The sequence below is a fragment of the Stegostoma tigrinum genome, chromosome 13, assembly GCF_030684315.1.
Source record: "Stegostoma tigrinum isolate sSteTig4 chromosome 13, sSteTig4.hap1, whole genome shotgun sequence".
Lineage (NCBI taxonomy): Eukaryota > Metazoa > Chordata > Chondrichthyes > Orectolobiformes > Stegostomatidae > Stegostoma > Stegostoma tigrinum.
In genome coordinates, this window is record NC_081366.1 from 15,352,178 (window position 1) to 15,640,535 (window position 288,358).

The 288,358-nt window shown below is 40.8% G+C and overlaps 2 protein-coding genes and 1 pseudogene across 9 annotated transcripts; 2 read left to right on the forward strand and 1 right to left on the reverse strand.

The window, feature by feature from the left end:
- Positions 1-2,699: 2,699 nt before the first annotated feature.
- On the reverse strand, positions 2,700-144,777 carry rbm27 (RNA binding motif protein 27). 7 transcript variants are annotated; one of them, XR_009446605.1, is made up of 25 exons: positions 144,196-144,772; positions 125,136-125,254; positions 120,189-120,325; positions 118,041-118,135; positions 116,685-116,887; positions 107,458-107,724; positions 106,183-106,437; positions 99,599-99,730; positions 92,111-92,260; positions 89,558-89,702; positions 88,599-88,758; positions 85,468-85,680; positions 81,864-82,007; positions 80,377-80,502; positions 76,965-77,039; positions 75,791-75,961; positions 73,250-73,354; positions 64,398-64,583; positions 54,823-54,906; positions 44,672-44,782; positions 16,853-20,239; positions 16,302-16,332; positions 14,915-14,976; positions 7,561-14,508; positions 2,700-4,337 (listed from the first exon to the last, which is right to left on the reverse strand). XR_009446605.1 is itself a non-coding variant. In XM_048543019.2 (21 exons), exons 1-21 carry the CDS (start codon positions 144,252-144,254, stop codon positions 20,156-20,158), a joined length of 3,021 nt encoding a protein of 1,006 aa, XP_048398976.1. In that variant the 5' UTR covers positions 144,255-144,772; the 3' UTR covers positions 16,361-20,155. The 7 variants fall into 7 exon arrangements, 2 of the variants coding, with proteins under 2 accessions (XP_048398976.1, XP_048398978.1); XR_007248757.2 differs by having other exon boundaries at positions 7,561-8,434; positions 14,396-14,976; XR_007248758.2 differs by having other exon boundaries at positions 7,561-7,642; positions 10,073-14,976.
- On the forward strand, positions 102,394-102,478 carry LOC125458578 (U6 spliceosomal RNA; annotated as a pseudogene).
- A 41,368-nt stretch (positions 144,778-186,145) lies between the features above and the next one.
- On the forward strand, positions 186,146-231,538 carry LOC125458274 (NEDD4 family-interacting protein 1). Of its 2 annotated transcripts, none has more exons than XM_048543420.2 (8): positions 186,146-186,342; positions 192,519-192,609; positions 216,411-216,541; positions 220,773-220,860; positions 222,440-222,507; positions 224,105-224,171; positions 229,898-230,009; positions 230,865-231,538. In XM_048543420.2, exons 1-7 carry the CDS (start codon positions 186,313-186,315, stop codon positions 229,999-230,001), a joined length of 579 nt encoding a protein of 192 aa, XP_048399377.1. In that variant the 5' UTR covers positions 186,146-186,312; the 3' UTR covers positions 230,002-230,009; positions 230,865-231,538. The 2 variants fall into 2 exon arrangements, with proteins under 2 accessions (XP_048399377.1, XP_048399376.1); XM_048543419.2 differs by having other exon boundaries at positions 186,147-186,342; positions 222,383-222,507.
- Positions 231,539-288,358: the final 56,820 nt, after the last annotated feature.

The window sequence follows — 288,358 nt, forward strand, 5'->3', positions numbered from 1 at the left end:
TCTTGAACTGCTACAGTCCATGTCCTGGAGGGAAGGAATTCCAGGTTTTTGACCCAGCAACAGTGAAGGAACAATATTTCCAAGGCAGGATGGTAAGTGACTTGGAGTGGAACTTGCAGGTGGTGGTGTTCCCACGTATCTGCTGCCCTTCTCCTTCTGGATTGAACATGGTCAGAGCTTTGGATGGTGCTGTCTAAGGATAGTTGGCAAACTTCTGCAGTGCATCTTGAGGATGGTAGACATTGCTGCTACTGAGTGTCGCTGGTGGAAGGAGTGAATGTGATGTTAATCAAACAGGTTATTTTGTTCTGATGATGTCAAGCTTCTTTAATGTTGTTGGAGACAAGTGGGGAGTATTCCATCACACTCCTGATTTGTGCCCAGATGGTATTTGGTGGACAGGTTTTGGGGTATTAGAAGGTGAGTTGCTTGACGCAGTATTCCTAACCTGCTGTTGTAGCCATTGTATTTATGTGGCAAATCCAGTTCAGTATCTGGTCAATGATAACTCCCAGCATGTCGATAGTGGGAGATTCAGTGGTGATAATGCCATTGAATGTCAATGGATGGTCATTAGATTGTCTCTTGTTGGAGACGGTGATTGCCTGGCATTTGGGTAGCACAAATGTTATTTGACGCTTGTCAGTCCAAGCCTGGGTAGTATCTAGATCTTGCTGCAATTGGATGCGGGCTGCCTCAGTATCTGAGAAGTATTGAGGCATTTGAGAGGTCTTTATTTCAATTCAAATAATCATCGTGTAAGAACATGGGCAAAAAACTAGGTCAATAATGCAGGAACAATGGACTGAATTGCTTCCTTTTTTTGTTGTAAAACTCTGATAAGTTAAAGGATTACTCTGAATCCATGTGACTGTTTGATTGAGCTGGATATATGAAAGATCACCAGGCTACAGAATTTGGTTATCAAACAGTATTCCTTTTCCATATAAAAACAGAACACCACGGATGCTGGAAATCACATAAAAGAACGGAAGCCACTGAAGAAACTCAACAGGTCTGGCAGTGCACGTGAGGAGAGAAAGAGAGTTAACATTTCAAATCTGATAGGATTCTGTGCTGTGTTCGTTTATGAAGTGAGTACAAATTCACTGCAATCAGAGGGAGTTGGATTCTCATAGCACAGAATCATGCCATTTAGCTCAACTTGCCTATGCTGACCAGGTTTTCTAAATTGAACTAGCCCCACTTGCCTGTGTTTGGCTCGTATCCCTCTTAAACCTTTCCTATCCATGTACCTATCCAGATATCCTTTAAATGTTGTAATTGTACCAACCTTTATGTAACATTAATGTGATTCCATTACAAATCAGTCACTGTAGTTTCTAGACATTGTTTACTGGAATGGAAACTTCTAACCCAAAGTATTTTGCAATTGGTTAACGGCTGAGGAAAGAGGGTGAATGGGGATTATTTTGTGGGCTGGTCAATTTCATTACTCTTCAGACTTGTGGGCATCACTGGCAAGGTCAGCATTTATGGTCCATCTGTAAATGCCCTTTTATAAAGTGACTTTCTAAACCACTGCAGAGGACAGGTGACAGTCAATCACATTGGTCTGTAGTTTGGAGCTAGACCAGGAAAGGATGACAGACTTTTTTCAGCCTCTCTTGATTGGGATCCTTCCTTCCCAATTACCTATATAATTGTCATTGACAGTTCTCTTAAAATTGTGTTTCTATATTTAACAATTAACTTTCAGTCTTTAAAATCTAGTCACATTCAAGGCATTTCCCTACACTTCTACTCATGTTCATGTTTAGATGACAGGTTCCATAGCTGAACAGATTTTGGTGGTTCGAAATCATCATTTATTCATTGGTACTAATGGGATAACATTGCCCAAGTTTAACAATTAACTACAAACATCACTTCCTAGAGAATACATGGGTTCCTAGATGTTGCTGGAAAAGCAGCACAGGGAGTCTTCTCCAGTGACTTACTTTTCACTTCTGTTAAAAAAACAACTGATACACCTATGTCCCATATCCACCATTGGTTAAGGCCTAAAACATAGTCAAAGTCACACCCAATGTGAGCAGATAGAGTGTGAAGGATCAACCCTAACTGATCACCATCTTGTATGTTTGCTTCAACTGTTCCCATGCTTTTGGATGCTTCTTCCTGTTGTCTAATGTTAACACCTGAATCAAGAATTTAACCATCTTATTTTCTTTTAAACATGGGTCATTACAGTAAGTCTTCCCACCTCAGGTGCCAACATGTTCCACTGCCCTTTTGCTCTGCTTTGATATAAACAGTGCATTTTCCTCAGTTTTGATGGAAGGATACACACAAAGCTGTTCTTACACCAGGTGCTGAATGCTTTGCAGTATTTTGCGCTTTTAGCTTCAGGTTTGCGTTTTTGAAAGTATGCCAACTTTTCGCCACCTATGGAGTGGGTAATCTCCCTAGAAGTGTTAATCCAGTTTTAAAGTAAAACTGCCACTTCTCTGAAAATGAGAAGAAGCTACAAACCTGCTTCAATAATATATATTGAAATGTATCAGCTTCAATTCCTCTAGAATTTTACAATTCTTTGAAATTAATTCTACATTAAACACCTATTTTAAATTGAAAAGAGAATATTAGGCATCTAAATTAAATACATATATTGGTGTAACAGAAAAGATATATTGACACAGGGAATATATATCAAAATTTATTGAAATGTTGTTTAAATATATGGAAAATAGTTCAGAGCATAGGAACACAGATTAAAAATAAATCAAACATCAGTTCTTCTGCTTCCATTGTGATTTAAAATGCATTAACTCTGTCAAAATGTATATTACAATTTTTTCACGTAGTTCAAGAGGATATTGTTTCGTTACATGTAATCTGTCAATTAACATAAAGAAAGAACTGTTCGGTGCCAACAATAATATGCAGGTTTAAAACAGATATTGGTTTTAGTCCTTAGGGAATCAGGTTCAAAGGCAGCCAACAGATAAGGAGCGCAGTTGATGCATTACTCATGATTTTTGATGGACATAAATAAAATGAGCCACTGACAGCTTTATGCTATTCCCAAAGGAAAGATGTCCAATCAAAAAATATTCCTAAGCGCTGCCAAAAGATTGCCGAAAAATACAACATCAATTAATTCACAAAAGGTTGGTGAAAACACATTATCAGCAATTCAACTACTCTGCAAACATATTTCAACGCCGCAGAATATAACATTTATATTTGTTATCTTATGATGTTTCAGATCTACAATGCATTCTTCAATTTTATTTTAAATGCACATAACCTCACATGTAAGTCATATTTTAAAGCACATGATACACAATAGGTAGAAGTAAAACAAAACTTAAAACAAATTAATGTGTTAAACAGCCATTTACATTTTTCCCATTAGTTTTGATTTAGCATCCAGATCTTATGTTCTTTGGAATTCGTGATGTGAGGCATACGTGAGAATTAAGTAACCAAATGCTGATTCTCTCCTACCCAAATTTAACTTGACTCTGAATTAGTATCAGATACCTGGGACAGATACACAACTCACCCTGGTAGCTACCGTGGAAATGTTAGATTATTTAAAATCTGGTCCAACAAGCTGTGAGTCCAAAATTGATCTCATATTCAACTCCCCAAGTACATGTGCACATATGCACAAAAGGTGAAAATTAGTTAACACAAGGTCGGAGTATGAAAAATAAATATTTACCCTCTCAGTAATACCAAACACACACACAAACGTAGAACCATTTGCACTAGGAAAAGAGGGAAAAACAAAGATTTCTCTCAACAAAGATTTATTTTGAGAAAAAAAACATTTTTAGTCAATCAGTTTCAGTTCATGAAGGCAAAAAGAATAGGGGTATGAAATTCTTAGACGGCAAAAGCCTGGCATTATGGTAGACAGGTATCACCAACATAAGTAAATATCTCTGCTGTCTTGGTAGACACAGCCTGGTCAGGAAATACTGAAAGCAGATGTTGTCAGGTGTTTTCTCTGAAGTGAGACCAAGAAATCAAGCCCAACGTGTACTTGGAACCATGTGCTTGTCAAGTTAGAAACCTCATTAAAAAGATGTTCCACAGTCCTTTATTAATCCCTTTAAAAATCCAGGATCCATAATCTTTCAAACACAAGTCCACATAAAATATTTAATGTGTTTCCATCATACTGTCCTCAGCGTGTGGACTGGACAGCATCCATGATCAACATCAATTGCACTCATTATGAGCTTGACGGCTTAAATGTCAAATCCTGCCGTTTTCGGTCTGATGTACTTAATACAAAAGCAGCTTCTCCAATGGAAATGGTAAGATAAAATCCAGGAAATACACATCAGGTCAGGCAGCAACTGTGGAGAGACAGAAACAAGAGTTACCACTTCAGGTGCCTTTCAACAGAACCCAGCTGACTTAGTTGTGCAGGACTCTGCATGCTAACGATTTGGAACATATTTGGTTGTTATTAAGGCAAGCCAGAAAATGCATTTAAGAGGAAATTTGTTCCTTTATTTGTTGCAAATCTGTCAACACATTTACAGAGAAATCTGTCTTGGACAACAAACTGTGGAAAACATCTTACTAGGTGTTTCATCAGATCACCATCAGAAATTCTTCAGCACCTAATTTTATACTGCTATCAATTTCTAGAGTTCAGAGGCATTTTCTTCCTGTTAGAGTGAAGGATAAGGCTGGTATGATTAAAGAACAATGGGTGAATAAAGATATTGATGTTCTACTCAAGAATAAAAGAGAATATTTTTGTAGATACAGACAACTTGGTTCAATTGAATCTCTTAATCAATATAAAGGGTGTGGGGCAATTATTGAGAGAGAAATCAGGAAGGCAAAGAGGGGATATGAGATAGCATTGGCAGATAAGGTGAAGGATAATCCAAAGAGATTCTACAAATAGATTAAGAGGAAGAGGTCAAATGGAGAGACGGCTTCTTAAAGATCAAGGAGGTCATCTTTGTGTTGAACCCCAGGAGATAGGAGATACCAAACGAATATTTCGTGCCAGTTTTTACTGGGGTGAAAGAAACTGAGTCTAGAGAAGGCAAAGAAGTAAACTTTGATGTTTTAAAAAGAGTTCACATTGCAGAAGAGGAAATTCGGAAGGTCTTAGAGAATATAAAGGTGGATAAATCTCCATGAACTGATCTAATGTATTCCAGAATGTTGTGGGAAGTAAGGAAGGAAATTACAAGACCCCTTGCAGAAATATTTGCATCATCTATAACTATGGGTGAGGTGCCTGATGACTGGAGGGTGGCTAATGCTGTACTTTTGTTTAAGAAAGGTTGTAAGGAGAAACCGGAGAGTCTGACTTCGGTTGTGGGTAAATTATTGCAGGTGATTACAAATATAGGATTTATGGACATTTAGAGAGGCAAAAATTGATTAGGGATCATCAGCATAGTTTTGTGCGTGGAAAGTCGTGTCTCTCAAACCTAATTGAATTTTCTGAGGAAGTTACCAAAAAGGTTAATGATGGCAGAGCAGTAGACGTTGTTTATTTGGATTTTAATAGAGCCCTTGACAAGGCATGGTAGACTAATTAGTAAAGTTAGGTCACATGGGATTCAGGGCGCAGTTACCAATTGGATACATAATTGGCCTAATGGCAGGAGACAGAGAGTAATTGTGGAGGGTTGCTTTTTTGACAAGAGTCCTGTGACCAATGGTGTTCCACAGGGTTTGGTTTTGGGTCCTCTTTTGTCTGTCATTTATATTAATTATTTAAATGAGAATATAAAAGGTATGGTTAGTAAGTTTGTGGATAACACCAAAATTGGTGGCATTGTGGGCAGTGAAGAAGGTTTTCGAAGATTACAAAGGGATCTTGATCAAGTGGGTCAATGAGCTGAAAAATAGCAGATGGAGCTCAATACAGATAAATGCAAAGTCAGGTAGGGCTGATACAATTAATGGTAGGGCTTGTGTAGTGCTGTAGAACAGAGGGACCTGGGGGTGCAAGTAAATAATACTTTACTGTTTGCATCACATATAGACAGGATGTTTAAAAGGTATTTTGGCACGCTTGCCTTCATTGCTCAGTCCTTTGAGTTCACAAGTTGGGCCATTATGTTGAGGTTGTACAGGACATTGGTGAGACCTCGGCTGGAATACTGTGTCCAGTTCTAGTTACCCAGTTATAGGAAAGATATTATCAAGCTGGGGAAGGTTCAGAACAGATTTACCAGGATGTTGCTGAGTATGGAAGGTTAGAGTTATACGAAAGGCTGGATAGGCTGGGACATTTTTCACTGAAACGTAGAAGGTTGAGAGGTGACCTGATAGAAGTTGATAAAATAATGAGAGGTACAGACAGCGTTGATGGAGTTGACTTTTCCCCCCAAGATGGGGAGTTTCAAGGCTAGGGGACACATTAAGGAGAGTGGAGAGGGTTTTAAAAAAGACATGAGGCATTTATTTTTAAACACAGAGAGTGGTTTGAATATGAAACAAGTGTTCTGAAGAAGCACTGGATGTGGGCACAATTACAATGTTTAAAAGACATTTGGATTGATATATGAATAGGAAAGGTTTGAAGGCATATGGGCCAGGACCAGACAGGTGGGACTAGTTTAATTTGGGATTATGTTCGGCATGGACTGGTTGGATCAAAGAGTCTATTTCCATACTGTATGACTCTAATTACTGAGCACCATTTCAATGACCGAAAGACTCCTATCATTTTGTCCTCTGTGACTGATGCATAGCAAATAGTATGAAATAGAGAAGGGCAGGGAGAGTAGTGCAAGGGAACAACTGAAAGTGACAGAGCTAAGAACCTAAAGCAAGCAAAAGGGCTGTCCTCTGATGAGTACAAACCCTTTGAAGGATCAATATTGGAAACAAAGTTATATCTCACAGCTACAGTCACACTCAGAATATCACCACTAACTATAATCAAGTACAACAGTCTGAACACAAGTAATAATATATGCCTTCAGCACTTTACTGTTTAAAGCTGTGTTATCTGTAGTTCAGTGGCAGCACTTGGAACTGATTCAGAAAATCATGATTTAAAATTCAATTCTACCCACTTGAGCACAGAATCTGTGCTAATCATGTAGCGCAGCACTGACTGTGTTACATTGCTGGAGGTACATCTTTTAGGTGAAGGGTTAAACTGTGTCCCATTTTGCTTCTTCGTTGAGTGTAAAATATGTCATCCTATTTTGAAGAGGGGGCGTTTTCTCCAACACCGTAACTAGTACAATGAACAAAAACCTTATAGCATTACTGTTAGTGGGACCTTGCTATTAATGATGTAAGACTCATAGAAGCCAATTTTACCAGCTAATAATCCATTTTCCAAGGTGACTCATAAGTAAGTCTGCAGTCATTCATATTTTTCTTCAATAGTAAAATAGTCTATTCCCAACTCCAAACATAGTGGAGACACGCTTCAGTGTCCACTGCATGTAATTCTGGAATGTTCCACATGGAGGTGCCGAATGACAAGAGTAAATAGTGGAAGTATAAAAGGCCAAGTCTCTTCATGTACACAAAATGCACAAAGTGCCACAAACCAATAATCTTAATTTGACTTAAATATTTTGTTACCTCCTGCTGTCTAAGCTCCTACAAGTAGGTGAGATCCAAGCTGCTTTCTGTCACATCCTGGTCTGTAAGTACAAGTTGATGCCTTCAGGAAAAGAAAGGAAAAAGGAGAATCAATATTACTCAATATATCAACGTTAGCAACTTCCACTTAATGCATAAAATGCAAAGACAGAATTTGGATTTAATCAATCTGATTATAAATAATTATTTATTGTTTGCAGAAATATTCTTCAAATACAAGAAACACCAACTTGTGGGGTAATAAAACAGAACTGTGGATTCTGAAAATCTGAAGTAAAACTATAAATCATTGGAGCAACCCAGCAAGAACTTGTTCAGAACTGCAGAAACTGGAGTCAGAGGTAACACAGTGTGGAGCTGGAGGAACACAGCAGACAGGCAGCATCAGAGAAGTAGGAATGTTGACGTTTCGGGTCAGGACCCTTCTTCAGATATCTGAAGAAGGCTCCCAACCTGAAACATCAGCATTCCTGCTGTGTTCCTCCAGCTCCACAGTGTTAGCTCAGCAAGAACTCATAATTGGTTTAATCAGTTCCAGGAAGCTGTGCATTTCACTTTACAACACATACAAGTGGTAGAGTGGTCTTTTGGTTTGGAAGACACTTTTTAAAACAAATTGCATTATCTTGGCTTTTAAAGCTGATTCTTTGTCAATGTTCATCACCCAAAGCATTCCATTATACACCTAAAAGGTGACAACAATGTTTAAACAAATTGAAACAAAAATTGAATCTCTGTATGATTTGAAGTTTTCAAATTTCATTTCTTTTCCTTCAATTTCCAAAACTTAATTTTTTTAGGAGCAGGAAGTACCTTCTTTAATATCACTGTTTCAATGTTCTTTTGTAGTGTACTTCAGGATGGCATTTGATAAGTGAATGCAAACACAAAAACAAGAGATCTCATTTTCACGAAAATTATCAACTAAAGAAACTTAATCCAATAAATGGTCAACTGCATAGAACTGTGGTGCCCTCCAATGGTCACTAGAACAACGACAACATGATACTGATTTTTGAATGACAAGGAGGGCAGACAGCAAAGTAAGGTCGAGACTGCAAAGATTGACCATGACATTGATGAATAGCAAGTTCAAAAGACTGAATGACTTAATTGTGTTTCCAGTTGTGATGCATGTGATACTATTGCAAATATGATGAAAAAGTTACCGCTTTACATATAATGATTACAATTAAACAAAGAACTGTAAGTACTGGAGATCTGAAAGAAAGAAGAAATGGAAAGTGCTAGAGAAAAAAAAAACACAAGTCTGGCAACCTGTGGAGAGAAAGGAGAGTTAATGTTTCGAATCCACTGACTCCTCAGATTGACTTGAAATGTTAATTTTGTTTTTTCTCCACAGATGCTGTTAGACATGTTGAATTACTCCAGCAGTTTCTGCTTTTGTTAGTTGTATATGGAGACTGTCTGATATTGCTTACTTTTGCAGCAAGTTTACATGAATTTTGAAAGGCAAATTCAAAATATACAGACAAACGCTGAGACCAACACAGGTACTACCTCAAGTGGTAGACCAGTGGTACTGCAAGAAAAGCAATGCTATGCAGTTTCAGGGTACAGGAATCAGAAAATAAAATGGAGTAAGGAAGTTAACCTAGAATATTTAGATTTACACTCTCCAGCTGAGACCATTGATAAATATCAAACAGTTAATATCCTGCGATTTTACCTTGCTCACTTTAGGAGCCCTAGTGTAATCTATTGTCAACCAAAATCAGCTGGATCAGCAGTAATTCAAAATCATATCTAGGACTTTCTGGCCATGGCTGCTCAGTCGCATGCTGTCTATTTTATCAAGTTAGTTATTGAGCGTACTCCCACATTACATTTTTAGTGAAAAATATTGCTGTCATCCCAAAAGTGGCAGCACAATTTTATCAACCTGGTACTCTTAGGGAATTAGTATTGTATAGACCCTTCTGACCTGAGGTTACATTGGGATTATTGTGGTCACTATTGTCTGTCTGAAAGTTATACTCATCCACTGTTGAGCCAACGCTTCTCAGAGTTTTGTTATGACAAATTCTAGATCTCATCTCCTGCAGAAGATGCACTATCCTTGCACTAAACACCAGCCTTGAATGTGTTGAAAATTCACCTGATTAAAATATATTTGTAACGTACATGATTCTCTTAAGGTAATCTAAGAAGGAAAAGCCTGTCTCTATATAGAGTTTTCACAATGTCAATATGTTTTAAAACATTTGACAAATCAAGCAGAGATAGCAAGAACTGCCAATGCTGGAGTCAGAAATAACACAGTGTGGAGCTGGAGGAACACAGCAGGCCAGGCAGCATCAGAGGAGCAGGAAAGTTGGCGTTTCGGGTCAAGAGCCTTCTTTAGATTTCTGATACTGCCTGACCTGCTGCGTTCCTCCAGTTCCACATGATGCTATCTCTGACAAATCAAGCACTTCTGAAATGTGGTCACTGCTGCAATGTAGGAAATGCGGAAACATAGCAAACTCACATAAACAAACGCTGAGACCAACACAGGTACTATTTCAAGTGGTAGGCCATTGGTACTGCAAGAAAAGCAATATTATGGTTTGGACACTGGGGGAAACTTTTGTTCAAAATACTGTCTTGGGATTAGTACTTACAACTGAGTTGAGATTTTACATGTTTATTACAGATCCTACGTATGGAGTTAAAATAGAAGTGTAGTAATGTTGCTGGCTGTTGTATTAAGGCTTGATCATGGCTGTCTCAGTGGAGCAGTGCTTGTCTTACGCCTCTATCTACTTTGCAACCTGCTGCTTTGGTCTGGCAGTCAGTTTCTATTGGTTTATCTTTGTCTATCCATTCACTCAGGACTTCCTTACAAAAGTCAATAATAAACTTCACATTATACCGAGACACCCCAGCAACATTGCATTCACTCAAAGTTTCATGGCATTATAAACAGTCACAGAATTAGCTTAATCAATGATTGCTTGCTATAGCTGTACAGGGTAGTTGTGAGGCCATACCTTGGCTACTGTGTACTGTTTGATTTCTTTACTTAAAAATCAGATAATTACATTAGATGCAGCTGAAAGAAGGTTCACTTGATTGCCTTGTGGAATGAGGGGTCTTATCACATGAGGAAAGGGTGGACCTGTACTATTGGAGCTTAGAAGAATGAGGTGATCTTATTGAAACATAGATTGTTCATAGGGGATTTAATGGGAGTGGATGCTGAAATGATGTTTCCCGATGTAGGGCCGACTAGAAATAGGGGACACTTAAAAATAAGTGGTCTCCCATTTAAGTGGAATGGATGATGCTTGTATCTTCCAAAGGGTAGTGAGTCTATGGAATTCTGTCCTCACAGAGCAGAAGGTTGGATTATGAACATAGATTCTTGTACACATGTACATAGATTCTTGACCAACAGGGGAGTCAAAGGATTTAGGGGTAGGCAGGAAGTGGGCTGAAGCCACAATCAGACCACCATGATCCAATCAAATGGCAGAACAGGTTCAAGAGGCCAAACAGCCTACTCCTGCAAACACAGTGTTCCAGGATTTTTACCCAGTGACACTGAAGTACTAACAATAGATTTCCAAGTCAGGAGTCGCAGATGGAAACTTGCTGGTAGTGATATTCCCAGGTTTGGAAGGTGCTGTTTAATCAGCCTTGGTAAATTTCTGCAGCTAATGTTGGTGGACGTGGTGCCAAATCAAGTGGGCTGCATTGTTGTGTTCGGTGACAAACTGTTTGAGTGTTATTGGAGATGCATTCATTCAGACAAAATAGGGAACATTCCTTCACAGTCCTGAATTCTACCTTGTGGATGGGTGGACGGGCTCCAGGATCCTGAAGACTGCAGGATTCCTAGCCTCTGTCTTGCTGTTGTAGCCACAGCATTTATATGGCTTATCCAGTTCAGTGTCTGGTCACTGGTAATCCCCCAGCTTGTTGATAAGGGATTTATCCATGGTTTTTATGTTAAGGGGTGATGGTTAGATTCTCTTTTGTTGCACATTGTTTTTCCCTGGCACTTGTAAGGTAGGAAGGTTAAATACTGCTTGTCAACACAAGCATGGATGCTGTCCATGACTTGCTGTATTTGGACAAGAACTACTTCAAATCAGATGACTTATGAATGGTACTGACCGTTGTGCAGTCATCAATGAACATCGCCTCTTCGGGCAGGGGGAGGAGGAGGAGGAGTTGGTCGTGGAGTGGAGGCAGATAAAGATAGTCGGGCTTAGGACACTCCTTTGAGGAAATCCTGTACATCTTGGAGTCGAGAAGCCTATAAGTATTACTCCAACCAGCAGAGTTCTCCCCGATTCCCAATGACTCCAGCTTTGTTGGGGCTCTTTGATGCTACAGTCCAACAAATGCATTCTTGATGTCAAGGGCAGTCACTATAACCTCATCTCTGGAATTCAGCTCCTTTGTCCATGTTTGAACCAATGCTGTAACAAAGTCGGGAATTAACCCATCCTGGCAGAAACCAAACCAGATGACACTGAGGAGGTAATTGTCAGGCAGGTGCTTCTTGACAGCACTGTCGATGACACCTACTGTCACTTTACTGATGATTGACAGTAGACTGATAAGGCAGTAACTGCTGGGTTGGATTTATCCTGCCTTTTTTTTATTATTATGAACAGATGTCAATGTTCTCCTTAATTTTTATTTTATTTTGAAGACCTCCAAGGACCATGTACGGTAGTGATGGAAGCCAATGCATCAGTTAACAAACCTGCCAAAGACTGCACAGCAACACAGCTTGAAAGGAATGTTGTAAGACATAACTGGCCAATTTTCCACACTATCAGCAGATGTCAATTTTTTAGGTGTACTGGAAGAAATTAGCTAAGGATGTGGCAAGTTTGGGAGAAGTCGTCTTCAATACTACTGCTGGAATATTTTTGGGCCCATACACTTTAAAATATTGCTTGTTTCTTGATATGACATTGAGTGAATAAAATTAGTTGAAGACTGGCATCTGAGATATTGGAGATCTCAGAAAGCAGAGACTAATCATCTATTCAGCACATCAGCTGAAGTATATATCAAATGTTTCAATCTTCTCTTTTGCATTGTGGCCCCTCCATCATTGAAGTTGGGGATATTTGTGGAGCTTCCTCGATCAGGTGTTGTTTAATTGTCTACCACTATTCAAAATTGGACTTAGCAGTACGGCAGAGATGAGATCTGATCCATTGATTATGAAGTCACTTAGCTCCATCTGTTACTTGTTGCTTGCCTATTTCGCACACAAATGGTCTTCCGTTATAGCTTCGCAACGCTGATACTTCAATTTTAGTTATGCAGGTACTGTTCCAACATGGCCTCCTGCACTCTTGAACTAGGACTAGACCCTTGGCTTAATGATCATGGTGGCACGGAGGACATAGTAGGTCACAAGGTTGCATACTGTGTCTGAATACAATTCTGCAGATGGCCCATGCATCTCAAGACTGGGCAGTCATGAAGTTGTTCAATTTGTATGAAACCTATCCAATTTATCTTAATGTTAATGCCACGATGGAGGGTATTCTCTCAGAAAGACTAAGAAGTAGTCAAACTTATGATAGCATTACGAACAAATGCATCAGCACCAGGTGAATTGGAGAGGATGAGGTCAAGTTTGTTTCCCATTGTTAACATACTCACCGTCTAAGAGAGATGTAATGTAGCAATTACGTCCTTTAGGACTCCATCAGCTTGGTCAGAAGTGGTGCTCCTGAGCCGCTTGCGGTGATGGATATTGAAATCATGATACAGAGTACTTTCTGTGTCCACAGCAGTCTGAGTGAGTTTTCCAAAAGGTGTTCAAACGAGAGGAGAACCGAATCATCAACTCCGGCTGTGATACTTCACAAGGTCAATGTTGAGGGCACCCAAAGCAATACCCTAGAAACTGTATAGCTACCTCCGCTGGGTCTGTTCCACCAGGGATGTTGACGGTGGTACCCGGATGTTGTAAAGTAGGAATCTGAGAGTTAAACTGCATCAGGCTACAGCTTGAAACTGTTCTTCAATTTTGTGCAGGAAGACCTCTGGAGGATCATTTCTACTTCTAGGCTGATGTCAGATGGTCCATCTGGTTACATTCTTTGAAACTTTTTAAGCAGTTTGATACAATTGACTAACTTGCGACAGCTTAGGAGCCTAAGCGACATCCACATTGCTGTGTATCTGGAGTGCAGGTAAGGATAGCTGATTTTCTTCCCTAATGGACATTAGTGAACTCGACTGATTGCAATAAAAACCAAATGTTCCTGATCATTTGATTTTTAATTCCAGATGTTTTAAGACTCAAATTCTACCGGATGCTGTGGAGCCAGAACTATGAAACATTAATCAATCTCTGGATTACTAGTGCAGCAACAAGACCACCACATCACCACCTCCCACCTCCAATTATTTTCTGAAAGAATGGAGCCACAAGATTCCGCTCCAGGGTTTAAAATAAAATTATTTTAACCATGTAAGAATCAAACACTAGATACTATCTTAAGTGACAATCTTAGCTCAAACATCCAGAAAGACTGAGGTTATCACATGAAGAATACAGGAGTAATTTTGGAGTTTTATATTTTTCCCCCATTAGGAATATTTTAAATGTGGGACATTTTACCAGAAAAAGGCTATGAAGGTCATGTCCAAGATATATTTTGAAGGAAAATGAAATATTGAAAGGGAAATAACATCTGGAACAAGGCAGGGAAATAAAATTAAAATAAATCACCGGTGCAGTTAAAAGAGGCATAATGCCCTCTTTCTTCCTGTAAATTTGATGTTTGTGTAGTACACTCAACTTTTTGAATTGAAAAAATTAAGTACTTACATATTCGATGATTCTGAACTTTGTTACATCTCTTGATGATTTAACAAACAGTGAAAAATATAAACAAACATTCAGTTACAAAAACAGAAAATACTCATCAGATCTGGCAGCTTCTGTGAAAAGAGAGAGGGAAAATAAATTAATACTTCAGTTTGATAACCTTCTGTAAGAACTCAGTTAACTGTTGTATGAACTACAGACTCAGGACAATCAAGAGCTCAAGAAACAATCAATTATCAGAGTTAGGTACTTATCATTCTGCCTAATCCTATAAAAGCAGAAACAGAACCATCATCACTTCGCTACAAAATAAATCTGCACAGGGACAAGATCTTTTCCTCTTGAACCTGAACAGCACAACAGATCCCTAGTTAATAAGCACATCAAAAGATAACGACAGGTCAGAAAAATTATTAAAAATAGCAAGTCTGCTAACTGGCGGGATGGTTTTATGAGTATGGACATGGTAAACTGAAAGACGACCACAAACTGCTGGAAATGCACGGCAGGTATATCTACCTTTTGACAGAGAGAAAAGCAGTTAACCAGTTGACCTCCAGAAGACTCCTTGTTACACGACTCTGATGAAAGGTTAATTTGGAAAAAAAAATTCTATTATTTTTCTTCATAGATGCTAAGAAACTTGCCATGTATTTTTTTGGCCTCAGAATTTCAACTGTTAGTTTTCATAGACTGTTCTTTTGGAGTTAGTTAGAAACGCATAACCAAGGACTTTAACTACAATTTCTTCATGTTAGGTCACTCTGAATATATACAATAGCATTTCTAAATTTAGTACCTCAACATACAGTCATCGAGTTATGCTGCACAGAAAAAGACCCTTCAGTCCACGTGGACTAGATATCCTAAACTGATCTATTCCCATTTGCCAGCATGGGCTCATATATCTCCAGACCTTCCTGTTCACGTACCTGTCCAAAAGCCTTTTAAATGTTGTAATTGTACCCACCTCCATTATCTCCTCTGGCAATTCATTCAATACATGCATGACACGCTGCGTGAAAATGTTGCCCTTTAGGTCCCTTTTAAATCATTCCCCCCTCACCTGAAACCGGTGGTCTTTAGCTTTGGACTCCTCCACCCTGGGAAAAAGGACCTTGGCCATTCACCCTATCCATGCCCCTCAATTTCATCAACCTCTATAAGATCAGCTTCCAATGTTCGAGGGAAGAAAGCCACAGTCGATTAAGCCTCTCCCTACAGCTCAAACCCTCCAACCCTGGCAACATCCCTGTGAATCTTTTCTGAATCCTTTCAAGTTTCACAACTATTCCTACAGCAGGGAGACCAGAACTGAATGTAGTTTTCTAAAAGTAGCCTCACCAATGTCCTGTACAGCCGCAACATGATGGCCCAACTCCCATACCCAACACATTGGCCAATGAAGGCAAGCATGCCAAATGTCTTCTTCGCCACTCTGCTACCTGCAGTCCACTTTCAAGGAACCCACCCACACCCGCAGGTCTCTCTGTGCGGGAACACTTCTCAGGGTCGTACAATTAAATGGATAAATCCTGCCCTGGTCTGCCTTACCAAAATGCAACACCTCACACTTATCTAACTAAACGCCGTCTGACACTCCTCGGTCTGTTGACCCATCTGATCAAGGTCCTGTCGTATTCTGAGATCATCTTCGTCACTGTCACCAAAGCACCAATTTTGGTGTCATCTGTAAACTTACTATGCTTCTGAGATTCACATCCACAGAATATATATAAATGATAAAAAGCAGTGGACATAGCACCGATCCTTGTTGCACAGTACTGGTCACTAGCTTTCAGTCCAAAAACAACCCCCTACCCACCACCCTCTCTCTCGTACAATCAAGCCAATTTTGTATCCAATTGGCTACGGGATATATGAATATGGTGAATTTTATACTTACAGTTTCTGGCAAAGAACCAGCTACTCTCCAGCTGAAACAAAACATAATTAGCAAAGATACAGAATGGTGAAAATGGTTGTAGCTCTTTTATGAAATTTGTTACTTTTTTTTGGAATGGTTATTTTTAAGATGACTAGTTTTTTTTAAAATCTTTTTTGAAAAGTTTTTTTTCCATTTTTAACTCATTCTTTTAAACTTCTTTCATTTTAATTACTCTTTTGAATATTTTCCCCCTCTATGTCCATGTATGTATAATTTGCATCTTTTAATGTCATATTTCAAACCATTCCACTGCGAGACTTTATTTCAAATGTGAACATGCCTCTATTAGAAATTCAGATACAATCAGTAAAACAGAAATAAAGACATAAATTTGAACGTATAAACTGTTACAAATTCAGCAACAATATCACCCAAAGAAGTAACATTTTACTGAAGAGTGCAAGAAACTTGCACTAAATTCACATTTTAGCATAAACAACCTAAAAATACATTGATGTTCTACATGTCCACAATTCTGAACAAATTCTATTATACAAGTATTTACTTACAAAAGAAAAAAGATCATATGATATCTGACTGTTCTTCCCCACAAAAAAGATCTACAATAGCCATTTTAACAGCTTCAAAAAACTGTAATGAGTTTCCTTTCACACTACGCAATTTTTTTGTTGAATCCAGATAGATATTTCCCTTGAAGATCAGATGGCAATGACGTCAGACTACAGCTTCACTCTATCCCTCCTCCCTCCACGCTGGCAAATGCTGTACATAAAATCTGAAGAGACACAATTGCAGCCTTCTATTCACGGGCTCTCCAACTGCAAACTAAATGAATGATGCAGGACTTTAAAGCAAATAAACAATACCTTCTTAATATCAAAGGAGCAAACAGCCCAAAATAAAATATAAACAAAAATAATATGAAAAATGGTTATAGAAATCCTTCAGAATAGTTGACAAAAAATTTAAATAACAAACTCAACTGGGTGCATTACCAGTTAACATGTCAAAGGGTTACAGCCAAAATTGATCCCAGCTGGATTAAGGTGGTTAAACTTGAACTCTCATATTCCAGATTATGTGTCGTATACAAGTTATTAGGAAGGGATTGACGGTTGCTTGAATTATCTAACTTACGATAAAATAAACAGTGTATAAGCAATTATATCTAGTAAGGTAGGTACAGCAATTTATAAAGCACTGTCCCAATGGGCTCAGATGATACTGTACAACATAAAAACATGCATTTACTCCCATCATTTATTTAAACCATTTTCCAATACCAAAAATAAATTCCTGTCTGAAAATACTCTCTGGTACTATTCACTGATGAAAAAAGGAAAAAATGTTCATCAATATCTGGTTACTTTTTTTATGTCAGCTATGCCATATGATTTACAGTATACCAATTACATTTTCAAACTTACAGGAGCAACTACATGTATCCCAAGGACAGTTTTCAAGGTGCTGCAATGTTTTTAAATGAATGTTACTGAGGATTCTCCTATCAGCCCATTACTGTCATTAACTAATATCTACATAAAGTGGTTGCTTTCTTCAGGGATTTATAAAGTTACTTAATATATATCTGATGTGGATTGTGGTAGAACAGCAATGGTAAGTAGGTTATTTTTTTTTCAATCACAAGATGGCACTGTTTCAAGTTCTTCACAACTAAATGCATTCTTATGAAATAGCGATCAAAGCGTTTAAAATATTCCAGTCTTCAGTAGCTCTCTCTTTTATGAAAGAAACTGTATTGATATTAAAAATTCAGGGTTTGCGAGATGCCAAAAAATATTAACCCCGTACACTGGAATCTCCCACAATCCAGAAACATTATGACATTCAGCTGAGTTAAGGTACAAATGGTATAATTAAGATTTTCTTTTGGTAACTGCAAATAGTCCACATTTAATACAGCTATATGTATTCAATATCTGTATTTCACCAGTTTCTTTGTCTTTTACGCTTGCAGTAAGCTCTGTTGGTATTTTGTTTAAAGCTGCATTTCCCTGCAAATTGAAAATGAGGATTTGTATGTAGTTAAATGTGTACCCAATAAATGTATATTTCAGGATAGTAAAATCCTGTTTTACATTGATATTTTGTATTCCTGTTTATTAGTTTATTTGTAATCTCCAGTTTGTTGCCTTCAACAGGCATATTAACAGGGCCCGAGATACTCCGTATAAACTTAGTGACTTGTTTCTAAGCCTATCAAATTCAGTAAAATTAGAAACAGACAACATTTTACAAGGTACTCTACTAGAAGTAAAAATACATGAAAGCATACCTCCATGACGATCTATGAGAATTTAATATTTTACTCTGGATGCAGATATTTGCAGGTCCAATTTTGCAACTAACAGGTTATGGAAGCAAGAAAACAAAGGAATGTATTATGGTACATGTTGACTGGGAGTTAATAGGTGCATCTGCATCGGGATTATTATTGTGGATGAAGTACTCCACATGATAGGTAATGACTTACAAGAGCATACTGAGCTATTTTACTTGTAAAACTCATCATAGCAATTCAACTTTATTGCTTACCCATATACGATAAGGAAGTAACTGTACTTTCTTACTCGTCATAGAACTTGATCTGTGAAGACTGTTCAACCTGTCCTTAGCTGATGTCTAAATATCTACACTTTCTAGACTGAATCACAGGATAGCAATTAGGGATTGGTCATTAAGAGATTCTTTGATAATGAAAATTGCTTCTGTATACGAAACATTTCCATTCGCTGCATCTATATTGTCTGATATAAGCAATATTTATATTCTTTGATCTATTAATTAAATGACGGAAATATAAAGAGCAATCTTGCTCTTTACCAAAATTAACATTTTGCATTGAGGGAAGAGATGAGGTTGAATATATGAATCCACAGAAGTGGGATATCAAACGTGATGTATTCATTAGCATTTTAATACTTTAACTGTCACAGGATGACAGCAGAGTGTACCAAATGTAAAAATAAATCAGTAACAGAGTCAACAGAAATCACAGAAAACTTAAGCAATGAGCATGCATAGAAATCTCAATTTGTAAACAAAAAATGGTTTCAATAAATAGTAAATTAATAAATTTAGTCTAGTACCAAAATTTTGATTAGTTGGGCACTGCAGCTTTAAATGCATTTCACTTTTGTGAACATTTACCATTTATATACCTCATCACCGATTACCATATTCAATCTAATTAGATTTCATATTGGTTAACAGTGGTCTCTTGGTTCTACAGCATTTTCTTTTCATATGCTTACCAAAAAAAAATCACCAAAACTACTGAGGAGAAACATGGAAGTTCCATATAATTTGCATTACTTTGAATCCCCCAAATAATATAGCAACCACTCTATTGCCTTTCCAATCAGATCTTCTTTTAAAATGTAGAACTCAATACTTGCTATAAGCTCACTTTCCTTGCAAGATGCATCCTGGTGACTTAATCTTTTTTTGAAAGGAGGGAAAAAAGACTATCAAAAATTTACTTACAAGCTTAAATGGTCTTACTTTTCATCAAAAAAAGGCAAAGTATTTACACAATTTTAATATACATTCATACAAGAACCTCTGCTACAAGCAGAATGGACATCTGGTTATTCCCTATCTCCCATTTTATTTCCTGAAACATTCTGTGATTTTCCTCCTTTGGGGCATATTTCCTAAAAGCATTGAAAGCAAAATACTAAGCTTTTTGTCATTTTCACAAAAATGTTGCAAACCCATTTTTTTTTCTTTAAATACAATAAAAATGTTTCTGTAAAATTAGTAAATATATTTAAACACAAAAAAATGCACAAAAGTTCATGACGATAGAGTGAATGTTCTAAATCCCATCATCGTCTCCAGGAGCGAGATTCATCATCATCTTCTTCATCATCGTCATCTTCACGAAAGAAAGGATCCACAGGTTCTGATGCCTTGGGAAGGCAAGAAAAAAAATGTTTACTGGCTGAACTTTAAAACTTTGGAACAATGAACCCATATCTGAAGTAAACCGTAGGCGTGATAATAGAAAGTTTTAAAGTCCATTATCTGCCCTTTTTTTCAGATACAAACCAAGAAAACAAAAGCAACTTGGTACAAACATGTATCAGTGATAACGGGAACTGCAGATGCTGGAGAATCCAAGATAATAAAATGTGAGGCTAGATGAACACAGCAGGCCCAACAGCATCTCAGGAGCACAAAAGCTGACGTTTCGGGCCGAGACCCTTCATCAAATGAAGGGTCTCGGCCCAAAACGTCAGCTTTTGTGCTCCTGAGATGCTGCTGGGCCTGCTGTGTTCATCCAGCCTCACATTTTATTATCTTGGTACAAACATGTTCAAGTTTTTTTTTGCATGTACTAGATATTTGACATTATGATGGTCGTGGTGTTGGGTGGTGGTGGTTGGGGGGGGGGGGGGGGGGGGAGGGGGCTCCAGTGGCAGTGCCGAGTAGATATTAGAATTTCTGTGATTTTTAGAACAGAAAGCACAAACAACAATTAGAATCAAATCAGATGGTTACTAAAGAGATATGACAACATGGGAGGAATGAAAGACCAATTTGGAAGAAAAATATCAGCTTAGCTAGGTCACGACAGATGGTTGCTTCCATTCTTTGACTTCAACCTATCTTATAAATGAAATAATTAGAGTCTGAAGAGAACAGATTGATCAGATCTGTTGGAAAGGCAAAGTTTTGCTGGTGCAGAATAATACCAAGGTTCAGAAATTTAGTTGGAAATGCTCAGTATTCCCATAAATCAAAAAATATAACTAGAGTAACATGGAAGCCGTTTCATTCTGTGTGTCTGAGTACTCAACAAGGTTAAGTCAACTAGTCTCATTCTCTCTCCCATTTGCCCACTGCTCTATAAATATTTTCTCAAATGATTATCCAATTCATTGCTGGAGGTCCTGATTTAAATCTACCTCAACCACATCCCAAGACAGTGCATTCCAGATCAAAACCACTAGAAATTTAAGAGATAATGGGAACTGCAGATGCTGGAGATTCCAAGATAATAAAATGTGAGGCTGGATGAACACAGCAGGCCAAGCAGCATCTCAGGAGCACAAAAGCTGACGTTTCGGGCCTAGACCCTTCATCAGATGAAGGGTCTAGGCCCGAAACGTCAGCTTTTGTGCTCCTGAGATGCTGCTTGGCCTGCTGTGTTCATCCAGCCTCACATTTTATTACACTAGAAATTTAACGAAGCTTTTGTCATATTATGTTGCTTCATTTGCCAATCACCTTAAATCAAGAATTGGTGCACTGATTTTTAATCCTTCCAGCAATGGGAACCATTCCTTTTGGTCTAAATTGGCCTTGAAACCTGGCAATTGAGAGCTTATTTACCAAATTTTGTCTGAATTTGCTCTTTATTGCCAGCAAGATGTTTCTCATCATTGGAAACATTCATGTGATTTTTTTTCTGCAACCTCTCCAACACATTTATGTCGTTCCTAAAGCACCCAAAATCAGACATTACTCCATTTAAATTTATACAGTCACTAAAAACTTCCTTGTTCTTGTACTCTAGGTTCCTAAGTCCAAGATCCCACAAGCTTCAGTAATTTCTCCCTTAACCTCTCCTTCAATAATTTATGGACACTGACCCTCAAAATGCTTCTGCTCTTGCAGAACTGTACATGCATGCAATACTCCTTTGAGAATGCATCCTTTATTTTAGTATTGCTCCTCCATTTCATCCTTTTAAAATGCACTACATCACAATTCTCCACATAGATATATCTGTCACTTGTCCTCACATGCCACCAACATGCTTCGTGCTCTTGAAGGTTAATATTACCTTCCCCATTGCTCACAATACTTTCAAGATTTGTTTTATTTGCACATTGAGACTGCCACCTCTCCACGTTCAATTAATAAATATATCAAGGAAAGGAATGGTCCTAACACCAACCTTTTGGTAACCCTATATGGGGTTTTTTTTTTATTTATTTCTCCTGTCAAGAAAACAGCCATTTATCACTGTTGTGTTTTGTTGCTCAATTAACATAGCATCCATACTGCCCATTTATTTCACGAGCTTTAGCTTTGCTGACAAATCTGGTACGTCAGACTTTATCATAAGCCTTTCAGCACCTATGTATTAAATAGCTTAGTCTCTCACCAACAATAAGATACCTTAGCTGAAAACTCAAACATTACTAATATTCCATACAAGATTCCACTACTTATCCACTGTAGGTTTTGAATCCAGAACATCAGTCTGGGTCTCTGGATTGCTAGTCCATTACTAATGTACCATGCTCCCCCATGCCAGGAAGCAAATTATCAGATGTTGTAGTGGCAAATAAATCAAAATAAAAATGAAGAATTTAGCCCTATTAGCAATAAGTAAAAAGTTGAATTAATCCATACTTTTAAAAATATTTACATAGTCATACCTGTTTAATAAAATATATCTAGGTGTTTACCCCAAAGGGGAAAAGCAGGAACAACCAAACATTTGATAGATTTAAACTGCAAATATATCTTGGAATCTTGGAGGTTACTTGCAAATTTAAATAACAACGTAAACCTCAAATTGTCGCTGCTACAAGACCCATGTCATTCTGGTTTAAAGATTTGACTTCTATAAGCCCTTCCTAAAACAGTCTCTCAAAATGCCAATTGAACAAATTAGCAAAATGTTAAGTACAAAAAACCTAGATTGGCTTCAGCTTTGACAGCTGATGGGAACTGTGTGGTGAAGAATTGATAGGAAAGAGTGTTCCCCAAGATACTACTAATCTTTTTGTATCATAAGCTCTCAGATTCCTGACCTTTGGTGAGAAAACCCATCTCAGCAGGGGCAGCAGATTCAGGCATTACGATTGCATAAATACAATTGGTTAGATCAAGGTGATGGTGGAATCAGCCAGAGTTTCTTCTGCCTATTGTGTATACCAATGTGTATGCACAGCTGTTAGGCTGTTATATTTTCTGAATAACCTGCTGTCATTTTGCTAAGTTCTGATTAAAAAGGTTAGGATCTTAAGCATTAACCTTTTTTTCTCCCTCCACTGATACTGCCCGACATGCTGAGTAGTTTCAGTATTTTGTTCTGCTTCTGACATTCATCACTCAAGGTCACATTTTAACAATCAATACTTGGGACAATATAAGAACTGATCCTACTCATACGACAGACCCAGGGAAAACAGAAGAGGGGAAATGATTTGCAAAACAAAACACTCATAAGAAAATTACTATTTTGTAACTGAAAAGGAAATAAATGAAGAAAATATTTGGGGTCTAAGGGTAGTCATGGGTTCAGAGATTGTCAAAAAATTGTTAGAAGAGTAAAGTTGCATTGTATGCATGTTGTATTAATACAATTATGCCATATCAATTCAGACATTATTGCCAAGTGCCAAGGTTTATTAAGAAATTGAGAATTCACATCAGTGCATGCTTCACAGTTAGAATTTGAAAAAGTAATTTTGATAAAGAATCAAATAATTTTATTTATATCCCTTTAAAGCTATGTGTATTTGGGAAAGAACACAGAATTCTTCACGAACAAAACAGCTTCGATATTTCTCCTGTGTCATCATGTGCAAATTTTTGAAGTCAGCATTTTGGATTCAACGTACAAACTCTGGCAGAAGATCCAAACATCACCACACAAGATGGAGATTTGCTGAAAAGGCATTTTCTTCTGTCAGCTTAGCAACTCACACTTACTATTTTTGCATCCTCTGCTCAGCTTCCATTTGTTGCTTTATTTCTCAGGGTATATAATATAAAAAGAAATTAAGAAAATTATGTCTAATCTTTCACAGACTTCAATGGAATGAGAAAAGTACAATGGAAGCATTCAGGCACGAACAATCAGCTGTTTCAGGTCTAAAGTTGTCTTGCCTTAAAAAAGCCACTCTAAATAAAAAGTGTGTACAATCGTGAATAGAAGATGTCTGGTGTTAATTTTTAAATAGAGGGCACTTGCTTCGTTTACATGGATTTTGTGTTGTAAATAGCATTTTCTTAAATTGTTAGTCATATTGCTCAAAGTGATGCAAGCAGCATCATAGATTTTTTAAAAAACCATATCCTCAAGGCAAACAAACGCTATACTGCAGTCTCTCACATTAAAATACACATTATATATGTATTTAACAATACTAGTTACAGTTAAGGACAGTAAAGCGTTTTGAATTTTAAAAAAAATTGGAATTGAAATGTTACAGCAAAACTAAATGCATTAATCTGGATGATAATTATAATATATATATATATATATATATATATATATATATATATAATTAAGTTAATTCCTGATTTAAATCGCAATGCACATGGAAAAAGGGCAGCACTGCATTCTTGCAAGTTCCACTGCTTAATTTATCAAGTCACTAAAGTACCAAATAACTAGCTGGACTAGGATAAACATTTTGAAAGGAGATCCTTTAGTAAAGAGCAAGAGTTTTGGGTTGACTTATTAATCAAAAAGACCAGGGTTATTGTAATTTTTCAGTCCCATTTCTGTAGTATATTTTCTTAAACTGTAAGAAATAGGAGTGCTTGGAAAATCCCAGTACAATGAAGTTCTACTGAAGTGGCCAGATGAGGATTCCAGTCTAAGATTGCAACTTAACTATCCTCAACACTCATGCAAGATTTTGCTGGTCTCCCATTAATTAACATCTGAAACGCAAGCCTTTCACATCCTGGTCTAAACGTTGACCACTAAAAACGCAAGTTCCTTGGGGATTAAAATCATGCTAACTATCCAAAAGTTTAGACTACTAAACTATTAAGAACTATTATGGTGATAACAGGAATACAATACAAGTAATAGCAAATGCTTTGGGCTGGCATCATAATTTGGAACATGGTGTATAAAATGCTTCGTAAACCATGAAGAGATTACTTGGTCATTATCAAATTACTATCTGTTGAAGGAGGTTTGCTGTGTGCAAATTTGCCGCTGCATTTCCTATATTATGACAGTTGCTACGCTTAGAAGCGCCAAATTGGCTACACATCATGTTGGGATATCCTGAGATGGTTAACGACAATAAAATGTAGGACTGTAACCATTATGTGATTGGCAAATCTGTGCAGAGCCAATCTTCAAAAGCACTGATCCAGAACAATATTATCAAAGGCAATGTGTGTTCAAAACTTCCAACTGCAGCGGAACTGCCATAATTTGTCCAGTCATCTGTAAAGTTGCATGACATTTGGCTGATTGGTAGCAGTTCTGTCCACAACCAATGGGCTTAAACCTCTCTGTCCAAATAACACTTAAAAGTAAGTCAGATGGAGAAGACAATAAAGGAGTACTCCTTCAAACAATTAAGTCACCTGGATACCAAAAGCAATAGTTACATGAAGTGTGCCATTTAGCAGGAATTAATATTGGAAAAATCACTGTTGTGGCTATCTCTTCAGATTTAAATTGAAGTCACTACATTTATTCTTTTTCCAAAAATTGCTTTTGCTGCAAGAGTTCACAGGAAAATTCTTCTGTTGAATTTTAATAGGTGACGAAAGCAATGAGAGACCCACTGAATAGTGAACAATGCGTTCTTGTGAAGTGGCAAAGTTAAAGAGTACTACTACTCATTCTTCATAAGTATTCAGTTCCTTCAAAAGGGCCCACTGACACTTCGGTACATTTTTACATGTTAATATGTTCTTAAGAAAAGGTTTTATAACTCCGGTGTTAAATTCTACTATGACAGTTGCTATTGCTATCCATTCAGATCACTTAAATCAAAATTTCATGGATGTATGCATTTGCGAGCATCAGACCCATGTGATTCTGAAATGAAATACAAGTACTCAAAAAAAAATCTATGGACTATGCTATAATCCCCACAGAAACGAATAACTTTTTAAAATAAACTATTCCGCATAAAGTCAATGGACAGGGCTTCACCTACAACTGTTATTGTAACAAAATAAAATCAACTACTAAAACATGAAAAAAAAGCAAGGTCATTTCAATAAAGCTAAGTTCCACTTTAAATAGTCTGGAAAACAAGGCAGGTAGTTATGAACATCCCCATAGCTTCCTTCACAAATTATTAATCTCAGAATCTTTTCACTCAGCTTCCATTTTGTAGGATATCTCACTTCTCATGCAATTATATTGGTTGTTAGTTGCCAAAGTGGCTAAGTTCCCAAGCACTGTTACCAAAAACAAGGCACCTTCGACAAACTCATGTCAGTCACTGCCTGATGGCACAGAAGCTCACTTCCACCACCTCCTTTAAATGGTTTGGTGATTCTGGTGTTACTTCAACAGTAGCAACGGGCACAATGCTTCACTTTTCTATCTTTTCCAACTGTCTAACACATACAATTGACAATGTGCATTATTTTTAGAGACTTATCTTAACACCAGAAATCAAACCGCCAATCAGAAAATTGTTCCATTTCACAGACAGCCTATTTTGCTTTCTCTTTGCACGAATTGCAGGCTTTCTGAACTGACAGCTTAAAAAAAAGGGTAGACCTCGCCGACTACAAACAGCTTCTCAGTTGTTCATTCCCCATGGCAACCCAACTCACATACGGATTTGTTGAACCCAATTATGCCTTATCAAGAAACCAATTCACACGGTTTCAAAATAGCCCCCAGCCTATTTTGTTCTTAAAGGGGCATGAAAAAAATTTGCAGACTTCTCTCAACAAATGGCTCATCACTAGGTTTTATCAAGCAAACCTCAAGGCAATAATAGTTAGAAATACCAAGTTAAACAAAGCAATGAGCTATATTACTTATATTGAGTGGCAGATGTTATGTTTCTACAGATAACTTCCAAGAAGACAAAAATAAAACATGAAAATGAATAACTGATGAAACAGATCATTATTGCAGTCAAAGGGTATTTGAAAGTTACCAAAATTGACATGCATCTTTTTCTCCACTGTCAAATACACAGAAACAATTTGTTCAGTATGAGAAGTTTGATTGTCGAAATGCAACACAATTTCTGCTGGATATGCCTTTTTATTCATAGAGACTGAAATTCTCTTTCCTGAAGAGTGGCGAAAGCAGGGACCTTGAATAGCTTTGAAACAGATTTAGTTGTATCCTCGATGAAAGAGACAGGGAATATAGGGGAAATGCAGGAAAATTGAGCTGAGGTCACAAATCAGTGATGGTATTCTCAAATGGCACAATTTGCTGAAGGGGCTGACTGTCTCACTCTTGCTCCTAATTTGTATGTGCTAATCAAAAACAGAAATTGCTGGGAAGAGCTTGGCAAGTCTGGCAGCGTCTATGGACAAAAATCAGTGTTAACATTTTGGGTCCAGTGACTCTTTCTCAGAACGGAACGAATAGTCACTGAGACAGAAACATTAATTTTGATTTCTCTCCACGGATGCTACCAGACCTACTGAGCTTTTCCAGCAATTCCTGTTTTTGTATATGATTTACAGCATCTGTTGTTCTTTCAGTTTTTATTTTGTATGTTCATATGTAGGTTCAAATTTCTGTTTGATCCCAGAAGAGCCAGGCTATCCAAAAAGGACCTCTATTGCAAAATGAGAATTAACGATCTCACAATTTTGGGGCAAACGATGGTTTCATTAAGGGATAGGCTGAAATAAGGAGGAGTTGTGTGGAAGTATTCTGGCAGATGACCAAAAGTTTGTCAACATCTTTAACTCTGTCAAAGGTTTAAGGAACCTCTTACAGGATGAGCTGAGAAGGCAATGGCCTTGTGGGTATTAACTAGATTATTAATCCAGAGACACAGATAATGTTCTGTAAATCCAGATTCAAATTTCACCATGGTAAACAGTAGAATTGCATTCAATAAAAATCTTTGTTTAAGAGTCCAATGAAATCAACGTTGATTGTCAAGAAAAACCCATCTGGCTCACCAATGTCCTTGAGGGAAGGAAACTGCCATGCTTATCTGACTGACATGTGGCTCCAGAGCCACAGCAATGTGACTGACTCTTAATTAGCCTCTGGGCAATTAGAGATGGGCAAAAAAAATGCTGGCCAAGCTAGCAATGTCCACATCTCATGAATAAATAATTTTTAAAAAATTATGACCAGGTTTCTGGAGGGAGTTCCAGAGCTTAGGGATTTGGAAACTGACTAGGGGCTAACTTTGATTAGAACTAGATTACACAAATACAGAAGAGATATTGAGTTGAAAGAATGTTGATGGGACCCAGAGTGCAATCTAAAAACAAGGGTGAGCATTTAAATTCATGGACTTGCTTAAAAGAGAGCCAATGACAGTGAATGAGCACACCAGATAAAAAATGAACAGGAGCTGGTGAAAGTTAGGATAGGTAGTAGAGCTTTGGGTGACTTCAGGTTTATGAATGAATACACATGGGAGGTTAATCAGGAATGCATTGGCAAAGTCAAGTTTCAAGGTGCTGATGGCAGGAAGTTCATCAAGGTGGAACAGAACATGAAGCTGGAAATGGTCTTATTCAACCATGCGCAGTTGCCATGGAGAGGGATGAAGTTAATAGCTAGAGAATGGAATTTGTGGCACAGAAACAGTTTGGAGAGAGGGGGACACAACAGATCAAGGAGCAGGAAGTGAACCAACTGCAGGTGATAATCACAATCACATCAACAGACAAAGAACGGAACCAGGCAATGTAGTTTCATGCATCTCGGTAATGGTGGAGAACAGCTGGAAGAGGATGACATGATCAATGGCATCAAAGGCTGCAGACTGGTCAAGAAGAACAAGGAAGGACAGCTTACATTCGTTCATCACATGTGATGTAACTTATAATGTTGACAGGGGTCATTTTGGTAATGAAATCCAATTCTAGTCTTGAGAAGAAATCTAATTCGGAGGGATTCAAACATGGTGCTTTGTGAAAAATAGATTTGTGTTTGGAAGGCAACTGCACATTCAATGGCTTAAGATGAAAGGACAATTGGAGGTGGTAAGGTGATTTACCAAAACAGTTGGTTCAAATGTGTATTTTCTAAGCAGAAGAGTGAAAGCAGCAGATCTGAAGGAGACAGGACTGTATTTCAGGAATAAGAACAGTTAACAATATCAACTAGCATAGAAGCCAGGAGGTTGGGTAGCCATCCAATGATTCGCTCAATTGCTCAATTAACCACCAAAGTTGAGTAGCACCATCAAATGTAATTTTAAATCTGTTTAACTATAAAAAGATACAAACAAAATTTCTCTAGTAATTGAACGAGGACAACTGAGGAATAAAGGATTTCCTGCAATCCAAAACTGGATTACTGCCTTCCATATTTCCATGAGGTTGACCCTGGAAAATGGATTCCATCTCTAACAAAGTATACGTGTCCGAGTACTGTCAGCAAAGTCCTACAGTTGATATTGTTAACTGTTCTTGTTCCTGAAATACAGTCCTGTCTCCTTCAGATCTGCTGCTTTCATTCTTTCGCTTAGAAAATAGACATTTGAACCAACTGTTTTGGTAAATCACTTTACCACCTCCAATTGTCCTTTCATCTTAAGCGTAGTCTTCTCCAGCAGCAATTAATTCCACCAGAATTGTAAAAACTAAAAGAAAAGGGATAAATCAATAATACTGCAAGTGAAATTAACATCAAGACAAGGATGGATATGCAGGCCTTGCTCTAAAAAAAATGCACTACTGATTTAATCATGTTACGCTCTTGCTGAGTCAGTTCTCACTATTCGCAGCAACATACTGTTCCAAATAGAAATTCAAACATGAAATTACTGCTCAAACTACAACTTGAGTGACTTGTTCATTAATTTATTTTGCCTGATTCTATGGAAATATGTTCATAACTATTTTATTGATTTTCTTCATTCATAAAAAAATTGCATCACAGCATTTTTTTCTCATTTTATTTTCACACAGAAAATACATGAGTTTTCTTACCTACTTTTTATAGCTTAAGGATGTCCAGATTCTCTTAGTTGTCCAACATTTGCAAATGCAATTTAAAAAACACCTAATACAACACATGGTCTTCCAGTGCATTAAAGGGTATCAGAGGTACTTAACTTATTTTAAGATTTACCATGTCTCTATAATAGCTTTAATATTTTAATTCATTCCAATGGTATGACAAAATGCTCAATGGGTGGTTGAAATAAAGCTAAAATCTTGCACAGTATTTAACTTTCTTCTTCACGTCATTGTAGTCATATTTGGTCTTTTTAAGTTCAAAGCCTTACTTTTAGTAAATGTCATCAGCCATTTACTTGTCAAGCCACTAAACGTCAACATGAATTTTACCCTTCACAGCGAAACATTTTAGTTTTCCTCAAAACTGAAAATTATTCTGAGACAAAGTAGGTGTGTCACAGCCAAGCTTAAAAAATAATCTTCCTCATCTCGGTCCTAAAGAGCAGATCTTTTATTGTGACCGCTTGTTCTCAACTCAGCAACAAATGGAAACACCTTCCTAAACATTCACTCTGTCAAGTCATGCAAGCATTTTATAGGTTTCATTGAAATGCCCTTGCATCTTTCTGAATTCTAAGGATCTTTGTGGACAAGGCTGTAATCATGAATACTAACAAATGGCATAACAGGTTCAAAGGACTAATTGGCTCACCCCTTCTGCATTTTGTAGGTCTGATGGCAATCTTCTCACCTTACAAATCAATCTAGTGAGTATTCACTGTAGTCCCTAATCAGAATATGTTTATTAATAAAGGAACCAAAACCGTATGTAACACTTTAGGTATGGTCTGACAAAGCCTTGTGCGAACGTAGTAAAACTTTACTGTTGGACTCCAATTTCTTTGTCATAACAGCCAGCATATCATTTGCTTTCCTATTTGCTTGCTACACCTTCTTGTTAACTTTCTGTGATTCATATGCAAAGACACCTAAATTCCTTTGAACATCAACAATTCCCAGTCACTCTGTAAAATGTGTTTTTGTAGCTTTTCTTCCACTACCTGACATGCTCCTGCCCATTCACCTGACCAAAAACTATCACCTTCCATCTTGGAATAATCAAACAGGTCACTTAGCTCAAGGGTAATTAGAGGTGAGCAATTAATGCTAGCCTAGACAGTGATTTCCACAACCCAGGAGAAAATTTAAAAAAAAACTTGGTCCCCATAGCTGACAACAGAATGCAAACAACCAGGATTCAAGCACTGATTCATGGGGGTACCCTATTACTTATAATCTGTCATGTCAGAAAGCATCCATTCATTTTAACACTATTTCCTGTTCATTATCAAATTCTCTCTATATATCTAATAAATCACATTTAATTCTGGGTCATTGGTTTTGTGTAATAAGTTTTTGTGTGGCACCTTATCAATTTGTTTTTTTGGAAAATCTAACCACATTACACCCACTCCTTGTGCTCCATATGAGACATAACCTCAGGAGGTCTGGTGATTTGTTTTACGCACTTTCCCTTTCAAAAATCTGTACTGATTCTGTCCTGTCACATCATAATTTTAAAAGTGACATGTTACCACATTACGAATAACATATTCTAGCAATTTTCCTTACTACTTTAAAGTGCAAGGCATTGCAATCCAGATGCAATTTAATTGGTCAAACTATTCACCTTTAAGCAAAACATTTTATTTTTGCACTGTAGTTTAAATTCAGAAAATTAAAGAAAAATATTGGCTGTTACTCTATTGACATGCTTAACAAAATAATGTCTATATGAACTACTAATTAACTGTTCCAAAACAGTAACATGCCATAAACACACCCTTGGGAAAGGCATATTCAGTAAAATAGATTAATTTCACATGTAATTCTAGCAGCAGGAACAGAACTCCAAATTTTAGTTGTAACAGAGAGCAGAATAAGAGCTTCTGCAACCAGCTTCAAGATCCCAGCAACTGCAGAGAGCTAAAAGTAAAAAATCCTGGTTCTGCGGGAGCTTGTGCCCACCCAATCAGACTGCTTTTATTGTTTGAGCTTTCTTATAAAAAACCTTAAGACATCACGAGCTGTTTACTTTATTGGCTACAAGCAAATCACTCAGCCCTGTCTCAACCTTTTCTCACAAATAAAAAGACAAAATACACCTCAGAAAGCCATACTACGTATGTTCTGAATTTTTTCACTGTCCTTCCTTATCTTAAGCTAATGGTGTTATGTTTGTTTCCCCCCTCCCCCCCCAAAAAAAAAGATCCTGGTAAAGGTGCAGGGAAGTTTATTGGCTTTTTGTACCATTAACTTCTCCATTACTACAACTTTACTGATAAAATAGTTTCACATTCTCAGTAGGCCCTGGGCTCCCTATTGTTCCCACACAATTTATGTCTTTTACTGTGAAGACAAATACAATGTATTCAATTATTGCCTCTGCCATTTTCACTGTTCTCCACTATAACTTCTAACGTCCAGGCCTCAAACAGTCTCATGTTTATTTTTGCAAGTTCAACACATCACCACCACGACTACCACCTTTGAATTTTTACAACCTGCCTTAGCTCATTTTCCCTTCAGTTTATTCTCAGATTCAATTTACTCTCAGTATCATTTTTGGTCACAATTTGCTGAATTCTGAAGTCTAGAAAATCCTCAGGTTAGCTACTGTTTTTATAAGACTCTTCCCTCTAACACTATCTTCAAATTCACCATTAGTGACAGTTAGACCATATTATGATATTTTAAATTTCTTAATGTATTTATTTTGATTGAGAATTAATAATTATTTCTTGAAATGTTTACCACTGTGATCTACTGTCTTAGCCTTTAATCTAGTTTGCTAATCTACCTGAGCTAAGTCATCCCTCATTCCCATGTTGCTTGTTTTGTTAAGATTTACGGCCCTGGCTTTGAACCTAAACCAATCACTCTTAAAATTCTGGTTAAAAAAGGTTCTAACCAGTCTATGCTTTTTCTCATAGAAGAAAAAGATGGGCAATTCTCACTATTAGAAGTAGAATGTTGTGCTTGATTTAGGAGTGTTGCTCTTGGAGCATTTTGTGAAAGGTTCATGGTTAATAGAACTATATAATTAAAGAAACAAAACCACTCTCTTGCAGGCATTAAACTAGAAATTCAAGTTTTTTGATTTGTTACTATTTACCACTATTCTAAAGGTCAAGAATAATTTTTTGTCTCAAATTATCTTTGAACACAGGAGCAGACACAAAAGGATGCTCATTATATCCAGCTGAAGAGAGTAAACATGTCTCCAATTGGAAAATGGAGACATCATTTAAACCTTTGCAGGCTCAGTGCAAGAAATGGTGTTTGCTTCTGTAGGTTTCCACTTGTGTCCCTTGGAGGTTAATGCTCACTAACACACAAAATTCCAATTGCTGCGATCTAGACTAATCATTTTCAGCTTCTGAAACCCAGAATGAAGGTAAATTGATATTCTAAGAATTCCACCAATGCTAAAAAAAAAGTTCTGTTGCATAATACATTCACTCTCATGGAGAATACATAGTTGAAAATTCATCAATACAACACAAAACCATGCTTTCAATGTTTGCCTTAAGCCATAACAAAAGACCAACTTCTAACCGGCTAATTAGCTCCCTATCAATCTTCTTTCTGGCCAATAGGAAAGTGATGGTAGGGGTAATCAAAAGTACTAACAAGCACCACTTTCTCCACAATAAACTGCTCACAGACACTCAGTTTGGGTTCTGTCAGGGTCATTTGGCTCTTATACCCATACAGCCTCGAGTTCAAAACTGGGTAGAAGAACTGAACTACAAAGGCAAGGCAAGATAGTAAAGTTGAAGTCAATGGAAATCTGGGAAAATTCACCATAGTTGGAAACATAGCAAGCACAAAGCAAGATAGCTGTGGATGTTGCACATCAGTAATCTCAGTCTTAGGATATCATCAGGGGAGTTCCAAGGGGTAGCATCCAAAGTCCAACCATCTCCAGCGAAAACTTTCTCCCAGTGTAAGGTCAGAAATGAGGGCGAAGGCTAATGACTGCACAACTTTGGGCATTATTCACAACTTCTCAGATACTGAAGCGGCCAGTATTCACAGGCAGCAAGAACTGGACAACATCCAGGCTTGTAACGTTAAACGGCAAAAATTTCACACGACACAAGTGCCAGGCAATGACCATCTCCACATGGCATTTAATGGCATTACATGTGCTGAATCCTCCATTCTCAAGTCATTAGTTGTTACCATTAACGAGAAACTGAAATGGACCAGTCAAATAAATACTGTGGCTACAAATGATAGGTCAGAGGTTAGAAATTCTAGGGGAGTAATGCACTTCCTAATTCCCAGTGTCTGGCAACCAACTACAAGATACAAATCAATACCCCCTCGTGGCTGAATGCTGTTCCAACACTTGTTCAAACAAATACACTGCAGCAATCCACAAAGGTTCCTTTGACAGTACCTTTCAAACTTACGACATCTACCACCTTAAGAAGGACAAGCAGATGCATGGGAAAAGCAACGGCCCAATGGTATTATCACTGGGCTATTAATCCAAAGACCCAATTAATGTTCTGGGGATTGTATCAGTGATAATGGGAACTGCAGATGCTGGAGAATCCAAGCTAACAAAGTGTGAAGCTGGATGAACACAGCAGGCCAAGCAGCATCTCAGGAGCACAAATGCTGACGTTTCGGGAGTAGACCCTTCATCTGATGAAGGGTCTAGGCCCGAAACGTCAGCTTTTGTGCTCCTGAGATGCTGCTTGGCCTGCTGTGTTCATCCAACTTCACACTTTGTTATCTCTAATATTCTGGGGACCTGGGTTCGAATCCTGCCACGGCAGATGGTAGAATTTGAATTCAAGTTCAATAAAAATCTGCAAGTTCGAATCTAACGATGACCATGAATTCATTGCTGATGGTCAGGGAAAATTCCATCTGGGAAGGAAACTGCCATCCTTACCTGGTCTGGCCTAGAAGTGACTCCAGACCCACAGCAATGTGGCTGACTCATTACTGCACTCTGAGCAATTCAGGATAGGCAATAAATGCTGGCCTAGTCCTCATCCCGTGAATGAACGTTAAAAAAAAGGACGAGCTCCAAGTCCCCTTAAAGCCACACATCATCCTGACTGTGAATTATATTGCCATGCCTTCACTGTCACTGGGTCAAAATCCTGAAACTCCATTCCTAATAGTCCTGTGGGTATACCTGTACAGCAAGGACTGCAGTGCTTTACAAAGACAGCTCATTACCACCTTCTCAAGGACAATTAGGGATGGGCAATAATCAATGGTTCAGCCTGCAATACACATCACAAATTTTAAAAAAAGCATCTTAACCTATGTATTTTAATATTTGTACAAATTACCCCGCATTTCTATATTCATTTGGCCTCCCGAAACATGAGTTAGTAGAGCTCACTTTCCACATTCAATTCATTCATATATGTTGTTAAATAAATGTGCATCTCCAATGCATCTCTTTGTGAGGTATATTATTGATAGTTCCAAATGTTAAGATCAGATGCAAAACTATCTCTTGAATCATGTTCCTTGGACTCCTGTCATATGCAGACAATTAGGTTGTTAACAAAAACAGATGTTCTTTGTTGGTTGGTACATAAAAACACGAAAGACTTGCATTTATACCACTGTTTTTTGCAATCAGACTGCTTATCTCCTTTTATAGTTACAAAACACAGGATTTTAGAAGAGTATTTCATGTTGTCACACCAAGTTCCCATAAACAATGTGATAGCAACTCCACATTCTGTTTTCAATGATTTTTGAGGAATAAGCATTGGACAGGATATTGAGGATAACTACTTTCCTTCTTTAAATTAGCGCCACAAGATTAGTTGTCTATATGAAAGAGCACATGGAGCTTTTATTTAATCTCTCATCCAAAATCCATCATCTTCAACATCACAACAATACCAAAAGCCTGCAACAGCAATCTGAACAAGGTTAAAATAACAGCATTTTTGGATTATCTGATTTGAGAGGGGAAAATACTAATCTCCATGGAACTAGATACCTTACTTTAAATTATCGTAACAGACAAAACATTTCAGCATGAACAGAATGGTGACCAGTATTAATAAAAACACAAGTATCATGCTGAAGAAGAGAATTGTAACTAGTGAAACATTACTTACCAGAAATCCAACCACAACATACAGGCACCTCAAAAATGGACAACTAATGCGTCCAGAAAAATATTGCAGTGACTTTCAAGTTCGTAAATGAAAGCTGAAAACAGACAATAGAATGCCAGATTTGCTACCTGCAACGGTATACATTCATTTCTTTAACGTCTGAAAGTAATCGCCATCACCCAAGACAATGCTCAGGTGTGCTGTGCAAGTTATATTTGAATATATTGAAGTGGAAAGCATAATGTTATTCAAATAATTTGGTTACACTGAATTCAAGGTTCCACATTGAAGCACAGACATCTTTCAAAGGATGGCAATCAAATTAACCATCTCAGGAGCATTTAATAAATTCAACATTCTTTCCGTAAAGATGCCTAAAATGATTTGCTTGTCACTGTGGCCATTTGTGTATCTCATGCATTTCCCCAGATTCCTCTACCCAATTACATCTGAGGGTGTTTCGTCCCACCCCCGCGTAATCATCATTCACATGCAGGCTAATACAAGTATGATATTTGGCCTAAATGCTCAATAAATGTTTACATCATAAGTGCTGTGTTTCACTGGTCTCATCACTTGTTCTCATTAATGTTCCAAAATATTATTTTTACATCCCTTTCTACTAATTATGATGATCTAGGCTCACTACAGAATTGTGAGCCCAAATTAAAAAAGTTACCTTCCTAAAGGAAATGTCTTGGCCACTAAGAGTCCAATATGCCAATTTCTGCATGAAGTAATCAGGGCAGCAGATCCTAGCAAACAACAAACCCTCTTACTGTACGTCACTTTATTGGAAGTTTAGAAAATAGCAGGAATTACAGGCAATTCAACTGAGCATGTTCTGCTATTGAATAAGATCATAACTGTTGTGATCTTTTTGCAGTTTCAACTCCATTTCCCTTTCTACCCCTCCAATAACCCTAGTCTCCTTTCAGACTCTCTGCAGAAGAGAGGGTACTTCAAATACGTCGTTACAGCACACTATCATTAAACTGATTTGTTATAAGTTATCCATTGAACCTTTAGGATTTTGAGTGCATTTTAATTTTGAAGACAATTCACAGCAAGTATCAAATTAAGCAAGATCATTTAAAATATTCATTGCAGAACTGGGCAAAAATAATTGCCCTTCCCCACCACTTCATACAGTATAAGACCCATGACATTTCTACTTCATTCTTTAGCTCTGAAGTAGTCATATTGGTCTTGAAATGTTAACTTTATTTTTCTATCTCAACATATACTACTAGACCTACTGAAGTTCTCCACTGCTTTCGGTGTTAAAATCAGATTTCCAGCATCCATGGTATTTTTCTCTTTTTAGTGCTTAATTCACTGCTAGTTCTCTTCCAAAAATACCAAACTTGAAGTTCTGCTTTTCTTTCCAATAAGATTTCCATTGGTTTTTTTCATCTTGTTAACCTTGATTTGCCTTCCATTTTCCTTCTGGTATTTGGTAAGGTGTTTATCAAAAATCACTGTCACAGCCACATATTTTCTTTAGTGACTTCCCCATAGGTTTTCCAAATAAAGCAAAATTCACCTAGGATTAGATATCCCCAAGAAATACAACACTCCTTGGACTGGTGTTCACACTGCACCCAAAGTTCCACATTCAGCACCAGGCAACATCACAGACACACACACAAATTATCTATCAGCATTGACTTGCTCCATCTCAAAGTCATCCCATTTCCAGTTTTATTTTACTCTTCGTCTCATCTGACATTTTAATAAGAAACATTTTCTCTTCCTTCCAGGTGTTAAGGAACACAAACTCCAACAACTTACCTGTATCAAAATGGTTCCTTCACGCTGCTCGCTCTGACCCCATCCCCTCTTCTAATCCCACGTCAAAATGTATTAATGACAGGCTGAGATCACTGTTAAAGAGTGAAAGATCAACATTCATTGAATGACTCAGTCATAGCCCTTTAAGCTCTCACTTCGATGAACTTCAGGCATGACATGATGTTGAACTCTTGTCGCTTTTACCTCCATGCCTACTTCTTTTGATAGTAGTGTTCTCGACATTACACAAACCCTTCCACCTGTCTCCAACACTCTCCTTCCACCTGGACTCCTCCCTCTCATTTGCATACAATCTTTTCGTCAAGAACTGTTGACATGACAGTGGTGACCTCAATATTTTTCTACCCCCCACCCCCCAACCATTAGCTGCTCCATTCACTCAGGTCTAACCAACTTTATTATCAAACCAGCTAATAACGGTACTGCTGTGTCATCTGGTGTACTGGTTTTTAAACATGAACAGCCCGAGTGTCCACTCAGACATTTTGCCCCACCTTACTAGGACATGACCACAGCGCACCACACCCCAGCCCACCAGTGAGTATCCAAAAACCACTTGGTTCATCAACTTTGAACAGTCCACTTCTACTATCTTCCCAAAATCCACAAACCTGATTGCCTTGGCAGCCCAAACATTTCATCCTAGAAAATTAATTAATATTTCATCCAACTTCTGCACAGCTCTCGCCTTCATCTGGTCCATTCATTTTCACTTCCCTTAACTTCTCTGCCCCCATAGGATAGGCTGTCTATTGACATTCATTACAAACTGACCTACTCACGCAGCCACCTCCATCACCGTTCCTCAGACCCTGCTTCCTGTAAGGACTCCCTTCCATTGTTCCAGCTTCTCAGTCTCCGTCAAGTCTGTTCAAACAATGCTCCCTTCCACAATGGTCGTTCTGACATATCTTCCTTTATCCTTGATAAAGGAATCACCATACTGTGGCAGGCTGGGCCATCATTACTTTAGCCCCTCCACTCCGCTGCTCCTCCTAGAGGCATGGTAGGGTTCCTCACTTTTCATTCTACACCTAACACATCTGCTCCCAATTCGTATTCTGAAGGCATCATTCCCTCCATTATACCCTCAACCACTCCTTTATCCCCCTTGCACGGGCTTTTTCCAAACTGCAGTTACTGTAACACTTTCCTTTTTAACCTTCTCCTTCTTTCCTTTCCTTTCCTTCCAAGATCCCAAACACTTCTACCAATGAAACACCAATCTGATTCATCATACTTGCTGTGCACAACACAGTCTCCTTTAAAATGGGTGATGAAACGTAGATCGACTGACTGCTTTGTGGACACCTCCTCTCAATCCCCAGACAGGACCATAACCTTCCAGTGATCTCAGATTTTAAAGGCATCTTGCCTTCACGGTAATATTTATGTCCTGGGTAAAGTGAAACCCAATGCAAACTAAAGGAACAGACTTCATTTTCTATCTTGGCACTTAGTTTTCTGGACTCAACATTGAATTCAATAACTTCATGCCATGGACTGTTTGTTTTTCTGAGTCCACACCTCTTCCACCAGTGCCTGGTTTTCTTGGGACAAATTTCAACTCAGTTTGCTCTTGTTTTGCCAATAACACCTACTATTAACACATCCTCAAGAACTCCCTCCTCAATAATAATGAGAAGGCACGAGAATGGAAATGAAGAACGTATCAGTCATGATGGAGCGGTACAGCAGATTTGATAGGCTCTTACTTCTTATGATCTACAACCATTCCCTTTAGTCTTTGGTTCTGCAACACCGATGATTTCTAAATTACCCTTTAGCCTTCCCTAAGCTCCGTTCTAGTGCATCTGTTCATCCCCATCTTTTCCGACAGCATAAAATCTATCCCTTTTCCACTTCTCTTCAGCTTTGAAGACGACTCCAATGGGCTCAAAATGTTAATCATTTTCCTCTTCATGGATGCTGCCAGACTTGCTGAGTTTCTTCAGCACTTCCTTTTTAATTAATTGTGTAAATTAAGTGCAAAAACCAATGCTATAACAAATGAACAATTTGCAGTATTTGAGATTTCAAATGATATGCAATCTCTCTCTGCTTCTGACAGACTAAAATAGAAATACTGAATGTTTGGGAAGTTTTACTTCCAAAGCACTTTGAAGGTCATGCTGAGAGATGATCATTATTGCAGTGAATGATAATCCCTACCATCTGAAAATGCAAAGACTGTGACTGCTAATCTACTGAACTGCTTCACAAGTTTCATTTGATGTTTAAGACACCATCAATTGAACAGAACGATGTGAGTTAAGTCAAAAGCAGTCTCAAGGAATGAATTCTTGTTCTGTTGATATATTCACCCTTGATAGGTTTTGCCAACAAAATATTTACATGTTCAGGACAGTGCTTCAAAGGGTAATGAAAGATCTTCCAACACTCTATCTAATCTAAGGCTATTAAATGAAAACAAAATTTATACTCTGCACATGTTATGAAAATAAACTTCAGAACAAAAAATTTAATATTTTTTGGAAAGAAAGCGAGCAGTCAAAAGTGCACAAGGTATATCCACTGTTTAACTAGAAAAAAAACATTTTGGCCCTTAGTAGCACCAGCAATCAGATTAGATCATTTACTGCTATTTTCAATAGCTAAAACTGACAAATGAGATGAAATGTCATCAGTGGCTTGATACTACTAAGCTGTCTGCACAACTAAAAACGTAGTGAAGATGGCACTTTTACAGGTAGTTAATTATTCATCTTTAAATTGAAGCATTAACCCTAAAATGAATTTTCTCATTTGTGCACTTATCAAACATCTCCTATCAGAAAAAAATTAGCACCTAATCATTAACATTTTGGCATATCAGTGCCACTAGAAAAGTTTTTTGTTCATCTTTTTATTAAACAGTGTTAGCTTTAACACAGATGACATCATACTAATACTTCCAAACCAGTGTCACAATATGTTTTATTTCAAGATTGTTTAATACATAATGTTCATCTGCTACATACATACATGCATGCATCACAGTATTATCTTTGTCTTGTTTTCTGAAGGGAAGTGTTTTAGGTTGGGAGGGATGGGAAATATACGTTGTTTGGATTTACTGCATTCACATTTTCCCTATTTCACTTTCTTTCTGTAGTTATTGTATATAATGCATTTGGGTATGTGCCATAACACAATTGTGCAAGAAGTGTTGGGCCTTTCAATTGCTTTGTTCATCAAATGCCTGATGTATTACAGCTATAGATTCCTCATCATTGATCTCCTTCCTGTTGGTGTCCCTGGAGCTGGAATTACACATAATATTTGTTTAAACAAACCTAGATCAGATCGGAAATATCCATATCTATAGTCTTGTAATAAACCAATCTGAATGTTGCATTTAATTATCCATTTCTGATATACCACAGCTTCTCAGTTAGAATTAAGTTTTCGTATATTTACTAGGTAATTAAGGAGAAGCTCAATCCTTTAAGCATGAAGATTTATTTCTATGAGAATGTAAAGAACTTAGTTTGTTTATAAACAAAGATACCTATTTAAAGGCCCAGCTCCAGTTTCAAACAAGTGAATTACTAAAATTAATGTTAACAAGCAGGAAAAGGAAGATGATATTTTTAAGAAGTGTATCCTGCTAATGTGCTCCATCTAAATTCCTGAACTCTGATGTCCCCATATGATTCAAATGTAAGAATGGTTACAGAGCTGACCTGGCTTTCTCCCTGAACTACGCTAGCACAGCAGTTTCAGAGTGTAACATTGACTAAACTAAGAGAAACACATATTTCCACATGAACATATTAAGCCTCTGCACACTAACTCTGTCACCTGATTTCAGGGCTGCAGAATTTACCACTTTGTAAGTTGATAGCAACACACACAAAGAATTTTCTAATTCAAGTTTTTTTTCTCTTAAATTAGTTTTTTTAAAATAGTGATACTTGATCCTGATCCCCTGGAAACAAAGTTTAAACGAAAATGAGTAACATCTGTAGCCGTATGCGGTTTTGTGCAAGTATAACAATGTCATTCTACATAAATTTTAATGTATTAGTAAGTTGTCTAAGAAAAATTACATTTAATGTAATAGAAGGCTTAATTTTCATTTTAAAACGAGCATCAAACGGTATTCCAATTCAACTAAGCTTTAAAGTCAAAACGATTGCCATTCAGACAAGTGACAGCTCCAAATCAATGCCTGAAATCAACTGTTATAGCCTACGTAAAGATTAATCAACAGAAATTTCAAACTGGTTTAAAACTTGTTCCCGTCTCCAATGTACTAGTTTCCCTCTAGTCTGATAAAAGGACATTTTCTCAAAACTTGTTTTGAATTGTATCAAATCAGAATCCCCAAAACATCTCCGAAAAATATGGATTCAAACTTGACCGAAAGTCATCACTGTGATAATGGCTCAATTCAGATTTAAATTCTTCCTTGAAGCATACGCAGTGATCTGTTACGAAGTGAAATCAAGTTTAAGCTTCACCAATAGCTACTTATTTATGAACCATGCACTGTGTTAATAATTAGGAGACAAACATGATACTTCATTACAAAAAAATTCCAACAACTGGTATTAAAAAATTAGTATTCAATTACAGATGGGCAGCAGTGACATGAACACTACAAAAATATAACTTGAAGAATTTTTGGTGAAAATGTAAAACCCTCCCTACAGATCTGAATTAATCAAACAAACAAAAAGGAAATGCTGTTCATTTCCATTAGATTTTCTGGTGCAGGGGTTTCTGGGAAAAACTCCATATCTATTGGATGACACCATGTTGACCTTTCAGGAGGTACTAACATGAGAATTTGAGACACGCACAAGACAGAATACTAAAGTGAAAGAGTCAAACAGAATTTGTGATATCATAAATATAGCTGACATTATATTAGAGCTTTCACTCCCGGCTCTAATGACACAGTAGGCTGAATGAGCTCAATGTTGTAAATTTTCAATGGTTCTAGAGGTGAAATGTTTTGGTCAGAGACCTGCTGAATACCCTACACATGCTCTTGATTCATGTTTGCATATTTCGTACATTGTACATTTTGAATTGCCACTGCATCCTACCAGCATTGCACCTTTGTTTCAGATTCAGTTTTTCGTTTTCAGTTGCACTATATAAATGCCATTGTTGGGAATTTGACCAATTTATTATCTTCAATTCTACTAAATATACAATGAGTACCAATATTGCAGATTGATAATGTATGGATAACTACACTTGATCACTAGTGTGCAAGTTATGAGAAAGCTTTGAGTTAGTTAAATAATGTATATTTAGTTCATGTTATAAGGAATACACTAGAGTTCTCCAAAAAAATGACATTCACATTCTTGAAATCAAAGCCATTTCTCAACACACTGAATGTGAAATCCTCTCTGATCATGAATTAAAACCGTGGAAATCAGGTTAATGAAAAGTATGAACATGTACACTGAAGTACCTTACTAGCATTGTAGGCAATAAATTTACTTGTTCTACTGATTGCTGAAGAGTTTCATTCTTGCATACTGTGCTGAGGCATGGCGTCACGAAACAAGATATTACTCGTAAACCTGTAATAATTGATTTAATGTAGGAAAAAAACAAGCTAATAATGGAATGCATTTGAAACACAACTTGCCTTTTTGAGAGAGAATCTGACCTTAGAGTTTCCCAAGAACAATATGAAATAGCCTTACTATTTTATAATTGATAATTTAGCATTTATAGACATTTTAAAAGAAAAACTAGAAATAAGTGCACTGATTTAACACTCTGTTACAGTTGAAGCCTCACAAGTAATAACAGATACTTATTATTAGCTGGTTTGAGAGATTTTAAACAGGAGAGTAAAAGAATTACTTCAATTAGGTGTAATGCCTGAAGGTAAAGGTAGGGTGCTGTAAATCAAGGCAGGTTCAGGCATCCAAACATTATTAAAATGGCTACTATTGAAAACTACAGAGTTGTTGGCTTAGTCACGGCTCAGGTAGGCAGAAGGCCCCTCGTGGTCAATGACCTATTGATGCTCATACAAGGAATGGCCACTTAGGCTACATGAGAAATGCTCTGGTACCCACAGATCAATGATCCAAGCACAAATTTGTACCTTCAAAAAGAGACGGAGCAAAACATATTCAAATTGTTTATTTGCTTGCCTAGAGTTTACCAAAGTGATGACAGCCCCATCAATCTGATTTATGGGCACGCAGCAGTTTTCTGTAGTGTACATGCAACGACAACAAGCATGGTCTTAAAGCTTGTGTCGGTAATCAGTACACACTACTGCTCAGTCAAGTAACAAAGGAATTTGCATCAACAAACAAAATGCACAAATTACAGTTATTTTTCTCTCCTACCTAAAGCCAAATAACCTGGTAATTTTTTTCACATATCAAAAAACATATATTTACATTATACTACTTCAACTACTAGCAATATTGCCTTAAGAAGCAAACACTTCTGATAAGTTTCCTATAGTTAAGTGTGGTTCTGATTTCAGTACGAATTATTTTCCTGACAACAACTTCAGGAGCACTAGCACTACTGCAATATTCCAAGCAGTGGGAAATTCTATGGTCAGTGCAGTACCTCTTCCTTTGTATCCTCCTCCTCCGGTTCTGTTGATACTGAAGGTGCTTTTGGCTTGTACCAGGAGATCTGAAGGTTTCTGCCTTTGAACTTTGCACCCTGGTTGGCAGCCTGTGCACAATTCAGAAACAGGAATCAAAAAGTTAGATAGCTCAACCACACAGTCAATTGATGAAATAATTGCTAAAAAAATCATTTGAAGCAATCTTTACAACTCTTTCTTCTGAACCATTTTAACATACAACAAAATAAAACATGTCACAGCAAAAAACTTTATCAGTAGCAACGACAGAGGCAATTCAACTTGTGCTGTAGTATAAAAATGCTTTCTAGTAGAAAATGTTGTGGCCAAGCGTATGAATCTCAAACAAATATTTACCAAGATATACGTTCAAATTACGCCTTTCTCATGAAGCTGTGAACTGCGTAATGGCAAAAAGATTTGGAAAGCCCAAGTACAAAAATCACAAAACGTTTGAACAGACATGAACTTTGGCTTGAGTTAAAAATACTGAGTTTTCTCTGAATGGGGATGGAATACAATGGAGTAAAAGTTATGTTACAGCATGTAAAGCTCTGCTCAGATCCACTTATTGAGTACAATTCTACATTTAGTTGTAGAGCCCTAGAGGAAGGAACCAGACTCTTCAGTCCAACCCACACATGCCAACCATAATTAGTTCCACCTGCTTGCACTTGACCCATATCCCTGCAAATATTTCTTATTCATGTACTTATCTAAATGTATTTTAGATGTTGTTATCGTACCTGCATTCACCAGTTGCTCTGGGAAATACATCTCACAAGAATATCTTTGCCGCAAGTGGAAAGCAGATGCACCAGAATGACAGCTAGGCTAATAACATTAAATTATGCAAAAAAAAAACTAATAAGTTATGCAACTAAATTGTGCTAACTAATACAAGACACCTTCAATGCAATGAAGCACTCCACGGCATTTCACAGGGACATTATAAAAACAGCATCAAGTCACACCAGTGGATCAGGTCACCAAAAATTTGGTTAAAGGCAGAGATTTTAGGGGCCACCTTAAAAAGAGGACAGCAAGGTAAGGAAGCAGAGAGGTGTAAGGAGTGTAGTCCAGAGCAGGAAATCAAATAAACCAAAGGGATAGCCAATGATGGAGTAAATATTTTCGGAAATGCACAAGCAGCCAGAGTTACAAACATCTAAGAGTTACATGGTTAATTGTCATTATGGAGGCAGGAAAGGGTAATGCCATTGAGAGGTTTGAAAGCCTGAGAAATTTAATCACAATGCATTGCACAAATTATTGTGCATATGGTGATAGGGAAATGTGGCTTACTGTAACTTTTTGATGAACTTAAGCTTATAGATAATAGAATGTAGAAGGCAAGCCAGAAGTGTAACGGTTTAGTCTTGGCTTAACCAAGTGTTTAAAAAAAATGCAAGTAGTATTTAGGGCAGATAGAGAGAAACCATTCTCCTGAAAGGAAAATCCAGAACAGGGTATAGCATTACAGTTAGTCCCAGGTCACTGGGCAGCATTATCAGGCAACTGCTCCTCAAACAGAGTAGTGGAAATCTAAACTGAAACTAGATCAGCTGAAAATTCAAAACCAAGATTTCATCAGACAAGAATATCATGCGATACAGAATGAAGTGGCTAGATCAGGTTTGCCCAACTGTCAGAATGTTGGTCAAAGTTCATATTAAGGGGTTCCAATCAGCCCACTCTCATATTCTAAATACAGGAAGAACATTTGGGAGATTCTGCAAGGACATACTCCCCCAACCAGGGGTAAATTCTCTTCCAAGCCTATCAGTGAGGGCAGGTGCCAGAACAAAGGGTGGACACAAATGAGCAGAAACAGGCAAAAGCAAGCCAAACGAAAAGGCACCCACTTCTGTACAAATTCTGCTGAGGCCAGCTTGGAATGCACACATTAAAAATGAACCAAGGTCAGGACCTGGGTTTTGTCTCTCTGTCTCGCTCTGCTCCTTAACAGGAATGGTAAAGGTTTTATTTGTTAGCTCTGCAACTTGGCAAATTCTAAAATTGCCATTTTTATTCGTTACCCATCAATATTATCAATTTGCTTTGGACTTTTACTTTATTAAAAGTCATCTACTATGCCAAACTATGGCTTTCTGAAAATTGCGCTGCACTCAAACCTAAGATTAGTTGGAAAGCAGTAAATATTTAATGAAGAAATGAGAGAAACATGAGATCTTTGGAGGCACATCACAGAACCAAAGATGTTTAAAAAGACAATGCATGAATAGCTCAAACAATGGGTAGGTAAAAAAGAATCATGAATGGCTAACCTTCAGAGCAGGCTACAAAGTCTGGGAGGCTCAGTGAAATGAGAACAAAGCAAAGCAATCACTTGCTAATTGTTTCAGAGATAGTAGGATAAGCAGATGTTGGAGAATCTGAGATAACAAGGTGTAGAGCTGGATGAACACAGCAGGCCAAGCAGCATGAGAGGAGCAGGAAAGCTGATGTTTCGGGCATAGGCCCTTCCCAGGATTATCTCACCTGCTAATTGTGGTTGGTTGACTCGCCGAGCTGGTTCATTGTTCCAAAGACATTTCATCACCCAGCTGGGTAACATCATCAGTGCAGCCCCCAATGAAGTGCTGTTTTGTTTTCCTGCCTGTCACTTAAACTGTGGTGTCCATTGAGCTGGATTACCTCACTACTGATTTTCCTTCGCAGTGGAGTGTATACAGGGTGTGTTTACTGATAGCTTTCTTAGTGGAGTACCAGGCTTCTAGGAATTCCTGTGTTTGTCTCTGCTTTGCCTGTCACAGGATCCTGGTGCTGTCCCAATTGAATTGGTGGTTTGCCGTATCCAATTGGATGGAGATGAGTGAGTATCGGTCGTGTCTTTTCGTTGCAAGTTGATGTTCATGCACCCTTGTGCTTAATTTCCTTCTTTTTGTCCGATGTAGTGTTTGTCGCAGTCTTTGCGGGGAATCTTGTATATGACATGGGTCTTGACCACAGCGGGTAGTGGGTCTTCAGTCTGGATGAGCAGTTGGCATAGTGTTGATGTAGGTTTGAGTGCTACTCTGATGCCTAGCAGTCATAGGAGCCTTGTGGTCAGTTCAGATATGTTCCTGACGTAAGGTAGGGTGATGAGTGTCGGGGCATGTATCATCTTCCTGGTGTCGTTCGTGTAATAGGCATCTTCTGACCCAGTTTTTAACATGACAGCGCTTCATCGGAGACTGCACTGACGATGTTACCCAGCAGGTAATGAAATGCCTGAGGAACAATGAACCAGCTCGGTGAGCCAACCAACCAGAACATCGACAACCAGAGCTACAAATCTACTCTAAAATCTTACTAGCTAATTTGTTTCATCTGCAGTCCTGGCTTTGCACCCTTATGGAGGCTCAGTACAAAGATCATTCCTCCATTCAGTTTCACAGGATCACAAGTGTTTCAGCACAGAAAGCATCCATTCAGCCCACTGTGTTTGTACCAGATCTCCAAATGAGCATCATGACTTAATGCTATTTTCCTGTCTTCTTCCCCCACACACTTCCGCATTTCAATTGAAACAATCACTGGCTGCCCTCTTAAATGCCACCACACTTCCAGGCACTGCACCTCAGGCCTGAATCACACCTGTGGAAAAAAAAGTAAGTTCTCTCACACATTTTCTTTTGCAAACCACTTTGAAAAAGAGACCTCTGGAATGGAATCCATTTTTTTCCAAAATAAAAGAGAAGAAATTGTTCCCAATCTGCTCTATTCAACTCATGGTTTTGAAAACTTCCACCACAACTCCGAAAGCCATTTTCACTACAAGAGCAGTCCCAATCTTTCCAATCTATCCTCATTACTGAAGGTTTTAATCTCTAGAATCATATTTTTGTAAATCGCTTCTGCACTTTTTAATGCACTCACATCCTCCCAGAACTTCGCACAAAACTTCAGCCGAGGTCCAGGAAGTGACTTTTTCAGAGCAAGGTGAATGAATGAAAGTCTAAACGAGTCTACCTGAATCTCAAAAAGTCGATTCCAAATCTTAATCATTTGTTGCATTAATACGCATTCCCTCATTTTGTCTTTGGTTGCTTTGCCATTTACTTTAAATCAGTAGCCTCAATGAACTTCAGCTCATCTAAAACTCAGCCATCCCAATTCAGAAAGTCCTTTTCTTCCACCACTCCTGTCCTTATTGATCTATATGGTGCAGTAATGTATAGATTTTAAAATTCCCACTGTAATATCTCCACCTGTAGCATTTTCACAGTGATCACTGCTGGCACCTCTGTTATTCTCTACAAAACACTGGTAGGAGAAGGGCTTTCTGAGGCACCTCACAGCCATACAACCTTTTCTGACTGCTTTGTCTTAGACCACCTAGCAATTATGGTGTTGCATTCTCTACTATTAGAGTTCTGACAGAAGAGGTACTATTCTGAGATAACAAGGAAGTTTACTACATGACAGTAATATGTCCAACATATTTGGTCAGCATAATTACAATGTCCTGAGAGAGCTGCTTCCTCAAAGCTCGAGTAGAACCTTTGTCTCCAATCACAGACTGTGTGGGACATTAGCAGAACAGGTGGAGCCAACATAACATGCAAATGAACCATTCAAGAATCATTACATGATACAAACATTCCATCCAATACGGCTCTTTAAAAAGACCAATCAGAAATTGCTGCAATTCTGGCATCTACCTGACAACGTGGAAAATTGGCCAGGCCTGTCCCATACACAAAATCGGAGATAGCTAATCTGATCCCATCACTCTACTCTCGATAATGAGGTAATTGATGGAAGGTATCATCAATAGCATAATCAAGCAACGGCTTGCTCAGTGATGTTCAGTTTGGGTCCTACCAGGGCAGCTCAGCTCCTGACTCACACATGGATGAAGAGGGGAATTACAGAGAGTGACAGCCCTTGACATCAAGGCCACTTTCAACAGAGTGTGACATCAAGAAGCCCTAGCAGAACTGGAACAACTGGAAACAGTATAAACGGGAACAAAAACAAAGCTGTGGGAAAAGCTCAGCAGGTCTGGCAGCATCTGTGAAGGAGAAAACAGAGTTAATGTTTCGAGTCCGGTGACCCTTCCTCAGAACTGGAAACAGTAAACATTCTTCGCTATAGAGATGCTGGGGAATCTCAGATAACAAGGTGTAGAGCTGGATGAACACAACAGGCCAAGCAGCATCAGAAGAGCAGGAAAGCTGACGTTTTGGAAGGGTCTAGGCCCGAAACGTCAGCTTTCCTGCTCCTGTGATGCTGCTTGGCGTGTTGTGTTCATCCAGCTCTACACCTTGTTATCCAACATTCTCCACTAGTTAAGTCAAACCTATCAAACAGTAAAGTCATTATAGTTGCTGGAGGTCAGTCATCTCAGCTCCAGGACATCTCTGTTGAAGTTCCTCAGGATAGTGTTCGAGGCCCAACCACCATGACCTCCATTTCAGCATAAGGTCAGAAGTGGGAATGCTCGCTAATGATTTAACAATGCTCAGAACTATTTCCGAGTCCTCAGATACTGAAGCAGTCGATCTTCAAATGCAGCAGGACCTCGAATGTATCCAGACTAGGGCTGACAAATGACAATTAACACTTGAGCTACACAAATACCAGGCAATGACCATCTCACCACTGTCCCTGACATTCAATAGTGTTACCAATACGGTTTTCCCCACAATGAACAAGCTGGGGATTACCATTGACCAGAAATTAGACTGGGCTCAACCTGTAGGTACAATGACTCCTACAGCAGGTCAAAGGCTCGGGATATTGCAGCAAGTAACTCACCAATTGGCTCTTCTGTCACCCATCAACAAACGCACAGGTCAGATGTCTGATGGAATACTCTGCACCTCCATGGATGGAAGTTATTTCACCAACACTATCGAAGCTTGGCATCATCCAGGATAAAGCAGCCACCTGATTGGCACCATATCCACTCGCATCCACTACTTCCATCACCAACGTTCAGTAGCAGCGGTGTACTTTTTACAAGATACACTGCAGGAATTCACCAATGATCTTTAGACCTTTCAAACCCACCATTTCCATCTAGAAGAACAAGGGCAGCAGATACATGGGAACTCCATTACCTGCAAGTTTCCCTCCACTATCCTGACTTGAAAATAAACTGCAGCTCCTTCACAGTCACTGGGCCAAAATCCTAGAACTGTCCTGCTAAATGTATTGTGGGTCTACCTACTGCACGTGGACTGCAGCAGTTCAACAAGGCAGTTCATCACCACCTTCTCAATGGCAACTAGGGATGGGCAAGAAATGCTGGGCATTTCACGACAGAATAAAAATGTGGTCCAACTTATTTAATTTGCAACAGTAAGTCAACACATAGGTGTGAGGGGGTTGGGGTAGAAGTAAAATTTTTAAATTTAACTTCCTCGCAGTCCACTCCCTAATCCACACATCTCAAGTAAAAATCCATTCCTTCTCCCAAATACTGGCAATACTGGCACACCACTGTGCGAGACTACTGTAGAGGAAAAAAAATTAATCAACTTTTAAATAGCGAAGCATGTTAAAAGTTGAGATGCCAATGGGCTGTCAAGTGCTTAGCAGAAAGCGAACTAACGGGCTCTTGAGCTTGTGCTGAGCTTCAGTGAAACTGTGGAAATTGCCAAAAGACAGATGTAACAGGAAACCAAAGTAGCAAACAACCAAAAGCTCAGTAGGACTTGTCATTCAATCTGAATGTGTCAGTTTTGACTCAAAAAATTCATCCATGGGGTACGGGTGTCACTGGCCTGTATTTATCACCCACTCCTTGATATCTCTGAGAACCCTGTGGTGATGTGTGTTCTTGAAACATTGCTGTCCATGTGATATAAGCAGGCCTACACTATCCATTTGGGAAGGACTTTCATGATTTTGACCCAGTGACACCGAAGGATATAATTTTTAATTCAGGATGTTAAGCAGCTTCAAGGGGAACTTGCAGTACAACAGAGGTGGTACAACCTGCTGAGCATCACTGGTGGAGCAAGTGAATGTTTCTGGATGTGGTATTCTCGTCAGAAGGTCAAAAGTGAATACACTTGTTGACAACTGCACACATTTCAGCATCATTTGCAACTCCTAACACACAGCAGGAGATTCTGTTTGGATGTAGAAAGACTCAAACAACATTCCATTTGACCTGATGAAGGGCAAGTATAATACCTGCATCACTCAAGTACCATACATTAGATTCTCTCTTGTTGGGGATGATCAATCATATTCCCTTAAATTTGAGGCATTATCATCATCATCTCTAGAGTTACTGAATGACCCAAAGGTTGATAGGACCATCTACATAAAAACTGCAGTTAAGACAGCGCATCAAAGGCAGTGAATTTTGTAGCAAATAACTCAAGGCTCCAAATGTCTGTCTACAATCTGTACAGCATAAGTCAGGATTGAATGGAACACTCTCCACTTGCCTAAATGTTTTGTTTAAACAAAGTTCAACACTACCTGGGACAAAGCAGTCCCCTTGATCATCAATCCATCATGTGCCTGAAACATTCAATACTACTTCACAGTTATAGTAGCATGTACCATCTAGAAAGTGCGCTGCAGCAAATCACCTCTCTGAGAGCATCTCCAAAACATGACTTCCACTTCTGGAAGAAAATGACAGTAAACGCATAGGAATATTATGACTTGAAAGTCTCCTCCAAATCACTTACCACGCTGAAATGGACTTTGTTGACCATTGATGGTTCAATGTCCCGCAACTAATGAAAAATGAATTAGGAGCAAGAGTAGGCCATTTAGTCCCTTGAGCCTGCTCTGCCATTCAATAAGATGATGACTGATTTGAACATCAAATCCACATTTTCACCCACACCTGAGAACTTTGCACCTTTTGGCTTAAGAATCAGTTTACCTTTGTCTAAAAAAAATAATGAAGCACTATTTCAAACATGTACAGGGAAAGTCTGAAGACACTCAACCTTCAGTGGAAAAAAATTCAGCTCATCTCTCTTTTAAAGGAGGACCTCTGAGTCTTTAAACAGTAACTCCTAATTCTTCCATAAGAGGAAACATCATCTCCACATCTATCCTATCACAACATCTCAGAATGCTAGACATTTAAATCAAGTCACCTCTTACTCAAAGTTCAACAGATACAAGCTCATGGAAGGAGGAGTTGCTCCAGCTCATCCTTCCTGTTCTCACTTTTCAGCCTGCCTACCTCTCCTCGTAACAGAGGTTAATTCCAACAATTAGTGCAGTAAACCTTCTCTGAATGGCCCCTAATATATCCTTCCTTAAATAAGATGACCAAAACTATACATGATACTCAAGATGCAGTCCCTTCTTCTCTGGTCGTTCCTCGGTGTCAAGGATGACTTGCATCCACCCTGGGGGCAGGGGTTAACAGGTGTTGATGGGTTCTGCAGTGACTATATAATACATTCCTGCAGGTGCAAACTCCACTACAGGTGGGGAGGTGCTGTTCAATGAGATAGTTGGATGGGACCACTCTGGATTCTGTGTACTTTTTCGACTCTTGCCCTTGGCCTCCACATGCTCTGCTCAGATGCTTTCTCCCCATCCGCTTGAATTGGTGAGGATGTTGAATTTGATTTGGGATGCTTTCAGGGTGTCCTCGCTGTGTTTCCTCTGTCATCCCAGTGATTCCTTACCATGTGGAGCTGAGATGAACGCTTGTTTACAGTCTTTGGGTATATAGAACATAGACCAGTACAGCACAGTACAGGCCGTTCAGCCCACAATGTTGTGCCAAATTTTTACACTAATCCTAAAGGTCACTCTAAGCTCTACCCCTACCTTATTACTATTATCCATATGCCTATCTAATAGCTGCTTCAATGCCCCTAATGAGGCTGACTCCACTACCCTCTCCAGCAATACATTCCACGCCCCTACCACTCTGAGTAAAGAGCCTATCTCTGACGTCTCCCCTGTATCTACCTCCACTCACTGAAACTATGCCCCCTCGTAATAGCTACCTCCACCCTAGGAAAAGGTCACTAGCTGTCCACTCTATCTGTACTTCTGATCATTTTGGACACCTCAATCAAGTCACCTCTCATCCTTCGTCATTCTAATGAAAAAACCCTAGCTCTCTCAACTTTTCCTTGGAAGGCATTCCCTTCGTTCTAGGCAACATCCTGGCACATCTCCTCTGCACCTCTTCCAACGCTTCCACATCTTTCCTGTAATGAGGTGACTAGAACTAGGAACAATGCTCCAGATGTGGCCAAACCAAGGTAATGTCACTGCAACTGTTCATGCATGATCAATGCCTTGATACTAGGCTGGGGCAGGATGCGCAAATTGATAAAGCATATTTTTTACATTCATTTCTCACTATAAATGATAACAATTTATAGGCATTTGTAATTACTTGCTATACCTGCGTACTGACATTTTGTAATTCATGCACAAGGATGTCCAGATCCGTCCATATCAAGAGCTCTGAAATCTCTCGCCATTTAGGTAATGTGCTTTTTTTTCCAAATTCTTCTTGCCAGAATGGACAATTTCCCAATAATAGTCCATCTGTCTGATTATTGCCTACTCACTTCATGTATCTATAGCATTCTTGTATCCTCATGTCTTCTTCACAGCTAACTTTCGTACCTATCTTTATGGCATCTCCTCTCCAAGTCATTTCTATAAACTGTCAACAGCTAAGGTACAAGTGCCAACACTTGCGGCATATGACTCATTACAACTTGTCAACCTGAAAAAGATCCACTTCTGACTCCTCCCTGCTCCCTCTCAGTCAGACCAGTTTAGTCAGACCATGCCAATATGCTCCCATCTATACCATAAGCTTTTATGTTCCACAGTAACCTTTGATACAGCATCTTATCCAATCTCTTTTGGAAATCTAAGTACAGTATATCAACCAATTTCTTCTTTATGAGCAGTACGTTGTCAAAGAACGCCAATTGATTATCAAATAAGATTTTCTTTTCACAAAACCATGCTAGCTTTGCCCGATTAACAACTGCAACAGCGACTCAATCCATAATAGCACTGCAGGTGATCCCACACCTCATAGGCCTCAGTGCCTCAAGATGAGTCATCAGCTCTCAAAAACAATTAGTGATAGAAAATTCTAGCTGGCCTTGCAGCATCACACTCAGCTCAAGAATAGATAAACAAAAAAAAAACTTACATTTTCTGCTTCAATTCTTGATTTGAATGCAACTCTAACATTTAAAGGAGTATCCTCTTGAAAATCTTCCACTTCTCCAAACTTCTAGAAAAAGCAAATAAAAGATAATTTAAAAAGTCAGATAGGATACAGATCTTTTCTCCCCCCCTCACCGAATTTAACAGTCTCTGAATACCAGTTTGTTGTCTCCAAATAAGTAACAGGTAACAGGATAGTTTTGGAAATATTAATCTCAAATCCAATGAAACCTTTCTGAGATGCTAAGGAGAGGCATCTTCACTGATCCTAATTCTTTTAATGCTTCCATCTACCTGTTCAGGGCAATATATACTGTGTCAGTATTGCAGGATTACTGATCATCTCTTTGGAGCTAATGTTGGGGAAAAATTGAACAGAGTGTAACCTATGAGGCTGATTTTTTTTAAAAAATACACTTGAAGAATGTCAAAGTTCAATGGTGTTTAGTTCAGCAGAACAAAAATAAATTCAAATGATCATTTTCACAGATAAGTGAAACAAGGGAAAAATAGTGAACGATGAAGTAGTTTCCCTGAGTTTAAACATCTGTGTGTAAATGTTTTTAACTCATTAGACTGGGCAAATAGGACTCCGCATAATCAAAAGGACAAATAGGAACACAAAACTATGTACCTCTGTTGGACATGTCTTGATTTCAGGGAGCTCAATCTAAATTGTAATTAGAGAGATACACAGTAGATTTCAGCCAAGGCTTTTTTTTTTAAATGTAACCTTCCAAAAGATATCATTTGATACATCAGTTTAAAATGATCTCACATTTTTGCTCAGCCTACTTATATTGCACATTAATTATTTTCCTATATCTTTTTTAAAATATTTAGCACCTGATGATAGTAATCCCGTAAGGAGATACTGATTGGAGGAGCAACTCAGCCCGACTTAATAGAATGGAATTAAACACAGCTGAAACTGAACGACAGTTGGGTTAATGACTATTCCCATTTGCATTAATCAGATCACTTACAGTGTTTAACTTATTAATTCCTTCATGACAACTTCTCTAAATGGACTTGAGCATTTACCAACTTAGCAAAATGACGAAACAGGGCCATACGAAAGAGTTCACAAGGAATGAGAGGTCATAAATTTAATTCTAAAACAAGATTTCAGCGGCAAAACCTCCTTTTAAAAACTGTTCAGAGAAACAAATGGATCTCTCTGGCATCCTATCCCTTGTGGGTGGCAAACAAGCCATGCAGTCATGAATGCAGTGAACAATGCAAAGACTACGGGCCTTGCAATATCCCAGCTGTTGTGCTGAAAAAAAAGTAAGACATATCTATACAATGTCAGTACTGTAGGAACATCTATCCAGCATGTAAGGAATGATAGAGGTACAAATGCAAAATGTAGAACAAAATCAGTGCTATTTAGTGATATTTATTCACCAATGACCTGATTATCAATGCTTTTCAAAAGGAACATGGTAACAAAAATCCAATCACTCAACCCTGTTCCACAATTGTAAAATATAGCTCATCATCTAGCTCAAAAATTTATTTTTCCTTGCTACTTCCATATCCCTTCACATCATTAATATCTAGAAATCCAATGAATTCAGTTTTAAAAATACTTAAATGACTGAGCTCTATAGGATGGGGAATTCCAAAGATTTAATACCCTCAAATGAAAAAATTCCTCATCTCAGTCCATTCTGGGGCTTTATCCTCTTAATCAGGGCCACCTACCCAGGGGAACAACCTTCCTGCATCTACTTTCTTTAGCCCTTTAAAGAAGTTTAATTTTTAATGAGTGATCTCTCGCCGTTCTAACCTCCGAAGAAACTCGCCCAGACTCCTAAATATCTCCTCACAGGACAGTCCTGCCATCTCATTAATTAATACGGTGAACCTCTGGGTGCCACCCTTCAAGAAGGGAACCAAACTGTGGACAATATTTCAGAAGCAGTCCCCCCCAAAGTTCTGTACAAATGAAGCAAGGTGCTTTTATCGCTGTCTCAGATCCTCTTACAAAGAAGGCAAACATGCCAGTTGCCTTCCTACATCTGCATGTTAGCCTTCTTAAGAAGAACAACCAGTTCCTTTTGGAAATCAAACAGCTAAACTTTCATAGTTTAAGGAGTATTCTGCATTTCATTATCCCTGTAGATAACATTTTAAAATTATATTTCATCTCAAGCCCACATACTAAACCCAACCAAATCACTTAGATACCTATTATCATCATCAACCTCACTGCACACATTCCCAGACTGCATTGTGGTACTTGCAAACATGGATGATCCGATATTCTTCACATCCACTTTCCTGTCTTTTCCCCATAACCTTTGATTTCCCCTACTGATCAAGAATCTATCTAACTCGGCCTTGAACATATACAGAGACCCTGACCCCACAGCTGTTTGGAGCTTTGAGTTCCAAAGAAATTCAATACTTTGAGAGGAGAAATCCCTCCTCATTTTAGTTTTATATCAGTGCCCTTTTATTCTGAGGCTATGCCCTCTAGTCCAAGACTTTCCTACGACAGGAAGTAGTCCCTAAGCATTTGAAAATCCTTCATGTTTAAATACGATCACCTCTGATCCTTCTAAATTTCAATGAGCCCCTAACTACTTAATCTTTGCTCATAAAACAGTCCCTATTTCAGGTAGCCTTCTGGTCTTACTGGAGGAATGGATTTGAGACAAACATGACACCTTGATCTGTCACATCTAATTCCTAAAATCATCTGCTGAATTCCTCTGCTAACTTCCTCATGCGGCATAAGAGTCTTCCGAGTGGAACAAAAACAAAAGTTGCTGGAAGCTCAGTAGGTCTGCCACCAAGTGTGAAGAAAAAGTCAGCATTAACGTTTCTGGTCCGGTGACCCTTCCTCAGAACTGTTCTCAAACTCATCTAAACTCACCACTTAAACACAGTGGCTACAAGAGCAGGTCAAAGGCTAGGAGCACTGTGGCGAGTAACTTACCTCCTGACTCCCCAAAGCCTGTCCCCCATCTACAAGGCACAAGCCAGGAGTGTGATAGAAAACTCCCCACTTGCCTGGATAAGTGAAGGTCCAAAAACACTCGAGAAGTTTGACACCATCCAGGACAAAGCAGCTCGCTTGCATGGCACTACTCCACTTATACATCTACTCCCTCCACCACCGATGCTCAGTAGCAGCAGTGTGTACGATCTACAAGATGCACTGCAGAAATTTACCAAAGATCCTCAGACAGCATATTCTATACTCACGACCACATCCATCTAGGTGGACAAGTGCAGCAGATATAAGGGAATACCACCACCTTCACATTCCCCTCAACGCCACCCACCATCTTGACTTGGAAACATAATTGCTGTTCCTTCACTATCTCTAGGTCAAAATTCTGGAATTGTATCCCCAATGGCATTGAGGGTCAACCTACACCAGGTGGACTGCAGCAGTTTATGAAAGCAACTACAACTACTTTCTCAAGTGCAACTGGGGAGGGGCAATAAATGCTGACCAGCCAGGGATGACCACATCCCACAAATGAATTTTTAAAAAAATCCAAATCTTTGCGGGGCCGTCACTCAACTTAACTTAAATCAGCTTGTAAGATTAGTTCACTGTCAGCACCAGAGTTCACTCAGTCAGGATTTAAAGAAAAACAGTAAGGCTTTTCCTCAAATAAAGTTTACAATTTTAACAACAACTGTTATTACATGAACAAACTTCATAATTTTACCTGCTAATGCTTGCTGATGCATTATACATCAGTAGTTGACAAGAGAGGGGCAATTTTGCAAAATGCAACAAAGCCTGCATTTGCACCAAGCATGGCTGGGTGGTAAAAAAAAATCTTGACTTGAATTTCTTTCTCAAAAACATCCCATTTGAACTTATTGTAGATATTCTCACCCCATAATCCCTCAGTCAGGGGCAAAAGGATAGAAGATTTTCAGTTGTTATGTCCTCAAAACCCATTTGCACAAAAAGAAATCAGTTTGGAGGAAGACTCACTCAACCCAAAATGTTATCTTTGACTTCTCTTCACAGATGCTGCCAAACCTGCTGAGTTTATCCAGCAATTTCTGTTTTTGTCTGTGAAAAAAAGTCAGCTGGGTTGTGTCGATAACATTAATGGATTCTTCAAACTGCAACTACTGCAGCACTGACTTTCCATCCAGTTCTACAGTAGTTGCTGAAAGTCATCACCGGACAAAAGTTCCAGTCATCTTGCTAGTGTGAAAGCACCAAGTGATGTGTTCAGGGTTGTCACTTATTTCTTTTTTGTTCTCAAAGTTTATGAATAAAGAATCATTGACCACAAATCATTGGTCCTTTCATTACTTCATCTGCAAATGATTTCTTTTGTGGATGTGAAATGATGCTCAGTGCAGGCCTTACTTTTTCTGCTGGTTGGGAAGAACAAAATCATGACTGGACTTGCAAAACAACCTTCAATTTATCATTTTTCTTTATCCAAAGCACATTGTTCAAAGGAAAGCCATCCATCAATTTCAAATTCCCCTTTTTACATATTTGGTATCACGTAGGTAAATACTTGTCTTTTACAGTTGTGCACAGAAAATTCATTTTCCCGTTCTGTGTGGAAGTTGCACATATTAGTTTCTTTTCAGATGGCTCAGGTTAACCTATCATTATTGCTTTACCTTGGAGTTCATGATGTCATTGTGATGCTGGATATACTGCAGGTAGACCTCTGGATCTGTGCTTCTGGAACACGAAGTTGCTTGCTGCTTTCAAACTGAAGGCACCAGTGTTCATTTTTGTGACTGATTTATTTGTGTGGCCCCTCATCAGCTTGCGTTGCACAAATATTAGATACAGGCCGTTGTAGTGTTCCCTATAATTTTTATTCATCCTGTACTTACATATTAGCTAAGTAGCTGAAGAAATAAAGCTCAGGCCTGCAAAGGATTGGCAGAGTGCCATAAGCTGAGATGCTTTTGCAGGCTCTGCATGGACATGATGGGTTGAATGGCTTCCTATGTTTATCTGTTAAAACACTTGCGAATTTTCAAATTATTTTCTTAATTTTGACTTGGAGCTGTGAACTGAGAGCTGAAAATCATCTTTACTCTGTGGGCTAACAAAGTGCGGAGCTGGATGAACATAGCAGGCCGAGCAGCATCTCAGGAGCACAAAAGCTGATGTTTCGGGCCTAGACCCTTCATCAGAAAAGGGGGATGAGGAGAGGATTCTGAAATAAATAGGGAGAGAGGGGCAGGTGGACTGAAGATAGATAGAGGAGAAGATAGGTGGAGAGGAGATTATGGGTGGGGAGGTAGGGAAGGGATACGTCAGTCCGGGGAGGACGGGCAGGTCAAGGGGCCAGGATAAGGTTAGTAGGTAGGAAATGGAGGTGCAGCTTGAGGTGGGAGGAGGGGACAGGTGAGAGGAAGGACAGATTAGGGAGGCAGGGACGAGTGGGCTGGTTGTGTGATGCAGTGGGTGGGGGGGGGGGGGGGATTTTGAAGCTGGTGAAATCCACATGGGAACCATGCAGCCCCATGATATCAAAGCAGAATATGAGTTGCTGTTCCTGCAATTTACGGGTGGCATCATAATGGCACTGCAGGAGGCAGTGGCTTGCATTTAAAAAAAGAGAGCAGACAAGCTGTGGTTTGTTTGAGGCCAAGTCTGAAGTTAATTGGTTGAGACTTGGTGCCAGCAAGTCTAAGAAAGACATTATGTTCTAGCAGATGGCAGATACTGAATAGAAAATGGAAACTCATGGGGAAATGCTCAGTCTGACAGGAAGAGGTCAGAGTTTGGACCTAGGTTTTGTATTGTGTTTCCTGTGAAGAGTTCTTGCTGCTGATGTTACAGCATGAAGATTTGAAAGCTTCCTGCCTAACCTCCCATTGATAGCTACTGCAATTTCAGAGAAGAGAAACCAAGTCTCGCTGAGTTCCTCTGCGTGAATGAACATAAGTGCCCCTGATCAAAATCTTCAGAAAATCAACAGAAAACAATCAACTCCCCTTGTAAAACAATGCCTCATGATAACCATTGAAGTACTCTACCCAGTTTTGTTATTTTCTTTGCTAGAATGTTTCAGGTCACCGGACCAGAAACATTAACTCTGGTTTTTTTTTCACAGATGCTGCCAGACCTGCTGAGCTTTTCCAGCAACTTCTGTTCTGTTCCTCATTTACAGCATCCACAGTTCTTGTGGTTTATTTTATTTCTCCCTTAACTGTGTTTATTTGTCTTTTCTGCGAATGGCTGAAAATAAAGGTTACCTGTTGCAGAGATATTAATTATTTTGTGTACTTTTGCTCTCTAAGGTTACTGCATTATTAATAAAGTTGGTAAATCTTTTCTTTTGCCTAAAAACTGATGTTGAGAATTAATCATTCAGAGAGTCTAGGATTGGTTATTCAAAAAAAGACCCGTTAAGACACATAGGGGTCAACTGAGGGTCTTTGACGTTTTTAATTTTACAGTGTTGGTAATATAGAGGTAGAAAGAATTGGTTCGGCTCTCTGTTTTTGTCTTTTAACATTTGCGTTGGCTTCACACTGTCACTTTTAAAGACGTATGCACCTATACGCTCAGGCCCCTCTGCAACTGCAACCCCTTTAGAATTTTACCCTATGTGCTATATTATCTACCCATGTTCTTCCTATCTAAATACATCATCTCACGCTTCTCTGCATTGAATTACAACTGCCATCTAACTGCCCATTTCACTCGCCTGTCAGTCTTTTTGAAGTTCGACACGGTCTTCCTCAGTTTGCTTTGTTTACAAGTTTTGTATCATCCACAAACTTTAATATTGTCCCCTCTAATATAGATCACATATACAAATCAGAAAAAGCAAGGGTATCAATACCAATGCCTGGAAAATTCCACTACAAACCTTCTTGCATGAAAACTATCCGTTTTTAATTTATTTCCATCATGTAGCCAATTTTGTATCTGCATTGCTGTTGACCCTTTTATTTCATGAGCTACAACTGTACGCATAAAGGTCTACTAAGCATGTACACCTTTTGGAAGTACATGGACACCACATCAACAGTATTGCCCTCAACAACTCTTACTTCTTCAAATCACACCAGTAAATCAGTCCAACATGATTTTCCCTTTAGAAAACAATTCTGGCTCTCCCTAATAAACCCACATTTGACCATGTGACTATTAATTCTATCCAGGATTCTAGTTTCCAGAAGTTTGCCCACAAAAAAAAAGATTAACCCTGAATGGTCTGCAGTTGCTGGGATTTCTTCTAACTTTTATTTAAATAAGGGCACAATTATGGCAATTTTCCAATTCTTTGGCTCCACCACCAAAACCATGCTACCACCCCACTGCCTAAGAAATTACCACACTCACTTCCTTCAATATCCTTGGGTTCATCTCATACGGTCCAGGTATTTTTGCATCATTAAATACCAACAGCTAATCCAAAACCTTCTCCTGATTCATTCTGAACCTCTGCCACCACGGATTTGGTAACACGTGCTTCCTTGGTAAAGGCAAATACAAAATATTCATTCACCACATAAACCATGCTCCTGCCTCCAAGTGTAAATCTCCTTTACGGTTCCAAATCTGCCTAACTCCTCCTTTTTCTATTTATAAAGACTTTGCGAGTCCCTCCTATGTTAGCTACCAGACATTTTGTCTCCACAATCTCTCTTGGCTTCTTTCACTTGCTTTTCCACCTCCCTCAAACATTTTACAGTTAGCTTGGTTCACAATTTTATTTTCTACTTGACACCTAGGCATTTTTTCCATTCTTTATCTTAAAACTGTACCTCCTTTATCATTCAGGTGACTCTGGATTTGTTTGCCCTACTTTTCCCTTCTGAGGAAGGGAATATACCTTGTCCAAACCATCTCTTTTTTGAAACTAACATATTGTGCAGTTTCTCCACTAACCTTTAGGACCAATCCATCCGGCCCAGATCTGTTCACACCCAATTGAAGTCAGCTCTCCCCCATGGCCCACTGTCATCTTAAACTGCATGGTATAATGTTTAACGTCCCCTAAACGTTCCCGGCCTGTACTTGATCTACCCAGTACATCTTGTCCCAAAAATCTGGTCAAGCAGTGGTTCCCTTCTCGACTTGAACATATACAACAAAAGTAGTGTTCAGGAAGTTTTTAGCAGAATTCTTCCTCCTTTCTGCCCTTACCACAATCCCAGTCTACAGGCAGGTAAATGAAGTCCCCCATTACAATAACTTCAATGCTTGCATTTCTCATGATTTAATTGCAGATTTGTTCTTTTACACCCTCCCGGGTGATTTAGTGTTACAGTATGTCACAAAGTATGTAAAGAGATAGGCAGTGCAGAAAAAAAATCCATAAAATGTGGCCTAAGGCTGCCATAACTGACATCCACCACTTACAAATGGCCTGTCATTGCCTCTGAGAATGAATGAAAAATGGAGACATTCTTCGGATATGGTTTTGCTGGCCGGGCAAAAATGTATTGCCAATCTTTAACTGCCCTGGAGCAAATAACGGGGACCTACCACCTTGAAGTGATTCACTCCTTGAGATCTCGGCACATGCATAACATTGCCGGGAGAGGATTTTTGGGATTTTGATTCAGCAAGTGATGGAATGACAATGTAGTCCCAAGTCAAGATGGTGAGAGACTTGCAGGGGTATTTGCAGTTGATGTTCCAAGAATGACATTTTCAACATAGAATTATTAAACTGATGCACAGCATGCACGATGGCAACTCCAATTTGACTTTTCATTCAAGTTGAGGCGTGTGTTATATGCAGACAAGTATGGTATGTGTTTGGTCCGAATTGATTTTTGTTACTTTGTAACATTTCTTGCACTAAATTCTGCATTTCTCACCCAACTTGTGCGACTTCAGCCGCACAATCTAAATGTTCATTATAGCACTTTCAGGAAGGAATAATAAATAATCGGTAACATGATATAAATTCAGAAGCATTGTGGAAGGTACTCACGAGCTGTGGGCATTGAGCCTGCTCAGCAGATTTGAGACAACAGAATAGCCCGATGGCAGGACGAAGACCAGATACAATAGCGAGTAACTGACAAGTGTTTGAAACTATCAACATTATTCATTGTGGCTTAACAGGAAAATAAAAGATGTAGTTTGAGTAGCTATACTGGTAGATTAATTTGAAGCCTTTGGTGATTCACAGATTAGTGGACTAACCTGTCCAACTATTCCACAACGGGAAATTTGCATTATATGTGCGCACAAACTGCATGCTGCCACTACAGAACTATCAGGTAACAGGCCAAGAAATTATAGAACATGAACACCTTACACAGCCTAAAATAGACTTGAAAACCAGAACAGACTGGGAATATGAACTTTAGATTGTTCTGGACAATCTGTTCACAAGACAATTTCCTATCCCCACAACACTCAACCCCTTTGTCATTGACAGTATAACAACTTCAATTTTTGATTATGTTATTTAAATTACAGTTAAACAGCAAAATATAGCAAGGGGTGTTTATGGACCCAGGATATTATGAATGCTTGGAACCAAACAAAATCAAAACATATGCAATCTTTTGCCAATTAGATTACTTAAAATGTCAACGTTGAATTAAATTTAGGTCTAAACTTACTGAGAAATGTGGCATTAATTCATCCTTTTCCTCCTGTGTGAAGCCGAATACTGTTAAAGTTTTGGGCCTGTGATCAACCACCATGTGCATTTGCGCGCCTCTTCCCCTCACGCTCCTGCCTCGACCTCGACCTCGTGTTTGCATAGTCTTACCACGTCCTGCAGGAAGAATGCCCAGTCTTGCAGCCTGAAAAAGACAACAGATTTGGTTATGTCCTTTTGCAAAACACAAACACTGCTAGTTTGAGCCAGTGTCAGTGATATCTTTGTACAACCTGATTCTTCATTGTCATATGGTGTTTTGGCTTTCATTAACAGGGGGATTGAGTTTAAGAGTCGTGAGATCTTGTTGCAGCTCTATAAAGCTTTGGTTAGACCTCACTTGGAATACTGCGTCCAGTTCTGGTCGCCGTATTATAGGAAAGATGTGGATGCTTTGGAGAGGGTTCAGAGGAGGTTTACCAGGATGCTGCCTGGACTGGAGGGCTTATCTTATGAAGAGAGGTTGACTGAGCTTGGTCTCTTTTCATTGGAGAAAAGGAGGAGGAGAGGGGACCTAATTGAGGTATACAAGATAATGAGAGGCATAGATAGAGTTGATAGCCAGAGACTATTTCCCAGGGCAGAAATGGCTAGCACGAGGGGTCATAGTTTTAAGCTGGTTGGTGGAAAGTATAGAGGGGATGTCAGAGGCAGGTTCTTTACGCAGAGAGTTGAGAGAGCATGGAATGCGTTGCCAGCAGCAGTTGTGGAAGCAAGGTCATTGGGGTCATTTAAGAGACTGCTGGACATGCATATGGTCACAGAAATTTGAGGGTGCATACATGAGGATCAATGGTCGGCACAACATCGTGGGCTGAAGGGCCTGTTCTGTGCTGTGCTGTTCTATGTTCTATGTTCTAACACAGGTAGATAAACTGTCATTGAGGAATAATCAAGGATAAATGAAACAAAAATCAATCAAGCAGGAAAGCAAGTGAAATAAAGAAATTCAACAAATCAAACTAGTGCAAATATTTATGAAACTATTTTAGCTACCACCTTGGCTTCTTGAGTCAAGTGAGTGTTTTTTTTCATGGCAAAGCATTTTTTGCAACAATATTTTCCACTATAAGCATGAGTTACATATGCTTCTGCCCTTCAAAGACAAAATCAAGAACTGCTTGAGTGGGACAGGTAAGCTTTTGGGAACTCCTTATTCGAAGGTTACAAAAGCATATACATTACTAGAAAGCTTGTATTTGTACACCCTACTCAGTCAACTAACACTCCATCTACTGTGGTAGATGACAGATAATACATTCGCCTGCCTCATGTATAAAGATTATGAGCACATCCATTTAAAGTCACCGTATAACAGCCGGCCACTAGGGCAAGCCAAAACCTTAATTTTGTGTCATTTTATAATTTAGTGCCTTCCAACTGAGGCAATGCAAACTAGAAATCACAGCATGTTCTCTGTCCATTCGCTTAATAGAATTATAATTGACAGCACTCGGTATTTTGTTCTGAACTTATTGCTCCCATTAAATAAAATTCCCAAAGGCAGCACTTTTAGAAAAGGTCTAGGACTGAAATGTCAGCTTTCCTGTTCCTCTGCTGCTGCTTGGCCTGCTGTGTTCATCCAGCTCCACACCTCGTTATCTCAGATTCTCCAGCATCTGCAGTTCCTACTATCTCAAACTGAATGATGTTTTTCACAATAGACCAAAGACAATGTTAAAGGATGAACAATTTAAAGTAATTTTGTTGACTCAACAAAGCTGCAGCTTACAGAATATGTAGGTGTCACCAACAGAACGCCAAGTTCCAAAGTAGAAATGTTGGACATTGTCATACATTCAACAGATTACAGCAGTTGCCTTTTTTAATATCCATCAAGAAAATAAAAGTAACAGTGGTTAATATAAACAAAAGGCAAAAGGAATTTCTCCAATGCTTTTACCAATACTGAAATTTGGAGACAGCATTCCCCCAAACCCCTATGTCCTGAAAAGGGCAAATCAGATTAACATTAATAGCATGCGCTTAGCAGCTTTAAAATAGCACAAATCCCAGGACAATACACAGTGCCATTTAAAACAAAATTTGACAGCAAAGCCCACAATTTTGACCAGAAAGATTTAGCACAGCATCTCAAAGGAAAGGTAGTCGTAAAGGTTTAAGAGAAGAAATTCCAATATAAGACAGCTGCCAACTACTGGAGGACAGAAGCAAACAAGGAAACACCAAAACTGAGAGGAGTTCACAGGTTTCATCAGGTAACTGGAATTTAGAGTCAGAGAGCTGTAGAGCACGAAAACCATTCTGTCCAATTTGTTCATGCTGACCACATAAATTAATCTTGTCCCATTTGCCAACATTTGGCCCATATCCCTCTAAACCCTTCCTATTCATATACCCATCCAGATGCTTTTCAAATGTTGTAATTTATCACTTCCTCCGGTAGCTCATTCCATGCATGCATCATCCTCTCTGCATGGAAAAGTTGCTCCTTAAGTTCCTTTTAAATCTTTCCCCTCTCATCCTAAACCCTATGCACTCTTTGGACTCCTCCACCTGGGGGAAAAGACATTGGCTATTCACCCTATCCATGCCCCTCATGATTTTAAAACCCTCTGTAAGGTCACCCCTCATTTTCCGACACTTCAGGGAAAACAGCTCCAGCCTTTTCAGCCTCTCCCTATAGTTCAAATACTCCAACCCTGGCAACATCTTTGCAAATCTTTTTTGAAACCTTTCCAACTTCACAACATCTGTCTTATGGCAGGCAGGCCAGAATTTGAACAGTATATTCCGAAGTGGCCTAACCAACATCCTGTATAGACACAACCTGACCTCGCAATTCCTGTAATCAATGTACAGACCAACAAAGGCAAGCACATCAAACGTCTTCTTCACTATCCCATCTACCTGAGATTCCGCGTTTAGAGAACTACGAACCCGCACCCCAAGGTCTCTTTGTTCAGGAACACTCCACTGAACTTCACCATTACATATATACGTCGTACCCAGATTTGCCTTTCCAAACTGCAGCACCTCACATTTATCTAAATTAAACTCTATCTGCCACTCCTCAGTCCATTAGCCCATATGATCAAGGTCCTATTGTACAGTCCTGATGTAACTTTGTTTGTCATCCACTACACCTCCAATTTTGATGCCGTCTGCAAACTTACTAATCATGCCTCCTGTGTTCACATCAAGATCATTTATATAAATGACAAAAAGCAATGGACCCAGCACTGATCCTTGTGGCATAGACTGAGGGAAGCAATACCAAGGAGGGACTTGAACACAAGGAAGACAATTTTAAAGTAGTTCAGGCTTTGCCAGAGTGGAAGCCATTAAGCTCAAACAGTAGAGGGGATAATGGTAAAACAAGATTTTTTGGAATTGGGATACAGCAGAGTTCTGCATGAGCCAAAACTTGCAAAGAGCAAAAGCAAACAAAAAAACTTGAGGACAGCTACTTTCAGTGAATTGAAGAGGGATCCGGACATGTTGGTGGAAATTAAAGACTGGCAGGTAAAAGGAAATAACAAGTTTCAAAGGAGCTACTTTGCAAGTAAACTATACAGATTTTCACAAGTCTGACCAGAAGTGGAACCAAAGTTAGTGCTCACTGCATAGCTAAAAGCAACAATTAAAATGAACAATGGTACAAGAGGCTTCAAGAATTGTAAAAGAAATGAGGGGCAAAAATTATATCTGTCTTAGAGCATCAGAAAAAGTATATAAGGTCTTAAAAAAAATGCTATGTATCGGTGGCATCAAGAAGCCTTTACAACATTGAAGTTAATGAAATTGAGGGGGAAATTCTCCACTGGATGGAGCCATTTCTAACACGAAAGGAAGATAGACATGATTGTTCGCGGTTAATCTTCTCAGCTCCAGGGTATCACAACAGGAGTTTGCCAGGGTAGTGTCTAAGACAAAACAATCTTCCGCCATTTCATCCATGACTTCCCATGAAGTCACAAATGGGGATGTTCACTGATGGTTGTTGAATACCATTGTGACTGTTCAAATACTGAAGCAGCATGTCAAAATACAGCAAAACCTGGACAATATCCAGGTATGACTGACAAGTGGTAAGTAACATGTCAGAACATAGGAGCTAGAACTGCAAACAGACAATATTGCCCTGTGAGACTGCTGTACCATTTGATATGATGTGATGGATTTCATCTCAGCCTCAACTCCACTTTCTGGTCCCCTTCCCACATCACTAACCCATTAAACAGATAAAAAGCACAAAACGGAGGGACTTGAGCACACTTGTGCTCAAAACACAAAGCTAGCACACAGGCGCAACAGGAAATCAAAAAGGCAAATGGAATGTTGGCGCTTATTTCAAGGGTGTTGAAGTATTAGAGCAGGGAATTCCTCCTGCAACTATACGAGATATTTGTACTACTGTGAACAGTTTGGTCCTCTTACTTAGGGAAAGATGTTTCACTGAAGGCTGATCAAAGCATCTGCATCAGGATGATCCCAGTCAGGAGGGATGGTCTTTTGAGCAAAAGCTAAACAGGTTGGGACTCTACTCACTGGAGCTAAAAAGAATGAGTGATGATCTCATTGAAAGACACAGGAGTCTTAAGTGGCTTGACAAGGCAAAAGACGAAAGAGGATTCTTTCCCTTAGGGGAGCGTCTGGGACCAGAAGGCACATTCTTAGAATAAAGAGGTGCAATTTCAGCGTAAGAGGAGGGGGGGTCTCAGGGATGCCAGCCTTTGGAACTCGTTGCCACAGAGAGCTTGGGGGCAGAGATCTTGTGTATATTTAAAGCTAAGATGGATAGATTTTTGATCAGTAGGGCGATCAAGAATTACAACGAAAACACAGATAAGTGTTCCTGAGAAATATCGGATCTCTTTCACTACACTGAATTGTTTAGTCCTCTTATTAAAGGAAACATATTTTATTGGAGTCTGTTCAGAGAAGGTGCACCAAGATAATCCCAGTTAGGGAGGGGATTGTCTTTTGAGCAAAAGATAAGCAGAAATAGCTATTAGCTTACTGAATGATGGAGCAGGCTCAAAAAAGGACTGTACAACCTACACCTGTTCCTACTTATGATCTAATAACTACCAATTAAAAATCTGCACATCTCCTCCTTAAATCTATTCAGTGTCTTGGCATCCACGACAGTCCAGAGTAGCGAATTCCACAGACTCACTACCATACCAGAGAAATTACTGCTACTTATCATGTTCAAAAACTACCACCACTTGGCTTAAAACTATGAAGTCTCTTTCTACATTGCTCCACAAGGGGAAATATGCGCTCTTTGGCTACTTTGTCAATTCCTTTCGCATCTCATATACCTCAATTACACCTTCTCTCATTCTTGTAAACATGAGTAGGTATAGACCTAAATTGCTCAATCTCTCATGAGGAGAGGAACCTTCCGACTCTGGAATTAATCCCATGAACCATTTCTGGATTGGCTCTAATGCAATTACATAATTCATTATGTAAGGGCACCAAAACTATATGCAGTACTTCAGTCGCAGTTTTCACCAAAACCCCTGTACAGATGCAAAACCACTTCCCTACTTGTATATAGTCCATTCCACTAGCAATGAACGCAAAAAAATCTACTTACCTTTATTAGCTACCAAACATGCTGGCTCATCAAGTGCTAGCCAACGACCAATTCCTACACAAGAGAGAATCTAACCATCATTCCTTGACATTCATGGCAATAACATCACTGAAACCCCTACTATCAACATCCTGGGGTTTACCAATGGCCAGAAACTAACTAAACGAGACTAGCCATGTGAAAACCTTGCTGCAACAGCAGGTCAGAGGCTGCAAATACAACAGTGAGAAACGTACTTCCTGACTCCCCAGAGCCTGTCCATCATCTACAAGTCAGGAGTGTGATGGTTACCTGGATGAATGCTCCAACAACACTTAAGAAGCTTGACACTACACAAGACAAAGCAGCCCACTTAAACGGCACCACATCCCCAAACATTCAATCACTCCAGCAATCATCTACAAAATATACTGGAGAAATCTGCTAAAGATCCTTTGACAACACCTTCCAACCCACATCAATTACATCCATAAGGAAAAGGGCAGCAGATACATGGGAAAGCCACCACCTGCAAGCTCCCCTCTAAGCTTCTTATCATCCTGATTTGGAAATATATTACCCTTCTTTCATTATTGTTGTGTCAAAATTCTGCCATCCTTTCCTGAACGTATACTGTGGATGACCCACACCACAATGGACTCTAGCATTCAAGCAGGCAGCTCACCAGCACCTTCTCAAGGGGAGGTAGGGATGGATAGTAAATGCTAACTTAGCCAACAAAGTTTACATCCCCTCAACGCATAAAAAAATGAAACAAATGACTTCATTAATAGAAGCATAGAGGACAAAAGCAAGGAGATTGTGTTGAATGCTTCTAATCACTGATCATACTCCAGGTTATTCCCACATATCAGAGGAGAAGACAAAGATATGTGAGTAATTGTTCAAAGGTTACATGGTTTCGTGACATGAAGAGATTGGAAGAGCTTCTTGGAGATGAGAACACCAAGGATTTGACTGAGCATTAGTGGAACAATTTTCCATTAGCATCAATAATTACAGGGCACAAATGTAATATTATTGACAAAACGACAGTGAATTTAGACTTTTTTAAATACGGAATTAAAAAATCTGTAATATACTGTCCGAAGAGAAGTTGAGACAGAGATGCCATGCAGTCTGTTCCAAGCCAATAAACAGCTCGAGGTGAATTTGGCCTTTTTTTTTAATTATAAGAAGTTTGAGTAATAGAAGCAGCATGAATGGGTGGAGTCCACCTCCCACAGAATCAGCTGTTTAGTTTTCAGCAGTTGTTTAGGTTGTGAACCTGCCATACATCCCTTCCTTATCCAGCAAAACAGTGGAGTTCTCTCTCTCTCTGCCAGAATTTTCTCTTGCTGTTCCTTCCTCCTGGACTGGAGAAACACTGCATGTGAGACAAATCTACTTTACTGAATTTGTCTTTGCCAAGTTTGTGTTTACAGGATGTTACTGTATCAGAACAGTTGCTGTTTAGTTGTTAAATAATTGATTATTTTGTTAAAGGAGACTATAAGGCCTGCAGATACTGGAAGCCAGCATCTATAGGTGCGAAGCTGGAAAAGCACAGCAGGTCAGGCAGCATCAGAAAAGTTGGAAAGTGAACATTTTGAACCAAAACCATTCATTAAGACTATTTCTGGGTCCTCCTACCCCTCACAAAGAGAGGGAGGCAGGTCGGGGGGGGGGGGGGCAGTAGGAGAGATGGTGATAGGTGGATGCAGGTAGGGGATTATTGTGATTGGTCCATGGGAAGGTTGGAGTGGATAGGCAAGTAGGAAGATGAACAGGTTAGGTTAGGTCAGGTCAGGTCAGGTCAGGTCAGGTCAGGTCAGGTCAGGGAGAGGGCCAGAAATGGCTGGGGGTGGAGGGATTTTTGAAGCTGGTGAAGTCAAATGTTAACGCCGTTGGGCTGTAAGCTTCCAAGACGAACTATCAGGGGTTGTTCCTCCAGTTTACATTTGGCCTCACTGACAGTGGAAGAGGTCAAGAATGGGCATGTCGTCAGGAGAGTGGCAGAGAGAATTAAAAATGGATGGAAATGGGACGTTGGGTTTGTTGATGTGCGTAGAGTGCAAGATGCTCTGCGAACTGGTCCCCAACTCTGTTTGGTCTTGCTGATATAGTGCAATGGGAAGCAACAGATGCAATAGATAAGGTTGATTGAAGTACAGGTGAATCTCTGCCCAATCTGGAAGGACTGTTTGGGGCCTTGGACAGAGATGGTCAAGAGGTATAGGGGCAGGTGCTGCATCTCTTGTGGTTGCAGGGTAAGATACCGGGTGTGGAGGAGAAGTTTTTTTTGGGGGAGGGGCGAGAGTAGAAATGGCAAGGGAATCGTGGAATGATCAGTCTCTGTGGAAAGCGGTGGGGAGGGAAGTATTTTTTAGTGGTGGGATCTGATTGCAGGTGGCAGAGATGTTGAAGGAGTTTGAGTTGGATTTGGAGATTGATGGGGTGGTACGTGAGGGCTAAAGGGGGCTCTTTCCTTTTTGCTGTTGGGGGCATGGAGGGATTTGAGGGCAGATTTGTAGGAAATGGAGGAGATGCGATTGAAGGCATCCTTAATTGTAGAGGAAAGGAAATTACCGTCCCTAAAGTAGGAGGATATCTGGGATGTCCTGGTGTAAAACGGCTCATCCTGGGAGCAGATGCGGCAGAGACAGAGGAAATAGGAGTATGGGATAGCATTTTGCAACAGTGGGTGGGAGGTGGTGTAGTTGAGGTAGGTGTGGGAGTAAGTGGGTTTGAAATGGGTGTCGGTGATGAGTTGGTTTCCAGAGAGGTCCAGAAAGGGGGAGGTGTCAGAAGTAGCCCAGGTGAATTTTGATGGTGGAGCGGAATGTGCTGGTGAAGGTGATGAACTGCTCGAGCTCCTTGTGGGTGCAAAAGGCTGCACCGATACAGTCAACGATATAGTGGAGAAAGAGGTGAGGGATGGTGCTTGTGTAGTTGTGAAACAGGGATGTAGGAAGAGAGTTGCAAGGAGGTGGAGTTGCAAGCGTATGGGGTGGGGCAACTTTTTTAAAAAACTATTTATTGTAGGATTTATTCAAGACAGCAATTAGGCCACATCCCCTGCAGCAAAGGAATAAATTAAGTCGTGCACACACTCATACACATCAATGGGCCTCAGTCAATTACAGGACAGTCCCATCCAAACTGCCTGCTCCAGAGTCGCCATGAAAGAGGTCTCCCGGGGATTGTGAACTACATTTTAAGAACCTGGAAGACACAGTCATTAAAAAGATGACTATTACCTCCACTTGGAGCTGATTCAGCTTTTTACGCAAGTCTGTTGTATCCTCCCCCGAATTCAGCTTCTTGTGGAAATCCAGTTCTGCATCCAGTAATTCCTTCTGTGCCTGAACAGTTAAAATCAAAAATAAAAACATTTAAAGGTACATTACTTCACGGGATGTAGGTATCACTGGCAAGGCCAGCATCTGTTGTCTATCGTTAACTGCCTTTGAATTGAGTAACTTGCTGGACCATTTAAAGAGGGCAGTTCAGAATCAACTGTACTATTCTGGATCTGGAATCCCATGTAAACCAGACTAGGCAAGGATGGCAAATCATCTTTCTGAGAAGACATTACTGAACCAGATCGGTTATGCACAAATCGATGGCTGTTTTATCACATCATCGAGACCAATCTTATATTCCAGATAATTACTGAAGTTAAATTCCACCAGCATGTGAACTTACATCCCCAGTTACTCGTCCAGAGATGTGACCACTACATCACCTCATCACCAAAAATAAATTAGTAAGATATTATATTTTAATACACTACGAGATATATAATCTTTACATCAATACATTCCTTAACCAAAACCAAATAAACCTTTAAAGGTCTGTGGGGTATTGTGTGTGCAAAATTAATTGTCACATTTCCCCATTCCATATCACAGGGTCCATTTCAAAAGCTTTCTAACTGGCAAAAGCGTTTTGTGATGTATTGCTGTCATGAGAATGATTATGTAAATATCTATGAGAAGCTGGTGGTTTCCAAATCCCCCTTCCAGCACAACGTACACTGGCATTCCTTTGCAACGTTGAGGGAATACTGTGTTGTCAGAGATGCTGTTTTTTGGATGAAATGTTAAACCAAAGCTCTGTCAAGTCTGCACATATGAATGTAACAAATTCAATGCCACTATTAGCAGCAGGTCAGGTATGTCCTCCCAGTATCCCAACCAATGTTTATCCCTTAATCACCATGTCATCTGATCATTATCTCAATGCTGCTCATCAGTGCTTGTTGTGTGCATACTGGCTTCCCTGTTTCGTACAACTGCAATTATATTCCAAAAGTAGCTCCTAGGCTATAAACAACCCAGATATTCTTAAAGGAATCAAATAAACTCGTTATTTATTTTGTCACAGTCGTGCTAATGCTTGGTGTTAATTCCAGCATCTTGTCAACTACCCTTTGGCTAAGTTTATTTAATGTTCTTGTGGCAAAGTGCACAGCAGAATTCAAACTTACTGTGATGCATGACAACAATTGTTACTAAAAGATTAATGGTTGGCACCCATTAGTCATCACAGGAATTGTAACGATGTGTAAGATGTTTTTGTACATTTATTACTAACTGTGTCTCATTTGAAGGTCTCAGAACTGCGCACTCTTGAGCATAGGTTGCTTAGTTTCCACAGTGCCTCTTGTTAATTAATCTTAAAGCTGACTACTATGCTGGCTGCTTTTGTTCAAATTTCATTCAGAGAAATTTGTATTAAAATATTGTTTAAGTATGATACAGGAATCACTTCAATTCACTCATTTTGCCAGTTTCATTCTCAATCGTCACAGATCAGGAAATCAGAAAATTCAGAATCAAATGTTCATGAAGTAAGCACACTTTAACATGCTTCATTTATGAAAAGACCTCGGAGCCAAAAGAACAATAGTTAAAGACTGCTAACATTTTTTAAAATTAATGCAAAAGGGCCTGTGTGGACTTTAGCACAGTTCAGAGCTGAAAAGGACAATGGTCAGAAGAAACGTTTCATTCTTAAAAGCATTAAATCAAAAATATGAAAGTCAGGCATCTCTGTTAGCTATACAAATCAATTCATTTGTCTTGTTCTTTCATATACTTGTTCCTCAAGGTAATCATATGCAGTTTTGATACAAAACAGTTCAGTTCATATACTTCTTCAGAAAAAAGATCAATTTAACCACTTGCTCACCATATTCCTCAAACTTATTCATAATCCAGAACACATCTATTTGCATCACTCAGGGATTTATACTGCCTGGAATGGGCAGACTGCCTCACAAGGAATGGTTCAACAGGCAAGGCCTGTATTCTCTGGAGTTTAGGAGAGTCCGAGGTGACTTGATTGAAACATACAGAATGCGTCTTGACCTGGTGGACACAGAAAGGATGTTTCCACTTGTGGGAGAATCTAGAGTTAGGGTTTACAGTTTAAAAATAAGGGGCTCTTATTTACGACAGAGATAAGGAAAATATTTTTGTCTCAGAGCATTAGAGTTTTTGGAATTCCCTTCCTCTAAAGGCTGTGGAGGCAGAATCCTTAAATATTTTTAAGGTAGATGTAGATAGAAGCATGTAGGGTTGAGGTTAAAATCAAGTCAACCCTGGCCTCACTGAATGGCAGAGCAGGCCTGAAGAGCTGAGGGACTAACTCTTGTTCTTTGTTCATATGTCTGATTAAATGATATTCTTAGAAAAAAAAACTTATTCCATTACTATTACCCTTTCAGTGAGTAAATAACATATTTCTTAATTTTTGTTTTAGCAAGGCAATAGTTATACATTTAAAAAACTGACATCAGATTTAGATTTTAGTTGTGATGGAGCCGATGACGATGATGCTGATGTTGCTTTCAGTTCATCACGCAACTGAGATATTCTTTCCGTCAAGTCTTTAATCGTTTTCATTATTTTAGCTCTTTCATCTGCTTTCATACTTTTGTTTTTTTCCAGTTTGCAAATTAGTACCTGAATGGATTAAGAAGAAAGAAAAATAGTTTAATATTAGAAATACTGATCTAAATTAGACACCATCAACAGATCAATCCTGTGCCAAATGAGCATCGTTTTACATTAGACAGGTAAATAGGGCAACACTTCAGTTGTTTAAATATCTTTGATTGGAGCTTAAACCCTCCTATGAATCAAAGTCATTTTTCACTTCCTTTGAGACCATGATCTTGTATCAAGCAGCCTCATCTTTCCCCACCACTCTACAGGCTTTGGTCTGGCAGACTTCACCATTCTATTCCAAACGACCTCCTCACTACTTCTGTCATCTCCTTCAAACAAAACAAACTTTGGGTCAAACCACCACCTGTCATTGCTCTAATGAGACAGCATACCTTTGAGTTCACCTCTTGCTTAAATCCTCATATGTCTACAAATAATTATTCTAAAGCACTGCTGATTGATCTGTCATATTCCATACTCTACATTTGAGATCACCATAGGCTGTGCTGCCCATATCCTAATTTGCATCTCGTCCAATTTACAAACTCCCACTGAGTTCAATGACCTACGCCGCCTCAACTTCAAAATTCTCATCCAGATGTTTCAGCCTTTAATTTGGTCTCACCCTTCCCTTACTTTGCAATCACAGCAGCCCCCCACAATCTTCCAAAATATCAAGACTTCAATTTTGACTTCTTCATTCCCAATTTTAACTGCCCTATCATTGATTAACTTGCCTTCAGCTATCAGGGTCCTAAGCTCTGGAACTCCTTCTCTGCACCTCCATTTCTTTCCTTTGAGAAACTTCTTAAAACATATTTTTGGTCATTTACCAAATGCCTTTCAATTTATTACATTCCAGTATTCCTTTAAGTACCTATTCCCCCAGTGAACAGTTAGAAAGCCATTTAATATAAAGGCAACTGCCAGGTAAATCTGGCAAGCAAACATTCTTGAATGTACAGCAAAAAGTGAGGATTGAACAAAACTACATCAAAATCAGAACAGACATTTTTACCTTCTGGCACTCAATTTGTTTTTCTAACATCTCTTGTTTCTTTTTCCTCATATCTTGCTGTAACTTTAAAGCTTCCTAAATGCAAATGAAACAAAATCAGATAAAAATTGATCATTTTAATTCAAACAAGATTTGCCTTGTGTGCAGTGATAAATTTTGATTTTGCTGTGAAAAATAGCACTTTAATTCAAATTTTCAATTTATTTCCTGAAGAAGGTAGTTAAGCTCAAAGTTATGACATATTCTCAATGAAAATCATTCAAAAACCACAATCAAAATTCATATATATCACATCTGTGAAAGGAAGAAATAATTTCTTCCTTAATAAGGAAAGAAGGGCACAGTTCCAGTATCTCTCAATTAAACTACTATCACAATGTTTTACCATTTTGACTGAATAATTAATTTTAATATTATTATCTCCATTTCCCACTTGATGCCCGCCTCAGTCGAATGAGACTTTGATGTCAAGGGCAGTTACTCTCACCTGACCTCTAGAATTCAGCTCTTGGGTCCACTTTGAACCAAGGCAGTATTGGGATCAGCAGCTGTGTGATCCTGGCAGAAGCCAAATTGGGCATCAGTAAGCAGGTGTTGCTTAAGCAATGTTGAAGACACCTTTCATTACTTTATTCATGATTCCAGAGTAGACAGATGGGGCAGGGTGGATTTGTTCTGCTTTTTATGTACAGGAGAAACCTGGGCAATTTTCCAAATTGTTGGGTAGATGCCAGTGTTGTAACCGCACATCCTGTATGCCTGCTTAACCACCCTCTCCACCTGTGCTGACACCTTCAGGGATCTATGGACTTCTACACCAAGGTCCCTCAGTATTGCCTAGGAACCTGCCGTTCATTAGGTATCTCCTCCCCTTAGTGGCCTCCAAAAATGCATCATCTCTCACATATCAGGATCAAATTTCACCTGAAATTGCACTGGACAGTTTAGCAGGTATGAATATTAGACTGCAGCTAAGACGATCCGCCTCACTATCAACAATATCATCAATTTTTGTGTTATCCACAAAATTTCTAATTATATTTTCTAAACTCACATCCAAGTCATTAACATACATAACAAACGACAAAGGTTTGTACTGACCCCTGTAGTACACGTCTGGTCACAGGCTTCCAATCACAAAAACATCCGTCCACCATCACCCTTCGCCTCCTGTTTGCAAGCCAATTTTGGACTCAGTTTGCCAACTTGCCTAGTCCCATGGGCTCTTACAGTTGGATCAGCCTTCCATGTGAGGCCTTGTCAAAGGCCTCACTAAAGTCCATTTAAACAATATCAATACAACCTCTTTCATAAATATATCTAGTCCCACTTTCAAAAAAAAACTCAATTAAATTAGTCAGACAGGATCTCTCTTTAACAAATCTGTGTTGAGAAGCCCTGACCAATCTCTGCTTTTTCAAGCATAGATTAATCTTATCCTTCAGAATTTTTTTGCAATAATTTCCCTTCCACTGACATCAAATGAACTGGTCTGTAATTATGTGCCCTATCCCTGCTGAGTTTCTTTAACAAAAGAAACCACATTTGCTGTCCTGCAGTCATCTGGCATTTCACCAGATTTCATCAGTAGCCAACAAAGCATTAGGTATCTCCATCTGGGCCCCAGCATCTCCCCACTTAACTCCCAAGGCATCCTGGGATATATTTCATCAGGCGCTGGGGATTGTCCCACCACTATTAAACCAGTGGCAGGGGTGGTCTTAGAAGGTAGTGAAGCAACTGATGCCCTTATGCTAGCAATTAAGGATCTCATTCACTGCTGCCAGGATTTAACCAAAAGCAGGAGACACTCAGCAAGTGTTGAGCCTGGCAAGTTTCATGTATGGGCTGACTGTAAATGGGGGAAGGCCTCTCCTTAGGAGACTTCCTAGGCTGATCGGAAGGCTCCCCTCAAAGGTTTAACACCCTCTCCACCAGCCCAACCATCCAATTCTGATCTCCTCCCAATAGCCTTTCCAATCCTAGTACCACCAGAAATGCTAACTCAATGCATCTCATGGTCAAGTGGGAAGGTAAGAGATCAAATTGCTCAAATAATGTGGCCCTATACCACAGTGCCATTGGCTGGAGTGACAATGGTAATCGATGACTCTTGGCTAAGTGATGGCTGAAAGGTAGGAGCCACTGTTTATGCCAGGTTGTTGTTTGGCTTGTTGGCTTTCCCGATTTTGGCACAAGTTCCAGGATTTACTGAGTAAATCCTTGCAGTGTTTACTTAAATGCATGTTTGTAGTGTCTGGTGCCCTGGCCAATGCTGGGTGGTTAACCAGATCTTATCCTCCCTGTAGAGTGGAGAAGGACTGCAGTTTTCCTTCCCTCAGTACAAGTAAAGGAGATGCCATTTTCTGTATACTTCTATCAAATGATGTGATGAAATGATATTGCTATTCTGGGTATATTCAATTAACTGAAATCAAAACCTGTTACAATAGAGAACAAGTTTAGAAATTACAGAAATTCACATTTAATTGCAGTATCTACACACGTCCAGGCCCCTGGACTGCTAATGCAGCGCACGTGGATCGATGTGTTCTTCTGCCCGACACACAATGCTAGCATAAAGTGGCAAATGGAATTTTGGCCCCTATTTCGAGGGATTGAGTTATAAAATAGGGAAGTCTTGTTGCAACTGGTTGCATGTTAGTGAGGCTGTACCTGGAATATTACATACAGTTCTGATTCCAATATTTAAGAAGGATTTATTGGCATTTGAAGCAGTTCAAAAGAGAATCAACAGGCTGATTTCCGGGACAAAAGGGTTGATTTATCAAAAATTTCTGAACAGATTAGGTCTTTATTCATTACTGTTCAGAAAATGAAGAGACAATTTCATTGAAACATCCAAGATTCTAAGAGGACTTGACAGAGTACATATTGAGAAGGCATTTCCCACTAGTAAGAAAATCTCAAACTAGGAGTATAGTTACACAATAACAGACACCCATTTAAAACTGAGATGAAAATAAATTTCTTCTCCCAGAGTGTAGTAAATGTCTGGACTTCTCTATCTGAGTAATGTGCCCTACTCTAGCATGTTGGGATCACTGAAGTTGTGCAAAGAAGCAGACAGGTTTTTGAAATAATTAGGGAGCTGATGGCTATGATGAGTTATCACAAGGAGTTGAGACTCGTGGTATATCGGCTATAATCTTGCTGAATAGCAGGGCAGGCTCGATAGGCTAAATGGCCCACTCCTGATCATATTTCTCCTGTTCTCAAGTTGGTCCAGGAGCATATCACTCTCCTGCTGTTTCAGAAATTTTCAACAGATCTGCTAAAAACTATAATTTAAATCTAGCAGTGAAAAATGCACTTGAAAGTGCAGAAAATTTAGTTCAAAAATGAAATCTGAAAGATCATGAAGAAAAATGGTCATAAACACTGAGAATACCTGTTTTTTCTTGAGAGCTTCTTTTGCTTCAAGTGCCTTACTGGATGTAACAGAAGATTTATGATTTGTCTTTATGACTGCAGAACCATACCCTGGCTTTACCAGGCTTGTGGAGGTCGGTGGTCCCTAGGGGATACAAGGCAGCATGTTAACTTAATTGTATCGTGATCACAGGCAAGCATTATAGACTGTAAAATACTCTGTGATTTTGCTGTATAACCAATAGCTAAGACACTAAAATCTGGTAATCCCAGAAAACCAGCTGTGTTATCATTGCCAGTTATTTGTTTCAGATGGGGAACAACCAGTTCATCTAGTGTGTTCTTCGAATAATATAATCGATAAACCTCAATGAGTTGTCATTTTATAACCATTATTTCTAGCAGATTTCAGAGACTTCACATTTGCTTCCCATTCCTAATTCAATCATGTACATGAGATAATAGATTTTTCCTGAGCTATATATTTAATTTTGGTTCTTTTACCTTGAATCTAGGTCACTGATCTGAAATCCTGTTACAGTCAAAACTGTTTTCTCCAACTGATCAGTAAAAGAAGCAAAGTGATAGGAGGGAAAACATCTCAGGCAGCAAGTGGATAGTGTACGGAATGCACTGTCTGAGAGTGTGGTGGTAGCAGGCTAAAGTGAGGTATATAAAAGGGAATTAGGCGGTTAGTTGAAAGGCACCAGTGTATAAGATTACAGAGAGAAAGCAGGAGAATGGCAGTAGGTGAACTGTTCATTTGGATAAATTTGTTCATATCTGGGTGGTACTGAGGTGCTGTATTACCCCTATGTGCGCTCTTTGACTGGCCTTCATCATTCTTCAGTTGAGTGAAATCACTTTGACTTGCTTCCATTCCAAATGCAGACAAAATAGCTCCAACCAACATCTTCTCTCCCAGCCAATGCATCACACCTGCCACCATCAAGGGTCTTTCCTTGGCTCCCTCCCGTTCTTCATCCATGTGCTATCAGCAACAATACTTAGACAATGGATCTTTTTTCATATGGATACCTATGGGACCAAGCTCTACTAGTCCGCTACCACCGAGCCCACTTTGTATTGCTCCTCATTCATCAGAGTGCCTGTCCACTATCCAGTCTTAGTTCAACTAGATTGAACAGTAAAACATCAGGAACAATGAAACTGTTGTTGCTGGCTAGTGTCAAAAATTCCATACCTCAGCTCTGATTCTAGCTTCTAGCAACAATCAGGCTGAACCAATTTGAAACTTCAGCAACATATTCGATCTTCAGCCGAGTTTCCAACTACATCTGGCCTGCTGCGGAGTCCCACTGCCTGCATTCTTCCCAGTACCATTCCCTTGCCTATGAACTCTGCTGCCTGACTTACATTAGCTTCCAGTTCAAAGCTGCAAATGTAAAAGTTTTTGTCCTTTTAATTAAAATTCTCTACCTTTTCTGCTTTGAAGATGTTAAATAAAAGCTGGGAAGAAGAGCATAAACATGAAAAATTCATTACCTGTGAAGCTTCTCCACCAGCTCCAAACTGGCTTGAACTGGTTTGCATTCCGTCAGGCGGATTTCCGACCAGGGACCCAAGTCGTTGCTTTACTGTTGCATTTGTTAGTACAAAAGATCCTGGGCTTTGGTTTCGGTTTAATATCTGGAACACAGATTTGCGATAATGGGTGTTAAAATTCAATACATGGCTTTTTTGCTCACAATCCATTTTAAAAATTTCACAACCACACATCTGTACATTTGGAACATGGCTGAAGGGTTTCGAAACAGTTCAAATTAGATAAAATTACATGAAAACCAACTCTCATGTTCGAGTCATTATGTACAGAAAAAGCCTATTAAGGCCCATCAAGTCTATCCTGGCTGTCGAGTTTAAAATATAATTTTATCCTAAAATGTCCCCCTCATCCTTCTAAACTCCTTCAGGTATAGACCCAGAGTCCTCAAACGTTCCTCACGTAGTAAGCCTTTCATTCCTGGGATAACGCTCGTGAACTTCCTCCAGGCCCGCTCCAGGGCCAGAACATGTTTCGTGAGGTATGGGGCCCAAAACTGCTCAATACTCCAAATGTGGTCTGACCAGAGCTTTATAAAGCCTCAGAACAACATCCAAGCTTTTACAAGACAACAAAATGTGAGGCTGAATGAACACAGCAGGCCAAGCAGCATCTCAGGAGCACAAAAGCTGACGTTTCGGGCCCAGACCTTTGTGCTCCTGAGATGCTGCTTGGCCTGCTGTGTTCATCCAGCCTCACATTTTGTTGTCTGGGATTCTCCAGCATCTGCAGTTCCCATTATCTCTGAACCAAGCTTTTACACTCTGGTCCTCTCAAAATAAACGGCAACACTATATTTGCCTCCCTAACTAGCGACTCACCCTGCAAGGTTACCTCAACAGAAACCTGGACTAGAACTCACAAATATCTTTGTACTTCAGATTTCTGAATTTTCTCCTAATTCAGAAAGCAGACCATGCCTCTATTCATCCTATGAATGTGTGTGAATTCACACATTCCAACACTGTATTCCATCTGCCACTTCCTTCGCCCATTTTCCTAACATGTCCAAATGCTTCTGCAGCCTCCCTGTCTCCTCAGTACCAGCTGTCCCTCTACCTATCTTTGTACCATCTGCAAACATAGCCACAATGCCCGCAGTTCCTTGATTGAGATTGTAAAGTGAAAAGCTGTGATCCCAACACTGACCTTTGTGGAACACCACTAGTCACCATCTTACTAATGACTTCGTTCAAGCTAATCGGCCTATAATTTCCTGTCTTTTGCCTGACTTCCTTCTTAAATGGGGAGGGGGTCCCACATTAGTGATTTTCCAGTCCTCTGGGACCCTTCCCAACTCCAGTAATTACTGAAATATCACCATTAACATGTCCACTATCTCGCCAGCTACTTCCTTCAGAACTCTGGTGTGTGTCCATCTGGCCCAGGTGAATTATCCACCTTCAAACTTTTTTCTTCTAATACCTTCTATTTGGTGATGGCCATCATAGTCAGCTCTGCCTCATGACTCTCTTGAATTTTTAGGATATTACTCATATCTTCCACTGTGAAGCCCGACGCAAAGTACTTACTAAGTTCCTCATTATTAATTCTCCAGGGTCATTTTTCAGTGGTCCAATGTCCACTTTTGCCCTTTACATATTAAAAGGGAATTCTTGCAATTTTTTTGTATTACTGAATAGCTTACCCTCAAATTTAATCATCTCCCTCCTTATTTCTTTTCTCATTGCCCTCTGTTCATCTTTCTTCCCAATGTTCTGGCTTCCTACTGCCCTTCGTCACATTAAATGCTTTCTCTTCTTCTTTTGTGCTGTCCCTGAGTTTCCTTGTCAGCCACGGTTGCCTCATCCTCCCTGTAGTATGCTTCGCTTTTTCCAAGGAGATGAATTTTTGCTGCATCACCCAAATTACTCCCATAAAATCCAGACATCGATGTTCCACCGTCTTTCCGGCTAGGCTCCTCTCCCAGTCAATTCTGCCCAGCTCCTCCCTTGTGTCTCTGTAGTTGCTTTTATTCAACTGTAATACCGTTACATCTGATTCTACCTTCTCCCTCTCAAATTACAGAGTAAATTCAATCATATTATGGTCATTGCCTCCTAAGGGTTCCTTCGCCCTAAACTCCCTTAATCAAATCTGCCTCATTGCACAACACTAAATCCAGAATTGCCTGTTCCCTAGTGGGCTCCAGCACAAGCTGCTCCAAAAAGCCATCTCAGACATTCAACGGGCAACACGGGTGAAATCACCAGCTTCCAACTTTTAGCAGAAATCAGATTTTCAATTTCCCACTTTTTAAAACATTTCCAGTCCTTTTGGAATCAAACAAAATTCAGCTCTGCAGATTTGTTCAAAAGAAGCGAACACCTGAAAGAAGTGGAGAATCAAGACAAAAAGCAAAAACATAGGACAGGAAATGGAAACACATGGTCACAGATGGCAAAAATGATGAAAAAGTAATACAGAAGACACAAACACTATCAATATCCTATTAAAGATGATGTTAAGAGGGTTTTTGTGGCTTTAAGAGGCAGACAGCTTGTGGTTGCAATATCCTCAAACAACACAGAACGAGATGTGCTCTTTAATTCCTCTACCAAACTCTCTGAAGAAGGGTCTAGGCCCGGGACGTCAGCTTTTGTGCTCCTGAGATGCTGCTTGGCCTGCTATGTTCATCCAGCCTCACATTTTATTATCTTGGATTCTTCAGCATCTGCAGTTCCCATTATCTCTATTATGACTACTTCGATTAACTCTTGATCATAGGCCGGTGAGCATGGCCTTGTGCAATCGGACTGTAGGGGAAGGTACTTTTTGACAGTGATTACACCCACAACAGTGGAACTCTGCATTGTGTCAATATCCCATTTTGGCCTGCTGTGTTCATCCAGCTCCACACTTTGTTATCTCCCATTTAGGTGTAACTGGTTAATGTAATTAGGTGAAAGAATAGTTTAGTACTTAATACTACTTTAGGACCTAACACATAATACATATGAATGCCCACTGCTTGTTTTAAAGTGAGTCAACATATCCTTCACCCACAACTGGTTAGAAGAAAAGCACTCACCCTTCGCCAACCACATTAAACTAGCACACCATTTTTGAAAGTAATTCATTCAAAGCTTAAGTTCATTATGGGATAATTATGGGTGTGAAGCTACATCTTGCTACTTTACACTGCAGAAGGCAGAACAAACCGGGTCTGCAATAACTGTCCAACAATACAATGAAAAGTATAAAATCCATTACAAACAGTTACTGGAAAATGAGTAGCTTCAGGATTGGTTTTGAACTTTCAATAGGAGGTCCAAGTAACAAAGCAATGAAATATTTATTTTAATAGGTTCACATTTAACTGCATTAGTATTTAGTATCACGTAACTTGGTGAAATTTGAATTTTCAAAACATATTAGTGCATGTGCATAATTGATTTTTCCAAATTTGATACATTCTCATATTTAAACTCCTTAAAAAGTCTTCACGCCCAGATATGAAATCAAAAAGACCTCTATGCAAAGTACAAAACATGTGCCAGTTTGATTAATAAAGATTTAGAACTTCAGCAAATAGTTAAACAGTACCTTATGAACAGTGCTATGCTGTGACACTGCTAACTGCTGTGCCTGTACTTGCTGAAGTTGTGGTTGCTGCTGAACTCCATTATTCTCTCTGTGCCAGTAAACTCTGATAAATCTGTTATTCAACACTGCTGCAGTACTGGAAATAGCCCGTTTTGCTTCCTCGTTATGAGAGTACTGAATAAGAGCTGCTTCAGGATCACCACTAAACGCAACCTATTGGCAGAAAGTTTTGTTAAAATATAATGCTTGTACCACACATTTGACAAAAATAATACCTTCATCTTCTACTTTTGCTTGGGAATAAACTTCAGCTGATCCAAGTAGGATTTCTTGCATCACTAAAATTTACAACTAAGGATCTTGTAGCAAAGATAGCATCCCTGCTTCTGGGCCAGGAAGTCCACAGTCAAGTCCCACCTGTCCCCAAGGTATATTATAACATATTCAAACAGGGTGATTGAAAGCATATTTTCTTTAAAAATACCAAAATCTGCTAAGTAAAGTTAGCTGAAATGTATTAAAAGAATTTGTGCGTGAGCAAGTGAGCTGCAGTCGTTCATCTCATCAAAAGAAATCTTGGCCTGGTAAATTATTAAACTTGCCTACTCCATTGCAGTGAAAATTGATTCAAATGTTAAGACAACAAAACTGTGTGTTGAATAAGAAAATATATGGATGCAACATTAATAATTCAACAAGCATATTTACGGCCCTGACTTTGTCTTTCAAATTTGAAGGCATTACTCTTGAACAGATTTTTAAAAATATGAGTCATAAACTTTGACTTTCTGACAATATATGGTAAGGGTGCCTCTTGAATTTTTTCATAAAAGCCAACTGTAACATGATTGCAAGTTGTTACTGAGCTTTAGATTTAACATTAAACAGAAATAAATTTCTCCAGTTTGCAACCTAGACTGCACTGGGTCCTGCTTACTCATCATGTGTTCTTCATGATTAACAATAGTCATCAGGAACATCATTCCTGCATTGACCCTAATAGTCCTATTAGAACTTCAGAGGTTTCTAATGAGATGGCCAACATGTCCACCCATTCTTCTGAAGTCTAGTGAACAGACCTAGCTGATCCAGTCTCTCGTCAGATGTGGCATCTAGTTGTCTCATCAAGTCTATGCCAGCTCTTTGTGGGGCAATTTAGTCAGTGCCCTTCATCCCAAAAGTCCTGAAGATTTATTTCCTTGAAGTGAGCATACAACTGCCTTTAAATACATGTGCCATTTTGGCTCCCACAATTCTCTTAAGCAGAGTTCCAGCTCATTTGCACTTGTCACATTAAAAAAAAGGGTTTCCTCTGCTTCACCCCTGGATCTCTTGCTAGAAGTCTAAATGCCCTATTCTTAAGCAGTGCCTCAGAACCGGGAATGTTTTGTTTCCACATCAGTTCTTTACATTTTCTGAAACGGGCGATAACTTTATTGGCCACATGCAGATAATAATGTTCCTGACAACTGGGGAGTCCAGAAGCAGTGGTCGCAAATTAAGGATACTTAGATTAGTCAGTTAGGACTGAGGTGAAGGGAAATTTCTTCACCCAGAGGGGGTGATGAGTTTCTGGCATTCAAGTTTTCAAGAATGAGATACATATATAGTTCCTGCAGTTGAAGGGATTAAAGTGCATGATGAGAAAAGTGGAACAGGACAGTGAATTGGATCATCAGCTGTGTTCACATTGAATGATGGGGCCGACTTGAATGGCTAGTAGAGCTTTTAGGGTTTACATGCACTCCAACACCTCAACTTCATCTCTGCATGCTCCTGACAAAGTCTCTCAATATATGTCTGGTGCCTTTCAAATAAGCTTTCTTCGCTTTGGTTGTCACAAGGCCTGAGCTGGCAGAAATGCCTGACCTGCTGAGGGATATCCTAAAAGCATCTCTGAAGTAAACCTGCTGACCCACGGAAACCCCCAGCTACAGAGTTCAAAGATTAGAACAGCTGTTTCAGGAGTTTAATGCAAGGAATGTAAATGATATCTCTTCCCCCCAGTGACTGGGATCAATAGAAAGATTGTGGGAAATATCCTCTGGTCCAATTTACAGGAACAGTTTCTTTGTCAACTTTCTCCAAACTGGTCATAATCTTGTACAGCTCTACCTGCATCTCCCCTCAATCTCCTTTGCTGCAAGCAAACAATCCAAGCTTCTCTAACCTAGCCTTATAGCTAAAACTCACATTTTTGAAAGCAATCTCGTGAATCAAATGGATCATTTTCTTATGCAAAAGATGAACTATAAACTTAATGGCAATATTTTTAATCTTTATTATCCTTCCCTGTTCTTGCAGTTACTTTGTAAGAAAGTAAGCGTTTAAAAACTAAATCACATACTCGGAAGATTAACAAGCATGTTTTATTTTCACTATACTGGGTGCAGTGCAGAGAACATTTTATTAACAGCTATCAATGGGGCTAGGAGTTGGTTGATTGATCAAATATTCCAGATAATCAAGGAGGTATGCACAACCATAGAAAGCCCTGACCAACCAATGCTTCAAGGCATGAACACTCCTCAAAAAATATATGTAAAAACATCAACACATCTCCTAAAATCGATGTAAAAACCCAGTAAGTAATGAAAATTTAATAAAGGGGATACACACATCACTGCTGTGCTTTATTTACATCACAAATCCGCAGACATCGTGGTACACAAATCTTGCTGGTTGACGAGGTGCCAGTTAAAATAAAATTTGCCGTATTTGAATTCAGCCTAATGATACAAATCCTCATACAAGTCAAATTGATTTGGATTAGATAATCACTAATTTTTCACTAATATTCAGGATTCAATGCCAGCTTTCATCAAAATTACTTTCAAAGTAAGCAACAAAATAAATGGGTTAAAGCACATTGATGGCGAGAATAATACATGCTTTCATCTTGCATATGGAATAGGCTTTTGCCTATACTGCGTAGCTGAAGGTGAAAAATAAGCTAACATATCAAACATTAGCACTGAAACCTATTTCTGTGATGTGTAGATTTTCATTTGCAAGCAGCTAACTGCCGAACAGAGGAAATATCTAATATCAATGCTTCTTTACAAACTTGAGGAGAGAAAAACAAAGTTTTAAATAAAGGAATTAAAATTTTTCTGGCTCGGTCTCCTTACCTGAATGTTGACAATAGTACCAAATTTACTGAAATGTTCATTGAGCTGGGTAATGGTGTTCATTTCCCTCGGGATTTTGCGGACCTCTAGCTTGGTGTTATCATAGGTGTGTGGAGTCTTCTTCTGAAATCCTTGCTTGTTTTGATGATTGAAGTTTTGCCTGAATTTTGAAAAAGCACGATATTTACATGATGGCAAAAACACAAGCATTTCATAGTTAGGCTAAAGATTTGCCTTCAAAGGTTCATGAAATTTACTTGTGACAAAGTTAAATTCTACTAGATTTCAGTTTTGAAGAAAATTGAAATCTTTATACTCTTTAAACTGCTACTAGAATATCCAACTTCCAATCGACCTGATGCTGCAAAATATTCATCCCAATTTAGACATTTGGTAATAGCTAGAATAGCAAATGTGCACATATATAATTATCCACTCCTACCCTTTCCCCAAAATTCTTAAGTTCTCCAGCAGCACAACAGTATTATGCAAAGATAAGATTTCAACCAAAGCAAAAACACACAACATAAACTTCCAATTTCAACATATCAAGGAACATGCAAACAAAGACTAGATTTGAATTTAAAATTCAAACCAAATTCATGTCTTGTTCTATAAATTGCCCTTTGACTTGGGATTAGACCACAGATTGATGTAATGTGTCAGGAATTGTTTACATTAAGAGCAACAGAAACATCTTATTAATAAATTAATCTACAGGATGAGTGAGTATAAATCCACACCAGACGAAAGGAACACAATCCTTCTCACTGCTGATTGCAAGGCCCAGGTGAAAAATCTGCTGTCCATACTCAGCACATTTGTCCATACAGAACCTACATTAGGTGTATTTATTCTTCAAAATATATGTTTCAGCCATTCCTCACAGTGGTAGCTCTTGCCCCCAAAAAACACAAATGATTACAAAAACATCTTTGGATACCAGGGTCCAACATTACTTTTCTAGCCACGGTTTTTTGGAAGGTGGTCCATCCACAGTTACAACAGTTCTTTTCCTAGATTCTGGTTCAATAACTTCACGTGAAACGTTGTTGCTTGTTGTTGTAGCTGCACAGATCTCTGCTTGGTTTACCTTCACAGGCACTGCAAGTGTTAAAAGGAGAAGATTAGCAACATCTGTTAGTCACCTAAATACAAAAACAGCATAACCAAATTGTACACAACTTACCAAATACCTTCTAAAATGTTATTTGGTTTCAACTTGGTTACATTTTAAAGTCAAAGCTTTTGCATAGTGGAGAAAACATTTAGAAATCAAAACCATTAAGTTACAAATTCTCATTTGATATCTTTGGCATGCAGCTCAAAACAGAGGTAAAAATAGAAAATTATGTCATGCTAGCACCTCAGTACAAAGACATTGTGCTGTGCAGATACAAAAACACTTCAGATGCACTTGGTGACATATTATCTGCCTCCATCATGTGGGGTTCTGCTGCATCTGATTTCAGGCTAATTGGCATTCAAGGGCGACAACATCTCTAAAAACTAATCCAAAACGCAATGGCCTGCTATTAACCCCACCAACAGATGATAAAGATTGAAACGTATTGGAAAATTGCTTGACAGTTAAAAACAAAATTGTAATCCGTTTCACCTCGTTCAAGTTGGTTAAAATTCTCCCAGATTAGACAAAAGTCTCATCTCTCACTAAACCGAAAAATTAAGAAACTCAAATCGACACTTACTGAGTCAAGTTGAAACAGCATTCATACCTCAATTCAAAATAATCAAATTGAGACTATACAACTACTTTGAGCTCCAAGCCAACTTAACTCCAATAAAATTTCACAAGAGCCGTTAGCCTCATGTTTTGCTTTTGATTATTGTGCAATACAGGATAAACTGTTTACTCATCTATAAATTAAACTTGTTGAATTAAGAAACAATAAATGAAGTATAGCTCAAGTTTTAGGGACAAAAGGGACCAGATACAATTTGCCACTACAATTTGGGATTCTAAGCGAGTTGGCCAATTCAGCAATCTAGATTTTTGCTGTTTAATAGGTTTAGTGGATTGTGGTATCTTGGTGTTAAATGGCTCTACGGATTCAGCCTACAAATCGTTGTTTCCTCATCATAAATTGAAGTTAGTCAGTGTTTCTAAATGTTTTCTCCACTACGCACATGATTGAGATTAACATCACAGTTCAACTCACATGGAGTAGAAACTGCTCGGTTTCTATATAACCGACTGTACACTTGAATTAAAACGTTTTGGAAAAACTTCTTCTGAAACATTAAGCTCAAGAACTGGATGTGAGTTTGTTCACTGAGCTGCAAGGTTAGTTTTCAGATGTTTCGTCACCATTCTCGGTAACATCATCAGTGAGCCTACCACAAAGCGCTGGTGGTATGTCCCGCTTTCTATTGATATGTTTAGGTTTCCTTGGCTTGGTGATGTCATTTCCTGTTCTTTTTCTCAGAGGATGGTAGATTGGCTCCAAATCAATGTGTTTGTTGATGGAGTTCCAGTTGGAATGCCATGCTTCTAGAAATTCTCGTGCGTGTCTGTTTGGCTTGTCCTAGGATGGATGTGTTGTCCCAATCAAAGTGGTGTCCTTCCTCATCTGTATGTAAGGATAAGAGTGATAGTGGGTCATGTCGTTTTGTGGCTAGTTGATGTTCATGTATCCTGGTGGCTAGCTTTCTGCCTGTTTGTCACAGTTCTTGCAAGGTATTTTGTAGATGACGTTCGTTTTATTTGTTGTCTGTTTCGGGTCTTTTAAGTTCATTAGCTGCTGTTTTAGTGTGTTGGTGGGTTTGTGGGCTACCCTGATGCCAAGAGGTCCGAGTAGTCTGGCAGTCATTTCGGTATCACTCGTATCCTTACATACAGATGAGAAAGGACACCACTTTGATTGGGACAACACATCCATCCTAGGACAAACCAAACAGAGACAGGCAAGAGAATTCCTAGAAGCATGGCATTCCAACTGGAACTCCATCAACAAACACATTGGCTCCAAATCAATCTACCATCCTCTGAGAAAAAGAACAGGAAATGACATCACCGAATGCAGGAAATGACATCACCAAGCCAAGGAAACCTAAACATATCAATAGAAAGCGGGACATATCACCAGCGCTTTGTGGTAGGCTCACTGATGATGAAACATCTGAAAACTAGCCTTCCAGCTCAGCAAGCAAACTCACATCCAGAACCTCAACCTGAGCTACAAATCTTCTCAAAACTCACTAGCTCAAGAACTATTTTTCCAAGAAAGTAGTTTAGATATCTTAGCCTCGCCACCATTATCAGATCTGGAAGTTTTAAATAGTATTTCTACTGACGAATTTTCAATGTAAGTACCATACAAAATCAAGGCTTATGCTAAATACTTCAACACTGTCAGAACATACAGCAGAGTCAAAATTTTAGTCTTCTGATAACTCCAATATTGTGACATAAATTCTGAAACATCTTATTTGTAAGAAATTCTAAAACTAACTGAGGACTACTTGTCACAGACAAATGCAGCATATTTTACCTCGTGATGGGCCATCCATGGTGCTGGAAGTTAAGCCAATCAGATTTGGGCGCTCAGTCTGAATTCGTGGGATGTAGTGTCGATATGGAGGCCTGGCACCACCAGTGATACTGGGAGCTTCAGGGTTATAGCCATCAGGCTCATAGTTATCTGAAATAGAGAAGCCGTATAATAATCTTTTATTGAACCTAAGTGGAACAAGCAAGGCAGTGTGGAATCTGGTCATCATGGGTTCTCAGAAACGTACTTTTAGAAGCCAAACTTAAATGAACTGGAATCCAACTATGCACTATTCAATAACTGGTGGCAAGATTTTTTAAAAAATTCATCCAGAGTTTATACATCACCTCGTAAAGCACCAACTTAGGTACACTGTACCTAGGCACAGCTTCTTCAGCTACAGGATAGAATTTGGAACAGTACAGGCCCTTCAGCCCACTATGTTGTGCCAAACTATTATCTGAGTAAGATCAAACTACCCTGCATAACTACAAGACAATAGAAAAATAAAACGTCCAGCATTGCAGAAATAACAGTTCAGAACATCCAGACAGATTTTTACAACAACTGGCAGTTGTCACATATTGCCATTAGGCCAGCTTATTCTTTCAGGTTTTTACCAAATTCAAATTTCACCATCTGTCATGGTGCAATTTGAACCAATGACACCTGGATATTTGGGCAGACAGTCTGGATTACCAGTCCATTACCACGACACCACAGCCTGCTTTTTATTCTAATGAAAAACTATAAATGATTCAGCGCTACAGGAAAATCATTCGCTCAAGAATTCCCAACTGAGGTTTGCCAATCCTAGTCGTGTTGCAAGCTCCAAACCAGCAATAGCCACTGTGAACCTCAAACTTATCACCAACAGCTGTGAGCCCGTCAAAATGCATTTTGATTCAAATGGAGTGCATGGTCTACTACAGTGTTTGAGACACAAAAGGGCTGTAGATGGGATACACTGTTTCAAAAATTATTAACTATTATTACACATATTGGACAGAACCGTGTTTGTTTTTATCATGATGGGGGCCAGTATTTTTTTGACAAAATGGTCAGTAGCATTTAAGATACAAAAGGTTGGGAACTGCTAAGCTAACCAACTGCTCAGTTCCTGCTGTTTGAAAGTGCATGAGAAAAGATAAGTATTGATTTTACCTCTTTTTCATCAAATCTCCCATGGTAGGTAAAATGATAGGAAATTCAAAGGAGAGATGTGGTGGTGGGGAAGGCAAGAAGATATTCCATCCCTTCAACAACTGTTATACACTGCTCCCCTCCAGGCTGACATTACACAAAGTCTGACTCAAGAAAATGGGCTCATAACAGAAGAAAGTTTGGGAAGCACTCATTTAGCTGCTGTCAAACAAGGATGAAAATTTACAACACAAACATCAGAAGTGCATATAAATCCAGCTTCTTAAATTTTATATACACATATATGAAACAAAATGTGAAATGTGTTCTGCAATTTAGAAAATAGTTAACACAACTCCATCATAACAGCTCTGGTGGTAGAGCAGCGAGTACCTAAGCCATATTGATCAAGAAAGTCCCTAAATGCAAATACTCAACCATGCTTAAATAGATAATCCAACTGGGTACATGCCACGGATACCCCAATGGCCCTCAGTACTCAAGGCTGGAAAAAGAAAAAACCCGATTCTGAAAGAGCTAAAACACTTAAACTGAAAGTTTTCCATCAATCCTTGCTGGTAAGTGCTCATTAGTTAAATTCAAACGTGAGCAGACCTTTCAGCTCATTGAATGGTGGAGCTGACTCAATCAGATCATGAATAATTATCTAGCTCAATATCACTCCCCACTCCCTGCCATTTTAATCTCTTGATACCACTAGTCTCCAGAAATCTATATCTATTTTGAACCTGCTCAAATGATTACCAGAGTGTAATGTTGAGGCTCAGGTAACTCCAAAGACTCACCACTCTCTGAAACGAGAAGGCCCTTCTCATATCTGTCCTAAATGGTTTATCCGAATCCTGGAGATTACGTCCACTTGTTTTAGACTAACTCAGGGAAACATCTTCTCTATATCCACTATGTCATGCTCTGTGAGAATTTAAGTTTCAAAGTCACCACTCATTCTTCAAAACTCAGTGTAATACAGACTCAGTCTCATCACTCTCTCCTCAAAAAGACGGTCCTACCATCCCAGGGATTAATCTTGTGGATCACTGCTGCACTCCCTCAATTGCAAGCTTATCCCCTCCTTAAACCAGGAGTCAAAACTGTACTCACTTTTCCAGTTAAGATACAACTGCAGCAAGGCATCTTAACGTCCATACTCATAATCCTTTGTTATGAAGGCCAAAGTACCACACGTTATCCTAATTGCTTACTGCACTCGTGCTAATTTTCAGCAACTTATGAGCAAGTATAATTGCACTTCTCAGCCTCTCATCATTTGAGAAATATTCTTCCTTTTTTTGTCTGTTTTCTTTGTTTCCACTCAAATGTTATTTGCTGACTTCTTGTGTGGAATCTCATCACAATCAAAACATATTCTGAAAATTTTAATTTTGTCTTTATCAATGCTAAAAATAACATCCTTAAAAAAAACACAAAATTCATTGTCCAAATTTGCCATTCTTTTCTACAGGTCCAGTTAGCACATCCTTTATAATATTTATAAATATTATTGCATTCTAATATTTTCACCACTACTGATAAAAAAAACTAATTAGTCTTAGTTCGTCCAATTAGCTCCTCCTTCCTTCCTGCTTAAATAGTAGGATTACATTTGCTACTTTCCAATCTACAAGACCCTTTCTTAAATCTACAGAATCTTAAGAGATAACTGAGGAAGCTCAACTGGTCCATGGGTTTTGATCTTAAATTAACTTTTCAAGGACTACTGATTTACTAATGCCATTTGTTTTTAACTTCATCATTTGTAAAAGCCCCCAGTTGCTCGTATTTCTCAGAGGTTTTCTGTGGTTCCTTCAGTGAAGAATAAACAGTTCAGTTTCTCCGCTATAAATTCTACTGTCTCAACGTGCAATCGGCCACAATCTGTCTTTGTTTTCTTCTTTTCATTTTCAAAATACCTAAAGCAGCTTTTACCATCTGCCTTTGTTTCTCATGAGTTTACACTCATTCTCTTTCCCCTTCCTTATCAGTTATTGTGTCATCTTTTCCAGGGTTCTTAATTGCTTACAACCCTCAAGCGTACCAATTCTTTCCGGCATCCTTATGGACCACTTCCTTTGATCTTCTTGACCTTCGTTCGCTAATCATAGATAAACTTACTTTTCCATTTGGAAGTTTGTACCTTAGAGAAATCTTCAACCGTTGCAGACAATGCAGCATTTCCTTAAATAGTAGTCATTGCTTTTGTAGCAAAATTTTTTTGTGTATTTTACTGATTCACTGCAGCCAATTTGCTCCCATACTTTCAAAGCTTCCTTTCTTCAGATTTGAGACCCTAATTTCATAATGAACTGTACTGAAACAAATCTATTATATTATAGTCATGATTTTCTGAGGCTCGTTCAATTCAATCACAGTTGATCTGTGTGCATTTTGAATTCCACATTCCCATTTAGCACCCCAGATAGTCTTTGATTCCTTTGTAAATAAGAATCTATTTATGATCTCTATTTCCATTATAATTTTGCTGATCTCTAAGGGCACCCATGTTTAAGTTCACTAATCTCTACAATATATTTACCTCTCAAAGGTTTTACAATTTGTTTTTGTACGTCACACTTAAGTTTACTTTCATTCTATTTTTTTCTTCCAGTAAGCTTGGGTCATACTTTGCTGAATTCTAAAATCCTCTCAAACCTTAGGCTTTTTTTAAAGGCTGCAATCCTTCAATCTAATCCTATTGTTAACTTCTCTCAACAGTCACAGTCACACCACTTTTCCCATAGGATTTTTATTCGTCTAAGATTCTGCTCTGGCTAGGAGAATTTGTTCGTCCTCCATGACAATTCTACCAGTGCCAGCAAATTCAGACTGTTTCGTCCCATGTTGAGATGGCGCAGTCCAAGACAGGGAAAGAGGTACTCAACACAGTCCATAAAACTATCAACAGTCTTTCACATGACAAGTTTGTGACATTTAATCTGCTATGTAACCACCAATAGTGCATGGGGCACCAACATTATTCATTTTCCTTTTAAATGTATTGTGTTATTCATCTCTATGTTCCACATGATATATCTTCCAAATGCTGATCAGTCTAGGTGGAAAATGTTTCTCTCAAATTCCTGGCCAGTTTCATTCATTTTCAGTGTCTTCCTCCAATCCAAGGTTTTGTTTTTAAACTGGATTATTGAATTCAATTGATACATCCAGATTGTTAATTTACCACTAAAAGTAAGAATATTTCAATTGAAGAATAGAACATAATTTGTAAACACCTTTAAAAATCAATGATATTAGTCAATCAGTTGCAAGCTTTCTCTCAACAAGTAAGGCCACAGCTGAAATCTACAGAAAGCTAGGGAATATGCACATCTCACTGCATGTACAAACAGGCAGATATTTTGGGTCTGCTGATGGACATTAGAAAGGATGCATCCAAATTAAGAAACATTGCATTGTTCACTTATTGTAGTCCATTCAGCCTGTCCTAATTTATCCCATCCAACGTGCTTTTAGATTGTTCTAAGGAAAAGACAATTGACTGGGTCTAACTGGATTGCTCTCTGAAACATCTAGAATAGACTCGATAGATTAAACAGTTTCCTTCAATGCTGCAGGTAAAGACACATGGAAACAGGCACCAGGATATATACACAAAAGTAATGAGCTGCGTTTGTATACTATATAATATGATTTGATTCATAAATATCATTTTGAATATTTCTTTTGTAGTGAGTTTCACTTCTGCATTGTGACCAAGCAGACACTGCGATGGTCAACTGCCAAAGGAAGATAAGATCGTAACTGGAAAATTTAGGTTACATTTACATGATGCAGCCGGTGCAGACGTTGAAGGAGATCAGGTCAGAGAAAAGCTGCTGTCCATCCTGCTCCTCAGTTGGGCACATGTAGCTCATGGCATAGGCTGTGTTTTCATGATGGCAAGGTTATGCAATCTGACACCAACCCCAGCAAAGCTCAAGGGCAGCTCAGGCAGTGCAAGTATAGTTTCACAAGTCCAATGGTACACCCAAATTTTGTGTAGCAGTACAGCATTTCCCTTAAAGTCAACACATTCATGACTTCTACAAATCATTTTTCAGTTTCTGACTTGCTGTTTTAGAGAGTTGATGAACATATTTTACACAAACTGTACAGAGCTTTAAAATTAAGTACTATCATATTTAAGTAAAAACTACTAAGCTATTTCTAAGGTATCAATCACAATGGTGCAAAAGGAGGCGAGATAATAAATAGAACCACCAAATAAATCAGAATAACTATTGTTAGAGGAAAAAGTGCTAGTGAAACTAATGCAGCTAAAGATTTGTAAGTCCTCTCACACCGATGGGATAAATCCTAGGATATTAAACTGCGTAGCTACAAGTAATGGATGCACTGGTGGTAATCTCCCAGGAGTCCTTAGATTTTAGAAAAGTCTCAGAGATTTGGAAAAAATTTTAAGGGAAGGAAACAAAATAAAATTTAACTATAGACCAGTCAGCAAATGGCAAAGCTGTAGAGTCTATTATACAAGAATGCAGTAACAGAACATTTAGAAATACAGAATAAGACCAAACAAATTCAGGAAGGCTTCATGAAGGGAAAATCATGCCTGACAAATTTCCTCGAGTTCTTTGAGGTAACAAGCAGGATAGACAAAGGGGAAGCAGTGTTGCAATATTCTTGGATTTTAAGGCGGCATTTGTCAAGGTGCCATACATTAGGCTACTAAATAAGTTAGGAAACAATGATGTTGGGGGTAGCATATTAGTAGCTAGAGAAAAGAGTGGTGAACCAACAGGAGACAGTGAGGTAGAATAAGGAGAACATTTTTTTGGATGGTCACCTGTAACTCATGCTACACAGGTCAATGCTGGGCCATTATTATTGACAACGTGTATCAATGACTTGGATGAGGAAAGTAAAAGTATGGTAGGCACATTTGCAGATGACACAAAAATGTGTGGAAACGTGAATAGTGAGAATGACAGAGACCGTGCAGGGATACAGACAGTTTAAACAAGTAGGCAATAACTTGGCAGATGGAATATAAAGGTAGGAAAATGTAAGGTTATCCATTTTGGCAAGGAGAGGAACTGAATATTATTAAAATGATGAAAAACTGCAGACAGCCACAGAACAAAGGGATTTTGACACCTTGTCCATGAAACACAAAACGTTAGCATCCAAGTTCAGTAGGTAATAGAGAAAGCAAATGGAATGCTGACCTTTATTTCAAAGGGAATGGAGCATAAAAGTAGAGAGATATTGCTAAAACTATACAAGGCATTAATCAGACCACAGCTGGAACAGTGACCGTTTTTGATCCCTTATCTAAGGAAAGATATAGCAGCAATGGAAGCAGTCCAGAGAAGGTTCAACGGGCTGACACCAGGTTTGGAGGGATTGTCTATGTGGAGAGGTTGAGTATATTGGGCTTGTACTCATTGGAATATGGAAGAATGAGAGGTAACCTCACTGGAACACACAAGATTCTTTAGGGACTTGACAGGCTAGATGCTGAAAGATTCTTTCCCTTTGTGGTAGAATGAAGGGCCAGAGGGGACAAACTCGGAATAAGGAATCACACATTTAAAACAGAGGGGAGGGGGAATTCCTTCCCTCAAAGGGCAGTGAATCTGTGAAATTCTTTAGTACAGAGGGTTGTTGAGATTGGGTCATTAAGAATATCAAAAGGCTGGGACAGGCAGATTTTTGTTTTTTAAAACCAGTAACGGAATCAAGGGATATGGGAAAAAAAATTAGAAAAGTGGCATTGAGGATTGTCACATCAGCCATGATCTCACTGAATGGTGGAACAGACTTGATAAGTTGCTCCTATGTATTATGGTCTTACGAGTAAACCATACTAATTTGCCAAAAACACAGGTTTCATTACTGTCTAACAACTGCATACAATTTTATGGGACTTTACAATAGAAATTGTTATAAAAAGCGTAAACAATTAAATTCACACAAAGTCCACAACCCAGCACTCAAGTTTAGATTCATCAAGTTGAGGCTAAATCTTCAAAGAATAGCTGCAAAATTTGTTGATTATGTTGATTATGTTGATAAAGAAAATTTAATGAGCTACATATTCCACAAAAGGCATTTTTAATGCGCAGGCACACACAACAGCGGACAACTCTAAATAAGAAACACTGGACCAAAACTAAAACCTTAAAACACTTTAACTTGCAATCAAAGTATAATTTTGATCAGGTGACAGACTGAAGCATAAGTTTACAATAGCAAGATCATTATTAATATGGCAATATCGGAATTTAAAAATACTTGCAAGCACCAGAAACAGTCATAAAATGATGTTCATTCTAGCTTATGAATAAGATAACAACTCCTTACATTCTGAAGTCACATATGGTGGATACTGAGGTAAAGGTGGCGGCCTCAATCCTGGAGGTGGCATGGTAGGTACTGTACTGGTCCCAGAGACTTCAATGTTGTCTACACCACTCTTTGGGATTGGATGTGGTCCTATAAAAGATAACACACAATATTCAGCATTCGTATTGGCAAGTACAATACAGTGTAAAGACTAGACCCATTTGTTTGAAAATCATTCATAATATTACTTTTGATTGACAGCTTTGTTTCAAAGGGATCACATCAGCCCTATTCACAGCTACTCACACAGTTTCGTAACAAAGCTACAATAACTACTTCAGGTATTTTACAGCCTTAAGAAAGATGTTCTTTTCGGCGCAACAAAAATAAATTCATCATTCAAGCTGGGACCGAGTAAGTTTGTTATGACCCACTATCCCTTGTATCCTTACATACAGATGAGGAAGGACACCACTTTGATTGGGACAACACATCCATCCTAGGACAAGCCAAACAGAGACACGCACGAGAATTCCTAGAAGCATGGCATTCCAACCGGAACTCCATCAACAAACACATTGAGTTGGAGCCAATCTACCATCCTCTGAGAAAAAGAACAGGAAATGACATCACCAACCCAAGGAAACCTAACCAGATAAATAGGAAGCGGGACATAACACCAGCGCTTCGTCGGAGACTCACTGATGATGTTACCTAGAATGGTGATGAAACGTCTGAAAACGAACCTTCCAGCTCAGCGAGCAAACTCACATCCAGAACCTCAACCTGAGCTGCAAATCTTCTCAAAACTCGCAAGTTTGTTATTTTATCCCATGTCTACTTTTACTTGTACCCCGCTACAAGGGCAATGACTTAGACCAGGGCATAGGTTTCATTGGCACCAATGTTATTTTTTCCCTTGTTTAATTTAAAACCTTTATGTTTCTGAGCCTTTTTACAAATAGGGTCAGAAAAGGGCACACTGGTTGAAGAGGAATGGAGGATGTCCAATCCTCACTTATATTTTAGCAGAAACCAAAAAAAAAGATGTACATTTTGCATAATACAGATCATAGAATCATAGAATCCCTACACAGTGTGGAAACAGGTCCTTCGGCCCAACAAGTCCACACCAACCCTCAGTGAATCCCACCCAGACCCATCCCCCTGTAACCCACTTAATCTACACATCCCTGAACACTATGGGCAATTTAGCATGGCCTGCACATTTTTGGGTTGTAGGAGGAAACTACGCAGACATGGGGAGAACGTGCAAACTCCACACAGTCGCCCAAGGATGGAATCAAACCCAGGTTCCAGGCGCTGTGAGGCTGCAATACTAACCGCAGAGCGACTGTGCCACGGTCTTTAACAAACTCATTACATTCCCAAATTTTTATTTACTTTTGCTTCACCGAAGCAATGTCTTTATGTTCTCATAAGGCTAGAAACCGTGAAGCTATTCGTCCAAGTCAGCAGAATGATGTTTTGTCAAAGGCTACAGCATATATCAAGGAACTACAAATATAGAAAGGCAGAAAAGGGTTTCAAGAATAAAGTAATAAAATGCACAATACAGATGTGTAATTAACACTTCTCAGTCAAGGTAAGCCACTGCATGAAGATGTAAAGTCACATATGAATGGTTCTGCAGCATACTGTCTCTTTCCACACAGACTGAAATAGCAGGGTTTGCTGCCAACAAACAAATTACAAAGGAAACACATCTGGAGCTTTGCCAATGGCGATCCTGAAAGCAGTAAAAATATCCAATACCAATTCAACAGTTTTCAATTGGATGAAGAGTTCTGCAGATGTGTCAATAAGGTAACTGAGCAGAGAAAATGTTAAACCAGATCTCGAGACAGTCCCTGGCCCAAAAGTGGCAGTAACTTTGGGATAACCTATATTTAATATGGATAATCTTGATGTTAGCTGTAACTTACAACTGGCTTTTATTCTGGTCCGTTACCACTCTGAATAATTGGCATTTCATGTGATGAAAAAGACATAAAACTTCAACTAAAATGGTTACTTTTTCTTGTATTAAAAAATGTTACTTTGATCAGTCTTCCCACAACCATGTCATTTCAAAATGATTGCCCATCCCATGCCCAAGTAACTTTACAAATGCAACATATTGAAGTAACTCTGATTTTTAACTTTAGGTATCGTCATTTCTTGAGGGAGGAATAATGAATATTTGAAGAGTCATCTTTTAAGCTAGGCAATTCAACTTTTCTATCTCAGCAATCAAACAAACATTCAAAAGTAGAAATAAAGGAGAAAAAAAAAGACAATTATCGGCAGTTTAATATTGTTGACGAGGACACTTTTAAGCAATAATTCAGAAGAAAAGTTAATACCCATTTAGACAAAATGTTGACTGATAATAAGAGTCAGCATAGATCAGTGCTGAGTAAATCAAACTTGAATAACCTGAGTTTTGGTTGAGGTAATGGAAAAGATGAATGAGAACAATGTGTACAGATAGTTTCAAAGGTGGATGATAAAGTATCACAATAGTCATTTAGCAAAATTTAAGCCATTGGAATAGTATTAACAGTGTAGTTCTAAAACTGGCAAAGAGATACAAATGGTTATTGTTACAGTGAGTTTTTTCAGGGCCACTCCTGCTTTTGACACACATTAGCAAATTAGTCATGGAGCACAATTTCAAAATTTCCAAGTTGCATAAAAACTTGGAAGAGTGCACAGAATGAGAAAGATACAGACTGCATGAGGACATAGGCTTAAGAAACTGATGTGCATGTGACAAATGCGATTTGAAGAAAGCGAGTAACAGGAAGAGACAAGACTAAAATTGGAACAATACAGAGATTAACATGGCCACTGCACAAGGATGACGTGAATATTCATGAAGCGTTCCATTCTCTGTATCTGAAATTGACTGTCCATACACTTGAGGAAAAGAAAGCATCCTTCATGGCAACTTGTGCTAAGAAAGCAGCAAAGATGGTGCCAGTGAAAAGCAACAGTAAGAGACAGAAAGAGAAGTAAGTTATGCCATGTAAAAGTACAAGTGATCAAGCAGATTCACAACACCACCAGCACCTCCAAAGCCATGAGCATTCAATGATATTTCCGAGCACATCACAGGGGAAGCTTCCTGTCTGGCCAGTTACAAGTGCAGCTCATGGGGAAATTCAGACTGCCATGTGCCTGCTGCTGCCCAGGGAGATAGCCAAGCATGCTGTGTCAAAAGGCACAAAGAAGGTGACCAAATACACCAGCTCCAAGTGAAAGAAAACACATGGCAATGAAAATAAATGTACACATTTAGAGGCTGGGTGCGGCAGGAAGAGGTAAAAACAGACTTGGGAGAATTTCTGAATGAGTCTTGAAAGACAAATTAACAAAGTAGTCAATAAAGCGTATAGAGTTCTGGCTTTATTTATACTGCCACAGTTGCCAAGATCCTTCCTAAAGTGCGGCTCTGAAAATTGGAAGCAAAAGTCAAAATTTGTGTGATGGTACAGAAAAATTAGCAGAATGGTCCCAGCAATGAGGAACTGCATTGACATGGGTAGCACAGAAAAGCTGGGATTGTTTTTAAGGCAAAAGGCTAAGAGGAAATTTGATACAGATTCTAAAATCAAAGGAATTAAGTAGAGCAAAGAAATATAAACTATTTCCAGTGGCTGAGGGTTTAATAATAAGAAGGCACAGATTTAAAGTCATTGGCAAAATAATGAAAGGCACCAGAGAATACATTTTTTTGTGAAACGCTTGAAGGTTTGGAATCCACAAACCAACTGGACGGTGTAAACAGATCAGATGGTAGCTTTCATGAAGGGAATAAGTAAATTCTGAACAGATGGAAAGAAATGCAGAAAAAGCTAAGGAATGAAATTAATTTGAATGTTTTTCCAAACAGCATATGGTTCTTTCAGACTAGATGGGATGAATGACCTCTTTCTTTGCTCTATGACTATTTCACACAAAAATAAAGGAGATGACAATTGCAATATACAGAAGTGACTAGTTTTCAAGCAAAAAAACCTCTTGGGAAATCACATGTTAGCACGTTATAGACATTTAGTGATAACATATCATTAAATGCAAATCCCAAGTTACTACTGCAATTAAAAGTGTATAATATTTTTCAAAAGTAATCTTAAAAGGTACTCATGATTCTACTGGGGGCTCCTAAGCTAGAAAATTTAATACAACAACTCCCTAAACACATTTGAGCCGTTGTCTTTGGCTTAGAAGCTTTCACATATTCATTTAACTTTTTTTTTCTGATTTTATTTTTAAACTTTTGTACAATACTGCAAATCATCATGAAATGTTAAGCCAACCATCAAACTGACTTACAAAGTATTCTCAGTTCTTGTACCTTCCTTACATTTCCAAAAAAAAATCCCAGTTCTCTCATTAAATCTATTTTAGTTCACAGGTAATAATGACTTGAGGTTGTATTACTCAGGGGTGTTTCAAACAACCAAGCATGTTAAAAAACCATAACAGATGTTTTAAATAAAGCTGCATCTTCAGAAAGACTTTAGTATTCAGAAGAATACCAATGTGGGGCATGCACCACAGTTAGAGTACTATAATGCTTAGCCCTCAAATTATAGAATCCATACAATGTGGAGGCAGCCCATTCATCCCACTGAGTCTGTACAGACCTCCGAAGAGCATCCCACCCAAACAAACAGCACCCCCCACCACTAGCCTTTCCCTGTAACCTTGCATTGCCCATGGCTCAGTCACCCAGCCTGCAAATCCCTGACCACTATGGGGCAATTTAGCACGGTCAATCCACCTAACTTGCACATCTCTGGACTGTGGGAGGAAACCACACTAGTCAGAGGAAACCCATGCAGACATGGGGTATTTGTGCAAACTCCACACAGTCGCTCGAATTAGAATGCTATAATTGAATCTGGGTCCCTGGTGCTGTGAGGCTGTAGTGCTAACCACTGCGCCACCCCAAATGTCAGACTTGCTTTGTGAATAATCCAGTAACTTCCTCTGTAATGACTAAGTTGTACGCCTTTTCAACTTTATCACAACTGCATTCGTAACACTACATGTTGCTGTCCTTGTTGGAGGTTGTACACTTGCTCACCGAGCCGGAATGTTTGACTGCTGATGTTTTGTCACCCTGCGAAGTAGCATCATTATGTGCGCTTCTGGTGAAGCGTGGGTTTTGTTCCAAGTAGTTGCAGGGTGCTTGTCATATATGCGCCTCGGTTTGCTGGGGTGGTTGGCATCGCTTCCGGTTTGGTTTTTCAGTTTGTATATCAAGTCCAGATCAAGGTGTTCGTTGACAGAGTCCCCTTGGGTTGCCAGGCTTCCATGAATTCCCTGGCATGTATCTTTTTGGCTTGTGCTATGGTGGATTTGTTGTCCCAGTCAAATTCATGTCCTTCTTTGTCAGTGTGTATTGAAACCAGTGAGAATTAGTCATGACTATTGGTGGAGAGTTGGTGTTCGTGTATCCTTATTGTCAATTTTTTTCCAGTTCGGCCCATGTAATGTTTCTCACAGTTTCTAGCACTGTATTTTGTACATTATGTTAGTTTAACTGGTTGTAGGTATAGGATACTTTACGTTCGTCAGTAGCTGTTGCAGTGTGGTTGTTGGTTTGTGGGCTACGTGATACCCAGAGATCTGAGTAGTCTTGTGGTCATCTCTGATGGGTCTACGGTAGCGTGGCTAGTGTCCCTGGCTGTGTTGTGTCTTCTTATTGTGGTCTGTCACACAGGTAATGGCGGATTGTGCTTTTTAGGGATCCATTTCTTTTAAAAACTCCATGCAAGGGCTCCTGTTCTGCTTTGCACAATTCTGAATTGCTGCACTGTGTTGTGGCTCGTTTGAATAATGTCATGATGCAACTCCATTTATAGGTGTCGGGGTGGTTGCTGGTGTAACTAAGTATCCAGTCCATATGTCTGGTCTTTCTGTATATGCTAGTCTGGAGTTCCCCATTCTACCATTATGGTTAGAAAAGTAAACCAGTTACTGTTCTCCTCTTCTTTTGTGCATTTTATTCTGGGGAGGATGTTGTTAATGTGTCGGTGGGTTTCTTCTATTCTCGCGCATTTGATAATCTTGAAGGTGTCATCTACACAGCAGACCCAGAGTTTGGGTTGTACAGTGGGGAATGCTGTCTGTTCTAACCTATGCATTACCGTTCTGCAATCAGTTCTCACATTGGGGATCCCAGTGGTGTTCCACCAACGCTTCACCGGAGGCGCACTGACGATGTTACTAGCAGGGTGACAAAACGTCTGCAATCAAACACACCAGTTCGGCGAGCAAGTCTACAATCTCATACACAACCTGAGCCACAAAATCTTCTCAAAAAGCTATCCTTGCTTCTAAGGAAGAATGTCAGATGGACATCTATGTTTCTTAATTCACATTTCCTATGCTGCTCAGCGATTATCTCACAACTGAAATACAGTGCTAATTCACAGAAGTAAAATTAAATAGTTGCCACAAGGAAAAATGAACTTGAGTTACTACTCAAGAACAACCAAAAGCTTACACAGAATTAACTAAACTTCACTGAATACATCAAATATGTTTAACCGAGTAGTATTTTACAAAAATAATGCTGTACTTGCCAGATACAGGATGGATGCCAGGTGGTGGAGGTTGTCCAGGTGGCGGTAATGGGGGCAACCTCAGGTTTGGAGGGAGACCTGCTAAGGGTGGAGGTAAGTGATGCCCCGGTGGAGGCAACTGATGTCCTGGGGGAGGTAAGCCTGGAGGTGGCGGCGGAAAAGGAATCATTCCAGGAAGAGTCACATCTTCCACGATTAATGGGTCATTCCCATGGTCAAAGAGGCAGAGATCACCACGCATGCAGAAACCTTTCTCTGAAAACAAGGCATGGAATTCAGTACAAATGTTTTCTGTGAATTATTTCAAACATATCACTCAAAGTTGGGCACAAAACAAACAGATTCCACAGTTTGAGAAAAGAAAGAGTAAGTAATTTTTTCAGCTCTCACCTGATTGGAGTGTTACACATGCATCGCACAGGTCCATAACCACAAATGGCTGACAAATTTATTTTCAATGAACAACATACTACAAATATTTTGAGGAATCTATAGTATTTGCTGATTAGTGAAGATTTCCAATAAGTATCCTGCACTTTTGACTCAGTAGGTATGTGTTATGCAGGACATGGCACAGCAATAATTTTCCGTTCTCAAAGTATTAAAGTAAGTTGAATAAACAAATTGTATCTCAGAAAAAACCCATTAAATTCTACTTGAAAGACAATGACTTGAATCTATTTTTATTAGAGAGAATTGCATAAATATCCTTCAATTAAACAGGTCATTAGGCCTTACCAGTCTCTGCCAGTGCCTATCTTTCATTCAAGTCTTTTCCCAATTATGTTCCTACAAATTTATTTTAACCTTTTATTCCATTCTATGAATGTCCTTCTTCCTCCTACTTCATCTATTCACCTAATCATGTTACATTGTAATGACTCATACATTCTAGTCACTCTTAGGGTCAAGAAGTTTCTTCTGAATTTCCTGATGTCTCTCTTACATTTACATCCTCACATTGTGTTCTTCGGCACAAATGAAAACATTTTCACTGTATCCACAGTATCAAAATCTTCATAAATTTCTAATAGCTTCGTCATATTACCCTTCAGCATTCTTTTTAGAGAGCAGCTTCATAGGCAAATTTGAATTGGATACCCCACAGCTTTATTTGCCTAACCATTGCATTGTGGATAGTAATGTGGAGTTTGCTATATAGCGATTTTGGTGCAGGATATCTTGACAATATTCAATAAACTTCAAATTGCAACAGTTGGAATTGAATACTGACCAAAAACATTTTTGCCAAAGAAAGTTGTGCATATTTCTTACCATCATAGTCTCTGCATCGACGTTTTGGGGCTGCATTTCTACCAAAGGAATTTGTGCCTGTGTGGTTGTTATAGAAATTAGACCAGCTCTCTGTAGTGTTGTCAGAATGGTGGGCAGGAGCTACCACAGTTACTGCACTCGGAGCAGCATGTGCTCCAGAAAAATATTGTTCAGTTGAACTGTTCGATGATGTGCAACTTGGAACATAAATGTTCTCTGAGCCCTCATTTCTTTCCAACTCAAACTTGGATCTGTCTTTATGTTGCTCTGTTCATTTGAAAGGGAGAAAAAGAAGTTAAGCAAATATTGCTTGCAAGCTGTAATTTTCAAAATAAGATTCAATACGAGAATGTGCGAGGTTGTCAAATTAATAAGTAGCTAAGCTTCTACCAAAGTCCACTTGCCAACCAACAAGCACTCTCCTTTCATTCAGTACGTTAACTTCCCTTTACTGTTAGATTTCTTACTTTTAGATTATGCTTGCAGTCCTATGGAAAGCTAAGTGCCATTCATTTTTTCTTTAAAATCCAGCAATTATATGGACTGCAACATAATGTATTATAACTCACGGAATATACTACCAAGAGCCATATCCAACTGTCTTTCAACAGAAAACAGCTCACCGAGCTTTGCTGTGGCAAGGATATCACCTTCTGTAAAAATTGTAATTCATTAAATTGCTTCTTGTGCGCTATTAAATTAGTCAATGGGATTTAGCTGTATCTCTTGGCAAAACAAGAAGCTAGCAATTACCTTACCAACACTTTTTCAATGACATTCTTTGTTCTGTACATCAGCTAAGCATTGAGAATCCACGTTATGATTTGCTTTAATACTGGGTTTCAATAGGAAAACAGCCACCAAACTTCAAAATGAAGCTGATATTATTCAAAATATTTTGTAAAGAGAAACACAAGATTTCTTAGTCAGTCTCATAAGAATGGGTTATAGTAACTATTCAAATCTATAAATAATCCGTTGACAATTACCAGTTTAAATTTTTTTTCTTGAACAAAAACAGAATATGCTGGAAAAGCTCAGCAGGTCTAACAGCAAAAAAATCAGCAAGTCCAATGACCCATCGTCAGAACTGACGGTAGCTGGGAAAACATCAGCTAATAAGGAAAAAAATAGGGAGGGGGATGGCATAGGGAGTAAATTATAGGATAGAACCAAAGACAGTGAAGAGCAATTAGATAATGATTTGGCTAGCTTCAAAAGCTAGGAATTCCCACTAGCATTCACAAATATATAACATCAGAATTTTTCCATGTAAAATGGGCTTTATCTGCAAATTTTTGAGAGTGGCTGGTATCTTCCATCCCTTCAGAACCATACCACCTGATGTTCTGGTTGAGAAATTATGAAGCCATAACATATACAGCTGAGATACTGACGGCTAGGGACATAACCCAAAATCCAGAGGGACCATGCTGTTCTCTTGCAATGCAGCGAAGTCTCTTAACCTTAAGAATACCCTTGTAAACAGTGTGGCATAACTTTCTTGATAGCATTACAAGTCACTGCACACCATGCGACCAATTTACACATTTAACAATGGAAATGGGCATAGCTGATCTTTTTCAATACTTAAGGTCTAATTCTTGTACATTGGTTATCAGCTATGGAGAGACTGTTCTATGATTGTTCAAAGGCAGATTCTTGGTTCATTTTCTGCTGGTGCTTCATCCCAAGGTACCAAATTAAGTGCCTTGAAATAGGACAGTCTGAACTATTTCCAACCTTCAATACCTGATGGATTCAATCAACAAGAATTCTGATTTTAAAAAAACGGCAACAGGTGTGATTCAGGTTAAATACTCAAATCGATTCATCTCTAATTGTGTTTAGCACAGGTAGGTGTGTACCATCCAAAATATATTTTAAAGGAATTGTTTACTTTTGGAAAGCAATCATGAGTCATTGACCAGCATCTTAATTACCTGTTCTTTGTGCATTGGAAGCTATACAGGTTGAAATAAAAAGCAAAGCGCTTGAGAAGAAAGTGTTAAGGGTAGTAGTGTAGAAATATGGATAAAGACTAATTGCTAATCCTAAGTGGTGTTAATTGTAGAAAATGCCAGCTCTATTGTGATCAAATGCATACAAACATGCGGCCATGTGTGCACAAATGTGCATGTATCTATCTATGTCAGAGAGAGGGAAGGAGAGAGCGCGCGCACGTACAAGGGTAAGCAATAAAATAAATAAAATAGAAGGTGGTGCTCATGGTCTGAGGTCATTGAACTCAATGTTGAATCCTAAAGTGCTTAAGCAGAAAATTGGGTGCTGTTCCTCTGCCTTGCATTGAGTTTTGCTGGACCACTACAGCAGGCTTATAACAAAAATGTTAGCATGAGTGTAAGATTGCTGTCTTAAATAAACTATCAACTGGAAAGTCAGGGTCATTCTTCGTGACAGAGCAGAGGTGCTCGACAAAGCAGTCAGTCTGCATTTGTCTTGTCAATGTAGAAAAGACTATTTGTGAGCGGTAAATACAGTACATTATATTGAAATTTGGACAGGTAAATCACCTCACTTGGAAGATGTGTTCAGGGCCTTGGTCAGTGAGGAGGCAGGTGGTAAAAGGGCAGGTGCGATACTTGTTACGATTGTGTGGGAAGGTGCCATGACGCAAAAGGCGAAGTTGGTGGTAACCATTGTTTTCTAGTCCCTTTTAGTTCTGAAAGAGTCATAGTGGGTTCAAAATTTAACTCTTCATCTCTCCATAGGTGGTGACTGACTTGCTGAGTTTCTCCAGCACTATGCATTTTTATTTCAGAACACTGGCATCAGCAGTACTTTGTTTTTATGCAGGTTGAATACTGCACTAAAAAAACAACTACACCATAAAGGTAAAAAGGCAAATCACCTGATTCCAGTTGCCTAAACAGAAGCATTGTTTTGAGATTCAAAATAAAATATTTTTTAAAATGCCTAACTACTTTAGTTAAGGACTCCATCTAGATCTGGGAAAATTTCAACCAGTCTGGATCTCCTTTCTCAAGGCCCCTACAATCACTGGCGTTTCATGAACTCCACAGTACAACTCTGCAGAGGGCTGTAGGTTAATGACTGAAGTACGGCAATTTAGTGGTTATGGTACTAACCTATCAACCCAGAAATTATGACTTTCAATTGCACTATACAAATTTCAGATAATAAAGTGAAGAAATACGTAGCAGCCAAAGAGCTATGGTCCGGTACAGATGGTAAGATTTACAATTCTAAAAAAATTCAAAAGTCACTAGCTGCAAAATAATAAATTGTTAGCTGATGTTTTACATGGCCTCAGGGCCTCCCAAACTGTTTTGCAGCCCATGAAATACTTTTGAATGTAGTTGCTATAGTAATGTATGAGACAAAGTGGCCAATTTGTGAACGTGTAAAATTCTACAACAGGTACATGTTATGATTGGATGCCCCTGTTTTGGAGATAATGTTTGAGGGATAAATAAATATTGGCCAGGACACCGGGTAATCTCTCTTGCTCTTTAAATAATGGCTTGGAGTTTTTGCATCAAGAGGGCAGACGTCGTTTCAGTTTAATACCTCATTCGAAAGGGGCCGTGAAACGTAGGCCTTAAAAAGGTACAATATCTTCTAACTTGGAGGTTAAATGATGCTTTTACTGAACTCAGCTATAACGGATAAGCTAGTGGGTACAATGAATCGCATTTCCAGCTACTTTTTAAAAAAATCAAATCCGACTGTCACTATCATGCATTTGATGGGTAGCACAGATCACATACATGCAATGATTCACACAGGGTGAAGCACGTACAACTATTAACATAAATGGCAGAAAAATTAATAAACTTGATTCAAATGGCACTTCAGTGTAAGGAATTCAAGATGTGACATGAAAAGCCAGCACAGGTGAATTAGGCAGAGACGTACAGATTTTCTCAGTTTCTGACAGGATCCACTGAGTCTTCCTACTTGCAATCTAAGCAGTGACAAGTTCAACTCTGTCCGGAAGATATCCAAACCACTTTTCAGCAAAACGTTATTTTCTAAAATCATTCCAAAACCAACCATCTGTTTAACAAAATAATCCATATGATCTGTCCAAATTTATCTCGCTTTAATTCACACAACTTCCCAAATACTCCTAAATATTGCTCAATGTTCTACAACCCTATAATTTGGAAGACTCTGACACATTGTCCCTCAAATTTCTCTTCCAACTACAGTTCCAGCTGAATCAATTTCCATAAAAACATTTTACTCTCTAGATCTCTATTTGAGAGAGTGCTCTGCTTTACATCAATTGCTGATGCAGACTGAACAATGTTAAGATTTCTTTCAATTTACACTATTTCTTAATTTGTACTTAAGCATTTTCAACAGGAGCTAGAGAACCATTTCATTTCATGTTGGATTCCTTTCCTCTATCAATATTTTCCTGCTCAAAAGATACACAAAAACAATGAAACTGTATCTTTAGGCCCAACTTCATAACTAACTGCATTAAACTGCATCTTCAAACTACCTGGCAACATAGCTCCAAAGTTTGTTCCCATCTTCTACCACATAAGCCAAACTAGTTATAAGCCCCCATATGTAACCCCTCAACCTTCTACCCTCCAAAGAAAAATGTCCCAGCCTATACAGCCTCTCCTTAGAGGTCAAACCCTCCATTCCTGGCAACATCATAATAAATTTCTTCTGAACCTTCTCTAACTTAATAATATCCTTCTGATAACAGGGTGACCAGAACTGAATACAACACTCCAGAACAGCCCCCACCAACTTGGTGTACCTCAACTTAATGTCTCAACTCCCATACTCAAAAGGTCTGAACTATGAAGTCGAGGCGTTAAATGCCTTCTTAACCACCCTACAAGTAGCACAAACTTCAAACAACTACATACCTGAACCCCTACGTCTCTGTTCTTTCTACAACACTAACCAAGGCCCTACCTTAAATTGTATAAGTCTTGCCCTTGTTTGTTTTAACCAAATGCAATACCTCACATTTATCCAAATTAAACTGTGTCTGCCTCTCCTCAGCCCACTGACCCACTTAATCAAGATTTCTTTATAATCATAGCTAACTTTCTTCACTAACCACTATTCCACCAATTTTGGAGTCATCCAGAAACTTTTTAATTACAAACTTCTATATTCCCATCTAACTCATTTATATAATCAAACGACAAAAGTGGACCTAGCACAGATCCCTGTGAAACACCGCTGGTCACAGGACTCCAGAAAAAAGGAAAGAACCCTCCACCATCACTCTCTCCTGCTATTAAGCCAATTGTATCCAACTGGCATGCTCATGCTGAATCCCATGTTATCTTAGGAAACCTTACGAAAGGTTTGACTGAAGTCCAAGTAAACAATGTTTAATGCTCTGCCCTCAATCTTCTTGGTTACTTTCTCAAAAAAAATTCAAATCAAGTTTGTGAGACATGATTCTCCTCACACAGAACCAAGCCAACTATGCTTAATCAGACCTGGTCTCTCCAAATGCAAACAAATCTAATCTTTCAGAATCATTTCCAACAACTTATCCACCAATGAAATCAGACTCAGGTCTACAGTTCCCAAGCTTCTCCTTATTTCACTTCTTAAACAAAGGCATGACATTGGCCAGTCATTCAGCACCTCACCCGTATTTATGGATGACAAATATTTCTGCAAAAGGTCCTGCAATTTCCCCCCCAACTTCCCACAAAATTCCTGGGATACACTAAATAAGGTCCAAGAGATTTATTTACCTTTATATTTTCTAAGACCTCCAGCACTTTCTCTTCTGTGAAGTGAACTATTTCTAAACAATATGTATTTCCAAGCTCCACTTCTTTCTCCACAGTGGAGACTGACAAAATATTCAGTTCTCCCATTTTCTGATTTCAACACAAAGACAACCTCATTGATCTTTAACAGCAAGAGAGCAACTAGAGGGAGAATGGGGTCCTTTTAATGTACTTGTAAAATCTCTTTGGATTATCCTCAACCTTATTTGCCAAGGCTATCTTGCTTCCCCTCTTTGCCCTCCTGATCTCCATTTTAAGAATACCCCTAAACTCTTTATACTGTTCAAGAGATTCATTTGAACCCAGCTGCTTGTGTCTAATATACAATTCTTTTTTATCTAACTAGAACCTCAATATCTTTTATCATCCATTGTTCTCCAATCCTAACCGCCTTACCCATCACTCTAAGAGGAGCATTATGACTCTGAACTCCTGTTATCATACTTTTGAAAGCCTCCCACTTATCACATGTCCCTTTACCTGCAAGCAGTTTACACAAATCAACTTCCTGAAAGTTCTTATATCATACCATTAAAATTTGCCTTACTCCAATTAAAAGCTTCAATTTTTAACAGAAGGCTCATCCATTTTGATGAATATTTCACAACAAATAGAGTTACGATCACCAGACCCAAAGTGTTCCCATTCAGTCACTTGCCCTGTCTCATTACCCAAGACAAGGTCAAGTTTTGCTCCTTCCCTCGATGGAACATTTACATTTTCCAACTGAAGTTCCATGTCAAAGCTCTTAAAACTTCACAAAAAGCAAAGTAAACTATATCCATATGGCGACCCATGCTGTTAGAAGACAGAAGATTTTATTAAAATGATCTGGAATAACTTTCTTTTTGTAATTCCATGATTGCTTTGATCATTGAATTATGTTGTAGTGTTCTGGGCTGATTTAACCCCCAGACAAGTCAAATCCCAGAATGAAATCAGAGTTTGCAAATAATTTTAAAAAGGTAAATATAACATGGTGGATAGCATAACCTCTCACTGGAGCAGTGCACTGGAAACGAAGCCCCACCATTCCTGGAGTCTTCACAATAGTTAAAGGTTTTATACAAAATAAACAAAAAACCCAATTTACCAGTCTTTTAGACCCAGGTTGAAAGAAAACACAGACCAGCTGTCTGCACTTACGATTACTTTACAATAAAATACTTCTAGAGACAGGTAAACAATTAATTACGAGTTAAAACTCTAACCCCCTAATAATACTTCCCCTACATTCATATACAGACAAAAAAATGGGTGTTATGGGCAGAGGGAAGGTCTGTGAAGGCAGTTGAATGGTGTCTTTCACAGGGGTCATAGAAATGATCCAATTGGCTTGTCCTTGAGCTTCCTTCTCCAAGGTACTTTCACTTGCTTGCAGGAGGCACACAGCATCTCATCTTCTACTTGGAGACCCACAGCCCAGTGAAAAGAGTTCAATAATTTTTAGGGCCCAAACCCTTCTTTCATGTCCTCACCCCAGGCCTTGTCATCACATGGGTTGCTACCACAACCATCTCACTGTCAGCTACTAATGGTCTCAACCAGCAGCTATTGACTCCTCTAGGCTGATCTTTCCCCATTCCTTTGTCTGTCCAACTGTTGTTGTCACTCTCTGGGCTTCATATCCATCTATGATTTACTCATCACTCCCTCCCCAAACTTCATCATCAGCATATATACCAACCTTTAACTAGCTTCAGTCGGTTCTGAAGGAGGGTCCACTGAACCCAAAATGTTAACTCTGCTTTCTCAGCACAGATGCTATCAGACCAGCTGAGTTTTGTTTTTGAAGTTTGTTTGTTTTTGTTTCTATTTCCAGCATCTACAATACTTTAATATCTCTGAAAGATCACAAAAAGCTAGCACTTAAGTTCAGCAGGTAGTGAAGGCAAATGGAATGTTGAAAAAGGTCCCAACCTGAAAAATCGGCTTTAAGGCTCCACTGATGCTGCCTGGCCTGCTTAGTCCCTCCAGCTCCACACTGTTATCTCTGACTCCAGCATCTACAGTTCTTACATCTCTAAATGGAATGCTGGCCTTTATTTAAAAGGGAGTGGAGTACAGAAGTAGTGAGATTCTGCTAAACCTATACAAGGTGCTTATCAGACCATATAGTTGAAACGCTGAACTGTTTTCTGCTCCTTATCTAAAGCAGAGATATACTGACATTGGAGGCTGTCCAGGGAAGGCACATTCAGCTGATAGTAGTACTGAGGGACTTTTTGGAGGAAAATATGAGTAGGTTAGGCATTTATTTGAGGAGTTCAGAAGGATGACAGGCAATATTATTGAAACATGTAAGATCCATAGGGAACTTGACAGGGTAGATACAGTGAGATTGTTTGCTCTTGTGGCAAAAGTCTGAGACCAAACAGCATAATCTCAGACCGACATCTTAAGACAAACATGAGGAAGAAGTTGTTCCCTTAGTAAATCTTTACGATAGAGACTGTCAAGAACAGGGTGATGAGTACACTCAAAGGCTGACCCAGATAGCTTTCTAAATTAGTAGGGAATCAAGGGTTATTAGGAAAAGACAGGAAACTGGAGTTGCTGATTATCAGATCAGCGCTGATCTCGATGAACAACTGAGCAGAATCAATGGGCTAAATGGCCTACTTCTGCTTCTTTGGCTAATGGTCTTATGGCTTTCTGACACATATTGGGTTGCATATCTAGGAGGACTCTGACTATAAAAGAAACATTCATAAAATTCAATAACTATATGCCACTATTTTGAAAATGGACATAAAATGCACACCTATCATCATGTATCACCCTAAACACTTCATCAGCCTGTCTTTCACAATTTAATTGTAAAATTTTCCAGATCTAAACTACTCTCATTACTGCTTCAAAGCAATGGCAAGACATTCAACCTTTATGAAAATGAAAAGGCAATGGAAAAGTTGAATGAACAATGATATTTGATCCTATCACAATGCATCATTCACTCTATCGCTCTTCCGTCCACATCAGATCTTTGCACAAACTGACGGACATGGTTAGGGTTTTGGTGCAATTAAAGAGCTTCAGGTCTGTCCATTTTAGACCACGTTTCTTCAATTATGTTTTTATTTAGCCTTCACAGTACCTCCTCTTTTGGCTCTGTATTAATTTTTATCTGATTTCACTGCTTTGAAACACCTTTAGACACTTTCCTGCATAAAAAAGGTGCTGAATAGACCGAAGTTGCTGTTGTCACTAATCCAGATGAAGATCTGTCCAGCACTGAAATGAGGTCAGAGTGGAGGAAAATCCATAATTCAGCAGATCATATCGCAGAAAATCAACTTTCCAATAGATTATGTATCAATGCTGACAGGAAACAGACTACTCAGACCTGTACCTTTCCCACACATACCCATAACACAAAACGTAAAATGCTAAACCAGAAGCAGCACCATTAAGAACTGAAGAAAAAAAACACTACGTTTCAAAAGCACGCTTATTTACCTCTACTTGTGCTGTTGCTGCGCCCGAGATCTCGAGTTCTGTCACGGCTGCGACTGCGACTTCGACTTGCGCTCTTTGTTGGACTGTGGCTATAGCTTCTGCCCCTACGGCGGTCATACCGCTCTCGATAAAGATCTCTAGGGTGAGGATATCTTTCAAAGTCTCTACGTCTTCGTTCTTCACGTTTTTTCTCATCACGAGTTCTGACAAATTGAAAGAACTCATCACACTTGCATTGCAATAAAGTCTTTCAGATTAAAATGTTTAAAAAATCCAATCAAGTTTGCATTCACCTGAAGTTAATGATATATAGAGAAATAAAATTCTGCTGTCAGAACTTAAGGAGGTCAAAGGTAACAGGCAGAACCTCACAGGTAATAAATGTGAGAACCTTCATTTCAGTCTTACTCATATTTCCAACATAAAATATGAGGGGATTTATAGTTCAAAGAGCAGCACATGCAGAATGGTTTCAGTTCATGGAAAATACAGTCACTTATCTCTTCAAATGGCTTTCCCTCAAGCCAAGTTTTGGCCAGACCCGTAGCAGATCAAATAATTAAGATGGTGGGCTAAGTTTTTAAATAATGAAGGAAACACTGGGAGGAGGCAAGGAATATTCATAAGTAGTTTGGCTGAAGACAAAATATGGTTTGCTGTTCACTGACAAAATATTTTATCATTTAAAAACAGTTGTGTAATTGTGCATTCAATATTAAAGGATGCACAAGAATTCAGTATATTGCTAGGCAATACCAGTCTTGAAAAGTATTAAAGGGAGAATAACAATGCAAAAATATCTCAATCAAAATTCTCCCCTCTCTAATTACATTTCCCTCAGGAAAGCTGGAAGGTGCAGCTATCATTATGTACAGTTTCAGTGCAATTTCATGTTAAAGACATTAGTTATGGGGGTTAAAATAACATCTTCTATTTGTCATTACAAGAGGAAATTAATCTCCTTAATATACAAAAAGTAAAATCAGAAAAGCACAAATTGAAGTTATCATTACTTATTTGGCATGCCAAATAAGTACGTTGTGCTACAACACATCGAAACTAATAAATATCCATAATTCGTGAAAATACATAGCAATATAATTTGCAAATAATACCTTTCTGATGTATAGAGGCTTTAATGGAAATAGATACAAATAGGCATTACTCTTGAGATTCAAGCATTCTCCAAGACAAATCTAAACCATTTTCTTTTGTTTATTTGAATACTTCCACTATGTGCAAAAATCAGAAAAAGCACCTGACTGATGACATTAATCATGCCTGACAACTGTACGTGTATTGAAAACAGGTTCAAGCCTAAGCTTTTCAGGGACTATTTTGGGTTATAGCATTTACCTTGTATCGATAGGCCCCAAAACTGGTTTAAAGGGACTATGGCTCTTCTTTAACAAAGATTTTCTGCCATCTTGTTCTTCATCATACAAGGGAACCTAAAGTAGCAGTGGAAAAACACAAAGAATGCTTACTGCAGTTTTACATTCAGAAAATTATTGGACGCTAAATACTAACTGTTCACCTTCAATAGGAATTTATTCATGACAAGTTACCCCCAGCAGGTATATTTTTCAAACCTCTCTAGATATTGACCTCTCAGACAGCTGATCCTTGCTATCACAACCCAGCAGGAATTTTAAGTATGAAATGTGACTACCCTATAACCATCGACGTTTATAACTCATTCGAACTTGATATTGTCACCACGTAATCCTTACAAAGAATGGAATTCAAAATATTTCTGGATAATGATTGCACCCCACCCCTGACTTCACTGACATCGTCCAAATGATATCTTCATGAACAGTAAAATCAAATAATACTAAGTGATATGAAGGAAGTTCTACAGATTATTTGCCAAAGAAACACTGATTCATTGGTGCAAAACATCCATACACATTGTGGTTTAAAGGGAATATTATGTGACGAGAGTTTGAGCCATAAGGAGAGGCTGGACAAGCTGGGGCTTTTCATCCCTGAATTGTAGTAAGTTTAGGTGTAACAGACATTTATAAAATCATGAGGGGCATAGACAAAGGTGAACAGCCAAGGTCTTCCTCCCCCCCAGAGTAGGGAAGTCCAAAGCTAGATGGCATTGGTTTAAGATGAGAGGGGCAAAATTTTAAAGGGACATGAGCGGCAACATTTTCATGCAGAGGGTAGTGTGTTAGTTGAATGAGCTGCCAGTGATTGTGGTAGAGACAAGTATAATTACAACATTTAAAAGGCAGTTAAGACAGGTACATGAAAAGAAAACGTTTAGAGGGTTGTGGGTCAAACGTAGACAAATGGGACTGATTAAGTTTAGGAAATCTGTTCACACACACAAGTTAGGCTGAAGAGTCAATTTTCATGCTGCATGACCCCATGATCCTTTATTTTCAAATTTTTAATAACATAAGCAGCTAATGGCAAACCTGAAAACTAAAGAACTAAAGATAAACAAAAGCATAATTTTATTTCAAAACAGAACCGGGGTGGGATGAGCCAGAGATTGCTTGGATGACAGGCCCAACCATTGGGAAGGACTGGGGTATCCACTCCCGGCATTGCTGATGGAAAATGGAGAGAGACCAGCTTTCCTATTGGCTACCAACCTACATTAAATGGGATTTAACGCAGGATCGTAAATCCAAGGGAGGATTCATTGCTGGCCAGTAAAGATGTCCCAGGTGACACTCAATGGTGTTGGATCTCCTTCCACAGAAGTGTCTCCTGACTCCACTATGAGACCCTGTCATCTACAAGAAATCCAATGTAACATTTCAAGTCTGTGCACTTCCATCATACAGTCATACATTTTTTAACAGAACGGAAAGACATTGCCAGCCAAACACCAATCAATTCAAAAATCCTCTAAAATTTCAACACAGTTTCTATCACAACAGATGCTGCCAGAATGACTAAAGCTGCTTTCAAGGAGGTTTGACATCTGTTGAATTCAGGCCAGAATTAAATTTCTGTACCATCTCTCTTCTAAAATGTTAATTTAGTGTTTGTAAGGATAAATATTCCGATAATTGAATAGCATCATCTCCATTGTGCCTGTGTCGCCCGTTATACATGGACAGTTACAAATTTCAAGCCCTTAACTGGTTTATTCAAGTGTTGGATCAATTAGTAGCAATTAAAAATACTGTGTGAGAAGCCCACCTGTACTGCATGTGAAATGTACATCCATTTTTTTTCCCCCATTTTCTCTATAGTGGGTAGAAGATAATGATAAAGCGCATATTATGTCTTAAACAAGTACATGCAAAAATTACATGTAGGTTTATCTCAGTTGAAAATATCAGGTTCTTGTGCTATTGAAAAATTAATGAACCAGAGGTATTTTACAACTATGAGCATCTTTCATGTGTCATCCTCGAAATTCCAATATTTAATAAATTCTCAAACTCTGAAATTCTCATTCAAAACTATATTTACTAGGTTGGCCATACTCTACTTCAATGTAAAGCTCACACTAAGCAAATACAAGTAACTCACCTCTTTCTTGTCCTCCCTCTCTTGCCATGTAGGTTGCATGTCCTGCTTTATAGTTTCCTGGACAAGCTGCTCTGGTCGTGGCACGTAGTTCTTTGTGCTTAAAGCATCAAAAAGTTTGTCCACAAATCCAACAGTTTCTGTTAAAATAATTACAGATTAATAACGAGTAGTGATGCCATGGAAAGCAACATGCTATACGTATTTCAAACAAGTAAATTGCTCATAGTTTAGTAACCGAGTGCACCTTGCAAACAACATAAGCAATGCTTTCAGAGAGGACTTGGTTATTTATATGTAGGAAGATCTCTTCCAAATCAGCACTACTGAGAACTCTCAAAAACAGTCATAAATTGCCCCGTAAAATGTTCAGGGATATGCAGGTTAGGTGGGTTAGCCAGAGTAAAAACCCATGCAGGTTAATGGCATGGGTCTGAGTGGGACCCTCCTTGGAAGGTCAGTGCACTGCAGAAATTCTACTGTTCTTGGAAATAGGGAGAGGCAATTAATGCTGGCTGCCAGCAACATTCACATCCTACAAATGAATTTTTTATCTCTTTTTTTTAAAACAGATTTTTTGTTTTAATCGGTTGAAGGGATATGGCAAGAAAGCGGAGTTGTGGCAGAGAAGATCAGTCATGATCATTGGCAGGCTCAAGGGGTTGAATTGCCTACTCCTACTTCTGCATCTTATGTTCTTATTTATGATACCTAGTATGTCATTAAAATTAAAAATCCAGCTGCATCTTAAATTTCTCAAATTCTCTCTAAATCTCCTACTCCTGTACTTAAAATTGCTCCTGGTTATTAACCTGCTGGGGGGTTAAGTTTTTCCCTATCTAGCTTGACTATGACCCTCAGAATTTTGTGCACCTCAATCAGATCCCCTTCAGCAATCTCTGCTCGAAAGAAAAACAAACTCAGCCGATCAAATCTGTCTTCACAGCTGAATCACTCCGGCCCAGGCAACATGCTGGTAAATCTCTTCTGGCCTTGAGTGTAATCATATTCTTCCTACATGAAATGACCAGAACTGCACATTGTGCTCCTGTCATTGCCTAACAAACATTATATACAGTTCTATCCTAACTTAATTATTCTCATATTCAATGTCTTGACTAATAAAAACAAATACACCTTATATCTTTTAAACAACATTATCTCTCCCTGCATTTGCACAGGTTTCCTCCCACAGTCCAAAGATGTGCAGGTCAGTGGCATGGCAATGCTAAATTGCCCACAGCATTTAGGGATGTGCAGGCCAAGTGGATTGGCCATGGGAAATGCAGGGTTACATGGACAAAGAAGGGGGGTGGGTCTGGGTGGGATCCTCTTTGGATGGGGAGTGTGGACTTGGTGGGCCAGATAATGGCCTGCTTCCATACTGTCGGGATTGTATGATTTTATCTGCCCTGCTGCTGTCAAGAGCTAATGGGCATTCACATCAAGGTCACTCTGATCTACTATACTTCTTACGGCCCTATCACTGAACATGCTCTCCACTGCCTTGTTAGTCTTCCCAAAATGCATTACCTCAGTATTCAGGATTAAAATTCCATTGCCACTGTTCAGCCCATCTAGATCATGCTTAGTCCAAAGATGTCCACTTCACTATTTAACATACCACCTGCAAACTTACTGATTAGTCCCAATGTCTAGAACATTAATGAGCACAACATTACAGCAAAAAACGCAGGAATGAACCCTGTGGTACACGACTAGAATCAGGCTGTGTGTGACCGGAAGCCTTCCAACCATCACCCTCTGCTTCTTGCCGCTAAGCCAATTTTGGATCAAATTTGTCTACTGCCCTTGATCCCACAGGCTCTTAGCTTTTTAAACCAATTTGGAATGCGAGACCTTATCTAAAACCTTATTGACGTCCGTGTAGGCTACATGAACTTCAATACCCTCAACTACACACCAATCACCAGCTCAAAAAATTCAATCAAATGTGTTAGACATTATCTCCCCCTTAGCCATGGTGACCATCCTTTAATGTTCCTTGCCTCTCCAACTGGAGATTAATTCTGTCCCTAATAATTTTTTTCCAATGGTTTCCCCTCCACGAATGTTCAACTCACTAACCCTTTAGTTTTCTGATTTACCTCCATCATCTTTTTTGAATAATCATATCACATTTGTTGTCCTCCAGTCCTCTGGCACCCTTCCTTTGGCCACATAAAATCTGAAAGCTAAGGCCAGAGCCCCTGAAATTCCTCCCTTGTCTCCCACGCAGCCTGGATACTCTCATCTAGGCCTTGGAAAGTGTTCACTTTCAAGCCTGCTGAAACCACTGATAACTCCTCTCTCCCAATGCTACACAATGTTTTTACAGAAAAACTAATGGTTAAAGCAGAAAGTTCTTTTCAGTTCAGTCATTTCTACTTGACTGCAGTCTGTCGGCACTTCAAAAGTACACACCGAATAAAAAACAGAATTCGTGTTAGCAATTTCTGCACTACTGAATTTACATGAGGTGGCATGTAGTGGGAATATCGTTAAACTACTAATCCAAAGAAGAACCGGGCTGATGCCCTGAGGACATGAGGTGGAATCTCACCATGGCTAGCAGTGAAGAATGAATTTAATACATATCTGGGATTAAAAACTAGCCTAATAAGATCAAGCAACCATATTTGATTTGTCATGAACATCCATATGTTTCACAAGTATCCTTGAGGAAATGGAGTCTGCTATCTTAACCTGGTCTGGCCTACTTATGACTCCAGATCAACAGCAATGTGGTTCATTCCGAATTGCCCTCTGGAGATGCCTGAGCAAGTGACTCAATTTACAGAACAAGTAAGGATGGGCAATAAATATTGGTGCAGCCTACAATGTCCACATTCTATGAACAAGTACTAAAGAAGGCAGACTCCAGAAATTTCTGAGAGTTTCTCAAGTGTATGGAAGTGTTTTTATATTAGTATGAACAGGCCCTCCATTTTAGCGATGTTGGTTGAGGAATAAATTTTGACCAGAATACCAAAGATAACTTTCTTATTCTTCTTCAAATATTGCCATGGTATCTTTTACACATCCCTGGAAGAGTTGACAGGACCTCAGATAAACAGCTCATATGAAAAGCAATACCTCTGACAGACAGCGACAGTCGCAGTTCTACATTGCCATGTCAAACTAGATTTTGTGTTAGTGTCTGGAATGTGACTTAAATTCACAACCATCCCATTCAGAGGGAGTTCTACCGCTGAGGCACAGCTAATCCAGAAAGTAGATTTTGCACACAGAAGTGCAGATCAATTTGAGTTCAAGAAAAAATACTAGGGTTAACCATAAGGGTTCAGAAAAATGAACTAATGAACAGCTATAGAGACAACACAGTGCGAAGTTGGAGGAACACAGCAGGTCAGGCAGCATCAGAGGAGCAGGAGAGCTGATGTTTCATGTCGGGACCCTTCTTCAGAAATGGCATTGCAGTGGGGTTATAACTCACTCAGAGATAGTAAGGACTTCTGATGCTGGAGTCAGAGATAACAGTGTGGAGGTGAAGAAACACAGCAGGTCAGGCAGCAAAGGCAGGAAAACCGACATTTCGGGTCAGGACTCCTTTTTCAGAAAATTATTACTGAACAGTTAGGCCATCGTCAGGCAAAGCAAAATATATTTTATTTATTTGCAGACTCCATATTTATCTGCTCTGCTGCATTAGTAAACAAGCGAAAGTTGTAGTACATGTTTGAATGTCACTGCCTTTCTTGTGGCTTGACACTCATAAGACATGCTGCTTCTTTCAGGGTATTATAAACTAAATAAACTGCCATATCATTTGTTTCTGAATTGAGACTGCATTCAAGTACTTCTTTATTTTAAAGTATTTTTGAAACAGCACACACTCTGGGGCTACATATGCAGTGACCCAAGGTGAACAGAGAAAAACAAGATAGTCCAGTCCACAGGAACCAATTAACTTTGACTCTCTACTTGATATTGTCAGGCAAACAATGGGAGACCACAAAACAAATTGGTTATTTTATTTTTAGATGACAAATTTAAAGTGCCAAGGGCTGGATCATTTTATGCATTTAGGTTGCAGTCAGCATCTCATCACCTGTCCAATATTCAAGTTGTGTCATTCAAATAAACAAGTCATTATAATATTTTGGCAAACTGATAGATTTAAAAAGATGACTCCCAATAACAACCATCTTTGATTTCAGTTGCTTTTATGATAATAAAATGTTTTCAGACTGTAGTTGGGAGGCCAACAGGTATGGAGTATTTTTTTTAAAGTACTGTGCATTAGGCCGCTGCATGCTAAATATTAACCCTGTACTTGAAATGTCTCGGTTGCTATAATATTCAAGTCCAAAACAAGAAGTGTTGGCATACAACCATTCTTTAAAAATCTCAATACTACTGGAATGAACAGTTACAAAATAGAACATGAAGGAAAAGAGGTTAAAACAGCATTTTCACAATCACAGTCTGGCAAATTAGAAACTAAAAATATTTATTAGCATTAAACAGTTTGTCAGGCGAAGCGGATACTTTCTGGAAAAAAAACAAAACTGCCTCGCTAATCGTTCAATTAGTAAATATGAGGCCCATTGTGGAACTGATTTATATAGATGCTGAAACCATGGTGCCATGTATATTAGTTGATTCCTTCCTCATCAACAACAGAAACACCACAATTAGTAAAAGTAGGGTTTGTGTTGGTGAGGTGGAAAATAATTCTCTTTTCCACTGGCTGAGAACATGTGTTTCCAAGTAGGCAAAAATACCACAAAAAAAAACTCAAATCTGATGATCTTTCATTTCCCCCATCTTTTTTGTGTTAATAGTTTATTTAGTGACTGCTGTCTATACTTCTGTGTGATGAATGTTACTTGCATCAGTATTTGAGAATCCCATATATGCACTAGCCATTACAAAAACAAAGGCACAAGAAAACTGTAGGAAAAAGAAACAAAACATAATTCTTACCTTTTTGCAGAAATACGTCCAGTTGATCAACGCACAAAGCCTTCAGCTCTTTTTCTGGCTTGTCTTTCTTAACTAAAGCCACTACATATTTAGCTAAAGCTGATGGGTCAGCATCACAGCTGAAAAATTAAACAACAAAGAAAAATTAAAAAAAATTAAAAACTACAAAGAAAAAAAACAATTAAACTACAAAGCAGAATCAAACACTGAACTGATGTATCAACCACCTTGATTTGATAGGTGGGTCTTTAAAACATGCAAATGGGCTTCTTCTGTGTAGTAATCATTCCATGACATCATCCACAAAGCACAGATCAATTAGCAGTTCTTTCTGCTGAAAATCACCAACAGGCTAATTCTCACTCCACCCTGGTCAAACCTCTTATTGTTTTTGCCAATAAATATAACTCCTCTCCCAGATCACCACTGGTAAAAGCTGCTCATTTCACCTTCTCCCAGAAATTACATTTATTATCTAATATTTTTCATAATGTGCTGCATCACAGATTCTACCTTGTCTCAAAAATGTGCCACCAGCAGAAAGGAACTCTCATACACCTCCACTTCATCAACATTAAATCCAGGTTACTTTCTAGCCAACTTCAGCACCTTTCAAGGGAGTATAAAAAACAACACTTCAAGTTTGAAGTGAACATGCTAACTTTATTTTATTATTTGATAGGATGTCAGCATTATGCTAAAGCCAGTATTTGCCACCCATCTTTAACAGTCTTTGACCACTTCAATGCAGTTAAGAATCACATTGCTATGGATCTGAAGTCAGAAGAAAGAATGATCAGGTAAGGACAGCAGATTTCCTTCCTCGAAAGGGCACAGTAAGCGACATGACGGAACAGATGATAAAGTTCAATAATGGTGACCGTGAAACTGCAAATTTCAGTTTTTAATGCACTGAATTTAAATTCCACCATCTGTGGTTTTAAACCCATGTCCCCTAAAGCCGAGGTCTCCATATTATTGCCCTGTGACATTATCAAACAACCATCTCAGAATTCACTGCTTTTGCTAAGTCAAAAAAGATTTTTTCTGAGCAAGCCAACATTTACTTCCCATTCTTAACTGCACTCGAGAAGGTAATGTTGTGCTAGCTTCTTGAAGAATGTAGTCCATGTCATGTAGATTATCACATAGTCTGTTAAGTAGCAAGTTCCAAGATTTTGATCCAGTTAGGATGGAGTATTACTTGGAGGAGAACCTGCAGGTAGTAGTAATCCCCATGTTAATTACTGTTCTAGTGAAGAAGTCATGAATTTATGATGCTGCTTGGCCTGTTGTGTTCATCCAGTTCTACACCTGGTTATCTCATGAATTTGAAAGGCATTATCTAGCAGACTTGTGTCACCTAACTATATCCTACCTTCTTGAAACACACAATCCTAATATTGGCAAAATAAGTTGAGGAGGGCAATGAAAATTTCTACATGATCATATAATGATTTTTTACATTTAATTTTAATTCAACAGAATTATCAAAGATTGAACCGAGGCATTTGATGAAATGGTAGTTAGATATCAAAAATGCCAAGCTTTAAAAACTTGAAAATTGTAGAGATTCGGAAAAGGCTAAGAAAGGCAGACATTTTCAATGCTCTCTGGCAGAATGGATAAAATGTTGAATATGGATCAAAATGATGTCTGAATTATGTGACTAAACAAATAGTATAATAAATATTCCAATCACTTTCAGACATCAAGAAATATGATTTATTTAAAATGCTAACAAGTAAATGTACGCCTCAATTTGTAATTTGTAATCCTGCCGATGGCATAATTCATTTTGCTGTTTTTACAAGTATTGTTGATTTCTGCTTTTGATAAAATTGTTGCATAAATGCGTACTGTAACAACAGAACATCCCAAAACATGAGAAAACAGTACAAGTCAGAAGTCAACATTATCAAGGCCTTCTTTATTATGCTTGCACTCCTGTACAGGTTAAATTTCTTGGGCAAGGGAGTAACTAGCTAAACAAATGAAAAAAATTGAGGGGTGAAGCTTGCTGTTAAGTCTGAGCACATGGTACATTAGCATGGACAAGACCATCAAAAATAATTTACACTCGCCTCCTTATTCAACACTCAAACATCCACTTTCAGCAATCATAATTCTGGGCCATTTTCTCTTCTTCATCTCTGGAACACCAAAGCACTTCCTGAAACTTTACAATCTCCTTAATCCCTACAGTTTCCAATTCAGTCTAGACTTTGAATTTACCCAGTCTCAATATTTGAATTACTTTTTCCTTCAAACAGAAGTAAATCATTCATATCTGGTCAACCATTTTCATTTTTGTAAAGTTTTTTTATGTTAACATAGGAGGATGGATTGAAAGGATCTTAATTGGAGAGCTAAAACACTGAAAAAAAAAAATCAGTCAAATGATTGAATATTGAGAAGGCTTTTAATAGCAAAGTTTAAGGACAGGGGTTCCAATAGTAGAGTTGAAACAGTTGGATCCTCCATGAAACACAGTTAAGAACAGATACTTAAAGTTAATAAAGTGTGAACACAGGACTGGAAGACATTTGAGATTTCCAGTATCATTTTCTTGCTTTAAGAAGAGGTTCAATTTAGTTTAACATCCATAATGCTTTTAAATAAAAAGGCAATAAGCATCAGAACTCAGTTCATCTTGGTTCAGTTGATTTATATGGTATTTAAAATACTTTCAGAATGGTTGGGACTGGATATATACATTAGAGTACTCATTTCAGGAGCGGCAGTGTCAAGTTATAACTCCTTGTTACCCAAATATACCCCACTGCCGTTAAAAGTAAACCCAAAAGGTAAATTGCTGCAATTTATCACTCTAGGACAGGTTTTATGGCTAAAAAATTAACTACTTGTGTCTTCACAATAAACACGGCTTGACTAGTGTTTCTGGTAATGCTCTGTTAAGTGAAGAGCTCAAAAAAGCAACAGTCTAATAACCAAAGCAATTTGTAGCAAATCAACACTAAAAGGTATAACTTAACAAAACCTCTGAAACAAATGAATTTCAATGCCAATATCTGCTTACTTTACTGCTCCTAAGTGAATATTATTTATTTTCTTCAAGCTCTTCTATTATTACCGATCCTGAGAAAACAAATTTTGAGTGCCTTAACTACACTGGTAGTTTACTGAAGCTCTGAGGGAGTGTGGTAGATGCGAAATCTCACTTGGGACTTCGGATTCCAATTGTCTGTTTACAAGGTTTGTCAAAAAGTAAATCTGTCAACAGTATAGTCCACACTAGATGTAAGTGTGCATTTGCAATATTCCATATTCAATTGTTGGTGAAACACAGTCTTTGTCGTATACCACTGATGGCCCTGTGTGTGACCATTTCTAAACAAGATATTAGCGCAAAGCAAAAAAAAACCGAGACAAAAATCAGTCATGAAAAAGAGCTAAAAGAGAGTTGGGTAGGTGATCAAATCTTTGATTTTTGTTTGTAAGCAAATTTGGCCACCATCCTATTTGTTACATTAGAATCAAGCAGCACCATGCCAGACTTAAGATGCCTCTTGTTGATTCAATTGTCTTAAATTTAATTATCTTAAAACAACTTGCACCGACATCTTAGCAGCAGCAGAATCACAGAATCCCTATGATGTGGAAGGCGGCCAGTTGGCCCATCGAGGCCACTCCGACTCTCTAAAGAGCATCCCACCCAGAACCACTACCCCCACCCCATCACCACCACCACTAGAACCGTGTATTTCCCATTCTGATCCACCTAACTTGTCTTTCCCTGGACACTCAGAAATTTAGCATGTCCAACCCACCTAACCTGCATATCTTTGGACTGTGGCAAAAAACCTGAGGAAACCCACAGACACAGGGAGAATGTGCAAACTACACACAGACAGTCGCATGAGGTTGCAATTGGAGCCGTATCCCTGGCACTGTGAAGCAGCAGTGCTCACCACTGAGCCATCGTGCACCCAAAAATAACTTATTTTTACACAACGGAATTTTTATGTCCTTATAAACAACAAATATCCTTCCCTACCATGAAAATCGTTTAGTAATTTTAACGAAAAATCAAAACATAGTAGGTCCATTACACTTCTTATGCAAATTTCAGTGTCAGGCCCAACGGCAATCGGCTTGATCTCTTTCAGTTAGCTGCAGTCTAATTTGTGTCACAAAAGGCTCAGTGATATCTAAGGAACCCTGAAACTCAAAGCTAAGATGACTTTCTATGGACTTCTGCCCCTCTCAGAGCTCATCCCCATGCCAAATAAATCATGCGTCTTATACCCAGGTAGAAATTCCAATTAGCCGTCTTCTAAGCCTCTAGTTCCTTTGCATCTTGGAATTAATCAAACTGCTTAAAGTACAACATATAAAAAACATCATTCCTAACACCTCACTGTTGATCAGGTGCCTAACCATCTGCATGCTGTCATCATGACTGCTCTAACTATTGCCTACACTTGGGAAAATTTGGCACTTTCCTCATAACAAGGCAACTTCCATCTTGCCTTACAGAGTAAGTTCAAAAACACCTTAAGCTTATATATTTTTTTTTTGATCACCTAACATAAACAGCAGTGCAGGAGACTTGACAGTATGTACGTGTAGTCTGAAATTGACAAGCACATTCGATCCGTGTGCAGCTAAAATTAACCTTTGAACAATCTCAAATCTTCAGTGAAGTAATGAAAAAATAAATCTCAAGGTGAAAGAATGTTCCAGATGTGAGTTTGCTCGCTGAGCTGGAAGGTTCGTTTTCAGTTGTTTCGTCACTTCTTTTTATTTGAAAAAATATACTTTATTCATAGAATGTACAAAAAATAAAACATTTATACACCTACCCAGTCATGCAAGCCACTCCGGGTTACCCCGGGGGTACGTACACCAACTAAAGGAAAAAAACAAAACAGAGAAAAAAAAACAAAGCAAAGAAACCCCCCCCCGGCAGTCGTCACCCCACACAGTCCCAGTTGGCCCCCTGACCAGTTGGGGAAGGCGCCAGCTGGGCCCAGTTACCAGATAGGATTCTTTTCCCTTTTCTGGACGAGGGGGCTCATACGGTGGTCTTTCCCCACCGCGCCTTGGCGGCGGCTGCCCCAAGCTTTAGCGTGTCCCTCAGCACGTAGCCCTGGACCTTGGAGTGCGCCAGTCTGCAACACTCGGTCGGGGTCAGTTCTTTCAGTTGGCAGACCAGCAAGTTGCGGGCAGACCAAAGAGCGTCTTTCACCGCATTGATGGTCCTCCAGGCGCAGTTGATGTTGGTCTCGGTGTGCGTCCCTGGAAACAGCCCGTAGAGCACGGAGTCCCGCGTCATGGAGCTGCTCTGGACGAACCTCGACAAATACCACTGCATCCCCCTCCAGACCTCCTGCGCGTAGGCACACTCCAGAAGGAGGTGATCGACAGTCTCGTCCCCCCCCCCGCAGCCACCTCGAGGGCAGCGTGCAGTGGTGCAGAGATTCCGGGCATGCATAAAGGATCTCACTGGCAGAGCCACTCTCACCGCCAGCCAAGCAATGTCCTTGTGCTTGTTTGAAAGTTCTGGCGATGAGGCATTCTGCCAAACGACTTTGGCAGTCTGCGTGGGGAACCACACGACGGGATCCACCCTCTCCTTTCCCCGAAGGGTCCTGAGGATACTACGTGCTGACCACTGCCTGACGGCCTTGTGATCAAAGGTGTTTCCTTTCAAAAATTTCTCCACGAAGGACAGGTGGTACAGAACGGTCCAACTACTCGGAGCGTTCCGCGGCAACGAGGCCAGGCCCATCCTTCGCAACACCGGGGACAGGTAGAACCTCAGTAAGTAGTGACACTTGGTGTTTGCATACTGAGGATCTACGCACAGCTTGATGCAGCCACACACAAAGGTAGCCGTAAGGGCGAGGGTGGCGTTCGGTACGCCCTTTCCCCCATTTCCCAGGTCTTTGTACATGGTGTCTCTGCGGACCCGGATGGAGGGGGACCGGAGCGTCCACCTGCCCAGCTTCTGCTTAAATTTGGCGATACGCTCCTCCCAAGTCTTAGTGCATGCCCCAGCTCCACCAAACCAAACACCCAGCACCTTCAGGTAGTCTGTCCTGACGGTGAAGGGGATGAAGGAGCGGTCGTCCCAGTTCCCGAAGAACATGACCTCGCTCTTACCCCTATTGACTTTGGCACCCGAGGCCAGTTCAAACTGGCCGCAGATGTCCAATAGTCTACTCACCGAGCGACAATCGGTGCAGAAGACGGCGACATCGTCCACGTGCAGGGAGGTCTTGACCTGAAGGCCTCCGCTGCCTGGGATAGTCACGCCCTTCAGGCTCACGTCCTTCCTGATGGAGGCGGCGAAGGGCTCCACGCAGCACACGAACAAGGCAGGAGAGAGCGGGCAGCCCTGCCTGACTCCAGATCTAACAGGAAAACTGTCTGATTCCCACCCATTGATCGAGACTGCGCTAACGATGTTGGCGTAGAGCAGCCGGATCCAATTGCGGATGCCTTCCCAGAACCCCAATTTGGAGAGGACGTCCCTCACGTAAGCATGAGAGACCCTGTCGAAGGCCTTCTCCTGGTCCAGGCTGACGAGGCAGGTGTCCACCCGCCTGTCCTGTACGTAGGCGATCGTATCCCTGATGAGCGCGAGGCTCTCAGCGATCTTCCTGCCCGGCACAGCACAGGTTTGGTCAGGGTGAATCACTGACTCCAGGACAGACCTGACCCGGTTGGCAATGACCTTGGCCAGGATTTCGTAGTCCACGTTCAAAAGTGAAATGGGACACCAATTCTTAATTTCTTCCCTCTCCCCCTTCCTCTTGTAAATGAGGGTGATGATGCCCTTCCTCATGGACTTGCACATTTCCCCTGCCCGAAGCGCACTATCGTACACCTCCAGCAGGTCCTGGCCAACCAGGCCCCACAGAGCGGAATACAGCTCGACTGGTAAGCCGTCACTTCCGGGAGTCCTATTCCTCTGCAAGGACTTAAGGGCTCTGGCCAGCTCGTCCAGGGATATCGGCCGGTCCAACCACTCCCTCGTGCCGTCGTCTAAGACCTCTGTGATAGACGACAGGAACGACTTGGAGGCCGTGCTGTCCGTGGGCTTCGTGTCGTACAATCCGGCATAGAAGGATCTGCTGATCCTCAAAACGTCGGGCCGAGACGACGTCACCGAGCCGTCGTCCTCCTTCAGCCAGCTAAGCACAGAGCTCTCTTTGTGCACCTTCTGAAAGAAGAAACGCGAGCACGTCTCGTCCTGCTCCACGGAGCGGACCCTGGACCGGAAGATTATCCTGGAGGCCTCCACGGCGAACAGCGAGGCTTGCTGGCCCCTAACCTCGCGGAGGTCCTCCGTGACATCGACCCCCATCAACTGCAGAAGGAGCAGGTTCTGCACCCTTTTCTGGAGTCGCGACAGCTTTCCCCGCCTCTCTCTTGCCTTCTGAACACCCTCGAGGACAAAGAACCTCTTGATGTTCTCCTTCACCATCTCCCACCAGTCGCCTGGAGACTCAAAGAGGGGTTTCACGGTTCTCCAACCGGCGTACTCCCACTTAAGCTCCTCGACGTTCTCTGGGGTCAACAGAGTCGTGTTGAGCTTCCACGTCCCCTTGCCGGCCGGCTGGTCGTCCTGTAAGTGACAGTCGGCCAACACGAGGCAGTGGTCAGAGAAGAACACCGGCTCAACGCTGGTGGACCTGACCGAGAACGTCCGTGACACAAACAGGAAGCCTATCCTTGAGCGGATACACCCGTCTGGCCGTGACCAGGTGTACCTCTGCTGCGCTCCGTCTGCAGGGGAGCTGAAGACGTCGAGCAGCTTGGCGTCCTTGACCGTGCCCATCAGGAATCTGGACGTGACGTCCAGTTGAATCCCCCCACCCGCTGTCCCCAGGCCGTATCTTCCATCTGCATCAATGATGCAGTTGAAGTCTCCGCCTAGGATGACCGGCCTGGACGTAGCCAGCAGGGGTGGAAGCCGCTGCAGGACAGCCAACCGCTCACTCTGTACCGCTGGGGCGTACACGTTGATCAGCCTCAGGGGAGCATTCCTGTAGGTGATGTCAGCCACTAGGAGGCACCCCCCCCCACCACCTCCTGAACTTGAGAGATGGTGAAGTTGCGCCCCCGCAGCAGAATAGCCAGGCCCGAGGAGCAACAGTCGTTACCCCCCGACCAGATCGAAGGCCCACAGGTCCAGGCGCCGGACCATTTCCCGTACCTGCCGAGGTGCGGTATCCCGCACTCCTGCGGAAACAGGAGGTCCGCCTTGATGGTGGTCAGGTAGGCCAACGTGGACACACATCTCGCGGTTGACTTGACGCTGCGCACATTAATGCTCGCAATTCGTACCCCCATTGTGGGCAGTGACCGCAGTACCCTCCCCAAGTCCAAGGTCCAGCCCCTCCATCTGTCCCGTCATGCCCATTGCCCGGGCTAACTGCTGGATGCTCTCCGGGCTCAGGAAACCGTCTGTGCTGCCTTCCAGGTGGCATCCCCCCGTCAGGGGTGCGGAGGCAGCAGGGTCCGGCTCCGGGTCAGGCTGGGGACGCGCTGTTTCCTCCTTCCCGCCTGGAAGTTCCGGGGGGCCCTCCAGTGCTCCAGCGGCACTTGACTGGGTGTCGGAGTGAGCCTCAGGACGCCTCCCGTCACCTGGAAGCGGGGTGCTGCTTTCCTTCCCCCTCGAGACCTTTAACTTCTGCTTCGGGTGGGCCCTCTCCGAATCCTCCTCGTCAGAGGAGCTCTTATACCCCCATGTAGCTGCCTCTTCCCGCCTGATTGTTGCGGTTCCTGGGCCCGTTGACGCACCTTCCTCCTCGCTTTCCGGACCGTTGTCCACTCCCCTGGGTCGCCTGTCGCTGCCTCCATTGGCTCCGGTTGTCGGGGGGGGGGGGGATCGGAGCCTGCAGGGGTGCTTTGCTGGCCTCGGGCCCATCCTGCAGGGCTGGGCCCTCCTGCACAGCCCGGCCCTCCTGCACATTAGTGGGGTCCTTGCTGGGCCCTGGTGCCTTCCTCTCCTCTGGGGGGGCTGGCCCCGCATTTCCCCTGCCGGCGACCTGGGCGTAGGTGGTACCCCGCCGCGGGCATGCCCTATAGAAGTGGCCCGCTTCCCCGCAAAGGTTGCAGCTTCTCTCTCGTGGGCAATCCTTTGCAAGGTGTCCCTCCTCCCTGCAGATGGTGGCTTTGCAGTCGGCCGCCATGTGACCTGACCTACCACAGGCATGGCAGATTTTAGGTTGCCCTGCATAGGTCAGGTAGCCCCTGCTCCCGCCGATCGCGAAGCTGGACGGTGGGTGTGCCACATTCCCGTCTGCGCCCATCCTCAGCGTCACCTTGACCTGCCTCTTACTCGTCCAGATGCCAAAGGGGTCCACGATGTCAGTTAGGTCCCCTTCCACCTTCACATACCTTCCGAGGAAGGTCAGGACATCAACTGCTGGCACATGCGGCTTGTACATGTGTACAGTCACCATACGGCTCCTCTGTGCTGGCATCACAAACAGTGGGACAGCGGTCAATACAGAGAGGGGGCCCTCACCTCCTTTCTCTTTGAAAACCTCCAGGAAGCGCTCGCAAAGCTTGGCACTCCAGCAGGTCACGTCGTAAAAACCTCCTCCGGGGAAATCCTGCAGGCAGTAAATGTCTGCAGCAGCTGCAGAACCCACAACAGTCCAACAGGACCCTCTTCACGAAGAAGGTGCGTTCCACAGGTGCACCTTCATCCACCTTCTTTACAGAAACACAGATGGTGTTCCGGACCCCCTGACCTGGGGCACGAGCACTTGCCACAGCCATCGTTGCAGGTTGGCTGCTCCCCTGAACCAGCGTTAGACCAAAGCCAGCATTAAGATCCACTGGTCGCAAGGGTGCACAGCCAACCCGACGTCCTCCTTTCACCTCCAAGATAGCACTCTCGTCCTCTCGGTCTTTATTGTGTTCGAGATGTAAGCTCGTTCACTGAGCTTGCCGGTTTGTTCCCAGATGTTTCGTCACCATTCTAGGTAACATCAACAGTGCGCCTCCGATGAAGTGCTGGTGTTATGTCCCGCTTTTTATTTATCTGGTTCGGTTTCCTTGGGTTGGTGATGTCATTTCCTGCGTTGGTGATGTCATTTCCTGTTCTTTTTCTCAGAGGATGGCAGATTGATTTGGAGCCAATCTACCATCCTCTGAGAAAAAGAACAGGAAATGACATCACCAACACGGGAAATGACATCACCAACCCAAGGAAACCTAACCAAATAAATAGAAAGCGGAACATAACACCAGCACTTCATCGGAGGCGCACTGTTGATGTTACCTAGAATGGTGACGAAACGTCTGAAAACGAACCTTCCAGCTCAGCGAACAAACTCACATCCAGAACTTCAACCTGAGTTACGAATCTCCTCAAAGCTCGCTAGTGAAAGAATGTATTCAGATAATTACCAATTAAACCTTAAAGAAACACAACCCTACCTTAGGAAAATAAATATTATGTAATACATCACATGACTTTTTTTCAAAATAAAGAATAGTTTTATCCAACTGAATTAGCAAGTGTCTTGTAACATCACTGATATTACGTCAATAGAATGCTTACATAAATCACATCCTCATCACATGCATGAAAGGTCACACAAAAAGATGTAGGTTCCTCAAATCTCCCAGGAACCAATCATAAGACACTTACTTCAGCATCTCCAGCCATATTTATTGAAAGCTTCTTTCCAAGTTTTGTGCAGCCTTTCTTACTGCAGAACCTAACTTTAAATAGTATTTGGCATTAAGTGTTGAATTAAATCACCACACAATCACAGAATTGAGACAGGAGAGAACTTCCCACATCCTGGGGAAGAAAATGAAGCATTACTAAGAAAGACACATTTGAAGCACCTTAGATATTTCCTACATTAAAGATGCGATACGAGTTGCATTTTTTTATTGAATTAGGTTTTAAATATTTCTTTTACAATCACAAACATTCCCATTTCTATTAGAATTTCATTGTGCGTACTCCAGTTTATCTTCAAAAACTTGGAGAAAATCTTGAAAAATTAGTACAACCTTATTTGAACAAAAACCAAAGTCCATTTCATCCATTTTAAAAGGGTATCAACATCAGATTTCAAAGGAAAAAGATTAACTAAATTATCTTTTTATTACTGTTACCAAAACCACAAATAAAATAAACAGCAAAAGTATAGGAACAAATGCTTGAACGCACTGGAGGGATCCCTTGAAATCTCATACAGCTACTCTAAGGACCTTCTAAAATATTAAAGAAATTGCTCTGGACTTTACCCGATGCACATAATAATACAGCATTTTTGCTCACATTCTACAGATAACACCGACTTTCTGATGAAGAGTCTAGACCAGAAACGTCAGCTTTCCTGCTCCTAAGATATTGCTTGGCCTGCTGCGTTCACCCAACTCCACACTTTGTTATTTCTGACTTCCAAAAAACTGCGATTAAATTCTCCATTAAATGGCTGTTACATAAGCTTAGGGCAATGGCTCCCATCCAATGGGTTAAATAAATAATGACAGATTGAGAAAGGCAAAGGTGCAGGAAGACCTGGATGTCCTCATAAACAGAGTATGCGTGGAAGTGCAGTGGGCAGCGAAGACGACCAAAGGAATATTGGGCATCACAGCAAAAGAATGACTACAGGAGCAGGGATGTCTTCTCCTATAGGGCCTTGGGGAAACCACACCTGAGGAATGGTTCACAGTTTTGGTCACCTTAGCTGAGTCCATTGTGGGGGTTCAATGAAGGTTGACCTGACTGATTCTTGGGACGGCTGGGTTGACATCCAAGATCGGTAAAGACTATTTTCACTCCAGTTTAGAAGAATAATAGGGGAAATCTGCGATACTAGTGAAATTCCTGTTCGCGTGTGCATGTGGCGGGGGGGGGGGGGGGCAGTGCTTGGCTGTTTGCCTCATCTGTGCCCCTCATGACGTTGTGGGCCTCTATGGGTTCAGTCTCCTGTGCTTGGGGGAAGGGTCTGCAGGCGACAGCCGAACAGGCCGCTCCTTGTTTGCTCAGGCCTTCCAGTCTCAGTTGTCAACATGAACAGGTTAGGCAAAAGGGCCAGTTTCCATGTCGTTACACTCTATGACTAAAACAGGGTAAACACAGGCAGAATGTTCCTGATGGCGAAGAAGTCAGACCCAGAGGTCACAGTCTAAAAATACAGGGTAGGCTATTTAGGACCGAGATGGTAGCCATTCCTTCACCTAGACAGTGGTGAACCTGTGAAGTTCGCTGCCACAGAAAGCAGTTGAAGCCTGAACATCAAATGCTTTTGAAGAGAAAACAGATTGAGTTCTCAGGAGTAAAGTGTTCAAGGAGTATGGGTGTGGAAGTGGGAACAGAGTACTTAGCAAGATGATCATGTTGAATAGCTATGCAGGCTCAAAGACTGAAAACTTACTCCTGTTTTCTGCTTCTTTACATTATCAAGCACTTTTCCTTACAGCAAGAAAACACTTAATCAAAGATTTTCTTCTTGCACTCTTCAGGACAATTTGTAATACCATGAATAAGGGCTAAACTAATTGGGCCTATTTTTCAGTGTTCAAGCTCTGGACAACTATTCATAAAAGGAAAATAAAACTGCCTCTAACCTCATTTTTTTTAAGTTGAAATGTCACTCTGTGCCCAATAGCTGCAGAAAGCAGCCAGTGAGAAAGGTAAATATTCCAAGTTTTTGCATAAAACAGAACTCAAAAGACAAGATTTTAATCTATACTAAGCATGGTCTATCCAGAAATGTAGATGGCGGCCTTGGGCTTCACAAGGCCAAGTACCAGCCAGCCACATGGCTTAACTTGTATATCATGTGAGCAAAATTGTGGTGAATACATCAAACCTTTAAAAAGATATTCTTATCAAATAGTCTGGAATGCAGGTTCCTCCCCAGTACAAAGCAGACAAGGACATGGAATTTATCAGTAATATTTAATCAAACTAGCCATGCCAAAACACGAGTTCAGTCAAGTATAATGAGCCTTCCGTTAGAGGTATGGTACAGCACAGATGTGCTCCTTGTGCAAATTTTCTGAAATCCCAGACTACTCTTTTCTATGTGTCAATGATAAAGGAGTTTAGCTTCCTGCCAATATTTCCAAAGTTTTCAGTGGTAAAAATTATACATAAGAAAATACACGAACCTAAATAATCAATTTGTTTATTCAAATTCACCTTGGCATAGCCTCATTAAAGAATCATTTTCTTCAAATTTATAACCTGACCACTATATCCAGGAAGAGTCAATTAAACACTCATCGACACAGCGATCACATAACTTTACAAAAAAAGTTAAATTTTCCCGATTTTACTCTTTCAAGGGCATTCCAAGCTTAAAAAGGGTAACTATATGCTCAGGAAGAATTCAGAGTAGGTACCAATGTCTGTTAGGCCATACAGGAATTGGCACAGTTCAGGCAATACCAATTATTTGAAAAGCAACTTATTTCACAAAACTTTCCATTTTCTATATCAACAATATAATCCCGGTAAAATGTTTGGTCAGTTTTGCAAGTTACAGGGGAGGACGTAGCCATCTGACTTCTGTGGGTATCAGTCTGATATCACAATAGCATTTCTTTGCAGGAAAAAAAAGTTGACTCCAGAACATTCCGAATCACACAAAGCACTTGTATTCACAGTGATCAACAAAAAAGAGCTGCAAGAATCTTAATTTCCTTAAAGACTGTCAGAAGGCAACCTGAAAAAGCGTGATAACAAAGTGTGGGGCTGGATGAACACAGCTGAGCTGCTGCTTGGCCTGCTGTGTCCATCCAGCCCCACACTTTGTTATCTTGGATTCTCCAGCATCTGCAGTTCCCATTATCTCTGAAAAAACGTGAATCACTTCACCACAGAGACAGAAAGTAGACTTTAAATAATCATTTCTGGTAGACTGAAATAATTGCACCATTTAAACTTGGTGCAACAATGTCTTCAGCGGCACTCCCAACTTCCCTCCATGACTTTACTTTAAGGATTACTATCTAACAGGAAAAACATCTGAGGATAGCACTGATAGCTGTGGTGGTTGCAGTAAAGTCAAGGGGTGAGGATTTCAGCAGAAAATTTAGTTAGTAGTACCATTTGAGGCACTTTCTAATGATATTGACAATACAATGTTAGAGGGTCAGCTTCAAGTTAAACAGTTAGACGATAAAACTGGGGATGATTTGTATTCTGCAAAGAGACTCAAAACTTTTTACTGAGAAAATTTCAGAGGGAAGTAATGAGAAAACTGAATCCATAAACAGAATATCTGGAACTTATGAAATTGAACCTTGACTAGCTGCACAGAAAAACCTGCCATACTGAAAACTCTTGCTTATCTTATACATCCCTAAAATCATTGGCTTTTATTCAAAAATCATTCCCCTAAGCATACCATCTTGGAAAACTGTAGCTAATATCATGCATCTTTTCAAACAGAATGCACAGTGCTGAGTAGTACCCAGTATATAAGCCTAAGTTTTAAACAGGCAGAATGAGAGGTGATATCAAACAGTGTAAAAATATCTGAGTGCCCCAATTATTTCCCACTATCTGGCAACTGTAATTATTTCCTTGGTCATAAAGATGATTGAGTCCGAGCAAACAACCTAGGCCAGGTGCAGTACCATCCCTCTACAAGTATTACATTGAATAGGGTGCAGAAAAGACTTACAAGGACGTTACCGGGACTGGAGGGTTTCACTTAGAAGGCTGGGATTTTTTTTCCCCCCAAACGTAAGAGTATGAGGGGTGACCTCCTAGAGGTTTAGAAAATCATGACAGGCATTGATAAGGTGAATAGCAAAGGTCTTTTCCCTATGGTAGGGGAGTTCAAAACTAGAGGGTATAGTTTTACAGTGAAAGGGGAACATATATAGAATGAACTGCCAGAGGAAGTGGTAGAGGCAAGTACAACTACAACACTTAGAAGACTTTTGGACAGGTACACAAATAGGAAAGATTTAGAGGGATTTGGGCCAAACACTGACAAATGGGATGAGATTAGTTTGGGAAACCTGGTCAGCATGGACAAGTTGGACTGAAAGATCTGTTTCCATGTGAAATGAGTATAACTCCACAGGTACTATCACTCCTAGGTCTATAATTTACACTGTGATAAGTATTAGCTGTTATACATCTATTATTTAAATGTTTCTCTCTATACATTTCCATGCGCATAAAACAAATGAGGCGATAAATTGTATTTGCCAATCTGCCAGAATGGACTAATTTCTTCACCCAATCACTCTGGATACTGAACCAACTGGTTCAGTAATTAAAAGATGTGTTTTCTGGCTTTTCAAAACATTTGCCTTCAGATCTCCCCAATACCGTGGTCCATATTCCTCCACCTACAAGAGCTCAGTTTAGAGACCCATTCTTAACTCCGCAGTGCCTTGCCTTCTCAAATTTCTACCTTGCTTTAAAACTATTACGTTGTCAGTCAAACAATGAATTTAGGGATATAAAAGATAAGTAATGAATCAAAGAATCACTCTGCTGGTCCACTTGCTAAACAAAAGCTGAACCAATTTCCTCACTTGCTTTGAAATTAATTAAGGAATCAACTGAGGTAACAACAAATAAGGTCTGTCTGCAACACCACTCTCCACTCCTCTCCACCCTCACTCCTTCCATTAAAGTCATGGTTTAAAATAACTTTGCAGTCAGGAACATTGTGCACTGAAAAATACAATAATAATTTGTTACAATGACCACCACTGCAAGCGATCTGTAATATATGCATGAAAGGAGTTAACAATTGTACTTTTCCTTCATTGCTTTATTCTCATTACCTCGAATGTGATGTAATTTTGATCTTGGTATCTGCGATTCCTTTATTCTTGTCAATAGTAATAGGAGCAACAATAACAAAGTAAATGGAAAATATGCCATTTTCTGGTGCGTGGTATGACCATTCCCATCAAAATGGCAGAAAAGTTAATATCTGAAAGTTACAGGGTATCACCTGATTGCCCACAGAACCAGGTAATGAGGATTTTTTGTAAAAAAAAAGTTGAAATCAGAAGGACACTGCAGAGGGGAGATTCAGAGGCAGCTAGCATAATCCTGATTCCAGGTTCCTATTTAATAATAGCAATTTTTTTTGGGCGGTGAAGAAGTGTTGGGCATAGAACATAGAATATTACAGCGCAGTACAGGCCCTCAATCTTGCGTCGACCTGTGAAACCAATCTGAAGCCCATCAAACCTACAGTATTCCATTATCATCTATATGTTTACACAATGACTATTTAAATGCCCTTAAAGTCGGCGAGTCTACTACTGTTGCAGGTAGGGCATTCCATGCCCTTACTACTCTGAGTAAAGATGTTGTGCAGTAGTTGTATGCCTCAGTTGGTAGCATGCTTGCTCAATAAATTTCACTGACTGGAAGCCCTCCTTTCAGACCCTTATACAAGAAACTCCAGACTGACCTTTCAGTACTGTCTTGAGTGTACTGCACTGGCAAAGGTTTTGGATGAAACATTCCAACGCAAAAACACAAAGGATACACAATACATTTCAAAAAAGAGCAGCGAAGTTCTCCTCAGCACTCTGACCAATGAGTTTTGAGAAGATTTGTAGCTCAGGTTGAGTTTCTGGATGTGAGAGTTTGCTCGCTGAGCTGAAAGGTTAGTTTTCAGAAAAAGAAGAAAAGAAAAAATAACTAACCTTCCAGCTCAGCGAGCAAATTCACATCCAGAAACTCTGACCAATATTTAGCAATATCAATCAGCAGCACTGAAGCAGATTATCTGGTTATCATCACACTGGTTTTATGCCATCTGGCTGAGCAAAACTGTCAGTTACATTTCCTACATTACACCAGTAATAGCACATTGTTTTTAATAAGCTGTAAAACACTTTGGAATGGCTTCAGACTGTGAAAGGCCTTACAATAGTGCAAATATATTTTCCACAGCCTCCACAAACAGGGAAAAAAAGCTTATTAACTTATTCTTTCAGCTTCTTTCTGCACAGATACTACCAGATTGCCATTTCCAATATTTCTTTCTGTTGTTTCTTTAGCACAAAGGAATAAACAAGTCTTCTTGAATAAACGAGTCTTCATTTAGTAACATGTGGAGCTGGAATGATTTCGGTATACTGACTTAGTAATTAAGCAATGAAGGCATTAGTATCCAGATCAAAATTTCATAGAACGTAAATTCCATATTGATTTAGGATTCAATGTATTTGAATAGTCCATAATAATTTAACTTTTACAAGAAAAAAAATTCAGTACGAGGTCCAACACCAAAAGGAAATACATGAAGTTGAAATTATTGCATGCCCAAAAAATACGGAGAATATTTGACTAGAACAATGTAGTACTGGATAGAATAATACAAAAAAATTTGCCTCAGCTGTAAATACTAGTCTCTCCAGTAAATAAAATTCTCTGGAAAGCCAGTTGCAGAAAAATGTAAAACAGCAACACAAGTTGTCATGAATGGAGATTGAACAATCTCGCTTAGAAAGTGAAGTTCAGTCAGATTCAAATAGGTTTTACAGGTTTCATGTTCTACCTTAAGAATTCCTAGTTCCAATTCTTGGAATTTTGACTCCCACCGCTGGCCCCCCTCCCCCATTAGAATTGCATCCTTTATTCTAAACTAAACTTCAAATTATTATCAGATAATAGCAAATAAATCTCAAGCTGGAAAATTACTCTGTGGCATCTGAATCACAGATGAGGTTGTGGATTTGTAAGTATACTGCCAACATATTGTACAGACTTCTCAGAACTCAAAAGCCTTTCTTGTAAACAAAGACATCAGTCTGGGACTCTGCAGGAGCAGAATTCATAGGTAGTTTGAATATCTTCCGTTAGATGATAGGATCATTAGATCAATTTACAGAAAGCAATTCTTATGCTCTCATTCCTTTAACATCAAAGTCTAACTGCTGTTAAGTAAACATGGTTTGTGATCCATCAGAATTTAACTGATACGCTTCATTTGCGGCTGAGGCGGCTATTGCTGGGGTTATTTTCTGTAGAAGAGAGAGGGATGAGGAGAAATTTAATTGTGTATGGCGTAGCTTGGATAGTTCAATGCCGAGAAGACAAATTTATAATAATTGATAGAAAGAATAAAAAGGGACATGGAGAAGTTATTTTCAATCCTTATAAAGTGGGGGAAGTCTTTAAGTCACTGTTTGAAAGGACAGAAGAAGCAGAAGCACTCTTCATGGTTGAAGTTTGACATGGATTTGTGCCCATGTAACCCAGAGGAGTAGATATTGATAGCTGGGAGGCGTTATTCTACAGGGAGAAACAACAGCCAACTTAAGCACATCAGTCGCCACGAAAATAAAACCTGAGGATAAAGTGATTAGATAACCTATTTTAGTCACACTGGTTACAATGCACACTGATAATCAGGGGTTCACTTTTTACTAGTAGCTGACAAGAAAATGAATAATTACTATTGATAATTAACAGTGTTGTTGCTGTTTATTGCTCATCATTACTGGTCAACTAACTGTAGAACATATTCAGTTATTTTTACATAAAAGGTTTGGAAATGAAACAAACAACAAACGCATCATTTTCCCAACAAAACTTAAGCAAGAATACTGCACTTAGGGAAATAACTCCAAAAACTATGCTCGGAGTTTGAGAATGAAAACCCAAAGTCTAAGGTCAGCACGTTTCGAAAGCAATCTGGCACTTCAAAGTAAACCTCTGTTTTCAGTAAATTTTCATGCTCCACTTATTACAAGCAAACCCCCGAAAATCGCGAAAAAGTGAACCGTCCCTCCGTTAACATTTAAAAGCAAGATTATCCTAAATGCGAGTTCACTAATTTTGGATTCGTCAAAGCTATGGAGAGTAAGAGTTAACATATCTCAAAAACAGTCTACCAAGGCAAAAACTGATAGATTACTTTGATTTGCCTCATTTTAATCCCGGTGACAGAGCCTAATCTTTGCGTGTGGCCTGTCAAGCCTGGCGCATGAGGCAGCCCGAGAGCCTGAAAAAGTGTAAAAGTCCCCGCCCCCTTAAAAAAATATATATCACCCCCATGCCAACAATAAAAAGTGCCTAGTGGATTCGAAGGAGCAAAGTAATACTCACATAGGGTCCAAGGCCCTTGACAACCAAGATCTGAAAGCGTCCAGATTCTCTATGATCATCTTCCTAAAGTGAACGGCCCGGTCACTGCTGCACCATCAGAATCTCAGGGCCCGCATTGGAAGTCCACCAGCGAACATGACAACAAACCGGAGCAGAACCCAGGCCGCACCGCACCGTGCGACCAAACACGAACCTGTGTGTGATCGACAGAATTGTCTTCCAATCAGCGACCGGTCCCCGCCGCGCGGGCCAATCAGAACGGTGTGGAGTGCGGGTCAAGGAGGCGGTAGCGAGTTAGGTTGTACCCAACGGCCTCATGGAGGGGAGGGGGAAAAGAAGAGAGGAGCAATCGATCGATCTCAATTTCGGTTTCCTCTCCCCACTCTCGCAGAGGGGAATAGAAACAAGAAAGAAGTTGAAACGCGAGTTTTGGGAGAATGAATGCTCTTTTAAAGACAAACAGCACATCTACTTGAAGACGAAAGGAGGGGGAAAGAAGGAGGAGAAATAAAAAAAATGCCGCACTGCTCAATCAAACCTGAAAACGTCGTGCGGGCGCGTACCGTTTGATAGGCAGCAGGACCGTCCAATCAGAATGGGGCGATCTGACGGCTCAGCCTGATCATTGGACGGCCGGCCTGTAGAAGGCGGGACAGCCGAACGCCTCGCGCGACCAACAGAACAAATGGACGTTTCGTAGTGACGAAGAGCGAGAGAGAGAGAAAAAACAGCGCCAAGCCGTGATGTTTTCTTTTTATCGTTATGATTAACGTATTTGGTGAGAGGGACAAAAAAAATGACTGAATTACTGAACAAAACGCACCAGGCACGTCACTGCGTGATCGGACGTCGGTCTGCCCCCCCCCGACGTATCGCCGTGAAAATCTATTATCGCGAGAGCAGCCCACCTCACCCGCATGTTTTTTGCGGCAAAGCTGTCTCCTAGCAACCAGAGGTGTCTGTAATTGCACAGCAGCGACCAGTCATCATAATGTAATGGTACATAAGTGCAGGATATAAAGAAAAAAAAGCTGCCGGCCCATACTTTTCCATAGCCTGCATTTCTGTTTGTAAATATCTTTCCTGAGATGTGAGCATCGATGGCGACGGTGGAACTTATCGCTCATCCCAAAACGCGCTGCGTGATGGGCTACCTTCTTGAATAGCCGGTCGGTGGCTGGCTCGTTACCCCGTTTTGATCGTCTACGCGCGTATTGGAGTCCGATTTCCAGGATATCAGCTGTTTTTCCTGACCTTTGGGTTGTGATGCGTTCGCAGTTAGAACGTCAGGGACCGGAGTCGGCCATTCAGCTCCCAGAGCCTGTTTCACCGTTCAATTAGATCATGGCTGATCTGTGTCCTCGCACGATCAGCTGTCTTTCTCCCATACCCCATAATAGCTTTTCTTAACAAAAGTTTAGAACAAATTCAGAACTGGCTTGGCATCAAGTGCCATTTCTGAAAGATTTGTAAACCTCTACCAGCCTTTGTGTGTGAGAGTATTGCCGAACTTGCCCCTGAATGGACTGGCCCTAATTTCTGTACTGTGAACCCTACTGCAAGAATCTCCAACCAGCAGAAATTGTTTATGTCTTTCTATTATGCCATTTCCATCAGATCACTGCTCAACCTTCTAAAGTTGAGAGAAAACAGGCCTAATTTGTATATCTCTCCTATCTGATTTGAGTTATTGTGATGTGTACCAAAGTACAGTGAAAAGCTTTGTTTACGAGCAGTCCAGGCAGACAATAATAAGCAAGGACATATAGATCATAGGGTGAAAAAAAACTTAGAGGCATATAAGTTATGCCATACGGGCCATGCTGGAGCCACAGTCAATGGATGTAAAGCTGGAAAAGTTCAGCAGGTTAGACAGCGTCCGAGAAGCAGGAAAGTCAGTGTTTCGAGTTGAAACCCTTTGGCCTGAAACATTGACTTTCCTGCTCCCTCAGATGCTGTCTGACCTGCTGTCCTTTTCCAGCTTCACATTCATGGATGGAAGGTTGGTTTCCGTGATGTTCTGTGCACGCAACCTTCCGTAGTTTCTACTGGTCCTGGGCAGAGCACGTGACAGGCTGTTATGCCCCCATACAGTATGCTTTCAGTGGTGCACCGGTAAAAGTTGGTGAGGGTCCAAATGGACATGCCAAATTCCCTGAACCACCTGAGGAAGAAGAGGCATTGTTGAGCCTTCTTGACCATCACATCTATGTGGGAAGTCCAGGACAGGTTGCCAGTTATCATCACTTGTAGAAACTTGATACTCTCCACCCTCTCATCATCAGCTCTGTTAATGCAGATGGGATGTGTCCTCCTCCTTCCTTGCTGAAGTCAATTACCAGTTCTTTAGTTTTGCCGACGTTGAGAGAGAGGTCGTTCTCACCGAACCACATCACCAAGCCCTCTTTGTCCTTTCTGCATTCTGATTTGTCGTAGTTAGATATCTGTCCTATCATGGTGATATCATCAGCAAACTTGTAGATGGTGTTTATTCAGAATTTAGCAACATTGTCATGGGTGTACGGGGGTACAGATGGGGGCTGAGGATGCATCCATTGGGAGGGGCTCCAATATTGATGTTATCGTGGAGGAAGTACAGTTGTCTGTCTTCACTGATTGCAGTATGTGGGTCAGAAAGCTGAGAATCCAGTTGCAGAGGATGGAGCCGGGACCAAGGGTCTCAGAGTTTTGAGATCAGCTAACTTAACAATTGAATGCCATGTATCATTCCTGGAAACCTACATTGTACTCTTTCTAAGGCAATATATCCTTCAGGTGTGGTGCTCAGACCTACTCAGAGCACTCCGAGTAATCAAGGGAACCTAATCAGCAGAAATTATGATTTAGAAGAAAAGAGAAATGATTGTTCCCAGGGGCCAATAGACAGATAGATATTATGAAGAGCTCCCAAAGGAGTAATGCACAGTATCCACCTTAAGCACTGGAGAAATACCACCAGCAATGCCTTAGCACAATCCCCAAATCTAATGACAAGAAACAAGTGACAAGAAAAGTAGTCCAACAAGAGCATCTTCTCCCAAGATAACCTGTCCAGCTTTGAAGTATAAATCATTTAAAACTAGCTCCACTTATCAAGAAGTTATATGTCTGCCTGAAGCCAGATTTCCAAAGCATCTTCTATATTTATAACTCCATTCAGTCAAGATATTGCAGGAGAACGAAACAAACACTTTAATCAAACATCTTTTATTCTTCGAAACATCTTTAAAGAGATCCAGCATCTTTATTGACACCTGTGATCGAACACATCCAGGAATTTCATTCGGAAACTGAAGAGGCGGAGTGAAGAAGTTGGAGGGAACAGACAAATCTCCAAACAATCCCTATTTCCACCTCTTACAGCTCTACCTGCCTCACAAATAACTCACAGGAAAAAAAAGAACAGAAGGAGAGACTAAAATTACATCATGTTACTTAACAAATTTGCTTACCTTAGATTCAATGAGACTTTTGTTGAAACAAGTTAAAGTAAAGCACAAATTTGATAAATGGATGAGGAACAAATAAATGAATAATCCATTTTATTCTTTATTTATTTATGGGATGAGGGCATCGCTGGCCAGGCAACATTTATTGCCCATCTCTAAATGCCCAGAGGGCAAGTTAAGAGTCACCGACATTGCTGTGGATCTGGAGTCACATACAGGTTAGACCAGGTAAGGATGGCACTTTCTGTTCCTAAAGGACATTAGTGAACCAATGGGTTTTTCCAACAATTGACTGTGGTTTTATGATCATCAGTAGACTCATAATTACAGGGTTTTTTTAATTGATTTCAAATTCCACCATCTCCCACGGCAGGATTCAAACCCAGGACCCCAAAACATTATCTCTCTCCCATTGCAACTCTCTTGTAATCTCTTCGGCCTTGAAACTGCTCGACCATGTCCTGAAGCAAACCAGGTACCACAGCCACATCACCTTCCTCAGCACCTGCCTACGGAACCAGATCATCCCCAAGGGACTACAGTCCACATTTCAGCCTTCCCAATTTGGCCCCAACCGTGACCACCTCTACACCCAGAACATTCAGACCCTTCAGAAGCGTTTCTCCCTGCGAGTCCTGAAACAGACACTTGCAGCCATGCGCCGGCACCTCCACACACTGCAATCCAGCCTGCCCCAGCTCAGAGCCTCCCTCTCCCAGACCTGCAAAGGACCTCTGCTGTTTTTTATCCTCCGCAGGATCCACAGACTGAATACCCAGTTTCACTCAGCTTTACTGGACACCAAAAATCGTAAGTACAACCAACTCACGGGCCCCTGCCACCCACAAGAGGATTCCTGCGCCTCCCAAATCCCGACTCTGTCCCTGCCCCTCCCCCACCATGCACCCGCCGCCATTGACCATGAGGACACGGCCGGAGACCCCACTGATGACGTCACATCCGCCTCCGCCGGCCACAGAACTTCCGGAACCGCTGCTGCAGTCACCACCTCCACGTCCAGGTACAACACCTCACACACCACCCTCACCGCAGCTGCTGCCGCCCACCCCGATACTCCAACCGCCGACGGAACCCCGCCCACGGCCGACGACCTCATCGCTCCGCCCACAACCTCCACAGCCAGCAACCCCAGAGAAGACAGCCACACTGAGCCCTGCCGCATCTTCACCATCCCCCCAGACCTCCCACTGACTGAGGACGAACGGTCAGTCCTTAGTAAGGGGCTCACCTTTGTCCCCCTACAACCACACATCAACGAATACCAGTCACGGTTGGACATAGAGCAGTTTTTCTGCCGTCTTCGCCTCCATGCCTACTTCTTCAACCGGGAACCTAACCCTCCTTCCACTGTCCCCTTCACCCGCTTCCAACACAAGTCCTCCTCCTGGACACCACCCCCAGACCTCCTACCCTCCCTCGACCTCTTCATCTCCAACTGCCATCGAGACATTAACCGCCTCAACCTCTCACCCACTCCAACCTCTCCCCCGCAGAACGGGCAGCCCTCCGCTCCCTCCGCTCCAACCCCAACCTCACCATCAAACCCGCAGACAAGGGTGGCGCAGTAGTAGTATGGCGCACTGACCTCTACATCGCCGAGGCCAGACGCCAACTCTCCAACACCACCTCCTACCGCCCCCTCGATCATGACCCCACACCCGAGCACCAAACCATCATCTCCAACACCATTCATGACCTCATCACCTCAGGGGACCTCCCAACCACAGCCTCCAACCTCATTGTTCCCCAACCCCGCACGGCCCGTTTCCATCTCCTTCCCAAAATCCACAAACCTGCCTGCCCTGGTCGACCCATCGTCTTAGCCTGCTCCTGCCCCACCGAACTCATCTCCACCTATCTGGACTCCATTTTCTCCCCTTTGGTCCAGGAACTCCCCACCTACGTCCGTGACACCACCCACGCCCTCCACCTCCTCCAGGACTTCCAATTCCCTGGCCTATACACCTGCATTCCGCATGCAGATGGCCTCAAGGCCCTCCGCTTCTTCCTGTCCCGCAGGCCCGACCAGTCCCCCTCCACCGACACTCTCATCCGCCTAGCTGAACTCGTCCTCACCCTCAACAACTTCTCTTTTGACTCCTCCCACTTCCTACAGACTAAAGGGGTGGCCATGGGCACCCGCATGGGCCCCAGCTATGCCTGCCTCTTTGTAGGTTACGTGGAACAGTCCCTCTTCCGCACCTAAACAGGCCCCAAACCCCACCTCTTCCTCCGGTACATTAATGACTGTATCGGCGCCGCCTCTTGCTCCCCAGAGGAGCTCGAACGGTTCATCCACTTCACCAACACCTTCCACCCCAACCTTCAGTTCACCTGGGCCACCTCCAGCACGTCCCTCACCTTCCTGGACCTCTCAGTCTCCATCTCAGGCAACCAGCTTGTAACTGATGTCCATTTCAAGCCCACCGACTCCCACAGCTACCTAGAATACACCTCCTCCCACCCACCCTCCTGCAAAAATTCCATCCCCTATTCCCAATTCCTCCGCCTCCACCGCATCTGCTCCCACGATAAGACATTCCACTCCCGCACATCCCAGATGTCCAAGTTCTTTAAGGACCACAACTTTCCCCCCACAGTGATCGAGAACGCCCTTGACCGCGTCTCCCGTATTTCCCGCAACACATCCCTCACACCCTGCCCCCGCAACAACCGCCCCAAGAGGATCCCCCTCGTTCTCACACACCACCCTACCAACCTCCGGATACAACGCATCATCCACCGACACTTTCGCCATTTACAATCCGACCCCACCACCCAAGACATTTTTCCATCCCCACCCCTGTCTGCTTTCCGGAGAGACCACTCTGTCCGTGACTCCCTTGTTCGCTCCACACTGCCCTCCAACCCCACCACACCCGGCACCTTCCCCTGCAACCGCAGGAAGTGCTACACTTGCCCCCACACCTCCTCCCTCACCCCTACCCCAGGCCCCAAGATGACATTCCACATTAAGCAGAGGTTCACCTGCACATCTGCCAATGTGGTATACTGCATCCATTGTACCCGGTGTGGCTTCCTCTACATTGGGGAAACCAAGCGGAGGCTTGGAGACCGCTTTGCAGAACACCTCCGCTCAGTTCGCAACAAACAACTGCACCTCCCAGTCGCAAACCATTTCCACTCCCCCTCCCATTCTCTAGATGACATGTCCATCATGGGCCTCCTGCACTGCCACAATGATGCCACCTGAAGGTTGCAGGAACAGCAACTCATATTCCGCCTGGGAACCCTGCAGCCTAATGGTATCAATGTGGACTTCACCAGTTTCAAAATCTCCCCTTCCCCTACTGCATCCCTAAACCAGCCCAGTTCGTCCCCTCCCCCCACTGCACCACACAACCAGCCCAGCTCTTCCCCCCCACCCACTGCATCCCAAAACCAGTCCAACCTGTCTCTGCCTCCCTAACCGGTTCTTCCTCTCACCCATCCCTTCCTCCCACCTCAAGCCGCACCCCCATCTACCTACTAACCTCATCCCACCTGCTTGACCTGTCCGTCTTCCCTGGACTGACCTATCCCCTCCCTACCTCCCCACCTATACTCTCTCCACCTATCTTCTTTACTCTCCATCTTCGGTCCGCCTCCCCCTCTCTCCCTATTTATTCCAGTTCCCGCTCCCCATCCCCCTCTCTGATGAAGGGTCTAGGCCCGAAACGTCAGCTTTTGTGCTCCTGAGATGCTGCTTGGCCTGCTGTGTTCATCCAGCCTCACATTTTATTATCTCGGAATTCTCCAGCATCTGCAGTTCCCATTATCTCTGACCCCAGAACATTATCTGTGTCTCTGGATTAACAATCCAGCAATAATACCATAAGGCCATCACCTCTCCTTTGATATACAAAAATCATTTTCATGGCTGGAATGAACTTCCAGAGGAAGTGTTGGAGATGGGTACAGTTACAAAATTTAAGAGGCATTTGGATAAGCACATGACCAAGAAATGTCTGGAGATATATGGGCGAAGCACAGGCATGTGGCACTAGTTTAATTTTGGATTATGGTCAACAAGAACTAGTTAGACCAAAGTACCTGTTTCAATGCTGTATGACTCCATGTGACAGAGTCTGCTGATTATGCATTAAGCTTGATAGTCATTTCAGATACCACGGAACCAGAGTGGAAGCAACTCATCTATTCTGAGGGACTGCCTGAGAAGAAATTTCTGTCAGTCAGAAAAACCCAAAAATGTTTGGGAGTGAGGATCCGTAAATGAAATGATTTGCATTTATGTAATATCACTCACAGACTTGGGCTGACCTGAAATGTTTTACAATCATCAAAGTACTTTTGCACTGTCGGCACTTTTGCAATATTGCAAATGCAGCGAGTAAATTGAACACAGCAAGACTCCACAAATGGAGATGGCAAGAACTGCAGAGGCTGGAGTCAGAGTCAACACAGCGTGGAGCTGGAGGAGCACAGCAGGTCAGGCAGCATCAGAAGAGCAGGAAAGTCTACGTTGAGGATCCAGACCCATCTTCAGAATGGGAGGGGAAGGGAACTGTAAAATAAACGGAGGCAGGAGGGGTTGGGCTGAGGGAAGGTAGGTGGTGGGATGGTGATAGGTGGACACAGGTAGAGAGTGGTGAGGATTGGTCAGTAGGAAGGTGGGAGAGAAAATGGTCAGGTTGTGTCAGGTCAAGCAGGCGAGAGGGAAGATGGGTCAAGCTGAGGAAAGGTATGTGGGGTAGTGATGGGTGGTGCAGGTAAGGGGTAGGGGGGATTGGTGTTGTCAATTATCACGTACTGAGGAGAGATGCTGCACCTAACAGTTCCCAAGTCTGCGCTTGGTCTCACTGATGTAGAGGAGGCTACATCGGGAGCAGCAGATACAGTAGACCAGTTTGGAGGATGGACAGGTGAACACCTGTTGGATATGGAAAGTTTGCTTTGGGCCTTGGATGGAGGTGAGGAGGGAGGTGTAGGGGCAGGTGTAGCATTCCCTGCAGTTGCAGGCGAAGGTGCTGGTTGTGGTAGGGTTAGTGTGGAGCGGACAAGTGAGTCACAAAGTGAGTGGTCTCCATGAAAGCTAGATAGGGGTGGGGATGGAAATATCTCTGGCTGTGGGGTTGGATTGTAGGTTGGAGTCCTTAAGATAGGAGGACATCTGGGAGTGGAACATTCCATCTTGGGAGCAGATGCAGTTAAGGGGGAGGAATTGGGCCTATAGGATTGCATCCACCGGATCACCTCACATACCACCCCACCAACCTCCACATCCAGCATATCAACTTCCACCACCTACAATCTGACCTCACAACCAAACAGTTATTTCCCTCTCCACCCTATCTATCTTTCGTAGAGACTGCTCACTCTGCAACTGCATCCACCTATCACCATCCCATCTACCTTACCCCAGCCCCACCCTTCCTCCCTCTATTTATTTCCCAGCTCCCTTCGTCTTCCCCTGTTCTGAAGAGGGGTCCTGATCCGAAACAGCAGCTTTCAAGACTCCACAAACAACATGTTCATGATTGGATAATTTGTTGTGATGTCAACTAAGCCAAGACACCAGGGGTAGCTCCCTTAGAAATATTGCTATGATCTATCTGCAAAGGGACACAGGACCTTGATTCAACATCTTACCTGATAGACAACATCACTGGCAGTGCAGCACTTCCTTCATATTCCACTGGAGAATCAACTGTCATTACTATATTTGAGGGTAAAACATGAGCATAAAATCCAAAAATGAAACAAGCAGTCAGAAAAGTCCCAAGTAAAAAGTAGATCTGTAGATTTATGGTGACCTGACAAAGGCATTCCACATTGGCAGTAAGGAAAATCTCTGGAAATTCTTCTCCAAGGTTCTGGGAGATTTGTTGTGACAGTTAAATTATTCCATCGTGACTAAAGTGAAGAAAAATAAGGACAATCCCAGCTCCTTTCTTATTGCAAATTGTGTTAAGTAAATGTAGGTCCTGGTACAATGACTTTGCATAATTTTGGTTGCTCTGCATGTTTCTCATGGCTTTCAATAACCTCAAAATCAAAGTTGAGATGAGACTCAAAACTGAGAAGATCCTTAGAAGATTATAATTTACAAAAAGACTGGAGGAGCTTGTTCATGAACTCTGGTTTTTTTATCGTTCTTTCACAAATCAACAATTTCACAGTTGCCTTTCATGGTAACAGCTTTTTATTTCTCGGCTTTAAAAATTAAATACTCAAACAGACATCTGTAAAATTTGAATTTTTGCTCTCTGAATTGCTCAAAGCCAGGCTTCTGAATTACCCATCCAATATCATAGCCACTATGCTCATGGAAATCATAGAATTTTTTTCATAGAATCACTATACTGTGGAAACAGGCTCTTCAGCCCAACAAGTCCACACCAACCCTCAGAGTATCCTACCCAACCCATTCCCCATACCCACCTAATCTACCACCCACCTAATAATACCCACACATCCATGAACACTGAGCAATTTAGCATGGCCAATCCACCTAGCCAGCACATCTTTGGACTGTGGAAGGAAACCAGAGCAGCCAAAGAAAACCCATGCAGACACAGGGAGAATGTGCAAACTCCCCACAGACAGTTGCCTGAGGGGGAATCAAAGGTGGGCCCCTGGCGCTGTGTGGCAGCAGTGCTAAACACTGAGCACTGTGTCGCCCCACATCAGCCAAATATCTCCAAGTTTTGCCTGTCTGCCCAATCCAAACATCTGTTCCATCAGTTGATAATATTAAATGCGAAAAGTATTGACATCGATCTATTTGATTTGATTAATTATTGTGACATTACCTAGATAGTGAAAAGTTTTGTTTTTTGTGTAGTATAGGCAAATCAAACCTTACAAAAATCACAGGCAGAATAAACAGAGGAGTACAAAGTTGCAGCAATGAAGAAGGTACACAAAAAGCAAGATTAATGTTAGGTGTACAATTTGAGATGTCCGTACAGAAATCTAATAACAGTGGGGAAGAAGCTGTTCTTGAACCTGTTACTCTGTGTTTAAGCTTTTGTATCTTCTGCCTGATTGAAGAGATTATAACCAGCATGGACCGGTCTTGAATGTTGACTGCATTTCTGAGGCAGTGAGAAGTGTAGATGGAGTCAATGGATGAAAGGTTGGCTTGCCTGATGGCCTGAGCTATGCTAATAATTCTCTGTAGCTTCTTACAGTCCCGGGCAGAGCAGTTTCTGCACCAAGCCATGATGCATCCAGATAGAATGCTTTCTGTGGTGCATCAATAAAAGTTGCTGTGAATCCTTATGAGCATGTGGAATTTTCTTAGCCTGCTGAGGGAGAAGAGACATTATTGTACCTTCTTGACTGTTGTATCAATTTGGGTGGTCCAGGACAGATAGTTGGTGATAGTCACTCCTCGGGACTTGACGCTCTCAACCACCTCTACCTTAGCTCCATTGATGTAGGTAGGGATGTGCCGTCCTGTTTGCTTCCTGAAGCCGATGATCAGCTCTTGAGTTTTGCTGATGTTGAGGGAGAGATTATTATCTTTATACCACACTACCTAGCAGTCTGTGTCTATCCTGTATTCCGTCTCGTTATTCTTTGATATCTGGTCTACAACAGTAGTGTTGTCAGTGAACCTGCAGATGCGGTTCAGACAAAATTTGACCACAAAGTCACAAGTGTACTGGAAGTACAGTAAGGGGCTGGCTACGCGACCTTACGGGGCGCCAATGTTGAGGATTGTCATGGAGGATGTGATGTTACCTATCCTCACTAATTGTAGTCTTTCAGTCAGGAAGTCGAGGATCCACTTGCAGGGTGCAGAACAGAGACCTAAGTCTCTCACTTTGGAGATTAGTTTATTTGGGATTATGGTGTTGAAGGTGGAGCCGTGGTCAATAAATTAAAGCCTGATGTTACAGGTTCATAAAGATATACAGCACAGAAACACCCTTCAGTCCAACTCGTCTATGCTGACCAGATATTCTAACTAGATCCCATTTACCAGCATATAGCCCATATCCCTCTAAATCCTTTCTATTCATATACCCATCCAGATGTCTTTTAAATGTTGTAATTGTACCAGTCTCCGCCAGTTCCTCTGGCAGCTTATTCCATACATGTGCCACCCTCTGTGTGAAAACGTTGCTCCATAGGTCCTTTTTATATCTTTCCCCTCTCACCTTAAACCTATGCCCTCTAATTTTGGACTCCCCGAACCTGCAGAAAAGACCTTAGCTTTTCACCCTATCCCTGTCCCTCATGATTTTATAAACCTCTATAATGTCACCCCTCAGCCTCTGACACTCCAGGGAAAATAGCCCCAGTCTATTAAGCCTGTCTATACAGCTCAAGGCAACGTCCTTGTAAATGTTTTCTGAACCTTTTCAAGTTTCACAACATCCTTCTTCTATCAGGGCGACCAGAATTGCTTGCAGTATTCCAATAGTGGCCTAACCGATGTCCTATACAGCCACAACATGACCTCCCAATTCACACACTCAATGCACTGATCAATAAAGGCAACTGCAGGTTGCAATTATCCATTTGTTCCAGGGATGAGTGTAGGGCTAGGGAGATGGCATCTGCTGTGGACCTATTCCACTGGTAAGCAAATTGCAGGTGAGCAAAGCAGGCTGGGAGGTTTGAGTTGATATTATCCATGACTAGCCTCTTGAAGCACATCATAATTATGGAGGTCAGAGCCACTGGGTGGTAGTCATTAAGGCAAATTGCATGTGATTTCTTTGGTAGCGGCATGATGGCGGTCTTCTTGAAGCAGGTACAGACTTCAGATTGTAGCAAGGTGATGTTAAGGATTTCAACGAATACTCCCTCCAGGTGGTCCGCACAGGATCTGAGTGCATGGTCACAAACTCCATCTGGGCCAGTCGCTTTCTTTGGTTTACTCTCAAGAAGGCCCCCCTGACTTCTGCAGTGGTGACTGAGGGAACAGGTGCATCTGAGGCTGTTGGGGAAGGTAACACGGTTTCATTGACCTTCTGCTCGAACTGAGCATAAAATGCATGGAGCACTTCAGGGAGGGATGTATTTTTGTAGCCTGATATGTCGTGTAGGCCTTGACACAGATGGTGGGTGTCTGTGTGGATAGTTTGGATTTCTATTCCGGTATTGCCTCTTGGCATCTCTCATGGCCTTATTACAGTTGTATCTTGATTTACAGTAAAAGTCAGGGTCATCTGACTTGAATCCATTGCACACCTGGTCTTTAGTAGGCAATGGATTTCCCGGTTTACATCCATGGTTTCCATTTGGGAAACATATGTATTGACTCCTTTGGCACACAGTCCTCTATACACTTGCTAATGAAGTCCGTGACGGTGGTGGGAAACTTGTCTAGGTTAGTTGAATTCTTGAAAATTGACCAGTCCACCAATTCCAAGCAGTTCCACAGAACTTCTTCCGCTTCCTCAAACCAGGTCTGTACTACTTTCTGCACTGAGTCCTCACATTTCAACTTCTGCTGGTAAAGCAGGAGGAGGAATATGGTGTTGTGATCTGATTTTCCAAAGTGTGTAAAGTGGTAGGCATCTTTGATGGTTGCGCGGCAATAGTCAAGGATGTTCAGCACCCTAGAAGGACAGCAGACATGTTGATGGTATTTTGGTAGCGCTGTCTTAAGGTTGGCTTGGTTGAAATCACTGCCTATGATGATTAAGGCCTCAGGGTGTTCCATCTCAAGTGCATTTTTGGTGGTGCAAATTTCATCAACAGCACTCTTCAGTTCAACATGAGTATGTAGTCGACTGTCAGGATGGCAGAGGTGAACTTGCATGGCAGATAATAGAGACGACCTTTCACTGTTAGATACTGTAGGTCCTGGGAGCAATAACTCACCAGGGTCACCACGTCTGAGCACCAGAGTTGTTGATTAGGAGGCAGACTCTACTCCCCACCCCCCACCATCTTTCCTAAGAACCCCATATGGTCCATGTGATGTATGGAGAAACCTTCAGGTTGTAAGGCACAGTCAGGTGGAGCAGGAATGTGCCATGTTTCTGTGAAACAGAGCACATGGCATTCTCTCAGTTCTCTCTGGAAGGTAAGTCTGGCTTTAAGGTCATTTAGTTTGTTTTCAATGGCTTGGATGCTTTCCAGGAATTTGTTGAGAGGGGGGACTTTAAGCCATGTTGCTTCAGTCTCACCTGCAGGCCAGCATGTCTCCCACATTTCCTGTTAAAAGTGGCTGCTTCTGTTCGATCCTGGATATCAGTGATGGATGTCTGCTGCTCCAGAAGGTAAGTGTGTGCTCCCAATGGGTTCCTGGGTATGGGCCGAGGTCACAGGTGCTCTAGGGGGGTTTTGGAGTCAATTCTGTCAGGCTTCCACATTTATCACATGTCAACTTTGAAGCTGTGGTCCCCAGTCTCTGCTGATGCACTAGCTCAAAGCTGGCTTGTGGATCTACATTTTATGCATTAGTTGGCACCTTATACACTTCTGTGTCCCTTGAAGATTGAAAAAAAAAACAAAATTGCCTACCCTTTTTCCAAGTCATTCAAACCTTGAACATTAGAGACTCCTGCATCTATAAAACACATCAACTAAGACCAAGCATGTCAGCCTCAAAAACCATAAGGTTAAAGAAAACTGATTTTATTTGTGCAGACATTAACAGCTCCAAGATGGATTTCACCTCTGTGCAAAACCAAGTAGCGACAAAGGTTTTGTTCCTATAACCAAAATAAATCCTGGACTGTGTAGTTTGATTTTTAAAAGGTATTTGCTTTCAACTTCCAACTAAATGTCACTGACTCTGTTCCTCTCTCCACAAATGATCCAAATGTGCTGTGTATTTACAGTACTTACCATTTTTATTTTAGGCACTTGAAGTTCCAAACAGAAGACAACAAATTAAATTCAAACATTTAGGGTTAATTTGGAAAAACCCTGCAGTTGAAAGATAGACAAAAATTAGTGCAGATTGGAAAAATAATGGAATCAATGATGTGGTCATTGGGGTTGGGGGTGCCAGTGCTCCTTGACTCCATGTTCAGACCACTACTGCTTCTACATTCAAAATTTTGATTCACAACCTCAAGGAAATTGGTTAAAATTGTAAATAATACATTAAAATGGGCAACATGTTGGTGGAAGGTAGTCTAAAATGAGTAACGGCTGAGACTTAAGGCTGACAAATGTGTAAAGTCATATGTAGCTGAAATCAGGGATTCAGAACCTGGGCTCCATTTCCACAAGAGTTTTCAAGGAGTTTGCCTTTTTATTATTCATTTGTGGGAATGTGGACATCGCTGGCAAGGCCAGTATTTATTGCTCAGCTTTGATTTTCCCAAGGGTAGCCTGGAGTCAGCCATATTGTTGTGGTTCTGGAGTCAGATGTAGGCAAGCTTTCTACCAGACTTTTATTGAATTCACATTTCACCATCTGCCATGGTGGCATTTGAACCCATGTCCCCAGAACATAAACCTGGAGTTCTGGATTAGTCATCCAGTGACATTACCAACAGATCACTGCTTCCCCCTTTATCGATTGAAATCATGTATTTTCTGCCTTAATTAAAAATAGAAGTCCACATTTTCAAGTTAACATAGCCCAGAAGTTCTCATGTCACTGGACAATGGAAGCCATGAGCAGCAATGCTCTGTTTGAATATGCAAATCAGTACAAAGCTGTGAGTGGACGTGAAGGCAAATTGAAGCATGAGGGGAGTTCTGCTGTCTGGAGACAGAAAGTCCGTGATTCTGGATAAAATCCAGTTCCACTCTGCTGTTGGGTGTGGGAGTTCATTAGTTTTGTCCAAAAACACAATTGATCTGAATAATATTTAAATGCAGAAAAGCTGGAAACAGTGGAGATACAAAGAGATTTAGGAATCTATGTGGACACACCACTAAAACCTAATTGTTACATGTAAGAAGTAATCACAAAAGTTGATGGACTGTTAACATTTATATCTAGGCAATTTGAATACGAAACAAAGGAAAATTTGTCATAGCTACAGAATCCTAGACTGAGCATACAATACAATTTTGAAAGATTATGTTGGGCTTTGAAAGATTATGGGACAGATTCACCAGGGCTCCAAGGGTCAAATCATGAGAAAAGAATCTATTGAGTAATTATATATTCTTTGGAATAAAGAAAGTTAAGATTTAAGTGATTGAGGCTTTTAGGATTTGAAAAAATAATCAAAAAGCTGGATAGAAAGAAACTATTTCTACTGGTGGGCAAATCAAAAAGGGTGGAAATCAGATCTGTGTCATTCAGTTGAGAAGGCTGGGAAGTGTGGAATCCTATCCCACAAATAAGTACATCCCCTCCCAATTAATAATGTTAAATTTGTGATTTAATAGCAAGTTTAGTAGTAAAGGATATGAGAAAAAGATAGGTGGGTGGAGTTTAGCTAAAGATTAGCTGTGATCTCATTGAACTGCAGAACATGTAAAAAGAACTGAATGACTTGCTGCTACGTACAAAGGAAAGAAAATGAGTCAGACACACACTCCACCATTAACTAAATGTGAAGTTAAAGTTTTTCCTTCTTCTTAGGCTGTTCCTTGAGACTGTTAGAAGTAAGCAACTTTCCTTCAGATTAAAGCAGCAGAAAAAGCACAAGCACATGACAGTTTGAATTAAGAAATCTAATCAGTGAAGAAAGAAAATTGGTATAGTAGCGCACTACTAGGGAAGTTTAGAGTTGTTCCAAAAGCGTCTTCCTTGAATAAGGGACAAGGAACACATGCTGGTATTACCTGTGACACTTCTATCCCTGGAAATAATTTTTAAAAAGTAAACAGGCCCGATCTATATCCCAGGTGGACATAACAGAACACATACTGTTATTCTGAAGAAAAGCAGTGGAGTTATTTCTCAACTAGAGATGAACAATAAATGCTGGAGTATCCAGTGACACCAACATCCCATGAAAAAGATCCTCCATGTGTAGGGGAATATTTTTCCCCTCAATCAATATGACAAAAACAGATTGGTTGCAGACTTTGCTGTACAGGAGTTAGCTGCCACATGTTTTACATGATTACATTGACTATACTCCAGAAGTGCTTTGTTAACTGCAAAATACTTTAGGAAGTCAGATAGTTGTGAATGGCAAATGTAGCATTCTTTTTAATCTAATCTTTTTTTGTTTGCCCACCATGGTTGCCTTATGCTAGCGATTGTGGACTTTCTTGACAAAGTGGTTTTCCAGAGCAGTAAACATTTAACCATGTTGCTGTATGAGTGTGATCTTGCAGAAGCCGATTCAAATAAGGAAAGCAGGCTTCTTTAACTAAAGGACATTACTGAAAAATTTGAGTGTGTAAGACAATCTGGCAGCTTATTGTCATAGCTTCCCAACAGTGTGGAAACAGGCCCTTTGGCCCAACAAGTCTACACCTCAGAGCATCTCACCCAGACTCATCCTCCTATAACCCACCTCATCTACACATCCCTGAACACTACGGGCAATTCAGCATGGCCAATCCACCTAACCTGCATATCTATGCACTGTGGGAGAAAACTGAAGCACCTAGAGGAAACCCATGCAGCCACAGGGAGAATGTGCAAACTCCACACAGACAGTTGCCCAAGGGTGGAATCAAACCTGGATCCCTGGTGCTGTGAGGCTGCAGTGCTAACCACTGAGACACCGATGTAGACAGAGCATATAAAAACTCTGAGTTTGAATCTGAAATATTATGGGAGAATTTGATCTCCTGTTCTCTGTGTGTTTAGCCTAACCTCTGGATTACTTGTGTGCAGAAACAGAACTAGGCCACCTATTCCCAACAAGAATACTCTGCCATGTAATTTCGATCATGGTAGATTTCTGACCGAATGCCACAGGCTGGATCTGTGGCCAACACTACCACTAGGTGGAGCCAACAATGCATCTCCTTTGGCTTGAGATTTGTTTAGTTTTGATTGCACATGAAGGAGTAAGCCACATCATCCTCCAACACTTCCGCCATCCACAATCCGACCCCACCACCCAAGACATTTTTCCATCCCCACCCTTGTCTGCCTTCCAGAGAGACCACTCTCTCCGTGACTCCCTTGTTCACTCCACACTCCCCTCCAACCCCACCACACCCGGCACATTCCCCTGCAACCACAGGAAATGCTACACTTGCCCCCACACCTCCTCCCTCACCCCTATCCCAGGCCCCAAGATGACTTTCAATATTAAGCAGATGTTGACCTGCACATCTGCCAATGTGGTATACTGTATCCATTGTACCCGGTGTGGCTTCCTCTACAGAAGGGAAACCAAGTGGAGCCTTGGGGACTGCTTTGCAGAACACCTCCGCTCGGTTCACAATAAACAACTGCACCTCCCAGTTGCGAACCATTTTAACTCCGCCTCCTATTCCTTAGACGACATGTCCATCATGGGCCTCCTGCAGTGCCACAATGATGCCACCCGAAGGCTGCAGGAACAGCAACTCATATTCCGCTTGGGAACCCTGCAGCCCAATCGTATCAATGTGGACTTCAAAAGCTTCAAAATCTCTCCTTCCCCCACTGCATCCCAAAACCAGCCCAGCTCGCCCCCTCCCCCCATTGCATCCCAAAACTAGCCCAGCTCGTCCCCGCCTCCCTAACCTGTTCTTTCTCTCACCTATCCCCTCCTCTCACCTCAAGCCGCCCCTCTATTTCCCACCTACTAACCTCATCCTGCCTCCTTGACCTGTCCGTCCTCCCCGGACTGACCTATCCCCTCCCCACCTATACTCTCCTCTCCACCTATCTTCTCCTGTATCCATCTTCGATCCGCCTCCCCCTCTCTCCCTATTTATTTCAGAACCCTCTCCCCATCCCCCTCTCTGATGAAGGGTCTAGGTCCGAAACGTCAGCTTTTGTGCTCCTGAGATGCTGCTTGGCCTGCTGTGTTCATCCAGCTTCACACTTTGTTAGCTAAGACTCCGGAAGCTTGTGCTTTCAAATTAATCTGTTTGACTATAGCCTGGTGTCATGTGATTTCTGACGTTTAGTGTTAAAGGCTGTGTATCAAATTTTTGCTGTTTGTACAAGGAAATTATTGAGATTCCAAATTTCCATTGTAAAGCTGAGAAAAGAACAGAGAACCCCATAATGTCAGTGATTATTTGTGATTAAAGTTTTTGCAGTTTGTGCGTGGGCAATGTTTTCTAGTTTGTTGCTGGTTAAGGCACTTCTGTGTTTCCAACGCGTAATCTGTCAAGAACGACTTTGTCTTTATTTCTCACTGAAACATAGCAACATAAAAGACAGGAACAGGAGTAGGCCATTTGACTCCTCAAGTGTGCTGTACCATACATTATGATCATGGCTAATCAATGAGCTCAAAACTCTCATCCTGCCCTCCTCCATTTCCCTTGATCCCTTTAGCTGCAAGAACAATACCTACTTGCTTCTTGAAAACATTTAATACCTCCGTGGTCATGAATTTCATTGGCTCACCACTCTCCAGGTGAATACATTTCTCCTTGTCTCAGTTCTAAAAGGTTTACCCCTTGTCCTTAAGCTATAACTCCTGGTTCTGGACTCCCCCACTATCAGGAACTTCCATTCTGTATCTCAACTGTCTGGTCCTGTTCGAATTTTATAGGTTTCTCATTCTTCTAAATACCAGTGAATACAATCCTAACAGATTAAATCTCTCCTTCTACATCAGTCCCGCTGTCCCAAAAATCAATGTTGTAAACCTTGACTGCATTCCCTCCACAGGAAAAACATTCTTTCTCAGATAAGGAGACCAAAAATGCACCCAAAATTCCAGGTACGAATCAAAACTACTCAGTTCAATTTTCTGAGTTGGAAGTTTCCATGCACAGAAAATAGGAGCCAGTCTGACATCACAAGTGCCACTGCATGTGCACAGGTGGATCACAACCCATATTGCAATGGGAACATATACTTCAAGCTGTTGACTTCGCTGCAGGCCCTATAATGCTTTCAGTTAATAGAAATTTATTGATTTAAATTTAATAATTGACTCAGCATTAACTGTATTTCATAGGAGTAACTTAGAAGCTTTACCACCCTTTAAGAGTAGAAGTGTTCCTGAGCTTTGCTCGTGAAATGCCAGCCTCTAATTTTTAGTCTATTACTTTGGATTCATCAAACAGCATAAACCATTTCTATATACCCTCTAAGTTCATCTTAATATCTTGACAACTTCGATCAAATAATTCCTGATCCTTCTAAATTGCCAGGAATACAATCCCAGTTTATGGAATTTCCCTTTGTAATTTAACCTTGGAGACTGGCTATTATTCTAATCAATCGAAGCTATAATTTTGTCGCATCAAATTCGACCTGCCAGTTTTTTAGTCTGTTCAATATAAAACCAGTATTGCTTTAGCCTTTTTGATTTTCTTTTTATACAGTCCATGACATCTTAATGATTTATTTCAACAACTTGCAAGGGCCAAATCTTTCATGATTTATGTTGACTTAAGCACCTTTACAACTGGTAGTGGGGACTTGGTTCTGGGATTCTCAACTCAATTGCCTTCCTCTCCAATTTCCAGGTGTGCCTGTTTGGGTCATGAGCCTACGCTCAGCACTCCTGACTTGGCAGGGTCCACTGCAGAGCTCAGCATGGCCTGCTCTTCCACAATTTTCACAGAGTCAGACCAGCTTCTTAAAGGGTCATGGTTTATAGCAGCACAGAAGTGTTGTGCACTTTAGCAACCTAAGGAAACTTCTTGAAAACTAAGTTCAAAATAGTCCTCCTCCTGCCACTGAATGACCCCCAAACAACTCCCAAACTGCCCATATCTAAGTATGCCTCCAGCACCACTCCCCTTTGCCATCCATGAAAACATATGCTCCTAAACATGGACTATCATGCCCTGATGCCAAGGTATGCCCCCTCTAAGCCTGTTCATCAAACTATACACTATTTATACAGGAACCACATAGGGCAGCTGTAAGTGTTAAAAAAATCTTTAACAAGTGATTCATTCATAACTTCTCAGAAATGTTTTAAAATTTCCATTTTTGGCAGTCCAAAAGAAGTGCCAATTATTCTGACATTTATAGTTCCAGTACTTGAAACCGTATGGCATTTGAAACACTTAACATTGTGTGAACGAACATTTTGAAGTTCACACATCCTAGGATATGAAAGGAAGTAGCTACAGAGATCGTGGATGCACTGGTAAAACATCTTCCAGGAATCCTTATGTTCTGAGAACCTCTCAGAGGATTGGAAAACTGCCAGTAACATGTTAATTTCACAAATGGTGGGAGACAAAAATGAAACAGGTAACTATGGGCCAGTCAGTTTAGCATCTTTCATTGGGAAAATATTAGAGTCTATTATAAAGAATAGCATTAGCAAGAGCATTTAGAACAATGTAAAATGATCAAATATTTTAGATTAGATTACCTACAGTGTGGAAACAGGCCTCTCGGCCCAACATGTCTACACTGCCTTTGAAGCATCCCACCCAGACCCATCCCCCTATAACCCACACACCCTGAACACCATGGGCAATTTAGCATGGCCGATCTACCTAGCCTGCACGTCTTTGGACTGTGGGAGGAAACTGGAGCACCTGAAGGAAACCCACGTAGACATGGGGAGAATATGCAAACTCCCCACCGTCACCCGAGGCTGGAATCGAACCCGGGTCCCTGGTGCTGTGAGGCTGCAGTGCTAACCACTGAGCCACCATGCTGTCCAAATGAAGTCAGCATTACTTGATGAAGTGAAATCATATCTGACAAATTTACTAAAATTCTTTGAGGAAGTTACAAGCAAGATAGATAAAAAGGAAAAAGTGGATCTAATATGTTTTGATTTTCAGAAGATATTTGAAGATGCACCATGCATTAGACCAAAACAGGAGCCTGTGATGTGTAGGGTACTGTATTAACATGGATAGAAGATTGGCTAACTAATGGAAAATGAGTTGTTATAAGGGTGGCATTTTCAGGATAGCAACCTGTAAATTGCGATGTCCCACAGGGATCAGTGCTGGGTCTGTACTTACTTGCAACATGTCCTAGTGACTTGAATAAGGAAAGTGAATGCACTGTAGCTAAGTTTGCAGATGACACAAAAATAGGTGGGAAGGCGAGCGGTAGGAATGACACAAAGAGTCTGCAAAGGGACATTAGTTTAAGTGAGTCAGCAAAATCTTGGCAAATGGCATATAGCACTTTGGGAGGAAGAATAAAGGAGTTGAATATTATTTAAGTGGAGAAAGATGCAGAAAGTTTTGGAACATCAAGAGTTTTCATCCAAGAATTTCAGAAAGCTAGCAATCAAGAACAGTGGGTAATTGGAAAGGCAAGTGGAATATTCACCATTATTTCAAAAAGAACATACTATAAAAGTAGGGAGGTTTCGTAAAACTATACAAGGCAATCATTAATTCACAGGTTTAATACTGTGAATAGTTTTGGGCAATTTATCGAAGGAAAGATATTATGACCTTGGAGACAATCCAGAAAAAGTTCACTCATTTGATATCAGTATGGATGGACTGTATTATGAGTCGAGGTTGAGTAGATTGAGTCTGTATTCTTTGGAATACAGAAAAATGCAAGGCCACCTTATTGAAACATACTAAGATTATTAAGCAACTTGACTGGATAAATGTGGCCAGGTTGTTCTCCCTGTTGGACAGTCTAGCACCAGATGGTTTAATCTCAAAATAGAAAGTTGCATTGAGGTCATCCAGGTGGATCTCATAGAATATGAGTTCCCTGATTGGGGTTGTTAATCTGGCCCAGTCAAGGAACACTGGCTGACAGGTATAAACAGATGTGTCAGAGGTTCTGTTCACTCTGACACTGACTTTGAGAAAGCTAGATCAGCATCAATGGACTCACCACATGTAAATAAAGGCTGATTTCATGACAGGATACCAGCCTCTGTGGAGTTATTTCAATTCCCACTTCTGACATTTTGATGGAGAGAAGGTGATTGATAAAGCAACTGATTATGGTAAAAAGGAAAGTACAGTTGTGGATTATCAGATAAGGCATGATCTCATTGAATAGCAAAGCAGACATGATGGATTCAATATAATAAAATGTGAGGCTGAATGAACACAGCAGACCCAGCAGCATCTCAGGAGCACAAAAGCTGACGTTTCAGGCCTAGACCCTTCATCAGACCGCTGATGAAGGGTCTAGGCCTGAAATGTCAGCTTTTGTGCTCCTGAGATGCTGCTGGGCCTGCTGTGTTCATCCAGCCTCACATTTTATTATCTTGGATTCTCCAGCATCTGCAGTTCCCATTATCAATGATGGATTCAATGGCCACTTCTGCTCCTATATCTTGTGTTTGTAATTGTGGCCACAAGATGAGATTTTGGAGACATAAGTTCTGAGACAAAAATAGATTGAGATTTGAGAAATTCCATGAAAGTTTTAACTTTCTGTTGGTGGGTGTGGTTTAGTCTGTTCTCTCAGGTCGAATACTGCTGCAACCAAAACCTGTACAAAGTGGCTCATTGCTTTTTAACAGGGTAAGCGAACAATTTAAGAAACTCCTGCCCAATGACTTCCCCATCTGACGCAATAATTTCCAAGCCACCTCTCCACACAACAACTGTCACCGATCACCTTGTCCAGGATTTCAGTCGAAGGTTTTGTATTAAACGTCACAGATGATGAAATCAGTTTTCTCAATGTTCAGTTGTAGAGAGTTGCAGAACGACTGTGTCTCTAATGTTAGACATTTTGAGCCTGGAGCATTCTGTTTCCCAGCACGAGAACAGGGGTGGACTTGGAACCTCAACTGCTTGCAGGCAGTATTAAAAGATTGACTCAGGCTAATAACTTTTTCCCTGATTCAGCAGCTCAGACAGAAATGTAATTAACCAAGAGTTTATATTTGAAGAGAATTAAAATCCAATGTCAATATCTGTCCTTTAGACATTTAATAGTTTGAAAGAAGTATTTCTGAACATATATTCTTTTTCTGATAGATTGTTGAAGCTGCAGACAAAGGTTAATCTATTGTTTAAATATAAGCTATTTCATTGGGTATCCGTGATGTGGAGATACCAGTGTTGGATGGGATGGACAAAGTCAGAAGTCACCTGACATCAAGTTATAGTCCAACAGGTATATTAAAAATCACAAGCTTTTGGAGTGCTGCTCCTTTGTCAGGTGATGTGAAGTTACATTGAGCAGACTGAGATGAATGCTGGTGATTTCCTGGCAGGAGAAAGCATTGAATATGGAAGAATTCTAGAGTACAGGTGTCTCAGCATATTTGCCACTATTGAATTCACAGCAACTCCATTGGCTGAGTCTTTGGGCGGAATGGATGATGGCCACATTCCCAAAGACATGTTCTATGGTGAACTTTATATCAACTTAAGACCAAGAAGTTGATCACATCTGCTATACAAGGATTGCAGGGGCAGCACAGTGGCTCAATGGTTAGCCTTGCTGCCTCACAGTACCAGGGTACCACGGACCTGAGTTCAATTCCACCCTCAGGCAAATTTCTGTGTGGAGTTTGCACGTTCTCTCTGCATCTGCGTGCATTTCAGCTAGGTGCTCTGCTTTCCTCCCACGATCCAAAGATGTGCAAGGTAAGTAGATTGGCCATGCTAAATTACCCATAGTGTACAATGATTTATAGGTTAGATGCATTAGCCATGGGAAATGCAGGTTTACAGGGGTAAGGAAGTGAAATGGGTTTGCATGGAATGATCTTCAGAGGGAGGGTGTTGAGTTGTTGGGCCAAATGGCCTGTTTACACAGTGTGGGGATTCTGTAGAAAGGATGTTTGCAAGTAAGCAATCAAATTGACTGGAATTGGAGTTCATGCATGGGAAGACTTTACAGCTGACTATTATACCTGGAGTTAGGGAGAGATGGAAAAAAGAAGAAAAAAACGAAAGTTGCTGAAAAGCTCATCATTTCTGGTAGCATCTTGGAGAGAAATCAGATTTCTCTCATTTCTCACATTTGGGGTCGAGTGACCCTTCCTCAACATGAAACGTTAACTCTGATTTCTGTCCACAGATCCTGACAGACTTGCTGAGCTTTTCCAGCAATTTTTGTTTTTGTTTCTGATTTACAGCATCTGCAGTATTTTTCAGTTTTTACTTGTGATGGACAAAGCAATGGACAAAAAAAAATACAGAGAGGCAGAAAAGAAAAATACATCAGTTGACCATGGCTCAATGCTATTCATCTGTACAAAATATAGATGTTCAATCTAGAAATGGCATACACCTTGGGTGCAAACCATCACGTCCCAAGATGGACATGGCCTGCACATTTAAATGAGCTGCTAAAAAGAAATATCATTATGCAATGAGATTAAAAAACTTTATCTTAATCTCAAAGCAATTTTCAATTATTAATGAGTCATTATTTGATAACTGAGACCCTTTCACACAAAAGACGTGAGAAGAAATACATTTGAACAATGGGGTTTTGAAGAAAAGTTTGCTTACACAGCTCTGAAAATGCAATGATCACAACGGTGCCAGATGCTCCATGGGGTTTATATGAATAAATTAGCTAAATGTCAATTTTAGGGAATTTCTTTAGGGAGGTGTTCACTCTGTGAATGCTATTGAGTTTTCTCACACAATGCTCCACAAATTTTGTAGTTGTACAGGCCAAGCCCCTAAAGCACCATGCTCATGCACTCGCCAATACTGACAGTCCTTGCCACAGTTGGGGCCATCTGAGATTTGTTCTATCAGCACCATGTTTAAAGCCTAGCTGTGGACCAGGTCAAACAATGAAAGCCAGGATCCACTAATCACAGTGTGCTGCTGCACAATTCTGAAAGACATGCTTGAGAAAAGGAAGTTATCTCCCCATATCCAGTAGGGACTTGGAGATTCTGGTGGATGCACTGGAAGAGAGGACGGCCGCCCCCTTCTCTCAGGACCTCCAAAGGAGACCACAGTAACAGACTTGATCAAGCTGTATCACCACAGACTTGCAAAGAGGTCATTTACAAGTAAGCTTCTGGAGTTTTTTTCAGCATGAGCAAACATGATAAAGATGACATCTTTGTACTTCTTAGAGCCATTCAATAAGATCCCACGTAAAAGACTTCTTACAAAATCCAGGAATATTGAATTGGAGCCAACCCATTGGATACAGAATCAATTGTTAACTCGTAGACAGAGAGAAGGGGTAATAGGTTTGTAGCCAAATTAGCAGAATGTAACTCGTGATGTCGCACAAGTTGTTGTTCTGGGATATCAGCCTTCCTTATATTTATAAGTGAATCACATTTCCAAGTTTTGTCAGTACCCAAAGTTGGGTGGCACATTAGTGTGCATCTCTGAGCATGAAGTTTGAAAGAGACACCAAGAAGTGGAGTGGAAAACTATGGCAATTCAAGATCACTGTGGTAAGTGTGAGGTGACCCACCGGGGACCTAAGAATAATAGATCAGAATCATTTCTAACTAGTGATAAGCTAAAATCAATGGATATGCAGAGAAATTTATTGATCCAAGCACAGAAAACACTAAATTAGGGGTAGGTTCAAAATAATTAAGAAAGCAAAAAGATTCATCCAGCATAGTAAGAGGTCATTGTGCCTAAGATGGCCCATTGTTACATCCTTTCAGTTAAACCCACTTGCTTCCAATTTCTACATATTCCTGCATTTCCTTCTTTGCACATATTTATTCAGTTCATTATTGACTCTTGAATCAGATTCTACCACGTGTTTAGGCAGCGCATTCCAAATCACTAAAAAAGTTACAGACATTGCCTGTAGTTCTTCTGCCAACTACCTTAAACCTGTGTCTTTTGGTCACTGATCCTTCTGCTGCTGAAAATCAATCGTGATTTTGAACACATACATCTAATCTCTTTATCACACAAGGGAGACCAACTCCAGCTTCCTCAGTGTTTCTATATAACTCAAGTCAATCAACCCTGGTACCGTTCTAGTAAATTTTGATTGCATCCTCTCCAAGAACTGAGCATCATTCCGAAAGTGCAGTGCTCAGAAACGAATACAATAGTGGCAGCTATGAGTTAACAAGTGTTATATAAAAGACAACACATCTTTTAGTTCGATATGTATCCGTTAATAAACCCAAGCATTCTACTTGTTTTTTAACAGTTTTCTGAACTTATCCTGCTAACTTCAATGTCTCATCTACATACATCTCTGGCTATCTATGTTTCTACACCCACTTTGAAATTGTACAATTTACTTCCTTTTTCACCTTTTTTATTACCAAAATGTATCATTCTGCAGTTCACTTCATAATTTTACCTAACGTGTGCTGCTTATTTCACCACAATGCCCATCTACTTCCGAAATCTTATACTATCTTCTTCATTGCCAACTGCTTCTTAAGAGGGCTGGGTTTCAAAGAACAAAAGCCATGTTATCCCTTTACAGAGCTCTGGTTATAGAGTATGGCTTTGAATTCTGGTCACTGCACATGATGAAGGATATGCTGATCTGCAAAACCACGAGAATGATACTGAAGTGAAATTACAAAGGTATGTTGCATAGACCTGATTTTGTCATGCTTTGAATAGAGAAGATTAGCATGTGATCAACTGAAGCGTTTAAGAAGATTAAAGGATTTTAAAGGATCAGAGAAGAGATAAATTCCTTTGCTAGTGGAATTTAGACATGACCATAACAAAATTAGAGCCAAGCAATTCTAGATGAATTCAGTAAACATTTTTCACATAAAGGGCAGTAGAAATCTGGAATAATCCCTCACAAAAGCTGTTGAAGGTATGCCAATTGAAAATGACAAAACTGAGATTAATAGATTTTGTTAGGTAAGGATACAGACCTAAAGCAAGAGTTGGATGGAGTTAAGATCAGCCATTTTCAAATTGAAAGCTTTAAAGGCCTAATCTGGTTTCTGTTTCTCTATTTCCCTTTGTCCAACTGTCTGGAAGAGGCTGTTTCTGTCATGTTAATGATAATAGTCCAGTCATCAATTGTTCATCAGTGATTGATCAGTTCCACGTGAAATAATTCTACAGAGGCTGGTATCCCATCACCAAGTCATCCTTTATTTACACGTGGAGAGCCCTTGACACTGATCCAGGTCCCTCAGAATAAACAGGATGTCTGACGCTCCTGACCTAAGATTGTAGACATGCTTGCTAAGCCGGTGTGTTTGATTGCAGACATATCATCACCCTGCTAGGTAACACCACCAGTGCGCCTCCGATGAAGCGTTGGTGTTCTGTCCCACGTGCTTTTTATATGCCTCGGTCTGCTGGAGTGGTTGTCATCAATTCCAGTTTGGTTTTTCTGTGGTTTGTATATCAAGTTCAGTTCAATGTGTTTGTCGATGGAGTTCGGTGGGAACACTTTATCTGTCGATCAGGGGTCCTTGATTGGATCAGATTAACAGCCTTAATCAGAGAATTCATATTCTATAAGGTCCAAACACAAACAAAATTGGAAGTTGCTAGAAAAGCTCAGGAGGTCTGACAGCATCTGTGGAAAGAAAGCAGAGTTAACATTTCGGGTTCTCCACAGATGCTGCCAGACCTGCTGAGCTTTTCCAGCAATTTCTGTGATTATTTCTGATTTCCAGCATTCACAGTTCTTTCAGTTTCTATGAGGTCCCCCAGCTGACCTTGTTACAATCACTACACCATGAATAAATGCATTTCAAGTTGTAAGACCATAAGACATTGGAGCAGAAATTAGGCCATTTGGCCCATCAAGTGTGGTCCACCATTCAATCATGGCTGATAAGTTCCTCAACCCCACTTTCCCGCTTTCTCCCATAACCCTTGATCCCCTTGATAATCAAGAACCTATCTATCTCAGTCTTAAATGTAGTCAATGACCTGGCCTCCACAGCCTTCCGTGGCAGTGAATTCCATAGATTTACCACGCTCTGGCTGAAGAAGCTTCTGCTTATCTCTGTTCTAAAATGTCTGTCCTTTAATCTAAGGCTGTGCTGTCAGGTCCTAGTCTCTCCTACCAATGGAAGGATCTTCCCAACATCCACTCTGTCCAGGCCATTCAGTATTCTGAAAGTTACAATTAGATCACTCCTCATCCGTCTAAGCTCCAATGAGTATAGTCCCAGAGTCCTCAAATGTTCCTCATATGTTAAGCCTTCCATTCCTGGGACCATTCTCGTGAACGTACTCTGAAGCCGCTCCAGGACCAGTACATCCTTCATGAGATATGGGGCTCAAAACTGCACACAATACTCCAAATGCGGTCTGACCAGAGCCTTATAAAGCCTCAGGAGTACATCCCTGCTTTTACATTCCAGTCCTCTCAAAATAAACGCCAACATTGCATTTGCCTTCCTGACTACTGACTCAACCTGCAAGTTTACCTTGAGAGAATCCTGGACTAGAACTCCCACGTGTCTTTGCACTCCAGATTTCTAAATTTTCTCCCCTTTAAGAAAATAGTCCATGCTTTTCCTCTTCTTACCAGAGTGCATGACCTCACACTTTTCCATGTTGTACTCTGTCTGCCACTTCTTTGCCCATTCTCCAAACTTGTCCAAATCCTACTGTAGCCTTCCCGCCCCCTCAATACTTCCTGCCCCTCTACCTATCATATGTATCATCTGTGAACTTAGCCAGAATGCCCACAGTTTCTTCATCTGGATCATTAATGTATAAAGTGAAAAGTTGTGGTCCCAGCACTGACCCTTGCAGAAGTCCACTTGGCCTGCCATCCTGAGAAAGACCCTTTTATCTTCACTCTCTGCTTTCTGCCAAATAGCCAATCTTCTGTCCATGCTAGCACCTTGCCTCTAACACCATGGGCCCTTATCTTACTCAGCAGCCTCCTGCGCAGCACCTTGTCAAAGGCCTTCTTGAAGTCCAGGTAGATAACGTCAATTGGCTCTCCTTGGTCAACCGTGTTCGTTACTTCCTCAAAGAATTCTAGCAGATTTGTCAGGCATGACCTCCCATTGATGAAACCATGCTGACTTTGCTTACTTTACCATGCATATCCAAATATTCAGAAATCTCATCCTTTACAATGGATTCCAAAATCGTACCCAGGATCAAGGTTAGGCTAATCTGCCTATAATTTTCCATCTTTTGCCTTACCCGTTTTTAAAAAAAGGCGTGTCATGTTAGTGATTTGCCAGTCCTCTGGGACCCACCCTGACTCGTTCGATTCCTGAAAGATCACCACTAACGCTTCCGCTATCTCTTCAGCTATCTCCTTTAGAACCCTGGGGGCTAGTCCATCTGGTCCTAGTGATTTATCCACCATATGCAGCTCTGGCCTCTGATTCTCTTGAATTTTTGGGAGATTACTCGTGTCTTCTACCCTGAAGACTGACACAAAGTAATTATCCAGCTCCTCAACCATTTCCTTGTTCCCCATTAATATCTCTCCACCGTTATTTTCCAGTGGTCCAATGTCTACTTTTGCCTCTCTTTTGCCCTTTATATATCTAAAGAAACTCTTACAGTGTTCATTTATATTACTGGCTAACCTACCCTCATATTTAATCTTCTCCCTCCTTAATTCTTTTTTTGTTGCCCTCTGTTGGTCTTTGTAAACTTCCCAGTCCTCTGGTTTCCCACTGCCTTCACCATATTAGATTAGATTAGATTCCCTACAGTGTGAAAACAGGTCCTTTGGCCCAACAAGTCCACACCCTGCCTTGGAGCATCTCACCCAGACCCATCCCTCCATAACACATACACCCCTGAACACTACGGGCAATTTAGCATGGCTGATCCACCTAGCCTACACATCTTTGGACTGTGGGAGGAAACCAGAGCACCCGGAGGAAACCCACGCAGACAAAGGGAGAATGTGCAAACTCGGCACAGACTGTTACCCAAGGCTGGAATTGAACCCGGGTCGCTGGCTCTGTGAGGCTGCAGTGCTAACCACTGAGCCACCATGTCGCTCGCATGGTGCATATTATATGCTTTCTCTTTTGCTCTTATGCCATCCCTTAGTCAGCCATGGTTGTCCCATTCTCCCTGTACCATGCTTCTTTTTCCTAGGGATGAATTTTGCTATGTCTCCCAAATTACTCCCAGAAACTCCTGCCACTGCTGTTCCACTGTCTTTCCTGCTGGGCTCCTCTTCCAGTCAATTTTGCCCAGCTCCCCCCCGCTCCCCCATTATACCTCTGTAGTCACCTTTATTCAGCTCTAACACTGTTACGTCTGATTCTATCTTCTCCCTCTCAAATTGCAGAGTAAATTCTATCATCTTATGATCACTGCCTCCTAAGGGTTCCTTTACCTTAAGCTCCCTTATCAAGTCTGCCTCATTGCACAACACTATATCCGGTATTGCCTGTTCCCTTGTGGGATCCACCATGAGCTGCTCCAAAAACCCATTTCATAGACGTGCCACAAACTCCTTTTCTTGCAATCCACTATGAACATGATTTTCCCAGCCTATCTGCATATTGAAATCCTTCATGATCATTGTGACTTTGCCATTCTTACACACCTTTTCTGTCTCCTGGCACACCTTGCACCCCAGCTCCTGACTATTGTTTGGAGGCCTGTACACAACTCCAACTATGGTCTTTACATTGCAAAAACCCACATGGTTTCTGTGCGTACAGATTATAAACCTACAGCAGAATAACTGCCAGGAAGAGTCACAGAATTGCCTGCATGCTGCACAAGGTGTCCTTAAACAGAAGATACACATACACATCTCGGTTCGAATCCCACCATGGCAGATGGTAGGATTTGAATTCAATTTAAGAAAACCTGGAATTAAGAGTCTAATGATGACCATGAATCCATTGTTGATAGTCAGGAAACCTCATCTGCTTCACTGATGTCCTTTAGAAAAGGAAACTGCTATCCTTACCAGGTCTGGCCTAACCTACATGCATTTCCAGACACACAGGAACGTGGTTGACCTTTAATTGTTCTCTGGGATGGGCAATAAATGATGACCTGGCCAATGCTGCTCTCATCCCATGATTTCATAAAACAAAAGCCCTTCTTTTCCAAAGGAAATTCTCACTATTTACAACGTGACCCTATGTGTTATATAATGTGTTGGTAATTTGCTGTCAAGTCCAAACCTCATGATGGCATTCTGTGTCTTCAGGAATATTGTATGTTATTCCTGTTTGTGTAGTCAAGTTTTTCTTTCACAGGCTGTAGTTATTTGGAAGCTTTACACCCTGGATTCATCTAATCTATTACAGTTTGAACAATCTGTTGATCAGTATATTTTTTCTTCTTCAGATCCTGCTCTAATAATTGTTGCCTCAACAGTTTTTGTTTTTGTTGTTTCTGAAGCTTGGACTTCTTCCACTTGCTGCTCAATGATTGTTTGGTTTCCTCTATTTTTTGCTTGAGTTCATTCTCTGGGGCATCACTGCTAGCATTTATATCTGAAAGAATGTTTCACGAGTGATTTGTAGCCCCGCATTGCATAGGTTGGGTATCCATTTTTGTGGGTCTACCATTTTCTGCCAGCCTTGCTTTGAGGTGAGGCACGGTGTTTTCTGTAGCTGCTCCTGCTGAGCAGGGGCTATATTACTAGGCCATGTACTTTAAATCTTCCTACAAATTGCCAGTCTTTTAACTGGACTGATGATATTGAGCTTGTCATTCATTTTGCTTCCTTTTAATTCTATATTCATATCTTAAGACCTGAGCAGAGGTTTGTCTCAAATTCTCCATAATATCAGAGATATTATCGATTTTGAATTTAACTTGAACGAATTGTTGGGCCTTTTCTTCTGAAATTTAATTTTTCTCTTCACAACAGAGAACAGAGTCTTTAGGTCCATTAATTCAGAGGAAAATAAAGTGTATCAGAGATAATGGGAACTGCAGATGCTGGAGAATTCCAAGATAATAAAATGTGAGGCTGGATGAACACAGCAGGCCAAGCAGCATCTCAGGAGCACAAAAGCTGACGTTTCGGGCCTAGACCCTTCATCAGAGAGGGGGATGGGGAGAGGGAACTGGAATAAATAGGGAGTGAGGGGGAGGCGGACCAAAGATGGAGAGAAAAGAAGATAGGTGGAGAGAGTATAGGTGGGGAGGTAGGGAGGGGATAGGTCAGTCCAGGGAAGACGGACAGGTCAGGAAGGTGGGATGAGATTAGTAGGTAGATGGGGGTGCGGCTTGGGGTGGGAGGAAGGGATGGGTGAGAGGAAGAACCGGTTCGGGAGGCAGAGACAGATTGGACTGGTTTTGGGATGCAGTGGGTGGAGGGGAAGAGCTGGGCTGGTTGTGTGGTGCAGTGGGGGGAGGGGACGAACTGGGTTGGTTTTGGGATGCGGTGGGGGAAGGGGAGATTTTGAAGCTGGTGAAGTCCACATTGATACCATTGGGCTGCAGGGTTCCCAAGTGGAATATGAGTTGATGTTCCTGCAACCTTCGGGTGGCGTCATTGTGGCACTGCAGGAGGCCCATGATGGACATGTCATCTAAAGAATGGGAGGGCGAGTGGAAATGGTTTGCGACTGGGAGGTGCACTTGTTTATTGCGCACCGAGCGGAGGTGTTCTGCAAAGCGGTCCCCAAGCCTCCGCTTGGTTTCCCCAATGTAGAGGAATGTCCTTGTAGAGAGCTTTATGATAGTAAAGTGGTTTGAAAGAGTAGGTGTCAAGAACATATTTTCACTTATGAGGAGACCAAAATTAGAGGTCATATAACATAATTGCCAGCAAAGCCTTTGCTCCACATCTATGTTCAGCGGAGGACCATTGAACAACGCTAGTGCCTTCCCGAAGCCAGATCCAGAGGTGGTCGGGCAAATCTGCTGCAAAAATCTAGACTGGACATGTTTGAATGGTCAAATTGCATCTCCCCTACCATGCCTTGTTTCTTCGACTCTCAAATGGACAGAATTCCAGGGGAGGGCAAAGAAAATGCTACAAAGACACTCTGGAGCTGTCCTTGAATTGTAGCAAAATTGACATTAATACCTTGGCATCCCTTATTACAAATTGCTATAAATGGTAAAAGCCTTCCCACCAAATTGCATCATGCCTTGAGCTCAAATGCCTTAATCATGAGGAAATGAGGCATCACAGAAGGAATGAAAAGCAAACAGATCTTACATTCTAAATCCAACTACCTCTTGGCTTGTCCCATCACTTGTTGTCAAAGATCTGGACTGAAGAATAGGCCTGTTCAGTCACATGAAGGCACAAGGCATAAACTCATGATCCTGAGCAGATGTGATCCTTGAATGAAGGCAAACCTAATAACAAGAAATTGAGGGTTTAAGGATTCTGTTAAATGAACTCTGATTATTTTACACTATTTCGGTGCATGGTACATACTGCAGCTCCGTGTGCTGTTAGTGCACAAGTTAATGTTGAAGTAAAAGGATGGGGTGGCAACTAAAGGTGCTGCTCTTTCCTGAATGGTGTCACATTTCTGGAATATCGTTGGAGCTGCACTCATCTGAGCATGTGGAAAATATTTTGTTACATTACTGAGCATCACTGTGGCGCAGCAGTTTGCACTGCTGTCTCACAGCACCAGTCACATGGGTTCAATTACTCCCATTCTCCCTGTGTCTGTGTGGGTTTCCTCCTGGGGCTCCATTCCTCCCACAGTCCAAAGCTGTGCAGGTGTAGATGGATTAGCCATAGGAAATGCAGAGTTTCAGAGATAGGGTCTGGGTTGAATGCTCTTCAGAGGGTCAGTGTTGATTCAATGGATCAAATGGCCTGCTTCCATCCTGCAGGGATTCTATGATGCCTTAGAGATGGTGCAAAGGTGTTGCAAAGCCAGGAAATAAGTTGTTTCTTGCAGAATAGCCTATATTTGGCCTATACTTTTACTCACAGCATTTGTATAACTGGTTCAGGAAGGGTTCTGGTCTGGTGATTCCCAGGATATCGAGAGTGAGGAAATTCAGTCATGTTAATTCTGTTGAAAATCAAGGATTAATCATTTGTTGGAGAAAAGCTAAATATTTCAATCATATAATGCCTTTCATTACACCAAGTCATGCCAAACCACTTAACAGTTTATCAAGTATTTTTGAATTTGTACACAACAATACCAAGAGATAATGAGCAGATAATCTGCATCTTTTGTAATGTTGATTGAAGAATATTGGCCAATACAAGTAAATCAGTTTTGATTTTTGTGTCCAAATTCCAAGTGGAATTCCAGTGCTGAAGTTGAAACATTAATGTTGTTTTCCCTCCACGGTTTTGCCAAACCTGCTGAGTTTCTCCACCAATTGCTGAAAATGTGTGTTTATTATTCTAGTTATTCCCTCCTTTATTTCGTTGTATGCATTCAGATTGTTGGTTTTGCCACTTTACTGTGGGTCTGAAGTCACATATAGGCCAGACCAGGTGGAAAAATTGGCAGATTTTCTTCTCTAAAGGAACAATGATGAACAAGGGTGTTCTGAGGAAGGGTCACTGGACCTGAAATGTTAACTCTGTTTTTTCCTTCACAGGTGCTACCACGCCTGCTGAGCTTTTCCAGCAACTTTGTTTTTGTTCATGAATAATGATCTAGGTGTGTTTTTACAACAAGCAACAATAGATACCATGAGAGCCATTAAGCTAACGGTTTTTTTGAATTCCTGATTTTTGTTGAATTTAAATTTGACCATCTGGAATTTAAATTTGTGTTCCCAGAGCATTAACATTTTTTTTCATTCATCTGTGCGATGTGGGTATCGGTGGCTGACCAACATTTATTGCTCATCCCTAGTTGCCCTTGAGAAGGTGGTGAGCTGCCTTCTTGAACTATTGCAGTCTATTTACTGTGGGTTAACCCGCAATGCCATTAGGGAAGGAATTCCAGGATTTCGACCCAGCGACAGTGAAGGAACCATTATATATTTCCAAGTCAGGATGGTGAGTGGCTTCGAGGTTGAGTTGCAAGTGGTGGCGTTCCCATGTATCTGTCGCCCTTATCTTTCCACATGCAAGTGGTTGTGGGTTGAGAAGGTGTGTATGTGGATCTTTGGTGAATTTCACCTGTGTATCTGTAATTAGTACACAGTGCTGCTACTGAACGTCGGCGGTGGAGGGAATGGATGTTAGGGGATGTAGTGCCGATCAAACAGGCTGCTTTGACCTGAATGGTGTAAACCTTCTTGAGTGTTGTTAGAGCTACAATCATCGAGGAAAGTAGGGAGTATTCCATCTCATCTTTGACATGTGCCTTATAGATGGTGGACAGGCTCTGGGGAAGTCAGTTGGTGAGTTGCTCACCACAGTATTCTTAGCCTCTGACCTGTTGTTGTGGCCATTGTGTTTATGTAGCAAATCCAGTTGAATTTCTGGTCAATGGTAAACCCCAGAATGTTGATAGTAGGGGATTCAGTGATGGTAACACCATTAAAAGTCAAGGAGTGGTGATTAGATTATCTCTTATTGGTGATTATCAAAGCCTAGCATTTGTGTGGCATGAATATTACTTGTCACTTGTCAGCCCAAGCCTGGATATTGTCCAGATCTTGTTGCATTTGAACAAGAGCTGTTTCAGTATCTGAGGAGTTGCTCATGGTGCTGAAAATTATGCAACCATCAGCGAACATCCCCACTTCTGACCTTATGACGGAGGGAAGGTCATTGATGAAGCAGTTGAAAATGTTTGGGCCAAGGAAACTACCCTGAGGAACTCCTGATGTGGAGGTGCCGCTGTTGGACTGGGGTGAACAAAGTCAGAAATCACACAATACCAGGTTATAGTCCAACAGGTTTATTTAAAAACACAAGCTTTTGGAGCCTCACTCTTTCTTCAGGTATGAGTGACAGAAGAAGTATTAGACACAGAATTTATAAGTAAAAGATCAATGGCTGATACCACTGACGAGGATATATTAAACAAACCTAAATGCTGTTAAATATTTAAGCAGTAAGAAGGTTTTAATTGATTAATATGTATATGTAAATCCCCAAATTCCTTTCAAGTCACTGTCCTGAGAAAACTGAAGGTTTTATCACTGTAAGGAAGAGGTGACATTTTAAGTCAGACAATGCATGTTAGGTATGAGGCCTTGTTTAGAATCTGTTTGTGTTTTGATTTGGATGCAGACTTTTTTTTCGAAAGTAAGAATTTATAAAACACCACATTGACTGACTGTCTATAAATTGTGTGCTTTATGAACAACATAGGATGTATCTGCAAATACAAATTAACCCCACAGATTCACGTGTGTGTGTGTGTGTGTGTGTGTGTGTGTGTGTGTGTGTGTGTGTGTGTGTGCATACGCACATAGGAGAGAGAGTGTGTGTCTGGAAAAGAAACTGTGCGCGTGTGTGTATTTGGGAGAAAGAATAAGAGTTCTTACTGTTGATAAGTGTGAGGTCATCCATTTTGGTAGGAATAACAGCAAATATGCGTGTGTGTGTGTGTGTGTGTGTGTGTGTGTGTGTTGGGGGGAGTGGAGAGAGTGTGTGTGCTTGAGAGAGGATCTGTGAGAGAGTGAGTGTCCGTGTGAGTGAGTGTGTGCATGTATGCGTATGTGAGAGTGTATAGTCTGGTGGGATTACCTGTAGTGCGACATGAACCCAAGATCCCAGTTGAGGCCGTTGTCATGGTTGCCAAACTCAGTTAGCAGCCTCTGCTTGGTGATTCTGCATAACCCGAAGTCCGCCTTGGAGGATGTTTACCCAAAGATCCAAGGCCGAATGTCCTTGACTGCTGAACTCTTGTGGAGATGTCCTGGAGCTGAGATGACTGACCTCCAACAACCATAGCCATTTTACTATCTATCAGGAATGGCTCCAACCAGTGGAGCGTTTACCCTCTGATACCAATTGATTCTAATTTTGCTAGAGATCCTTGATGCCACACTTGGTCAAATGTGGCTTTCACTCTCACCTCACCTCTGCAATTCGGTTCTTTTATCCGTGTTTGAACCAAGCCTGTAACGAGGGCAGGAGTTGAGTGGCCCTGACGTAATCCAAACTTGGTGTCACTGAGCAGGTTATTGCTGAGCTGGTGAGCTTGAGACCACCATTGATGACATCATTTTATTGATGATCAAGAGTAGATTGATAGGGTGGTAATTGGCCAGGTTGGATTTGTCCTGTTTTTTTATGTACAGACATACCTGAGTAATTTTCTGCATTGTCAGGTAGATGCCAGTCTTTTAACTGTACTCGAAGATCTTGGCTACATGAGCAACAAGTTATGGAAAACCAGTCTTCAGTACTATTGCTGGAATGTTGTCAGGCCCCATAGCCTTTGCAGTATCTAGTGCCTCCAATGGTTTCTTGATATCACATGGAGTGAATCAAATCGGCTGAAGACTGGTATTTGTGATGCTAGGGTCCACTGGGGGAGGCCGAGATGGATCATCCACTCGGCAGTTTTAGCTGAAGGTGCTGTGAATGCTTCAGCCTTATCTCTGAACTGATGTGTTAGACTCTTTCATCACTGAGGATGAGGATATTTGTGGAGCCTCTCCTCCAGTGAGTTTTTTTTTTAACAGAATCCCTACAGTGTGGAAGCAGGCCCTTTAGCCCAACAAGTCCACACTGACTCTCACAGCATCCCAACCAGACCCATCCCCCTATAACCCACATATTCCTCAACACTATGGGCAATTTTTCATGGCCAATCCACCTAGCCTGCACATTTTTGGACTGTGGGAGGAAACTGGAGGACCCAGAGGAAACCCATACAGACATGGGGAGAATGTGCAAACTCCACATAAACAGTCACCAAAGGGTGGAATCAAGTGTGGGTCCTTGGCACTGTGAGGCAGCAGTGCTAACCACTGAGTCAATGTGCCGAGTTGTTCAATTGTCCAATATCATTCATGACTGGTTGTGGCAGGACTGCAGAGCTTAGATCTGATCCACTAGTTGTGAGATCGCTTAGCTCTATCACTTGCTGCTTATGCTGTTTGGAATGCAAGTAGTCCTGTTTGGTGGCTTCACTCGGTTGATACCTCATTTTCAAGTATGCTTGGTGCTGCTCCTGGCATGCCCTTCTGCACTCTCTATTGAACCAAGGTTGATTCCCTGGCTTGATGGTAATGGTTGAGTCGGGGACATGCTGGGCCATGAGGTTGCAAATTGTGCTGGAGTTCTGTTGTTGTTGATGGCTCACAGCCCCGCATGGATGCCCAGTTTGATTTGCTAGATCTGTTTAAAGTCTGTCCCATGTAGGGCTCTGGCTTACTAGACTACTGACATTACCACTATGCCACTGCTTCTCCTTCTCTGGTTTGCTCATTAAATTTCAGAAGTTTTCTTTTAAGGACGGGAAAACTGACAGTTCCCTCACCTTTCATTTTGACCAGGGCTAGAAGAGAGAAATTATAGGCATTGTGTCTTAGCCAGTGCTTGCAGCATAAGTCTACATCTTTGTTCATTCTTTTGTAGCTTTTAGCAGCTCTGAACATTCCTGTGTTCTTCTTTTACTAGCTGTGCTTCAATAGAGCTCTTCAACACTCAATCTCAGGTCCACTCTCAGTCCATGTTTTGAATTGAATTGAGTACAATGTCACTTGTATTTCATCTTTTTGAACAGGTGCGAAGGCTCAAATGTCACCTCTAGGGGGTGTAAAGAGCATACATGCACTGATGAAGGCAATGAATGACTGTAATTTGTGAAAGGTTTTCAAATAAAATTAGAAACTGAGGACTTTATTGCCCCGGTGCCTAACAGTCCTTTTTTGCCAAGTTATTTTGGTAAAGTCATGGAGATCAATTCCTTAAAAACCAGAGAATAGCAACAGAACCAAGGGTATTGACTAAGGCTGAGCAGTGGGTTAGAGAACTAATTTAAATATTTAAAAAGCAGAATTCAGGTGCCAAGAGAATGTAAGAGCCAGGAGCAGGGGTCGGCCATCCGGCCCCTCGAGCCTGCCCCACCATTTAATAAGATCATGGCTGATCTTTTTGAGACTCATTTCCACTTACCCACCCACTCACCATGAACCCTTAATTCCTTTACCGTTCAAAAATTTATCGAGACTTGTCTTAAAAACATTCAGAGTGGTAGCTTCAACTGCTTCACTGGGCAGGAATTCACACAGATTCACAACCCTTTGAGTGAAGAAGTTCCTCCTGACCTCAGTCCTACATCTCCTTCCCTTTATTTTGAGGCAATGCCCTCCAGACCTAGTTTCACCTGCTAGTGGAAACAACCTCCCTGCCTCTAATTTATCTATTCCTTTCATAATCTTATATGTTTCTATAAGATCTTCCCTCATTCTTCTGAATTCCAATGAGTATAATCCCAGTCTACTCAGTCTTTCCTCATAACCCAACCCTCTCAACTCTGGAATCAACCGAATGAATCTCCTCTGCACCCCCTCCACTGCTAGTATATCTCTTCTCAAGTAAAGAGACCAAAACTGCACACAGTACTCCAGGTGTGACTTCAACAGGACTCTACACAGCTGCAGCATAGACTCCCTGTTTTTAAACTCCATCCCTCTAACAATGGCAGACAAAATTCCATTTGCCTTTTTAATTACCTGCTGCACTTGCAATCCCACCTTCAGCGATTCATGCACAAGAACACACAAATCCCTCTGCACAGCAGCGTGCTGCAATTTTATTTACCATTTAAAACATAGACCACTTTGCTGTTGTTCCTACCAAAATGGATGACCTCACACTTATCAACAAGAGGAAAGACATTATATGCTATGAAGGACCAATCAATGCTGTGTCCCAACCTCATGTCCCAGACTGAATTGTTGCAAAGAGCCCTTAGGAGGAAGCACAAAATGAAGTGGCCAAAGCAGCCTGAGGATTGGTCACGGCTGTTAAAAGAACAATTAATGAAATAAAGGTGGGGCAATCTGAAATTACTGCTCACCCCTGCCTGTGGGGGAAGTCCAGTGGTTATTTTGGCATTCAGAGTACCTCCTCCATTATTGAACTGGTCTCAATTTGAATGGCAGCAGAGTGCCACATGGTAGAGATGACATGATTACAGAAATTCAGGAGGATCATTTGCAAAAGATTATATTTCAATCCATACAATGATGGACAAAAGTGAAGTAAACAGAAAATGCTGGAGAAACTCCATAGATCTGAAAAAGTCATATCAGACTCAAAAGGTTAAATCTGTCTTTTGCTCCACAGAAGCTGCCAGAGCCGCTGGGTTTATTCAGCATTCACTGTGTTTGTATTTTCATATTTCTAGCATGTGCAATACTTTGCCTTTATTATAAGGAAGGTGACGTGTTTGTAGCTATTTGGGCCTAGGACATTGCTCGAGAGAACTGCTGCAACCAGATCCTGAGGCTGAGATGATCGGCTTCAAACAACTACAACCATCTTCTTTTATGATTAGTATGTCACTGCGTATAGAATTATCCCTAGTTCCCAAATTTTATTTACGCTTCTTGATATCGCCTTTGATCAAACGCTGCCTTGATGTCAATGGCAGACATTGGCTCCTTACCTTTCTTTAAAATGAATTCGCAAGACATGAGTATCACTTGCTGGGCTGACATTTATTGTCCAATCCTCATCTCTCCTGAGAAGATAGTGATAAGCTGCTTTCTTGAACCAGTGCAGAGTCCATTTGCAGACCCACAATGTTGTTAGGGAGGGAATTCCAGGATTTTGTCTCAGGAATGTAGTTAGTTTATATGTGTATGGCCTAAAACTAGAATAAGCTAATTGGTAGTTGTGGTGGGATCCAAAGTGAGCGGAGTCAGATTATATTGCTGAGTAAGTTTGTTACGCACTCCCAACACTTGCAGTACCAAAAACAAAAACAAAAATCATTGGAAATTCTCAGTAGGTCTGGCAGCAACTGTGGAGTGAAATCAGAGTTGTCAAAGACCCTTCTTCAGAACTGATGGTAGCTAGGAATTTTTTTTTTATGCAGAAGATGGGGTGGGAGGGGAATAAACGATAGGTGGAATTCGAGCCCAACTAGAGAGAAAAACAGAGATAGTAGGAACTGCAGATGCTGGAGAACCCGAGATAACAAGGTGTAAAGCTGGATGAACACAGCAGGCCTTCCTGCTCCTAAGATGTTGCTTGGCCTGCTGCGTTCATCCAGGTCCACACCTTGTTTTCTTAGAGAGAAAAACAGTTGGACAACAAGGGAATGGTTAAAGGTCAGTCTGAAGGAATGAATAACTACTAATGGGAATTATTAGCGATTGACAATGGGTAGTGTGTGGTAGCTGCTCGTGAGATGACAAGACATGGTGGGCGTAAAGCATGGGAAAAGGTGCTTAAGCTCTAAAATTGTTGAACTCGATGTTAAGTCCAGAAGGCTGTAGCGTTCACAAGTGAAAAATGAGGTGCTGTCCTTCCAGCTTGTGCAGAGTTTCACTGGAGCACTGCAGCAAGCCTGAGACAGATATATCAGCCAAAGGAACACGGTAGTGTGTTAAAGTGGCAAGCAGCTGGAAGCTCAGAGTCTCTTTTTTGCAGACAGTATGGAGGCGTCACCCAGCCTGCAACTCTGTTTCGCCAATGTAGAGGAGACAACATTGTGAACAGCGAATAAAGCAGACTAAATTGAGTGAAATACAGGTGAAGCACTTCTTCACCTGAAGATGTGTTTGGGGCCTTGGATGGTGTGGAAGGAGGACGTAAACGGGCAAGCGTTACATCCTGTTTTTGAGGTAACGTTTTGCTATCAGCATTGTTTCCCAGGGGCTCCTTCAATGTTCTGCAGCGCTTGCAGTCGCGATGCTGCCGGGCTGGGAGGCGCTGTTGGCAATCTCTAACCGCGGCGTCCGTGGCACTCACATCCGGTGCGGATGCGACGTGAGACAGTTGGCGATCGGAAATCCAGAGGAAAATAAACAGCGGCATCTCCGCTGGTTCGGCTTTTCTCCCTCTTATCCACCTTCCCGCTCGTAGCAGGAAGATCCGCTCGCTCCCTGCGCCATGGCGGACAGCAGCAATCGATATCAGGCGGTGAGTCTGGTTTCCACCCGGGGAGGGTGGGTCTGCCAGCCCCGAACAGTGTACAGGCGGCCCGGCTGAGGTTGTTTGGGCGACACCGAGGTTTGGTACTTCGCTCTAGGCCTAGAACGCTCTTTAAAATGGATGGGGGCGGGGGAGAGGGCGAAAGCATTCTTCTCCATGCCGTCTTTGCGAGTGGTGGCACCGGATGTAATAAATATCGGTGATCGATAGAAAATAGTAAGAGTTGTCGATCCGGTGCTATTCAGTCGTTTATTTGAAGTAGTGCGTGGCGAAGAGACGGGCCATGGTTGGGGCGGAATTGGCTTTACCGGTTGTTGTGAAATGCAGCATTTGCCGGTTCTGACCACCTTGATCATTGCCAGCGACGGTGTCACATTCTTGTTTTAGCATCTGGATTGGGTTCATGCTGCTCGCCAAAAAAAAACGTAGCCTGCAGGCTTCAAATAAGATTTCACGGTCTCTCGGTCCTGCTCAGAGACCCCGCTTGTCGACAACCTGAGGTGAAAGGTGTGGGGAAGCTGTCAAGATAATGGCAGTGCTGAGAGTGGCAGTTTGAAACAGTCCTGATTAGAATTGCAAACTTTTGTTTAGGAGAGACCCCCCCCCCCCCGCCTTTACTTGAAATTACATTACAAATTGGCACTCCACAGAGTCACAGATCTACTTTGACTATTCTCACAACTATTGGAAGGTCAAATTCCCACGGTCTGCCCCTCAAGGGCACTGCAAGACAATGCAAGTTAATTATTTCAAATACGAAAAAAATTTTTCAAAAAATGCATTGATGTCCAGATAGAACCTATTAAAGGGCCCTAAGTAACACTTGCAGACGTGGTTTCTGCAAAAACGAGGAAAGATTAAGGTCTGTGTGAGGTAACACAGGATATTTAATTTACCAGTGTTATAAATATTCGCCAGTACTATAAATACTTCACAGCTGATCAGATTACCTTTTGAGTGGGGTGAGGCTTAACCTTGATGTAGTGAATGCTCCGCCCCTGTTGTAAAGTAATATTGAAGGAAAGCTCCAGGGATGTTCTCTAACAGTATTAGCTTGTGACAGTAGACACAAGACACCACAGACAAATGAAAACGATCCTGAACCTAATTTAAACTGTAAATATGCTTCTCTACCTAATGATCTATCTGTACGCCTTTCAATGTTGATCTTAAAAGTTATAATGAAATGCAGTGGGATGTTTTAGAATGTTACCTGTTGTAAAATTCAGGATGGCTGAGTTATCCATACAATTTTTAAAAAAATTAATTCCCTCATTTACCAAATAGTTCTAGCAACATAGCTTTATTTATGATTTGGAATTTGCATTTTTAAGGAAAAATAATTTTGTATGCATTTTTAGAAGACAGTGCACAATAATTGACTAGGAGGTGCTGCTAACCAAAGTATATAAAGTTTCTGGATCCTATCTTCAGTAATTGTTGGGACTTGTAAGCCTTACTAAGCATGTTATTTTGTTGTTGAATATAAATAGATACAATTTATGTTGGTTCCAGATATATAATTACTTTTGGACAAAATGCTGTAGCTGGAGAACTTGACAACATGGAACAAAACTGTCCTCTTTTAAAGCATTTTGATTTTAATTGTTCTATTATTGATGTTTGGCTGGGCAGCTGATTAATCCTTAGGAAGAATTCATTCCTAAGAGTTATTCAGGAAGTGTAGAGAAGCAAGACATTGCAGACTATCAGCATGAATACAGAAATAAAAAATTTGTCTCCAGAAGAAAATGGGGAAAGAGTAGCTGCATGATTCATTGAATTAGCTGATTCTGCATCTTTTAAGGCAAGCTTGTGACCAGTTGTGTTACTGTCTGTTGGAAACTGCAGCAGTTAAAAGGCAGGGGTGATCTGGGCATGATTCAGAGCTAAAGAAGAGCTTGCTTCTTTTGTTGAAATCTTCTGGAAATGTATGAATTAGTGTTCTGTGGAAACTCCTGCATATTACTAAAAACAGTAAAATAAGTCATATATATAGTTGTGTTCTCTTTCTTAACCACTTTTGTTCCAATAGAACTGCCTAAAGGTAGATTTGTATCTCTTATCCTTCAACTGAGCAGTTCCCAGAAACATTACTCCATTGAGTATTGGCCATCTGCCTGTTTTATTAGATAATCTGCCATCAAATTGGTTGTTACATATGCAGGAGTACTGTAAGAGATTGTACCTTCCCTTGGGTAGGGAGGTTAACATCTTGTTTAGTCATGTTGTTTTAAAAATAACTTTACACTACCAAATTATTTTACAGAATGTATCTGCTTCTTTGAAACAATTTATTTTATTCCCAGCTGCAGTGAATGCTGACATGAGAAGTTCTCACATTGTGTCAAGTGAGAATTGTTTTGGAATGCATGCCATTGCTTTGAAAGATGAGTCCTACCTTTGAAAGAAGCAATCACTCCCCTTTGCTGAAATCAAAATTGTATAGATGTCATTCGTTAAAAGTCTGCCCTAAATTCCCCTGTGGTAAAGACTGGGAACAAAGTCTAGGCAATCTCTCCTAACCTTTTGTGACTGGGTGCCCATTTTCCTTCTGCTTCTTGTGATGCACCATGACATGTTGTACTAGCATTAAAGACATCAAATTAATGCAAATTCTTTTAGGCAGTCCTTCCATGGTAACGTTCAGAAGAGACTCCACTATATTGACCCAGTGATAATGGTAGAATAGAGTTGAATGGTGAAGTCAATTTGGCTGATGAACCAGCAAAAGTATCCGTTCAGTTCTGAGGAAGGGTTACTGGACCCGAAACATTAACTCTGATTTTTTCTTCACGGATGCAGCCAGACCTGCTGAGCTTTTCCAGCAACTTGTGTTTTTGTTTCTGATTTATAGCATATGCAGTTCTTTTGGTTTTTATCCTTTTGGTCTAATGGTGCTACTAATTTGGATTTGGACTTTCACATTTGCCCTTGGCTGGTTGCCTTGTCCCATGACCAGGCAATTTATCTTGGAGCCAACTTGACGTTAATGAACTCTGCATATCTCACTAATGTCTGCCCCCACCCTTTCACATCTAGAAGAATGTTGTCACTAATCTTTACCAAGCTGGACAAGAATATTGGATACGTGATCCCTAGTTACTTATGAGGGACTGATGATGGATCAACAAAATAGTTTGAGTACTCCTGTCAGTGTATTCCTTGTAACATTTCAAAGAAATTGGAAGGTGTAAGTTTTGATGTATGTGTGAGCACATCACTTCAGTGAACTGTTTTTATATGTAACCTTGTTGTTGAGAACAGATGGCATTGTATTAGCTAATGGTTTGCAGAAGCAGACTGTAATTGGAACAGACAGTATAGTTAAATTGGTTACTGTTTAGATCCAGTTCCTTTCATTACTTGGGAGTGTTGTAAACAGAATATTGATGAGCTGTGTAACGCAAATTTTCTTGGTAGTGCTGATCACGACCTGTCTGGGTAAAGGCAGCTTAGTGTTGTATTGGTCACCAATACATCCTTTGTATTTTATGTCATGGTCTCATTTGTCCAGTAGGCAAAAATTAATTGCTGCATATCAAACTTCTCTTGCGTGTTATCAATCAAGTCATCAGAGGAATATGCTTACCTAAAGGATTTTTTCATTTTGGGCTGTGTGATTGTTTACATTTCCTCATAAAGCATCATCATAACTCCTCAACTCCTGGAGTTTGTCAGACTTTTTCTTGAATTTTGCTGACCTATTTTATGTTGTTTATGTTATTGTCTATCATAAAAGATAGCCTTATGACCATGTAACCATTGCAGTTGTTATAAAAATTCACCTGGTTCACTCCTTCCCTTCTGGAAAGAAATCTGTCAACCTTACCTAGCCTTGTTATGTGTGACTACAGCCCCACAGCAATTTGTTTAACACTTAACTGCTCTCTTAAATGGCCTAGCAACAAATGCTAGGACACATCCCATGTAACAATTTCTTTTGAACGTCCGTTTCCTGCTTGTAGAATTTAATACTATTGGCTGTTTGTTACCAGAATGTGGAACAATTTTCACTATTTTAGAGGTTACAAGTGCAATTTTAATATTGCAGCTTTATTTGGAGTAGTTAATGACCATTTATTCCAGTGTGCTGTCAATTTTCCAAGCATATGTAATGAATAAATAATATGATACAGGCAAATAACATTTTGGGTCATAGATTAGATTAATCTTCTGTATGAGTTATTTTGGGTTGATCTTAATGGCTCTGTAATCCTTACATTAATTGCATAGTAAATGGGCATTTGGAATGACAACTCTTGTATTATTGATTAGATTAGATTCCCTACAGTGTGGAAACAGGCCCCTTGGCCCAGTAACTCCACACTTCCGCTTGGACCATCCCACCCAGGCCCACCCCCCTATAACCCACACACCCCTGAACACTACGGGCAATTTGGCATGGCCAATCCACCTAGCCTGCACATCTTTGGACTGTGGGAGGAAACCTGTGCAGACGCGGGGAGAATGTGCAAACTCAGGAGAGACAGTTGCCAGAGGCTGGATTGAACCCGGGTCCCTGGTGCTGTGAGGCTGCAGTGCTAACCACTGAGCCACCGTGCTGCCCTTGCATTGTGGGCATTCCGTTAAATGAGTAAAAAGTTCAATTATTGGGAAAACAAAACAGAAGTTGCTCGAGAAACTCAGCAGGTCTGGCAGCGTCTGTGCAGAGAAAACAGTTAATGTTTCAAGTTCAGAGATCCTTCTTCAGAACACCAGTAATCAGTGGTAAAGTATATGTAACCTGCAGGTTCCATTGTCACAGTTGAAATGTATCCCAGTGACCCCATGGCCTCTACTTGGAAGAATGAGTGGTAACTTCATGGAGGCATTGTCACCTTCAATGTACACTCCAGATTTCACACTGTCCTGACATAGATATCCGCTTTTTTTTGTACACCAGGTATGTGACATTCTATGGAAGCAATCATCACCATAAGGACAATTGTTTGTTAAAGGTCCAAAATGGCTGTTTCAAGGTAGCCAAGGGATATCAGTAAATGTTGCTCATGAACCAAGAGCCAATGAATGAATTTTTTTCCAGTGAAAACATGAATCTATTCCTAAAAAGGCTCCATTGACTTTATTGGTAGCCAAGTAATATCTGGTTAGTTTCTCTCAGCATGTCTCTCCCAAATTCCCCTATCTCTAGTAAAACCAATGATCACAAGCACCTGAAGTTGCCTGTAACTTGTCTGTTATTCTGAACTTGGGTAGTGATTTACACAGACTGTAGTGTGCAGGATGTCACAACCAAGTCCAAACATGCTTGTGGATGCTGTCCATTCTTTTACTTGGAGCAGAAGTGGCTGCTAAGTGTCTTGTTGATTTTCTCTTCTGTATAGCTTGGGGGTTGACTTTCCACATTGTTGCCTTGGCTAAGATCAAAAATGACAATTAAGGAACACTTCCAAGAACAGTTTCTGCTGGAAACATGTCCAAAATCCCTTAGATTAAATTTGACAAATGATACCTACTGTAGCCAAATTACTGTGGAGTGTGTGACTGTGAGATCCATACAGAGAGGAATGATTGTTCTAGGTTTCTAATCTTATTCCCAAATGATTGAATAGTTTAGTGAGTAATTGAACTGGAAAATCAACAGGTTTGATCCCAACCAGATCAGGACTCGGAATCCTTGATTGAGAGAAGAGAAAAATGAGTCATGTTCGCTGGTATGGGTGACTCTCTGGACATTTTGTTCTCTTGTGAAGAGATCATTGAACCTAACTGATCTCTTCCTTTCTTCCCCACTTAATGTGCAATTTCACATTCATAACATCACCACTCACCTCAATGGAGCTGAGGCTCAGCAATGAGTCAACACGTTCAGCTGTGGAACCAATTTTAAAAAAATGTTTTACTTCCACATAGGTAAAATATCTGAACTGATTAACAGTCTCTGATGTTGCATTTCCTTTTAGGGATATGGAGGAGCCACTTTATTGTCGATAAACTGAGGCTGATATGCCTCTTGTGTGTTAAGATCACATATGAGTAGGGAAGGGAGAAAGCAATGATTCTGTTAAATTATTGCATTGGAGGTTGGAAAAACATGTGAAAACAGACTGGTTATCAAGTATTTTGCATTGTTTCCTGAAATTTGCTTTTAAATAATGTTTCGGATTTAACGGGTTTTAATTTGTCTTTTGTCAATATAGTTGCAGAATGAAGAAGAGGCATTAGAGGTGTCAGAATCTGGGGCTGAGGCTGCTCCTCCACCATACAGCAGTATTGCAGTGGAGAGTGCAGGTATGTAGAACTGTGTACTAACTGGAAGGAAAGTATCCCCTCACTTTGTCACATATTCTGCAGAGATTTTACAGGATGGACATATGTAATAGCTCACCAAATTTTCACTGAGATCTTGAATGATGAGGAGGGGGTGTTGACATTTTGGAAAATATTCAACCGGGGTAAATTGGAAATTTATCAGGAGTCTATCATTTAAACTTGCTTCTTTCTTTGCTTCTTAGCCAATCCAGTCATTTGAAAAGACCAGCTTTCTTCAGGGACTCTGGCTTGCTGAGAGAAGACAGAGGGTGGTAGTTGATGGGAAATGTTCATCCTGGAGACCAGTTACTAGTGGTGTACCGCAAGGGTCAGTGTTGGGTCCACTGCTGTTTGTCATTTTTATAAATGACCTGGATGAGGACTTAGAAGGATGGGTTAGTAAATTTGCAGACGACACTAAGGTCGGTGGAATTGTGGATAGTGACGAAGGATGCTCTAGGTTGCAGAGAGACATAGATAAGCTGCAGAGCTGGGCTGAGAGGTGGCAAATGGAGTTTAATGCAGACTAGTGTGAGGTGATGCACTTTGGTAGGAGTAACCGGAAGGCAAAGTACAGGGAAAATGGTAAGATTCTTAGCAGTGTAGATGAGCAGAGAGATCTCGGTGTCCATGTACACAGATCCTTGAAAGTTGCCACCCAGGCTGACAGGGCTGTTAAGAAGGCATACAGTGTTTTAGCTTTTATTAATAGAGGGATCGAGTTCCGGAACCAAGAGGTTATGGTGAAGCTGTACAAAACTCTGGTGCGGCCACACTTGGAGTATTGCGTACAGTTCTGGTCACCGCATTATAAGAAGGATGTGGAAGCTTTGGAAAGGATGCAGAGGAGATTTACTAGGATGTTGCCTGGTATGGAGGGAAGGTCTTACGAGGAAAGGCTGAGGGACTTGAGGCTGCTTTCATTAGAAAGAAGAAGGTTGAGAGGTGACTTAATTGAAACATATAAAATAATCAGAGGGTTAGATAGGGTGGATAGGGAGAGCCTTTTTCCGAGGATGGTGACGGCGAGCACGAGGGGGCATAGCTTTAAATCGAGGGGCGAAAGATATAGGACAGATGTCAGAGGTGGTTTCTTTACTCAGAGAGTAGTAAGGGAATGGAACGCTTTGCCTGTAACGGTAGTAGGTTTGCCAACTTTAGGTACATTTAAGTCATCATTGGACAAGCATATGGATGTACGTGGAATAGTGTAGGTTAGATGGGCTTGAGATCGGTATGACAGGTCGGCACAACATCGAGGGCCGAAGCGCCTGTACTGTGCTGTTATGTTCTATGTTCTATTTCTAAAAATCCTTGTTCTCAACGAATTGTCCCCTGCTACCCACCCAACATGCTTGCTAGTTAGGAGAGCTGCTTATAATGTCAGTTCGGGTACTGGCTGTCAGTGTTTCAAAATCCACATTACCATCACCTCCCAAAAATTTCATTTTGATCCTGCCATCCCCAATTGCCATACCAAGAACATGCTCATCTGCAGTCTCTATGCCTGTATTTCTTGGAGGTTTCTGTTTGTATTTTACCAGTCACACTTCCTCCTTGGTGCAGCAATGAAACTGCCTCTATCGCAGTAACATCACATCCGCTGTGAATTGACCGTAGTGCAGTAGTCCTCCTTGACCATTCTGTAACTTTTGTTACAGTCGAACGCTACCCAATCGCTCTAACACTTTCTCTCAGTTGTTGATGTACGGAGATTGCCGTCATGTCCAGACCCCCTCATCCAGTCATGACTAGAGATTTTACAGCCATGATTTCTCTTGATTAATTTTTTTCATGTATTCTGGACACCCTGTGTTGATATAACTCACTGTGCTGTTTCTTTTTCCGGTGTTTGAAGAGTATTTTGCTGATTAAATATCAATGTTTGTTGTCAAAGTTGTCATACTGTTTAATTAATTCTTTTTCAGGAAAATAAAAGTTTAATAGCCAATGAAATTTTCTTCTAATATAAAATAGAAAAAAAATTAATCAAGTAATTAAATTTCATGACAGAATGATTATTTTCTTCTCTGGAATCAGCTTCTTTCTGGTGTTACAGACTCCTTAATTTTAGTTTGAAATCTGCTGTACTTTGAAACTATGTAAATACAAGCTGTATTTCTGTTGCAAATCTCTGACTTCTTGTGGAGAATAAAACAATTGAGTCCTTTTCAAATTGAAAAGAAGTAAATACAAACCTCATACTGTAACTGAATTCTGTGGGGTTTTGTGGAGAACCATAAGACATAGAAGTGGAAGTAAGGCCACTCGGCCCGTCAAGTCCACTCCGCCATTTAAATCATGGCTCATGGGCATTTCAACTCCACTTCCCTGCACTCTCCCCGTGGCCCTTCATTCCTTCTGAGATCAAGAATTTGTCGACCTCTGCCTTGAGGGTGCCCAATGTCCCGGCCTCCACTGCACTCCGTGGCAATGAATTCCACAAGCCCACCACTCTCTGGCTGAAGAAATGTCGTCTCATTTCAGTTTTAAATTTACCCCCTCTAATTTTAAGGCTGTGCCCTCGGGTCCTAGTCTCCCCGCCTAACGGAAACAACTTCCTAGTGTCCACCCCTTCTAAGCCATACATTATCTTGTAAGTTTCTAATAGATCTCCCCTCAACCTTCTAAACTCTAATGAGTACAATCCCAGGATCCTTAGCCATTCATCATACTTTAAATCTACCATTCCAGGGATCATCTGTGTGAATCTCCGCTAGACATGCCCCAGGGCTAGTATGTCCTTCCTGAAGTGTGGAGCCCAAAATTGGACACAGTACTCTAACTGGGGCCTAACTAAAGCTTTATTAAGCCTCAGAAGCACGTTGCTGCTTTTATATTCCAACCCTCTTGAGACAAAGTAGGTGGAGTGCCTCATGAGTACATAAGGTGAGTAAGTTTATGTGCAAATTACATAGATTTTCAGGATGTGGAGGTGCTGGTGTTGGACTGAGGTGGACAAGGTCAGAAATCCTGCGACACCGGGTTATAGTCCAACAGTTTTATTTGAAAACGCAAGCTTTCAGAGCCTCACTCCTTCTCCACGTGTTAGTAAGAGAGGTAGTATCATATGCAGAATTTATAGGTAAACTATCAAAAGGGTCGCACCACTGATGAGGATGTATTAAACAAATCTAAGATGCTGTTAATCGAGATGGAAGTGTTTGGAATCTGCTCTCTGAGGATTTTTGGTGATTTTGTGGCAATGAATTCCACAGATACCCACACCTGGCTGAAGAACTTCCTCCATCTCCTAAAGGGTCATCCCTTCATTCTGAAATTGTGCCGTTGGGTCCTAGGCTCTGCTACCTTTAGAATCATCTCCATATGCACTCTCTCCAGACCTTTCAATATGCTGTAAGTTTCAATCAGGTCCCCATCATCTTTCTAAACTCCATCGAGTACAAACCCAGAGCCCTCAACAGCTCCTTATATCACAAGCCCTTCATTCTTACAAAGTTCCTCTGGACCCCCTCCAAGGCCAGCATGCCCTCCCTTAGGTACAGGGCCCAAAACTGGTCGCCGTATTAAGCTAACAATTGAGTCATTAATAATATCTGTTCTGCTCCATCATCATTCAGATATAGAGTAATGCTTGTAATAGATGATCAATCAGTCTTATTAATTTGTGGCTTTGCATGCTTCAGTTGTACTCAATATTGTACTCCACTTAATTAACCTCGGCTTTTATTTTTAAATTGATCACAATGTGCTTTGCAGATTTGTGTTCTGTGTTGAATTTTATTTTTCAGAGGTCAGACTGTTAGCATGAACTGTACTGCAAATTGATTTTTTTCAAGCAACATCTGTCAACAAAAGTTTTAATATTAATCTTGCTTCATATTTTCCATTTGCAAGTATACTATATTTGCCATTCTTTAGTCCTGCAAAAACATCCTTGAGACAAACAAAACTAGCCATTGTAATCAGCGCGTCTGTGTTTTCCACTTAGCAACTCTATCCAGTAACTTCTTGAGTATATGGATCCAGAACATTAAAGCTCATTATCCCCTCTTCCAAACTGTTGCAGCTCGGTGCTCGTGCTACCAGCATTTCAAAACATGTTGTCAAATTAATAATTAAGATCTCTGTGAAATAGAAATTGTGACATAACTAGACTTGATAAATAAAAAGTTGTGCAACTGGAATATGCTTTTGAGTTCCTTGAGAAGACTTTGTTTATAATTTTTGTTCAAAGGGGGCTTTGAGGCTTAGCAATGAGATTTGTATTTTAAATTTGCCTTCAATATACTTTGTTTGCATGAAGGTTGTTGCAGCCTCATAGAATTGTGTACTCTTCTGTAATTGCACACAATAATGTCAGTAATTTAACTTTATATAATGGCACCTTCCTGGCAGCCATTATATGAACAAAATTTATTAGAATTGAAATGTTAGTGAAAATATTTGCACATCACCTATTCTGAACAATTAGAGGTGGCAATGTAATTTATATATTTAGCTTTCTTTCCCATCAGTAGGGCTCTTTATACTCGAATTGATGTAGTAAGGGGAAAATGAAGATAACCTTCAGTGCATTTTTGCAGTGAATATTATATGAGATTAATGTTACTGGTAAGAGATTGTGGTTTTGGAAACCAGCAACATTTTACATGAATTTCAGGCCAAACAACTACTCTGCTACACAAATGGCATGATGTCAAGCTGAGAATTATTTGCATAATAACTTTGCTGCGCCTCTCGGTTAGTAGTTGGAACAATGTGTCATCTCACTAAAGTTTAGAAAGACAATTTTGATTATTTCTACAACAATTCAGTCCCAACATAAAGGGAGTTCCATGGAGCTATTAATTAACATGACCCTTCATCAAAAGTGTTTTACTGCTCTGCACTGAATAAAGAATGGTAACTATTTTCTTTAACTTATATGGAGACAGTATCCTGTACTTGAAGTAATTTTAAATGTTCTGCATTAAAGATATGGTGTGTGTGCAAAAGTTTATTTAGGATCTTATTGTATATACATGGCAATTACCAATGAACTATTGCTGAAATGTTTTCATTCCATGTGTTGTTTTGCAAGTTTTTTTATTCCCCTCTTATAGTGAAGTCTTAATCAATTCCCTTCTCGTCCAAGCTCTTTGCACATCCTGCACGCCTCTAGAATAACTTGTGTTATCAAATAGATGATTACTTGAAGATCATGCCACATTTATGGTTAATCCAAGCAAAATGCTGTAATTGTAAGTGTTCCAAAATAAATAATTCAGTTTTTAAATCCTGTTTCTCTTCTCTCTCGAAGTCTGTGACGCAAGCTGGACTCAATTCCATGTTTACTGCAGCCTTCCAGTATTTTAGTCAAATGGCGATTCACTGAGTCAAGACAGCAAAAGCCAACAGTCATTCAGCAAAGTGTTGCAGGCCAAGCCCAAATCTCTCTAAACATCAGGAGACATGCGTTGTGCTAAACTACTGACTATGTTGATGAGTGGTGTGATTTGTTCAGATTTACTTTCTACTTACTGCAAAGCTTTGTTATGCCGAGACCTTTTCTCATTTTCTTATTGCTTGGATATGATCATGAATTTAACTCAAGGCAGTTTGAATAATTTTGTACCACACTGGCACTGTACTTACCTACTGATCTATCGGTAAACCTGTAGAAATGTTGATTTTTTTTGAACAAACTGGAAGGAATAGTAATTTGTTGTGACATGTCCTTTTAAAACTGGGACCTATTAGAGCTCTAGCAGAATTGAAATAGGGGTTTCATTGTAAATTAAGTGGTTATGGTCCAGTTTGTTTCTTTGGCTTGAGTGTTTTGACTCTCACCAAACTTTGGCAGATCATCAAAACCTATGTTTTCAAATAACTTCTCTTAGGACCTTATTGGCTCAGAATATTTATGGAACATTTTATGAATAGTTTAGGCTATGTTAGTATAGTGGTTATATTACTGGACTAATAAATGTCAGACTTGGAAGAATAATCCAAAAATGAGTGTTCCAACACCGCAGTGGCAGTTTTGAATATTTGAACTGAGTTTAAATAGAATTCTGACAATAAAAGGCCATGAGTAAAAATAGATATGATACTGGTAGATTGCCATAAAAAGGCACTGGTTTGTTTATTCTTTTGAGGGAAGGAAACCTCAGTTGTGGTTTGCATGTGACTCTTGTCCTATTCCATTATGATTTATTTCTCAGTGTTGTCTGGCTGATACTTAGCAGTTTGATACAACTGCAAAGAAGATCCACAATGACTGGGTCACTAGAGAAGACCAGTTAAAGCAGGCTTGGCCAGTGACATTTGTAACCAAATAATAATTGAAAAATGTGTCAGTTCAAAAATGTTTCGACAAAACTTAGCACTGGCTGCAATTTTCAATCTAACTTGAACTTAGTTACGATCCCGGCAATGTTTAACCTGTTATAGTATATAACATGGACAAAAGAAATTAGTGAGGGCACATTCTTTGGTTACCAACAAAATTAAACTGTTGAAAGCTGTCTGCATCAAAGACAGAGAGAAGTTGTAATTTTATCTTGATAATGAAGAGAAGTCTGTTAAAGAGGCTAGTTTGGTTTAAGAGTGACAGAAAATTTGTATAGGATCATTAAATATTTACAATACGAAGGCCGTTTGGCTTATTATACCTAAGTCAATTTTCTGAGGGAGCTACCCAGCTAATCCTACTGCCTTGTTTTCTTCCTGCGGTCAGTGGGCAAATTGTTTGTGTTTAGGATCATTATCAAGTTCTCTTCTGAAAGCAAAAAACGGAATCTACCTCAGCAACAGTCCCCTTGAGTGTTTTCTCTGCCCTAAACGTACACTGTGAAAATAACTTTCATGGTGTCATTACTTCTTTGGCCAGGTGCCATAGGTGAATATTGTCTGGTTTTCAATCCTTCCACCAGTAGGAATAGTTTGTACCCATTTACTCTATTCAGACACGTGTGGTTTTGAACATCTGTACCAAATCTCCTTTTCCTTCTCAGTGGAGAACAGCACCAACTATGCCAAGGTGTAACTTGATTCTCTCATCCCAGTAATTCTGGTAATTCTTTTCCATGTCCTCTGCAGCATCCTATTATCTTTCCTAAATTGTGGTTCCCAGAATTGGATACTCCTCTCCAGTTGAGGCCAAAACATGTTTCTACCAATTCACCATAACTTCCATGCTTTTGTACTCTCTGCCTTTATTTATAAAGTTGAGCTTTTGACCAGTAATTTAAAGATCTTGTACACCTTAGCAGCTTTCTCAACATGTCCTGCTGCATTCAATAATTTATGCAAGTAAACCCCAGGTTTCTCTGTGCTTGCCTCCTTGGAATTGTATCCTTTACTTTGCATTGCTTCTTCCCTTCCTGCTTAGGAACGTTTCACCATAAATTTCATTTGCTCTGTGTCTTCTTTCCTCAAGCTGGTTTATGACATCTTAAAGTCTGTGTCTGTCCTCTTTGTTTCATAATTTTTTTTGTCACCTCCAAAGTTTGAAATAATAGACTTGGATATGTAGGGTATGTAGATTACATTAAACAGTGATCCTAATTCAGGCCGCTGGGGACTCCAGTAGACCTTCTTCCAGATTTTTAATGGTCGCTCAGCGAATTCCGTATACCTGTTGCCACTGTCCTATGTATTCCATTTATAACATTACTCAAACCAAGATAACAGATTAGTTCCTGAATATAAAACATTGGAAAAATAGGAATTATTTAAAGGCAATGAAAATGATCATTCTCAAGTTTTATGTTTGCTTTCAAATACAGGTTAAACTTGGGTCAACTGTGCATGAAACTGAAAACTTATTTCTGTGAGGGGCAAGATTTTAAAGAGTGAGTTTGGTAACTTGGTCTTTGAATAAATTGAGAGAAGCAATGCTGATTTTATTTTTATGTAATACATATGGCAGAAAACCTCATGGATAATGAATACGCCAAGATGTTTGACTGAGCTCTTGAGCATTTACTTAAAGATTTTTATGGCTGCTATATTTAGTCATGAGACACGGGAGAAGAATGAACCATTACATGTTACAAATGGCCAGCATCATTTTAAAAATGTATAGAAGGCATAAGTATGATAAATTTCAAATAAAAACTTAACGTACATAGCATCTGAGATCGAGAAATTGCTATCTGCGACCCCCTGTTGAGTTAGATCTCAATCAGATCCCTCTTACTCTGATTGTAGATGTTTCTTATTTGAGTGCAAACTGTTTTTCACAATTTTTTATGCATTTTGCTTTCCCACTTCATATTTACCTCCAAGTTTTCGACACCTTGTCAATTTAGTTTCAATCTTTGTGAGATAGTTTAAGGTTTTAAAAAAAAGTTATGGCCCTAGCCACAAATAAGAAGGAAGAACAATTCAAGAGTCTGCTTTCCACTTATTGTGTTTTGTTTTTGTTCACTTGTTCACTTGTTCTTTAGTGCACGATGATATTGGAAAAATGATGAAAATGAGATAATTGTATTTGGATGAATGCATCGTGCAGAGAATTTTCTTTAAAACTTATACACTGAAAGAAAGCTAAGACAGTATTGCAGACTTGAATGATTAGGTTACGCTGGCTTCAACAAGATTCGTTGGCTGAAGTCTGTGGGTAGTATTCTGCAACTCTATGCAATTGAAGTTTGCAGATTTAATGATGCCTAAAAATGCATTTTGGTTCTGTAGCTAGCGAGGGAGAACAAAACAACTGTACATCAAGCAAAAGCATGTGATATATCTGGATTTTATGTACCTTAGGCATAATCTCTCTTTGAGTGCTGTGTGAAAGATGAAGTCACAACATTCTAGCCCTGATCTAAATATGTAGCTGTGGCAGAAATTAAATAACGTAAGTATGAGTAATATGTGACATAATAGTTGAGCAGTATATAGTGCTTGATGACTTTGGCCCTTAATGGTATCAATATCATAGGTTTAAAGAAATGAGATTCTGCAAACAAAATTTAGTGAAATAAGAAAGAAACTAACAAATCTGAGCTCAGTTAGTAATTTCAACATTAATCCTGAATCTCACATTAGTGTGTGTAGGAGTAGGAGGATTATGTAGATGAATGTGTAACTGGAGAAATCATGCACGAGGAAGTGCTTGAGATTCTTGAGGAATTGGAAGTGGCTCTAGGAGAGATGAAACATGTACAGGTTTCAAAATGCAGATGTGTTGCAATAGCAGCCACCTGGGGTAGATGCCCTTTGGGGGCATTTTCCTCATGATTCTGGGGAGGCTTAGACTAAATTGGGAGGGTGGGGTGAAAACGTGGAGTTAAAAATAGAGTGGGAGAACAAGACACACAAAGAATTTGAAAAACAGAGAGCACTAGAAAATAAAACACCTAAGGTCGGAGTAAGAGGGAATTTGGTAAGTTCTAAAGTAGGTGTTTGACATGAGTCTGTGCTGGAGGCTGTAGCATTGTCAAGCCGGTTCCATAACTTACCTAGTAACCATTCATATGCAGTTGTCAGCAGGAACCCCTGCTAATGATGAGGCATGTTACTGGTCTTTATTCTATGGTTAATATAACACCCCTGTGATCCAGTAATAGAGCACAGTCCAGACTCTTACTGGCATGTACAACTCAGCCATTAGCCACCTTTAGCATTGAGCTTCAGGATCAGCTATGATGTAGATGTTATCAGGACATCAGGATGACAGGACCAAGCATAACTATACCTCATGATATTTGGTAGTCTGCTCATTGACCTATTTGGTTGTTGGCCTTTAAAAAGAAGGGTTAATTGTACACTTTCTGAACCTTTGGTCATGCCTGGGAAGGATCTAGTTACTATTGACATCGGTCTGCTGAAAATGTGCACAATTAACGTCTATAAGATTAGATCACTTGGCAGCACAATTAAACTTTAAAAGAAAAATGTCTGATTTTTAGGTGATTTGAGAAATGACTTAACCGTGACATCAAGAACGTGACCCTGTGACTAAGATGGACTGGCAGTTTTAGTTCCGTGTCACAACGGTGTGTGGTTTGGAGGAGATTTTGAAGATATGTTCCCATCTGTAACCTGCCCTTCCATTCAGGGTGATTGAGGCATTGGGTTTGGAAAGTGCTGTCGAAGGATCTTTTGAGTTGCTGCCACAGTATACTGTCAATCATGTGGACGGTTCTGATTGCATGATTTCAAACTTGTATTCCAGGGCAGGATTGACTGCCACGAGGGGTCATAGTTTTAAGGTGTTCGGAGGAGGGTATAGAGGAGACATGAGAGGGAGGTTCTTCACCCAGAGAGTTGTGAGCGCATGGAATACTTTGCCAGTGGTAGTCATGGAAGCAGAGTCATTAGTGACATTTAAGCGACTGCAGGACATGCACATGGACAGCAGTGAATTGAGGGGAATGTAGGTTAGGTTATTTTATTTTTGGATTAGATTTGATCCCATAGCACAACGTCGTGGGCCGAAGCACCTGTACTGTGCAGTACTTTTCTATGTTCTATGTTCTATGTTAGAGCTGTGATTATCCAAGCAAGGATAATGTATTCTGTCACAATCATGAATTGAGATTTATAAATGATGCACAGGCTTTAGTAAGTAAGGAGATGAGTTCTTTGCTGTAATGTTTGGCATCTTTCTGTGGCTAGCCCAGTTCACTTTGTAGTGAATAGTAATTACTCCCCAAAATGCTGAGACGAAGATGTGTAATGTTTTATTATAAATTGGTAATTTAGATTTAAAAGTAGAGCCAATGGGTTTTTGATTACAATTCTGTGAAAGTAACTTTGTTTCAGTGGTCAAATTCGCTTTTGGAGATGGCTGTTGCCAAGCACCTGTGCAGTGCAAATGTTATTTGCTATTTATCAACCCAAGTCTGAGTATTGTCCAGCTCATATGAATGTGGGCTGTTTCAAGATATGAGGAGTTGAAGATGGGACTGAATATTGCACAATCATCAGTGACTCATCACACTTCAAACTTTAAGATGGAAGTAAGGTCATTGAAGAAGTTGATGGTGATTGAGCCTGGGATATTATCCTGAAGAACTCTTGTAGTGATGTCCTGAGACTTAATGAATTGATCACCAACAATCATAAGCATCTTCCCTTGTGCTTACTTTGAATGCAGCCAGTGGGGAATATTCCCTAAATTCCCATTGGCGGCAGTTTTGCTAAGGCTCCTGTTTCCAGACTTGGCCAAATGTTGCCACTTCTGCATCTGTCACCTCTTGAGTTTGCTCTTTTGTGCATGTTTGGACCAATGCTGAAGCTATCAAGGACAGACTAGGGGGATGATAATTAGCCAAGTTGGATTGTCCTGCTTTTTGTGGTACAGGACATATCTGAGCAATTTTCCCAGGCAATTTGTGTGATCTTCATGGCAGTATTTAAGGAAGATTTTTTCCCCCTAAATTGTTGGACTTGGGTATCCTATTTCCTTGGAAGAGACATAAAATAATAATAAAAACTTGGAATGCTAAAAAAGCAGAAATTGCTGGAGAAACTCAGCAGGTCTGGCCTCATCTCTGGACAGAAAGCAGAGTCATGTTTCAGGTCCATTGATCTTCCTCCCAAGTTTCTCTAGCAATTTCTGTTTTTGTTGCCTAAAATAACAGTGAGTCTTTCAGTCTATCATAGAGAATCATGATGTGTCTGTGATTCCAAACAGTATAAAAGTATCAAATTTCCTGAAAATCCAGATTCCAAATTAACACCTAAAGTCATTACCATTTCAGAAAGGATAAGGCAAAATATGTTAAAACAAACGAATGTAAAAACTGTGAATTTGTGTTCAATTCATTTTCTTTGTTGATTCCTTCTATGCATTTGAAAGCAACATAGTCTAGAAAACCACAAAAATGAGTCACTGCTGACTTACGTAACACAAAATTTGCACTGTTTGAGTACTGCGATATGTGGGTAGAAAAGGAGAGGGAAGGATTACAGGTCAAGTTGTGTACTTCATTAAATTTTTGCTGCTGTGCATACGTGATATGTTAGCTCCTACTTAGTGTTTCCATGTGCTGAAATTGAGTTTTTATGGCAAAGGAGAAGGAGCTCTTGCTATCCCCTTGCAAACATTGTACTTCATCTGGCCAGTGGCGAGAACTTGATTACTTGTTATGACCTTGTTACATTCTAAGGTAATGTTCAGAGTAACTTACACCCAGGTATGTATCTTCATAAAGCTGTTATGGTCATGTACAGATAAATTGGGCCAAATAGCCTCCTTCGGTGCTGTAAATGTTTGTATGTTTCCATGTTAGAAAATACCATTGACTAGATGCATATCCCTTTTGTTTTGGACACAGAAGATAGAACATAGAACATTACAGCGCAACACAGGCCCTTCGGCCCTCGATGTTGCGCCAACCAGTGAAACCAATCTGAAGCCCATCTAACCTACACTATTCCATTATCGTCCATATGTTTATCCAATGACCATTTAAATGCCCTTAAAGTTGGCGAGTCTACAACTGTTGCAGGCAGGGCATTCCAACCCCTTATTACTCTGAGTAAAGAACCTACCTCTGAAATCTGTCTTATATCGATCACCCCTCAGTTTAAAGCTATGTCTGTTCGTGCTAGCCATCACCATCCGAGGAAAAAGGCTGTCACTGTCCACCCTATCTAATCCTCTGATCATCTTGTATGTCTCTATTAAGTCGCCTCTTATCCTTCTCTTTAACGAAAACAGCCCCAAGTCCCTCAGCCTATCCTCATAAGACCTTTCCTCCATACCAGGCAACATCCTGGTAAATCTCCTCTGCACCCTTTCCAATGCTTCCACAACCTTCCTATAATGCAGCAACCAGAACTGTGCGCAGTACTCCAAGTGGGGCCGCACCAGAGTTTTGTACAGCTGCAATATGACCTCATGGCTCCGAAACTCAATCCCTCTACCAATAAAACCTCACACACCGTACGTCGTCTTAACAACCCTATCAACCTGGGTGGCAACTTTCAGGGATCTATGCACATTGACACCGAGACCCCTCTGCTTATCCACACTACCAAGAATCTTGCCATTAGCCCAGTACTCTGTATTCCTGTTACTCCTTCCAAAGTGAATCACCTTACACTTTTCCACATTAAACTCCATTTGCCACCTCTCAACCTATCTCTGCAGCTTATCTATGTCCCTCTGTAAGCTGCAGCATCCTTCCGCACTATCTACAACTCCACCAACTTTAGTGTCATCCACAAATTTACTAACCTATCCTTCTGCGCCCTCAACCAGGTTATTTATAAAAATGACAAACATCAGTGGCCCCAAAACAGATCCTTGCAGTACACCACTAGTAACTGAACTCCAGGATGAACATGTCCCATCAACCATTGCCCTCTGTCTTCTTACAGCTAGCCAATTTCTGATCCGCTAAATCACCCTCTGTCCCATGCCTCCATATTTTCTGCAGTAGCCTACCATGGGGAACCTTATCAAATGCTTTACTGAAATCCATATACACCACATCAACTGCTTTACCCTCAGCCACCTGTTTGGTCACCTCAAAGAACTCAAGAAGGTTTGTGAGGCACGACCTACCCCTCTCAAAACTGTGTTGACTCTCCCTAATCAAATTATTCCTTGCTAGGTGATAATGAATCCTATCTCTTATATAATCCTCTCCAACATTTTACCCACAATCGAAGTAAGGCTCACTGGTCTATAATTACCAGGGTTGTCTCTACTCCACTTCTTGAACAAAGGGACAGCATTTGCTATCCTCCAGTCTTATGGCACTATTTCTATAGACAATGACGACATAAAGATCAAAGCCAAAGGCTCTGCAGTCTCCTTGTTAGCTTCCCAGAGAATCCTAGGATAAATTCCATCCAGCCCAGGGGACTTATCTATTTTCACACTTTGCAGAATTGCGAACACCTTCTCCTTATGAACCTCAATCCTGTCTAGTCTAATAGCCTGTAGCTCCGTATCCTCCTCGACAACATTGTCTTTTTCCTGTGTGAATACTGACGAAAAATATTCATTTTGCGCCCCTCCTATCTCTTAGGATTCCACGCACAACTTCCCATTACTGTCCTTGACTGGCCCTAATCTTTCTCTAGTCATTCTTTTGTTCCTGACATACCTATAGAAAGCTTTAGAGTTTTCCTTGATCCTACTTGCCAAAGACTTCTCGTGTCCCATTCCTGGCTCTTCTTGGCTCTCTCTTTAAGCCCTTCCTGGCTAACTTGTAACTCTCAAGTGCCCGAACTGAGCCTTCATGCCTCATCTTTACATAAGCCTCCTCCTTCCTCTTGACAAGAGATTTAACTTCTTTAGTAAACCACAGTTCCCTTGCTCATCCACTTCCTCCCTGCCCAACAGGTGCATACTTATCAAGGACACACAGTAGCTGTTCCTTGAACAAGTTCCACATTTCACTTGTGCCCAGCGCCTGCAGTTTCCTTCTCCATCCTGTGCATCCTAAATCTTGCCTAATCGCCTTTCCCCCAGCTATAACTCTTACCTTGCGTTGTACACCTATACCTTTTCATTGCCAAAGTAAACATAACCGAATTGTGGTCACTATCACCAAAATGCTCACCTATCTCCATTTCTAACACCTGGCCTGGTTCATTACCCAGTACAAAATCCAATGTGGTCTCGCCTCTTGTTGGCCGATCTACATACTGTGTCAGGAAACCCTCCTGCACACATTGGACAAAAATTGACCCATCTAAAGTACTTGAACGAGAGTGTTTCCAGTCGATATTTGGAAAGTTAAAGTCCCCCATAATAACTACCCTGTTACTTTCGCTCCTATCCAGAATCATCTTTGCAATCCTTCCCTCTATATCACTGGAATTTTTCAGAGGCCTGTAGAAGACGCCCAACAAGGTGGCCTCTTCTTTCCTGTTTCTAACCTCAGCCCATACTACCTCAGTAGACGAATCCTCAACAAACGTCCTTTCTGCCACCGTAATACTGCCCTTGACTGACAGTGCCACATCTCCCCCTCTTTTACCACCTTCCCTGATATAACTGAAACATCTAAAAGTGTACTTGTGTGTTGCACCATTGTTTTCACTTTTAAAATGACAACCAACTCTCAACTTTCAAAGTCACTTCATTTCCAAAACACCATTGTCCAAATTGTTGTTCCTTTTTGCTCTGTTGTCTTACTCAAACCAATCTTCACATATTGTTATAGTTCACATTTGTCAGTATTGAACTTAATTTGCTATTTATGAGCACAGTTGTTTGAGAATCAACTTGCTGCCAAACCTAAACAAGATTTTGCATTTTTCTTGCATGCTACATGTAGGTTTTATCTGCAGATTCATTAGACATCCAATGAAGTCTAGCATCTGTGTCACTGTACTAACAAGGATACTTCATGCAACAGGCCTGCTCTCATCCTGGTTTAATAATACAGCTCTGTCTGTTGACGTTTTTTAGTCACAACAATCAGTACTGGATCTTAAGAAGATAACATTAAAAACAAAAGAAAGGTTATTTATCTGGATATACGACATCTAAAACAAAGGAAGGAAATTGATAATGAGCGTTAAAATAAATAAAAATAAATCTGATAGCCATTACAGATCTATGGCTGCTGGATGATGAGAATTGAGCTCTGAATGTTGACTCGTATGTGATATTGGAATGACATAGGAAGCTGCGTAAACGTGGAGGAGTTTAATTGTTAAAAGGCTGGCATTTGAGGAACAATTAAAGATGGGGGAAGCAGTCACCAGTGGGAGTGGTTTAAAGGCCCCCTAATAGTAAGCACAATGTAGAATTAAGTATATAAGGAGTATTGTGTAGTTGTGATAAAAGGACAGTAATAGCCATTAGTGGCTTTAATCCACATACTAAATAAAAAATGAAATTGGCAGTCACAACGAGGATGAGGAGTTCATAGAATATTCTTGAAGTAATTTCTTTGAGCAGCAACCAGAGACAAGATTATATTTACATGGCATTGTACGATGTGACAGGTTAATTCATGATCTCAGTTTATAAAGACACCCTTATGTAGCAGCAATCACAATATGATTGAGTTTTGCATTTGGTCTGTAAAGGAGAAAAGTGCTGATGTAGGACCAGAACCCTACAGTAGTCATATATTTCTTTTACTTTTAATTATGTTTTTGAAAGGAAAAAACGTGAATATAAATTCAGTGACTGTCTGACAAAATTCTGTGTGAAGGCCAAGAGAATTTTTAAAATTCATTTTGTGGGATACAGGTGTTGCTAGCTGGCCAGTATTTACTGCCCATCGTTCTTGCCATTGAGAAGATGGTGGTGAGCTGCTTTCTTGAACCGGTGTAGTCCATCTGCTGTAGGTTGACCCACAATACCATTAGGGAAGGAATTCCAGGATTTTGACCCAGCGACAGTAAAAGAACAGCGATATATTTCCAAGCCAGGATGATGAGTGGGTTGGAGGGAGTTTGCAGGATTTTGTGGTGTTCTCATATATCTGCAGCCCTTGTCTGCCTAGATGGAAGTGTTTGTGGGTACGGTCTGAGGATCTTAGAATGAAGTGATGATGATTATTCTTCTCTTCTACCCCAATCCCTGCTCCCCCCACCCACCCACCCTCACCTCACTGCTGTTGCCACCTCCTGTGGGATTAGGCCCTGAAGACATAATTTGAGTCTTTCTCCTTGGAAGATTACATGAGGATGGGGGTTATAAAGCCAGCCTCAACTCTACTGGAGTGGTTCTGTAGGACTAAATGCTCCTGTGTGCCTGTCTAGGACTTAGTATTGGCCAACTGCAATGGTCATTATTGGAAACTGTCCACTGGTTATTCTTGTGATGCAGATAAAGATCCCCTCTTGCACTCAGTGCTACAAAATAGTTAAAAAGGAATTCGGACAACAAAAGGGCTGTCTCTCATCCTGAATCCGGAATTTAATCGTGGCTGAAAGATGTTAGAACTTAAATTAGCCTACAACAAAAAATGACTTTTATTTATCAATGTCAATGTTACTGATAACTTCCTCTGCAATAGCGCAATGCTCAATTATACACTGCTTGTGAGCAATTCAGAGACTGCTGCATATTTTCTTCCAACTTCCATCCTTTTATATTCGCCTCCTAATTCTAATCTATGTACTAATAAGATAGAAGATTGGCTAGTTGGCTGACAATAAATGGAAGTGCATAAATAGGTCATTGTTTGATGATCAGCATGTGTCAAGTGGAGTCCTGCATGGTTTCTGCTGTGGTCTCAACATTTTACAGTTTACATCATGGTAGCTAAATTCGCAGATAACAAGGTCACATATAATATGGCGAAATGTGTAGATGTTCACATTGGCAGGAAGAATGAAAAAGCATAGTGTCATCTAAGTGGCGAATGACTTCAGAATTCTGAGATGCTGAGAGATAAGATTCAAGTAGAAGTAGGTCATTTAGCCCATTAAGTGTGCTCTGTCTCTGAATGAGATCATAGTTGATCTGAATCCTATTTTCCACTTTCTTACCTCTTCCCTCGAGCCCTTGATTCTCTTACCAATGACAAATCTTGTCTACCTCAGCCTTGTATATAGTTAATGAGCAACTTCTGTAGCCATCTGTGATAAAGCTTAACAGATTCACTTCCTTCAGAGAAAATGTTCCTCCTTATCTCTGTCTTAACATGGAGACCCTATACTCATAAGATTATACCGTCAGATGCAAGACACTCCCACAAAGAAAAATGACATCTCCTCATCTCGTCTATTAAGTTGCTTAAGAATCTTGTATATTTCAAAACAAGTTGCCTCTCATTCTTCAAAATACTGAGTACAAGCTGACTCTACCACTCCTCGTTAGACAACCCCTCCATACCTAAGATCAACCTCATGAACCTTCTCGGAAGTACATCCATTGCCAATATATCTCCTTAAGTAAAGGGATCAAAACTGGTCCTGGTATTCCAGCTGTCCTCTAACTAGAGGACTTTGCAATTTCGGTACTCCGTTCCCTTTGAAATAAAAGACCATATTCCATTTGCCTTCCATATTACTTGCTGAATTTGTATGCTTGCATTTCGTGATTTATGCATTTGGACCATCAAATCCTCTGCTGTACCTTTTTGCAGCCTTTCCTCATTTAAATAATATCCAGCTCCTCTATTGTTTCTGCCGAAGTACGTGACCTCACATTTTTCCACATTATATTGCATCTGTCAAGATTTTACACACTTGCTTAACGTCCCTATATCCCACTGCAGACTTTATCATGCTCATCACGTGCCTTTCTGTTATTTTTGTCATCCACAAACTTGGCTATAGTACATTCACTTTCCTCATACAAGTCATCAATATATATGTTGTCAGTAATTGTGAATGATCCCCGTGGCTCTTCAATAGTTGCAGGTTGCTATCCTGAAAATACTCTCTTATCTTCTATTTGCTTGTGAAGTCCTCTATCCATGCTACCTCCAGCAGCATATGTTTTTAACTTACATAACCTGTGGTAGCTTTAGCAAACACCACCTAGAAATTCAAATATGTTACATTTGTTGCTTCCCCTGTTTCTATCATGCTTGTTACCACCTTTAAAAATTATACGAAATTTCCCCTTCATGGACTCATACCAACACTCTTTGATTAGTTGATATATTTGGAAATGCTGTAGTGTATCACCCTTCATAATCAACACTAACATTTTCCCAAGAGCAGATGTTAAGTTGATGATAAGATAAGTGGTCTGTTACCTGTTTTATGTCTCCTTGCCTTTTTAAATGAATATCTAGGTGTTCTATACATGAATCACAAAAAGTAGATAAGAACATACTATACATCTTCATGGAGACTAATGGGATAGTGAGTTTTGAGAAGATTTGTAGCTCATGTTGAGTTTCTGGATGTGAGTTTGCTCGCTGAGCTGGAAGGTTAGTTTTCAGACGTTTCGTCACCATTCTAGGCAACATCATCAGTGAGCCTCCGATGAAGCGCTGGTGTTATGCCCCACTTTCTATTTATCTGTTTAGGTTTCCTTGGGTTGGTGATGTCATTTCCTGCGTTCGGTGATTTCATTTCCAGTTCTTTTTCTCAGGGGATGGTAGATTGGCTCCAACTCAATGTGTTTGTTGATGGAGTTCCGGTTGGAATGCCATGCTTCTAGGAATTCTCGTGCGTGTCTCTGTTTGGCTTGTCCTAGGATGGATGTGTTGTCCCAATCAAAGTGCTGTCCTTCCTCATCTGTATGTAAGGATACGAGTGATAGTGGGTCATGAATATCAACTAGCCACAAAAAGACATCTTCAGAAAAGGATGCTAACTGTAATTCCAAAATACTAGAACATAGAACCGTACAGCACAGGAACAGGTCCTTTGGCACACCATGTTGAGACGAACATGGTGCCAAATCAAACTAATTCTGGATGTGAGTTTGCTCGCTGAGCTGCATGGCATTCCAACTGGAACTGCATCAACAAACACATTGATTTGGAGCCAATCTACCATCCTCTGAGAAAAAGAACAGGAAATGACATCACTGAATGCAGGAAATGACATCACCAACCCAAGGAAACCTAAACAGATAAATAGAAAGCAGGACATAACACCAGCGCTTCATCGGAGGCTCACTGATGATGTTACCTAAAATAGTGGCGAAACATCTGAAAACTAACCTTCCAGCTCAGCGAGCAAACTAATGGGATGCTGTGCTAAGTTATGAGAATAATGGTCCACAAAAGGATACTCTGCTTCTACATGGCATTGGTGCCACCATATCTCAACTACTGTGTGCACTTTTGGTCTCGTCACAGTATTTGCTTTGGAGATGATTCAGTGGAGATTTAATAGAGTGAGGGTTGGAATGAATGGATTATTTTATGAGGAAAAATTGGATGAGTGAGGTGGGATTTGAATGAAGTGTATATGAACAGTAAATGAGTTTGGCAAGGTGTATTGCAGTCCATTTGGTGTAGGTACGTCCACAATACCAGTAGGGAAGGAGTTCCAGGATTTTGCACCAGCCACACTGCACAAACATTGATGTATTCTAGGTCAGGATCGTGAGTGGCTTGGAGAGGAATTTGTAGGTGATCATATCGACATGGTATCTTGTCTTTATAAATGGTTGTGGTCGTGAGTTTGGGTGGCACTCTCTTAAAGTGCCTTGGTGACTTTCTGCAGTGTATCTGATAGATGGCACATTGCTGTTACCGTTCATCAGTGGTGGAGGGAGTGAATATTTGTGGATGTGGTGCTAGTCAAGTTATCTGTTTTGTCCTGGATAGTAACAAGTTTATTGAGTGCTGTTAGGGATGCATTCGTCTAGGTAAGTAGGGCATATGGCAGGTAGGCTTTGGGAATTCAAGAAATGAGTTACTTGTCACAGGATTCCTAGCCTCTGATAGGCTGTTGTAGTCACAATACTTATTTGAATGGCCCAGTTCAGTTTCTGGCCAATGGTAAACTTCAGAATGTTGAGAATGGGGGAATCAGTGCTTATACCATCAAATGTCGAAGGATAGATGTTTATCTGTCCGTTAGTTTTGGCCATCACCTGATGCTTGCATGATGCAGTTATTACTTGTCTTTTGGGTCAGCCTAAGCCTGGATATTGTCCAGTGCCTTGCTGTATTTGGACATGACTTCAGACACAAATTTAGATATAATTGTGAATGGTGCTGAACGTTGTGCAATCATTAGCAAATATATCCACTTCTGACGTTATGATGAAGGATCTGAAGACCTTGGTTGGCCCTGGGGTACTACTCTGAGGAAATCCTGCAGCAATATCCTAGAGATGTGATAACTGATTTCCAACAACCACAAGCATCTTCCTTTGTGTTAGATGTGACTCCATCCATCTGTGAGACTACCTTCATTTCCCATTAAAGTAAAACTGTGAAGAAGTGTCACTCAACTCAACGTTAAATTTGTTTTCTCATCACATATACTGCCAGACCTGCTGAGTTTCTCTAGTTTCTGTTTTGGTCCCCATCAACTCTAATTTTGCTTGGGCTTCTCAACGCCACACTTGGTTAAATGTGGCTTCGATTTCAAGGGCAGTCACCCTCACTTCTCCACTGGAGTTCGCCTACTCTGTTCATGCTTAAACTAAGGTTTTAATAATGAGGACTCAAACGAGCCACACAAACCGAACATAGGTTAGCAATTTACTGCTAAGCAAGTGTTATTTAATGAAACTTTGGCCCTTTGACCCTTTCCATCGCTTTACTGTTGAGAATGAACTGTTCAAGCAATGATTAGCTTAGTAGAATTTGTCCAACTGTTTTTGTGTACACACTATTCTTGGGCAATTTTCTAAGATGCCATTTAGATGTGGGGCAAGTGCCTATAGCTTTTGTACCTGGAGCCTATGCCATTTCTTGATATTGGATGGAGTAACTTGAGGTAACAAGGTGTCGAACTAGATGAACACAGCAGGCCAAGCAGCATCAGAGGAGCAGGAAAGCTAAATTGACTAAAGGCTAAGATCATGATACATGGGAAATGTTGAGTTTGAGATTGATCATCTGTTGGCAATTCAGTCTGAAGATGGTTGCAGATACTTCAGCTTTTTCTTTTACTCTGGCATGCTGGATACTTCATTGAGAATGGGGAAATTTTTTGCACTGCTCTCTTCTGATTACTTGTTTAGTTGTCCAACACCAATCAAATCCTGGAGTTGGTAGGACCTTCGAGCTTTTATCTGATGCTTTGATTATGAGATTACTTAACCCTGACACATTCTGCTACTTTTTGGGATGCATGCAATCTTATGTTGCAGCCTCAATAAGTTGACATCTCATTGGCAGGTATATCTGGTGCTGTTCTTGGCATGCTTCCTTAAATTCTCTCAATTGAGGGTAGTTCCTCTGACTGGACTGTTAACAATTGTGCTGTTGATGGTCCACAGCAAATTGTGGATCACCATTTTTGAGCTGACGTCTGTGTTCTGAATCTATCCCATTGAATGTAGTGATATTGCCACAAAACAGAATGGAGGATACATTCAGTGTGAGGATAGGACTTGGTTTCATGAAAGATTATGCAAAGAAGTGACAATCACTCCTATGAATATGATTGAGCACAAGCAATTAGTGTAGCTTTGCTCACCACCTGTGGTACAGCCAGACAATTAAATCCTTAAAGACCATCAGGGTCAATTAATATTGGTGTTACTGAGCTACTTTTTGAAGTTCCCTACACCAAAGTTCAATCTATTCCCTTGTTAACCTTTGTGTTACTTCCACATTTGAACAACAGGAAGGTCTATGAGCATTGGCTGAGTTTGGATAGTAGGCAGTAATCGCTGAGGTTTTCTTGCCCATATTTGGCATGATACCAGAATACTTCATGGGGCCTGGGGTGTATATACCTAGAAATGATGATAGAAGAGTTTGGAACATAAGTTTTAAAGTATGGTTGAGAGAGCACACAAATTAAGAGCATAACTCGCAGTCAGTACAGTCAACTACTCAGTAAATCATGGCTGATCCAATTATGGCCCGAACTCCCAATTCCGGACTACATACTGGATCCTTTAAGTCCTTTGTTGTCAAGATTCTATCTACCTTTGCCTTAAAAATATTCACTGCTTTATCTCCATTGCCACTGGGGAAGAATTCCACAGATAGCAGCTTTCAAAAAAGATGGTCTCTCTCTAATGAGGACCCCTTGTATTTAAGATGGACCTCGTTATTATTTCTCCTGCTAACAGAAACATGCTTTTAACATCAACTCTGCTAAGCCACCTCCTTAAATGCTTCCTTAATATCATGTCGGCTCCAGTGAGTACAGGGCTCAAAACAATTTGCTAAAGTGGGAAAAGTGAACATTTCCCTCAGCACTCGTGATGTAGTCTCGCTAATACTTTGTACAGCTGTAGAAAAATTTCTGCGTTATCCCGTTCCCTTCAAAGTATATACTATCATATTTGCCTTTCTAATCACTAGTCTCACCTGTATACTGTGTGCTTATGCCAGAAATTGCTTGACTATTTTGTATTATTTCTCCAAATTTTGACGCATGCTTCCAGATGGTGACAAAGGTTTTGCAGAGTCAAATGGGAAGGGCGTGTTTTCGTGATTCCTCCCAATACAACCTCATCTTGTGCTTAAATCTCTCCACCTTTCTAACATTGCATGAATCTTTCCGTGATTGAAGCCAGTGCTGTACAAATATTGTCTCATACAACACACTTAAGTTAGATGCCACAGGAAATTTGTAATTTATTGATAAATCCTGAATGTTCCTTTATAAATCCTGCATGTTCCTCAATGATTTTGAAAGCGCTTGTCCCTGAAGGTCATGGAGCTCTGTAGACTAAATGGGGAGAGCTTCTGTATTTTAACATTGTTCAAATTCCATAGCTCCCTGAGGCCCTCTAAGGGTAGTTACATATTGGCGCATTATAATCCTGACTCGATCATTGGAAGCATAGGTGTTGATGGACAGGGTGTTTCTAGCCCGTGATTTGTTAGGACAGTTGCAGTGGCAAATCAAGATAATATGTTGGGTCTTATGATTGTTTTTGGAGCATTTCTGGCCATCACCTCTGCATCATGTTTCCATCTATTACTGAAGAGAGAATGCAGCATAAAGTGTTTGTTCCCAGGTTGCCTCTAGCTAACTCTTTTCCAAAATATTCAGCACAGGGCAAAATTTGGATTTTCTTGTGAAGTAGATGAAAATTCTGGTGTAATCTGTATAGTATCTTAATGAAAAGAAATTTGTGGTTATGTAACTGAAGAGAAAAATCAAAGTATTAATGGCAGTGAACATCTTTTGACCACATAGCTCATTGTACTAAACCGAGATTTAGAGTAACTTTTGTCTCCCGTCCTATTGATGTGTAAGAGGTTTATAAAAAAAAAGTGCCGTTCTGCATGAAAAGCAAAAGAAAATACTTCTAAATTGGTCCTTAATTTCTAACATTTCATATTTTTCTCCAGCTTATTTTGATTACAAAGAGGATCCTGCGTTTCCAAAGCCTCCATCCTACAGTGTGGCAACCACACTCCCTTCTTATGATGAAGCTGAACGAACGAAAGTGGAAGCAACCTTGCCCCTGGTTTCTGGAAGGGTGAGAATCTAACCTACACTTGTATGCACAAGATATACTGCAGCAGGACCCCTATATGCAAGATATGTAAAGGGCTGATTAACACATTAGCTTACTGCTAATCTATTTTTCATAGTCTCCTATAGAGAATAACATACCTCCCAACCTCATTTTACTGTGTTCTAGCATTACCATTGCTTTAAATTAAAATGGTTTTCCTTTGAGAAGCAGACCTCTGCAATTTCAGTAATATGAGCCCCAATGGCACTCAATTCTAATAACGACAGGCACCTATTCTTAGTTTTCAAGACGTGTGCCCACTAAACCGCTACATTCAGATCCATGTGTTCCACTCAGACGGTCAATTATATTTTCCCCTCTTTGTGTAAAATGCTAGATAAGTTTGCCTTTTGTTCTGAGAAAATACTAGCCATGCTTAGTTGTAGATTCTCCACCTGTCTTGTAGCCATGAAACCCAAATGCTCAGAATGTGTCACAATGTGACTCCAAATACTTATAATTTTAGTGCTGTAGCTGATATTTTTAGCATTTGAAAACCAACATTTTTAAACGCATGCAAATAGCATTGTTTATCTCAGTGGTAACATTAAGGAAGTTGTTAACTTACTTCTAATTTAGACACATATGCTAGGTTTTTCTCAGTTGCAGTGAAATTTTAGTGAGTATTGTGTTTAAGTGACAATGCGAAATAATGCAGAAAAGCAATCTATTCTTCCCACAAAGTCAATAAATGAGTTTTGAGTTTCACTTTTCTATGGTCTAATTTACCTTTGGGTCCTCTTGCAGCAGTACACATTCAAGAAACATTGTATGACAATTGAGGACCTAGAAGATTGGTTAACTGTGTGGAAGTGTTGATTAATTTTAGTAACTATTTTACCTCTGCTTTGCTTTATTCCACACATTAAAATGCATGGATTAGTTCTGACCATTTTGAAGTACAATGCTGAATCATTAAAGTAGCAGCTGGCATTGTTACTGTATTATTGATCAGTTGCCGATTGAGTCAATATTGACTTTACTTCCATCGCTAACAGTTAAATCTCTTCCTGCTGGGACCTTTAAATTGCATTTCAGTCTCCCTAGCATTATGCATTTATTTAAACCTCAACCAATTAAATTTTGTGGCAGTGAATATTACCTCATCACACAAGTCAATTCAAACAGAATTAATCAAATAGGAAGGTTAGAATTCATCCAACAGCACAAATATTATGAGACACATGTTACAGAATTGAGCAGCAAAATTCTAAACTTTTTGCAAGCAAAGGCAAACTCAATTAATAGCTTCCTAAGATAACTGTCCTGGCTTGGAAATAGATCACTGTTTCTTCAGTGTTGTGCATCAAAATCTGGGAATTACCTCCCTAATGGTATTGTAGGATTATTTACAGCTCATGGACTGCAGAAATTCAAGAAAGCAGCTCACCACCATCTTCTCAAGAGCAATAAAGGATAGGCAATAAATGCTGGCCAGCCAGTGATGCCTACATTCCGCAAAATAAAAAATGTCATGCCAGACTTGTTGGTATTAAATGCCTGACCATCTCTTCTGTTAAGTTCTTGGTAATGAATTACAGATGACCAGTTTATTTCTTGGTATTAACTTTAATTTTACACTATCTTTTGTGACCTTTGAAACATCAGTTATGCCAGTGTGTAGTTTTGAAAATGGAAGAACTCTATACAATTGTAGGAAGAGTTATATTTAGCTCATAGTGTAGACAAGGGATCAAATAAAAGTTCTTTCTAGTCTTTTACTCAGGGTCTCTTTATATGGTGCATTAATGAACATATAAGCAAACTGTGGGATTGGTGTGGGGTGTGGAAAGAGAGAAAGAGGAAGAACAAACAGAAATGTGCCATCCTTTTGTTTGCAGTTGTTGCAGTTGTAGATCCATGGTGCCACTCCTGCAATATAGTGCCAGGTCATTTTGTGTAATTTGCAAAAGATTCATTATTGACCTGAACACAGGCTTATCCTTGCAAGTCTTATCAGCTCCAAAAGAAATGAATCACAAATAGCCTAATGTATACTAAAGGGATTCAATAGCTTAACATATACTGCTACAGCCTATAGCAGTCTTAAAACCTGGAATCAGTTTCATGTTCAGCTGATCTTCCAGTTTTAAATGAACGTATTGCTGTGTGTAGTTTTTTGTTGAATAAAGTATTGTGTTGTTAAACCAGATAAGACCAAAAGAAGTGGAAACAGGAGTACCTGTTCAGTCCATTGATCTTGCTACAGCTATTCAATTTGATCAAGGCTGATCTTACATTCCTCACAACCACTTTCCTGCATTTTCCCTGTAGTTCGATTCCCGTGCTGATCAAGAATTGGTCCATCTCAGCCTCAAATATACACAGGATAAATACAGCTCTACCTTGTGTAGAGTTCCTAAGACACTCAGCTCTCTGAGAGAAGAAATTCTTCCTCATCTCAGTGTTAAATTGGCAGTCCTCTATTCTCTGACTGTGCACTCTGGTCCTAAACTTTCCTGTGAGGGGAGCACCTTCTCAGTATTTAACTTGTCAAGGCTGATAAGAATCCTGTATGTTTTATGAGATCACCTTTCATTCTTTTAAATTCCAGTGAGGAGAGTCCCAACCTGTTTAGCTTTTGCTGATAAGACCTCCCTGTGTACCAGGGATCATCCTAGTGAACCTTCCTGGAACTGCATCCAATGAAACCTATCTTCCCTTAAATAGGAGGACCAAAACTGCTCTCAGTACTTCAGATGTGGCCTTGTCAGCACCTTGTGTAGTCGCACTAAGACTTCCCTAATGTTATACTCCCGCTCCCTTGAAATAAAGGCTAACAGTGCATTCTTCTTCCTGATTATCTGCTGCACCTGTGTGCCAACTTTGTTTTGTACACACGTGCACACTCGTCCCTTTGTGTTGCTGCTTTCTGCTGTTTTCTCTGTTTAAACAATACAATTTCATTTTTTCCCACATTATACTCCATTTGCCAACCTTTTGCCCACTTATTTAACCTCACAATATCTTCCTGTAATCTTTCTTTATATCCCTCTTGCAACTTGCCTTTCCACCTATTTTTGTGCCATCTGTAAATTTGGCTACAGCACATCGCTTCCTTCCTGCAAGTTTTAATATATATTGTAAACAATTACAGTCCAGGCACTGATCCCTGTGGGAGCCCCACTGGTTACATATTGTCACCCTGTTTTATGGCAATGATCATCTCCAATGGTAGAGAAAATGACCTTGACTTTCAATGCCATGACCATCTCTGAATCAGATTTAATGGTCATATGATCAGTTTAATTAACCCGTTAAAAGGAAGAAATGCAATGCAAGATTCTAAATTTAATGAGGCTAAGATTGTGCACAGGAAACTTTGCAAAATTATGCAAACCACATATGGTTCAAAACCAGTTTACACCCTTAAGGAACAAAAACTCCTGTTGATTATAAAAGTCATGAATGACTAAAGAGTTAAGGTACATTAGATGGATTGCAGTTGTTCAGAAAGCAGCTTGTCACTATCTTGAGGGCAATTAGTGATGGCTGGCAGATTTTGGCCTAGCCAGTAATATGCACATGCTGTGAAAGAATACATTTTGAAAAGTCATGCCCCATGTGAAAGGGTTCAAAGTGTTTAACCAAAGAGTAGACAGAGAGTTATGAGTATTAACAGTGAATATAGCAACTGTTCGAGATGGCATGAAAGTAAGAAGTAAGTGCAGTGAACATTTTTCAGTAAACTAATAGTCACCCCAGAAATCTTTACAAGGACAGTGATTGAAGGAGGGAAGCCTTTGAGCTGTGTTATGAAAATGAGTGTGAGGTGCAGAGAAAGGGGAAGGAGAAGGAGAGAAGATGGAATGTGGAAATTGAGTAGTAATCAGTACTTAGCTGCAAGAGGAGCAACTAACCATGAGCCCTGAATGGTATATTGACAGTTGGGATAAGGAGCATAATGTGGATGCAGATACCCCCAGAGAGAGCATGTTTAGCTAGAATTAGATTCCAAATCCATAATGTAAGGGGAAATGGTATTAAACTTATAAAGGAAGGAAAAGCCAAAGGTTGAAAAGTAGGTTAAGGCTCAGGGTTACAAATAGTATTAGATTTCAATTTAATACTGTGATTTCTTTGCTAGCATTCTGTTCAAAATTTCAAAATGCTGAATGTGGTTATCTTGTTTGTGTATTTTCATCTTTGCGAAAGAAGCAAATCTAAAATTTATTTCTTTTTGTCCAAACAGGATGATGATTTTTCAGGAAGGGATGACATTGATGATGCAGATCAGCTCAGGATAGGGAATGATGGTATATTCATGCTGACATTCTTCAGTAAGGATCATTTTAAAATTACATTAATTGTAAAATTAGCTTTTGAGAACTATATACTAATAGGAAGGCAGGCATTTGTCCAAACAAAAATTTAAGCTGCAAACATGTGAATATAATGTAGAGCTCCAGTAAGTATGTTGCATACCATTTCGTGTTTTTTTTAATGGTACCTTTTATCATTTGGTGCTAACCTTTGGAAGATGTTTTAAAAGAATATCTGTATGTTTAATTTGAGTTAGCAACTCATTTAATTTTGAGTATTGATAATATAAAAGAAGATTAGATCTGAGCATTAATTGACATTTCGAACTTGTGAATTAATGGCATTTTACCAATTCCCCTGTGTGATTTCTTTTTCATTTCTTTCATGGGATGTGGGCATTACTGGTAAGACCAACAGTTTGTTGCTTGTCAATATTGGCCCTGGAACTGAATGGCTTTCTAGGCCATTTCAAAGGACAAGTAAGTGTCAACTATATTGCTGAAGGTCTGGAGTCGCATGCAGGCTGCACCAGATAAGGGTGGTGGATTTCCATCCCTAAAGGTCATTAAGGAATTATGAGTTTTTCCAGCAATCAGTGACAATTTCATGATTGCCATTGTTGAGACTAGCTTCTATTTCCGTTTTATTAATTGAATTTAAACTCAATACTTGCCATGGTAGGATCTGACCTCACATCCCCTAAGCATCACCTTATGGTTACTAGTTCAATGACATTAGCACAGTATCACCATCTCCCCTCAAGTCTTCAGAACTTCTTTACCTGAAATGTATGTGATCCTTTCCTGCAATTCCAAGGTGCACAAGTTACTGTGAGTGAATTTAACTTTGGAGGCCTCAAAGTCCTGCTTCTAAAATGTACAAGCAGGCTGGAATTTGAATCGGGACTCCAGTCTGAAGAGTCTCTGCTTTTGTGTTGTCCACCATGAAATCTCTGCTCGTTTCTCTTGCCACAGTGGCCTGCTCACTTCTGGGGAAAAAGTCGTGCTGGTAAAATTACCCATAGGAAACCCTTCACTGCTATTGCTCTGAATGTAAATGGCATCTACATATGCATTCTGGGGGAGTATTTAGGACTCAGTGCAAGCAATGTGGTATCTACAAAATGGACTTATTTTTCAAAAAGAGCCAGCATTGACGCTGAATGACCTATCCCTCCCATCAGAGTAGCAGGTTCCAAGTGGCATTCTGAAATTCCTCCTTATACATATAATTATTGGAAATTTCACAGCCAGCCCTCCTGATTATTAACCCTGTTCCCTAAATTTCAATCTGGAACCTGGTAAGGTTAAGGTAGACTGGTGGCTAGATCTGATGCCCTGCCTCATTCTGTGTTGTTCAAGTGATTGATTGTTTTAAAACTTCAACCAGAGATATTTAAAAATCTGCATGCCCAAAGACTGTGGGTTTTTAACTTTAGGAAGATATTAGTTGAGGAGAAATCTGAAAATGTTGTAGGAATCACAAGTATTAAGCAAAGTCATGGTTTTAATTAAAATATTATTTACCTGTGTTTCCTAGTGGCATTCCTGTTCAACTGGATTGGTTTCTTCTTATCATTTTGTTTGACCACTTCAGCTGCTGGACGGTATGGGGCCATTTCTGGATTTGGCCTCTCACTGATAAAATGGATCCTAATTGTCCGGGTGAGTGAAGCCCTTGTACATCTTGTGTTGATGCTCACGTCCAAAAAAAGTAAGCTGCTTTCAAACCTGAAATGAGTTGAAATTGAGTTTTATGCTCCTTAGCAACAGTTCTAAATTCTCATTGGGTTTTGTGATCATTGAACCAGTTGATGCTATGTAGTGAGAATTATGCTGCTACATAATGACAAAAGAATACATTTTACCCATTGCCTCAAGCGATATTGTCAATCTTACACCATGCTAACTATTTTCCATTTAATAGTAATGTTTCAACATAGATGTAAGCATAGTTTTGATAATGAATCTACGAATCTAGTTACATGACATTATAGTGGTGTGTGCATGAGATGAAAGAAGCTATTGCAATCAAAGGATGCCTTCTATAAATTGTAATTCCAGTTCTTGCAGTGCCTTGAGGTATTCAAATGTTTTTAAGAATTTGAATCATCTTAAAAACTTAAGTTGGCAGAAGAAAATCTCAGCTTGCTGTCATAAGTGTGATCTAATTCAAATGTGTTTTAATGAGTTCCTTCTCCTCCTTCCCATAAGCAGACCTGACATTTTACTCCTGCATTCCTATAGCAACAGCAAGTCACTGTGGTCTTGAGAGTTTGTGCAGTCTTCGATAACTAGCACACACGTACTCAAATTTTCTATGAGTAGGACCAACAGTTGCAGTGTTACTAGCAATCAATTGATTTCATATAAACCAAGATTAGATTTATGTATACAAACAGCTCTTGGTAATACAGAACTTGAGTACTGCTGAAAAAGACAAATTTTATTGAAGCTCTTTGCCTGCACTACACAGGAAAATTTTCAAGCAGTACCAGTGTAAAAGAATAACAATGTTATCCTCATGCACTTTAAATGTTCTTTTTCCTTTAAATAAGCATTTCTAGTGGATTGTCCAAATGAGCTCAAGCAGTACCAGCTTTGAGAAAATGTCTTTTTTTAATGCAGCAAAAGTTCAATTTATTTTCTGAAATCTAGCAAGTCTCCTTACAAAATTAAAAAAATGCTGAAGTAATGAAAGCAGCAAATGTACTGAACCATGTGCTGCTCCTGGCAACATCAAGTGCAAACAGTTGCTTTACCAATCATCTGCAATATTGTCAACATAGGTTTTGGATCTGTGCAGCCGTGGTTTACAGGCTTTCACAGTTTCGAAGTCATTCTGTTGTTTTGGCTAGAGTCGTGAGTTTTCTTCTTTGTCTTTGACATAAATAAAAAAAACTCCCCATGTGGTCGGAAAAATAAAGACCTTTGCATCAATCAGGATCTCCAGACATCCCAAAGTATTTTGCAGCCAATAAAGTGCTTTTGAAACCTGGTCACTTTGTAGTGAAGGAAACATTGTAGCAGTAGAATTTAATATTAATATTGAATTTGCAATATTGGAAGGTATCTATAGAGAGAGGGGGTAAATAGGTGAGATTATTTTCTGTCTCTACTTTGTGTAAATAATGCTGTCTAAGTACCATGTAAATTACATTTTATTGCTGATTCAGAGATGGCACTGCAATCATTAAAGATTTAAAGCTAGATGTTCTTTTACGTCTGTGGACTTGTATAAAAATAAAATTTTGTGTTTCAGTTCTCTACTTACTTTCCTGGATACTTTGATGGTCAGTACTGGCTCTGGTGGGTTTTCCTGGTCCTAGGTAAGTGACTTATTATCACCTTTATAAACGTTGTTATTTTTAATATTCTTTTTAAACAGGCAGACAGAGAGCTAGGATCATCCAGAGATGCGTTAGCTATTCCTTTATTTTTATACTAGATTAACAATTTGTGCAGCACATTTGGATACAGTAGCAGTTCCTTATTTTGCAAGGAAAATCCTGAGCATCTTGCTTATCTCTTCAATAATAGTTGTTGTTTGCATAGCACATTTCATACAATGTAACACCTCAGTGCTTTATAAGGTATCCAAGATGAAAGTAGAAACAGTTATTTTGGGGATGTGACAAAATAGAATTGAGGGGGGAATCTGGGGGCTTTTGAAAGAAGAATACTTAGCATATTTAGAAAATTAATTTCATAGTGCATGAATGCAGTAGCTGAATGCTGTTATTGATGACAGAATGAACATATAAACATACATAAGCACGAATTAGGGTAGGAGTTGGCCGTTTGTCTCCTTGAGCATGCTCTGCCATTCGCTAAGATTGCAGTAGATCTAATTGTGGCCTCAACTCCAAATTCCCAGTCGGTCCTGTAACTCCTCAGTAGCCCTTGACTCCCTTGTGAGTCAACTATGTATCTACCATTGTCTTAAGTGTTCAGTTAATCTGCTGCCACTGTTCTCCGAGGAAGACAACTCCAAATTAACAACTCTCTCAAAACATTTCTCATCTCCATCTTAAAAAGATGATCCCTGATTTTTAAACTGTCTCCTATATTTCTAGACTCTCCCACAGTTGGAAATAACCTTTTAACATTCACCTTAAGTCCTCTCAGCATCTTATGTGACTCAGTAAAATCACCTGAGAGTCCTCTGAGCTTGAATGAATGCAGGCTCAGTATGTCCAGCATTTATTCTGAACATAACCCTCTCGCCCCAGATATCAGTTGAATGAACTTTCTCTGAACTGCCTTTAATGCATTTACTTCCTTTATTAAATAAAGAAACCAAAATTGTACATAGTGCTCCAGATCTACCTTACCAATGCTCTGTACAACTGCCACAAAACTTTAATGATTCTTCTTGCAGTTGAGAGGGTTGGATTATGAGGAGAGATTGAGTAGACTGGGATTATACTCATTGGAATTCAGAAAAATGAGGGGAGATCTTATAGAAACATACAAGATTGTGAGGGGAATAGATAAGGTGGAGGCAGGGTGGTTGTTTCCGCCATCAGGTGAAACTAGGACTAGAGGACATTGTCTTAAAATAAAGGGAAGCAGATGTAGGACTGAGGTCAGGAGGAACTTCTTTACCCAAAGGGTTGTGAATCTGTGGAATTCCCTGCCCAGTGAAGCAGTTGAAGCTACCTCGCTGAATGTTTTGAAGGCAAGGCTAGATAAATTTGTGAACAGTAAAGGAATTAAGGGTTATGGTGAGTGGGCGGGTAAGTGGAAATTTGTCTCAAAGATCAGCCATGATTTTATTAAATGGCGGGGCAGGCTCGAGGGGCCGGATGGCCTACTCTTGCTCCTAGTTCTTATGTTCTAAATGACACCATTTCATTTGTCATCTTAATCACTTGTTGTACCTGTATGCTAACATTGTGAGGCATGTCCTAGGACACCCAGATCCTGCTTATAACCTAGAGCTCTGCAATTTCCTTGCTTCGTTATAAGCTGCTTTTCTATTCTTCCTATCAAAATATAAAAGTTCACATTTTCCTGCATTCGTCTGCCACATTCTTGCCCAATAACTTAACATTTATATATGTCTTTGCAGATTTTTTATAGCCTCTTCACGACTTAGTTTCTTATCGTTGTGTCAGTAGGAAATATTGTAATCGTACATGTTCTTTTCATCCAAATTATAGAATCTTCAGAGTGTGGAAGCAGGCCATTCAGCCCATCAAATCCACACTGCCCAAAGAAGAGCATCCCACCCAGACCCACTCCCTCCCCCTACCCTTTTCTATAACCCTGTGTTTCCCATGGCCGATCCACCCAACCTGCACATCTTTTTGAACTGTCAGAGGAAACTGGAGCACCTGGAGGAAACCCATGCAGATATAAGACCATAAGACAGAGGAGTGGAAGTAAGGTCATTTGGCCCATCGAGTCCACTCCGCCATTTAAATCATGGCTGATGGGCATTTCAACTCCACTTCCCTGCACTCTCCCCGTAGCCCTTGATTCCTTGTGAGATCAAGAATTTATCGATCTCTGCCTTGAAGGCATCTAATGTCCCCGTCTTCACTGCACTCCGTGGCAATGAATTCCACAGGCCCACCACTCTCTGGCTGTAGAAATGTCTCCTCATTTCCATTTTAAATTTACCCCCTCTAATTCTAAGGCTGTGTCCATGGGTCCCAGTCTTCCTGTCTATTGGAAACAACTTCCAGGCGTCCACCCTTTCTAAGCCATACATTATCTTGTGAGCTTCTGTTAGATCTCCCCTCTAAACTGTAATGAATACAATCCAAGGATCCTTAGCCATTCATCGTATGTTAAACCTACCATTCCAGGGATCATCTGTGTGAATCTCTGCTGGACACGCTCCAGCGCCAGTATGCCCTTCCTGAGGTGTGGGGCCCAAAATATGAGGAGAATGTGCAAAGTCCATACAGTTGCCTGAGGGTGAAAATGAACCCAGGCACCTGGTGCTGTGAGGCAACAGTGTTAACCACTGAGCCACCGTGCTATGCCAAATGTCATTTAATATAAGTTGTAAAAATTCAAGGCTCTAGCACTAATCCTGTGATACTTCGTTCATGACGTCTCGCCAGTATGAAAATGACCCATTTATATCTCCTGTGAGCAGAACTTCATCCTCAAATTGCTACCCTCACGTCATGAGTTCCTGGATGTCATGGTAATCACCAATATGGCACCTTGTCAAATGTTTTCTTGAAATTTTAAGTGCAGCACACCCACAGGTTCCCTGTTACTCATATTGCCACTTACTTTCTCAAAAAGCTATAGTAAATTAGTTGGCCGTTATTTCAATTTCACAAAACAATGTTGATTCTGAGATTTTATTTTAGTTCGGTAACATTCTCCTTAATACATTTTACAATTTTCTTCATTACTGATATTAATCTAACTGGCCTGTAGTTTCCCGTCTTCTGTGTTTCCCCATTCTGGAATTAAGGCGTCACATTTGGTATTTTCTAATCTGAAAGGTCCTGTCTAGAGAATTTTGAAAAAGTTACAACTTTGTTTCATCTGTTATTTCAACAGCCACTAACATTAAGACACTGGTGAAGTCCACCAAAACCTGGGACTTGCTAGCTTTCAGTTCTAAGATAATAAAATGTGAGGCTGGATGAACACAGCAGGCCAAGCAGCATTTCAGTTCTAATTGTTTTCTGAGATCCTTTCCTGGTGAATGCAATTGTTTTAAGTTCCTTCTACCTTTTAATGCCTGACTGACAGTCATTTCAAGGAAGTTAATTGTCCTCTATAATTGAAGACAGATACAAAATAACTTTAATTCATCTGCAATTTTCATTTTCTCAATTATTAATAACCCAAACATTATAGGGGACCAATGTATACTCTCTTCCTTGCTATATACCTGTAGAAATGTGTGATACCTTATTATATTACTAGTTAGTTGTTTTTTTTATTGTACTCTAAATTCTCCCTCCTTATTATCTTTTTGTTATTCTTTGCTGTGTTTGAATATTCTGTGTAATCACTCATCTTTATAGGTTTGGAGATAGTAAGAACTGCGGATGCTGGAGGAACACAGCAGGCCAGACAGCATCAGAGGAGCAGGAACGTTGACGTTTCAGGTCTGGACCTGCTGTGTTCTTCCAGCTCCACACAGTGTTACCTTTGTGGGTTTATGTGCTTTTTCTCTCATTTATTTAGTCCTGTCTTTTACTTATCTATTTAGCCACAAATTGGATATTATTCAAATGGAGTTTGTACTCGTTTACTAGAATATTTCTATTACGAATGGTCTGAAATAAATCCTTACATGTCTGCACTGATAACCTAATATGCCAGTTTGCTTCACCCAGCTCTGATACCAAATCAAAGTTACCCTTAATTAACTTTTTTGAAAACTAGTTTTAGATCCAATCTTCAATCCTTCAAACTTATTTCAAAGTTCAAACATGTTATGATCACCGCTACCCAGGTATACCTTTGCAGTCAGGTCTCTGATTGGTCCTGTCTCACGCACATTACCAGATCTAACAAGGCCTCCTGTCTGGCTGATTCCAGAATATGTTCCTTTAAGAAACTCTCCCAAAATATGCTATGATCTCATCACCCCAGGCCTTCTTAGCTACATGCTAATTCACGCATGTACATTAAATTCGTACGATTTTGACTGTACCTTTCTCACAAGCCCCTGTTATTTTTCCTGCACACCCTTTAATGCATTGCTAGTATCAATATGGGGCCTATGTACCACTCCACAAGCAACTTCTCACGACTACTTCTGATCTCTGCCCAAATTGATCCAACATCTTGATCTCCGAAACTAAGTTAATCTTTCGCCATTATATTAATGTCATCCTTTATTGACAGGCCTATCCCTCCGCCTTTTCTAATCTGCTTCTCTTTCTTTATTGTCTCTCACCCATGATAAAGACTGTGATCTGAATATTCGTCTTGCAAAATAAGGTGAAAGTAATCATTTAACCAGGATGCATATCATGTTTGGAGAAGTGCTATGAAGACAATGGTTTTAAGGTTTTTGCACATGGAGGATGAGGAATAAAAAATGTTTGCTGACGATTGGAAAGCAGTACAGGATAAATAGTCAACATAGAGTAAGTGAGTCAGTTCGAGGGAGCAGGTTTTCATGCGACTACCTTGATGAAAGTATTGCATTTCACTTGGGCAAATGAATTGCTCCTAGAAAAGGGAAAAATAAGCTTCACAAAATCACATGGAAAGGGAAAGTTAAATCACTCAGTCAAATTCTTCAAATTCCCTTCCTAACCACTGCTGGTGTCCCTATTCTGTACGGACTGCAGTTGTTTAAGAAGTCAGCTTACCTTCAACTTGTCAAGGGCAGTGAAGAATGTGCAAGAAACACCCACACCCTGGGAATAAATTTAATAAAATGTTTCATGCATAATCTGTTGAATACTTGGTTAAATAGCAAGACTAATTGTAGGGAATTCTGTCATTGTCACACCAAGACTGTAGATTCTGCTTGAAGCCACAAAGTACAGTATCTTCCAAGGGCAAAGCCTTTCATCCAGGGTGAAGAGATGAGCCATAGCTTTGAAAGTGTCTGTTGTTGTCACTGTCTTGACTGTGTCTGTCTGTCTGTCTCTACTCAACATCCTTGTTGCAGAACAGGATATAAAGAGCTTCAGGGAAGTACATGATTCCGGGTTGTGATATTTATTCCGTTTAATATATTTCAAAGCTATTGGACATTTTGTGCAAGTATATTGAGCCATTCATGTGTTTCCACAACTAAGGTACAACTAAGTTTATATTTCTCTTCACATCGCAATTTGCCAATCTTGCTTCCACAATTACTATTTCTAGGATTTGTAGGACAAAATTATTGAATGAAGGACTTTGTTACCTGAATGGTTTCAAGTTGGTGAGAACCGAGCCTAATATTTCAAAAAGAATGTGTTATATAAGATTGTGTTATTAATAGTGCACCAGTTGAACATAGATATCAGCTGAATGAGAACAGTGTATTCTTGTAAATCATGCAAAAGGAATCATGATGCAGCTGCTTCCAGAATTTTTTTGTCTAATATTTTTGCTTACTGTCCTGCAGGATTTCTGCTGTTTCTGCGAGGATTTATTAATTATGCAAAGGTTCGGAAAATGCCAGACAGTTTTGCCACTCTGCCAAGGACTAGGGTCCTTTTCATCTACTGAGAAATAAGGTCAGTCACTGTTTCAGATTCACCAACAACCTTGCATTGCAAATTTCTGCTTTTCGGAGAACAAGGTCTCAGAAAACCATATCTGTTTGATTTGAACATCACGTGGCACTATTTTAACCTGGGGAAGAGGATGAAGAAAGTCTGCGTACTAACCTGTTGAATTGAATTCCCAGTTTGAACAAAGCACGAAGCGGGAGTTCAAACTTTTCTTAAAAAAAAGCCTTTTAATGTAAAGGAACCTGGTTATTTCCTAAACCATACTAAGGCTCGAATTAGATACTAAACACTGCAATGTGGCCAAACAATTCATTTCCATAAATGACTTCTACAAATGTATTTTTATTTATAGAGTTGAAACTTAATATACTTTTAGATTTTTTTATTCTGAGACCCTTCAGTTCCTCCAGGGTGGGCTGGGTGGGAAAATGGTGGAAGAGTGTAATTTGCTGCATGCTTTAAGCACCAAACTCTCCATTTCAGCAGGATAAAGATGTACTTTGGAAAAAAAATGTGCTTTGGATGTGTTACTCGGCGGCAATAAGCAGACGGTGTTGATTTTCTTATTTTAGCAGCACTATTCTGCTGTTTGTCATTGAAATCAAATGAAAGGAGGAAGAATGCTGCCAGCTTTAAGATGAAAGGTTCCAATATCCTGTGATCGGACAGGATTAGAATACAGAATTCATCTTTTCAGTGTTGTGTTCTTCACTATCTTTTATTAATATAGCATTGGATACTTCCATGTCTGACCATAGCTCTGTAATTCTCTTGCTGCTTTTTCTCTCCCTGTTCTGACTGAAAATAGAATGAATCTCATTATAGTTCATAATGTCTTTTTTTTCTTTCTCTCTACAGATGGTTTCCTGGAGAGTGATTTCCTGCATCTGTAGATTGAACAACTCGTTCACTAGCAACTGACACCTGCAGGAAGCGGACCTCAACTGGGACGCAAAAAAGTCGTTGGGCTGGGTGGGGGGGGGTTGGGGGGGCGCGGCTGGTTAAATTACTGCATCAGAAAAGGACAACCAGGACAGTGTTTCGTATCTGTTTTTAGATGTACAATTTTAATAGTGAATGCTGAAAACTTGTAATCATTATACTGTTTTAGTGGCAACCGTTGAAGTGCTATCGCAAAACTGGTCTGTGATGTACTAACAATGCCTTATTCATTTGTAGTCATTACCTAGCATGCACTTTGCCCTGATAACCAATAGAGGGCACAATTGCTTTTCTTTTTCCTTTGGGCTTTATCATCAGTGAATTTTAAGATGACAACATAGTGTAGAAATGATGCTGGTCATGATAGATGTTTAAAATAATTATACTCCTTGGCGGCTAGGATCTCTGTTAAGTGGTGAGATGATGTGTTATCATTTGCAGAACCACTCTTCCGCATTTTGAGAACAGACTAATGCACTTTTTGTGCTTTCTGCCAAGAGTTATTGGACTGTACTTTCTGGTTTTATTATGTTCTATGGTATATGACTGTAAATAGATCAGAACATCTAATAAATGTAAATTCTATAACAGCCTTCTGAATCAGTGCTTGTTCGGTGAAAAGTGCAACACTTTGACATACCAACTCCTATCCTTTCATAGCTTGAAAATTAATTATTTCTTACTTCTCTTCCTCCTGGTGCGATTTCATGCCACTGTTTATTTTAACAGAATCTCTAAGCTGGTGGCCTTGGCAAGTGCTAGCAAATTTCACTTGTATTATAGCTGACTGTGTGAAACTCTGTTGAATAGTATGGGCAGTTGAGAGCAGCACTTTGCTTTCCAATGTGTATGGTGTGTAGGCTGTGTCAATAGGGAGTGCTAGAAATGGTTACTATCTCAGATGGGGGGGGGAAAAAAGTAGTCAGCAGATTCTACTCCTGATTATTATCCAGTGCCACATATTTGAATGTTCACATATGGATCTCTGGTGAGAATCGATCTTGGCGGTAATAGGTTGGATAGATTGCCAACGCTCTTATCAAGTTTTGCACAGGAAGATTTGGTATTTGGAGAAAATACTGGAAAAGGGCCAGTGTAAACTAAATCAGATATTGAATCAGACTGAAGGAATATAATTTGCCAAAAATCTATAGTTGCACTAAATCTCCAAGGATTCAGGGTTTCAACTTTAAACAAAGAAGCTGTAAATTGTCTTTCACCCTTGATTTATCCTATTCATTGTTTTCTGTTATGTCTTGTGATGAATGTCATGTTTAAAAATACCAGGAAGAAATACTAGGAAGCTTTAAAGTCAAGGGTGATAATTGGAAAGCACTTCGTGTTGATCATTGATCTCTTATAGGGTCCTCTTGGCTTCTTAACTGCTTAGAATGATGGCTTGTGGATTTCGTCTTGTTTTCTGTCAAGATGAACTCCATAAACAAAAAAACAAGCAGGTAGTACCCTTGGAGGCAAAGGGTAAGCCGTTTATTAGAGTTAAAATAGCCTTTTCACCCTGATCCAAAGTAATAACTTTCACTTTTAATAATATGTCTGTTAACCCTTGCAAGAGCTTTAATTGTCATGGAGGGTATGGTTTTATTTGCATACTTTTAACAGTAAGGCTCTGGCTTTAGGGCAAACAGAAGCTTAATTATTGAGATGATTTAAATGCTTTATGATAGGGCAACACTTAAAACACACGACCAGTTTTTAAAATCCAACTCAGAGATTCCCCACTCCTTTCGGGGTGCAGTGCACTTCCTCACCGATGTGGAGCATCAAATCCGTTTAACCTCATTTAGCCAAGATCTGATCCAGGAAGAAGTTGGCTCCTACTCAAATAGGAGTCTGTTGTTATAGTTAAACCAATTTATTATTTTAAAACGATGACAATCGAGTATGTTGTTTAACTGGATCAGGTTATTTTGCAGTGCTCAGCTCAACAACATACTTGATATCTTGGGTCCTTTGGTTACTAGCACATCACCTGCTGAGTTGCTACCTTCAGAGGTACAATACCATTTACGCAACCACTAAGGGAACTAGAGTGCATTTCAATGTCATGGTGCCACTTCTTGGGTATTCAAGAGGTAAACTGCCTGGAAGGAAATCTCAAATTCTGTAGCATGATATAATGTAGGTGCCGTTTTGTGTCCTTGTTAGTTCTAACGCTGCTCTTGGGTTACTAGCATTGATTAATTGTAAATAACTTTGTAACAGAAGCAACAACACGAAAGAAAACCTCAAGTGTTGGAACTAGGAAGTTTTTATTCCCATGCATACTAGCCTGCACTACAAAACCAGCTATGTGTTGGAATGGTCTCAATGCTGCTTTCATTGCTGTATAAACTTGGTTGTATAAATGGAGGTTTTTGTTCTCACACTATGTCTCTATGCAGCAGTGGTCTCATGTTTTATTCCATAGCCCAGGAATTAAAAAAAGCAATTTGTGCTTATCTGGATAGCAGGGGAGAGTCGTAGAGTTATAGGAGAGGCCTATGTTATCAATATCATGTAAACAGCTTTTACTGCTGTTGAGAAAGGTTTTACTTAAGTGAGATTGAGTGATGAAAGGCTCAAAATGCCCTTTATTGAATAAGGGCAGCTTCTGTGGAAAGCAAAAAAGCTTTCTTGAAAGTTTATGTAGTCTCTGGGGCTTCAAAATACCCAGTTACCATTATGAGAAAAGAAAATAGCAATGAGACTAGAGATAATTATTTGCCCTGAATGCCAAATGAGAATAGACTCATGTTGTGCTAAGAGAGGGCACAAATTTCCAACGTGTTCGTGTGCACTAATTTGAACTACAACAACATACTTGATGTCTTTTGGAGCAGCAGTAACAGCCTGAATATATTGATGGGTGAAACCATGTTAGCGAGTCCTGGTTGCAAGATTCAGAAAATTGTTTCAGTGAATGAACATCTAATCCAAAAGGATTTGTAGTATTTAGCAAAATATACTGGCTCCCTTGTCTAATCATTTCCCATTGACTACTCCCCTGACCAATCTTTTGACAGCAAATCAGAAGACAATTTTAACAGGAAGCTGATCCAAACCAGCTTGGAATTAAACTGTTGCTGACCTCTGTGGCAATGACTTGATTTTACTTATCCTTATTGTCATTTCCTTTAGTGGTCTTGCACTCATCTATCCACTAATTTTTCTAACCGTGCAGCCCTTCAAAATCGCTGCATTTCAGTTCTTGTACCCTGTGTTTAGAAACAGGAGTAGGCTGATTTACTGTTGAGAGTTCATAGCTGTTCTATGACCTAATAAACCCACATTTATGCTGTATCCCTGTGTAATGAAAGTTAATGAAATGTGACAGTCTCTAATTTTGAAATAATAATTGATCTATCATCTCTTGTCAGTTGTGAAGAAATTTATAAACTTTACCAACTTTAGTGTGTACAGATGTTCCCCAATTTCATTTCTGAAATGTCTGGCCCTAATTCTTGTTCTGTATTATCTAGTTCTAGACTCCCTGAACCACATAGATAGGACAAATAGAAACTATTTGTCCTGCTTAATATATTGAACACTCTGATCAAATGACCTTCTAAATTCTGATGAATACTACGCTAGAGTTTTATTGCTTTAACATTGTTGGTCATGTCTTCAGCTGCCAAGACCTCAAACTGGAATTTCTTCCCTAATCCCCACGGCCCCTGTACATTTGTTTTTAGAATCTACCTCATTCACCAAGGTTCAGTCACCTGTTCTACTGTCAGCATTTTGTAAATGTGTTTTTTCTTGTTGGTAATCTTCCTGTGAAGAATGTTGTAATGTTTTTCTATGATAAAGGTGCAAAGTTTTCAGTCTTGACTTCATTATAGCTATGTTTATCTTCCTCTTATTTTAATTCAGAATTGCTGTGGATAGTTAATTATGTGCTGTGGAATGGATTATGGATTGATGGGTCATGAAAATGAAGAATGAATTTTTATAATTTTTGTACAGCACATAGGTAGCACTGGTATCTGTTGCCTGACAACGGATTGAAGTAGTCTAGAGAGTTGTTAAGAGCCAATTAAGAACCAGTTGCTGGGTATCTGGAGTCACACATTGGCCGGAGCAGGTAAGGACAGCAGATTTTCTTAAGAATATTATTGAACCCAGGTGGGTTCTCAACAATCGATGCATGCTTTCCATCAGGATGGTTTTTAATTTTAAATTTGTTTTTTTATTTAACCAATCTGTTCGAAGATGTTATTACACACACCTGGAGTAGGTGGGACTTGAACCCATGCCTCCTGGTTCAGGGATAGGGGCACTACCTCTGCACCACAAGAGGGCTCCCTCAGAACAGCTTTGAATTCCAGATGTTTTCATTGAATTCAGATTTCACCACCTGCCATGATGGGATTCAGACCCATGTCCCCAGAACATTAGGAAATCCAGATCACTAGTCCACTGATTTTACCACTCTGCCACTGCTTCCTTTTCTGTTTGGCACCTCTGTTGTATAACTGGAGAAACAGCCAAACAGAAGTTTGGGAAATAATCTTTTTGGTGTATACCAATAAACAAAGCACCAGTTACTTTGGAAGAGATTTTACATAGAATCTAAATATACTTACAGTCCATGAGCACACAAACCTACATACCTCCTTGGATACATGTATCAGAAACTTTATTTAATGTGGTTCACAAGAAATGAATTTCTGGCTGAATGCCTGGACATGAAATTAAAGTTCCCACTCCTCCTCTATCACCACCACACCGACCACCAATACCACCACCCCCGCAACCCAAAACCGTTGCATTGTTCAGCAAATCTGGCCAGTCACTGACAGCCATACAAAACAGGGAGCTTCTGCGTTTAATCTCTTGTTCTTAGCTATTTTGTAGTTCTAAGCCAAAGATGTCATATGAACACTGATCTGGAAATAGAACTACATCTGTACTCACCTGTGAGCTTTGGAGAGACAGGTTTCATGGTGATATCATCAGGCCCACTCCTCCCTCCCCAGTGAGAAAATGACATTTACATGTTAAGACTCATCTCCTGGGAGAGACAAAGTGCAAGAACATGATGCTTTCAAGAGATAAGAATACAGAAAATTGGTGGAATTAAGAAGTGAGTTCGGATTTATGTGATGTCAAGTGAATTGTTCCCTTGTGTAAACCAATATATTAATGGCCTGCATCAGACTGTAATCTGTTCTAAATCATGGAAATTGTAGCATATTAAACCCATGCAATAGTGCTTAAATTGAATTTTAATCCCCCTAGTAAACATAGTTAATCCAGGCATACCATGCCTCAGTGCATCTCTCAGGAATATTATGCCATAAAGACAAGAGTTTAATATTATAACGTTAGTGAAATATATTCTCAAGTCTCTGACAGAAGGAATTGCTTTGTATATAGTTCCCCAATGCTTTGCAGAGTTCAGCAATCAAGTTGCTAATTCTTATAGGTTCGGAAGACATTGAGCAGAATCTTGCATTAGTTTTAGGTAAGTGCAAGTTGTGTCAAGTTTTCTAAAGGTTTTTCTTAAATCCCACCAAGCCATGGTGGTTATTGCCAGATCTTACCAAACTCACTTCATTTACTACCTACCTACCTGCCCTTATGGTATTCCTGTCGTCCAATTCTAGCTGCACCTTACCAGACACTCTTCCCAGAACAACTTGCCATTCACCAGATATCCCAAAATTAACTGTAATCCCCGGCACTAATGCCATCTTTAAAAGTACACCTTGCAACTTGATAGACAACCTGGAGCTGCCCTATATGGTCCCTGATATTTGCCTCAGACAATGGGAAATTGGCATCTTGCTTTGTGTGCAAGGATCTGGAAATCCTGCTGGACCATGTGATACACAGACAGGACATTGTTCCCTGAGTACAAGCCTTGATGACCATGATAACAGACCAAGCTGCCATTATGGCCAGTATCTGGAGGAATGCTGAAGCAGTGTAGGGAGAAGGTCAATGACCTTCTACGCTTGGCTAGTGTAGTTTCGCCATCTTCCCTCCAATACTTTACACTCTCTTACTGCTACTGTGCCCATCTCCCACCTAGGCCCGTGCTCTACCATCTTCACACTGTTCTGCACCATGCCTGTAACATTTTTCAATTCATTGTCAGCCACCCCAACTCTGACAGCATTAACCCTTCATGCCCTTTGTGCTGCTGACTCACTTCCTCTGGACGCCTCCCTACCTGATTCATAAGTAACAGCTGTTCCATCCACTTTCATCTCCCATAATACCAACCTCTCTCATTGAAGAAGGAAAACAGCTTACAATAAGGCTGAAAATATCAATACAGGTGTTGGACCACCTGACATTTGCCTCATTAGCCCATATGTGGAGAGCATTTTGACTCTGATTGCCCTGAGTAGCTGATTGATCGTATCCAAGCCCCTGGAATGGTATCAGAAAGGCTGCTTTTGACATACTATGCTGTTAGTCCTGAACAAAGACTTTCTGCCTTGATGTGAGTGAGTACTATTGATAACAATAATGAGGTTCTTGGCTTTATGTATGTGCTAAAATGTACGACAAGGCAGAAGTAATGTGAACCTGGTATCTTTGGCTGAAGAGGCAAAAGATCAAAACAGGCAAAGCAAGGAAGGTATGCTGTGAACATCTAGGGCAGTTCATAGTGGGGTGAGTGTTATCACAGTAAGTGAACAGGCTAGGGATGTAGTATCAGAGATAATGGGAACTGCAGATGCTGGAGAATCCAAGATAACAAAGTGTGGAGCTGGATGAACACAGCAGGCCAAGCAGCATCTCAGGAGCACAAAAGCTGATGTTTTGGACCTAGACCCTTCATCAGAGAGGGGGATGGGGTGAGGGTTCTGGAATAAATAGGGGGAGGCGGACCGAAGATGGAGAAAGAAGATAGGTGGAGAGAGTTTAGGTGGGGAGGTAGGGAGGGGATAGGTCAGTCGAGGGAAGACAGACAGGTCAAGGAGGTGGGATGAGGTTACTAGGTAGATGGGGGTGCGGCTTGGGGTGGGAGGAAGGGATGGGTGAGAGGAAGAACAGGTTAGGGAGGCAGAGACAGGTTGGACTGGTTTTGGGATGCAGTGGGTAGAGGGGAAGAGCTGGGCTGGTTGTGTGGTGCAGTGGGGGGAGGGGACGAACTGGGCTGGTTTAGGGATGCGATGGGGGAAGGGGAGATTTTGAAGCTGGTGAAGTCCACATTGATGCCATTAGGTTGCAGGGTTCCCAAGCGGAATATGAGTTGCTGTTCCTGCAACCTTCGGGTGGCATCATTGTGGCAGTGCAGGAGGCCCATGATGGACATGTCATCTAAAGAATGGGAGGGGGAGTGGAAATGGTTGGCGACTGGGAGGTGCAGTTGTTTATTGCTTTGCAGAACACCTCCGCTCAGTTCGCAACAAACAACTGCACCTCCCAGTCGCAAACCATTTCCACTCCCCCTCCCATTCTTTAGATGACATGTCCATCATGGGCCTCCTGCAGTGCCACAATGATGCCACCCGAAGGTTGCAGGAACAGCAACTCATATTCCGCTTGGGAACCCTGCAGCCTAATGGTATCAATGTGGACTTCACCAGCTTCAAAATCTCCCCTTCCCCCACTGCACCACACAACCAGCCCAGCTCTTCCCCTCCACCCACTGCATCCCAAAACCAGCGCAACCTGTCTCTGCCTCCCTAACCTGTTCTTCCTCTCACCCATCCCTTCCTCCCACCCCAAGCCGCACCCCCATCTACCTACTAACCTCATCCCACCTCCTTGACCTGTCCGTCTTCCCTGGACCGACCTATCCCCTCCCTACCTCCCCATCTAAACCCTCTCCACCTATCTTCTTTTCTCTGCATCTTCGGTCCGCCTCCCCCTCTCTCCCTATTTATTCCAGAACCCTCACCCCATCTCCCTCTCTGATGAAGGGTCTAGGCCCGAAACGTCAGCTTTTGTGTTCCTGAGATGCTGCTTGGCCTGCTGTGTTCATCCAGCCTCACATTTTGTTATCTAGGCTTGGGATGTAGCCTGGTCCAGTCCATAAGCTAGATGCAGGTCCATGAGTGGACACAGTTTTGCAGCATCATTACGATGAGAGTTGCCAGAGCAGCTCAAGGTTCAGCATTGAAGCACAAAGTGGCCTTTTGATGTGTCGTGGAAGTTCAGAGAAGCTGGCATATGTCAGATACCAATGTCTGTGGATGAGTGGTGTGTTGGCTGGTGCCCATGGAATGTGCCCTAAGATGCCTCAATGGGTAGTAGAGGCAGGAAACCTCATAACGTTTAGAAAAATAAGTGGATGAGCACTTGAAATGTGATTAAAATTCAAGGCTATGGGCCAAGCACTAGAAAGTGGGATTTGTGAACATAGGTCTGCTTAGACCATTAGTGCCAGCTGCCCAACATGGTGTTTGTTTGGAGTAAGAGGCAGACTGAAGTCCCCATGTACCTGCTCTGACCTCCATGTTGCGAATTCTCAATGCCTAGCTTCTTTGGCACTTCTGGTAAGATGAGAAGCTGAATATTAATGAGACAAATTGTAGCAATAATAATGTGTTTAACAAGTAATAATCCTCTTTCTCTCGGCAGCCTAGTCAGAAACTTGCGTTGTTTGAACTCTTACTTCATAAGAAACTTGCTCGTCAAAACCATGAAGGTCGAAACAAGATAATAAAGTGTGAAGCTGGATGAACACAGCAGGCCAAGCAGCATCTCAAGAGCACAATAGTTTTTGTGCTCCTGAGATGCAGCTTGGCCTCCTGTGTTCATCCAGCTTCCCACTTTATTATCTTGGATTCTCCAGCATCTGCAGTTCCCATTATTTCTGATCAAGGATGAAACAAGCTGCATTGAGATGGATCTCACCAGAATTCTCATCCAATTTTGCCACAAACCTCAGCAGAGCCCACATTGTTCAGAGTCCTATAATCCAGGGATACAGATACACAGTTCCTTGAAAGTTGCATCACAGGTAAACAGAATGGTAAAAAAGGCATTTGACAGGCTTGTCTTCTATACTCAATGGTCTGAGCAATGGAGTTGGGACATCATGTGGTAGTTGTACAGGACAATTGACCATTTTGGAGTACTGTTTTCAGTTCTGACTGCCCTGACATAGGAAGAATATTAAATTGGAAGAAGGGTGCAGAAAAGATTTGCAAGGATGTTACTAGGATCGGAAGGTTTAAGTTATAAGGAGAGGCTGGATAGACTGAGACATCTTTCACTGAAATGTAGGGGTTTGAGTGGTGAACTCAGAGATATTTAAAATCATGAGGTGCATATATAAGGTAAATAATAAAGGTATTTTCGCTAGGATAGGAGAGTTCCTAAAAGCAACCTGAGGAACAACTTTTTCACACAGGCTGGTTCATATGTGGAATGAACTGCCAAAGGGAGTGCTGGATGCAGGTGCAGTTACGCCATTTAAAAAAATACATACAGGTGCACTGATGGGTATAGACCTGGATGAACACAGAATGTCAAGCAGCATCAGAGGAGCAGGAAGGCTGACGTTTCGGGCCTAGTCTAGGCCCAAAATGTCAGCCTGCCTGTCCTCTGATGCTCCTTGATCTGTTGTGTTCATCCAGCTCTACACCTTGTTATCTCAGATTCTCCAGCATCTGCAGTTCCTGTTATCTCAGGGACATGGAAAGGAAAGGTTTACAGGTATGTAGGCCAAAAGCAAGAAAGTGGGACTATTTTAGCTAGGAAACCTGGTAGGCATAGTTTGATTGAAGGATCTGTTTTCATGCTGTATGACTTTATAATCTACCTTTGTGCCTGATCCTTGCTTTGCCCTAAATTAGTTGTTAATCGCTGAAGTATGGGTTTTCTGGCCATTTGTGTGTTCATCTCCAGATAATGATTGGGAAAAACTGCAGGCTGGGATTTTCTAGCTCTGACCAGCAGCCCAGTTCATCAGGGCCCAATAACTGGAGCCCAGGGCTGTATGGGAACCAAAACAACTGTGGATGCTGTAAATCTGGAACAAAAACAGAAGTTGTTGGAAAGATTTAGCCGGTCTGGCAGCATTAGTGAAGAGAAATCAGAGTTAACGTTTCTGAGGAAGGGCCAACAACCCAAAATGTTAACCCTGAGTTCTCTTCACAGATGTTGTCAGACCTGCTGAGCTTTCCCAGAAACTTCTGATTTTGTCCTAGAACTGTATGGGGCTGGCAGTGCATGCGTTAGAGGTCTGGGGCTTTGGGTAGGAACCTCACCATAGCCTGTGACTTCAGTCTCTGCTCTTGGTAACTGTGCAGTGACTGCTCCTTCTGAGGAATACCTGGTTGAAGTTCCATCCTAGTTTATACATGAAGATGGACCAATGGGTCACGAATGGAAGATGGGACTGATCGTCTAGGGCAGCAGGATTAGAAGCCGTATGTCATGTTGACTGAACTCATGCTAAAAGAGCTGCCATTGGAAAGGAAAATTTTAAAATGAACCAAAAAAAGACATGAGCTGAGCCCCAGCGAGTCAGAAAGCAGGCTCAGCTGCCAGTTTAATGCAAATTTAGCAGTTACATGTGAAATTTCTAAGAACCCATTTATCAATTTGACGGGGAAAAAAACCTCTCCCTGCGTGACAGAAAACGGATAACTCTTTTGAAATAAAAACAAAGTACTGGCAAAACTCAGTAGGTCTGGCAGCATCTGTACAGAGAGAAGCACACTTAATTTTAGACTCCGAAATGTCATCAGAAAACTTCAGTGAGTAAAATCCTGCTTCAATCTGGCACTGAGTTACAGCAAAGAGCTTGAATTCGCGCGACATCCCAAAGTGCTTTGTGGTCAATAATGTCATTTCAAAGTGTGGCTACTGTTGTGAGCCAGTTTGCCAGTGACCCACACAAAGCAAAGTGATAATCATCAGAACAATGGTCAGGGGGGTATGAAGCCACATGTTGGCTTTATGGAGGAGGGAAGAAATAGGAAAGAGAATCTAATGCTATCAAAATCTCTGGGGTGAAAATAGAAAATGTGGGTAATAAACAGAAGGTTCTATCAGTGTGTGAAAAGAGAAGGACAGTTAATTGTTTTAGGTGAGGGACCACACCTCGGAACTGAATCATTAAAACTGCCAGATTTTATGAGTTGGGGTAGGAAACGTTAGTAGCTTTTTGCTACACCTCAAACACAAGACTAGCTGCTGTACAGGAAAGAGCAGACGGACAGACACGTTTTTTATCAGTGTTTAAGGAGGTGAACAAGCTCTAGTCCCAGGTGCATAATATGGATGGTGTGGCCGGGTGGTTTTAAAGAAACCTACTGTTCCCAGGACTCAGTTCACCTGCTCATTAAGCAATTTGTCTGCTTTCTTTCCTTTTCAGAAATTTGCTTGGCTGAGTGTAAGATGATATCTGGCACCTCTTCAGGGAAATAGTGGAAACCCACAGGAATTTCAGAGACAAGAGGGAGAATAATGGAAGGGGAAGGAGAATTTTGTGAATGAATGAAATCTTTATTGTAGGCCTGTGTTCTGAAAGTGCTGACATATGAAAGTTGAGAGTTAACCCTTTAATTGGCATAAACAGCGCACACAATAGAGAACAGAGAGACATGCAATTTATCCCATTTAGTGAAAAAGCACACCATCCCTGAGCAGGAAGTGCCTGTGCTTACGAGTCTACCACTGATCAGATTTGACAGGATGAGTAGTGAGTGCTTGGACATCGGAAAAGTCAGTTGAAATAGAAAAGGAGTATACTACATGCAGGTCATTATTGTCTAGAAAAGAGCATTAAAAATACCCAGTGTAATGTTATGAGCCATTAAATATCCATCTTGCCTTTGAAATTGGAAAGTAAAAACGCATAATGCAACCTTTGATGGCTTCTTTTTCTTTATTTCCATCTTCAAGTTACATAAAACAATCTAATGGACTAAGGAGGTAGTAGAAACTGCTGATGCTGGAGAATCTGAAATAACAGATGTGAAGCTGGATGAACGCAGCAAGCCAAGCAGCATCAGATGACCAGGAAAGTTTGACGTTTCGGGTCGAGACCCTTTTTCAGAAATGGGGGAAGGGAAGGGGATTCTGAAATAAATAGGGAGACGGGGGAGGCAGGCAGAAGATGGATAAAGGAGAAGATGGGGTGAGGGGAAACAGATGGGTCAAAGAGGCAGGGTTAGAGCCAGTGAAGGTGAATGTAAGTGGGGAGTTAGTGAGGGGATAGATCGGTCCAGGGAGGACTGACAGGTCGAGGAGGCAGGGGAGCGGGATGATGTTAGTGGGTAGGGGTTGGGGGTGGGGCTTGAGGTGGGAGGAATAATTAGGGAGGCGGGATTAGCTGGGCTGGTTTTGGGATGCGATCGGGGAGGGGGAGGGGAGATTTTGAAGCTAGCGAAGTCTACATTGATACCATTAGGCTGCAGGGTTCCCAAGTGAAATATGAGATGCTGTTCCTGCATCTTTCGGGTGGCATCATTGTGGCAATGCAGGAGGCCCAGGATGGACATCTCCGAGGAGTTGGGGTGGGGAGTTGAAATGGCTCGTAACTGGGAGGTGCAGTTGTTTTTTGCAAACTGAGTGTAGGTTTTCCTCAAAGCGGTCCCCAAGTCTCTGCTTGGTCTCCCCGATGCAGAGGCGGCCACAACGGGAACAGCAGATACAGTATACCACATTACCAGATGTGCAGGTGAACATCTGCTTGATTTGGAAAGTCTTCTTAGGGCCTAGGGTGGGGGTAAGGGGGGAGGTATGGGGCAAATGTAGCACTTGCTTTGGTTACAGGGAAAAGTACCGGGGTGGTGGGGCTGGAGGGGAGTGTGGAGTGTGGACAAGGGAATCACGGAAACAGTGGTCCCTCTGGAAAGCACATAAGGGTGGGGAGGGAAAAATGTCTTTGGTGGTGGGGTTGGATTGCAGATGGTGGAAGTGTTGGAGGATGATGCGTTGGATTTGGAGGTTGGTGGGGTGGTATGTGAGGATGAGGAGAAATGTGTTGCGGGAAATGTGGGAGACACGGTCGAGGGCATTTTCGATCACTGTGGAGGGGAAGTTGCAGTTCTTGAAAAAAGAGGACATCTGGGATGTTAGTGAGTGGAATACCTCTTCTCGGGAACAGATGTGGCGGAGGCAAAGGAATTGGGAATAGGGATGTCTTTTTACAGGAAGGTGGGTGAGAGAAGGAATATTCTAGGTAGTTGTGGGAGTTGGTAGGCTTAAAATGGATATTGGCTTCCAGGTGGATGCCAGAGATGGAGACAGAGAGGTCCAGGAAGGAGAGAGAGGTGTCATAGATGGTCCAGGTAAACTTAAAGTTGGGGTGGAAGTTGCTGGTGAAGTGGATGAACTGTTCGAGCTCCTCGTCGGACCACAAGGCAGCGCCGAAACAGTAATCAATGTAACTGAGGAAGAGAGAGGGGGGATAGGGCCAGTGTGGGTTCAGAAGAGGGATTGTTCCATGCACCTTACAAAGAGGCAGGCATAGCTTGGCCCATGCGGGTACCCATGGCCACCCCCTTTGTCTGTAGGAAGTGGGAGGAATTAAAGGAGAAGTTGAGGATGAGGGCGAGTTCAGATAAGTGGATGAGGGTGTCACTGGAGGGGGCCTCGTCAGGCCTGTGGGACAGGAAGAAGCCGAGGGCCTTTAGGCCATCTACATAAGGAATGCAGGTGTATAGGGACTGGACGTCCATAGTTAAAATGAGGTGTTGGGGACCAGGGAATTGGAAGTTCTGGAGGAGGTGGAGGGCGTGGATTGTGTCACAGAGTAGGTAGGGAGTTCCTGGTCCAAAGGCGAGAAAATGGAGTCCAGATAGGTGGAGATAAGTTTGGTGGGGCAGGAGCAGGCGGAAACAATGGGTCAACCAGGGCAGGCGGGTTTGTGGATTTTGGGAAGGAGATAGAAGCGGGTGGTGCAGGATTGGGGAACGATGAGGTTGGAGACTGTGGGTGGGAAGTCACCTGAGGTGATGAGGTTGTGGATAGCTTGGGAGATGATGGTTTGGTGCTCAGGGTGGGGTCATGATCAAGGGGGCGATAGGAGGAGGGATCAGAGAGCTATGGAGTTAGTTTTAATAGAAGGCAAAGCTTTAAGATATCACAGCCATTGTTCTGTATTTTCCTGTTTTCCTCATAACTTTGAATTTTCTTCTGTCTGTGCTGTGGCTCATTCCTGGTCTATACTTTGATAGCTGCCAATGCTTTCCAACCATGCGTCCTCGTGCTCTTTCTTCAAGTCTGAGCCAACAACCTTAGTAACAGCCCGGACTGACCTATCCCCTCCCTACCTCCCCACCTATACTCTCCTCTCCACCTATCTTCTTTTCTCTCCATCTTCGTTCCGCCACCCCCTCTCTCCCTATTTATTCCAGAACCCTCACCCCATCCGCCTCTCTGATGAAGGGTCTAGGCCCGAAACGTCAGCTTTTGTGCTCCTGAGATGCTGCTTGGCCTGCTGTGTTCATCCAGCTTCACACTTTATTATCTTGGATTCTCCAGCATCTGCAGTTCCCATTATCACTTAGTAACAGCAATTTGTTTGACAAGGTTGGCATCATAGACGTAGAGAGTCTTGTCCTCAAGCAAAGTTCAAATACATGCATTTCTCAATGGTTTATTGGACTGATATCAGGAGCACAAAACTTGGTTTAGTTTTCCCTGTTCGTGCTGTATTCTCGTGACATTGCTGCATCCTCCCTTCTTTTGGTGGTGGAGTTTGAGGGGCTTGGAGCACCTGTCAAAATAAAGGTGGAAATTTGCAGATAATCCCCTGTACACTGATGCCTAAAGGATGGATATCTATCCCAGTGGAAGGGGAAACTATCAATTCAACTTCTTTGCCCTGGCATTGTTGAACAACTTGAGAGTTTATTCCATAACTGTGCTGAATTGAGTCTTGAAGATTGTCAGAGATTGGAGTCTTTACAAAAGTGAATTTTCATTGTATTTACTGTGTGGCATGAAATCTTATTTAACTACTGTCATGGCTGTAAACAGCTTTGAATTTTGTACAAAATAAGGATCAAAAAAAGGTCACAAGAATGTCCGGGATCATGAAGATTACAATGCTCCATTGAACTGACATCAAAGATTTAGCGGGTGTCAGATGTACCTTATTATCAATGCAGTGTTTGGGAAAATAAAGAGTTTTGTTCTCAGAAAGAATGACAATTAAAATTCAGAAGACAAAGACACCTACATCTGTCCTCCTGCTCATTGACTACAGCTCACCTTCCACACCATTATCCTCTCCTGACTGATCTCAAAACTTTGTGACCTTAGTCTTGGCTCCACTCTCTGCAACTAGGTCTTCAGCTTTCTGACCAATAGGCAGCAATCAGTGAGGAGAGGTAATTGCACCTCCTCCACAATAACACTCAACACTGGAGCCCCCTCAACCCTGACCAAGGACACATCCTCAGCCCCCTAGAGTACTCCCTGTACACCTACGACAATGTGGCCAAATTCTCAACGAGCACCATCTACAAGTTGGCTGACAATACCAACAGATCAGGTCAAAGCTCTACAGCCCTGCCACGTCCAGTTGTGAATGGTGGTGAACAAGTAAAAAACTCACTGGAGGAGAAGGCTCCACAAATACCACATCTTCAATGATGCAAGAGCCCAACATATCTGTGCAAAATGTTAAGCTGAAGATTTCTCAACAATCTTCAGGTAGAAGTTCCAAATGGCTGATCCACCTTGGTCACCTCCAGTGATCCCCAACATCACAGATGCCAGCCTTTAGCCAATTCATTTAGTCCATGTGATATCAAGAAATGATGGAAGGCACTGCATACTGCCAAAGCTATGGGTCGTGACAACATTCTGGCAATTATACTGATGACTTGTGCTCCAGAAATTGCCGCTTTCCCAGCCAAGCTGATCCAGTACAACATTGGCATCTACCCAACAATGTGAAAAATTGCCCAGTTATGTCCTATACACAAAAAGCAGGACAAATCCAGTGCGGCCAATTATTGTCCCATCAGTCTACTCTCGATCATTAGTAATGCATTGGAAGGTGTCATCAACAATGCACCTGCTCAGTTATACCCAGTTTGGGTTCTGCCAGGGCCATTCAGTTCCTGATCACATCACAGCCTTGGTTCAAACATAGACAGAAGAGCTGAATCCCAGAGGTGAGGCGAGAGTGATATCCTTGACATCAAGGCTGCATTCAAATGAGTATGGCATCAAGGAACCCAAGTAAAACTGGAATCAATGGATGTCAGGGTGAAAACTCTCTGGTGGTTGGAGTTATATCTGGCACTTGGGAAGATAAATGCGGTTGTGGTCAGTCATCTCGGCTCCAGGGTATCTCTGCAGGAGTTCCTCTGGGTAGTGTCCTAGGCCCACCCTCTTCAGCTGCCTCACTACTGACCTTCCCTCCATGATAAGGTCAGAAATGGAAATGTTCATCAACAATTGTACAATGTTCAGCACCAATCATGACTGAAGCAGTCCATGCTCAAATGCACAAGATCTGGACAATATTCAGGCTTGGGCTGACAAGTGGCTAGTATCATTCATTCCACACAATGCCAGGCAATGGCCATCAATCTAATCACTGCCCCTTGACATTCAGTGGTGTTACCATTATTGAATCCCCACTTAAAAACATCCTTGGGGTTAGCATTGACAGGAAACTCAACTGGACTTGCTACATCAGCTCAATGACTACAACAGCACATCAGAGGCTAGAAATGCCGCAGTGAGTGACATCTCCTGACTCCACAGAGCCTGTACATCATCTAAAAGGCACAAGTCAAGATGGAATAATTCCCGCTTGCCTGGATGAGTGTTGTTCCAACAACACTCAAGAAAATTGACACAGTCAAGGACAAAGCAGCCTGCTTGATTAGCACCACATCCACAGGCATCCACTCCCTCTATTACCAACTTTCAGTAGCGGCAGTTTGTACTATCTACAAAATGCACAGCAGAAATTCACCACGTCTCTTTTTACAGCACCCTCCAAACCCAACACCATTTCCATCTATAGATAACAAAGTGTGGAGCTGGATGAACACAGCAGGCCAAACAGCATCTTAGGAGCACAAAAGCTGACGTTTCGGGCCTAGACCAAAGGGTCTAGGCCTGAAACATCAGCTTTTGTGCTCCTAAGATGCTCCTTGGCCTGCTGTGTTCATCCAGCTCCACATTTTGTTATCTCGGATTCTCCAGCATCTGCAGTTCCCATTATCTCTGACCACTTCCATCTAGAAGGACAAGGGCAGACATTATATAGGAACTCTGCCAGCTGCAAGTTCCCATCCAAGCTACTCAGTGTTGACTTGGGCAATGCTTCATTGTCGCTAGGTCAAAATCCTGGAATGCCTCTCCAAATGGCATGTGGGTCTACCTATAGCACATGAACTGCAGCAGTTCAAGAAGGCAGCTCACCACCACCCTCTCAAGGACAGGTAGGGGTGGGCAATTAATGCTGGCCAGCCAGTGATACTCAATTGCTATGAGTGAATAGAAAAAGAAACACGTGATTAATACACGGCCAACTACCATTCCCTTAGAAACAGTATGTCAACAAGTTCTCGATGTCAGAAGGCAGCCCATATCAGGCAGTTCTTGTAGAGAGTGGTCTTGTCAGGGAGGTGTCTTCTTCAGACGAAAGATAGCCAGAAGAGTTTGAAGGAAGACTTCCCTAACACCCTGGTGAGAAAACTGGATGCTGCCTTCACAGCTTTAGAGAGATAGATACATTCCATGTGAAAAGCCGATTTGTTCTCTGGTAGCAGTGAACCTTCTTTAATTGCCATGACTGTTTATTTTTGTTATTTAGTTAAGTAATATATAAATTAAACCACCACCTCTGAACTCAATAAGCTATCTGAAAATTCTTTACGAGTGGTTGACTCTCAGTATTTAGGTAACTATAATCATGAACTAACAAAACCTAACAAGATGGAAGCCTTTGCAGCAGTCAGGAAATGAACCACTGCTTACCCAGAGAAAACTGCAGAATGGGAAAGCAAAATGCTGCAGATGCTAGAAATCTGAAATAAAAGTGCTGGAAACACTCAGCAAGTCAGGCAGGAACTGTGGAGACAGAAGGTGGGCAAACATTTCAGGTCAATGATAATGCAAATTTAATTTATTTCATCAAAATTCATCAGAACTTCAGGGTAACGCAATTTTAGTTCACCAGCAAGGCACTGCTTGCATTCACTGTTCGCACTTTTGCTGACAAGCCTGATGAAAAACTAGGTTAGTTGAATTCTACTTGAAAATGATGAGAATTACGAAACTACAAAAATATTATTGAGTAAACAATATTGGGTGTTTATTTTAATAAGTCTGATATGGCTCCAAGTGATTTTAAATTCGGAAACTAACCAGGGTGGATACAGGGGAACCAGCAGATATGTTCAACAAGATATTTCACAAAAGGTTAAGTCATAACATAAGAGCCCACAGTGTGGAAGGTTGTATACCGTCATGGAAAGAGAATTGGCTTATGGGTAAGAGCGGGTGAGAAATAACAGATTCTTATCAGATTAGTGGGCTTCCACAGTGATTGGTGCTGGGACCACAATTGTTTACAATTTATATTAATGACTTGGAGCCAGGAAGTGAATGTGCTGTAGCCAAATTTCCAGATGACACAAAAATAGGTGACACGACTGGTTGTGAGAGGGTACAAACAGTTTACAGAGAGGTGCTGATAGGTTTAGCAAGTGGACAAGAATTTGGAAATTTTAGTACAATGTGTAAAAATGCAAAGTTGTTCATTTTGGATAGAAGAACAAAAGAATGCTGAAAAACTGCAGGGAGTTGCAACACAAAGGGACTTTGGGGTACTTTGCATATGAAACACAGAAAGCTAGCATACAGGTGCAGCAGGGAATCAGGAAAGCTAATGAAATGTTGGCCCTTATTTCACTGGGTTTGGAGTATAGAGTAGGGAAGTATTACTGCAACTGTTCAAGATGAATATGAGACAACATCTGGAGTATGCAAGTAGTATTAGTCCCTTTATTTATGGAAATATGGCAGTTCAGGGAAGGTTCACTGGGATGTCCCTAATATGAAGGGATTGTTTCATGAGCAAAGACTGAACAGGTTGGGACCTTACTCATTGGAGTTTAAAAGAATGAGATCTCATTGAAACATATAGGATTTGACTGGGTCAATGCAGAGAGGATGTTGCCCTTCATGGGAAAGTCTAGGATGAGAATACATAGTCTCAAAATAAAGAGGTGCCAATTTAAGACTGAGATGAAGAGGAATTTATTCAATTGGAGGATTGACATTCTTTGAAACTTCTTGTCACAGAGTGTATGTGGCAAGGAGAGGAGGGTGGGCAGGGTCCTTGTGCATATTTAGGGCTAAGGTATACAGAGTCTTGGTCAGTCTTAATTGTTTTACAGAGCAAGGGCAGGAAAGTGGAAGTGAGGAGTGTCAGATCAGCCACGGTCCAACTGAATAACCGGGCAGGCTCAACCATCCAAACGGCCAACTCCTGTTCTTATTTCCTATGGTCTAATGGTCTAATAAAGCCATAGAGGTTCACAGCTCATAAAAAAGCCTTTCGGCCCAACAAGCCTGTGCCAGTCAAAAACAACCATCTAACTATTCTAATCCTATTTTCCAGCACTTGGCCCATAGTCTTGTATTCCTCAGCATCACAAGTGTAAAGTGTAACTTCACTTCATAATAAACTCCAACATTAAACTAGACACTTGCCCTTCACTTTTAGCTGTTATATTAAGTTTAACCCATTGTAGCTGTGCAATACATTATTGAACAGCTCAGTAAAGCCCTTGTCATACTTTTACTGGATGAAAATGAGAAGTGCAATTCTTCTATATCTGGACTCTGCCTGCTGTCTGTGTGACTGACTTATTTAATGACAGTTTGAAACCCCTTTTAGTTCTGAAGTTGTAGGTTTGGAATGATTAAACAAACACTTCATCCCGTGGATCCTGGGTACACTACAGTGATCATTAAAGTATTTATTAATTCACAGAATGTGGACATCACTGGCATTTATTGCCTATCCCTAGTTGCCCTTCAGATGTAGGTGGTTAGCTTCCTTCTTGAACTGCTGCTGCCTATGTGGTGTGGCTACATCTGCTATGCTGTTTGGGAGGGAGTTCCAAGATTTTGACTCAGAAACAGTAAAATAATGACAATTAATTTCTATGTCAAGATAGTTTACGACCATCAGGAAATATTTGCAAGTGGTAATGTTCTTATGTGCTTGCTGCTATAGTTCTTCTAGGTGATAAGATCATGGCGGGGAGGGAGGAGGGAATGATATTAAGAAGCTGATGTTAAAAGAGGCACTGGAGTGCACGTTGCAGATGATGCACAGTGTGCTCCAGTGATGATGGACTGATTGTTGAAGGTGTAGCTTTTCAAAAATATAAATACTCAACAATATTTAAATATATTTAATATATAATTCTTTTGATTAGCCAGGCTGCTTTGTCCTGGACAATGTTGAGCTTATTGAATGTTTTTGGAATTACATTCATCCAGATTGCTGGATTAAATAATGTATGGCATTACATGTGTGTCAGCCTTTGTTCCATTGCAGCACACAATGATGTCAACTAATTCAGCACCTTGCAACTGTGTAGCTCTTGTACTCACTGTGTCAAAAAGCATAAAAATTGAACTATACACATATCAGTGAACAGGATCCAAAGGCAACATTGAACATAAAGACAGATAACTCAAAGCAGATTTCTTATAACAATATTTTCTTTATTAAATGTGTTCGGAAGAAGTATGGGCCTCCTGAAAACTGCTAACATCAATGTTGTTAATTAAAATAATGAAATAGCAGATATGTTAAATAATTACTTCCTAGAAGTAAAAGTCAGTCAAACTTGTCAGTATTTACAGTCAAGCATGGGTTCAGCATGTCAGGAATCCCAGTGAATCAAATATTGGACCAGGCACAGGATCTCACTAGAATTAACTTTAGCAAAACAATATAAAATGAAGGAAATAATGACATAAAAAAAGTGAAATATAAACCCTAAGAGCAAATAGTTTGTACTTCAGGGTTTTAAAGAAAGTATGCAAGATCATTAACAGTACCCAAACCATAATCATCCAAAGTTACATAGATCTTGAACTAGTTCTTTGAGTTGATAAATTGAGCGTGGCATTCCATGAGAAAAGAAGGTAAAAAGGGAAACTAGTGAATTATAGACCAGCCAGCCTCAGGAAATTACTAGCTTATATAATTAAGAATGGATACCCTCTGTGAATGGAACATTTAAATAATTTCTGTACACTGGTGCCAACAGAACCAACAATCCTTAAACAATATTTACAACTCCCGACCAATGGGGAAGGTGTTCCTCACCTTCTATGATAATTTGTTGCTCAGACCATTCCCTTAAACCAATAAGCCTTGCATCCCTCCTAAATACTAACAATAGTTCAGATCTAAACTGGGGCCTGGATTTTCTGGGGCTTTTACCCCATTCTGACCACAACTTAATGTTTTTTTTCTCGTAAGCTACATGGCAGTGCTGCCCTTAGGGAGATGTCATTTAAGCCCTTTCATCACTAAGCTTATGTACAGTACAATTTGGTCATCTTAAGTCTTATTAATTATACCAATATACCAAAGAGGTGAAGATGAACAATACAGCTGGCATACTTAAGGGAAGTTTAACTGACTGAACTGCTTTTTGTGAAAGTGCAACCAAGAATAAGAGGAGATGGTAAGAACTGCTGATGCCGGAGTCTGAGATAACAAGGTGTGGAGCTGGAGGAACAAGCCAGGCCAGGCAGCATCAGAGGAGCAGGAAAGCTGATGTTTCGGGTCAGGACCCTCCTTTAGAAATAACAATAGGAGGATATAATCTTAAAATTAACCCTAAATCATTTTGAAAGCAAGTCAGGAAGCATTTTCTCCATGTAAATGGTGGTGGAGGTTTGAAATTCTCTCCCTTTTTCCCAGGGCAGGAATGACTGTTATGAGGCGGCATAATTGTAAGGTGTTTGGAGGAAGATATAGGAAAGATGTCAGAAGTAGGCTCTTTACACAGAGATTGGTGAGTGTGTGGAATGCGCTGCCAGCTGTGGTAGTGGAGTCAGATTATTAAGGACATTTAGGCAACTCTTGGACAGGCACATGCATGATAGTATAATGTAAGGTATGCAGGCTAGTTTGATCTTACAGTAGGCTAATATGTCGGCATAACATTGAGGTCCGAAGGGCCTGTACTCTTCTATGTCCTTACTAAGAAAATGTAGGTGCTGTGACAATTGGATCTTTTCAAACTAAGATTTTTGCTAGGAGAGTTTTTGTTTGAACAAAGAATAGTAAATTGAGTCAAGGTTCAAGTTAACCATGGCCCAGGTGAATGATAGATCATGTTTGAGCGGCTGAATTTCTTACCCCATTTCGTACATTCCTATGGTTCCTATGCTCATGTGATTGAGAGGTGGCCTTAGAATGTAGAACAATACAGCGCAGAACAGGCCCTTCAGCCCTCAATGTTGCGCTGATTTGTGAACTAATCTAAGCACCTCCCCCTACACTATACCATCATTATCCATATGCTTATCCTTCAATTACTTTTCTCCTGGGTGAAGTTGAATGCCTGTCCCAAAAGATGCATCAATTGTACCATCCATCCCTCAGTAGAATTTACTAATCGGAGTAAACTGTACAAACTTATGTAGAAGTATTTTAACTGAAAGAGGCGGGCTAATTGTCTTCAAATACATAACACAATTCTACATTGTTCAGAGACACAGGTAGGCCACCTGTATGTAGGTATAACATAACAGAAGCAAAGCAGACTGGTGTGTGAATTCACTCCACTTATCATAGGGATAGCATGGTATTTATCTTGATTGCTGCTGCTGTCACATTGTCATGTGTTTGTCCACACTCAGTCTGTTGCAAAGTGTAAGGGCTGCCGCCAATTCTCCTGTCTGTTCTGTGTCTAGGGCCTATCTATTGATCAGCGGTACAGGATACACTACTTGTGAGTCTAAACAGAAGAGGCACTTGCCTTAGGAAATAAGATGATTTATTGCCTCATAGCAATAAATACAACTACATTACTAGGACCCTTTGGAGCTGCACAGAAGACATTTGCTCCCTCGCAAGACAGGTAGAGAACTCAGTATCCACCCAAAGATTGCGTGTGTTATCAGAAGATTAGGTGGAAATCAATGCAACGTGAACATTAACTCTGTCAGAGCCATTGCCTTGCACAATAGATTAGTCACATTATGAAATCAAAAACTTTCGTAGAACTACAATTTTTCAGCAGTAAAACAACACTGCAAAGTGCTTGTTTCAGAGATAGTATGAACTGCAGATGCTGGAGAATCTGAGAAAACAACGTGTAGAGCTGGATGAACACAGCAGGCCAAGCAGCATCATAGGAGCAGAAAGGCTGACGTTTTGGACCTAGACCCTTCTTCAGAAATGGGGGAGGGGAAGGGGGCTCTGAAATAAATAGGGAAAGGGGGGAGGCAGATAGAAGATGAATAGAGGAGAAGACAGATGGAGAGGAGACAGACTGGTCAAAGAGGCGGGGGTGGAGCCAGTAAGGGTGAGTGTAGGTGAGGAGTTAGGGGAGGGGACTGAGGTGACTGTTGCAGTGTCAATGAATGGTGAACGCATGAAATTGCTCAATTTTTCATTAGTCTGCCTCCCCTTCTGGGTTAGCAAGAGAGAACAACAATAACAGTTTCCTATTCAAAACCAATGGTCAGTGACTCTCAATGGAAAGTGCAGAAGTGCAGTGGAGCTTGATTTCAGATTAGGGTACTATTAGGCCCATATGTGATGCCATCTGTGGTTGAATAGCACATTGAAAATCATGACATAAACAAATCTACACATGAAGATTACTCATTGGGGCAGTTCAAAACAAGAGGCAGGGCGAGAAGAGGGTATATTTTCAGTGAATGTGAATCTCCCCCAGTGCATTTGTGCTGGAATGGCTACAGATGTAGGAATAGATGTTGGTATCTGTAGATAAATCTGCATTGAGTGATAGAAGTGGCAACCAAATTGACATAGCATCTTTCAGAACTTTATGATGCTCAAACAAGGTAGGAAAATGTAATTACGTAGCATAATTGGAAAATCATAGAGATGTACCCAACAGAAGCAAGACAGAATATGAAACCCAATTATGGAACCCTCAGCAAACTTCACAAATGTAATATCATATGGTGAGGAATCACATGAAAGACTGGAATATCTACAAACTTGTTGATCTTTGGAAAAAGGTGAAATTAGTGGAGATACCTGCCCAAGAGGATTGCAATGTAGGTTTTCAGCTCTGATATTGTTTTCAAGATGAGGAGCCTTGCAGTCCTGGAGTTTAAAAAAAATCTGATTTAATCCAGTCAATTTGAAGCTAAATCTTAATGGATTATATTTGTACTTTTGACAGTGTCCTCGATTTATACATCTGTGCAGTAATTCAGTAAAAAATACTGGAAAACACTCATAACTTATTTCCATTTTCTACTTTGAAGGGTTTCTGGGATGCAGGAAGAAAGGGTTTTATGTGCAGCGCTTGGATGAGTTTCCCAAATGTTGCTGGCTTTCTGTCAAACACCCACTGAAAGAACATCCAGTGTGGAGGTCTGGCTCTGGATAGCGGTCACTGCTGAAGAGATGTCAAACAGGATTTAGGCAGAGACCAAGGATGGTCGCTTGGTTTTGGCTGTGGATGAATGGAACAAATTAAAATTATGATTCAAGGCAAGAAATGTTAAAAAGACTTATAAAAGGTAGTGCAAATAAAACAAATTGGGAAGGGTTAAAAATACAAATATAGTGCTGCTATCTCAGAAAGAAGAAATAAAAGATAAAAGTTGAATTATGAAATGAATTTTTTGGTAGCACAGAACTTAAACATTACCAGAACCGAAAGCTTTTCACCTTGCACACATTGAGGATAGGATACAGGAAACAGAACTTAGAAAGACACAACACAGAGCAAGAAATGTGACAATGTCTCATTGCTGTCTCTGTGGGTTATCTAGAGTACAGCGAAGTTAAGCAGAGCAGGACAGTTTGAAATTTAGTCTCTGAGCTGATTTAGCAGAGGGATTTCAATTAGCTGCAAAGTCTGGAGGAACACCATCCAAAATTCCCTTTTTTAACGACTGTCCAGTGACACTCGTTCAAATCGCATGCATGAGTTTAAATACCTGGCAAAGACATGACTGGACTTAACTGTGATGGCCCCTGTAGTTGAACAGCATGTCATGCTCGCAGCCAAGGATTTTCACATGAGTAATAATAAGAAAAAAAATCACATAACACAAGGTGCTAAAAGGGTAGCTGATGCTATGGAATTGTATGCAGCAGCAAGGCTAACACTTTAATAGATGAAAAGAGAAAATTAGCTCAATATAAGAAGTCTTTTTTCCTCTCCACCCCCACCAAATGATTGCAACAAATAGCAAAAGGAATAACGAAAAAATAATACAGGGGAGAGAAAAAAAAGGAAAATAAGGTAAGAAAACAAACTAACACACAGCCCCTCAGGGAATGCCAGTATACATTAATTCCTCCTGGGCTTTTCCCTTTGGATCTCCCTTCCTTCCTTCCTCAGTCTGTCTCTAATAGCTCCCTTGTTCCTAAAGGACAAAACTGCCCCTTTGTGACTACTCTTAGAGCAACATTAAAAACAGGAACAGGGAAATTGTAAACAGGCTGCTTCTGGCCTACAGGCCGAGGCGCGCACAGCCTCTGCAGTGTGGTTTCTGCAGAGTAAAGAAACAGATCTTTGTTAGTCGGGGATTAGAGTGTGGGATTTCAGAGGCACTGCAAAAGGCGCGAGGGCTGAGTGAAGTAGAAGCTTTGTAAAAAGATACCTGCATTTTCTATCTGCCAGCGGAAATCAGGCTTCCTATTTATACAATACATGTAATGTGATAACGCTTCTTTAGGAGACTGTCAGGGAAAGAGGCAAAGTAACAATTTCTTTCGCTGTTTCTCTGTTCAAACTCGTGCATATATTACATACACAGCAATCTCCTTCCATTTGAAAAAGCCTTTTAAAATGTCACAATATTGCATTAACTCTTTGAAAACCGCAGTTCCAGTTCTCCCCCTCATAATCAAAATAATGATCCTTATTTACACTGTTTATGCAAATTATACCTATAAAACTGGAAAAGAAAACGCAAATGTATTCAAATCTTTTGCTCAGTTTTTTGCTTACAATTACATAGCTGTCGTTTCAATTTTTTTTCCACCTTTTTTTGCATCCAGTGTTAATTCAAACACTGCGAGGCAACACAGAGCAATGCAGAGTCCACTTGTTTTGACCCAATATGTTAGAACATCCTGTCATGCCAATCGAATTAATTCTACTTTCTGTCCATGCGACAATGTAGCACAAACAAATTAGTGATATGCAGAGCATCTATAGCTACGAAGAAACAACAAAAATCAGACAAACTCACTTCACATGAGAACCACAATAAAGACAATTTTCTTCTCATCAGCTGGGCTGCACTGAGAACCAGCTTGTAATAAATTAAAGGATAATTGTCTCAAAATTGAACTCCAGTGCACCACTAGTGATTACCTCGTTGTGATCCTGTGCCAGTCAGCTGCACATGCCACCTTTGGGCCATTACAAAGAACCAAAGGTTAGCACTATATTTCTATCCAGAATCACAGAAATCACTTGCGGAAGGAGGCCATTCTGTCCATTGGACCTGTATCAGATCTGCAAGTTTTGAAACTGTCCCCGACACACCAAGATCCAGATCATTAATCTACATATCAGGGAAAGCAAAGGCCCCAGTACTGACCCCTGGGGAACTCCATTACAAACCATGCTCCTTCCTGAAAATAAGCCATTGACATTTACTCTCTTGTTTCCCATGACTCAGCCTATTTTGTATTCACGTTGCTACTGTCCCTTGTGTGCATTCACCTATATATCTCATACGTCTGACCAGAGGCAATGTATAAATGCCTTCTGGAAGTCCAAGGAGACCACACACACACAGACGCACATGCACACACACACAAACACACACCAATAGTATTACCCTTGACTCTTTTAGTTATCTCTTCAAAAAACTCCAGCACATTAGTGAAACACAATTTCCCCTTTAGAAATCCATGCTGACTCTTCCGAAGCCTCCCATCTTTTTCCATATCACTACTAATTCTATTGCAAATAGAACCCCTAAGGCTAATGACTCCTACGCCCACACAGCACATAAAGGTAGTGAACCTACAATAGGAGCAAGGCCCAACACTCAAGAATAAATACAAAGCACTGCGATGCTGGAAATCTGAAAAAAAAAGCTAAGAATGCTGGTGAAACTCAACAGATGAGGCAGTATCTGTGTGGAGAAAAACAAAGTTAATATTTAGAATTCGAGATAACAATGTATGGAGCTTGTTGAACACAGCAGGCCAAGCAGCATCATAGGAGCAGGACAGCTGACAGTTTGGGCCTAGACCCTTCTCCAGAAATGGGGGAGGAGAAGGGGGTTCTGAAATAAATAGGGAGAGGGGGGAGGCGGATGGAAGATGGATAGAGGAGAAGGTAGGTGGAGGAGAAACAGACTGATCAAAGAGGTGGGGATGGAGCCAGTAAAGGTGAGTGTAGGTGGGGAGGTAGGGAGGAGATAGGTCAGCCCAGGGAGGACAGACAGGTCGGGGGGTGGGATGAAGTTAGTAGCTAGGAGATGGGGGTGTGGCTTGAGGTGGGAGGAGGGGATAGGTGGAAGGAAGTACAGGTTAGAGAGGTGGGGACGAGCCAGGCTGGTTTTGAGATGTGGTAGGGGGAGGGAAGATCTTGAAGCTTGTCCAGTGACTTTTCATCAGAATTGAAAATGACTGTGAAAGGGTGGGATACTGCAGCAAGTCTGAGACCATGTTGGCTGGGGACCATGGTGGGGTGTTAAAATAGCAGGCAACTGGAAGCCAGGGGTCATTTTTATGGCTGAAGCTAAGGTGTTTGGTAAAGCAGTCACTGAGCCTGCATCTCATATCTCCAGTGTAGAGGAGACCACATTGAGCTGTGAATACAATCGACTAGATTGAGTGAAGTGCTGGTAAATTGCTGCTTCTCTTGAAAGATGTGTCTGGGGCCTTAGATAATGGGAAAGAAGTAGGTTGATGGGCAGGTGTTGCATCTTCTATGATTGCAGGGGAAGTTGCTCTGGGGGTGTTGGGGAGGTGTTAGATATGGAGGAGGAGTGGATCAGGCTGCCCAGGAGGGAACAGTCCCTGTGGAATGCTGACAAATGAATTTGGGTGCACCACCCTCATTTGGTTGGGTGACAGAGAGAGTCACTAGCTGTAGATGGCACAAGGACGTTGTGGAGAAAAACAGTGGTTCCATTGCCTGGTTATTCAGGAGATATACACCAGCACTCAGGAGGGCACATGTTTGTCTCCTGTGTCCTCCATCACCTAGCTACCACAAAGGGCATTGGGACTTTACAGGTCAGATTGTGATGGGTGGGAGAGGGGAAGGAGGATGAAAAGGAGGAGCCATCCAGGACACTACTCACCATGAGCTGCCACCTGTGTCGGATCTGGGTTTTCAATTCCTTGAAACTGCCACCTCCACAGCATGGACTCATAGGAGTCTGTCCCGTGCACCCTCCACAGCATTGCTTCTCAGCATTTCCCTGTGTTTATGGTCTATCTTGTCGTCCAAAAGAGATGGCAGCATGTCAAAGTTTGTGAGATGATTTGTTTGGCCTGTCAGAACTGAAAAACTGGAGATATGTGGGGACTGAGTAAGGCAGATGTGAGGCTGGAAGGTTCATATGGGTGGGGGAGAGGAATATATGAATGTTCGACATGAATCCTGAGCAAGAGCTCCTGGATCTAGTGCTTGTGGTGTGCTACATTGAGCGGCATGAGAAGTTAATGGTTTGGTGAGAATTAGAGATGATGTGAAGACGTATTCATGCAATGTCATTTGTAATTTTTCCAGTGTTGCTGCCAGATTGATATCCTATTTTAGGAGGGATATATTCACATTGGATGCAATTCAAGAAAGGTTCACTTGGTAGATTCCTGTGTTGAATTGCTTTCTTACATAAATTCTTTCTCCTTAACAATTGCATTGAGTCATCTATCCTGAAAGCCAGCATTGCTTGTTGGTTAAAATTTCCATTTAAGTTGGGGCCAAGGAAGAATTTATTTCTTCAGAGAGTCATTACTCTTTAGAATTCCCTTATACAAAGAAAAGTGCAGGTTATTTATCATTATCAAACCTGAATTCTACAATTTTTTGATTGACAGGGCATTAAAGGGTTATGAAGAGTAGGGTTGGGAGGGGTAGACAGAAAATTGGAGTCAAGGCCACAGTCATAATGTTCCAGTTTTGCAGAGTGAGGCCAAGAGGCCAAATAGCCTGTACTTTGTGTTCATTGTTAGAACTAGATATTGGCATCCCTCAAAACCTATTCCCAATCTCTCTGGAGGACTGATGGGTAGACTTGCTGCATACCTCCTCCCATTCTCACTCTCGCCCTACCCCCCTCATCAATGTATACATTGCCGGTCTCTTTAACAACAACTTGTAGTCTTCGGTTTAGTCATGGAATGTGACGAGGTCAGCTTTTATTACCCAGAGAGTAGTTAAGAGTCAACTATTGCTAGGGATCTGGAACTACCTGCTGGCCAGGCAGAGTAAGAATGGCAGATTTGCTTCACTAAAGGGCAGTAGTGAACCAGAGATAACGGGAACTGCAGATTCTGGAGAATCCAAGATAACAACGTGTGGGGCTGGATGAACACAGCAGGCCAAGCAGCATCTCAGGAGCACAAAAGCTGATGTTTTGGGCCTAGACCCTTCATCAGAGAGGGGGATGGGCAGAGGGTTCTGAAATAAATACGGATGTCCATTTCAAGCCTATCGACTCCCACAGCTATCTAGAATACACCGCCTCCCACCCACCCTCCTGCAAAAATTCCATCCCCTATTCCCAATTCCTTCGCCTCTGCCACATCTGCTCCCAGGATAAGGCATTCCACTCCCGCACATCCCAGATGTCCGCGTTCTTCAAGGACCGCAACTTCCCGCTGCAGTGGTCGAGAACGCCCTTGACCGTGTCTCCAACATTTCTCGCAACACATCCCTCACATTCCGCTCCTGCAACAACTGCCCCAAGAGGATCCCCCTTGTCCTCACATACCACCCCACCAACCTCCGGATATAATGCATCATCCTCCGACACTTCCGCCATCTACAATCCGACCCCACCACCCAAGACATTTTTCCATCCCCTCCCCTGTCTGCTTTCCAGAGAGACCACTCTCTCCGTGACTCCCTTGTTCGCTCCACACTCCCCTCCAACCCCACCACACCCGGTACCTTCCCCTGCAACCGCAGGAAGTGCTACACTTGCCCCCACACCTCCTCCTGCACCCCCATCCCAGGCCCCAAGATGACCTTCCATATCAAACAGATGTTCACCTACACACCTGCCAATGTGGTATACTGCATCCACTGTACCTGTTGTGGCTACCTCTACAATGGGGAAACCAAGCGGCGGCTTGGGGACCACTTTGCAGAACACCTCTGCTCGGTTTGCAATCAGCAACTGCAACTCCCAGTCGTGAACCATTTTAACTCCCCCTCCCCTTCCTTAGACGACAGGTCCATCATGGGCCTCCTGCAGTGCCACAATGATGCCACCCGAAGGTTGCAAGATCAGCAACTCATATTCTGCTTGGAAACCCTGCAGCCCAATGGTATCAATGTGGACTTCACAAGCTTCAAAATCTCCCCTTCCCCCACTGCATCCCAAAACCAACCCAGCTCGTCCCCTCCCCCCGCTACATCCAAAAACCAGCCCAGCTCGTCCCCGCCTCCCTAACCTGTTCTTCCTCTCACCTATCCCCTCCTCCCACCTCAAGCCGCACCTCCATTTCCCACCTACTAACCTCACCCCGCCTCCTTGACCTGTCCGTCCTCCCCGGACTGACCGATCCTCTCCCCACCTCCCCACCTATACTCTCCTCTCCACCTATCTTCTTTTCTCTCCATCTTCGGTCCGCCTCCCTCTGTCTCCCTATTTATTCCAGTTCCCTCACCCCATCCCCCTCTCTGATGAAGGGTCTAGGCCTGAAACATCAGCTTTTGTGCTCCTGAGATGCTGCTGGGCCTGCTGTGTTCATCCAGCCCCACACTTTGTTAGCAGTAGTGAACCAGATGGTTTTTATGATAATTGACAGTGGTTACATGATCACCATTAGACTAGCTTTTTATTCCAGATTTTTATTGGATCCAAATTACATCATCTACCATGGTGGGATTTTAACCTACATCGTCAGGACATCAGCCTGGATTACTCACCCAGTGCCATGCCAATATACCACTACCTCCAAAATGGCATCACTAAATGTTGGAGCCCTCAACTTTGACTGCTTCACCATTTTCCTTCTCCTCCTAATTTTCATTTTTTTAAAGTCTTACATCTCCACTGCAGCTTCCCTTTAAGAGGGACAGACTGTCTTTAAGAGCTGGAGGCTAGTTGGAGCGCATGTTTGCCTCACATTCAGCTCGCCAACCAAACCTCACCCCCTTTACCCACCCCGTGTATGCAACTGATTGTACAGGATAGCTCAATATTATTGTTAATGAAGAAGAGCCTATGTATTGCCTATGTCTGCCACAGCTGGTGTGGACAAATCACAAGTTGAGATACTCTACCTTGAAAAAGGCATAACACAACTGTACGCTCTTAATCTCACAAACCTTCCACTAAATCACAGATTTTCCATTTTGTTTTACCTGACCTTTGCTTGATGGAATGTGTTTATTCTCTAATTTGAACCATCTGAAATGTTAGTTCAGTTCTCTGTCCACAAGTGGTCTTGGACCTGCTGTGTTTCTCCTGCATCCACCCTATTTTGCCTTTGACTTATAGACGTAGTAGGTCTCATTTACGGTAGGAAGAACAAAATTACGGTATGCTGCTCAACTATTCAAATCAACTCTAAATCAATGTTAAGCCTATCCAAGCATAATCCTGGACAAAGTACAGCAATGTACCAGACCACTTCCCGTGACTTCCATTGTATAGAATTTCTGCTCCAAACATAATATTTAAATTTAAAAATCCTGATCCAAGCACCAAATACTCCCCAATTATCTGGTTTTCAAAGCTCCAGGCTTTAAATACAGCCACTTCATGGCCACGTTTTATATTATGGCGCCATGTAGTTTAGCAGCCTTTTTAAATTATATTTTTCCAGTTCTGTTTTCTACTCTCCTGGCCTCTTGACTCTTGACTGGGTTACGTTCCACAGATTGCAGCAGGTCTCAAGTCCTTATAGAAGTGGCAATTCTTCATATGAGTGCTTAATCAGTGAGGTTAGACACACTTAGTGGGATGTTAGCAACATCTTGGTTAGTAGCATTCTTTACTGTTGTTTTGGAAGGTTGTGAGTTCAACTCACAAGCCAGAGGTTTGAGCACTTAATCTCGGCTGAGAGTTCTGGAGCTAGAGGTACAGTTTAGTTGATGTGATATTAAACCATAGCCCCATCTTCCCTTTCAACTGGATGTTTGCCACTATGTTAAAGAGCAGGAGAATAAACATGCAAAATGTTCCAGGATGCTTAAAATCTGAAATAAAAACAAAAAATGCTAGAAAATTGCTAGCAGGTCAGACAGCAAGTGCCTTTTATAGTTGATCTTCCCACCGATTCTCCCCTGCTTAAAATTCTCCTAATTAATATTCCCAATCTTCTTTTCAAATCTCCTGTGGCCTTACGCTTCCCTAATTCTGTAGAGTTTTGCTGCCCTCCAACTCTCCAAAAGCTCTGTATTCCTCCAATTTTGACCTCTTAAGTCTCCCTGATTTCAGAGGATCTACCACTAGGATCTAGTCCTTCAATTGTTTGAAGAAAGATGGCCACACTGTTAAGGTGTTGATGTTACTAGACAAGCTAATTCTTTGGAGACACATGTTCAAATCTTACCATGGCAGCAAATTCAATTCTTACAATCTGGAATTGAAAGCTAATCCCGGTAAGGATGACCATGAAGCTGTCTCTAATTGTTGTAAAAACCCCTGCTGTTCACTGATTCCCTTTAGGGAAGGAAATCTGCAGTCTTTAACTGATTAGGCCAAGACGTCTGTCCAGATTCATAACAATGTGGTTGACTCCTATCTCCTTCTGAGCAGCCCAGTGATTCACTCAGTTCATGGGCAATTAGGAATAGGCAACAGATGCTGGCCTAGCTCGTGACATCCACACCTCATGTGTGAATAGATAAAGAATGGGGTTATTGAAAGGGGAACATAGTGAGGCTGTTAACTAGTAATGCTTAACATGCTGTGAAGTCTCTATCACAGAACTGCACACCATTTTGGTAGTGCCTTTTGTTTTATATTGTCTCTTCATGGCCTACACACCAAAACGCATCACCTCACACTTCTCTGCATTGAACTTCATCTGCCACTTATCTGCCCACTCAATTTTTTTGTACTTTTACACTTCCCTGACGGTTTAAATGCTTCCAAAACTTGTATCACCCACAAGCTTGGAAATTGTCCCCCTGCACACCAAGACCTTGATCATTAATTTATAACAGGTAAAACAACAGTCCGAAAACTAGCCTGTAAGGCACTCCTGTTCTCAAGTTCTCAAACCCAAAAATTCCCATTGAACATTACTCTGTTTCCTGTCACTCAGCCAATTCTGTTTCCACATTGCTAATGTTCCATCTGTTTTCTGAGCTTTAACTTAACTCACAAGTGTGTGCATAACACAATATCAATGATACCTGGAAATCTACATATACCATACCAGTAGCATTACTTTCATCAACTCTCTTTGTTACCTCTTCAAAAATTCCAGTTAATCATGATTCTCCCTTAAGAAATCCATGCTGACTCTTCCTATAATTAACCCAAATTTTTCTATGTGGTTATTAATTCTACCCCAAATAATTGTTTCAAGAAATTTCCCCACCACAGAAGATAAACTGATCAGTCTGTAATTTCTGTGACATGCTTTACAACCTCTTTTGAGCAAGGATGTTACTGCAAATTTCCAGATGCATGACACCACTCCTGAATCTAGGGAAGATTGAATGATTTTTGATATTGCTTCTGACATTTTGATTTTCATTGTCTTCAATATCCACAGATGCATCTCATTCAGTTCTGTGCCTTACCAATTTTAAGTACCAAAAGCTTATCCAAAACCACATCCTTTTCAATTTTAAACCCTTCTAGTGACTGATTTTCCTCCTATGTCACTACAGCTTTGGCAGCATCTCCTTCCTTAGCAAAGGCAGATGTAAAATTTTCAATTAACTTCTCAGCTATGTTCCTGTCTCCATTCTTAATCAGCCCTACCCCACCTTTAACACCCTTTTAATATTCGTGTGCATAAAGAAGACTCTGGGGTTCACCTTTACGTTATCTGCTTGTCTGTTTTTCATAATGTCTCTTTGCTACTATCATTTACTTTTTCGCTCCCTCCGAACCTTTCATGTTCAGCTTCATTTTCAATTGTATTTTCTACCTGATGCCTGTTGCAAGCACTCTTCTTCATCTTTATGTGAATCTCAGTGGCTTTTTCATCCACGAAGTTGTGGGTTTGTTGCCATACCTTTCTCTTTGAGGCAATATAGCTCAACTGTTCCCAAACCATCTCTTTTTTGAAGGTACCCATTGTTCCACTATAGTTTTTCTTGCCAACCCTCGGTTCCAGTCTGTCTAGCCCAGCTTTCATTTCCATTGAACTCAGTTCTCCTCCAATTAATTATTCTTATTTATCAAGGAGAAAACAGGTCATTTATTTGATCTGAATAGGGAACTAAATGGTTAGTGCAGCGGTAGGTTGCATTATGCTTAATAACATTTACAAACATGTTTACTAAACAGCTGTGCAATCTTAAGACAAATAATTCTCAGGAGTTGGTCAAAATGCATCTCAGAATCCTTGAGGAAATAAGAGAGGAAATTGCAGGAATTCTGGCATGAATCTTCCGGAATCACTGAATACCAGAGAGGTGTCTTGGGACTGGGAAAAGGCAGATGGTAATCCTATTTTTAAAATAGGTAGTAAAAAGTAACTTTGGAAACTATGCAATGGGTTTGACATTCTTTGTGGATAAAGCCGCGGAATTCCTCCCTTAGCAAAGATAAGATTGTGAAGCATCTGGGTAGTTGTAGAATTGTAAAAGACAGCTGTCTATGTTTTTTTGCAAGAATATAGCGGAAGAATTTGATAGAAGTATGGTTGATATAGTATACAGTCCCCCTAGATAAACTGGGACCCAAAAATTAAGACAATGGAGATTAGTGGAAATATTATACAATGTTTATCTAGTTGGCAGACTCACTGAACATAGAGGATGATGGTGCAGGGATTGTCATCAACTTGTGAAGCTAATGTTAGGTTTCACAGTTGTTTATTTTGTGACAGCTTTTGTTTACTTCTTCTTCAGTTCACTGCCCAAAGGCAGATCAGATGCACAGCATCACAACCTCTACCAACAGATAGCACAATGAGGCAGGACAATCCCAACAGGAAAAGCAGCCAACCTCTGTGCAGTTGGCACCAAACTAATCCATACTGGGTGAATAACCATCTTGTCCCTCAAAGGAAACAAAGTGTGAAGCTGGATGAACACAGCAGGTCAAGCAGCATCTCAGGAGCACAAAAGCTGACGTTTCGGGCCTAGACCCTTCATCAGAGAGGGGGATGGGGGGAGGGAACTGGAATAAATAGGGAGAGAGGGGGAGGCGGACCGAAGATGGAGAGAAAAGAAGATAGGTGGAGAGGAGAGTATAGGTGGGGAGGTAGGGAGGGGATAGGTCAGTCCAGGGAAGAGGGACAGGTCAAGGAGGCGGGATGAGGTTAGTAGGTAGGAAATGGAGGTGCGGCTTGAGGTGGGAGGAAGGGATGGGTGAGAGGAAGAACAGGCTAGGGAGGCAGAGACAGGCTGGGCTGGTTTTGGGATGCAGTGGGGGAAGGGGACGAACTGGGTTGGTTTTGGGATGCAGTGGGGGAAGGGGAGATTTTGAAGCTTGTGAAGTCCACATTGATACCATTGGGCTGCAGGGTTCCCAAGCGGAATATGAGTTGCTGTTCCTGCAACCTTCGGGTGGCATCATCGTGACACTGCAGGGGGCCCATGATGGACCTGTCGTCTGAGGAATGGGAGGGGGAGTTAAAATGGTTCGCAACTGGGAGGTGCAGTTGTTTGTTGCGAACCGAGTGGAGGTGTTCTGCAGGGCAGCCCCCAAGCCTCCGCTTGGTTTCCCCAATGTCGAGGAAGCCACACCGGGTACAATGGATACAGTATACCACATTGGCAGATGTGCAGGTGAACATCTGCTTGATATGGAATGTCATCTTGGGGCCTGGGAGGGGGAATTAAAATGGTTCGCGACTGGGAGGTGCAGTTGTTTATTGCAAACTGAGCCCAATGGCATCAATGTGGACTTCACAAGCTTCAAAATCTCCCCGTCCCCCACTGCATTCCAAAACCAACCCAGCTCATCCCCTCCCCCCACTGCTTCCCAAAACCAGCCCAGCCTGTCCCTACCTCCCTAACCTGTTCTTCTTCTCACCCATCCCTTCCTCCCGCCTCAAGCCTCACCTCCATTTCCTACCTACTAACCTCATCCCGCCTCCTTGACCTGTCCCTCTTCCCTGGACTGACCTATCCCCTCCCTACCTCCCCACCTATACTCTCCTCTCCACCTATCTCTTTTCTCTCTGTTCATCCAGCTTCACACTTTGTTATCCTGGATTCTCCAGCATCTGCAGTTCCCATTATTTCTTGTCCCTCAACGGAGTCTGAGTTGTTGTAGAAACTTCACTTTTACATGTGAGTTGGAACGAGTTTGGAGTTATGAAATATGAAGATAGCAGCTCCAATTTGCTTTTTATCATATGGCTGCCCAAGAATCTCCACTTCTGTTACCAACTCCCATTGGCGTGTGGCGAAAGAATTTGCAGGCTGATGCCCAATCTGCTTGAGTCCATTATGAATGCACCTTTCTTGACCATCAAATCTTGGGATTTCAACTCAGAGATTCTGGTCGAGCAAGGACTCTATCCAGGACAATATCTCCTTGTTTCCGTATTATATTTTCAGAAATTGTTAGGATGTAAGGGTCACAAGCACAATTTGCAGATGGTACAAAGCTAATGATAGTATTAGACTCCAAAGAAGAGTGGAATCGATTATTGGAGAATCCACCAGGGCATTGGGCAGTCAATGGGACAAATGGAATTCAGTGTAAAGGAATGCAAAGTACTTCACATGGGCAGAAAGTCTCTAAGATGAGGTAGTTATTAAAATGATAAAGAAACTATCTTGATTGCAATAAATTGAAAATATTGCAACAATGTTTAGTGGCAATGAAGGAAGAAAATCATATATTGGAATCGAGCAAAAAAGTTAATATTGAAACATAATGAGAAAATCTTGCCAATTTATGTTCACAAGACTATTATACATAGTTTTCTTAGGACCTTTGGATTTCAGAGCAGTGCAGAAGAGTGCAAACAGAGCAATTGAGATGAAGGGATTGGAGCATGAGGAGAGATAATATAAATGAGAAATGTTCTCATCAGAAAAGAAGAGGTTGAGAACTGACATGATTATTGTTCTAAGGATTTTAAATGAGCTAAGCTTATATTCCCTTGAGTACACAAGATTAAGAGGCAATCTAAATGACACTTTTAAGATGATAAAAAGATTTGATAGTGCAGATTGTGACAAACTATTTCCCCTGGTGAGGGAGTTCAGAACAAGACAGAATGACCTTAAAATTAGAGCTAGGCATCTAGTGGAGATGCCAGGAATCACTTTCTCATTTGAAACTTAGTGGAAAACTGCACCTCTCTCTAGGTCAATTGAAAATGTCAAATCTGAGAATGATAAATTTTTGTTAGTCAAAGTTGTTAAGTGACATGGAACCAAGACAGGTCAATGGCATTGGGATACACTCATATATGGCATAATACAACAGAAAAATAAAGCAGGGTCATGAAGTGAATGGCCTGCTCCTGTTCCTAACGAGACAATGGAGATCCTTGATGTCTGGCACACTAAAATGTCAATCTAAACCTTACAGTGTGTGCCAGCTGCCAAATGTACATTCATTCAACCAAATGGCCATGTTAGAAACTGGTAGAGACTAGGGTTGGATGCTGTCAGTCAAGGAGTCCTGCTATTATTAGACATGGGCACTCTGCACACAATTTAAGAACTTTGTCACTCAGTCACCTACTTGGGAGGCCCACAGTCAAGGAGTGCAAACAGCCAGGGCTCTGTTCAGTCCTGCTTTGGTGGTTTCACTGTCATAGGAAGTGGAGTATCAAGGCTCAGTGGGGAAATCAGAGGCATTTGCAGGGATGGAACAAGGAATGACAGGGCGCATTCAAGATAGTCAGGAGGCATATGGAACCACATCAGAGGGACACGTTGGCTGCAGTAAGGGGATTAGTGGCTGTGATCCTCCACAGAGAAGCCGGTTGAGCATCAGTAAATTGTAATGTCGGGGATCAGCATTAGGAGAAAGTTGTGGATGAAGTTCAATGTGATAGGTGCTCACAAAGGAGTGAAAGGCCTATTGGGGTGGTATGAGATCAGAGGATCCTGGAGTGGTACCTGGGGCAGCAGCAATCAGAAGCCGTCCTTTCCTGGCAACTGTGAAAGTCAGTACATCACTGAACCTCCACGTGACCATCTCCTTCCAGGGACCAACGGTGAACTGCGTGTGACTTCTCAGTCTTAACACCCACAAACGCATCAGAACCGTGAACAATGTCATCTATGTGTGGTGACACTGAGTCATTTATTACTCCCATGGTGTGGTCAGTGCTGCAGCTTGGGCAGTACAATTCAGAAACATAGCCTCCATCCCTCAAGTTCAGGGTGCCATCGACTATACATATGTGGCACTGAGAGGGCGATATCATCACACTGCAGAACTCATTAACAGGAAGGAGATCCATTCCCTCAACATTCAGATGATCCATGATCACCATTACCACTTCCTGGAGGGCTGTGCTCACTGTCCTGGCAGCTGCCATTCTGCAACACTCTCATCTACCTCGTACATTGGAGGGTCCGGTACCCTACAAGTCTGGGAGATATTGGGATACCATTGAGCAACCCTCTGACAGATACAATGCTGCACTTGCTGTGACCGGGGTTTTAGTGGAGCCCCTGAAAGGCTACTGAAGACTTGGTTCCATTGTCTGGAGGCCTTCCAGTATAATCTGGTGTGCTGTGTTCTCACAGTCACTGCATGCAGCGGGGCCATATACCAGATGTTTAAGACCTGGGGGAATAGGAGCAGTCTTCTGAGGAGGAGGAGGAGGAGGGGGAGGAGGAGGACAGAACACTGGAGCAGACGAATCTGTCAATCTCTGTAACAGAACTCAGCAGCATTGGATACTACAAGCCAGACAAAACCTCAGTGACACCCACTTTTCATTATATGACAGCTGGATGCAGCAAGCTATTAGGGATTGTAAAATAGTCATTGGTCATGATGCCAAAATCAGGTTTGCATCCTGAGGGGCAGACTTCAGTCTCTATTGGTTGTGTTTGGATTTACTTCTGCTGTCTGTACATAAAAGATCCCGTTTGCAATTGCTTTCCTGTGCATGGTGTTCTCCTACTGGACAGGAACAAGCTGTGGTTGTACAGTGAGTATTGGGACAGGGTAGAACTGACTTAGATGGTATTCAGATGAGATGTAGCTACAGACAGATAAGGTGTCTGGCCTGGCGGTTACACAGTGATTAGAATGAGGTTGTAGGTGGAAAGAAGGGTCAGCCATGCCTGGTCTGTGCCATGGACAGCATGGTTTCCAGACTGCTCTGCCATGATGTTACTCATTAGGGGTAATGCTGGAATGCCAATATTTGTGTGCCACCGCTCAAAGATGATGCAAGTGAAAGGGATTCTGGTCGTTTGGTAGATATCTGGTGAGTGACCAGATATTCTGGGAACCATATGAGGTAAGAGGGGGCTGGAATTGAACATGACCGACACTATCGGGTTGAATAGGTAGTTAATGCCGTGAAATAAAACAAAGCACTGCAGACGCTGAAAATCTGAAGTAATTACAGACATTGCTAGAGAAATACCTGCAACCTTTCAGAACCACCTGTGTCCTGTCCACAAAATTGACCCTGAACATCCAGTCACCTGCCCTCAACACTCCACTGTGTTCCCATATCAATGTTTCTGTCTCAGGCTTACTGCAGTGTTCCAGTGAGACTCTGTACAAGCTGGAAGAACAGCATCTCATTTACCACTTGGGTACCCTGCAGTCTTCAGGACTCAATATCAAGTTCAATACTTTTAGGGCTTGAGCATCTTCTTCTGTATCCTTTACCCAACCCCACATCTGAGGCCCTGTCATCATATAGGCTGCTTCAGCACAGTCAGCTCATTTTCACCTCCTTATGGTCTCCATGATCAGCTTCTCTTTTCCCCTAACTTACCCATCCCTCTGTTTGCTTGGCTGTCTTCTCTCCCTTTGGGCTCTGTCTCCATTTATTTCTTTCTCCCAACCATACGTTCTGTATTCAGCATGTATACTACCTTTTCCGAGATACTATCAGTTCTGTAGAAGGGTCACTGAACGTTATATCTGCTTTCTCTCCACAATTGCTACTGGACCTGCTGAGTTTCTCCAGCAACTTCTGTTTTGTTTCAGTTAACGCAGTGAGATTGGTTAAGTCACAGTTGAACTCCCTCCAGAAGATTCAACGCAATTTGGAGTGAAACAAAAATTGGTAAGACTTAGTTCACTAGTTTAGCGAGTGGTTGGTAATTCTATTGAACAGACTCCTTAAATAGGTGCTGGAAGCTGTTTGTATTAATCCATTCAAATGGAAACTAGATAGCTTTCTTTCAGAAAATATTAATGTGGGATACTATATATGAGTAATTTTTAAGATATGACATATGGTGAATTCAGCATGCCTGGCAAGAACAGTGGCTTTGAACCTACAGTTCCCAAAGCTTTCCACTGCTGAACATTTTGTAGTTAAATAATCGGTTAAATAATTGATACAGATTAACTGTCACATTTAGTCAATGATTCAATATCATTGTATCATTGACAGATAGAAAGTGAACTAAGCAAACCTTGATCTTTCTCTTTCTGATAATTACTATGCTTCTTAAAGACCACCATCAAAACTTCAATTGGATTCTGGAAAATTCTTGGCAGTTTATACCCTTCAGCAAACACTGATTTTTTTTTCGCTGTCCCTTATGTGTACAACAATGGCTACATTTCAAAAATACTTCAAAGGCTGAGAAGTGCTTTGAGGCATCTGGTGGTCATGAAGAGTGCTATATAAATTCTTTCCTTCCTCCCTTCCTTCCTTCCTTCCTCCCTTCCTTCACCCTCCCCATTGCCTTAACATTGCCATTGTATTTCTCATTCCCTTTCTTGTGCTATGGACCCTGGCTGACTTCCTTCTCTCAAGCTCAGAGCATAGTTCCACGATAGATATCTGAAAAGGGGCAGAGGAGATTTACTAAAACACTATCGTGGATTAAAAACTTCAGTTATGTGGAAAGGCTAAAAGAATTGGATTTACGTCCATAGAGCAGAGAAGTATAGGGGAGATTTAACAGAGATGATCAAAATTAGGAAGAGTTTGGATTATGTAAATCAGGAAAAAATGTCTGCGATGGCAGTAGGATGTCTCACCACATATTTAAGATAACTAAGAAATGAACCAGAGGAGAGATGAGAATAATTTACTTTATGCAGTACACTGTTATAATATTCAATGTATTTGCCAGAAAACTTAATGAAAGCAGATCAATGCAAATTTTCAAAATAAAATTTCATAAACAGTTAAAAGGGAAGAAAATTCAGGACCACAGGGACAGGATGAGGGAATGGGGCTAATTAGATAGGATTATTGTTACATGTTCTCAAGTACAGGGATGCAGGAGTACAGCGAAAAGTGTACAAAAGTGTGCCATATCTGGAGACATCATAGGTATAATATCCTAGGTATAAATTAGAAAATTGAAAAAATAAAGTTAAAAGATCAGCATTACAGTCCTTACAAAGATAGGTGCAAAGATGCCTTAAGTACAAAATCTTCGGTATAAACTAGAAAAATAAAGAAATAAAGGTAAAAGTTCAGCATTGTAGTCTTCCTAAAATAGGAAGTTTGTGCTGGTCTTTCTCGAGCCTGGGAGCACCATTGGGTTTCCTCAAGGCCAAGAATCTGCACTAAGCTTCATCGAGGCCGGGAGTCTGTGCTGGGCTCCCTTGATAAGAAAGGGAGTACATGTAGGCATGTCGGGCCAAGGGCAACCTTCTGTGTTTGTATATGATTCTCTACAGTTGCACTGGAGCATTCAGCATTCCAAAGGCAAGATAGACTTTGCAGAAGCTCACTCTTGACTAAGCATGCTTCCTCCCCCAATTCATCTTAAGTTAATGAAGGGTGAAGTAACCCAAGTGACTTGTCATCAACAACTGGATGCAAACATTCAGGAACAAAATTAGAACAAAAAAAAACTTCACAGGCTGAGACAGGAACTGTTATCTGCTAATGTGCTATAGTGGAAGCTTGTTAAACCTTCACCATCGCGCTTGTGAGAGGTGTTAAGTGGGGTCCTGCAAAGTTCAGAGGATTGGACCACTGCTGTTTCTTATTTACATGCATTTATTTGAATAGTGAAAACAATTGCTGTTTTGCGAAAAACATTGACATTTACAAACATTTCAGTTGTTTGTGCAACTGGATAATGAAACATTGTCTGAAATTTAACACTGAGACACGTGTAAGGAGGACACAGGTTGAAAGGCCCATTCCATCCTTTACAGTGTACTTTCTGAGTTAACTAATGGAACAGCTCATTGGCAAATGACCTTTAAATATATTGTCAGGTGAACATTATCATGATAGCTGCAGTTCCATGCACTCTTTGATGGTGTTTGCTTCCCCATGATCTCTCCTAATGAGAAAAAAATCAAAAATGTCATGAGAATGTCATGACCTCAAAGATCTGCTAGGCGACATAAATCTTGACTTGGACAGAAATCACTGAAAAGATATCCTTAATATCCCTACCTTAAATCATGGTGGAGCTACCATCAAAACAAGGGCTAAAGTGTTTCAAGAAGGAATTCCACCACCATCTTGTCAGGGTCACTTAGTATGGGCAACAAATGTGATGATGACGTTATTGCCCCTATTTTGCAGGTAAATTTTCTGCGAGAAAGTTTTGGGGGCCTTGTACCTACATGGTCTTTGACAGGGCATGCCACAGAAGAGAAGTTACTCAGAATTTTTTTTTAATCAATGCTTTGAATTAAGGCAATTCTGTCTCAGAAATATGACACTAGAATGTTTTATTGACACATAGCAAAACTGCTATATCACGAGGGTGAGGAATTTTACTTGTGGGAGAGACAGGCATTGACACCAACGCTCTTCAATTAACCCATGAGGGAAAATGCTACAAAAGTCACCATGGAGATACTCTGTTAATGACACATAACATCCAGTGAATCATATTCTCAGTGCTAAGCCCTGTGACAAGATAGACTTTGCAGAAGCTCATTCCTGACTAAGTGTGTATCCTCCCCCAATTAATCTTCAGTTAATTAATCAACAATTAATGAAAGATGAAATAACATACATGAAGTGCCATACAAACATTCAGGAACAAATTTGAAACAAAGTAGACCTTGCAGCCTGAGATAAGAACTGTATCTGTTTATGTTCTACAGTGGAAGTGGGGCTTGTTAAACCTTCACTGTGAGATTTGTGATAGGTATTGAGTCAGGTCCTAAAAAGATCAGAGGATAAGACCCCTTCTGTTTCTTACTTGCATGCCTTTATTTGAATAGTGGAAACAAAAGCACTTTTGCTAAAATTTGACACAAGCATTTCAGTTATCTGTGCAATTGGTAAAGAAACATTGAACAAATTTAACAATGACACATGAAAGGAGCACACAGGTTGAAAAGTGTACATTATGTGTATGCAATAAATGGAATTGGATTAGCACAGGAAGAATTAGAAAAAGTCCTGGGAATAGCAATAAACCTAACACTTTCAATATGTACAATGAAGCAATGCAGTCTTTGAGCCGATAGATTACTTGACATTGAAGCAGAACAGGAAAGTATGAGCCCTCAGATGATTTGTTGATGCTTCACAATGGACTGATCATATTTTAATTATTTTGTTCATTTCTATGACCATGGCCATAACGAACACATAGAAGAACACAAGACCTATCCCAAGTGCAGAAGGGGTTAGTCAGGATAAAGATAAACAAAGTAAATCCAAAAAGCTTCAACATGGTACCAGGGTCAGATACCTAAACCAGTTTAAGCAAAGGCTATTAAACGTTTGGGACAATTGCAGATGGGAATCAGAATTAAATGCCTCCTTCGCCAGTCCGTTCTGAGGTGGGGCACACTGTGTGTGGAATTCAACCACAGGATATCACCTCAAAGAGCAGCAATGGGTGACCTGGCCGCAAATTACCCTTCAAAGACCATCACCAACAGAAATCTTATCTGACCATTATTTCATTGCTGCCTGTGGAGGCTGTTTGTACATTAGCTGCCTTGTTGTTACACTTCGAAACAATTTCATTGGTTGTCAAGGGGATTTGAGCATTCTGAGGTTTTGAAAAATGTGACATAAATTATACAAGGTTCTTCCATGAGTTATAGCTTGTCTCTTGTCCTGTCTTTTGTCCCCAAATTGATGGGTCTTTCAAAAAGAATTATGTAGGAATTTCAATGTGGAAGCACAACATTTGTCCCAGCTCCATTTGAGCAGTGATTCTAAGTTTCGGGTTTTAGTCACTCAGCAGTTTAAATTTAGTTCTAATTTCTACTCCCTCTTAATTATCAGTCTCCAGTTCCTTTCTTTAGGTCCATACTTCTCAAAGAAAGCAAGTGTATTATTCATGGGTCTGTACCAGGATCATTTGAAGATGCATGAAAACAGCTTACGTGGCAGATTCAAAACCCCCAGGATTGTCCTGGATTAATCTGTTAGACACTGGCGATCTCCAGGAAACAATAAAATGACAGGAGTGTAAAAGAAGAAAAAGCTTTCCTTCTCCTTTCTTTCAAGGACATTTTTTTCTTTTTAATTCTTTTGTAGGATGTGGGCAACATGAGCTAGGTCAACACTTATACCCCATTTGCAACTGCCCATGAGAATTAATGTGATGGTGGCTTCCTTTTTTGAACCACTACAGCCCATGGGGGTACACACACACTGTTGTTATGAAGGGAGTTCCAGGATTTTGAAAGAGCAACACTGAAGCAAGAGTGAGATATTTCCAAGACAGTATGGTGTATGGGATCTTTTAACTGGTTTCCAGGCATCTGCTGTCCTAGTGCTTCTAGACAGTAGGACTCATAAGGTTGGAAGATGATAGAGAAGATTACAAGTTTGAAGCAGAGGTTCTGTCATTTGCTATGAATATGCATAATTCTCGTTGCTGCTCCAGCTAGGATGGAGCTTAAACTCATCTGAGAATCATTATACGTTGTGAAACAAAACAATTGTCCAGTGTGAAGATTTACTTTATGAAATAAAAAATTCACCCAAACCCTGCGTTTCTTCTTTAAACAACAGTTACAAATATGAAGAAATATGTAGCGGGTCTGGCAGCATTTGCAAGTAGAGAAAAAACTAATTTTGCTGGTCAATGATCTATTGTCAGCTTTGTCTTTTGCTCAATTTTGCTTTTGTATTAGCTGCAAACACCTGTATGAATCATTAGCTGTGGGCATTGGGATAGGTGGAATTTGAATCAGATTTATTTAAATCTATTCTGAACTGTTTTTAATGGACATGCAAAACTGAGGCAGGTGTAGGAAAATTGCAAGTGGTAGCTGGCCACATTCCTTGTTGCTGGCTCCAGACTTGTCGGTCTGTCATGGGAAAGGGAAGAAAAGGTTTTGGGCTTTGCATTTTCATTGATTAATAATTCATCAAGAATAACTAATGGGGCTTACATGGAAAAAATTGGGCATGTGACGAGGTACTCAGAATATACCTCAAAGGAGGCCTAGTAAAACTGGAATCAGTAGGTATCAGGGGCAAACTCTCTGCTGGTTGCAGTCATATCAGGAAGATGATTGTTGTTTAATGTCAGTCATCTCAGGTCTGGGACATCTCTGCAAGATCTCCTTGTAAGTGTTCCAGGCCAAATTATCTCCTGTTGTTTCATCAATGACCTTCCTTCCATCATAAGGTCAGAAGTGAAGACGTTCACTGATGATTGCACAATGTTCAGCGATAAAAACCCTGGTTTAGACACATCTGGATTACTGTGTCCTGTTCTGGTCACCTCATTTCAGGAAAGATGTGGAAGCAATGGAAAAAAATGCAGGGGAGATTTACCAGGATGTTGCGTAGAATGGAGGGAAGGTCTTATGAGGAAAGGTTGAGAGAGCGAGGGCTTTTCTGTTTAGAACGACGAAGAATGAGCGGTGACTTGATAGAGGTGTACAAAATGATTAGAGGTTATAGATAGAGTAGACAGCCAGAGAATTTTTCCTAGGTTGGAGATAGCTATTATGAAGGGACATAGTTTTAAAGTGAGTGGAGGTAGATATTGGGGAGAAGTCAGAGGTATGTTCTTTACTTAGAGAGTGGTCGGGGCGTGGAATGCATTGTCGGAGAGGGTAGTGCAGTCAGCCACAGTAGGGGCATTTAAGCGACTATTAGATAGACATATGGATGATAGTATAAGGATGGTGGGGTGGAGGTTAGATAGACCTTAGGATTAGGTAAAAGTTTGGCACAACATCGTGGGCTGAAGGGCCTGTACTGTGCTGTACTGCCCTGTGTTCTATGTTCAGCAGCATTCACAACTCCTCAGACGCTGAAGCAGTCCATATTTAAATGCAACAGGAACTGGAAAATATCTAGGCTTGGGCTGACTAGTGACAAGTAGCATTCACCCTATACAAATGGCAGGCAATGGCTATCTCCAGTAAGAGACAATCTAACCACCCCTTGACATTCAATGGCATTTCCATCAGCGAATCTCCACTATCAACATCCTGGGAGTTACTACTGGCCAGAAACTCAACCGAACTCACCACATAAGTACAGTGGCTACACAAGCAGTTCAGAGTTGGAATACTACAGTGAGGAACCGGCCTCCTGACTCCCCAAAGCCTGTCCACTACACAAGGCAGGAGTGTAATGGAATGCTCGCAATTGCCCAGATGCGTGCAGCACCAAAACCATGCAAGAAGTTTGAACCATCCAGGACAAAACCCTCTTGATTGGCACCACATGCACAAGCATCCATTCCCTCAATATTAATCTTTAGGATTCATGAAATATCATGAAATGGATCTCAGAGCTCTGCAATCTCCCACTAATAATATTTCTTATTTATACTTTTTGCCAAAATTGAAAATTTCACAGTTTTCCATATTATATACACATTTGCCACATCTTTGCCCATTCAAGTAACCTAACAATATCCCTTAGCTCTATTCACAACTTACATTCCCACCTATCGGTGTGTCATCAGCAGCACATTTAGCAAACATACCGTTCTTCCCTTCAGCCAAGTTATTTATGTAAATTGTGAGCAGTTGGTGTTCCAACACCTATCCCTGTGGCTCACCACTGCTAGTAGCCAACGAGAAAATGACCCATCTACACCCGGTTTCTGCTTCTGGTTAGCTTGTCAGTCTTCCAAATTGACAATCAGGAGAAAAGGTTGTCTCACAAGTATGAGATTCCTTTGATGCCTTCAGGTAACATGAAAACAGATGCATCTTTTGAATGCTACCAGTCAGAGAAATTAATTCACAACATTTGGTAGCCTCACACTTAAAGCAGCTACTGTGGGTAAGGGAAGATTCACACAGTTATGGATGCATTATGGCTTTGTATGGCAACTGCACTGCTCAGGAAATTATAAAGAGTTGTGAATACAGCCCAGACCATCACACAAGCCAACCTTTCATCCATTGACTCCATCTGTACTTCTCAATGCCTCGGAAAGGCAGCCAACATAATTAAAGTGCCCCCCCCACCACCCCAAGTATAATCTCTTCCAACCTCTTCCATCAGGCAGAAGGTACAATAGCTTAAACACATGTACCAACAGATTCAAGAAAACCTTCTTCTCTGCTGTTATTAGACTTCTGAATGCACTTCTAAACTTTTAAATGCAATATGTATCATGCTGTTTGTGCACCTTCTTTGCAGATGTAACATTGTATTCCTCACTGTTCTATTACCTTTGCACACTTTGTATGGTATGATCTAACCAAATGGTATGCAAAACAAAACTTTTCACTGTACCTTGTTACATGTGACAACAATAAAGCAAAACGAAAAAATAAATGCTGAAAGCTGCATTGAAATTATAAGAACATTTATATCACAACTGCAGAGGCTGCTGTAAAACAGTTTGTACAATTGCTGCCTGAATGCCATGTTAGAAACTGAGCTACCGTAGAGACAGGTTGCAGTAGTACTTGTTCGAGATTCAAGGCCAGTTTGAGATTCAACATGCAATATAACTCCATGACAACTGTCAACCTCTGGTGCACCGCACTAATGCTGTTCACTGGAACTTTGGCCTTGCAAGTGATCTGTGGCCCATAATGAGCAGAAGTATTCATAGAAGACATGGAACAAAGCAACACATTAATGCGCGTAACTCCTAATATCTTTGGACACTGTGTTCCAGAATATCTTCAAATGCTTCACCAGCCCCATTGTGTTTCTGACAAGCTGCTGTTCAGCGCTGCTGTAGTTTATTGTTTAATTGCCATGGTAACTGCTTTTGAAAGGGTACAAACACGCAGGTAACAACATTCGAACAAGCCCATAAGAAATGTAGCTGAGTATTTACATTATAGCTACAGACTCCTTTGGTAACTTGAATCCTGATAGTTCTATCATCAATCTTCAAGGTTGTGGGCAGATTAAAAGAAAATGGTCAGAATTGTAAGGCATATTCTTCAAAAGAGAACCAGAATGACAGCATAGAGGCTAAGAGTGACAGGAGAGACTGAGAGTGACGAGATAGTGACCAAGAGTGACAGGATAGAGACTGTGAGTGACTGGATAGAGTCCGAGAGTGACAGGATTGGACCCAGAATGACAGGATAGAGACCGTGGGTAACTGGTTAGCGACTGAGAGTGGCAGAATTTAGACGCGGAGCGACAGGATAGAGACCCAGAGCAACAGGATAGAGACTGAGAGTGACAATATAGGGATCAGGAGTGACAGGATAGAGATGAAAGTGCTGGGATAGAGACCTAGAGTGACAGGAAAGAGACCGAGAGCGACGGGACAGGGACCAAGAGCGATGGGAGTGACAGGATAGACACCCAGAATGACAGGATAGAGACCCAGAATGACAGGATAGAGACCAAATGTGTCAGGATAGAGACCGAGAGTGACAGGATAGAGACCAAGCGTTACAGGATAGAGACCCAGAGTGACTGGATAGAGACCCAGAGTGAGAGGATAGAGATCCAGAGTGACAGGTTAGAGACCGCGAGTGTCAGGATAGAGACCAAGTGTGAGAGGATAGAGGCCGAGAGTGTCAGGATAGAGACCGACAGTGACAGGATAGAGACTGAGAGTGACAGAATTTAGACGCGGAGTGACAGGATAGAGACCCAGAGCAACAGGATAGAGACTGAGAGTGACAGTATAAGGATCAGGAGTGACAGGATAGAGATGAAAGTGCCGGGATAGAGACCTAGAGTGACAGGATAGAGACCCAGAGTGACAGGACAGAGACTGAGAGTATCAGGATAGAGACCCAGAATGACAGGATAGAGACCCAGAGTGACAGGATAGAGACCCAGAGTGACAGGACAGAGACTGAGAGTATCAGGATAGAGACCCAGAATGACAAGATAGAGACCCAGAGTGACAGGATAGAGACCCACAGTGGCAGGACAGAGACTGAGAGTATCAGGATAGAGACCCAGAGTGACAGGATAGAGACCCAGAGTGACAGGATGAGACCGAGAGTGTCAGGATAGAGACCGAGAGTGACAGGATAGAGACCGAGAGTGACAGGATAGAGACCCACTGTGCCAGGGTAGAGACCCAGAGTGACAGGATAGAAACTGACAATGACAGGATAGAGACCCAGAGTGACAGGACAGAGACCCAGAGTGACAGGATAGAGACTGAGAGCAATAGGATAGAGACCCAGAGTGACAGGATAGAAGCTGACAATGACAGGAAAGAGACCCAGTGACAGGACAGAGACCCAGAGTGACAGGATAGAGACTGAGAGCAATAGGATAGAGGCCAGTGGGTGCCTGCTCCAGGAGATCGGGAATTGCTGCAAGTTTCAGAGTGCTCTTGTGGTAGTGTCCCTCCCTCTGAGCCTGGAAGCAGTGGGTTCAAGTCCCACCTGTGATAGCATTCCTGAATAGGCTGATTATAACAAAGAGAAAAAAACGGATAAGATGCTACATTCTGTCCACTTCTCCATGTTCTTCAGGAAATTGGCATGATAAGTAAAGGTTCCTCAAAGAAAAAAGAAGTCTTTGAAAGACAGATGTTACAAACTCTAAAAGCAGAATCTGTGCTTGGAATTGCAAGAAGGGAAAAGAACTTGAAATAGTAGTATTCATAAAAAATGTCAGTATTTTCTTCAATTGGTCACATCTGAAAACTCCCTGTTGGACAATAGCCTGGTGTCATGTGACTTCTGCCCTTGACCACCCCAAACCAAAACCGGCACCTCCGCATCACATCTGAAAATTACAGGGATAGTAGGAACTGCAGATGCTGGAGAAAATGAGATAACAAGGTGTAGAGCTGGATGAACACAGCAGGCCAAGCAGCATCTTCGGAGGTGATGTTTCGGGCCTGGACCTTTCTTCAGAAAATTACAGAGATCTCTTCCAGAGGGTAGAGAGGAGGGCAACAGAAGAGAGATCAACCTGAGGTATGGTTGGATGCAGATGTCACAGAGCAGTTGCAGATGAGCTGCCATGAGTAGTTTGAGACGGAGCAAGATAGTCGAGTATAGCACACCATGACAGCACATCTCCTGACAGGAGGAATTGCAAACAGCAGTACAAATACTGTCTCAGTTATAGCGACCTAGTTTACAGTAATCAAATAAGTCTGTTTTGAAGAATATGCCTTACAATTCTAACCATTTTCTTTTCATCTGCCCACAACCTTGAAGATTGATGATAGAACTATCAGGATTCAAGTTACCAAAGGAGTCTGTAGCTATAATGTAAATACTCAGCTACATTTCTTATGGGCTTGTTCGAATGTTGTTACCTGCGTGTTTGTACCCTTTCAAAAGCAGTTACCATGGCAATTAAACAATAAACTACAGCAACGCTGAACAGCAGCTTGTCAGAAACACAATGTGGCTGGTGAAGCATTTGAAGATATTCTGGAACACAGTGTCCAAAGATATTAGGAGTTACGCGCATTAATGTGTTGCTTTGTTCCATGTCTTCTATGAATACTTCTGCTCATTATGGGCCACAGATCACTTGCAAGGCCAAAGTTCCAGTGAACAGCATTAGTGCGGTGCACCAGAGGTTGACAGTTGTCATGGAGTTATATTGCATGTTGAATCTCAAACTGGCCTTGAATCTCGAACAAGTACTACTGCACCCTGTCTCTACGGCAGCTCAATTTCTAACATGGCATTCAGGCAGCAGTCATACAAACTGTTTTACAGCAACCTCCGCTGATGGTAATGCCATTGAATGTCAAGGTGTGGTTAGATTATCTCTTACTGGAGATAGCCATTGCCTGCCATTTGTATAGGGTGAATGCTATTTGTCAGTTGTCAGCCTAAGCCTAGGTATTTTCCAGTTCCTGTTGCATTTAGATATGGACTGCTTCAGCGTCTCAGGGGTTGCGAATGCTGCTGAATATAGAACATATAACAGTAAAGTACAGTACAGGCCCTTCGGCCCACTATGTTATACTGAACTTTTACCTAATCCTAAGGTCTATCTAACCTCCAGCCCTACCTTATACTATCATCCATATGTCTACCTAATAGCCGCTTAAATGCCCCTACTGTGGCCGACTCCACTGCCCTCTCTGGCAATGCATTCCATGCCCCGACCACTCTCTAAGTAAAGAATATACCTTTGACGTCTCCCCAGTATCTACCTCCACTCACTTTAAAACTATGTCCCTTCATAATAGCTATCTCTACCTTAGGAAAAAGTCTCTGGCTGTTTACTCTATCTATAACCTCTAATCATTTTGTACACCTCTATCAAGTCACCGCTCATTCTTCGTCGTTCTAAACAAAAAAGCCCTCGCTCTCTCAACCTTTCCTCATAAGACCTTCCCTCCATTCTACGCAACATCCTGGTAAATCTCCTCTGCAATTTTTCCATCGCTTCCACATCTTTCCTGAAATGAGGTGACCAGAACAGGACACAGTAATCCAGATGTGTCTAAACCAGGGTTTTTATCGCTGAACATTGAGCAATCATCAGTGAACGTCTTCACTTCTGACCTTATGATGGAAGGAAGGTCATTGATGAAACAACAGGAGGTAATTTGGCCTGGAACACTTACAAGGAGATCTTGCAGAGATGTCCCAGACCTGAGGTGACTGACATTAAACAACAACCATCTTCCTGATATGACTGCAACCAGCAGAGAGTTTGCCCCTGATACCTACTGATTCCAGTTTTACTAGGCCTCCTTTGAGGTATATTCTGAGTACCTCGTCACATGCCCAATTTTTTCCATGTAAGCCCCATTAGTTATTCTTGATGAATTATTAATCAATGAAAATGCAAAGCCCAAAACCTTTTCTTCCCTTTCTCATGACAGACCGACAAGTCTGGAGCCAGCAACAAGGAATGTGGCCAGCTACCACTTGCAATTTTCCTACACCTGCCTCAGTTTTGCATGTCCATTAAAAACAGTTCAGAATAGATTTAAATAAATCTGATTCAAATTCCACCTATCCCAATGCCCTCAGCTAATGATTCATACAGGTGTTTGCAGCTAATACAAAAGCAAAATTGAGCAAAAGTCAAAGCTGACAATAGATCATTGACCTGCAAAATTATTTTTTTCTCTTTGTTATAATCCACCAATTCAGAATTGTTATTACAGGTGGGACTTGAACACACTGCCTCCAGACTCAGAGGTCGGGTCATTACCACAAGAGCACTAAGAAACTTGCAGCAGCACCCTCTGGACAGTGAGCAAAAGATTGACTTCTTTAGTTGTTAACATAAAATTACTTCTGCATTACATTCTCTACCATCTGGGATAATTTGTCTTGAATGTAGAAACTTATCAATTTACCATCCACATTAATCTTCACCCAAGACTTTTTATAATGTATTTTTCAAAGTACCATGCCCTTGGTGTTATAGAGTGAAAATGCACCAGGATTTTCATTTCTGATGGCTGTGTCGTGAGCTGTGCTGGAAGTCATGGGGTCTGTAGAGTGTTGGAAGAAGCTGTTAGCCTGAGTCACCTGCAGCCTCACATCTCAATGTAATTGGGATGAGGTGCCAGAAAATGAGCCTAAAGGAAAGTTAACACCTCCAATGAGGAAGAGAGAACCCTGCAAAATAGACGGACAAACATAATAGTTAGAACACTCACCTGAATTGGTAAATTAAGCATATAATAGATTGTGATGTCCATTGGAACAGTCCCTCGAGCCTCTCCCACCATTCAGTTACAATGGTCTATATTTCAGTTCCATTTGTCTGTCCCGGTTCCAGATTCCTTCATACCTTATCAGTTTCACTTTTAAAACTTTCAGTAGATTAGGCCTTAATGGCCTCTCGACAGAGACAGTTACAGATTTCCATTACCCTTTATTGCAAGGAAGTGCAGATGGTTTGGTAAGCTACACTAAAGCTCCCTTCTCAGATGGATATAAAAGATACCGTGGCATTATTTCAGAGTGGAGCCGAGGGAGTTATTCCGAGTATCGGGATGAATATTTGCCCCTCAATCACCATCACAACATCATATTATCTGATTGTCATCAAGTTGGTGATTGTGGGAATTTACTGTATTCAAATTGACTGTCATGTTTCCTATGTTACAGTAATGACTGCACTTAAAGAATGCTACCATTGCTTTAAAGTAGTTTGGATTGTAATGCAATCATGAAACACAACTTATTATTTCAGAAATATTGTTTATTCATAAAAATACTTTATATGCTAATGAAGAAGTTCATTTGAAACAGTTGTCTTTGAGTTGGGGGAAGCGTTTCTGGCATGATGCTGCTATTTGGGAAATTTGCCTCCTTTGATACTGCTGTCGAAAACTGGATTTCAGTGTGTGGAAATAATACATTACTTTTTCTGAGCAAATGACATTGGGGCAGATGAAAAGCAAAGAGTAATTCTCCTGACAGCTTGTGGATGCACACCTTTTTTGTTTATTAGGAGCCTAACTTTTCCTGAGGCCCCAGGTGCTTAAACCTTCCAAGAGTTGACGGATTTGGTTAAGAAATATTACGAACCCAGGTCTCCTCTGCTTCTGAATCATTTTTGGTTTTACTCAGCAATTCGAGAGCTGGGGAATTCGTAGCAGGATTTTTCATTATGTTAAGGTGTCTGGCAGAACGAGCAGTCAAAACTTTGAAGGTAGGCTTAAAGAAATAGCCTATAGCTTCACTAGATAACAAATGTTCCAGTTCCTATTTGATTGGTTGGTATAGATACCACTAGAATGGACCTGCATGGGTAAGAAGCATGATTGACGCAAGGTTAGGTCCAGTGATGTATATAGTTCAGGTAGATCCTTTGGTCCAGAACTAAGACATGGACCATATGAGGTCTGTAATCAGTGCGTGAGCCAAATGTGCACAGTTCCTTGACAGCCTTTCTGACCGTTCAGAACCCATGGCTTCTTTCTCTTGCTGAAGTGTCGAAGCTACCTCAGAACCATAGAAGATGTTACCACCTCATGTCTTTGCCATCTGATGAAGAGAATGAATTTCTTCCAAGGCCCTCCAGGCATAAGAGGTGAGCAACACATATCCAAGGCAGAGTTGGAGGATTCTGTCAAAGTGCTAAAATATCCCAGGAGGAGCTCCACAAAAAGAAACAGCCAATGTTTTGTCCTTGGGCTCAGAGGGGGAGGGATGTGGTGGTTGTAATGAGGTCACCCAGGTAGACCTTATAGAATATGAGTTCCCTGATTGGGGCTATTAACGGTCTAATCAGGGAGCCCAGGCTGACAGATATAAACAAGAGTGTCAGAGGTTCTGTTTGCTCTGGTCTCTACAGCTCGGCTACCTCCTTTGAGCAAGGGTGGGCATGCTTGATACTACCTTTATTTTGATATAATGACCACAAAAGTTTCCTGTTAGCTACGGTGGTTGGTGTTGTTTTACTGGATTTGTTACAAATCTTATTGTGCTTGCCAAAGATCAGGTATGTTAAAAGGGGGATCAGCGTGACAGAACACGGAAATTGCAAACAAAAAGACTAGATGATTGTCAATCTAGTTTTACTTCAAAAAACAAGAGACAGTACTGAAATTTTTTGTGTTGCACACTTTGGTACAGAATCATAGGAATACCATATGTGTTGCTCACCTCTTATGCCTGGAGGACCTTGGAAAAAATTCATTCTCTTCTTCAAATGGCAAAGACATTGAGGTAGTAACATCTGCTATGGTTCTGAGGTAGTTTCAACACTTGAATGAGAGGAAGAACCCTTGGGTTCTGAACAATCAGAGAGATTGTCAAGGAACTGTGCACACTTGGCTCACGCACCGATTACAGGTCTCGTATGGTCCATGTCTTAGTGACTTTTTGTCTTGCACTCTTTGGGGCAGGATCATAAGAATACCATATTCCAAAGGGAACAACAACTTATACTGCATGAGACAAGGATCCTAATTGGTTGGCAAGTGCACTCCGATTGTTAGAGGCATTGTCATGGAAAATGCATCAAGGACCCCCAGCTTTTATTTAAATTCAAAGCAGGCAAATTGTCCCTTCTCAGGACACTCCCCCCTTTCACTTTGAACTCGAATGGAACATCACAGAAAAAGAAAAGCAGCACAAAGCATGTGGGTCATCCCAAGTGTGAATTCCTGCACAGTTGCTACCCAAATGCATGTGAATGAACAAGGAAAGAATCAAGAAAAAATATTGGAATCAACAAGCAAAATAGAAACAAACTTGAAGTAGAGGTCATTGTTGAATTCAGCTTAGAGTGTAGAGGCAGGGAGCATTGAGTCAAAAGATGAGATGCTTTCCTCAGGATTGCATCAAGCCTCAAGGAGAGAGAGATCAGAGTGTTAGCCACATGGAGGGTTGAAATGATAAGTAACAGATGACTCTGGTCATGCTTGGACAGAATGAGGATGTTCTGCAAAGCAATCACACAGCTTGCTTTTGGTCTCCCCAGCAAAGACACAACCACATTGTGAGCAGCGGACGTAAAAAATGAAATTGAAAGAAATCCCTCCATTATATGATCAGAATTGGGGATGGTCACCAATGATTACACAATGTTCAGCACTCTTCATGACTCCTCAGATACTGAAGCAGCCCATGTTCAAATACAGCACGACCTGACGATATCCAGGCTTGGGCTGACAAGTAGCACGTAATCTTCCTGCCTCACAAATGCCAGGCAATGACTATCACCAATAAGAGACAATCTAACTACTGCCTCTTGACATTGAATGGTGTTACCATCACTGAATCACTCACTATCAACATCCTGGGGGCTAATAATGATCAGAAACTCAACAGGCTCACCAGATAAATACAGTGGCCACAAGTGCATTGAATATAGGAGATAGGCGGCCATGTTGCAGCTGTACAGGACAGTGGGAGGCCAGTTATGAAACGCAGCATGATGTTCTGGTTTCTCTGCTATGGGAAGGATGTTGTGAAACTTGAAAGGGTTCAGACAAGATTTACAAGGATGTTACCAGGACTGGAGTGGTTGAGCTACAGGAAAAGGCTGAATAGACTGGGGCTATTTCCCCTGGAGCTTTGGAGGCTGAGGTGTGACCTTATAGAGGTTTATAAAATCATGAGGGGCATGGACAGGGTGAATAGAGAAAACTTTTCCCCAACTTGAGGGAGTCCAAAACTAGAGGTCATAGGTTTGAGGTGAGATGGGAAATACTTAAAAAGAACCTAGGGGCAACTTTTTCATGCAAAGGGAGGTGCATGTATGGAATGAGCTGCAGGATGAAGTGGTGGAGGCTGATACAATTACAACATTTGAAAGGCGTCTGGAAAAGTACACAAACAAGAAGCGTTTAGAGGGATATGGACCAAATGCTGGCATTTGGGACTAGATTTATTTAGGATACCTGGTCAGCACGGACATGTTGGACGGAAGGGCCTGTTACCATGCTGTACAGCTCTATGACTATGACTCTAAGAGCAGCTCAGAAGCTAGGAATCCTATGGTGAGTTTACTCACCTCCTGATACTTCCTCTACCATCTACGAGGCACAAGTCAGGAGGGTGATGGAATACTCTCCACTTGCCTGAATGAGTGCAGGCAAGTGCAGACATTC

Coding starts and splice junctions, on each gene's coding strand:
- rbm27 (XM_048543019.2), bottom strand. CDS start 144,254: ATGATCATAGAGAATCTGGACGCTTTCAGATCTTGGTTGTCAAGGGCC. Junction 88,759..89,557: donor AAAAAACCGTGGCTAGAAAA/GTAATGTTGGAC, acceptor TTCAAAATTCAG/GCAAAACTTCAATCATCAAA. Junction 75,962..76,964: donor AACAAATTGAGTGCCAGAAG/GTAAAAATGTCT, acceptor TAATCCATTCAG/GTACTAATTTGCAAACTGGA.
- LOC125458274 (XM_048543419.2), top strand. CDS start 186,313: ATGGCGGACAGCAGCAATCGATATCAGGCG. Junction 192,610..216,410: donor TATTGCAGTGGAGAGTGCAG/GTATGTAGAACT, acceptor ATTTTTCTCCAG/CTTATTTTGATTACAAAGAG. Junction 222,508..224,104: donor AATGGATCCTAATTGTCCGG/GTGAGTGAAGCC, acceptor TTTGTGTTTCAG/TTCTCTACTTACTTTCCTGG.